The sequence below is a fragment of the Phocoena sinus genome, chromosome 5 (assembly GCF_008692025.1).
Source record: "Phocoena sinus isolate mPhoSin1 chromosome 5, mPhoSin1.pri, whole genome shotgun sequence".
NCBI lineage: Eukaryota > Metazoa > Chordata > Mammalia > Artiodactyla > Phocoenidae > Phocoena > Phocoena sinus.
This window is the reverse complement of record NC_045767.1, coordinates 138,518,924-138,807,281: the sequence shown is the minus strand read 5'-3', so window position 1 is coordinate 138,807,281 and position 288,358 is coordinate 138,518,924. Positions and strand designations below refer to the sequence as shown.

The 288,358-nt window shown below is 41.8% G+C and overlaps 1 protein-coding gene and 1 long non-coding RNA gene across 5 annotated transcripts; one reads left to right on the top strand and one right to left on the bottom strand.

Moving 5' to 3' along the window:
- Positions 1-48,723: 48,723 nt before the first annotated feature.
- On the bottom strand, positions 48,724-267,037 carry PDGFC (platelet derived growth factor C). Of its 2 annotated transcripts, none has more exons than XM_032632290.1 (6): positions 266,665-267,037; positions 139,404-139,599; positions 103,046-103,226; positions 62,373-62,577; positions 57,517-57,734; positions 48,724-50,327 (listed from the first exon to the last, which is right to left on the bottom strand). In XM_032632290.1, exons 1-6 carry the CDS (start codon positions 266,885-266,887, stop codon positions 50,211-50,213), a joined length of 1,140 nt encoding a protein of 379 aa, XP_032488181.1. In that variant the 5' UTR covers positions 266,888-267,037; the 3' UTR covers positions 48,724-50,210. The 2 variants fall into 2 exon arrangements, with proteins under 2 accessions (XP_032488181.1, XP_032488180.1); XM_032632289.1 differs by having other exon boundaries at positions 62,373-62,580; positions 266,665-267,030.
- A 3,222-nt stretch (positions 267,038-270,259) lies between these two features.
- Positions 270,260-277,933, top strand: LOC116754110. Of its 3 annotated transcripts, none has more exons than XR_004349955.1 (4): positions 270,261-271,881; positions 272,529-275,297; positions 275,980-276,899; positions 277,489-277,933. It is a non-coding gene; the product is annotated as an uncharacterized LOC116754110 (long non-coding RNA). The 3 variants fall into 3 exon arrangements; XR_004349954.1 differs by having other exon boundaries at positions 270,262-275,297; positions 275,980-276,036; positions 276,269-276,899; XR_004349953.1 differs by having other exon boundaries at positions 270,260-275,297.
- The last annotated feature ends 10,425 nt before the right edge of the window (positions 277,934-288,358 follow it).

Sequence of the window (288,358 nt, the reverse complement as noted above, 5' to 3'; positions counted from 1 at the left end):
AGTTGTGCAAACTATTGACTCATATGGTATAACTTGTGTGTGTTGAGGGAGTTGGAAAAGAAAGGTGCGTTTTAGATTTTTTGTTTTTTGTTTTAGAAAATAAGCAAAACTTCCTTTCACTTTTTTTCCAGTATCATTTTAATATACAGTGTTTTGGAAGTTGGATGTCAAACGTCTTGGTGTTTTAAAATGTAGAAAATGGTAGTCAATGTAAAAGAATGCCTTTTATTTCAATTTGAGTAGGGCATACTCAGAATTTAAACCTAAAACTTCCCATTCACCATTAAAGTAAAAAAAAAGAAAATGAACAGAAAGACATAAAGTCGATTTAGTCAGACAAAACAGGAACTCTAGCTGTTATGTGAGTAGCTAAGAGGATGTGGGCCTCACATACCAGTTCGGGATCCCCATGCAAAAGCACGTTTAGAGCACATAATTATCATTGCAGCACCGTATTACTTGGTGACACATATGACATTACCAGAAAGAATTTACTAAAATTCTGAGTCAGAAATTTAAGCCACAGATATGTACTTGACAATAATATTTTGGTTTTGTATGGGGGGCTATTAAAAGCATGGATTACGCTCTAAATTTTGGAGAAGTTGAATTACATGAATTTGTGTCAAAAAAAAGTTTTGAAATTTGGATTGAATACGAAAAAATATTCCCTAGTGGAGAAAGGAAATTCATGCTTTAATTTTATGAAAACTGAGTTGATGACAGAAAATGATTTTACATGCTAAATAACACGGTATGCCCACCTCTAAGAGCACAGGAGTGGGGAAAGTAGTCTTTGAAATTGCTAATATAGAAGCTATTCTTTTAATCACATTAATTCACTTTAAGATAATAGTCAGATCATGCCTTGTACGAATTATCCACAGAGTTGTTAATGGATAGGTAGGAGAGGACTCTCTTGCCACTCTTTAAAATATGTGGGTCTTAATTTAATACTGAAAACATTCCCCAAGTTACTCTGGTTTATAAATGATCTGAATGTTATCTCCACCTGTCTCAGATTGCGTTCCATGGAAATGGTCTGTGAGATCCAGAGGGGCGTGCGGAAAGTTACTAGGGAAGCTTTCAGAAAAAGGGAGGAGGGCAGGCTTGGCAGAAGGAGACACTGAGGACACCGCGGCTTTAATTGAGACCTTGGGCAATCCTTCCAGGAGCTGTGTAGCTTCAGTGGTCCTTCTGAGTGTCCCAAATTGAGGTAAGGGGGTCTGGCTTTGCATGCCCACCACTCACCAGTAGTGCCCCCAACCTGTCACAAGGAGAGAGTGTAACTGGAGGTGAGGCAGCTCCTTGGGGCTGAGCGGAGAGACTGGGTTGTGAGAAACCAGCAGCTGATACACCAAGGAGCACATTAGCCCTAAAGATGGGTCTGTGAGTCAATGATATCTCAATAACACTGAAGAAAGAAATAGGGAAAGAAAGAAAGTGTGAGAGAGAGAAAGAAAGAAAGGAAGGAAGGAGGGAAGGAAGGATGGGAAAGAGAAGAAGGGAAGGAAGGAGGGAGGGAGGGAGGGAAGGAAGGGAGGAAGGAAGGAGGGATGGAAGGAAGGAAGGAAGGAGGGAAGGAAGGGAGGGATCTGGGCAGAGCACGATTGTACAGCTGGACTCCCTGCAACCCACCCTGGCACTACTTCTTCTTGGAGGGAGTCAGAGTATGTCTGCCTCCCGGGAAAAGCCCCTGGGCACTTAGATGAAAGGGGTCCAGCCCAGGCACAGCAGCTGATTTCCAGGTCTACCCCTCAGCGCCCTCCTCCACCACTCACTCTGAACGTCCCTCATGCTGGGCTGGCAATGCAGGTTGTCTTGTACCAGTGAATCTGAGCCCCTCCTCAGGCCATGGAGGCTCTGTTGTCCATTTACCCCTAAAGTGGACAGGAAACACCACTGGAGGCCCCAGGCAGCAAACAACCTCCGCACACCACTGTGTCACGGTGGCCCAACTTTCTCCTGATAACCTAGTTCAGCAGCCGACACCAGTAGGATCATCCATTTCCTTGCCTGCTGGTCCTTTGGCACAAGGAGCCTAGAGATCAGGCAACATATTTTGCTTAAAGTTGAATGAGACTCTTCCTGTGTAGGCAGGATCTGTATACACACAGAGCCTCAGGAGTACAGGAAGCGGATAATGGGTCACGAAAAGTAATGATACCATTCGCGCTTCCACTCCTGTTTCCTGGATCCACGTGCTCTACTTCTGGGGGCACAGCATCGTGTAAATGTCCATCTTCTCCGAGTCTCACCTCACACCTGGTGACAGGTGCGCCCCCTCAACAGACCGTCCTGTTTCTCCATCAGGACAGTAACTTACGGGCACTGAAGGATGTGGTAGGTTTCTGTTTCTGCTGTACTTCCTTTGCCCTAAAGTCGGTTCCTTGGTATAATGCGATGTTTTGGGGGATCTTCTATTGGCAGATCAAAGATTCTACAAGCCCTCCAATGCTTCCATTGGCTGAGACCCTGTGTGCAAAACAAGCAAACTCATACTCAGAAGAGGTGCCAATCCCATCAAGATGCTTATGGCCTCTGCAGGTGGGACGGTCCAGTACTGTTTGCACCAGTGGCTGGCTGGTCTCACGAGGTTCTTGTCCAGGGCTAAGTGCTGGTCCCTACAGCTGGCAACTTGAATGCTGAGCAGTATCAATGGACAGATTAGACTCGGCGAATGGAGTCCAGGCTCTCAGGCTCCATTTCCACCTCCCTGACGCCTCTCCAGCCCTATGCCAGCACTGGAGTTGTCACTGACACAGGCTAACTGGCTAGGTGCGTTTAATGTCTTTTCAATGGTGGGTGCTTTCCAGTGGGCGTTTAGTCTGATCCCAGCACAGGCGTCAGGACAAGAACTTCTGGCTGCCTAAGCATCCCTAAAGATCCATCCCCATGCCTTTTCCCCAGACCTCCTGGACCAGATCTTCCAATCTTCCCCATTCAGGCCCCTGTCTGATCAGCACCAACACCCATGAGTCTGTGCGTATTCTTACGTTGTTCAGCTTGTCTGTTCACATGCAGTCGACGGCTAAGGGGCGCCTCTCAGAACCCCACCCAGTGGGAGGGTTTCCCCTCGCCATGCTTTTAAGGGCCATCCCGGATGAGACTGCAGTAAGCGGCAGTTCCTGCTGGGCTGTCACCGACATACCGAGCACACTGATGAACGAACCGCGTCACACGGTCATAAGGGACCTCAGTTGCCACAGGAAGCCAGAGGGGAGAGGTGGCAGATGGGATGGGAAGAGGGTTGCACCACCTGCTTGCACAGCTCACTTGCACCATCTGGTCCCACCTGTGCCTGGGGCTTGTGACATCACTTCCTTCTTACACTGGATCCCTGCTAGGCTTGCCCGATGCTGGGGGTTCCAGCATAATCTTGCTCAAGATGAAGGTCTTTTTTAAATTTTCTTTTATTGTTTTTGCGGTACGCGGGCCTCTCACTGCTGCGGCCTCTCCCGTTGCGGAGCACAGGCGCCGGACGCGCAGGCCCAGCGGCCATGGCTCACGGGCCCAGCCGCTCCGCGGCACGTGGGATCTTCCCGGACCGGGGCACGAACCCGCGTCCCCTGCATCGGCAGGCGGACTCCCAACCACTGCACCACCAGGGAAGCCGCAAGATGAAGGTCTTTGACCACATGAGGCTGGTCACTTGATGTTCCGTGGTCAGGTCTCTACAAAGGACCAATGACATTCCAGTTGCTGCTTTCTGAATGATGTATCATTTGTTGCTGCTGCCTAGGTCTGCTGCAGACCCCTTTCCTGCCTGGGGCCCTGAGGAGAGCCGGCAGCTTTTCACATAACTGGTATAGCTGTTAGAAGACGATTTCCAAAAGTAGACTATGTCGCATCCAGAACCTGAAGGAAATTGACCTGGAGTTGTATTTTTCCGTGGTGGGAGGTGAGCTATGCCGGAGTTTGTCTTTCACTTTGGAAAGGATGTCCTGAATTCCCTGGGCCACGAAGCTCCCTACACACTGGGCTGATGTGGTATAGCCCCTGAACCTTCATGGGGCTTGTCTCCCACCCGATGGGGTTCACGTGTCTCGACACAATGCACACACTTTGTGCTCATCTGGTCCTGTTAGCTTGTCTTTAATACAGCAGACCAATGTGACACCACAGTATGTCAAGCCCAGGTCCCCTTTGACTGTACTGTCACAGACAGTAGAAGATGTAACATGGACCTAGAGCAACACAGTAAACGTCTGTCCTAAGTAAGGTGCAAACAATTCCTATCCTCTTTTGCAATATGGATGGAAAGGAAGGCATTCATCAGATCAACGGCAGCCTAGCAGAGGGCAGAATGTTTGTTCATCTGTACCAGCAAAGGTACCACGTCCAGCATAACAACTGCAACGAAGGCTCCTATTTGATTCCGTTTGTGGAATTCCACTGTCATCCATCATATTTCTGTAAAGACAAGACTGGTTAACTTCATGGGAATATAATGGAGACCCCCTTGCATTCTGTGAGCAGGGCACTTATCCCTGCTGTGCACTTCTAAGACACAGGATGAATTTGCTGTCTTGGGAAGAAGGGGGCTGTTTCAGGGCTTCTACTTCCCACCATGGTAGCCCTTACATCAAAGATCAAGAAGCAGCTGAGGCTTCTGTCAACTACCAAGGTCACCCACTGTGAGTACGAGCTGGGCCGAGATTCTGCTTATTCCCTGGCCTTCACCTGCCTCAATGCTCCCAGGGTGGTCTCGCTGGCACTGGAGATCTCTAGCTAATGACATTAATCTAGACCCTTGGGGAAGGGTCTCTGAATGTCTGAGCATCTCTGTTTTCCCAGTGCACCCTTACGTGAGTTAATGTTCATAGCTGACTTCAGGGAAGGACTGGAGAATTACCACCGAATACCCTGGTGTGCAGCGATGCAGGGTCCGTCCTCCCGGGAATCTGGCTTCTCCAGAGAGTGGCTCCAGATGTGAGGACTGGCTCAGGTCCAGGAACCTGGGGAGGAATCATGACTTTCTACTGGGGCACCACATTCAGTCTCCTGCTGTTCCATCCTTTATTTGGCGAAGAAATAGAGTTTATTACATTTTCAGAAAAGATAACCATTTGACAAAAATTAGTAACCCATTATTTGTTTAGACATCAAATTGTACCAGTTTGCAAGACTTAATCTTTCCATCTCACATTTTTCATTAAGAATAAGAACAATTTTTTTCATCAAGTAGAGTTCCCTGTACCTATACAGTAGGCTCTCATTCGTTATCTATTTTATACATAGTAGCGTATCCATCCTTGGTTTTTTTCATTGTATACCATCAGAAGTACCCTTGTTGACTGTCTTTCCCTCTCGCTTCTGGAAGTGCCATCCCTATAGCCGGCTGAAGTCCGAGCGCCCTTGACTCTTCCTGCAACTTCGCCACTAGTGTGACCAGTGCACATACCTCGCACCATCCTCTGGTCTTTACAATAGTTTGGAATCGTATTATCAGCATCGCTGGAAAGGAGCCCGGCTCTGTGACAGCACATCCTACTATTGGCCCAGCCGAGGACAGACGTCACTGAACTTCCCAGTGATGTTGATGTCACTCTGCAGATGTATTTGTTAAAAAATGTGTCCAAGAATGCCTGGTCCCAGTGATATTTCTAGTTTGAAGCAGAATAATACCCTCAGATATTGCTCAATATCTGAGAGCTCACAGCCACATTATCTCTTCCAACCTCAATTATGTGAAACACGGGTATGTTTCCACTGCTGAGGCTGCTACGTAATTTCAGGGGGAATCATTTCCTCCCACTGAAAGTTTTTTTGTTTTTTTTTTTGATGTGGACCATCTCTAAAGCTTTTACTGAATTTGCTACAACATTGCTTCTGTTTTTTTTTGTGGGGGGGGGGTTGTTTGTTTGTTTTTTGGCTGCAAGGCATGTGAGATCTTAGCTCCCTGACCAGTGGTCGAACCACATCCCCTGCATTGGAAGGTGAAGTCTTAACCACTGGGCCGCCAGGGAAGTCCCACCAGCGAATTTTTTTAAGTTCTCAGGTGCACTGGAAAGTTAGTAAAACCTGGTGGAATCTGCATTAAGGCAAGAAATGAGATTTTATGATGAAAGCTGAGATAGTCCTGAAATGAATACACATGTGCAAAGGACAATAATGATATCAAGCATCACAGATTGTGGATGAAATCAAACATGGCATTTTTCTTGGGCAATGCAATTAGGGCATCACGGAAAGTAGAAACTTATGAGGTCATTTAGGTCATTTTTTTTTTTTTTACCATGGAAACCACTATTAGATTATTCCAGGTGGGCTATAGTCCCTAGTGTTTTCCCAAATTTCAAGCGCACACCACCAACACTCTAGTGGATTGTATGACGAAGGCCACAGAACACTGAAGTTTCCTCTTGGAATGCAGCGGCCTGAAATTAATGGGGTAGCAACAAGCTAAGCCGCTTCTATTACAGAGTTGCTTTATATTAATTCCAAATTACTCTGGTGGAAATATGGGTCGAAAAAAATATTAGAAGCCTCTTTGATAAATATTTTCTTTCAGAATCATATTTGCTTATTTTTCACTCAGAATTTTTAGGAAAGTGAAGAATATTAGAGCTAGGCAGATAATCTAATAAACTTCATCTTACATGTGAAAAATCTGGGGCCCTAAGGTCTGCCTTACATCAGATGTGTCTCATGCAATAGATTCATTATTCCCAACGAGATATGCAATTTCAAGCTTTCTTTCTCAAAAAGATGTGAAATTGACATTCTGACAAGTAAGACGGTAAATGACTTTATTACACTACACCACGTTTTAAATGATTTCTCAGACACCCCAAGAAACCATGTCACAATTTTCTTAAAATTTCAGAATTTAATTCAATGTCAGCCTAATTAAGGAGCACTTACACCTAAGACAAGAGTCAGGAAAATGGGGTCCTATGTTTTAGGAACTATATTTTTAGAAAATAATGGTTCCCTGATAAAAGCATAAGATCAAATATTGAAGGACAAAATATTAGAATTTTACTAAACATATAGCCTCATTACATTTCAGTCTTCTATTCTATTCCCTTATAACTGTGAATACCTTTCAATTATCAAAGAATATAAAGTAAGGTAACTCCTTTCAGTTTTAGAAAAAATAATGTGTTATATTAGCCAATGTTGTGAAATTTGCTTTTAAAATATACTTGGTATCAATTTACCTCAAAATTTACTTGTCTGGAATATTTCAGAATACATAGTCCTTGAACTGCTTTTTAAAGTTTCTCAATAACAAAAGAGTATAAGAGCCCACTAACCTAATTTCATGTACTCTGTACTACAGATTTGGAATTCTCCTGTAAATTACACAACAAAAATTCACAATAATACTTTCAAATGAAAGAATAGAAACTCTACCAAACAAAAGAAGAGAAAGTAAATCTCCAGTTGTCATCTTCAAGGGATTTAAAACGAGATTGACTTTCTTAATTTTACAGTTTGACCCCGCTTTAGAGTCACATTTGATCAGAATTCTTTTGATAACTCAGTAGCTACAGAATCCTAGGGCGAGAAACACAAGCTACTCGTAGCCCCTGTTTCAGTGAAGCATTAGGAACCAAAGCAAGACCATCCTCTTAAAAACATCAGTCAGAGTGTGTGTTTTTGCTGGCTTCTCTAATAAAAGTGATTCCGAAACCAGAGGCCTTAAGTGGTGACATGTTGATAAACAGAAACAATTATCCAAGTACTGATAACTCGTTTTTAAATGTGAAAGTAAATACTCACTACATGCTAACAAATTCACGCAGGAATCTAAATCCTAAAGACGAAATCTGGTTCCAAAAACACTCAAACAGGGCTTCCCTGGTGGCGCAGTGGTTAAGAATCCGCCCGCCGATGCAGGGGACACAGGTTCAAGCCCTGGTCCAGGAAGATCCCACATACCATGGAGCAACTAAGCCCGTGAGCCACAACAACTGAGCCTGCGCTTTAGAGCCTACGAGCCACAACTACTGAGCCCACATGCCACAACTACTGAAGCCCACACACATAGAGCCCGTGCTATGCAACAAGAGAAGCCACTGCAATGAGAAGCCCGTGACCGCAAGGAAGAGTAGCCCCGGCTCGCCGCAACTACACAGCAATGAAGACCCAACACAACCAAAAATAAATAAATAAATTTATAAAAAACAAAAACAAACAAACAAACCCCTAAAACTAGTAGATCAGAAAATGGACTCATGGCTTCAAGCATTAGCAGCAAACTCATTCTTTGGAAGCGATGATCTGTGAAATGGGAGGCGGAGAACAGGGTGAAAGGTAGAAACTGCAGCTCCATGTACCATGACAGCTGAAACGGACGTGAGGGAAACTTGATTCTCAGGACTGAAAGCTGCCTTAACTTCTTTCTTCAACACTCACTTTGCTTCTTTAATAACACTAATTTAAAAATTTTTATTTTATATTGAAGTATAATTGATTTACAATGTTGTGTTAGTTTCAGGTGTACAGCACAGTGAACCAGGTATATATACATGTATCTATGTTCCTCTTTAGATTATTTTCCCATACAGGTTATTATAGAGTATTGAGTAGTGTTCCCTGAGCCTTAGAGTAGGATAGGGTAGGTGCTTGTTGTTTTTCTGCTTTATATACAGTGTGTATAGGTCAATCCCAATCTCCTAATTTATCCCTCCCCTAATAATATTAATTTTTTCAAGGTGATCTCCTGGGAATCGTTATTCATGAGATAATTGCTCCTGTGCTATTTGCAAAGTCTCCTTTCCCATAAAAGCCAAGAACGTAAGCAAGGTAGAGAAGAGATTGGCGAGACTGGAGTGTGTCCTGGGACAGTGAGGCCGAGCTCACAGGAAATGATCCCAGGAAGAGCCCGGGCCTCAATTGAGATGCTCCACACCCCAGAGGTCGCAGGGCAAGGGCCAAGGCCACCGTCAGTGACCGCCTTCCTCTGTCACCAACATGAAGACGAGGCAGAGAGGTCACAGGGAATAACTCCAGCGAGCGCTCCTACGGGCTTAGGCTGGCACGTGAGCTTTTCTGTTAAACACATTAATATGTTTGATTTTCTCAACAACCCTCATGAGATTCAGGGGTGAGGAAACTGCGTTGCAGAAAGGTTAAATAATGCATCCAAGTGGCCCAGGTAGTGTGTAGCAGGGTCAGGATTTAAACTCCGGGAGTCTGGCCCTAGGCCTGCACTTTTATCCACTATGGCAATACGTCTCAGGAAAGTGTGGTGTCCTAGAAACAAAGGAACAGGTAGACAAAAAAATAGTTGGTGCATCAGTCTGGCAAGGGGTGTGTCTACGTGTGTGTGTGTGAGCGTTCATACACACGCACACATACATACACACATGTACATGTAACGAATACATGTCCACTAGGACGCTGGTTAATTCTCTGCTATATTTCAGTGGGCAGGTACTGGTTGAAGAGAGCGTACAAGTTTAGATTTCATAGTTTCTAACTCTAGTTTGAGAGAATCCTAAATTTACATCCAATTTAATATCTTCTCTAAATCTGCATTCTTTCTACTGCATGAAACATCGTTTAATCACCCCTCAGGTAACTCGGTGAAAGTAGAAAATACTCCACAACCCCAGGTGAAAAGTCAGTTAGCTCTGAATTTAAATCTAGAACGGGTTACCTAGCACATTGTCCAAGTGGAGCCATCATTGTGTCTGGTCTGTAGACAAGCCTTTTCAGTAGCCCCCGGGTCTGCTGAAAGCATGGCTTCCTCGTGGCTGGTAGGACCCTTTCAACCGTCTCAGCCCCTCTTGTTTGTGATGGGAAACTGTTGAGTTCCTCTTGTGTGATCTCGGGGACCCCAGAGCCCACCAAGGAGCTCCCCCAGGTCCCCTGCCTTAGACCATCCAGGCTACCATGCTCTGCTCTCTCTGGGAAGAGGGCCGGTAGGGACTTCTGTGAGAGACCAGTACCCCCATCTGCAACCTAGTAGTGAGACCTTGGGTGCCCACCACAATATCTGGGAGAGAATCTCCTCTCCTTTACCACCCGGCAGAGCTGACCAGAGTAGCACTGTTTCTTCTGAGGCCACACCAACATCTGCCCCCGCAGTGGTTACCTTTTCTCTTATCACCCCTCCTCTCCCAAACAGTAAAATTTTATCTCCTTTTGGGAAAAATTTCCCTCTTATATTATGATTTGAATTCTACTCAAATTTGTAGGCTATAGATAAACCATATGTTTTGAGTCCTTCATGCTTTTAATCTTTGAAAACACAAAAATTTGTTTTTCTCTCAAAAGACGGTCTCTTTCCGGGAGAGCAAAACTGCTTTGGCAAATTTAACTCTGAAGCGAGACTGTCTGTCCCTCTCTAGCTGTGAAGTCTTAGGTCAGTTAATGAAATGCTCTGGAACTCAGTCTCCTCATCTTTAAAAGATAATAATTACCTAACTAATAATATTACCTAACTCATAATCACGTGACAAGGATTCAGTGACTCAGACATGTAAAGCATTTGGAACACAGTAGGTACATAAAAGTATTAACTAATATTATTATTATTACTATTATTTTATCATTATTGTTATTTTTATTAAGCAAAGGGGCAGAATCTCAGACCCAGAAAAATGCAGGGAAGAAAAGGCTGACTCAGTTCTATCCTGACTCTATTAGCTGACTCTAATAATTCTATCCTGGCACAAATTTTTCTCACTTACTCAGAGTAGCTTTGTAAAGAAGAAGAAAGTTTGTTTACTCTCCAGGAAAAAAAGAAGTAGACAAATTTTAAGAGATTTACTGATGTTGTCCATGTCACTAATCTGGAGAAAGACAAATATTCATTCAATTCCTTGATTTCAAGTCCACTCTTACTGTCAGCTCATCTATGAGTGGGCAAGGGAAAAACTTTCTAGACTCAACTGGATAAAAGGAAGTGGATTTTATAATGCTATACAAACTAAGCCTAGTGAAATATTCGATTTTTGACAAATATTTCCTGAGAGTCTTACTGTGTAGAGCTCTATGCTAGACATGCTGGGACATGTCCAGCATAAAGCTAAACATGGGACATGCTAAAATTAAGATATATTACACTTTATCCTCTAGGAGTTTACAACATAAAGAGATAAACAGATATATGCACAACTAACTACTCTTTAGCATAAAAAGCACTTCGAAGAGTCCCAGCTTGCTATGGGAAACAGAGGATGCATTTCATACTGATTTAGGCAAGATCCAAAAAGACTTCATGAAGGATGTAGCATTTGACTGGGGACTTAAAAGAAAGGTATACGCAAAAGAGTGCTGGTAAATTTTTAACAACTAGTTCTCTAGAAAAAAAGAATAAATATACATGTGTGTGTCTGTACATAATTTTATTATAAAAATAAATGATATAGTATAACTGAATCACTCTGCTGTACACCTGGAACTAACACAATGTTGTAAATCAACTATACTCCAATAAAATTTTTTTTTAATGAATGATATAGATATACATAGCCCACAATTAGCAAAGAATGAACTGAGTAGTCCTCTTTATTGTAATTTCCATATAGAATGTTCTCATTTCCATTAATTTTTGCTATACTCTTGTGTCCGTAGACAGCAATGTTTGCAGTTAACGAATGAGTGTAATTGCAAATGTCCTATGTGGGAACTTCCATAGTTTGTCAATGATGTGAGCAACTTTGTAGGATTGGTAATAGTTTTTATATTTCTTCAACCTTTCATGCTATTCGTTATGCAAGAACATGACACACTTTTAAGCTTAATCCACATTCTTGACAATCTCTTCAAACTTTTCTTAAGTCTAGAGACAACCAACAAAATGATCAATCAGACTCTGATTTCTCGTGCCTGCTGATTTCCATGGTATGAACACTTCACCATGTCTGATCTGAAGCTACCAAACTACATGAGGTCAGTGAAAACAGAGAAGATATTTGTGTTTGCACAACGTTACGCTATAGACTTAAGGGGCAGAGAAACCGGAAAATGTAGTAAAATAATCAGGACGTGATAAGTTCTGAGTATTGCTTGCCTTTGTTTTTCTATATAATATGATTCTTTTAACAGCTGTGTTAAGAACTGTCCCATAAGACTCTTGCAAATTTGGACTCCACCACCCCAGTTCCACAGGGGCTCCAGCACCCACTGGATGTCTTGTTTAGAGAATACGTATATGCCTGGATCCTAACCCTAATTTATAGATGAAAAAAGAGGGCATCAGAAAGGTAATGTGTCAGGGTCATTCAAGAACTCAGTGGTGGTGCTTGGATTTAATCCAGATCTGTCTGATTTCCCAGGAGTTTTGGTGGTCCAGGAATTCATGGGGTTGTGCCCAAAAGAGTTCTTACTTTGTTTTAGAATCCTGGCCCCTGCAGGATCACCCCAAGGATATGCTTTTCCCACATCATGCCATGAGCCAGATTGTTTTGATGTCTGTAGTTTGCAGAGAATGACATAAAGGGGACTTTGGCTGCTCTAGGCAAAACCCCACCTTCCAGGACTGTTCAGCCAGCACTGTGCCAGGAAGGGCAGACTCACAGTCGGCCACCACAAATGCTCCATCATTGCCGTCTTAATCAATACTACACATTTTGCTAAGTACAGTAGTGAATATCAGGAAAGGGTTTGCATCTGGGAAAGCAGTAGTGTATCAGCATATGGATGGAAGGTGTGTGATGTCGTAGCTGGGATGGTGTGGGTTAGCTACCTGTGGGCCCTGCCTGCTCTTGGGTGAACCAGGTGTAAGGCCACCACGGTGCCCACGGTGGCTCCTCTACTGTCCTCTGGTCCGATGGATTTCTGGAGCCTTCCTGCTACTCTACACAGAGCAGAGCCTGTGCTGGGACACAGCTGTCCTTGCCCTGAGGGAACTTTTCTTGCAAGATGGCGGTTGGAGCACTGCCCTAGAGACGGGATATGCATGTACTGTTTCATAACTCCTTGCTAACCAGTGTGCGTGTGTGTGTGTGTGTGCATGTGTGTTAAGTGTATGTGAGGGACAGCATTTGGTCTGAGACTTGTGTCCTTTAAAGTCTGGACGTGGTGTGGATGGGTGACATCTGACCGTCTTTCACCTCAAAGTTCCCTATGGCTTGTGCTAGCTCTGAAAAAGAACACACAAGTTGGCTTAAACTGGTTCTCAACCATGAGCTTCAGAATTGTGATCAGCAGGGAAAGGAGGAGAATTTCACAAAGAAGAAACCAATTCTGCCAGAGTCCAGAGGTGCCCAGGGGCAGCAAGTAACAAGCCAGCATGCCTCGGAGAGTCTGTGCCCTCCTTGGGCAATCTTTCTTTTGAGAGAACTTTCAGTTTGGTAAATAATGTTGAAATAAATGTACTCTAGTTTTGTGAAGTCTTTGAGGCATCACATATTAATAATGGGGAGAAGTAAAAAGCCAATGACCATGAAAAAATGACTGACAATAAATAGTGATTATTTTTATCAATAGTAGTTGATAATAATTAATTAGTTAATTAGTCAGGTTTTTTTTTTTTTTTTTTTTTTTGCTTCAAATGTTGTTTTCTAACAAACCATTAAAAAGTTTATAATTCTGAGGGATAAAGTCGCCAGCCCACTTGGCAACACCAATTAAACCCCCTACCTGTAGACTCCAGTTGCTTCTTGGACAGGCTACTCTCATCAAAGAAGAGTTTTATTACCAGAAACAGAGAGAAGAATGATTTTTAAGTTAATAAGAAAATACAAAGTTCCTAATGTTGATGTCAATTGTTATTGCTGTGGAGTTTGATTTTCCATGGTTGGAAGAAAAGAAACAAACTCTACCTCCCTCTAAGTGGACTCTATTAAAATTCTCTCACATAATTTTCACCCCATGATTGTTCTCATTTCTTAGAACAAGGAAACAGAGGCTTCAAGATGTTACTGTCCAAGATCAGACAGCTGCTAAGTGGTAAAACTTGTTTTGAACCCTGTTTTAATCCTTAAAAATCTACCTCCAAAGTCCACGTTATTTATTTCCAAACAACTTTACTTCCAAAAACTACTTTGAAAAAAAGAAGCTAGTGGAAGGTGGAGAGAGAATGCAGCTAAAATAATGTCTCCCTGAAGGGTAGGATTTCTGATAACCCCAACATTATAATTTAAGTGATTTCCAGTCATTTATACATTTTTTACACAAACTTTACTAAATTCATTTTTCTAAGGTGATGATGGAGTCGAGGATCCATTCGGCTGCACATTTTTTAAAGCCACTAACTCTTTGTGGGGGGGTACCATCCCACCCCAAGCTGAAGCCAGGTTCCACCCCGTGGCCTCTCCAGAAACTGCCCTCTGCTGAAATGGGCAGGATTACTTCCTGGGGGCGGCCACACCTAATAGCTGTTGGTTCAGTGCAGAAGGATATGAGCCTGGTGCCTACAGGGTCTTAATGTAAGTCTGCTCTGAAGAGCCATCTCCCCTCCAGAGCTTCCCGCAAAGTGGGCTGGGGTCTCTGTTGAGTCTGCCCAGCATGCAGCACCCTCTGCCCAGTCCTGCCTCCTTCCCTTTCCCTTAGGTGTTGAGCCCAAGAACTCTCCCCAGTAAACTTCCTGCATGTCTATCTCTCTGGGAATCGGCACTCCAGGAACCAGACCTCCAATATAAGTCAATCTAAAATACCCAGTAAATGAATACTTTTGCTGGTAACATTATTCTAGCAAGAAGAGTTAATATCAGTTTCAAAACCATTCACCAAAAAAGAAGTTTAATGAGAAAATTTAAGCTTATTTATCTTAAATTATGTAATAAATAGGGAGATACGGTTAGCAAGTTTAAGAAACTCTGGATCAGAGAGATAGTTAAGACAAGAGTCAAAATTTCAAATGTTCTTTTCCATTATGGTTTCTCCCAGGATATTGAATATAGTTCCCTGCACTACACAGTAGGACTCTTCTGTTTAATCATTCTATATGTAATAGTTTGCATTTTTACTAACACCAAACCATATATGTGTGTATTACTGAGTCCCTTTGCTGTACAGCAGAAAATAACGCAACTATTGTAAATCAACTATACTTCAATAAAAAAAAATTAAATTCGAATGCACACAAAGGTATCTTAACTTTTATAGTGACCATTATTTTTAGACCAGAATAAATCGGTTGATTATTTTTAAAACAAAACCTGAATATTAAAGTATTCTTTGAAAACAGGATTGTATAAGAGGGAGATGCCAAATCATTAAAAAAAAACAAAAAACTACACTTTTTGGAGAAGCAGGATGTGAAGAATTGCCACACAAAATGCCAATCTTGTCTCTGTTGGTAACTAACCTGTTATCACCGAGGAATAAAACATGTGCCATGTTTCAGTTGAAACCCGTTGCATTTGCAGATCGAGAACAGACTTACAGACTTAGAGGACAAACTTATGGTTACCGGGGGGGAAGTGGTGGGGGGGAAGAGTTGGGGAACGACATGTACACACTGCTATGTCTAAAATGGATAAGCAGCAAGGACCTACTGTGTAGCACAGGGAACTCTGTTCAACATTATATAACAACCTAAATGGGAAAAGAATTTGAAAAAGAATAGATACATTGTATGTGTATAACTGAATCCACTTTGCTGTTACACCTGAACTAACACAACATTGTAAATCAACTACACATCCAGTATAAAATAAAATGTCTTAAGACAGAGCAGTCCTGATGGGGGAGCATAGCTGTGGACATGAGCTCACCCATCCCGTCCAGGACATGGTCACGACGTGGATCTTGGCAGTAACTGAGCCAAATCCTTTCTGTTCTCTTCTCTCTCAACTGTAAACACCGCCCTACAATGCAGAGAAGTCAAGTAATTTGTTTTCATGCAACATAATACTTCACAGAATTTCCCATTTCCTAAATTTAACTCCAAAACAAAGAAATTAACCACAGAGATATGCAATTCTATTTCTCAATTCTGATTGAATATTCATCAAAATCTTTACTACGTTCATTGAGATTTCCGAATAATTGTCCTCAGCGAACATGCTATAAGCAGTGACATAAGCAAACTAAGTTATTTGGGTCTCAGAAGAGCCCAACTTTCACTTTATTTTATTTTATTTTTTAAATCCAGTCCAAAATCTTTATCTGATATAACAGAAACACACTTGGAAGTCCCAAAGTATAAAATGGATGCCCTCTGGTATTTGCCATTTTAGCAAAAATACGTACATGATTAAAATGTAAATATATATTTATGCCAATGAATTAATGTTGGAAAAAGAACTTAGGCTCAAAACATATTTACCAATTTCTGCAAATGTTTCCTTCTCACAAATAATCTTAGGTGTTGCTTTATGCTAATTCAGGACTGAGAAAGTACCAAGTAAATTTATGTCATTTTCTGACTTAATCTTCCAGAGAATCTACCACCATGGCCTAGATGCACCCACAGGTCCAGGCTTCTGAAAGCACACTCTTCCTGAGACAGAAACCTGGGTGACAAGGGAAGTGACAGGGGCTCTGCCAGGTGGCCCAACCTTCCAGGAGTTATTTCTCAAACTATAATGACCTTAAGAGAATTTAGTAGAAATGACTTAAAACTAAACATTATTTTAACTAGTTTAGACTAACTAGAAAGTGTTTCAAAAATACTATTACAAACGTGGTACAGAACACGATCGATTTACACAAAGGCAGGCAGAAGTGTTCATTAACTGGTTGTTATTTGAGGAGGAGAAAAGCTCCTTCTCTCTCCTGTCCTCTCCCCCGAGGTTTGAAGGGCCTTATTAAAATGCAAATATTCTCTGGGTAGATCATCTTTCTCAGAAAAGCCTTGAGGCCAAAGGAAAACAAGTGGCTGAAAGAGCTAAACTGACTATCTTCTATTTCAAGCAGGGAATTTCATGAGCCCATTTCCATCCCAAAAGGAAACATCTGAGAAAACTACAACAGCAATAATATCATTTACGTACAGATTGCAGTGTGCCAGAGATGTGCTAATACTTTATGTAATTTATCTCATTTATTCCTAACAGTACCCCACCCGTATATGTATATAGCTGCAGGTCTGGGAAGCTCTGAAATGTAGAAAGGTGAGTATTTTGCCCACAGTCACAGAAGTAGCGGGAAAGACAGTGAATGAACTCCACTTCTGTGACATCGACCGTGACACAAGCTGCCTGGCAAGACATGTCTTCATCTTCCCTTTGTTCTCTCCTGACTCAGAGGGAAAGGTGCCAACATGTTTCCTGTCCAATGGCCATCGCCACTTCCCATCCCATCCTCTGACCTACAATGGGATAACCATCCTGTATCTCTTGAATTTCCCCTCCTCACTCCATCGTACTAATTCAGTACCTTCAACTGATCCTGTGAACACCTCCCTCCTCTGCTTTATGGACCAGCAAACATACACACTCACCTCCACTGTCTCTCTCCTTTTTTGTGAATTTTATTGAAGTATAGTTGACTTAAACGTTGTGTTAATTTCTGCTGTACAACCAAGTGATTCAGTTGCACATATATATATATTCTTTTTCGTATTTTTTTCACTATGGTTTATAACAGGATATTGAATAGAGTTCCCTGTGCTATACAGTAGGACCTTGTTTATCCATCCTGTATATAATAGTTTGCATCTGCTAATCCCAAACTCCTTTTTTTAATTAATTTTTATTGGAGAACAGTTGCTTTACAATGCTGTGTTAGTTTCTGCTGTACAGCAAAGTGAATCAGAGCTATAGGTATACATATATCCCCTCTTTTTTGGATTTCCTTCCTATTTAGGTCACCAAGCTAATCCCAAACTCCTAATTTATCCCTTCCCCACCCCTCCCCCTTTGGCAACCACCAGTCTGTTCTCTATGTCTGTGAGTCTGTTTTTGTTTCCTAGATAAGTTACTTTGTGTCATATTTTAGATTCCACATATAAGTGATATCATATGTATTTATCTTTCTCTGTCTGACTTACTTCACTCTGTATGACAATCTCTAGGTCCATCCATGTTGCTGCAAATGGCCTTACTTCGTTCTTTTTTATGGCTGAGTAATATTCCATTGTATATATGTACCACATCTTCTTTATCCATTCATCTGTTGATGGACACTTAGGTTGCTTCCATGTCCTGGCTGTTGTCTTTTACAACCACCTTCCTATTTCTGTGCCTATTTCCTTTGACGATTTCTCGGATAAGTATTCTAAAAATGTAATCTCTGTTTCTTATGGAAGTTTAAATGGTTTACAGAGTGATTTCCAGTGACGGCAGGAAGCGAGGCTGAGTCCTTGCTGATGATTCCTAACTCCTAGTGAGCAGGCTGCAGATGATCGGGAACCATGGTCTCTGTCATTTCCTTCATAGGCACCGCTTCCCTTTATTTCCACTGTGGTTACTGGCCTTAATGTGTTGCAGCTGAGTTTCCATCTCAGCCTTTAATGGTGCTTCTGCATCTTGTCTCTCCCTCTTCCAACACAACTATAACACCTCTGCAGAATGTGACCCCCTAGAATATCACTTTGCTCACCTATCTGCCTTGTATCTGAACTTGCCATGTGCTCGTGTGGCCTCAGGACAACGTAGAAGCTCTTCCACCAAATCCCCAAAGCTGTCAAAGTGTGAAATCCGGCTCCAAGTTGCTTCTCCTTTCCTTCCTCCTTTCTACTAAGCTCCTCTTCTCAAAGTGTTCCTTCTCTCCTGGTTTCTTCCATCCAGCAGGACACCTCCACCCTTCCTGGTCTCATGCTCAGACCCCTGTGTGCTCCACACGGTGTCACTTCCTCAGCATTGTTCACGTCCCTTCTGCCACCTCACCTCCCATGCAACTTGGTTTCCTCTGAGGAGTGTTGCCTCAGTATTTCATCCAGCAGGCTTTCCAACATCAGGCTTTTACAATTCATTCAACATTTTTTAAATTTCCTGTTATCACGTGGTCATGAGTGTATATCTTGCCTCTTGAACCAGACTTAGCATTTTCTTGAGAGCACTGTAAGATGTGGGCCATTTCCTTTATGTCTCTGTCTCTACCCCATAGTGTAGAATACAATGTTTTGCCCAAAACTATGTATTTGGTGAACAAATGGTAGGCAATATTTAGTCAGGATTTTATACTAACTCACTAAAGAAATGGCAACCATCTATCAATGGAATTCTGTAACAAGAAAAATCAACTTCTTATTAAAATACTTTTCAGGTTACAAATCATTGGATTTGCTCCACCTTCCTCACCCCCACCAAATATGGTGTGTTTCTTTCTTTTCCCACATGTGCACTTTATCAGGAGACCTTCTGAGAGCTTAGTCTCTGGTAAACAGCTTACTGCAATATTAATAAAAGGAAACAGATTCAGATTGCTAGAAAATTAAAAGTCTCAGTTACCTCAAAGATGACTCCACTTTGGTAGTAAAAATAAAATAAAATAAAATGCAAACCTATAAACTTGTTCCATGAAGGCTTATATGAATACAAGAAACAATGGTCTAAAAGTGAAGCATGAAGCCAATTTCTCCAAAGATAGGTTAATACTATTACAAATGTTTCCACTTGTTCCTTAAATAGTTCTCTATTTCATGAACTGAGGTGTCCAAGTGCTAACATCATGCCATCCTAACAGTGCCAACTTACTCTTGGCATGGTTAGAGCTTAATTTTTTGAAAGACTGCATTTTATATGCTCCCTTTTTAAGGAGAATTTAGACAAAATTAGGACATGAAAATTAGCACAATGAAGAAGAATATGAAGAATAAGAGATCCGTGCATTCAAAGAGCTGCAATAGATCCACAGGTATTACTTCACAAAATGAGTTAAACTGGGCCAAAGAGTAGAATTCTGGATGGAACTCTGGATGAAAAATTAGGGGCTATTTTCTAGATTTTCAGCTCACCGTGAGCTCACGAGGAGATTTACTTCTTGTAAATCACTCTTAGGAGAGTGTTAGAGAACTTGAAATAGAATCAACATTACCACAAATAGGGATGTGTCCAATGAGACCATCAATCTTTTTCAGGCAAGTACAGTAAATTAAGTCTTACAGAGTAGTGGGACCACTGGCTTCTCTGACTGAATGATCTATATTGATTCTGCAAATTATAACAAATATATTAGATAACTATTCAAACTTTACTAGTAATTGGCATAAAATAGAAAGAAATATTAAAGTACTCATGATTAAATAATTAAGATCATCATTTTTATTGAAGAAGTTTTTTCTGACTTCTACTTCTGGAAAGATGGAGTACATATAATTTCTCAATTCCTCCCAGTAAGTACAAGTAATAATCCTGGATATTGTATATAAACAAATATAAGAGTACTCTGAAAGGTTGGAGAGAAGAAAGCAAAGTAGATCAGGACCTCGGAGTCTGAAGAATGACACAGTGGTGAGTGCCCTGGATTCTCTTTTTGCCTAGAATCCCTTAGACGGGGTCTATGAGGTACTGGAGAAGCAGACAACATGGAAATGCCAACAGGGACAGATCAGAAAAGCCCAAGCAAAGCCTGCTCTTTCAGCAAAGGAGTAGTAAAGGGACATCCCAGAAAAGATGGAGATCTTCTATAACATAACCACATCTGCTCCAGGCAAAACCAGAGAAAAAACTGTGGCCCTTCCCCATCCCTGTCATCACAGTCCACATGGAGAGGGTAGACTTCACCCTCACCAGACTCTAACAAGACTCCTTCCCCCCACCCCCCAGTGTGGTGTCAGAGAAGCAGGGAGTCTGGAATCCCACCCACCAGTACTAATGAGTTGCCCCTTATCCTCACCAGGTGAGTACAGGAGGCCCAGTGGAGAGTCAGGACCTCAACCACAACCCAGTGGTGAGGTGATGGAACCTCCCTCCACAGTGTAGGGGACCATGTGAAAAGGGTCATGAGGTGGTCCCTCCTTCCCAACCAGGGTGTTACAAATGGAAGTCCCTGGAAAATGTGATTGCCCACCTCCTTCCAGCAGTAGAAGGAGCCCCCTTATCCAGGTGTCAGTGGAAGCAAGTGGAGGACCTAGATGTCCACTCCAACCTGGCAGTCGTGAAGCAGCACCCTCTTCCTTGCTGAAGAGGAGTCCGGAGAGGTCTGCTAAAACACACGATTTAAATAAGACCCAGACACTCATTACATTATACCAAAATTGTCCATATTCTAATCGAATGGCTCATCTTACCAGGAACCAGGAAGATCTCCACTTGAATGAGGTAAAGTAATCAATAGATACTAACACTCAAGTGACACGGGTGTTAGAATCATTTGTCAAGGATTCCCAACAGCCATCATAAAAACACTTCCAGAACTACTTATGAACATGCTTGAAACAAATTTAAAAAACAGAGAGTTTTAACAAAGAATTAGAAGATATAAGGAAGAACAAAATTGAAATTTTAGAATTGAAAAATACAAAACTAAAATAAAAAACTCTCAAAAGAACAATGGAAATTGCCCAATCTGAGAAACAAACATCAAATCAACTGAAAAAAATAATGAACAGGGGCATGGGAGACTATAACAAAAATTCTAACTTTTATGTCATCTGCATCCCTGAAGTAAAGAATATAGAGGATAGGGTTGAAAAAGTATTCAAGTAAAAAGTGGCTGAAAACTTCCCAGGTTTGGCAAAAGACATAAGACTACAGATTCAAGAAGCTAAACAAACACTAAAGAAGATAAACCCAAAGAAACCCACACCAAGATGTATCATAGGCAAACTTCCAAAAACTAAAGACAAAGAAAAAATCTTAAAAATAGAAAGAACTTACTCATTAACCCATAAAGCAAAAACAATCTGAAGGATATCAGATTTCTCTTGTGAAAGCATGAAACCAGAGGAAATAGTATAGCCTTTTCCAAGAACTGAAAGAAAAGAACGGTCCACAGGAATTCTACATCCTGTGAGGATGTCCTTCAGAAATGAAGGATAGATCAAGACAGTCTTAGATGAAAGAAAACTAGAAACTAAAACTAAAACCATCAACAGCAGACCTACCCTAAAAGAATGCCTAAAGGAAACTCTCTAACCAGGAATAAAATGATAAAGGAGGAATCTTGGAAAACCAAGAAGAAAAACAGAACAACAGAAGGAGTGAAAATATTTCATTCTCATGAGTTTTCTAAATTGTATTTGATGGTTGAAGCTAAACGTATAACACTGTCTATTGTCTCAATGTATGTGGAAGGAATACTTAAGACAATTATATTATAAATGGGGGAAGTAAAGGGATGTAAAGACAAGTAGATTTCTACCCTTCTCTTGAACTGAAAAATGTTGACACCAATAAGCCATGATAAGGTATATATATATGTATACATATATATATATAATAACCTACAGTAACCTAGAGCAAAAAAAAAAAATGCTTAGAGCAACAGCTATATAGAGAAATACTATAGATTTTCTATAGTAGAAACACTCGAAAACACTATAGATCTCCAAATGTCAAAATCATATGGATGGAGAACAGATTAGTTGTTGCCAGGAGCAGGGAGCTGATGGAGAGGGGTGGTGGGGTGACCATGAAAGGGGAGCAGGAGAGAGGGCTCAAGGTGATGGAGTAGTTCTCTACCATGAAAGGGGAGCAGGAGAGAGGGCTCAAGGTGATGGAGTAGGACTGCAGTAGTGTTTGTGTGGATCACCACGTGTAATACAGTGATATCAAACTAAGCGCACACACTGTGTCAGTGCGTTTTCTGGGTTTATACCGAACTCTAATTATGAAAGGTGTAGCCATTGGGAGACCCTGGGACAGTGTACATGGGACCTCTCTCTAATTTTGCTACTTCCTGTGTGTGTATAATTATTTCAAAATAAAAAGGGTTTTGTAAAGTGCAAAGTTATACAAGACAAGCTAAATCAGAACTAACTGGCTACAAAAATAATAATAATAATAATAAAAGAGGTTAAAGCCAAAAAAATGAACAAAAATTTGTGGCAACTGTTTAATTTGTACGGCAGCACACATGTGTAAAACTTCATAATAATAGCTTGAATGTTAATGACACTGGCAAATGTACCTAGAAAACCATAATTTTTTATTCTGTAAGACCACCATTAATTAGAAAGTGCCTTTGCAAATAAGCTTTTGATTCCTGTTCCTCTGTAATACCTTGTATCTGTCAAGATAGGCTAGGTTATGTTGCTGTTATAAGCAGACCCCAAATTTCACTGCCCCAAAGCTACAGATATTTCTCTCTCTTTCATGTTACCATAGACACTGGGTTGCCTGGCGTCATCCTCCTGACACATCTTGCTGATGGAGAAGCAAGGCTCTCTAGTGCTGCTGGTCATTGTGACAGAGGGAACCAGAGGGGAAGGTCACCAGTGTCTGAGGCCCAGGCAAAGCTTTGGCTTGAAGCCGTTTGTAAGCACTATCACCAATGCCCATCACTAAGCCCTGTGTTAATTTCATCCTCTGTTTGTTTCTATGCCAACTACTGTCGCTGGGGAAATAGAATAATCAGGGCCCATCCTTGGAGATGTGATTGATATCACTTCCAACCAAACCCTAAAATGTAGATGAGGAAGGCCCGTCCCCCAGCATAAATCCAAGGTACTCTTACCATAAAGAAGGGGGGATTAATTCTAGAGAGTAAGTAACAGACGTTCACTGCATTGAAGAACTATGGTGAATATTACATGCAGAGGGATATGTCTTCCAATAGAATAGGAGGCCCTCTACACCTGTAACAGTGAGGTGTTTACTTACGTTTCCCAGGATAGATCTCAAGTCTGTACATAGTAGGTAACCAAGAAGTCTTTGTTGAACGGTTGACTGAGTGAAGTAAGGAATGGAAGAAGGGAAGGAAGGGAGGGAGGGAGGAAGGAAGGAAGGAAGGAGGGAAGGAGGGAAGGAATGAATGCAGGGAGGGGACTTCCCTGGTGGCGCAGTGGTTAGGAATCCTCCTGCCAGTGCAGGGGACATGGGTTCGAGCCCTGGTCCAAGAAGATCCCACATGCTGTGGAGCAGCTAAGCCCGTGCGCCACAACTACTGAGCCTGCATGCCACAACTACTGAGCCCACGCTTTAGAGCCCGTGCTCCACAACAAGAAAAGCCACCACAACGAGAAGGCCGCATGCCGCAATGGAGACCAACACAGCCCAAAATAAATAAATAAATAAACTTATTTTTAAAAAAAAAGAATGGTGGGGAGAAGAAGTATAAAAGGGAGGGGAAAACTTATAATAATTCACAACTGAATTAGAATTGCATTTTTATTTTTCTATTTTTTTCACCTTTTATGTCTAATTTTATAAAACAAAAAATATTAAAACAATGTTAGTAGAAAACAGAAAACGTAACAAGAAATACATGTTAAAAATTAATTGCATTTGAAATTAATCCACTAAAACATATAATTTGTGTGTTACATCATATGTTTAAGGTAATAATTATCAGGATACTATTCATTTAAAAGATGAGGCTTAAATAAGCAAATAAATAAAGCATCACGTTTGCAGGACGGAATACTTGGAATCCTTTAACCCTTGGATTTTGCATGCAACAATGCTCTAATATCACAAATACAATTAAAATAAGTATGAAAGTTAATAACTCAAATACACTTTTTTTAAAAAATTGGTACCACCCAGTAGAGGCTACCTGCAGAGGAAAAGGTAAGAGTGAGACAAGCAGAGAAGAAAAGAACATGAATCTTTGGCCCTTGAAGAGGGTTCGTGAACAACCTAATATCCTTTGATTCGATCCTTTTCTGCCTACGCCAGTCAAAAAGGATTCTGTGGTTTGTAAGGAAGAATCTTGTGGGACACAGAGCCTCCGTGAGCTCTGAGAACACCGTGGCCAGGCCACGCCCAGTGCGCCTGGACCACCTTGGTGGTGCACATGGTTGTGGTAGTGTTTTACTTCCTTGCTTCTCTTTTTTCCCTCCTGAGAAGGAGAATGAAGGAGTCAAATACACGGAAAGTATACCTTCCAGGCATCATCTGTAAACCCTCTTGTGTTTACAATCATTTAAACCTCAGCTACCACACTGAAGACAGTTTCCAAACTCCGGCCCCATGATGGAGTGTTGTTTTTATAGCTGTGACATGTCAATGCTGGTGCCACGGAGCAAAATATTTATGCAGTGAGTCTTGTTCGTGGCTTTTGTGTGGAAGGAAAGCTGCCCTTACTTCTTTAAGGGCCATCTCAAAATGCCCGGGAAGGGAATTATGCCGTACTTTAAACAAACATCGTGCTTTACATTTTCAGAGGGGGCAAACATGCATTCGTATGTTTTAAAGGGCAAGCACCAAAGGGACTGTTTTAAATTAAAGAGCCTTTTTATCTCAGATCAGTAAAGCATGCTTTGACTTATGTGGATTTAACTCAAGTGTGCGATTATAGGGTGATTAGTGTAGAAGCCGACTTTGCACCTCTTTCCATGCCCTAAATGTGCAGAACTCCAGGCAGGTCTCACTCTGTTGTATACATATAATGACTCCCAAAGTGTCTTGCAACAATGATTTGTCCTTCCTAAACTATTTTCTGACTTTCCTTCAGACCTCTCAAGAACCTTATTGGCCACCGTTTCTTTCCTTCCCCACCTGGAGAGATCTCGAGAGACTGGTCTTCCAAGAGACCTCTCCAGTCTCCCTGCTCAGGGACTGAGATGTGTAACCCCCTGAGTGCCGACAGGCAGAGGTCCCGGGTCCGCCCCGTGCAGGTTGGGCCACCGGCGGGGCATCTGGTCTGGACCTGCGTCGGCGGGCGCTGTGGTGAAGCACCACATCCACAGCCTCAGGACTGAGACTCGGCTGAGTCCCCACCCTGTGCTTGTTGGGAGCTAGAGAGCCATCCCCAAGAGCACGCCTCCCTGCCCTGCACCCCTGAGATATGGGGCGTGAAGGCTCAGGCCCCTGGTCCCAACTCAGAACAGCTGGGAGGGCACCCCAGGTCTAGGGCTCCCGCAAGGGTGGCTGAGGCTTTGACCGTGACCGTCTCACAGCCTGCCCCTCCCCTCTGCCCAGCGCTCCTGCCTCTTGACCCTCAGAGCTGTTGATCCACCTGCCAATGAGACACTTTTTATGAATCTCTGTCTCCCAGTTTGCTTCCTGGAACACGACTGAATGAGTCGCTGACTTGGGTGGTCTGATTTCACACAGAATCTAACCTTATCGGGATGTTTGTGTCTTGGGAATTTAAAACAGGAAACAAAGCAGGAAATAAGGAATGTGTGATGGACCAGAGAGTTTATGAATATATAGAGAGGCATGGGGACAGCTGCATTGAACCACGTTTTAGAAAAATAAGCTGAAGAAGTCATCTGAGAAAAAAGAAAAAGGATGAACTGGATCCACCAAGAGAGACAGTGACAGGAGAAGTCACGTGTCCCCGAGACATAGAAAGTATCTTCCCCTTTACGTCCCTGGGATTCCAGGATAATATTACATATTTTTTCAACAAATACCTATGAGATCCTATAACTACATAATTCCTTCTGTTCACTTGAGCTAGCTTGAATCCTTTTTTTTAAAGAAACTTTCAACCAAAGTAACTTTGAGTAAAATACTATCCGTACGTAAATATTGAGTTTAAAATTTTTGCAAAGCTCAGGGCAGAGGAAAGATTCCGTGCGCTCTTTCGGGGTCAAAAGTTAACTGAAGCAATGATTCTGGTGCAGGTAACTCATGAAGGACCATCTCTCAGGAGAACCAGTCCAGGAGGGAAGGAAGAGCAGAAGAGGAAAAAGCCACGTAAAGGGGCGATGTTAGATGAAGCCCTGGCTGTAGCCTGAGCTCGAAGGGTAGAAATAGACCCTAAAGTTTATTTTGCCACTGGCCACAGATTGCATGTGTGTGTGTGCGCGCGTGTGCGTGTGTGCTTGTCACATGGAGGGACTTCCCCTGGCACCCTGGCTTTCTGTATGTGTGAGTTCAGTGACCAAACATGGCCAGTGCGAGCCTTCAGCAGCAAAATGGGAGCTGGGAAAGATGCACAAAACTAGGAAAAGGGGTCTGAGAGGTTCTGGGTGGGGCTTCAAGAGCGGAGCTGTTTTTCTAGTGAAACAAGACACCAGACACAATTCTCAGAATTGGAGGGACCTCTCTGTCGGTTTTTTAAAAATATGTCCACAGTTGTTGCTATTCGTTCCTTCAAGAAGTGAAGTCTGGTGTTGCCATGTATATGGACAAAGGGACATTCTGTTCCACAAACATCTTCATAGTCAAGCCAGAAAGTATTGGTTTGGCCAAACAGTTCATTCAGGTTAAAGAAAATAAAATACACATTTTTCATTTTTACCCAGAAGTTCATTCAACAATGTAGTCATGAACCGAAAGAACTTTTTGGCCGACACAATATATTCTCCAAAGCCACCCGGTCCTGGTGTGACCCAACCAGATGCCAATCTGGGTGAAGTCACCAAGATGGCAGCCATGTTTCACCTCGTAAACCGGCTGTAATTCATTGGTATGGGTGTCTGAGCCATTCTGGGAAGCTGTGCTGAGGAGGATCTTGAGGCCAGATTTGGTGGGGCGGGAGGAGTGTTGTGATCTCTTAGCAGTGCTTCCAAGGGGATTGAGCATGGCAGGTGTGCCCAGTTACTTGCACTCCCTGGGGACAATGGGAGGGATGCTGTGGAGGCAGTGTTGTCCCTGAGTAAGGAAAGCAGGGCAGACACAGAAGCCTGGGAAAGGGTCGAGTTCAGATGACCTGTCTTCAAACCACCCACGTGTTCTTCGGTGGCTCCCAATATGACACCCAGTCTTATTCTTTCTGCTATTGGCTTCTCTATAAAAGCTCTCTTTCCCTTCTGAACTTTCTCCTAACCAAGGCATTCGTTCGCATGCAAATCATCTTGTTATCGTTACCATTAAACCTGGCAGTCTTAAAATTCAAAAAAAAAGGAAGCTTCATTCTCTTTTCTGAGTCTGAGTATGGCTGGAACTGGTCACTCTGTTCTAGAAAATACAACAAGGCAGAAGAGATGGTTTGTGATTTGGGGTTGAGGCCACAAAAGGCAAAAATGACTTCCTGTGGTCATTCTCTCTCTCTCCCTGTCTCCCTCTCTCTCTCTCGGATTATTTGCTCTGGGGAAGCCAGCTATCATGTCACCGTCAAGAGAGGCTCCCGTGGTGAGATGCTGATGACTCCACGAGGGTGAGCTGGGAAGTGAGGTCTCCGGGCCATTCACACTCAGACTTGGCCTGTGTCCTGACCGAAAACTTGCAGACACCGGAAATCAGAGCCTCCCAGCTAAGACACTCTGGAATTCCTGACCCCCAGAGACTTTTGGAAACCACAAATGTCCATTGTTTTCAGGTGCTACGTTTTGGGGGAATTTCTTCTACAGGAAGAGCTAATACAACCTCTTAGCATCTCCTTGGTAGGTCTGGCTTTCTTTAGGTCAAGGCCATAGCTAGGTCATTTATTTTCAAATAAAACGCAGCAGAGCTGTAAGAATAGGCTGAATATTCAAAAATGCAAATAACTCCAGCTCTTCTCATACCTGACAGTCAAGAACTACCTCCTGCACCTAAACATCCCGAGTAGCTAACGTCAGGCATTAAGCGCTGTCAGGAAGAGGAGAGAAAGTACAAGGCCACAGAGTTACCTCCAGGCCCACGGAAATGAGAGAGAAGAAGTAAGATTCGACACCTGTCAGTGTCGCCTCTCTGGTGACAAGACAGCTGGACTTGAGGTTGAAAGGTCTGTGTCGGGAGGAGTCCTGCCTGCCGGGCGGCTCAGTAGCATCCTTTGATAACTTCCTCTCTTCCTCAGTTACCTCCCATGCCAAATGGGACTCAGAAGACCCGGCTGCTAGGCAGCTGTGAGGGTTAGAAGGGTCGATGGTTCGCACAGGAATCTGAGGGCATTCGGCCAAGGTGTGGTGGCGGTTTTTGTCGACAACATGACTAGGGGAGCCCTGCCGACTTTTAGTGGAAAGAGCCACGGGTGGTGGCCCTTCAGCAGGGGCAGGAGAGGGCCCTGCAGGGCAGGTGGCAGGCTTGGTCAAGGTCCACAGGGATCCAGCCTCCTGCTGCCCATTCGCGTGGAGAGAAAGTCACCGTATAATTATCTGACCTTAGAACAACTTCCACTTTACATACACTTGCAAAGTCTTAACAGATTCATGAAATACTAAGTTGTTCAGGAAAACAGCTATTATAAAAATTATACATAAAAATACTTTTTAAAGGAATTTTACCAAGGGTTGTTTGGTATTTTGGAAATCGTGCCCGCTTGGGAACGCCGTTCTAGGTGTGTCTATAACCAATAAAACATCTTTTTTCTGTCTACAGTTGCAGCTGGCACAAGCATAGTGATTCTAACCATTTGGGCAGGTATCAGGCTACCCACTGCATTTTGTAGTGGGGTAGAGTCTAAACATTTACATGTTGTTACATATATTCGTTTATTATGCATGTATTTCCTTTTATTTCTGCCTTATACGTTTGGCCATTGCATTGATTTTTAAAAAGTATTCCTGTAGAGACATGTATTATCCATGCTTTATTTCAGGTGTGTAAGGAGAATATTATAAAGTAATCATATTAGAAAAGAGTCACTATCTACTAAAACTGAGACACAGTGCTTCTGGGGGGAAAAAGATTTTAAAACAAGAAAAAGCTATGTGAAGAACCTATTATAAGAAAAAAATCTGAAACCCAGAGGACTTTTAAAATTCATTAAATTCCCAAAACCTGACTTGAACATAGCTTAATGGGTAGAAACACATAACCTGAGCTGACATTTGGTTATTTAGAGAATTTATTTATTTATTATGTACTTTTTCATACATTTTGCTGCAGAAATTTCAGCACAGGCTCCGGACGCGCAGGCTCAGCGGCCATGGCTCACGGGCCCAGCCGCTCCGCGGCACGTGGGATCTTCCCGGACCGGGGCACGAACCCGTGTCCCCTGCATCGGCAGGCGGACTCTCAAACACTGCGCCACCAGGGAAGCCCTGCTACAGAAATTTTAAAGTACTTGAGTCTGGTCTGGAATATGTCTCACCAATTTGCCTTCCAAAAATCTAAAATATTCTGAATTTCAAAACATGATGGGCTCCTCGTATTTCAGAAAAGAGATTGTACAAGTTGCTGAGGTGCTGCCCGGCTTTCTTGTGTAGGTTTTTACCGAAAAGAGGTAATGCTGAATTTAATTCTAACTCGATGATGTAATTAGAGAATATCTAGAGTGCCTGACATCTTGAACAAAGCTCCTCAACAGCTTGCAGGAACGGAACATATTCAAAAGATAATAATAGATGTAGCTAAACTGTTGGTATCTTAAGATCGTAAATTAGAAAGGTACATTTTCCGTAATTTAATGAGTAAATAAAGCACACAGTGTGATTTCAGAGTTTTCCTTTCTGTTTTGTTTTCCCAACCCTCTGTTATGTGTCAGGCCCTAGGGACAAGGCCCTGAGAATAAGACCTAGAAATCATTTCGAGAAGCTTTTAATCTAATAAGGGATGCACCACGAAAACAAATGCCTGCCCTTGGATATGCTCAATGAAAACACAGGTCAGGTAGGTCACGAGCTGGTGCATCCTGGAAAAACAAAGGGCCAGGTAACTTAAAACACAATTCCCATCCAGAAAAAAATGTAGACTGCTCTTCTTCAGTTTGAATCCTTAATTTTGGAAATAAGCCTTTTTGACATTTTAATACATCCTGAAGATTTCTTTTATGCATCCTAGTTAAAGAAATTCCCTGTTCCAGAAACCATCTATAGTTCAATATTAGAAAAGTAATAAGATGTAAGGTTAAAAGTGGGGATTTTTCAAACTGGCTTTGAGAACGTAAAGGTTCTCAGGGAAACCTACCGTGGTGTGCTTGGCAACGCGACTGACCCCTGTGCTTCGTACATCTCCGCCTGGCTTTCTCGGAGGCCACAGCCAGATCCCTCCTCATGCAGTGGGCCTGAAACAATTCCCCAGGGCTCTCGAGGACGCGACTGCCCTTGGCCTTCCTTTTCCCTCCCAACAGATGTGCTTGTACCCGTATCTAGTGAGCATCAGGCCTCATTCCTCCATTCAAATTACCCCATGGCTCGTCTCCCTCCAACATGACTTAGAGCTCTCGGCCACTTGGAACAGAGTTGATTATAGACCAAGATTAGAGGAAGGCGTCTAAAACCCTAGAATGAAGGCTCAGGTGTGTTGAACTTTCACCTTCCTATCGACCATAGAGAGCTGAGATGTGGGTACACAGGTCATCATCCGTGGTCAGAAGAAGCCCCTCCAGGGATGCGTAGACAGGAAAGCACCTGCATTATACGCGTCAGACCCCCAGGGTCGAAGGAGGAGATCTGCGGCTGACCGGGAGGAGAGCAATTATGAGAACCTGCAAACCTACAATCGTATAATTGTTGTAGTAAATACATGCATTTGCATAATTATATGCTAATTATGAGAAGAATAATCGCTCGTGTTTACTGTCTGAGTCACAGCGCTCCAGGCACTGTTTCTCAGGAGTGCTCTCATTTAACCCTTAACCGAATTGGAAAGGTAGGTATTGCTGCTGTTCCTCTCCTCTTCTTAGTTGAGGACTCCGAGATGAAAGAGGTGAGGTGAGCTTCCCGAGGTAACCTGGCTGGTAAGTGGTGTAGCTCGCTCTGAACCAATTCTCTTTGGTCCTTGAGCCCTAACTATAAGCTTCTATGCCTGTGGCCTTTCACGATAAGTCGCTGGAAATATCTGCTTGGGATGCAGAAATGACTACAGGAAACGTATTTTCAGAAACACAACAATGAGATAGTCATGCGTAGACAGATGCCAGAAGTCACTTTACAGAAATCAGACAGAAGTGAGGAAGACGGTGAATGCAATTCCACCCTGAAAGTGCATTAAGAAGGTAGCTTCGTATATGAAACGCAGATTTCAGAGCTCAAAACTGTTTTAACAGAGGCTCTTTCTTGCTTCCAGACTTTTCTTAAGGGAAATGAAGCAATCCTATTTCTCATTTAGGTACAAAGGAGCAAAGGAAATTCTCTTAGAAATGCAATATTAGCAGTGTGACTCCCTATGGTAATATGTAGTAATGAACTGCTATAATGGAAAAAATGTATCCATTTTTTTCTAGTTAGAAAGAGTCCCTCCCCAAACTAGAGCACTGAGAATCGGGAGTAAAAGGAGTTAAGTGGGTCCAAAACTTGAAAAATGTCTCTCTTAGGTCTTAGAATGCGCCAGCAGGATTTAAGATGGGATATAAACACATTACAGGAAAGAATGTGAGATCTAGTGGGAGACGACAATATGAAAAATGCAAAAGAGATAAATCTTGGATGCAAAGTGAATCTCAAACACTTGATCTAATCTGTGCGTTTGATCCAGGGCAAAATTTAGTTACTTAAGATAAAACACAGATTCTAGGGGGTTTTGTCAAGGAAACATAAAATATGAATGTTTTACAGCATTAAATTTATTTACTTTGGGCATTTGCATTGTTTTATTTTGTTAACAGTTTTTCGAGGTGTAATTGATGTACGAGAAAACTGCACAGGGTTAATATATACAATCTGATGGGACTGAACAGATGTATAGGTGGAGGAAACCAGCACCACGATTAAAGTGATAAACACATGCATGAGCTCCAGAGCTTTGCTCCTGCCTTCCCGTTTTTTTTAAAGGCGCATACTTTAGAGCGTTAAACTTACTTACCTTGGGTATTTTTAAACTTTTATAATATTCTTGGTTTATGTTCATATTTTAATTTACTTATTCGATGACACATACTCATTAAGTGTCAGACACAGTTCCAAGACGTATTCAGCACTTTTAGAAAACAATGTTCCATATTGAATCCCTTCTTTCTAAACTTCACAGTATGTACCTTTTGCTACCATGTACACGTATATGCAAGCAGTGTGTATATGTGAGCATGTATGCGCACACGTGTGTGTCTGGTCAGGTTCTATGCATGGAATGTTAATAAATTCACAAGGTCATGATGCCGTTCTTATTCCTCACTGCTGCTTCTTCAAAATACTGAGATTTCCTTGGCACGAAAAACATAACAATGTGTGAGTGCAAAGTTGCCAAGAATTTTGAAGGGAGTTTTTCACAGCCAGCGCCTGTTTCTCATTGTGGTTGAAACCCTCTTTCCCCTCACTCTCTTTGAGGTTTTACAGTTTTTCTCTGTTAAGCTATGATAGACCTTTTAAGTGTAAGTTGTGGGTCTTTAGTATAACTGGCTAGATTAGGTCTATCCATTGCTACAAAAGCTACACAAATACAGAATTAATTCCTTGCATGACACAGAAGGCGAAGAAAGCATCCTCAATAAACTAGGGAGAATACAGGTAGTTTTACTCCTGTATTAATGGAACAATGTCATGAAAAGGTCATATTGCCAGATAATTTAATTTACCCAATTTTATTAAAATAAGAGTAAAACGACATAAAGGAACACACAACAGAAACAGACCCACAGACATAGAGAACAAACTTATGGTTACCAAAGGGGAAAGGAGGGGAGGGATAAATTAAGACTTTGAGATTAACATACACACTATATAAAATAGATAACTAACAAGGACCTACTGTATGGCACAGGGAACTATACTCAATATTTTGTAATAACCTGTAAGGGAAAGGAATCTGAAAAGAATATACGTGTGTGTGTGTGTGTGTGTGTGTCTGTATATATACACACACATATATATATAACTGAATACTGTACTGTACACCTGAAGCCAACACGCTGTAAATCAACTATACTTCAATTTTAAAAGGAGAATGAAGATGTGAACCCTAAAAAATTATTTTCACCCTAAAAAATGTAATAATAAAAATCGTCGAGCTGAACAGACAGCAAAATCAACCTAAAGCTCATTTTCTAAGAGATAATAAGAGGAAATCACGTATCTGGGTTAACATTCTGCATACAAGAAACATGCAGATTATTAAAATTTTAAAATTATAATAATAATTTTTAATAATCTTATTAAAATGTATTTTAAAAATTAACTTCCAATATAGATGGAATCTTTGTGCAAAAAAGATCCTCAAAAGAGATCAGACAGGGTTTCCCTGGTGGCGCAGTGGTTGAGTGTCCGCCTGCCGATGCAGGGGACAAGGGTTCGTGCCCTGGTCCGGGAGGATCCCGCATGCCGCGGAGCGGCTGGGCCCGTGAGCCATGGCCGCTGGGCCTGCGCGTCCGGAGCCTGTGCTCCGCGACGGGAGAGGCCACAGCGGTGAGAGGCCCGCGTACAGCAAAAAAAAAAGAAGAGATCAGACATATATACACTAATAAGTATAAAATGGATGACTAATAAGAACCTGCTGTATAAAAAAATAAATAAAATTAAATTCAAAAATTAAAAAAAAAGAGATCAGACAGCTTTATTTTGTTGCCTCCTTGATACTGTGAACAATTCAAGCTGCAGAAAAAGGGGTTCTGCCCATGAGTAGCTTGGACTCATAAAGCAGTCAGTAAAAGATGCCCTCCTCTCCAAAACACTACCTGGATTATTGTCTCATTATTACTACCAATAGATCACACACGTACGTTTTGCCATAATTTATTTATAATGGATTTAAAATCCAACCACTATCATATTTTTCATAGGAATAGATTCACCAGCAGACTCAAAGATGCTTACCTAACAACAAAAAGTTACAAATAAAATTTTAACGGAGGAGAAGATATACCTACATTTTGGTACATCCCTGCACTGGAATAGGATGAAACCATTCCCTTCAATTATGAAACTTTGATGACACGGGGAAAATGTTCATCATACAACATTACCAGCAAAAAGTGTATTAACATTATGAGACTGAATTCATAAGACGTGAAAAGAATTACGCCCAAAGATACCATGAGGAAAAATAGTTTGTTAATAAAGTCTAGCCAACACTTCTGAAATTTTATCAAGGGAAATGCTTCTTGCCGTTGTCGTGTTCGCTTCACATGTTGAGAAATGAAATATCACCTGTAAATTTTATGATTGAATGGTTTTGAAGGACGTGTGTGTAATTCTTGAAACAAATATGAAACCAAATTCTAACTGGGAAAACGTCACATCAAGGACGCAGCTTACTTAGGAGTGAGAACCCTGCTGGGGTCATGCTCCAGGCAGGAATTCTTTTCCTATGTTACCCTATTGTAAATCAGGGCTATGTTGCTTGGGCCGTATGCTTTTGCTCTGAGCACCCGGTGAGGGTTACTTTCTTAGGGTTTTGGAGGCTGGGAGGGGAGGGTCTCGACATCTGGACACGTGCGCATTAGGTGGTCGCAGTGCTGGAGGTGAGTCCAAAATCGACCAGAGGTTAATGTGCTTAAGCTTTTGGTGTCCTCTCTGTCATCTTTCCCATAATTCCCCCCAAGAAGGTTCTGTTTCCTTTCTGAGTAATTATCACTGACATACATCGGGCAACTTAATCCATGAGAGTCTTTCTGTAGTTGTGTAAGTCAAATTCACCTTGCACTGAAGCATCCTTGAACTTTAAATGTTAGACGTAGTCAGGCTGTGAGCCTGGTTCCCACGGGCTCTGATTTGTAGGACAGCTTTCACGGGTGCTAAATACAAGTTAACAACTGCAGTGCTGATAAAAGAGACAATCTCTAAGTAAAACATCCCACCTCCCCCTGTGTGGCCTTTTCCAACAGATCAAGTTTACCGCATGCTTTACCCACAGATTCCGGCTTAGTCCTGCCAGCCACTCTTCTGCAGAAACTTAGCAGTGTAAAAATCATCACCACATTGTCTTCCAGCTCCCTCGGTGATGTCACTGATTCTTAACCTTTTCTGGATCAAGTCCTCTGACAGAGTACGTGTGTTTACAAACTGTCCACATACAGCTCCATGAAGTTCACAGGGAATTTTAAGTGCATTCATGGACCTCAGTCTAAGAGCTTTCGCTCTAAGCGCTAAAATATATAACCAGATTTCTGTAGTAGACACTTGGAATAGGGACTCTTTCCAGTGGAGAACTCTGTTGATTTTCTGAGAAAATTCTATTACTGAATTCTATTTTCCCACTGATTTACACTGTTATTTCAGAGATGCATATCTAAATATATATATACGGAAATATATAATAAAGTGAACTCAGACACAAGCATCCCTGAGAAACAGGGACTTTCCAATATCACGTGATTAATAAACGGCAAATTCTGAAATTAAAAATAACCGTTGAGATGCAGGATGAGGAAATGTATCTTAATGGAGAAATTCTCCATGGATTCTTTTTCACAAAAATCAAATCTGTGCACTATTCGCCTTCATACTTCCTAGGAGATCCACCTCAGAACACATCTGGATATACACCTCTCACAAGGACTGGAAGGAACTCTGGCAGGCGATGTGGCCACACCGTTAGAATAGCTTGCAGCCTGAGACAGCAGCAGATTGAATAGAATCCTTTGACAAGTTCCGGTAAAGGGACACGTATGCCTTAGAGGGAATGTCAGTGGAGCAGGTGCCGGGGAACACAGGTCAGAGTATCTTTGTGACTGAAATACCTGTACATGAACACAGAGAATATGGCCAACAGGCAAAATGAGGATTGAAACCATAAAGGACTGGGAAACACAGCTTTATGACTATGACAAAGCTGAGCACGGTGATGTGGATGAAAGGCACAGGCAAAGGCCAGGGTATACTCTGTTTAAAGGAGCAAAAAGGAGAGTACTTGGGTGAAAAAAAAAAGAATGCCAAAAGGAGCGCGTTGCTGGACTATGTTAAGGATGGCTGTGCCGTCTATGGTCTGAGAACGTTCCCTCCTGTAGAGCGGTCAGGGAGCACTGAGGCAAAGTGTAACGTGGAGGGGCTCTCAGTTCAACAAACATTTACTGACTGTGTCTTCTATGGTGAGATCAGTACAAGCTGCAAATGCTGTCCATTGAGTGAGACCAGTGCCTCCCTGAGGTTGGCCCCCGACCTGCTAAGGGAGAGAAACTCAGCTATGATGGTCGCTGGTGCCCAGAAGGGACAAACGACTACTCCACACCTATCGTGTACCAGCCACGTGGCATCACACCTTACTTACCTAATCTAGTTCCCAGCAGCGGTCCTCTGATCTCTGCATCACACAGGAGCAAAGGGGGAAATCAAAAATACTAATAAATGGTCTAAGGTCATGTAGGTAGAGGTGGATTGACCCCAAAGCCCTGGCGGAACAACCCAACCTCCTGCTGGATAAAGCAAGGGGTGAAGCACACATTTTTGGAAGCAGTAAAAATCTGTGAAGGCATTGCAGGGCAAGTGGCATTTGAGCTAGGTCTGGAAGGATGGATAGGATTTCGCAATAAGCGAGAAGGGGAAAGGAGTTGAAAGCAGAACAAAGGCACCTATGAAGGTAAGGAGCTGAGGCAATGCATGGTGAGAGAAGCAATGGAAGAGCTGGTAGAGTGGACCGTCTGGACCAGGGTCACGAGAAAGCTGTGGGAACTTTATCGCACCAGGTGACAGAGAAGATTTTTGAGGAGGGGATGGACCTGTGTTTTATTTAGTTGCCTCTTTACAGAAATACAACGTTCTTTGTGCTTGGTCGGAGCGGGGGGCTGGAAAAAGAACAGAGGTAGTGCAGAGAGAGAAATCATATTCAAGAGGAAAACTAAATTAAGAAATTGACAGTAAAGCTTGAAAGACAATGGGAATCTAGGCTGGAGCAGTGGGAGTGGGTCCAGAATTAGCTGGTTCAATGGTGAAACAAGGCTGGGTGGTTGATAAGATGCTGAAAGGAGAGGGATACATTCAGGATGCCTCCCAAGGTAAGAACTTGGTAGGTACCACTCACTAATTAACAGAAACAAAAAGAGAGGAGGATTGGGTGAAGTGAATTCCTTCTAAGTGGTACCCACAGAACATTCAGGTAGACGGTTTAGGTGACCAAAGCTCGAACTCAGAAAGAAGAGCGGGGTTGGAGGTGGGGTGGGTGTGAGATGACCAGTCCGTGGGGAATTGAAGTCAGGGAAGTGCAGGGGTTGAATCAGGAAAAGCATATAAAGAACCAAGATGAGCGAACAGAATTCAGCACAGGAGACTGAAGGAGGTCCTGGGAGAGAACTAAGAACAAAGGCGTCCTGGGAAACAAGTACAGAAAGAGTGTCAAGAAACAGAGTGGTTGGTAGCACCACATCCGTTTACTGACGGCTACAGGCATTATAATGACGTACTTTCTTTTAGCACAATGTAATAATATAATACATATATTTCTTTTTCAGACGTTGGTTCCGTCTGTTGACCACAGCTCAGTGTACACCAACACCTAGAGACCTCTACCATGTCAGTGCTTCTGAAACTTTATGTGGATGTGAATCACTGAGGAGCTCATTAAAATACAGATCCCAACCCAGTAGGTCTTCTGCGGAGACCCATGTCTGCATTTCTACAGACTCCAAGGGATGCTACTTGTGCACGAGCCCCACTTGTATTTCAAGGTGCTAGACCAGCTGTTGCAAACCTAGGCTACTTTAACAAGAATGCCACGGCCAGGCCAAAGAAAGTTCTGGTCTCAGCAGGCTTTGGGAATCAGGATGCAATTTTAAGACAAGTGGTCTACACACAGAACAGAATATGAAGCCGTGACATCTGAGGTTTAGTATGGGCACTGGCAGGCTTCACTTGCGAAAGGCAGCTCAGAGAAAAAACTGGCAAGTTGTCTTCCAATATGTGAAGGAGAGAGCCTCAGTTTTTACAAAGGTCAAAACCTGGACTGATGGGTGGAATTTGCTGGCAAATAGATTTGTTTTTTGAACTGTCTGAAGAAATCCTGACCCAGTAAGTACTGTCTACCCTCGCTGAATGTTTTCAAATGAAGTTTTTTCTTTAAAAAATTTTTATCGACGTAGAGTTGATTTATACTATTGTGTTAGTTTCAGGTATACAGAAAAGTGAATCAGTTATACATACATATGTATCTATTCTTTTTCAGATTCTTTTCCTTATAGGTTATTACAGAGTATTGAGTAGAGTTATTACAGAGTTGTGAGTAGGTCCATGTTGGTTATCCATTTGACATATAGTAGTGTGCGTATGTTAATCCCAAACTCCTAGTTTATCCCTCTCCCCAACCTTTCCCCTTTGGTAGCCATAAATTTGACTTCTATGTTTGTGGGTCTATTTCTGTTTAGTAAATAAATTCATCTGCGTCATTTTTTTATTAGATTCCACATATAAGTGATATCAAATGAAGTTTGCAATGTGAGAGCAGGGAGAAATCTCAGAAGGCACGTAGTTTAAACTATTCACGGATTTAACATATGAGGAAAAGTGGTAGAAGTTTATATGTAACACTCAGGTTATGTTCGAACACTGGTTATTGTATTGAAGCCTTGACTTCAAAGGCCATTTTTAACTGAATGATCGTTTACATTCATAAGTTTGAGCAATTAGGTACAGATCTTCATTCTAGGAACCAATTTTACAGTCAACTTGTTAAGCAAACAAAAAGGAAATTTAGTGGATTTTGGGGGGGGGCGGTTCTGAGAAACATCAGGAATTTGCATCTATAATAATATCAGGACACTACCTAGGTACTTAACCATGGGTTACACGTGATTAAATGGCTGTGAATCATCTCATGGACCAACTGGAACCATGAGAGGCGATAAGAAAGTAATTTGGATGTTGACTTTTAAATGTATTGCTTCAAAATTCATCGAACAAGTATCGTATGTGAGATCTTAGGGTGGTCATTGAGGCTATGATGAATCTACTTCTATGGCGTGACTGTGGGACAGAGGGCTGCCTGCGAAACCTGAGGAGGAGAGGGCTGGGCCGTGCCCTGTCAAAGCATCTCAGAATCTTTGAGCCCAGAGTGTATCCGCTGTAACTGCAGGGTGACAAGTGGGCACATTAAGGACTTTAGGCACCATGATCATGTCTGATAGAAACAGCGGTAGTCTACAACAAGGTATCAGCTCACACCAGTCAGAACGGCCATCATCACAAAGTCTACAAACAATAAATGCTGGAGAGGGTGTGGAGAAAAGGGAACCCTCCTACACTGGTGGTGGGAATGTAAATTGGTGCAGCCACTATGGAGGTTCCTTAAAAACCTAAAAGTAGAGTTACCATATGATCCAATAATCCCACTCCTGGGCATATCTCTGGAGAAAACTCTAATTCGAAAAGATGCATGCACCCCAGTGTTCATTGAGGCACTATTTACAATGGCCAAGACATGGAAGCAACCTAAATGTCCATCGACAGATGAATGGATAAAGAAGATGTGGTACAAATACACAATGGAATATTAGCCATAAAGAGAACAAAATAATGCTATTTGCAGTGACATGGATGGCCCTAGAGATTGTCATACTGACTGAGATAAGTCAGACAGAAAATGGTATCGCTTATATATAGAATCTTCAAAAATGATACAAATAAACTTACTTACAAAACAGAGATACAGTCAAAGATGTAGAAGACATGGGATTGACATATATACACTAATATGTAAATGGATAACTAGTAAGAATCTGCTGTATAAGAAAATAAGATAAAATTCAAAAGGAAAAGAAAACAGACTTACGGTCACCAAGGGATAAGGGGTGGGAGGGATAAACTAGGAACTGGGGAATAACAGATACACACTACCATATGTAAACTAGGTAAGCAACAAGGACCTACTGTGTAGCACAGGGCACTGTACTAAATATCTCCTGAGAGCCTTTAATGGAAAAGAAGCTAAAAAGAATATGTATACATATGAATCGCTTTGCTGTCACCTGAAACTAAGACAACATTGTAACCAGCTCTACTTCAATAAAAAAAGTGACTCTATAAGAACAGAAACAGCAGTAGTCTGGCGATGGAGGCAAAGGGCTTCATGACCTGTTTTGATCCCAGGATTTTGCTGAGCACCCACGGTCTATGTTTTCCTAAACAGACATCGGGCAACATCTTTGATCAAGTTCAAGAGTAAAAATGAAGCTTGTTTTACAGAGAGAAGAACACAGGTTTTGTTTATTCGCAGGCTAATTTTAAAAGCAGACGCAAGTGCCGGCACAACAGTTGCCTTCTCCCAGGAAGAGAAACCAAATATGGACCTCATAATTGTCTTCAAATGTTTTTACATGTCTGTGTGTGATGCCGAGTAATTATTCCGTCATGGTACATTCTCACTTCCTGACTCAGTCTCCAGCTGCAGACATCAAGATGAAAAACTTTCCACAAAGGTAATCATTGCAAAGTAGTGAAGTGGTTTCGGATAAAAGACAGTTTAGAAACAAATCACTCTAATTTATTACCATGCCAGTTGACGGCGGCAAGACGTACGTCTTGTTAACAACTATTCGTTTGCCTTAATTCCACGATGATGACACAATATATTGTCAAAGCAGATATGCCTTATGCAATACAGGAAAAAGTTGATTTAGCAAATCCCGTACGTTAAGCCATCCAAATATACGATGGCAGTCAAAAATTCGTTGGTTGAATTATCACGTCTTCCAGAAGACTTCTAAAGATATTCACCATAGGATTGGTCAACATGAGCCTCTTCGTATTCTGCTTTTTGCTTCTGGTCAGTTTCTTCTCAAGGTAGTCAAGTCCAGTAGCCCCTCAGGCTCCAGAGTTTCCAGGAGCTAAGCTGGAAGCGATCCCAGCTCCCTCCCTCCTGCTTCTGCTCAAATGCTGGCAAATCATGTTTTCAGATCACAGCTTTAGGATTGAAAACAAGGCACATCAAATCTGGTCAATGAATTATTCATGTATTTCCTGCTCTCCTTGCAATAGATTTTGTTCCGGATACATATGACACATAGTTGCTGAACTCTGAACACCCTGAAATTAAGACTGCCAGTCTGGAAATTTGGAAGATAAGCCCTACCACACATACTATCTTGAAGAAAATAGCATCTGCATTAGGAGATATTAACTTTATTCCTTGTGCAGGTTACTTGGAATGCGTCTTATTTTCTGGATTTTGGAGGGAATTGCTCCTTAAAACTTGTCTATTGCTTATTTTTATTAAATATATACACATTTTAGTTACACCAGAAACTAGGTTATTTCATATAAATGATATTTTATTTACATCTCTCTATCTGGGATGTCATTGGAGCTAGTTGTCTATTGGTAGGTCCATCAGGTACTTCTTTAAATAACTGTACTAAAATTGATAATTTTTTCCCCTAGGATTTCTTTTAACAGGAAACTCCTATAGTGTTTAGTGGGTTGTCATGGGTTTGACTTATATTGGAGGTGTCACTTAAGGAGGTAATACTAAGCTCTTTAAACAGAGTTAAATTTTGTACTTCTTAGTATTTACTGATTATATGGATTGAAGACCATTACAAAATTTAAAATACTTTGTTTTTTGCCTAAACAGGAGATTAAAAAACACTTGTACAGAATTTCAATTTAGCTTAGAAAATAATTGCATTTTTTTCTACCTGACTTCTGTGGAAGACCTTGAAATTAGACTAGTGTAATATCTCAGTCTTTCTGAACAGATGGGCAAAACATCCACCACCCACCTAGTACTGAGTAGCATTAATAATTTTAAAAATTAAACCTGCAGCAAGATTTAAAGACAGAGTTCATATTTCATAGAGTCAGATAATATTTAGTTTATACGTATAAAATGGAAATAGCTTATTTCGGTAGCAAAAAATTTTTAAGCAAAAATTAAATGATCATTAGAGTCACAATAATTTATAATATTAAAAGAGTTTCTAACACCAGGATAATAACAGTCAAGGGGAGCTTAATCTCAGAAACGAAATTCCAACAAAAAGTTCAGTTGCTAGTAGCATCCAAGAAAGGGACATATTCCTGCTACATGAATGAGAATTTAAGAGTGAAAGAGGAGTTTATGGTGAGGCTTAGGATAATCTCCATTCCAACCCCTCTTTCCAGATACAGGACTGAGGTAAAATTCTAAGCATCCTCACAAATATGGCTAACTTTAAAGAGAAGCAGTCAGAGGAGGTAGCATTATATTTCTCTCTGTTGTGAGTAGAAGGGCAAGGAGCAATGGTTTCTGGGGAGGCAGATGAAACATGGAAATCGGAGAGTGGGGGCTGATGTCCTCAGGCAAAAGGAGAGACTCAAGGTCTTTGCACGAGTCTTGAATATGATCTGAAACCTTCCTCTCTCCTTTCCCCACTCCATGAAGAGTGGATGCTTCTCCCAGAGTGAATCCCGGCATGAGATATTTTACAAGGGGGCTGAGCAGAATTCTTTTGATTACTGTAGCTTTGTAGTATTGTCTGAAGTCTGGGAGCGTTATTCCTCCTGCTTTGTTCTTTTCCCTCAGGATTGCTTTGGCAATTCTGGATCTTTTATGGTTCCATATAAATTTTGGGACTATTTATTCTAGTTCTGTGAAAAATGTCATGGGTAATTTGATAGGGATTGCATTAAATCTGTAGATTGCTTTGGGTAGTATGGCCATTTTAACAACATTAATTCTTCCAATCGAAAAGCATGGGAAATCTTTCCATTTCTTTGAATCGTCTTTAATTTCCTTTTTTAATGTTATGTAGTTCTCAGCATATACATCTTTCACCTCCTTGGTGAGCCTTATTCCTAAGTATTTTATTTTACATTTTGATGCGATTTTAAAAGGGATTGTTTATTTACATCCCTTTCTGATGCCATCAAAAAGAATGAAATAATGCCATTTGCAGCAACGTGGATGGACCTAGAGGTTATCATACTAAGCGAAGTAAGTCAGAAAGAGAAATACAAATAACATATGATGTCACTTAAATGTGGAATCGAAAATATGATACAAATCAACATATCTATGAAACAAAAACAAGACTCACAAATATAGAGAACAGATTTGTGGTCACCAAGGGGGAAAGGTGTAGGGGAGGGGTGGACTGGGAGTTTGGGATTAGCATATGCAAACTGTTATATATAGGATTGATAAACACAATGTCCTACTGTATAGCACAGGGAATAATATTCAATATCCTGTGATAAACCATCATGGAAAAGAATACGGAAAAGAATGTATATCTGTGTAGAACTGAATCACTTTGCTGTACAGCAGAAATTAACACACTGTAAATCAACTATACTTACTTAAAAAAAAAAAAAAAATCTGCACATTTCTCCAAATGCTCTTGACCTCCTTCCTCCACAAGAAACAGAAAATTAAATAGAATATAATATCTAATCCTCAAACTGTAGTTCTGGTTGGCAAACAAGTTGTAGAAAAGTAAAAATGGAGTCAAGAATTTACCCTTCCCACACAGAGTAAACAGTATTCTGGACGTAAACTATACATATGTAACTAATCAGAGAAGAATTAAAGGCATGGAGATTATATAAATAACCTAATGTTTTATAAAGAAAGAGGAAGGAAGGAAGGAAGGAAGGATGGAGAGTGAGAGAGAGAGAAAGTTTGGAGAGAAAAATAACCTAAAGAACAGAAGAAAATTTCCCAAGATGCTTTAAGTTATAAAAGAGCTTATTAAAAATATAAACATTAAACATTATTATTAAATGTTTCAATGTTTTGTATTAGTTAAACGTTTATTAAAACATAACATAGGGCTTCCCTGGTGGCGCAGTGGTTGAGAGTCTGCCTGCCGATGCAGGGGACACGGGTTCGTGCCCCGGTCCGGGAAGATCCCACGTGCCGCGGAGCGGCTGGGCCCGTGAGCCATGGCCGCTGAGCCTGCGCGTCCGGAGCCTGTGCTCCGCAACGGGAGAGGCCGCACGGTGAGAGGCCCGCATACCGCAAAAAACAAAAACAAAAACAAAACCAACCAAACAAACAAAAAAACATAAATAATAAACTACAGTGAGAATGGTTACTGAAGAGGTGGACCACATTGTCCAAGAGCTTACTTCCTCTTCTTAACAGCAAAATGACAGATGCTGACTGAACTAGAAGCAAGTGCTTTGCAAGTGGTTTTATGTTTTTAACATTTTCAAGAACATTTTTTCACAATTTTAGTGGGATCGTTTAAGCAGATTATATCTTGTGTTGATGAAACATTTTCCAAAGTACATATTTTTCTGTCCCATTTCAATTTTCTGTCCGTAAGTTTCAAGTGAAGGTATTCAGGAAAGTTTCACTAAAAAACAGCAAGTATGATATGACCTCCTTTTAAATGAAATACCTATTAGTCACTCTCGCCAAATAATGTTGTGTCACAAACACCCTCAAGACCCCAGCAGCTTACAGCAAGAATTGTTCGTTTCTCACCCAAGTGCATGTGGGTTGCCTGGGCTCAGCAGGACTTGACCCCACGGCAGGGACTGGGTTCAGAAAAGCAGCAGGAGTTCTGGTCCAGGGTGCTCTCTGGAGCACACTCTTCTGGTGATGGCAGCAAAGACAGCAAACCGTCTGCGCCAGCACATGGCACCTGTCACAGGTACTTTCCTCCTGTAGGTTAGAGCAAGACATGGCAAAGACCAAATTCAAATGGGAACATATAGCCATGGCAAAGGTACAGACATCAGCCACTACTACTGGGGACACAACTGAGTCCAGTAATCCCCTAATAGCACCCATTCACTTATCTCTACACTGACAGGCATAGATAGAAATGGTGTGGGCTAGGGTGATAGAATTTTAGATTTTTTTTTTACTTTATTCCTTGTTTTTTTTGTTGTTGTTGTTTGTTTTTTTGAAGGGAGCTTTATTTCTTAAATGCTGCAGTATATAATTTTAAAAAATACTGCACTTGTAATTAAAAAAATAACTTCATTGAGATACAATTTGAACACAAAAATTTCACCCTTTTGAAGTGTGTAACTCAGTGGTTTTTAGTATATTCAAATAACTATCGCCACTATCAAATTTCAGAATATTTTCATCACTCCAAAGAGAAAACCTGTACTCACCAATAGTACCCCCTTCCACTAGGCACTGGCAAAACACTAGTCCCCTTTCTTTCTGTATAGACCTGTCAATCCTGAACATTGCATATAGATGGAATCATACATTCTATGGCCTTTTGTGAAGGGCTTCTTCTCCCTAGCATAATGTTTTCAGGGTTCATCCAAGCTGTAGCCTGTATCAGTACTTCTTTGCTTTTTATTGCCTAATAATATTCCATTGCATGGATACACAACATTTGGTTTATCCGTTTATTAGTTGATGGACATTTGGGTGGTTTCTATTTTTTGACTATCATGAAAGATGTTGTTATGAACTGTCACATGCAAGACTTTCAATTTTCTTGAGTATATACCCAGGAGTGGAGTTACTGAGTCATATATTAGGTTTGGGTTTAAGGTTTTGAAGAATTGCGTCACTGTTTTCCAAAGTGGCCACACAATTTTACAATTTTTTTTTTTTTTTTTTTTGAGGTACGCGGGCCTCTCACTGCTGTGGCCTCTCCCGTTGCAGAGCACAGGCTCCGGACGTGCAGGCTCAGTGGCCATGGCTCACGGGCCCAGCCGCTCCGTGGCATGTGGGATCTTCCCGGACCGGGGCACGAACCCGCGTCCCCTGCATCGGCAGGCGGACTCTCAACCACTGCGCCACCAGGGAAGCTCCCAATTTTACAATTTGACCAGCAATGTATAAAGCTCCAATTTCTCCACATCCTCCCCAACACTTATTACTGTCTGTCTTTTGGATTCTCGCCTTTCCAGGGGGTGTAAAGTGGTTATCTCACGATTTTAATTTGCATTTCCCTAATGACAAATAACGTTAGCTATCTTTCTATGTGCTTCTTGGCCATTTGTGTATATACATATATTTTTTGAGAAATGTGTATTCAAGCCCTTTGCTCATTTTTCTATTGAATTATCTTTTTATTGTTGAGTTGTGAGAGTTCTTTATACATTTTAAATGTAAGACCCTAATCAGATATATAAATTGCAAACATTTTTTCACATTGTGGTTTTTCTTTTCATATTCTTTATGATGTCCTTTGAAGAACAAAAGTTTTTCATTTAATAATGCCCAGTTTATTTTTTTGTCACGTGTGTTTTTGGCATCATATCTGAGACATGATCACCTAAATCTAAGGCCCTCAGAATTTTCCCCTATATGTCTTTCTTAAGAGTGTCATATTTCACCTCTTACATTTAGGTCTTTGATGCATTTTGAGTTAATTTCTGTATATGGTGTGAGGTAAGGGTCCAAATTTATTCTTCTGCATGTGGATACCCAGTGGTCTTAGCACCATTTGCTGAAAAAGAGAATACCCTTTCACCATTGTATTGTCTTGGCAGCCTGGCTAAAATCAATTGACCGTAAATGTAAGGGTTTACTTCTGGACTCTCAATTTGCTGCACGTCTAAATTGATTAGACTTACCACACTATGTCTATAGCTTTGTAGTATGTTTCAAAGTTGGGAAGCGTGAGTCCTCTGAATTTGTAGTTCTTTTCCAAGATTTCTTAGCTATTTGGGTCCCTTGCATCCTCACATGCATTTTAGGACCAGCTTTCCTATTTGTTAAAAAAAAAAAAAAGCTAGCTGGGATTGCATTTATAATCTTTTAAAATAATGAAGTTATTAATGTTAAAAGCTCTATTTCCTACCAAACTACTAAATTTCTTCCTAAAATTTTATATAGGTTTAAACTGAATAAAAATTACTATAATGCCTTAGGAGTTACTAAAGAAATTGGATTTGGTGTAGGTGGCTGTTCAAATGCTTTCTGAAGCAGAGTGCAAAAGTATATAATGAACATTTCAATACACATAGGAGGAAATTATTGAAATAGGACTTCCCTGGTGGTGCAGTGGTTGAGAGTCCGCCTGCCGATGCAGGGGACATGGGTTCGTGCCCCGGTCTGGGAAGATCCCACATGCCGCGGAGCGGCTGGGCCCGTGAGTCATGGCCGCTGAGCCTGCGCGTCCGGAGCCTGTGCTCCGCGACGGGAGAGGCCACAACAGTGAGAGGCCAGCGTACCGCAAAAAAAAAAAAAAAAAAAAAAATTATTGAAATAGATGAGTCCGGAACCATTGGTCCCTACAGAGTGCTAGCACACGAAACAGGAAGACTCACAGACATTGAGAACAGACTTGCGGTTGCCAACGGGGAGGGGGGGAGGGGAGGGATGGATCGGGAGTGTGGGGTCAGCAGATGCAAACTATTATATATAAGATGGATAAACAACAAGGTCATACTGTAGAGCACAGGGAACTATGTTCAATATCCTGGGATAAACCATCATGGAAAAGAATACGAGGAAGAATGTACCGATACACGTATGTGTAACTGAATCACTGTGCAGCACAGCAGAAACCAACACACCATTGTAAATCAACTATACTTCAATAAAATAAATTAAAGACAAACAGTTGGAGATGCTGGCTTGAACACAGTTCCACCGATCACTGCTCTTAGATTTCAGAGCCTCTCGACTGTGCTAATGAGCGTCGTCAACCGCCCAGAGGGAGAGGCAGCATAGAGCTTCCGGGGGAGCAGCTGGGCTGTATCTAATCAGCCTCCAGGGACCTGCAACAAAACTATGAAAATAAGTCAATAAGACACAGCACGGATTTTCACTTTTCATTTGTCTTCCACATGGTTGGGCGCAGGGTAGGACTGCCAGGTGGAAAAGTGCCGGAAAGGGTATTGCCTTGGAAGAAGAGTCTGGGACCTAGATGGCTCCAGGGCAAGTTCAAAGGCAGGGATCAGGTGTTGAAGATACCAGCCTGCATAGAGATCTACCTCTGAAACTGAGGCCGCCACCTGGAGGAGTGCCGTGTAAACTGTGTGGATCCACGTGCCACATGGACCTGGGCTCAGCCCCTCTAGTACCAGCCGTTGGAAATGAAGACAAGAGTGGAAAGTTACCGGATCCCCGCCCACTGTCAGTTGCATACCACCATACAAGCTATCATCAGGCATTTCATTAACCACACGCAACTCCAAGCCATCTGCAATTTAATTTACCAGCAATTACTCTCAAGATGACTGGGACAAAGAAAACTACTGCACAAAAGCACTGGAGTCCAGGGGCAGGAAAGTCTCACCAGAAATGGTCACTTTTCTGCCTGTCTTTTGAATTGATACCAGCTTTTGCCTAATAAAAATCATGGTAACACAAAAGTCTGTCGCTTTTATTTTCTTGGCATTTAAGGGACAAATCTTGCAAACACACACTCAGTTTCTCCCCGAAACAGCTGCATTTTTTTATTTGGTGATTCAACACATTTTTAATTCAAATAGTCACCACTTAACCTAGGCACAATATTAAACATTTTACAAGCAAAGGATCTGACTGATTTTCTTTTTAATTGCCAGAGAGTATAATAAGTGAATCGGTTAAAGGATATACTTCTGTACATAAAAATATTCATGTATTTATACAAGTGCATGGAACAGAGTTTAAAGACAATCCAACCGGAACATCACAATAAATAGGATGTGGTCCTACAGGACAGCCAAGCATGCTTTGTCAGGAGGCTGTCAGGTCTCTTTCTTCAAGGTGCTTTATGTTCTACTGAGCTAGGCTCACATTCCCCAAAATAAGGGTTAGGGGTTAGTAATTCCAGGATGCCTACGGGAATATGCTGCTTCTTGCTGGCGTCTCCAGTAAGGGGAGTGGAAGATGACATATTTACTTACTTTCCAAGAGTCTTTGCCACTTATCAAATTCTATCCATTTCCCATGTCAGTATTTTAAAATGCAGACTGATCTAAGCTCTAGCACCATACAAGAAGGAAATACATGTATTTCTGTCAGAGCAACAATATTTTATATCATCTTCGTCCCTCTGGCTATAACCATTCTGTTTAGAAAAATTTACCAAGCTAAAAATAGTTGATCTAGGTTGTCATAAAAAAGAATATTAAATACCTTTGGTAAAAATAGATATATTTAACAAGATTAGAAAAGCAAACAGTTATAATGTCAAAAGGAGACTATAAAAATGTACACAATAACACAAATAAACCAACTTATAAAGTGAAGATAAGGCCACTCTTCTTCTCAGGTTTGTCTGTTCCAAACCGTGGATGGAGGTCTGTTCTTCTAAGTGGTAGAAATCTGAGCAAGAAATAGGGAAAATCCAGTCTTTCCTATCAGCGTGACACAAGTTTAATTCATGGCAACACAGTTCTTTTTTTAAACCCACGTTGGTAGAACTTAGAACCCTCTGGCTTATGCATGTGAATGAGAAACAATCCCAGATTTCTGTGACTGTAGGCCCAGAGCAGGGGGCTTTAGAGTTAAGCAAGGCGACAGAACCAGGGGCTTAGGGGCAGTGTTTCCTGTGCTGACATGAACCTAGGCCACATCCAGACAAGAGACACAGATGCAGCCAAGGGCGCACGTGGGGACTTCGCCACTAACTAGGAATCTACAAGGTTCATCCTTTCCCCGGCAAGGACTTTTCTCCTGTCGTGGGGCCTCTCCTCCAAAGGGCCGTTGCACAACCCCTACTTCTGCGTGGTATCTCCTCTCTCAGAACACGCTGTAAATCCTGAAGATGAAAGGGCCCTGGAACCAACAGCCAGCCGGGATTGTGGATGGAGATAAGGCACGAGCTCTGTCGCAGTGGCAGCCCTGAGCCACCGCGAGGCGTTATCCCCCGGGGTTCCCCCTGCACACGCAGTCACACTCTTCGTGGTGCTCCAGGGCTACGTCCGTGAGCGACTTATGCAGCCCCCGGACGCCCGTCTTGGGTCGCAACTGAAGGACCTGAAAGGGAACGATGGAAACCACCTTTAAAATCAGGCCACGTCTGCAACTTCTGATTTCATGGACAAGGTCAATTTCAGACCAGAATCTCGGGGTCCAACAGCGACCTACACATTTTAATTTTTAACTACTGAAGGCAGGATGAACATACTCCCCCACTCCTCAGAGAAATCACAAATGATCATCATCACTGTATGAAAGGAAGGACCTTTTAATACCAACGATTTGGAAGGAGGCTGCTCAGAATAAAGAACAATCCTTACACAGAGAACGGACTTGTGGTTGCCAAGGGGGAGGGGGTGGGGGAGGGAGGGAGTGGGAGTCTGGGGTTAGCAGAGGCCAACTATTACATATAGAACGCATAAACACCAAGGTCCTACTGTATAGCACAGGGAACTATATTCAATATCCTGGGATAAACCATCACGGAAAAGAATACGAAAAAGAACGTACGTATGTGTATAACTGAATCAATTTGCTGTACAGCAGAAATTAACACAATGTTGTGAATCAACTATACTTTAATAAACTAAACTAAAAAAAAAAAAAAACCGTCCTTAAATGGAAAGACCCACCATGCCATGCCCGCTTTCCTTTACGCACCTAACTGTATTAGAAAGAATTTCACCTCGGTTAGGTGTCTTGGAACCACTACTGCACATTTCTGTTTGTTGGTTTCTTTCACTCATTCATTTATTCACACACTTAGCAAATATTTATCCTTGAAGCAAGGCAGGCAAGTACTGCGATGCTGCGAAAAGAAACATGGTCTGCAGGTGAGTCTCAGTCAGTTATTGCCACTCATTCACGCCCTTGGCCAAAGGTCAAGTCCTCCGTCAACTTGATGAGACAGGATTACTCGTACTTCGTAGACATCAGCCTCGGTCACAGCTAACTTTCTGCAGCTGGGTCCTAGTGCACTGTAGACGGTTTGGCAACAATGACAAGAATGCCTCTATTAAATGAAGTTATTTGCAGTTTGGATGGTTGAGATTCTTAACCAGAAATATAGCACAACGGACACTGATACCAAACACACCCTTTTCACACTGTGACGGAAGGGCACGGCTATGTACTCTGTAAGAGACTACCTGACGTATCTGATAAGAACTCACTACTCAATGTGTATTATTACATTTTGGGTCTTATGACAGAAATGGCGAAGTTTTAGAAATTATGTGGCTTTGGCTTACGAACAAAGCCTAGAGCACAGGACAATATGAAGTCGTCCAGTTTCTCTGCTCTCTGGGTCTGACACGGATAACCTCATAGAGCAGCTTCTAAAAGATAGCGTTGCTGGAAATATTCATTAATCCAAAAAGCCAAAGGTCAGGTTTTATGACTGTCTTACTTGAAGATTTAAAGCAGAAAAACAGAGAACGGTCCCTCATTTGGAGTATGTGATCATATCGAAGGTTAATCAGGTAACGTTTTTTGAATGCTTATGGGTTGCCAGGCGCTCTGATAATGTTTTTACATACTTTAACTCACAAGAATTCTACGAAGTAATTTGCAGTTATTACCCCTATTTTACATGTGAGTGAACAGAAGCTTAGAGAGAATGAGTGGCACAGCCAGTGTCTGGACTTCTGCCAAACAGAAATGATTAAAGTTGCAGTGATGGATACTAACTTCATCAAGACTCAGAACATTACTAGTCATACACTCTATTTATTTAGTAACCTTCTTCCTAGAGAGATAAACTGCAAAATCTTACGACAACGATGAGAAACAGTAAACTTTTAAAGATTCTCCATTACATTTGCAATTCCAGAATAAAAATTACTAAGACTATTATGTTAATGAGAAACGGAACCCAATGAGTATTGAATATAGATCATGGGTTGGTACTGATTTCTTGTTTTTGACCAACACAAGGCGGTGTCAAAGCCAACTTCTCTTAAGATGCTGGCACTATACCTTAGCAGCACACTCGCGCCACAAATGGCTTCTGGAATGAGGTTGGGTGGAGATACACTGCGATATTGGCATAGACAATGTCTTTAAATCCTACGTCCACTTGTACACATTTTCCCAGTTGGCAGGGGAAAAATAACTATGAAGGCTAATGGTTAGAGAGGCCGCCATATACAGTCCTGACAGTCGATGACACCAGGCTGCGATCCCAGAGTCTTCCCTTCCTCTGCGGTGCTTACGCAACACGCGTTCGCCATATAAACGTCCCCCCCACATGCCCAGTCTTCATCCACTGATACCTGTGGACATTTACAAATAGCAGAAGAATCTCGTAATGTTCCAGTGACGTTAAGGTCTTGTACGTGGTGTAGAGGGGTGGGTGATAATCAGTGTTTTCCCTCTCAATTCCCTTTGAAAGTTTGGACTTTGGGAGACAAAGAGAGACTTGGAAGATGACCAGCTGGTCCCAGATAATGTTAAAGAAGAGAATTTGGTTTTTAGGACATAGCTTATGACACAGAAAAGAAACAAGGTAGAAGCACATCTCACAAAAATGTTGAGGAAGAGGTTCAAACTAAAATTACGAGGCCATGAAAAAATAATCCAGGGAAAAGCTAAAACCAGAGACTGCGGACAGAACAGATCAGGCACAGAAAGACCCATCGAGGAATGATGCCCAAAATTCTGGGCGGCATAGAACCTTGAGTGATGGGGCTCACTTAGAATAAGGCAATTGGGTGGTATATTTATTTCCCCCAAACAGACAGATCTAAGCAAGAAAACACTACCTGTTAAGGAAAGAAGTGACCCTAAATATACGAGGATATAAACAAGGTGAAACTCATCATGCTGATTAAGAATGGAAGAAAGGAGCAAATCTGTTTCTTCTGTCAGTCTCCTATAGATCTTTTTGCCAGAAAGAGAATACCGTCCTACCTCTGGGCAAATTCATTAAATCTTTACTGATCGTTTGCCATGCTTTAATGAGGCTAGGAACAGGGAGGAAGTGAAGGTGAGTGAGACAATCGCTAGCATGTACTGAGGGCTTGAAATGTGCCAGACCTCGTCCTAAGCCTTATTCATAATAAGGCACGAGGGGTGACAGCTCACTTCACAGATGGAGAAATCGAGGCCCAGGGGACGAAGTAATTTGCTCCAAGTCACACAGCTAACAAATGTCAGATTCAAACCCTGGATGCCCAGCCTTGGAGTCCCCGCTCTTGAGTGCTACACTGTGACGGGATCTTTACTCTGAGTTCTCAATTTGGGAGAAACAAATACAAATAAATAATAATTAGGAAATAATAACAGTTAGCTTATAGAGATATCTTTAAAGTCCTACACATGCACAGAGGAGGAATGAGTTACGCTGGGACTGGCGGGAAACTCAAAAGTGTTTCAAGGAAGAGGCAACATCTAAGTTTATACGTATGTAAAGCTCCCGTCTTGCTTTTTTTTTGAGAATTCCTATTCGGGAGACGGGGAAATTAAGAAAAAACACTTTTTGTTTTTGGCTAAAATGGCTTGATACAAAGAATCAATCTTAATGATACTATTATGCTATAATATTATACCAAAACACTACTACAGTGATATCATTATATTTTATGAGACTTTTAAGTCTGTAAACTTAGCTTTGATACAGTGGTTGAATGAAACTCAAGGAAAATGCTAAAGGAAAGCAAAAGAGGGAATAACTCAGCTATATTTGTAGTGATACAAACGGACACACATCGGCTTAATATGCAGGGAAGCTGGTGTAATAGAACTGGATGGAAGAGAGAAAAATTAAAACGCCTAAGCTCTGTCTTTGCTTTTGCCTTGCCCGTGAAGTGGGATAATCTTTAAACTGAAAATTGGAGCAATGATCATCAAAAAGAATTAAAGCCCAAGATGGGCTTAACTTTGAATGAGTTAAATCTCTAGATCCAGATGAATGGTTTTCGATGACTTAAGAACTATTTTGAATTATGTTTTCAAAAAATTTCACTTACTTAGGAGTAGTACTAGACTCCCAACTTGCAAAATATAAGACTGAGAAAAATCTAGGCCTCAGAAATCATGAATTACACCAAACAAGTAATCCTTTTCTCATAGGGTAATTTGATGGTTAACGAAACAACTATCACAGAAAAATCTGTAATTCCCGTAGAAGAGAACTGAGATGATTGGATTGGAGATATCTATGAGAAATGTGGAATAGGTAACCATGTATATTTCTGCACACACACATTAGAGATATTTGTGGGAAACGTGCACTACAGGGTCGTACAATTAGATAAGCGTCCGAAGTTGTAAGTGTGGACATGCAGAGAATACATAGAATCAACCCCACCTGAAGACTGGAGAGGCTAAATCAATACCATTCTGGAAGAAGGTCAGTGAGCGTCCAAGCACTGACCATGGCCTTTCCCTACACAAGAACTTTATCTCAGACTTTAAAACAGATACTGCACGTTCTGGGGCAACTTTCTGGAGAAACCTAAAACTAATGGTATTTGAAAAGAAATGTACAAGTATAGGACGGGGGAGGATACACTTGATCTGAGGACCGATTCAGCTGTCCCAGAAGCATGGTACCAACTCAGCATCTGATACACTTGTTTAGAAAAGCTCTGGGTTTTACAGGTCGTAGCAAGGTTGAGTCATAAACCCAAGACTTGTTGGCTAAATCAGGTCCCCAGATACACTTTGCTTAGTAAGTCCCTGCTTTAGAAAGTTCAAAATGAAATGATTTTACGTGGGGAAAGATCACCCCAGCTTAATTCCTACTCTCATCCTATTCTTTTACATTATGCCAACCAACTCTAAGATCTGCCGACCCTTTAAGGCCTTTTAACTTTCACGTGCTTTAGGGCTGTCACTGAGCAGGACCCTGGGAGGCCTTCCCAGAGCAGACCTCCTCGCCCGCCCGGCCGCATGTCCTCTGCCTGTCTTTTGTCTGTGGAAAAACTCTAGCCATTTAATCAGAGAAACGAGAAAACGCAGAAAGAAAGGAAAACAGTACGGCAAGACAAAATAATAACAGTTTAGCCATTAAGCAAAGTCAAGGACCTTTAGTTCCTCCTCACGGGCTACAGATGATATTCTGAGTCAGGTCCCTTGAGCTGTTTTGCAGATACTGAAACCGCCACCAGATGGAAGAAGTTAACTGCATGCTGCCCACAAGCATGTAGATCCCAGACCGGTTGGAACCAGAAGGTTGATGATGTGGGCTCCCGATGACCTCACCACCAACCAATCAGAAGAGTGTCCGCCAGCTGATCACGCACCTCCCCCTGTCTTTAAAAACCTGTCCCTGAAAGCCTTTGAGGAGTTGGGCCTTTTAAGCCCTGGCTGCCTGGTCTCCTTGCTTGGCGCCTGCAATGAATGCTGCACTTTCCTCCCCACGACCTGGTTCAGCAGCTTTACTGCCCCAGCAAGCAGACCCGAGTCTGGCTCGGTAACAAAACTACCACGTTAAGGGTTTTTTCTTGACTAGACTTCCAGTTCTTAGAGTAGCAGCAAGCCGTCCTCTGGGCAGAGTGGAGCTGGGGCTCCCGCAAGCTCCCGAGGACCTCCTCCTGAACAGGAGTGCACGCCGTTCCCAGCACAAGGATCTTTAGACGTGTGTGGTGTAGAAACGAAAGTGGAATGTGAGGACGGCAGTCAACAGTCCTACTTTTATCCCGGACTGCCAGGTTTGGATGTCATCTTCTAAAACTTGCCATCTAACAATTGTCAGAGAATAACACCTTTAGGAAAAACCTGAGAGATTATCATAGTTTGCACATATTTTACAAAGGTTAAGTGTCCTGTGGATGGTTACAAGTTAATGGTAGATCTAGGAGGGAAACAGGCACCTTGTCTGGAATCCACTGCTTTTCTCCCACTTAATCACCTGCCAACACAATATTGGGGAAGAGCTGGGCAACCACGTCTCATGAGCACAGCTACCTGTTCAGATTACCCAACAGATGAGGGTTTCACCGACGTCTCCACTCACAGGTAAAACCATTTCATTTATTAAGTGGGTATTTAGTTCGTGTTATTCTTTTATTTAGCAGAAAAAAGTGAAAATGAATGAAGCCATATCCAAATGAAGTCAGGAGGCAGATTTTGGTTTGGTTTTGTGAAAATTAAAGTTTGTAAAAGACATTTTGTAAAAATTGAAGGTGAGCCATCAGGAAGGGATTGCTTCCGGATGTACGAAAGCTAGGTGCTTCTGGGGAGGACTGGAGGGGGTTGGGTATCACCGGGGATAATGAAAATTTGAAATGTATAAACTCTAAGGTCCCCAAGGCTCTGAAAAACAATAATTACTAACATTTAATATTGTATTTTCCTTAACTCCGCGGAATAAAGGGAAGGATGAAGAATCTATAAAAAGCTTAACATACTATTTGGGGCACCATGAATAAGAGGAAGATATAAATGATGAAATAACAGGAAGTATAATTATGAATATGTCCCTTGGAATTTATGTGCCCAAATGGCCCCAAATGGAAAGATAAATATTAAAGATCTTTATTTTCTCCAAAATAGACCATAATTTACTTCCAAGTTTGTCTTTAAAATATTTTCCCTTCATATTTTGAAGAGGTGAAAAGTTTCACCCATTCTCCTCCCTGGAAAAACAGTTTCTTTTTTGTATGAGACAGAAAACCTCCACTGAGTACCCATGATGTGCTATCAGAGGACAAGCTTTCTAAATCCTTGATGTCTGGTTTCCTGAGTTCAAGGTCCTAATTAAAAAACAGGGATTTCCCTGGTGGCGCAGTGGTTAAGAATCTGCCTGCCAATGCAGGGGACGGGTTTGAGCCCTGGTCCTGGAAGATCCCACATGCCACGGAGCAACGAAGCCCGTGCGCCACAACTACTGAGGCTGCACTCTAGAGCCCGTGAGCCACAACTACTGAGCCTGAGCTCTAGAGCCCACGAGCCACAACTACTGAGCCCGTGCGCTACAACTACTGAAGCCCACGTGCCTAGAGCCCGTGCTCCACAACAAGAGAAGCCACCGCAATGAGAAGCCCGCGCACCGCAACGAAGAGTAGCCCCCGCTCACCGCAACTAGAGAAAGCCCGCGCGCAGCAACGAGGACCCAACGCAGCCAAAAAAAAATAATAATAAATTTAAAATAATAATAATAATAAATGAAAACTTGAGCTCTTTGGTAAACCTTGGTTTCGTCTGGTCTGGTTTTCGTGAAGACGACATCTCCCTTCTAAACCAAAATCCACTTCCGAGAGGCTGGTCTGTCATCTTTCGGGAAGGGAAAGGCTGTCCGTACCTCGTGATACTTCTTGGTGACTTTGCTGGGGACACACTGACACTCGCTGCAGGTGTGCAGGCAGCACGCGCAGTTCCCGCCGCAGCGCTTCACCAGGAGACAGCCCGGCCAGAAGACGGTGTCGGTCCTCTTGAGCTCCTCCCGGATGGACACGGAGAAGTTGCGAGGCGTGCAGCTATAGAGCCGCACCTCTTCCTTGAGCAGGTTCAGGCCCAGCACTGCACGGCACACAGGGGAGCAGAGGAAGAGGCGGTCATGCTCTGAGCCTTGCGATTTCACCAAGCGCCCTCGCGCTCTCTCTCTCATACAGAAATCTAGACATCTCCCGAACAATCGCCCCAATAAGAACCCCGATTATTTAACTAGGTCTTAGGGCGATGCAGCTCGCAGGCTGGGCTTTCCGTTTTATGGCAAACAGAGCTTCCCTGTGACCCAGGGACGGATGAAGGGACGGCACTGTGCAGTGTTGAGGATGGAGACTACAGAAGAGTTACCAGCTATAAACAGGAAACTTTCTAGAGAAAAAGGGGGCTACACCTTTTAACCTTTGGAAAAAAGTAAACAAGGGGGGCGTGGAGGGAAGAATAGAATGTAAAAGGAAAGCTTTGATGAAAAAACATGCGATTTTTAGAAGGATGACAAGCTCCCGCAATGAATGGAGCACAACGTACAGACACTTGCTGACAGAACCTTCTATAATCTTCCTGGCCACAAGAATCATAGAGCGCGAAAAGGAAATGAAGCAAATGAATTTCTGAAGTGGACCAGGAGTGGGGAAAAGGACACGTTTTAAAGGAGCAGAAGTTGCTGGAAAGCACTGCTTCTGGCGCGTTGAGAAATTTTTGGACTTGGAAATTGAGCTTAACTAGACTGCTTTTCCGATTTCTATTCTCCTGAAGGGCAGAAGAAATGACTAATTTATAACCACTGTCTCTATTCTTTTAGTAACTTGGCTAACTATGCTGTGTTTTCTTCTTTAAGGGAGTGCCTCCATGTGAAGACCAAACCAAATGTCCTTTCATCAGATTGTTGCAGTATGTTCTAAAGAACCATTGTTATTAACTATAAAATGATACTGCCTCAGTTAAATCGTATCAAAGTAACACATCATGTTTAACATGAGACTACATATAACATATGAAGTAGCTGATAATTATTAGGATAAGCAATTCTAATATGATTTTAATTTCTGCTTTATAGCTTTGCCTTTTTTCCCCTAGAAATATTCAAATCAAAGCAATTCCAATAAAATTGAAGTTTTGAATAGCATATAGTTCATCAGAGCTTTTTTCCTTCAAGAACAAAGTTTTTATTAAAATTTAGGAATACTATCTAAAATACACTAAATCTGGTTAAATACCTTTTCAGTGATATTGGCAACATTATAAATAATATTTTCTGGTTAAAGATAGCTTCAGGTGATAATAATCACTACGTAACCCAGTCTTAAAAATTAAGTGCCAACATTTTTAAATACTTTTAAGGCGACAAGGTAATTAGGAATCAAATGCTTGTTTTCTTAGCTAGGTTATTCGTGGGTATGTGGTCAAGTTTTTCTAAAATGTCAAAGGAAGCCAATGTAAGTATTTTCAAGAAATATATTATAGCTTATGCAAATGCAATTGTCAATTATAAGCACACGTAAACCATATGGTTGACTAAAACCTTGGTCAGGTAAGGGAAACACGGAGGAAATGCTAATTCAGTAAGTTCATTTCAACATCTTATCCAGCTAGAAATTATTTTTTCCAACTCAAGAGAAAACCAGTTTTATTTGAGTATCTAAAGATTTCCCTTTCATCTGAAAAATGACCCCGTGACAGTAAAGCTTTTAAATATTTAAGAGGAAAAGAGTTCATTCTTTCGAGGGCCATTAAAGAGAAGCTTATCTCTAATAAAATTAATGAGATAATTAGGTTAAATGATGTCACGTATTTTACCTCATTTCATTTTGCCGAACCCTAACCTATGTCTATACACGTACTGCTCTTTCACTGTCAAAGCTGTATATGAGCTTCTTTGAATCTTTTCGCTAGAAGTTAACATCTAGGCAAGGAGAGAGAAAACCTAAGACAGGCACACACATACAAAAGCCAGTTGCCAGAGTTTTTAATGCTTCTTTAAGATTTATCCTTCTTTAGAATGTGAATGAAGCTCTCAGCTTTCAAAGGATATTCATCTACCTTAAAGAGTTTTAAACATACTATTTCATGAAACTAGAAAATGAGTCTGTATATGTTAGCTTTAAAATGTTTACTTAACCACAATAAAAGGTTAGATGGATTTCCCAAGTGAATCAAGCTATGATACCTGCTACAATGTGAAAATTTAAACAGACTTTCAACTTAGCTTCCACTCATCTATCATGTTTGACACAAAAGTCAAAAGCCCTTTTTAAGTACTAGTTAAGCCTGACTTAAAAAATATGGGTTTTTCTTTTCTGTAGTAGTAAGGTATGAATGAACACGCTGAACCAGAGGAAGAAAGGGAAAATAAAGAAAAGGAAAGACATTAACACAGTCCCCTCTGGGCTAAAAATACAAGTAAGGACTTTACATTTAGCATACGTTATTTGAAATTTATGCTTCCTGCTTCTAGGGCTTCAAACACATCTAAGCATCATTTAGAATAAGTCACGTGACTACGATTGGTGTCACAAATTCTCCAAACACTGGGTAGAACATCTAGTCAAAAAACAAAGAGAGAGATCAGGCACCAGCACATACGTCTTAATAGCTTAACTGTAATAACGTGGAAGTCTCCCTCTGCAAAATATTTGCAAAGTAAACTTAGCCTTCAGATGCTTTATTTCCTTTTCGTAACAACCTCCTAAGACAATACATGCATTAGCTTGTCTTTCTAAAGAATGATGATTTGAAGCCTGTCGTCGATAAAAACTGTTTTTCTAATGCCTGTTTTCTTGTTCAGATTCATAAATATTGCAAGTTTTCCTAAACAGAATAATACTGATTGAAAAAAATTACGATCACAGTTTACTTTGTCAGTGTTCATTTTTTTCAGACACTCAGCCCAAGGATATTCTATTAACGTAACGCGATCTGAGGGTGGTCTTTCTAAGATGAATGTGGTAACGCTGTGATATGTTTATTCTGTGGAAAATCTATCTCAATCTCTAATTAGAAGCTTTAAAATGTTTTCCTCCTCCTTCCTTTGTAGAAAGACTCCTGTGGGGGGGAGTTGGTTTTGTCTATAGAGATGTTATCCCACACCTGCATTTTAGTTTATGTAGAGTTCCAAAGATATACACTGCTTTGCTCACACTTACTGTACGCCTAAAAAGTTAATAGTTTTGGCAAACTGCAAAGGGCTTCAATTTGGAAAGTGTTAAATGAATAGTTGAGAGATCTGGTTCAGCGCTGGGCCTTTTAAATACACCCTAGCCTCCGGCCAAAACTTCACTGAGCACCACGTGAGAGGTACAGGCATAAAGGCAGGGTTAGAGGGGAGATTTTCAGGCTCGTATCCCAAGATCGGCTGTCAAAAAACTAGATCTGAGCTCAGTCCGGTTGACTCCCTCTGCTTCTTAGGGATCCACAGGATAATCTACCTCGAATTTGCTAACAAAGGCTCTATTCAGGGGCGTTTCAGCCAGCCTTGCAAATCTTCATCTTCCCGTTCCTAAGTGGGAGGGAAGGGAAGTGTTGTTGTTGGTGAGTTATTTGTCACGATCACGTCCTATAAATATGTAACCGTTTTCAGCATCTGGACAAGATTCAGCTGCCTCTGGACGTGAACAGCGATTTCCAACATCGCTGAGAGGAAACCAGGGCTGCTGGTCCAGCAGAACACCGTGCTGGGCAAGTCCGAACATGATCTGCTGAGATGTAAGCCCTGATCAGAAGGGCTGCAACTCTTAGCAGGAGAGGGCAGGAGTCGGGTTTCTTTCTGACCAGTCTGATGCAATCTGCCCCTGTGAGTCGCTCAAATTAACTAAACACTGTGCTTTCTACAGACTTTCTGCAGACCGTCCTCCGTTCTCTAAAGGGACCCTGGGTAGATTTCAAAGTTTCTGACGGACTGAAACAGATTGTCTGAGGGCTTTATAACTACCCAGTTACGTTTTCATTTGTGTTTGAGAGGGATGCTTTCCAAGTTTAGGGTGACGAGGAAAGTTACCTGACCTGAGAACAGATTCGGCTAACATTATCTCCCATCTCTCGACCATGTGAAATTAAGTTTAATTATCAACACTTGCACTCTTGAAGGGAGATGTGCTCATAGAATCAAAAGTGATCATTTCAGAAGCATATTTACATAGAAAAAATTATCATGGTGTGAGTTCCTTTAGAGCATTATTTTCTTACAGTGACTTCTATCAGTGGAAACTACAGTTCTGTCTTCTGGGGAACCATTGTTATTTTTCGTATTATTTAGAAAAGTTTCTAGGCTTAGGAAATGGAAATTGATATAATCCTGACTCATGGGGTCATGGTGAATACAGATTTTAATAGAGCTTTCCCCTTTTCTAGCCCTAAACCTGGTTTAGCAGCTACGATAATCTCTCTTGAATCTCTGAATCAATATACCCCAAATATTAAGTTTGAATAAGCAATGTTTCTTGTGAAGTGTAGCACAGGACTTCATCAAAATGATATTTTTGAATTAAAGAAATGACAGGAATTTTCAGCAAAAGCATCTCTTTTAATCTTCCAAGCCCTCCTTTTATACGTATTCTTATTTAATATGTAAATATGCTCAAATGTTAAGAAGGTTGATTATTTAAACTTATCGGGGAAGAATTTTAAACTCTCCTCATTAGAAGGTACGGCAGAAGAATCTGAAACATTAGCTGCTAAGAAACTTAAATGAGGTTCTAGCCTGAAGAGAGAGCTTACCTCTGGATTTTCTTCCAAACACAAAAGCCTTGCCCAGCAGTTGCCAAGTGGGCCTGTATAGATCTTCTAAGTCCAGCTGCCATCTATCTGGTTCAAGATACCGAATAAGATCTTCCAAGGTGCTAAAGGCAGTGACAGCATTGTTAAGCAGGTCCAGTGGCAAAGCTGCGGCGGGTAGCACGGAAGGACTCACAGTTTCTGTCAACTGCTGAAAGTAAAACGAATCCAGTGTCAGACGGCAACCGTTTTTAAAAAAACGACGTGTTCCTTCTGGACCCACGCGCGAGGTTAGATAGGCAGACTAAGGCCGAAAACACCTGGAAGTGAAATTGTATTCAAGCCCAGTGAGCAGTAAACTACTTTGCCAAGACTTCATGCAGATGAACTTGGACGGAGTTTCTGTGGGAAAAGATTTTCAAGGGGCAAGACACTCACTTTCGTTACCACAAACCATGGTAGGTGTGGGTATCTGTTGTTTACACAAAACAGAAGATGCCTCCGTGGTTCAGTTATGGACCTAACAACGGAAGCCTTAATAGAGTTTTTACCAAAGTTTTCTTTTGTTTTCAACTTTTTATCCTCCTCATTCTGGAAAATCACCTGGGAACTCCCAGGTGTGTCAGAAGAATTAAAAATGTAATGTAAAGTAATTAACCCATAAAGAATAAGAAAAAAATATATAAGTGAAAAGCTAAAGCCTTTGACATTGGAGAAGGAGTTGTTAATCAAGATAGAAAACGCCCAAACCATAAAAGAGAACTTTGATAAATTTGCCTAAATTTTTTGTAATAAACAGTTAAAATACAGACACTGGGAGAACACCTTGGCAAACCATATACCTGTCACAGGACAGAGTACACGGAAAAAAACAAACTCAATACAAAATGGACAAATTCCAGACAAGAATCTTGAATGGCCACTAGACATATGAAAACATGCTTAAAATTCATTAGTTATCAGAGAAATGCAAACCAAAATGAGATATTTCACATACAAAAAAAAGAGATACTATTTCACTTACAGGAGATCGGCGAGCATTGAAAGGAAAGGATTGCCAAGGATGTGGGTAAATTGGAATTTTTCTGGTCTGCCTGCAGAAGTGAGTATATATTGGTACCACTGTAGTTGATGTAACTGATGTACACAGGATACTGAAGTTGAAGATGGATATGTCCCATATCCCTGTACTTCACTTTTGAGGCTATAGCCTTTTATTTGTGCACGTGGAAATATGTGCACATGAATATCAGTTCATCACAGTGTTGAAAGGAGAAAAACTGAAAACCACCTAAATGCTCATGTATAGAGCAATGGATTAAAGTACACCATTTTAAAAGGCAAGCACCAAAAGGAGATAATAATTTCAGGAAAAGTCCGTTAAGAAACACCCTCCTCCCTTCCCCAATTTTTAAAGTGGACTAAAAGCGGGGAGTGGTAGCTTAGAACTGAAATCAAAACAGGCAAGATAAATACAGGAACAAATGTTCCACTTAATTTTTTAAATGTATCTATTTGTTTATCTGCAGAAGAAGAAGAAAAGGGAATAGTATGGAATAAAGCATTTATGTTGACTGACGTTTATTACAGTCATGTTTGTAATAACAAAAAGTTGGTCGCAATCTAAATTTACAATAGTGGCATAGTTAATGACCCTGCAGTCATAAACTGAAATCGTGGGACAGGCATTAAAAACGAGGCCCTCTAGCAAGATGTGGAGCAACCTAAATGTCCATCGAGAGATGAACAAATAGAGAAGACGTGGTACCTATATACGATGCAACATCACTCAGCCATAAACAAGAAGGAAATAATGCCGTTTGCGGCGACATGGACGGACCTAGAGATTGTCATAGTGAGTGCAGTCAGTCAGAAGGAGAAAGACGAATACCATATGACATCACTTACATGTGGAATCTAAAACATGACACAAATGAACTTATTTACAAAAGAGAAAGAGACTCACAGACACAGAGAACAAACGTATGATTACCAAAGTGGAAAGCGGGCTGGAGGGGGAGGATAAATTAGGAGTTCGGGATTAACAGATACAGGCTATTAGATATAAAATAGATTAACCAACAAGGACCTACTCTATAGCACAGGGAATTCTATTCGATACCCTGTATTGAACTATAATAGAAAATAATCTGAAAAAAGAAGATGTACATACATGTATTACTGAATCACTTTGCTGTACAGCAGAAATTAACACAACACTGTAAATCAACTATACTGCAATAAAAAAAAATGAGGTCTTGGGCTTCCCTGGTGGCGTAGTGGTTGAGAGTCTGCCCGCCGATGCAGGGGACGCGGGTTCGTGCCCCGGTCCGGGAAGATCCCACATGCCACGGAACGGCTAGGCCCGTGAGCCATGGCCGCTGAGCCTGCGCGTCCGGAGCCTGTGCTCCGCAACGGGAGAGGCCACAACAGTGAGAGGCCCGCGTACCGAAAAAAAAAAAAAAAAAAAAAAAAAAAAATTAGGTCTTCTAGGAGTTTTTTATTAAAAAAGAAGTGCCTAATATGTAGTAAATGACAAGAAATCCAAGCTCTGTAAACATAGCATTATTATACCATGATTTCAACATACATACATTGAAACAAAACAAAGAAAAATCAAAAGCACCTAAAATGTGGAGTGTTCATCCATGGTTTTAATGAGAATGGGTGATCTTCATTTTCTTCCTTATACCTATCCATGTTTTCAGCATTTTCTGTAATAAGTATGGATTCTTTCTAGAGATCAGGTAAAAATGATAACATTTGCTATAATTAAAAAACCTATCATATCAGCTCTTCCTTTTCATCGTCATTACTCAGATACAGGGCAGACCCTGAAAACAAGGGACTGTATTTAGCAGTCTCTAACCTTGTCTCCCTGCCTTTACTCTTTCTTATTCCTTTTATTCTATGCTGCATAATCCTGGGTTAATTTACCTAAAATAAGTTATCGCTGATCATGGGATGGATTTGGACAAATGCCTAGAGTGATTTCTCATCTGGAAGATAAAATCCGAATTCCTTTCCCTGCACTCAGAACCCTCACCACCTGACCTTCACTCACCTTTCGCATCTAATCCTCCACTCATCAAAGACAGGCACATTTTGTCCCAATCAATCTAGTCCCCTCACTGGCTGCTGCACATGTCATATTCCTCTGACCTTGACCTTGCACTTCTACCCGTGCTTACGTTGCTGCCCCCCCCCCCCCCCCCCCGGGCAAAACTCTCCATCTTGTGATCCACATAATAAATCTTTACCATTTCTAACAGCCTTTCTTGAAACCCAATCCATCCGTGAAACCTTCCCGAGTAACGGGGCCATTGCTTCCCCAAACACCTCAATTGGGTCAATTTAGAAAAGACCCTCTCCAGGCTATCCTGTGGACACATGGCTTGAAAAGCAGAGGGTACTTGCTTTTCAGAAAAAAAGGACATCCGTTCTCTGGGGCAGACACAGCCCCTGCTGGGACTCATGGCTTTGTGGGTCCCGAGCCCCACCTGCCCATGGTGGTTGTGGGGTTTATAGAGGATAATCGGCAGAAATGAATGTGGCAGCTTTGGTCAACACTGATTTCGTTCTTATTTTAAAGATCTACTTTCAATAATGTCAAGATTCTGGCTAAAATATTAGCAGTAAGATGTTTTTCCATTATTCTATCCAACTTTTAAGAGGAGAAAGCACATTTAATACATTCCTCTTTACTACCAGAATGTTTTTAATTGTCCAAGAAATGCAATATTGCTTTGACAGAGAGTACTATTATGACCGATAAGGACAGTATGGATATAAATAAGCAATTCTCTAATAAAAGTGTTCATTACTAATTTAGCCAGTTTGGTTCATATCGATTAAATTTATAATGTGAAAAACTCGATGCAACGGTTTGGCAAATTTTTAAACTATACGCCAAAATGTGTATGTTTATGTAAAGTGAAAAGAGTCAGTATTACTCAGAGGATAACTGAGTTATGACTGTGATGATACAAGACCAATCAAACGTGTCAATCCGCACACAGAGGGTAAGTGTATAGAAAGCCCATACAAAAAGTAGACCGTATTCATCAAAGTGTCAGAGTGCAGATGTATATTGTAGGCATGATATAAAATTGTTATTTATGCTCTGGGGTTGGCTTATTTTGCTTCCACGTCTGTTGGAAACGTAGAGAGCATTCCTTCAAGAACAATGAAAAGTTCCAACTGAAATGAGGACCCCTGAGATAAAGTTTAAAGTAGTTACACAGAAAAAGAAAACACAATAAGTCTGTAATGTTGGACAAACAGAATATGCCCATCTTGGGTTCAGTGAAGTTATCAGAATATCGATCCCCTCAAATGACAAAGGGAAAAAAACAACTTGGCAAATGTTACCGCATGCAGTTAACTGGTTGATGTTATAAATCTCCACACTTCTAAATATTTAAATTAAATAAGACAATGCTTTAAAAAGATAACCCCCATACACACATACACACAGGCGCACACACAGCAGTCCCCACCCAAAAGAAACAGGAGGGGAGAATTAACTCATTTCCTCTGGATTCAAAGATTCAGTCCCGGGACAGAACAGAGGAAGCAGCGCTTTTCTTTTTTAAGGGCTTCCTCATGACTGTCACCCACCCACTGGTTCAAGGAACAGTCAAGTTGTTCGCTTTTGAAGTTCTGCTTTTCTAAGTTGTCTAAAGGGAGTTTTCAGAGAAAAGGGGGGACATTGGAAAAAAAAAAAAGTTAGAGGGAAAAATACCTTCTACTTTTTTTAAGCTTTAATTTCTCCTCTAAGAACTCCTCTTTCTGGTACAAGCCTAGAGGCTTTGCTCTCATATTTAGTGTCTAGAAAATTCTACCAGTATCTTTGCTGTGTAAAAGTACTTACGATTGGGCTAAGTGCCTCGAATTGAATTGGATTTGCCTATTCCCCTCTCCCCAGCTCTCTCAGATGCCATGAAAATAGATGCTTATCACTAAGCTATGGGTTGTGCTATTTAGTGGAAGCCAATGTTCAGAAACAAAAAGCAGTTTCTTGGCTTCTGTAATGTACACAGCTAACTAAATCAACCCCTACTTCAGTAAGCCAGAGAAAGGCTTTTCTGCTATCCTCTTCAGTGCAGCAGCAGTAACCTGGGTGGATAACCTAATCCTAGTCTAGACCCTTGTGGCTATATGACTTTGTAAGGACAGATCCTGAAAGACGAGAAAAGAGCTGTGAAATCTCTATGCCGTGAGTTGTCCTGTCAAACCATTTCTAGAATGTCAGGACCGTGTGTAATGATCCTATACAGGACGAGGTCTTTTTAATTCATTTCTAGAATGTCAGGACCGTGTGTAAGGATCCTATACAAGACGAGGTCTTTTTAATTCCTTGGTGAGGGTCATTCCGAGTGGCAGCATGACACGAGAGAAGAGCCCTGATCAGGAGTCGGGGAGCCTGCACTTACCCCTGAAGCTACCACATCAGGAGAGGGAATTTCAGCAAATACTGTAACCCATATGAGCCTCAGTTTTCCCCTCTGTGAAGCACGGCTGCTTAAACCCAGTGACCTTTAAGATTCTTCCCAGCTTTTACGTTTAAGAATTCCACGTAACTGTGGGATACAAGAGGGTCCGTTTTCTCCACACCCTGGCCAGCACCTGCTATCTCTCGTCTTCTCGATGACGGCCATCTTAACAGGTGTGAGGAGATACCTCACTGTGGTTCTGAGCTGCATTTCCCTGGTGATGTTGAGCATCTTTTCATGCACTGTTGGCCATTGGTACACCTTCTTTGGAAAAATGTCTGTTAAGTTCCTCTGCCCATTTTATAATTGGATTTTTGTTTGGTTTGGTTGGTTATTGAGTTGTATGAGCTCTTTATACATTTTGGATATCAACCCTTGTCCAGTACTTGGCTTGCATACATTTTGTCCCATTTCACAGGTTGCCTTTTCATGTTGCTGAGCGATTCTTTTGATGTGCAGAAGCTGTTTTAGTTTGATGAAGTCCTACTTGTTTGATTTTTGCTTTGGTTGCTGTGCTTTTGGTGTCGTTTCCAAAAAATCCTTATGAACCGTTAGTGGGAATGTAACTTTGTTTAGCCACTATGGAAAACAGTACGGAAGGTCAGCAAAAAATGAAAAATAGAGCTACCATCTGATCCAGCAATCCCAGTTCTGGGCTTGTAAGAAGAAGAAATTTGTAAGAAGAGGTCCTTGAAAAAAGGGGAAATTTGGACACAGATACGCACAGAGGAAAGACCACATGAAGACACAGGGAGAAGGTGTTCGTCTACAAGCCAAGGAGAGAGGCCTCAGAAGAAATGAATCCTGCTGACACCTTGATCTCCAACTTGCAGCCTCCAGAGCTGTGAGAAAATGAATTTTGTTGTGCAAGCCACCCAGCCTGTGGTACTTTGTAACAGCAGCCCTGGCACACTAAAGCATGCTGTCACGGAATTCCCAACTTCGTATCGACCAGAGCAGCCAACGAAGGTTAATATTATACCGTGTCCATTAAGTCATTTAACAAACATTTATTAAAAAGCCCATCATGTGGGTGCTGTGAGAAAACCGACAAAAATTCTTGCCCTTGGGAAGCTTAACCTTCACAAACCAAGTATTTTGTTTCACAGAAGAGACTTTTTCCCTTTGCCAAAACAAAGCCAAACTGAGAATTTGCTATTACGAATCACATAAGCAACTCAGCAAGGATCAAACAAATCCTGGTGAGTGTGGACCATAAAAAGGGAACTTAATGTGAAAGAATAACTGAAAAACAAACATATTTCTACTTTTATTATTGAAACATAATGGGCAGCCCATGTGTTTGGACAAAGTAAGGGCCAGGATGAATCAGTGTTACAAGCTGAAGACAGCAAGTGAGTTCCTCTGTTGGCCTCTCCAGGTTCATTTAAAAGATCAACATCTTAGTGGTTTTGTATTTTCTTATGGCTATTTAGATACCTTATGCATTAATTATCATCTTCTTTTTTAGAAGAAGAATAGCTGACTTCCTATTTGGAATAGTGCTATCCGAACTGCTTATAATTCCACGATAAATACCCAGCTTGAGAAAACCGCAGCTTGTCTTTCTATTAGTATTTCTGCGGTGAGTGCAAATTTAAAAATATAACATTGACAATGAACCTTCCCTGGACAAATACACACACACCAATGTTTACCTTGAGTAGCATAGCAACTGCTGCAAAATGTTTAGGGCCTACGATTTATGCTGCAGCTTTCCTAGCCAAGGCATAAAGGACATTTCAAACTGATAAGGGGGCTTCACCTCATTCATACCTAACAGAAGGGTTAGGAATGCGGATTAGGTTTTACTGTTGTAGTTATTAAAAACAAAAGAACAACAAAGTAATCATCCAGGTGTGGGGAGAGAAGAAAAAAGAAAAGTTCAGCCTTGCAGCCTTGCTTTCCATCACTTTGAAAGGTGTCTCCAGTCTCCGTTACACCATGTCAAGCTGATATATTGAATATAGGGCTGCCTTTTAAAGAGCTTAAGAAGCAGACGGGGCCTGCAGACAAACATTTCTGCCAGGAACGACTGACGGGCAGTGCCGTAAAGACACAAGAATGCTCTGGAACAATTCATTTAAACACGCTTCTTCCTCCTTTCCCCCTGCTCTTATCTGAATCTGTCCCAAAAGTTATCTGGGTTATGTTTTTAAATGATTTTAAAGCCAGCAAAGAAAATCAGATGCTTGCATTACTACTCCAGAACAGATGTTTTAATACTGTGTGGGTGAGGCAGATTATATATTTAAGTGAGAAATCCTAGGGAGAGTGGCCAAGTGTATTCATGTCGTGTCTTAACACTGAGCGACGCCTACTCAGAGAGCATGGCAATGGAATAAACCTTGATTTGTCTACACAGCTGATCCCAGCGACCGTCCAGGCTGAAAAGGGAACTATGTTTACCCTCCAGCACTTAAAAGCTGTCACGTCAAGGCTCAAACCTGAAGCTGACCTTCCCGGAGTTTCAGGGTTTCAGGCAAACCCTGAGTAGCAGCTGTGTTCTGTCTGGGCCCAAATACGGGAAAAGAGATGGCTAGCTTTGTTAAAAAATTCCAAAAAAAAAAAAAGGAAGAATGGTTGTGTTATAAGCACAGTTTCTTACTAAATTAGTGGATGAGACTGTTACCGGCCCAGTGTTCCTTTCAGTGCGAAACTTGAGAACCACTGCCATCTGACTAGACTCACAAATTACAACACCATTACCCCAACTCCTCTCCACCTAAAGTTCCTGGTCTGAGGTCACCCCAGTTAAAGGGTGGGAGGCCTCCTGGAAACCAGCGCTTTCCCGGGACAGCTGACTGCGGGCTGGTGAATCAGTCTTCCACTTCCTAGGTAAAACTGTGAATTAGCAGTAATGACCCGGACTGAAAGCTAGGATTCCATGGGACAACTAAATAACACGGCACCAAGGACTCCTTCCCCAATGGCATCTGCGGGCGAAGCCAAAATGAAGGGTTCTTTCCTACTGAGATTGTTAAAAGGATTCCTCTGAATCAAAAAATGTGACAGGCCCTGAAAAGCTGAGACAACATCTACAGCTACTAGCGTTTGACGGCAAAGCACCACACGCCTTTTCCCCTAATCTCGTTATATCGCATGCTTGCGGATTTGCTTTGTTTCAGTGCTCAAGAAGGGACCGACAGGAAGGCACTTCACAGGAAAGAGAAGGTGAGCTAAGAACTGTTAGAAGAAAAACACGTCTTCCCCGAAACACCAGAATTAATGTGCGCCTCAAGCCATAATCCTTAAGGCTCTTTCTTACAGAAATTTCTCTTGCGGCTCCATATTTATTCAATGCATCACTTAACAGCCATTAAGGGAAATTTTCGGAATGCTTTGTGGGGATCTAGCTGAGAAATGGCGCCTGTACTGGTTGATATTTTCAATTATCTGTTCAGTAGGCTTAATAGATAAGACCCTCAACCTCATTCAGATTTTATATGGGTGGAAGACTTTATCTGGGGCAAGAAACAATAGTATAAGTTATTTATTTTAAAATGGCTTGCCAATATAAAGAGTGTGACCGAGTAGCTGAAACTGGGAGTAGTAATAAAAAAATCCCTCAGAAAGTTACTTTGAGGGGAATCATGATATAATCTAATGGAAATAATTAGCGTGTACGTAAGGCATGAAGGTCCCCGATGACGCCCCACCCCTCAGGGTTGAATCTAACAGTCCATTTTCTGTCTCCAAGCCGACACCAGGCTCTGCAGACTTGCTTCCCACTTTGACAGATGCTTCTCCTTAGCTGTGCTTGCTGGGTCCACCCCACCCCACCTCCAGGCTGTCCATGCTTGGACCTCATCTATCTTCTGTCCGCGTTCCTTCCTTTAGTGACCTCCCTCCAACTTACACGCTACCACCATCCCCCTCTCTGTAACCTTACCCTGTGCTTCCTCAGTAAATGGACCCCATCGTGTGGAGTTGTTCTTTGCTTCTCTCCTGTGTCTTCACCCCGCATCCCACCTTATCTCGGCTCTACCATCAGACTAGGGTTAGAATCTGTGATCATCTGATTTATGGTAAGAAATATGGATTTGGTCTTCATCCTGTTTCTTCAGAGCTCCTAAAACCCTTGGAATTGCCAAAGTGATGAGAGCAATAAGGGTGTCTTTTGTGGTGTTAAGGAGATGACGCTTGGCCACACCTAAGGATGGGGGCTGGTCGCCAGGAGAACCAATCAGGTGAGAGGGGTTTGAACTTTCAAGTCTCTGGTCAACCCTCCTGCCCCCATATTCCCCCCCTATGCCCCATCAAGGAGGCAAGAGGACCAGGTGGGTGAATCTAATGCCAATGGCCAATGATTTGACCAGTCAAGCCTATGTAATGAAGCCTCCATGAAAACCCAAAAGGATGGGTTCAGAGAGCTTCTGGGTTGGTGAACACGTGAAGATCTGGGGAGAGTCATGCCTGGATGGGGCACAGAAGCCTGGAGTCCTTTCCCCATATCCCGCCCTGTGCATCCATCTGCCTGCTCTGAGTGATATCCTTTTATAATAAACTAGATAATCTAGTAAGTAAAATACTTCTCTGAGTTCTCTGAGCCATTCCAGCAAATTAATGGAATCTGAGGAGGGGGCCGTGGGTCAGAGCACCGGTAGCAACCTGTATTCATGACTGCCAGCCAGAATCGGAGGGGACTGTTGGAACATCCCATGTGTAGCTGGTGGGTCAGAAGCCCAGGTAACAACCGGGGCTTATGCCTGGTCTCTGAGGCCAGGAGGGAAGCAGTCTTGTAGGACTGAGCTCTTAACCTGAGGACTGAGCTCTTAACCACCAGAAGATGGTTCCCCCAGCTGGTGCTGGGACATTGCTGCCAACACTGAACTTGGTCTCGGGACACCCCGAAGGGGATCTGGGCGCTTTTCGCCACTTCCACTGCTACCATCCTATCATCCAAGCCACCACCTGCAACAGCCTTCTAGCTGGCCTCCCTGTTTTCTTTTGCCTTTCCCTTTGTTGACTGAATTTACATAATTCTATGCCAGATGGTCCGTAGGGTACAGTAAAAACACTAATTTTTAAGTTTTACTTTCCCAGAAATATATATCAGCTTTTAAACATTATACTTTTACAAAACAGCCTTGTTTGAAAGATGCTATAAATTACTCACAGTGGAGCCCAACGGGAGAGGTTTGTACAGATTCCATAAACCTCTGTACACTCCTTACGCCTCCTGAAATCTGCTCCTCCCCTCCCCTCCCCTGGCATCCTTCCTTCCATCGGGTGGAAGGCACTCCCCAGGCCTCCTGCAGAGAGCAGATGATGGAAAAGATGGTCTCTTCTTCAAAGTACGGGAGCCATACCCACCGGCCAAAGAAAATGGAGCATTTGCGTAAGTTACAAATGAACACTTCATTTATGTGTTTCTCTAGGGATCAATGTTTCAAGCAGGGATGATACTACCTACCTAAGAAAAGTTTTAAGAATTAAGTAAAACAGTAGCACTAAACATTTTAATAAACAGTTAAGCCTTGTACAGACTTAGGAATTATCATACACATTTTTAATTGTACATTTCATCGTCCCCACTATGTCAGTTTTACTCAAGATAAACAATTATCTTTAAAAATTTAGTTCCTGGGGACTTCCCTGGTGGCTCAGTGGTTAAGAATCCACCTGCCAATGCAGGGGACACGGGTTCGAGCCCTGGTCCAGGAAGATCTCACATGCCGCAGAACAACAAAGGCCGTGCGCCACAACTACTGAGCCCACGTGCCACAACTACTGAAGCCCGCGCACCTAGAGCCCATGCTCCGCAACAAGAGAAGCCACTGCAGTAAGAAGCCCACACACCGCAACGAAGAGCAGCCCCCGCTCGCCGCAACTAGAGAAAGCCCGCGCGCAGCAACGAAGACCCAACGCAGCCAAAAATCAATCAATCAGTCAACCAATCAATAAATCAGTAGGTAAATTATAAGATTTAGTTCCTGATTTATGTTGTTTTGTGTGTATGGAGTGACATCAGCTATTTAGTCCATGTTCATTGATACCTCGTCCAACATTCTTATAACACTGACACGGCTTGCCCTGCACCACAGGGAAAACCCTCGTTCAAACTTCTTTCTCTCCTAAAACAGATTTATATTCAGTAGCTATTCTGGGGAGTGAAACGGGCATTTTAGAACCACAGGTCCAGTAAAGGCACGTCTAGGTATGTTCGTGGCCGTGAAAAACTCTGTGCTGAGAAACTTAAAAGAAAAAAACAAACGCATAATAATGTTCGTAACCAACATCTCTAGTTTTCAGTTTTCTGAATTCATATTTCTTGCCTAAAAAGTCTTTATATGAAATGAGACAAATAGAAACCCCACCAAAAGCGCAGGATTTCACGTCAGGCACACTGTGTAGCTGTATCTTAACTACAGTGTGTGGCATTGTATTAACACAAACTTCTATAAAGTAACTAGTCAGCACACAGTGTGAAGAACAGTTATTTTATCGAGTGTGAAGTCATTGTCTTTCACAATTGTAATCGCTCCGTGACATTCCTATCACGCTACGAAGTCTTCAGTGACTGTCCACACATCCCAACATCTCCAAAAAATAAAAGTATAAGCAGTTATATGTTCTTTAACGCCTGTCACGGCACTAAAATGAAATCGTGTCACGTGGTCAGCGTTCTGGGCAGGTCCAAAAAAAATCACACAACGTGAGAAAAAGAAAAAAATTGTGAAATGTCGCTACCATCATCCCCAAATACACCTGAGATGTCTTTTCCTTCTGTTGATAGAAGCAAGACATGGCTTTGGAAATAGGGACACATGAAAGTAACGTCATTCTGCAAACTGGACTGTACGACTCAGGTGCTTGCAGGAAGCGATGAAGACGAACAGCCACTGAGCTTCTGACGGGCAAACCTACGTCCGTGCGTAAGGACTGCAACAGCGTTTAAAAACTAAGTGCCAGGAGAGCAATTGACTCTGCCCGAAAAAATCAGGGGAGACTACGAAGAAGAGATGAAAGTTAACCTAGAGCTCAGAGAACAAGAAAGCACTTAGACGAGGAGGAGGACACTTCGGATATTTACAAAGAACTTGAACTGGGAAACAGAAAGGCGATGGGTTAAAAGGAAGAGGAAGGGCAGCAGAGGCACTGCCATCGGGTGGGAGAGCAGGTGGTGGTGGGTGGAGAGACAGACCGAGGTCTGATCAGGATGCCGCTGTGTGTGCCAAGCTCCACAAGCAGCAGGAGGGTGAGAGAGATTGTAAGAAAGGTAGGATACGATCGCGGCTTTTTTCTTGGTCTTTCTACCTGAGGAGGAGTCCTAGATTGCGGGAAAGGGCGTGTAGACTCTGGCGGAGCCATAAACAAGGCTTCGGGCTTGAAGCCCTGCCCGTGCTGCTTCCCCGTGATGGGAAGCGCCTTGTTCCCTTCTGCACCTGGCTCCCCACTGCTCAGCCGTGAAGACTCAGCTCGTCCAGGAGGCTGTCACCAGCCAGACTTCTCTGTCCATCCACTATCACTGGGCTACCTGCCCTTCTCTGATCCCATGTCTCTAGCACCACACCGACTTGAAACTATTGCACATCTCCTTCAGGGCAGAGGACAAGCCTCATGTCTCCTGGATAATGTTTTGGTTTTCTTTTCATTAATTCATTCATTTATTTATTTATTTTTGGCTGCATTGGGTCTTTGTTGCTGTGTGCGGGCTTTCTCTAGTTGCGGCGAACGGGGGCTACTCTTCGTTGTGTTGTGCTGGCTTATCATTGCGGTGGCTTCTCTTGTTGTGGAGCACAGGCTCTAGGCACACGGGCTTCAGTAGTTGTGGCACGCAGGCTCAGTAGTTGTGGCTCGTTGACTTAGTAGTTGTGGTGCACGGGCTTCAGTAGTTGTGGCTCACAGCTTCAGTAGTTGTGGCTCGCGGGCTCTAGAGAGTAGGCTCAGTAGTTGTGGTAAACGGGCTTAGTTGCTCCGTGGCATGTGGAATCTTCCTAGACCAGGGCTCAGACCCATGTCCCCTGCATTGGCAGGCAGATTCTTAACCACTGTGCCCCCAGGGAAGTCCCTCTCCTGGATAATGTTGATCCCTAATGGCTTTTAGGGTCTGGCAGAAATACATCAACGGAATGCTGAAGAAAGAGTATATGCTATGAACCGATACCCACCGTGAGGAAGGGAAAGAAGGGTGTCAAAGCACTTGACTGTGGTTGCATCAACGGGACCTGGTAGCTGATGGAGTAGAGGGAAAGGGGGGAAGGGTCCTGCATGACCTCAAGTACTTCCAGCTTCAGAGAGTGGGCTGCCCATGACATACCTATCCAGGGTACACAAAACAAGTAAGGATGGAAGAAAGAAAACGTTCAGCTTGGGGCATCTGACAGAGAGGAGTGGTGGCCACCCCTCCCTGACATCACATATGCAGGACTGGCCATCGATGGAAACTGACGGTCATTCACAGGTATATGTTGGTTACAGCCATGGAGTGAGAGTGCAAGAAAAATGAGACTATCAAGGGGAGGAAATCAGGATTTCCCAGCACGTAGCTGCGATGCTGAGGCAGGGGGGCTGGCACTGGTTCCCAGAACACAGGAGTCAAAGGGGCTGAAGGGGGCCTGAGGCACCAGTGGTCCTGTAGCCAGAGAAGAGAGATCTGACAAGTGAGATGGGCAACATTAAGGTGATGGAAGGCCAAGGAGAGGGATGCTAACAGGCCACTGTAGTCACTAAATAGGTGGCCTTCTGTGTCCTTGGACTTACTGACCTTTCACTGAAGGAGGTGAGGAAGAAAGAGGGCCTTCCCGGGAAAGGAGAATCATTGCAGGAGTGAGAACTGGGTTCAGTTGGACAGTGAGAAAGAAGGAGAAGAAAGAGCAGTGGATTTATGGGCAGGTTGACTAGAAGAAGGCCTAACAGAATAAGGGGAGAAATCTGTGCGTATTTCCAATCAGAATACAAGAGGCCTAATGACGAAGGGCAACTTGAAGACAGAAGAATTCATATCCACTGCAGGTAGAGAGAGGGCAAGAATATCCTTCCCATAAACCACAGGGAAACAGAGTAAAATGTCACAACATCTCTGAAGGACAACTTGATGGTATTTTCTAAGATCTTATAAGTTTATATTCAGAAATTTATCCTAAGGAAATAATCAGAGGTATAATCCAAGGACATTTTTTGTAGCAATATGATGAGGGAAGAGTAAAATTAAAATGAAATGAAAAACTTAAATGTTCACCAAAGGAAGATTGTTAAAAATGGGATTATACTGTATGTGTGAACAACGGTCCGTCATACTGCCAATACTTTTCAGTGTAGATAGAACACTGTAGAAATGAGCTCTAACAGCGTACGGATAAGATTGCCCGTGAGCTAAACTATAAAGCAAACGACAACTGACATCACACATAAGCTGAGAGAGAACAGGCAGCCTGAGATCTCCTTCATTGTTCCCTGATTTAAGATTAATAAATATCTAAAAGTAGACTCTCTGGGGACTTCCCTGGTGATCCAGTGGTTAAGAATCCGCCTTCCAATGCAGGGGGTGGGGGTTCGATCCCTGATCAGGGAACCGAGATCCCACATGCCGCGGGGCAACGAAGCCCGTGCGCCGCAACTACTGAGCTCGCACCTTCTGCAGTCCGCACGCCGCAATGAAGAGGCCCGCGCTGCAGTGAAAGATCCCCCATGCCGCAACTACGATCCGACACAGCCAAATGAAGAAAGAAAGAGAAAGAATCCTTAAGACAAGCAGGGCACCTCCTGGATATAAGCAGGGCACCTCCTGGATGCATGTATCTTCCTGAACGGAAACAGGAGCATTGAAGGAAGGGGGTTACTGGACAGCTTTGTCTGTAAGTGAGAGGGGTTGACAGTGTGATTCTAAAGAGTGCAACAGTCACAGGTATACAGAAGGTAAAACTCTTCCAACCAGAGTCAACTAACGGGGTTACTAAAACAACCAGCAGATTTCTGCACTAGAATTTCTAGACCACTCAGGAGAAGCTAAGTCACAGCTGGGTTTATTAAAGTTCAAGGTAAATGTATAGATATCCTCCCACATTTTTTTCTTTGTCTTGTCCTTACCCTGCACCTCTGCTCTGCCGACCTTTGCCCTAAGCATCTTGTGCTCTGGAACCTTCTTTACACCCCTCACCCCCACCCTGCTCCCTAAAAATCCTCATTGTTTCAGCTGATTTCAGAGAGGGGACTGAGGGCCTAAAACATGTAGAAGTGTTAGTAAAAGCTAACACTTTTACTCTATAAAAAGTAGATACAACCACAATTAATAGCATCTTAATTATGCAATTAGGATAACACATACACTCATCCAATTATTTTTATTCGCTAATTTGGGCAGCCCTAGTTGGAGAGTTTCAAGCAAAGGCGTGTTATTATTTGACTATGTTTGAAAAGGGTCACACCCACTGCTGTGCTGAAAGCAGACTTCAGGAAGGCACTTAGCAGGTAATGCCAGTAAAATCCAAATGGAAACATTGAGGAGGCATGTGGATGTTCAGAAAAGGGTTTTAGCTGAGACGCAGGGGCTGGATGTATAAATTTCAGAGCCAGTGGCTTCTGGATTGTATGAAAAGCCATGCGATGGGCTGAGCTTGCCGAATGAGTGAGTTTTGCTGAGGAAGAGGTAAGTATCATGGCTTCCAAGCCTGGCTAGAGAAGTCCTGATTAAAAAAGGGCCATGACCCTAGGGATACTCCCATAATTCCATGTCCAAGGAGGAAGGGGGAAGCAGTACAGGGAACTGAGTTAGGAGGAAACTGGAACGGGTGTAACGATGTAGAAAGCAGGAGAAAAAGTGTTCAGCGGGAAAGGATAAAGGATCAGCTGCGTCCAACACCGAGGACAGGTCTGATCAGAGAATTGGACACTCGATTTAGCAATGCCTGTACGACAGCATTGTACATGGGGCACTCCAGCATCCTCAGATTTTGGTCCCCGAGGGGGTCCTGGAAGAAATCGCCCTGGACCCTGAGGGACGACTGCGTGCACTCTTTGTGATTTTGGTAGAGGGAGGGGGTGAAAAGCTTGAGGAGGGTGAGTTGAGGAGAGAATAAAAACAGAGACAGCAAACACAAAGGACAGTTGAGAGGCGCTGCTGACCGCAGAGCCGACGACAGGATTGGTAGTGGGATGGGGACATGGGATCCGGAGGACTTCTTCTTAATACAGGACAAATAACAGCCTACTCGTATGCTGAGGGACGTGGGCCAATAAAAGGTCAAAAACATTAAGCTGGGGCTTCCCTGGTGGCGCAGTGGTTGAGAGTCCGCCTGCCGATGCAGGGGACGCGGGTTCGTGCCCCGGTCCGGGAAGATCCCACATGCCGCGGAGCGGCTGGGCCCGTGAGCCATGGCCACTGAGCCTGCGCGTCCGGAGCCTGTGCTCCGCAACGGGAGAGGCCACAACAGTGAGAGGGAAAAAAAAAAAAAATTAAGATGGTGCAAGAGAGAGAGGGGGGTGCCCCCGAGTAGATGCAGATAAGAGGGAGGGGTCAGGCAGGCACGGGCTCCCCGAGGTTCCCCCAAGGCTGCAGGAAGGAGGGCCAGGTGGGTGAAGAGCAGGCTGAGAGCTCGGGATCGCTGGTGTTCTCCTTGTGAAGCAGGAAGCAGAAGCATCTTCTGAGAGCGAGGAAAGAGGAAAAGATGCTCAAGGTTTTAAAAGAAGATATTGTCCAGTGGAGTCGTGGAGAGTGGGACGGAGGGCGGACAGAAAAGGTGTAGAATGACTGCCCAGCAACACAAGAGAATGTGTGAATCTAACCTAAATGCAGAGATTATCATTCCGAGCGAAGTCACTCAGAAAGAGAAAGACAAATACCGCATGACATCACTCACACGTGGAAGCTAAAATATGACACCAATGAACTGATCTGCCAAACAGAAACAGACTCACAGACACAGAGAACAGACTCATGGTTGCCAAGGGGCAGGAGGGTGGGGGAGGCAAGGATTGGAGCTCGGGATTCGCAGATGCAAAGTAGCGTGTATAGGATCGATAAACAACAAGGTCCTACTGTACAGCACAGGGAACTATATTCAGTATTCGGTGACAAACCGTCATGGAAAAGAATATGAAAACGAACATATCTGTATAACTGAATCACTTTGCTGCACAGCAGAAATTAGCACAGCGCTGTAAATCAACTCTACTTCAATAGAATATTAAAATAAAATAAAATAAAAGCACCATCAATCAGAATGACAACAGGGTTTCCTTCCTGGACTCCATGAAGCGTGTGGGGCATGATCTTGTGGTTGGGTGTTTCCAGAGCTTTCTTACATCAGGTGCATTTGCCGAAAGTCACCAGTAAGGGGTCAAAAGTAGGCACACACTGGGCTGATACGGGTGGAGGCCAGCCCGGAGCCAACGCTGAGCAGAGAGGACACAAAGAAATGGTTAACTCGGGGAAGAACGTCGCGGGTCCAGAATCACTGCACCCTCCCAGGCGCCCCGAACTTCAGCATGCTGTCGCTGCGGCCCTTTAAGAACTTGACCAAGATTCACCAAGAGTCGGAGCTTATCTCTTTTAGAGATTTTTAACGACAAACCGATACGAGAAGTTTTTATGAAAACATTCATTTCAGCATCAGAAACTCAGCCAGGCCCCCAGCCTCCTTCATTGAATTGAGCATCTACCTAATTTAGTCATCACTGTGAATTCAACGTTACCTCTTATCCACCGTGAAAAGATGCTGAAATTCAATTTCTAACTTTCATCATTTTCTAACCAACTCACTTCAAAGAAGGGAATCCGGCTAAAAGTATTAACTTCATGGCGAACTGGAAACTTCGCACATAAGCAGCGTAATTTGAGATAAATCCGCTTTAAAGACTTTCACTCAAGTCTGGTCACATGAATATTCATGCCGTGAACGCGATGCCACTGGTTTTTTTCCCCTGTGTTTCACAAATGGTTACTTTCAAACGCTTTATCTTTCTAAATGTCTTTCCTAGTCACTGACGTGGAAATACTTTCCTGCTTCTGATGATTTTATGAAGAATATATGGAAATAATTATATAGTGGTCCCAGCAAAACTGTGGTTTAGATGCTCTGATCAGCTGTCATTTCAGCTTTGCTACTGCAACTCACAGTCTAGGAAGTGGTTAGTTTTGTTCTGGGGTTGAAAGTATAGAATTATATATTTGTTGATGCTGGGCTAACCTCTTTCTTTGATATTCAGAGCATGGCACAATCCTGTATCCACTGAGTAAAGCAGTTTCTTAGAGAACTCTGGAAATACTTGGGTTTTACTGAGTGCACTACTGCCACCTGAAAGCACTGATTTCCTGTGCTAGCCAAGCTGGATGAAGTTGGTCAGATGTGAAGTTTTCCCTCTAACCCAACACGGAGTGCAGACAGAAAAATGTAGGAATCTTAAACAGCGGTCCAGAAAAGAAGTTTTTCTGATTTCACTAAAGAGTAATGTACAAAATAAGGGTAAGGCCCACACTTCTTCACTTGAAAACTATGTACTCCGAAATGGTCAATGATGTACACATTGGCTTTTTAAAATATTTATATAAAATTTTACATAAGACAGGAGACTCAGAGAAACCAAAAGTATCTACGTGGGATGGGGGTAAAAAGGTTGGTTATGAGTACAAAATACATTACAACCACCAGAAGGCTGTGGGCTTTTTGCAAGCTCTTCATGGACATAAGTACACACACATGCACACCATCTAGAACCACTGACACTTCTCTCACTGAAAATTAGGTCACTTGAGGCATGGCTAACAGACAGAGAAACTGAAGAAGCTGAGGGTTTATAGCATGTGGAGCAGTGAGTATAGGAGACACCACTTAAGACTGGAAAAGATATTTGGAGGCAACGCAGCACCATGGAAAGAACATGGAATGTTGAATCCAAAAATCTCGGCTTGGACCTGGATCCACCCTGTATTATCTGTGGGTGTGACCATTAGCAAATCATTTATTTTCTCCGTGTTTTAGAGTATTTGTCTATGTGCCGGGGATAATAATAATACATAAGCTACCTAATTTACTGGGTTGTTTTGAAGCTCAAATCAGAAAATGTGCATAAGCATATTTCATAAGCTAACAGCTGATCATGCATTACTAGTGATGGAGAAAGTCATAAAATTATCGCAGGCAAGGAGAAATTAGGACCAGTAAGAGGGAGTTAAGAGAACAAAGATTTTTGCTTAATATAAAAAAGAACTTTCTAAAAACAATACTGTTTAAAAGCAGAGTGGCCTCAACAGCTTAAAAGACAATGAGTTCATAAGTTTTGCATCAAAGTCGCAAAGTCATTTTGTTTGGGAAACAAAAGATTTTTGAACCAGATGGAAGTTATGCAAAATTAATAGATAGGGGTCTTCCACGTTTGAAACTCTATGAACTTGGTTAGACTAAAAATATTCAAATATTAATAATACAAAGAATCTTTGCCCTAAGTCTGCCACCAGGAGCCATTGCTTTGTGTCCTGCAAATCCTACCCACCCCAAACTTTCTAAATAAAAATACTAAGTTCAAAAAGTAAGCACAGGAATTTGCACCAATTATTTATTGAGATTTTAAAAATCACAGTTACCTGTGTTAAAATAAACATGTTAATGCATGTAAAAGTAGTGTGTGACTGGAAACTTACGTGATATTAACCTACGTATAGATACTATGGTGCTTTACTAAGAAATGAACAATTCAGTTAATTAACAGGGTAGGAACTTGGACATTTTTATATTACTTCATATAGCCTGAATCTCTTTTCCTGTCTCACTTTTAACTTTTAGTTCCTAAGTAAGCATCACTCTCACACCTTGAAAGTGACAGTGATTTCTTGGGCAAACCACCAAGGTTTTTCCCAGGATCATCATTCTGAATGGGCCCAGGGCTATGCCTCCCTGGCTTCATGCTCCAGGACTTGATTTATTTACAACAGAATACAGAGGCTGGCATCTTTCCAGCCAGTGCTACTAATGACGGTGCTACTGGCTATCATGGGAACACCTGCCTGCCACCAGAACACCCATGAAAGATGTTATTTATCACTCATTCATCTGCTTAAAATTTTGGAGTGCTTTCTATGAGCCAGGTACCCTGCCAGGAAGTGAGACTACAATAGCGACTAAGACAGCTGTGCAGGGCAAGGCATTTAGATGAACTGTAGTGATCCCTGCAAAAAAAAAAAAAAAAAAAAAAAGTATAATTATTATGGTTTACATTCAACTTGTGATACCGTAAAAATTAATAAACAGAAACCTCAATTAAAATAGAGTCACAAGGCCAGAAGAAGGAAGTCTCATGCCCTATAACTAGCCTAGCCCAGCAAAAAGAAGAGGACTCCCCTGCTCGCCTGGCAAGAGCTCAGCCAACGAAAAGCCAAGACACTTTGGAACTCTCGGCTCGTCCCGTGGTCTCTGGGCTTACGACAGCCCTCGCAGCTTCCTGTCCCCTCTTTAAAAGAGGTCTACTCTCCTTGCCGTGCAGGGACCTGTGTGTGCCTTGCCAAGGCTGCAGAACCCCAGCTGCAATTCTTTGGTGATCCCAAATACATCCATTTTTGCTGCAGAACTAAGGAAGTCTCATGCTCTACAACTGGCCTAGCCCCACAGGAAGAAAAAGTCTATTTGCTTTAGATCAACAAAACATTTATAAGGAACTTTGAAATTTCAAAATGACCACATTGAGTTTGATGTGCCTTTAAAACATCCAAGCCAAGAGGCCTCGAAAATGAATTTTCTTTTTTATCAAGAGTATAGTGACAACAGCTTTAGGAAAGCAAAAAGCAAAACGGGAAATAATGTGAAAAATGAAACAAAATGACCTAACAAGTAAGGGTTATTTAAAATAAGGCTTGCGTTCTAAAGAACTGACTCACATGTTGACTGGGGGAAAATCTACTAAATACGAAGCAGTGCCAACAAAGATTTTATAGCAGTTAAATAAATCTTAAAAACAAAGGTTTATGTATTAATTATTTAGTTTAATTATTAACTATTACATAATGCCCAACAGAATCGTTCTAAAGGTAGTAAAATATGTTAGTAGCAGTAACTTTACACAGATGCGATACAAAGGCAAGTCTTAAAACAAATTAAAAATGTGCATTCACTACATGGTACATATAGCTACGGTAGCAACAATGTAATACCCTGTCCGTCTTAGGCCTGAAAGCCTAATCTCCATTTGGCCATCAACCTTCAAATCTATTCTAGGAAGGCCTGGAAACTTTGTATGCCTAATGAAACCCTCCCGTTTATTATACATAGAGATCAAAAGGGGTATGTGAAAAGCAGTTTCACCATGGTTAACATCTGTAAATATTTCCTCTCAATCCCAAGGGTCAAGAAAAAGTCTAGCATCTTTGCCCATACTTAAAACAAATGTGACAAGAGATTGAAATTCTTCATGCTCTCAAAAGTAGAGCATTGATAGGAAAATGATTCAGTAAGTATTAATATCTGTATGATTTAGATATGGATAAAAGATTGAAAACATACAGATTTCATTGGAGCAATAATCCAAATATATGAAGAAAAATACAATTGTTATGAATACAACTTACTCAGAGTAAGAATAAAATGGCAATGCTGTGGGATGCTTGAGACAATTTGGAACTGAATTAAGACCTAAAAGTCACAGTCCATACAAAATATTTTGCTTTAATTATTTACCACTACATAGGACATTGTTCTAAAAGTAATAAAGATGTTAGTAGCAGTCACCTTACACAGATGCAAGACAAAGGTAAAAACCACAGAGCAGAAGATTTAAAAACAAGAACCAACACATCAAAATTAGAAAAACTCAGATGAGCAGGGGAACAGGAGAGCACACATGAGCAGAGAAATATTTTGAAACTAAAGCATCTTCCAAGCAAAATGTCTCAACGGAGTGACAAGTTATTTTTACCGAAAGTGCTTTATCTTCAAGCAGAAGTGTCATTAATACACAGAGAGTAAATACCATGAAAGGCCCCATTTCATGTCATGTGCACAGCTCAGGAAGCCCAGAGACCTGTCTAAACCACGAGAAACGGTGCTTTCCAAAACCTTTCATCTGTGTTTCCAGTTGGACCGTGGACGGCACAGAGAACTAATTCAAGCCCCATCTTCATGAGTTGGCCCTGAGACAGCTTCCCATCCCAGCTCCAGCCTCTGCTCTGGTGTCACTGAAAACTCACAGAGAACCACAGTGTGTGCAAGAAGCCATGTCCTCCCCCCGTGCTGATGGCCGTCGGCACCAAACAGTCATGGGGGACAGGGGGGCCCTGGACTGCTGATTCAGAAACTGCTAAGTGAACCCTAAATTGCTGCACTAGAAGATGGATGAGCTCTTCAAAAGCCAAGCGCGGAAGCAAACTAAGCCAATAGAGCATCGTCGCAAACCAGCTGTGAATTTAAATACCGTAGGCTACAGGGAGGCATTCAATCCATAGTTCCTATCGTCATTCAGGTGTCAGTACAATTCTGAGAAGTCACCATCAAGCACAATCTCCCAAAGGAGTAACTTTTCAACGGGTCAACACTGATGAAAGACCTTAAGTCTCCATTTCCCAAAATCCATGGGACATTTTGCAGGGGATCATGGAAAGCGTTCTTTAACATCAGTTTTGGGGATTTTAAGAATGAATTCTTACGTATTTTAGCATAATATGGTACTTTCCCAGGAAGGTGAGTAAAATGGTCCAAAGCCCTACTCTTCCACCTACAAATGACGCATCTTTTACAACTGAGGTCAGATTTCTCCAACTCAAGTTGTGATGTGTTTAGTGGGTTGTGAAACTGATCTAGTACATTTAACTAGCGTTCTTTAAAAAAAAGAAATGGAAGGCCAAAAAGTCGGGTTAACTTACAGAAGAGTTGAAAAACAAAACAACAACAACAACAAAATGGCATTTTCCCAAGTGAGGAAAGGGTGAGAAAGTATAGACAAAATTCTGAAATACTAACTTTGAAAATAACAAAAGTCAAGCCATTGTTTAGGATAAGGAGCATTTAGGAAGAGGAAAGAAAGAGAGAAGGAGAGAGAGAGAGAGAGAGAGAGAGAGAGAGAGAGAGAGAAAGAGAGAGAGAGAGAGAGATAAAGTGAAGGAAAGAAAGAAGAAGGAAAGAAGAAGGAAAGAAGGAAGGAAGGAAGGAAAGAAAGAAAGAAAGAAAAAGGAAGGAAGGAGGGAGGGAGGAAAAGGAAAGCCTGCTCCACCATTACTTTGGTAAATATCTAATATTTTTCATAAGCTATTTTACGTTTTCAGTAAGATAAAAACATCTCTTCCTAAATCTTCGTCGGGAGTTCTCTATAAAGGATATTATAGGGGAACTCTATAAAGTTCTCCATAAAGGATATTCCGAGTGAGTCGGAAACTCACTCCTTCAAACTAAGTAACTTCCAGATGCCATGCTCTTCTCTGCAGCTTGAAAAACAGCAAAGCTAAATGACAGGAAAATTTACGGAAGAGAATCAAAGTGCGTTAAATGTCTAATTTGTGCCAGGCGTGTTGTTCCCACTCTGACAGCCATACGGAGGCACAGTTACCACTACATTTCTACTGGCCACACTCATTTAATTTACAATTTCCCAATGACACACTATCAGGCAGTGTCAATATCAAAACTGAACAAAGGATGAGAGTCCTTATCTTAACTGACCTTCACTCGACTGGCCTCCTGGTTTAGGTAGCTTTCCTATCACGCAAAGCACACTGACCGATGACGCCCACAACTAACTGAACGCTACTGGCATCCTTTCTGCTCTTTCCAGTTGGATTCTACACCTACCAAGAGACAGTTGCATTGTTCCCCAAACTACTTCTATCAGTAGTACCTGTTACTGTAATGCTCCTTATTTAAATATTATGTAACCCAATCAAACAGAGCAGGTGTCTCTTTGAAAACTTAGGTAATCGGGAAGGATTCCATCCAAAATGAGTTACTATACAGAGCTGCTATTCAATCAGGTATGAGAGAAAAAACGAACATTTAGGAGGGAAAACCTCACAACAGCTTAGTGGAATTCTGCACTTCGATTGCATTGAAAGCTACCTTTGACTTCTCATTTTTTACTTAAAGACACACAAACTGAAAGTCAATATTAAGGCATTACAGCTATGATTGTTGAAAGAAATACACAAGTTTCCAAGTAGCATATCCCTACTTAAATAAAAGGTCCTGGCTTAAATAAAAAGTAGTGAAGTTAAAATTAAATGCTTGTAGAATAAACAGCAAGGTCCTACTGTACAGCACAGGGAACTATATTCAATGTCCTGTGATAAACCATCATGGAAAAGAATATGAAGAAGTTACACATCTATATCTACATATCTATATGTATAACTGAATTACTTGGCTGTACACCAGAAACTAACAGAACATTGTAAATCAACTATACTTCAATAAAATAAATTTTTCAAAATTTAAAAATTTAGAAAATGAAATGCTTACAGAATATGTGTATCATTGTTAGGACTCTCCTTCTGAGCTCTCTACCAACTAATGGACGAGCTACCAGCCCCCAAGGCATGCAGGAGCTGCATTCCACAGAATTCTAAAATTTAAAAATACCTGGAAAATATCACATGTTACTGTATTTTGCTTTTGTAATAGTTTAACTTTTACATATTGTACAGTTACATTTGCTATGTAAATACTCCCACATACCATACCTGTTGGAACCGCAATATACAGATTTCGCATGAGAAGAGACCTAGTAGCGCTGAAGTCATCAATCTCTTCTGGGGAGATGAAGGGCTTTTAAAGCAATCAGTTCTGAATCTTGACATCAGTTTAAAGCTACAGATTATATCTTGAGCTCTCAGCATCCTAAAACTTCATTAATCTCTGTCTCAGAGGAGCAGACCCTTATTCATGGATTTATTTATAGTGACTATTTACGTTTCATAGTTCACTCTGAATCCCACATCCAGAGGGGTGATTTGTGGTATTACTTTTGATTTTATAAGCTTTAATCTATGATAGATGTTCCACTCTAAAATGCCGCAAAAACGGTTCTGCACCACACAACGGAATCTCAGATGAGCATTACAAGATCACCTAGTTCAGGACAGAAATTCTTCTCATGACCGAGGCTGATGTTCCGAAGCCATTTCGTGACACAAAAATATGTGCTCTTTCTTGACTGAGCCATTTTAGAAACTGTCTATTAATCAAATGTCCTTTTAGCTTTTATTTGTAAAAGTCTTTTCATGTAGCACTTTCATGGAATACCTACTACGGTGCTGTGTATTTTCAGTCAAAAATTTCTTCTTGAGGTCGGTGGGCTGTAACAGTGTCACTTGCTAAGTTGTGATACTGTTCTATGTACGATCATGTGCGAAGCTAACCCTTGGGGAAAAGCAGGTGAAGGGTGTACAGGACCTTTCTTACAGATGAATGTCAATTTACCATTATCTCAAAATAAAATGTTAAAAAAGTTCTTATTGAGCAAAAGTTGATTAGGGGATATCACGTACTATGGTTGAAATGCATGGTTTGACTATCACTTTTTCCTGTTTATTTGCTCTGAACCTTAGGCAAGCGGAATTCCTTCTGGGCATATGCTTCCTCACAGGCAAAATGGGAATCATTTCCCATAGTTATTATAAAGAATAAATGAGGGAATCCCCTGGTGGTCCAGTGGTTAGGACTCGGTGCTTTCACTGCCGGGGCCTGGCTTCCACCCCTGGTTGGGGAACTAAGGTCCCTCAAGCTATGGTGCGCAGCCAAAAAAAAGAAACGAGATGACATATATCAAGAACCCAATACAGTAGCAGATGTTACAGAAATGGTTTGTACTACGATTATTCATGTTGGTAGACTGGAGTTTTTAAAATCAGCTTGATACGAAATTACAGTTAAACTACAAAATTCCATCTACCTTCAAGTCAAATGACTGAACCCTTTTACTTAAGCTAAACTGCCGCACCTCACAATATAAAGAAGTGAAAACCAGATGCATGAGGGCCCCGACGGAAGGTCCAAGATGGTGCTTTCAAAGAGTTAAATTTCCTTAAATTGCTCAAGCGTGGAATGATGCCACACCATTTGTGCCATTTATGGCAAGCCAGGGGCAACAGTGAAGGCTTTTTATGTAACAAGGAATTCTATCGGAAGAGAAAACACCCCCTGAGGATAAACGGAAAGCATGACCCCAAGATTTGGGGAGACCAATTTAAATGTGCAGTGTGAACGCACAATTCTCCATCAGTGTCATCACCATCACAGACTTCAGTCAGACGTACCCTTCTTGACATCGAGTCACAAAATAGGAAACCTGTTTGGAGTTCCACGACGTGACTGCGCAACCAGCAGACATTAAACTCAGGGCAAAGTCAGTTCCCTGCAGAAAACCAAGTCTGAAAGGGATCCCCCGACTTTAAACAAAACACTGCAGGCCTGGGTGGATTCGGGAGTTCTTTTTATTACCTTTACCAGTAATGGGATTAGAATACCACAAAGCATCACTCATCATATTCCAAAAAGAAAGGAAAATATTTCTGTCAGAATGTTTGAGATGACTTCTAAAGAATCTCGTCCAAAAGATGTGTCATATATTTTCGCATTGCCTCACTCAAGCACTGGAAGTCAAGCTTTGGCATGCAGCGTCTTTCTGTTTCTGGAACAATTCTGTGTATTTCACATGTCTTCTCCTAAAACGACTAATTATACTTAATGCTATTTCATTAACTTATACCCGGCGGGAAAATGCCTTTTTTTTTCAAGCTGTATCAGAATGTTATTCTTCTGGAAAAAGGCATTTCCTCTTTAGCGACCGTGTGAAATTTAAAAGCACAATTTCAGAGACGGTATTAAGACACTCGCACAGGCTGACCTGGAGCTATCCACGCTTACTTCCTATTCCTATCTCAGATTTTATTTTAGAGTCTTAAGATAATTGCCACTTCAATGCCTTTTCTATTATTCTTCCAAAGGAAAAAAATAAAAGTTTTTAATAGACACCTTAGCTTTCGTAAGCAAACCTGCTTTGGGAGTACTTAAAATCATATTCACATAGTATTTTAAGGCAGACGACAGCCTTAATCCAGCTTCTGAGTAAGTACCTGCAGTGGGGAAGCACAGGCAAAGGTACGAGGCAGGCGTTTCCGAAATAGTGGAAGTTTTACTTCCACTAGTAAAGTAAATAGTGTTAGTTTTACTCACACTAAAACAAAAGCTGACTTACCTTTTTAAAAACTTTTTATGTTATATTGGAATATAGTTGATTAAAAATGTTGTGTTAGTTTCAGGTGTACAGCAAAGCGATTCAGTCATGCATATATATGTATGTATTCTTTTTCAAGTTATTTTCTCGTTTAGCTTATCACAGAACATTGAGCAGAGGTCCCCGTGCTATACAGTAGGTCCCATTTTAAATGCAGCAGTGTGTACTTCAATTTATCTTATTGCAGCTGATTTACAGCTACAGTTGCGTTAATTCCTGCCGTACAGCAAAGTGATTCAGTTATGCACATATATTCATTCTTCTTCATATTCTTTTCCATTATCATTTAAAAACGGACTCAGTTCTCTAAAGAGGAAGCACCTAGGCAGATGCAGGACCTCTGTTCTGGGGCCAAGACACCAAGACATTTAGGTGCCTGAATGTCCTCTCTGTTCCCCAGGCCTTTGGTGGCCTCCAAGTAGCCACCCGGCAGACAGCTGCGGAATGGCATGCCCTATGCATATTTGTGCTTACGTGAGCGTTTCCTCTTCCGTTCATCTCAAATCTTACCAAATGTCTGCTATATTTCAGACACTATGCACAAACTGCAAGATTTCAAACTAAAAATGCTCCGGGTCTTTTTATTTCAGTGGGACTCACTGAGTAGCTGCTTCATAGGAGACTTTCAGTGGAGTCTCGTTCACCCTGCTATGCTTGTTTTCCAACTTTATTTTCCTATTTCTTTGTATCAATTTTAGCCTTCAAAGTTTCCTTCACGATGAAATTCTGAAAAATTCTTTGGAGCTGAAAAGAGTGCTAGGGTACTTACAGGGAACTGTAATTTTTCAATAGCAATTGAATTTGATGGATAAGCGAAATTATTAACTCCATCGGCATTTTTACCTTTTTTTTTTTTTTTTGTAACATTGCCTTTACTCTGAAAGTGACTTTTAAAGGAGCTTATATGTCTTGTTTGCATTTTAAAGGTAAGCGTGTGGAGAAAGTACAATAACCCTCAATATTGATTACCACTATCATTTTCACAACATTGGCAAATTCTAATTTAGTTCACCAGCTTCTCAAAGTTCCTAAACAAGCCATGACATCGTAATCGGCCGAAATAAAACTTAGGTGTCTTAACAGGAAAACATTTGCTCTTCTGTCCTCAGTGATCTTCCTAATATATTTCCCAAACCAGTGCAGAAGCAACCTGGCTTTAACTAGAGTGAGGAAAACCCTAATGAACATCCTCATTTCTCCGAGTCATAACCTGTAAAATGGTGGTAATGCCGCAGTATGGGGATTCAATGACCTAAACGCGCCCATCAAGCCGTCAGCATGTGTTCGTTCTCTTCTCTTTCTGCCTGATTCAACTCCTTCCAAGATGACATCCTTGAGCACCTCCTTTCCAAAATATGTTTAAAATATACTTGACTTTCAAAAATTAACTTCTGCACAGGGAACTACACTTGATATTTTATAAGAATAAGGGGAAAGAATCTGAAAAAGGATACACACACACACACACACGTATAACTGAATCACTGTGCTGTACACCTGAAACTAGCACGACACTGTAAATCAACTAGGCTTCAATTAAAAAACAAATCGACCTCTTCAGAAGCACATAACACTAATCACACTGACCCTTTAGTTTTGTTCTAAGACTGTCAGAGGATGTAAAAACTGAAGGTTATATGATATATAAAATCAGGTTCATGTGGTTTTAAAGTAACCTTCAATAAATAACAATACAAGTATGTCATCTTAGTTAAAGGAATAGGTAAAATTTTTAAAGTTCTGGGTTTAATGTTTGAAACATTCAAATACTTAAACAGCATAACTCAAACAAGTGAATATGTGAAGACTCTTCTTAACGATAGCATTTTCTCAAATGTATGGATCCTATGAGCTGTTTGGTTAAAACTGACACGTATAAAGAATGAATCACGTCTTCTTATCCATTCGTCTCTCATTGGACATTTAGGTTGCTTCCATGTCCTGGCTATTGTAAATAGTGCTGCAATGAACACTGGGGTGCATGTGTCCTTTTGAATTATGGTTTTCTCAGGGTATATGTCCAGTAGTGGGACTGCTGGGTCATATGGTAGTTCTATTTTTAGTTTTTTAAGGAACCTCCATACTGTTCTCCATACTGACTGTATCAATTTACATTCCCACCAGCTGTACAAGAGGGTTCCCTTTTTTCCACACCCTCTCCAGCATTTATGGTTTGTAGGTTTTTTGATGATGGCCATTCTGACCGGTGTGAGGTGAGACCTCATTTCTCTAATAATTAGTGACGTTGAGTACCTTTTCATGTGCCTCTTGGCCATCTGTATGTGTTCTTTGGAGAAATGTCTATTTAGGATGAATTGGGCAATTAGGATTGATGTATATACGCTACCATGGGTAAAACAGACGGCTAGTGGGAACCTGCTGTATAGCACAGGAGGCTCAGCTTGGTGCTCTGTAATGACCTACATGGGTGGGATGGTGGGGGGACGGAGGTCCAAGAGGGAGGGGATGTGTATATACATACAGCTGATTCACTTCATTGTACAGCAGAAACTAACACAACATTGTAAAGCAATTATATTCCAATTAAAAAAAGAAAAAGAATGAATCACGGTTGGTGTCCTATGGTTACCACCAGACAGGACGCTAATACTGAAACATAGTTCAGGAAAAGTGAAATAGCTGAACAAGTCCTCTCTGCTTGTCCAACTTTAAAAGGATAAACACAATATTAGCATAACCATGCGAAGCGACTTCTATATGGGCTTATTTTATCTGGCCTGGGAGGATAACCGAGAGTCATTCTGTAATAGGGAAGACGATATCTGACTCCATATTGGATCTGTTTCTTTGACTTTAATCTTTGTATTTTGTTGCTTTTGCTACAAGTTAAGAATGCCTACAGCCTGAAATATACAGGACAGCCCATTCTCAAGGCTCTGACCTTTAAGGGTATAACACTTTTCATTCATCTGAGACAAAACGTTGCAGAACAGAGAATAACATTCATCTCGTTGGAGGTTTATAGAAACATCATGACCTGACCTACACGGACAGCTGCAAGAGCAAAGGATGCTGCTACCAAGAAGTCTGCAACCACCAGCCACGCCCCTCCCTGACCTGGCCTTTAAAATGCTTTGCTGAAACCCTCGCGGGAGTTCGGGGACTTTTGGGCACCAGCCACCGTCTCCTTGCATGGCCCTGCAATAAACTTTTCTCTGCTCCAAACACCAATGTTTTGGTTTGCTTTGTCTCACTGTGCATTGGGCCCAAACACTCGTGTTTGGTAACAATTCCTGAAAGCCAATTACAGAGCATGGCACCTGGCACACAGTGTGTCCATAGTGTGCAGAGTTTCCGAATATTTTCTTAAACAAATAACAACTTAGTCTTTAATAAGGACGTTGCTATATAAATAAAAGAAAAAAATGAAAAGATGGTGATTTTAGCTCTGATCTAAAGGTATTTTTTAAATGCATAATCGTTAAGGCCAAAGAAAATTGGAAAGGAGCCTACTGCGGTAACATTCTGAAACCGACACGCAGGTGGATGCGTAGTCCTTGCATCGGCGGACCTGCAGGAGACAAAGCCAAGAAGCAACCTGACTGACACAGAAGAACCACGCAAAAGCTCTGGCAGGGGGGGGCGTCAGGTAGCTATGGGCGTGTTAACGACAGGGAGGCTGCATATAGGGGGATGGGTTGGAGATCGCAAAGCCGTCAGGCACCCCAGAAAGACTTCCCCACTGGGGCAGAGAGGGACATATTCCCTGCTCGGACTTGTACCCTGAACAGGATAAAACTGAGCATTTACGGCCTGGGGAACCCAAGCATAGAAGGGAGCAGTGATGTTATTCTGAATGCGGGGTGAAGAAGCTGAATGAAAACCTTAATACTTAACGCTGTCGACTCTCAGCTCTGAGTCCGTAGAGCTGGTAGCCAGGACTACACCCTCAGCTAAGAGGCGAGGAGAATCTGGGGGTTTTCAAGGAATTGAGCCGCCTTTACTCACAGGACAGTAAACACCTTCATCAGCAAGCCCATCACATGCACAGAATGTCCAGTCAGCTTCAAAGGGGTCAACTCACATTCTAGACTGAGCTAAGAATTCAAGTCTGAGGGTTAAATCAAGGCGTTTTCAGTTATGCGAGGTCACAAGATCTTTCTCTGTGATACTCCTTTTTCTCAGTAAATTCATGGGGGTTTTACTCCCTTCCCAAATAAGGAAGTAAACTAAGAGAGAGGAAGACAAAAGATGGTACAAACAAGGGATCTAATTCAAGACAACCGCAAAGGGGATGCTCAGGGCAGGGGTGGAAGGAGGCCCCAAGGATGATGGCTGTGCAGCAGGTAAAGGGCAACCAGCCCAGAGGGAAGCAGACAGACTGCTTCTGCAGGGATTTCTTCCCAAAGACGAAACGATTAGGAAACCTAATGCATCTGACTGTACTGAGAGGAGATTCACACAATCTGAGGAATGATTGGACAGAAAGCTCAGCAAACCGCAAAATGACACAACTCTAGGGAGAATAAAACAAAACAGAGGGCAGGAAAGGAAATGTAGTCACAGCATACTTCATGGCTCAGCTGTGAGAAATGGCTGCGTGGCCACCAGGATGCACGGGGTGCATTTGGATCTTGATATAATTAGGATCTAACGGAGGATGGGGGGATGGATGGGAAGGGGTCTGTGAAGGCAGGAGGGTGAAAAAGAGTGAAGGTCTCACCTCCCAGAGCGTGACGTCAACGACGTCCACAGACAATTCTTAAAACCAAAGACGCCAGAAGTAGCGACAAAGCCTTTTTGACCTGAAGGTCTGAAGGTCAATTCTAAGAGCATCAGTTAAAAGAACCAGAAGTACCTGCCGCCAAAGGACAACAGTCGGGGCAGGGGAAGTGGGCAGCAGGGGGCAACTGCTATGTCTGTAACAAGCCTAAGAAAAAGAGTCGCCTTTCAAAGCTACGTGCAAGTGTAACTCAGACAAAAATTAAAATTACATGTGAAAAAAACAGAGTGAGGAGAATGAAAGAACACTTCTTGATGGCTGGAAGTGTCTTGTTTTACTGACAGTGGCCCATCACACCCATCACAACCAACAACAAAAGAATACGTTGTCCGGAATGGTGCCTCACTGCTGGACCTTGGCCACCTGTGCATTACCAGATAAGCTAGTGTTGACCAAGAAAAGATGGCGGGTGGTCATGTATCCTAGTTCCACGGGGAACAAACACTGACAGTTGACAGAATTGATAGGTTTTAGTCTACAGCTTAGAAAAGTCGGTACAATAAATGCAAGTACTACAAACTGAAATCATAAAAATGTAAAATAAGATTCTCACTGGAATAATTTGAAAAAAAATCTGAAATCTATCCATCTGAAAGTAAGTCCCACTCTTTTCTGCAGTCCTGAAAAATAGAGAATGCATGGACACGTTAGCTATTAAATACACGGGCAGAGTCTCCAATCTGTTCCATAAAATATTCATGCTAGTTTGAATATAAAAAATATTTCCCCAACATCTTCAGTAAAACTCTCTGTATCCTGCTCAGTTTATAGTTTCGAGAAATTTCTTCCCCCTAATTCAATGTGAGAACGTCTTGGAGCATAATATATAAGCACATTTGATGAAAATGCAGATAACTGGGCACCACTCCAGAACTAGAGAATCATAACCTCTGACATCTGAAAACATACATTTTAATAAGCTCTTGAGAGGTATTTATCATGCAGTTGTTATCGAATTTATACTAGGTAACTCCCGGGGTTTTTGTTTGCTTGTTTAGTTTTTTTCTCTTTAATCTAAGAGTTATGACATCCTCTGCTCTCAACAATCGCCTCTCTTCCTTCTCAAAATCTTTCCAAACCACTTATAGGACACACTGACACACTGTATTTGTATAGGTACACAGTACGTATCTCTTGTCCAGAATAAGCGAGGTTCTTAGAAACACAGGGCAATACCATATACACCTCTGAATTTTCCCATATCAAAATACCTCATCACATATTCAACAAATGTTGAAAGAATTAACAGGAACATGGATGACCATATTGAAGAAAAAGTATTTCTTTTATCGTTTTAAATTGTAACAAACTTATTTCTAGAGAGCAGTTCTCTCCATTGGGTTTAGGTTGCTGTATTAACCCTAAACTTCCAAAACTTTGTGGCTTTCGATGTACAATATGAATCAAACTTCAAACTTTTAATTCACCTAACTTCTAATTTACAGCCCACTTGCACATCGACTTAAAATGATCTGCGCGCCTTTTAACCATTCCCGCAGTTGTAACAACTGCCTATTTCTTTCCAACTACAAATCATTCTATCTGTGAAATTCCTTCTTAGATAGCTAGGAATTAAATGGAACAAAAAGAATCAGCAGAAATGGAAGACAGCCCATGCCCTTCACGTGAAAGGGAGCTCTGTGTCCATGGAGTAGAGGGTGGGTAGAAAAATACATTTAACAGCTCTTAGGCAAGTAAGAGTTTAGTCTCTGCAGCAATTGTATAATTTCTTTGATGCAAGAAAATACTGTCACCTCAAGCCTCCTTGCATAAATATACAAGTACATTGTATATTTTAATGAAATTCAAATCATTTCAACGTGTTTCAGACTCCAGTATAGACATACAACACTTGAAATACTTCTTCTATTCTCTGCTACAGAAAAAATTCTAAGAACACATTTTTCTCTTAATTCTCTCTTAAGGGAAATAGAATTTTATTCTGAAAGGTTTAAACCTAATTTTCTCCTTGTTCAAATCGGTTTAATACAATAACATAGGAATGCAATGCAGTTTGTTATGAAGATTTACGATTTTTAAAAATCCTGAATACATTCTGACATTTTTTTTCCTAAGGCATTTGTGTTAGGATATTATTCTAAGTATTTTTATTCCAGCCCCGCTGCTGGAATGAAGTGAACCAATGAATTTGATGCCTTGTTTGAGAGTTAGCTGGAATTTTTCCTAACCTGAACATAAAAGCAAATCTGGCCTTCTGGTAAGACATTCCTTGACAAGATAGTAACAGTGATAAACCTACTGGCATATCCAGAAGGGAAGGAAACCCCCAGTCCTTTCTGCCCCGGAGCCAATGTTCACTAAGCTGCTTTGTTCTCTGCATCCTGCATAATTAATAACTCTTTGGCGATCAGTCATGCATTCCTCAATGGCACCTCGGGCTTCCAGTGTCCTCTGAGCCTGCCCCACGGAAGGCCCTGCTGCTGCACGGCCGCCCCTTCACTCTCCACGCATCCTTCACAAGAAGGCCGCTCAGGAGAACACACGGTGGGGTCACAAAGTGGCCGCCATACTTACCCTCTCTCTCTCTCTCTCTCTCTCTCTCATACTTTGCTCTCTGGGTATGATTTTACTAATAAGAATAAAAAATATGTGATATCCAACAGGTGCCATCGATTATACATATTGAAAAGGCACCACAGGGAACTAGATTCAATATTCCGTGATAAACCATAATGGAAAAGAATATATTAAAATAATATATATATGTGTGTGTGTAACTGAATCACTTTGCTGTAGAGCAGTGATTAACACAACGTCGTAAATCAACTGTATGTCAATTAAAATGTAAAAATATTGAAAAAAAAATGATTTTGGATATTTAAAAAAAGAAACATTAAAATCATACAAATAATAGAACAAATGCGGAGGTAACTTAAGATGAGCGGCACGGGATTGTTGGGTACCAAAGGAGCCTTCAGTTCATTCAGCCCCGCACTCTCCCCTTTTCAGGCAATAAAGTAAAGATCAAAATACACGGCGTCAAGTGGTATGGTAGCGCTAACATCTATTTCTTTTCATCTAAACTGATCCAGTCATTAAACTGAAAATGAGAGCAAATAAACTGTTGAAAATATTGTTACTACTTCTGATCAGAAAGCTTAGATTAAAGCTCTTTAAAAATATTCAATAAAACCATCCTGAAAGAAAGCGGCAGTAGTGTAATCACCCTTCAAAATGTTAACCAGTTTGGAGAAAAGAAAAATCCTCAAATCCTATAACCATTTTAAAAAGTATGGATTACAAGTAATATTATACTCAAGAAGAAGAGTTCTCTATATAAAGAAGAAAACCACCAAAAATATCAGATCTGGATTTGTGCCGTTTATCTCAGAAATAGGTATGGTTTTGTGAAGTGACTGACTGACAAAAATACGCGGTATATTTTACATTAAGGCTGAGATTTTTTTAAAAATAAAACACTTTTCACAACGTTTCTTGATATGAGAAAAGATGTTACTTTTCAGCCTTTGTAGGTTCTTAACGTTTTAAAATAACGGTGCTTATGCTACAGTACCCAGAGTGAGACACACATACTCTATTATAAATTACTCCAAAATTAAACAAGAAATTTTCTTTTCTTTCTAAGAGGTCTGAAATGTGCGCTGGTGCTCACTGCGTGTGGCCTCCAAACAGAAACAGGCTCGCACTGTTTTATTTCAGTTTTGCTTCATTTCTTCCCAAACAATCTCTCACTGCTAATCTACCAGGCCTTTTTTTTTTTCTCTTCTACCATAAAGGAAACAAAAATCAAAGACATTATTAACTCCTTATGCCCCTTCAGAAAGCTGGATATATATTGTTTGGCATCCATTTGCCTGCATTTCTTTTCCATTATGTATTAATGGAGCATGATTGGGGAATATACATTTCCATAAATAATTCTTGAAAACAGCATGAAAATTCTGGAAGTTTTAATTAATGTAGTCAATCTGGTACTATTTTTTTAAAAGCTACAAAGAACTAGCTCTAATTTCAGGTAAACATCCTATGTCACGTTTTTTTTTCTAAACTAACAGTCTATAATATCAACTTAAAAGAGCAAAATGGAAAGATAAATGTTATTCCTGTCTTAGTCTAAGGTACCTGGGAATCAAGAAAATGGTACTGAAAACATAATATTACAAAGGAAAGCATATCTCTATATAAAACACATATGAACTATGTTAGGTCAGCATCACTTTGTCCGAAATAGTAAGGGAGCCCTTGTTTAACTATACGCTCTCTCATTCACTGGTGGAGGGAAAAAGAGTGGGTAAATCATCTTTCAAAGGCGATCCCAATTTTTAATGGCAACACGTGTAGCAAAAACTACTTCTGAGAACTTTAACTAATGCATTAAAACTCTCCTGCTAAGATGTATGGTAATCAGAACCACAGAGTCTTAAAGGTTGACTGGAATAAATATTCATTCAAGCTCCCAAAGACGGCTGCGGAGTTCACTCTCTTATTTGTAAAATATAAAGGATATTAAAATAAACGTTCTCTATAATCGTCCCAGAAAAAAATGTGATTAAACTCAACATTATTTTTTCTATGTGTCGACAGATGCAAAATATTCGTTCTGCTCATTATAAAAAAGCAGGTAAGGATGATTAGACCCATCAATGCGTACGACATCATACGTAGGTACTAATTTCTTTACCCCGGGAGTGTGCTCCAGTCCCCAACAACAACAACAACAAAAAGAAAAAGAAGGAAAGAAAAGAAAAGATTCCAGTTCCATTCTTTCTTTAAGGAGGACAAGAATGTATCCTTGGCAATACAGCCTAATACACCAGGACCAGGAGAGTATGTCGTGTCATTACTGCGATTCTTCGGTTTTCCGGTTTATGGATCATCACTACTCTGTCACATAAAGTAAGTGAGAGCTCCATGGGGGGTTCACACCCCCCCCGCAGGGGTGATGGCAGACGAGGGAACACTGAACAGCTACACAGCGACAGCTCGAGGCAGGAAGTTCACAGTGCGCTCAGGGCCTGTGCTGAATAGCATTGTATCATTACAAAATCAGGAAGCCATCGGGCCGGTGGTCCCTAGTCCCCCTGTGCAGCAGGGGGTTTGCAGTCAGGGAGACCATGGCGTCTGGGGAGCTGGGTGTGTTAATTATGAAGTTCATCTCTGGGAAAAAAGAAAAGAAAAAAAAAAAGTGTGAGCGAGGATCCAGGGGCTTGGAGGGGCACTTGCCCCTGAGCAAATGCCACAGAACTTTAAAGCCTCCTCTCCAAAAGGCAAACTTTCTTCCCTGAGGCTTTCCTTCGCTGGTGCACAGATAAGACTGATGCATGATGCCCTGCTGGCAGGGATGCTGGGCGAGAGGGTCAGGCAGGGAGGGGTGCCCTTGAGCAACGTACACTGATAATTCACAACACTCTGGGAGGCTAGAGTGCAAAATCACTCACCAATTTTCACTCACCAACTTGGGGCAGTTGTTGAGAGCAGAATGAGTGTGGGCTTCATGGAGAGAGCCACGGCTGCATGGCATCAGGGCAAAGGGTGAGTGAGGGAATGGCAGGTAAACCGTCAAAGTAAACTCACACCCTGAGGAGCCAAAGCTTGTGAGACAGTACAATTCATGTATCAGTGATCACTCCAGAAAGCCATCTGGCAAGATTAAAATCACCAGGTCACACATGTTAAGCAAGGCAGGAACCTACTGTCCTCTTCTCTTGCTTCTTCTGGCCCCAGCCTGATGGTTTCCTAATTAAGCATAATGCAAAGTGTTTCCCCAGACAGCCATCACAGGGCAACTAGACACATTCAACAGAGCCCAGGAGAGTGTCAATCCGAAGTCCATACTGACAATTTATCCAACTATTTCAGTAACGATCTAAAAACGTACTGAACTTAATTTTGATGATGCAAACAGAAATACCCTCTTCACCCAAAGTCTCCCAGATGCAGTTTCTGGTCTTAGTCACAGTGAATCCCTGGTAACAGGTCAAACCCAGGGGGCAGGGTCCTTCCCAGTCCAGAGGATGGGTGGTACTTACAGCAGATCCTTATGGGTCTTTATCTCATCTCCAGGCTCAGGAATCTGACACACACATACATATGGAAACACAAGTGTCAGTGAATCCGCTGTTAGTTAAGCTGGGGTGACTGAGTTGTATGGTCAACTCAGTATTCAACTACTTATTGAAAAACTATAATGGGGCCAGAACTAAGCGAGGCACTGTACATTTCCTGTGTTTTTGTCTTTACATATTTTATTTCTTCCACACCACTCCGTGGGTTATACAACCAGGCAACCTATGAGATCATAAAATCAGAGGAAGGCAACACTTGGTGTCAGCATATATACGTTTTTGCTTTCATGTCTTATTCTGTGGGATGATAATAGATTGCTATTAATATAATGTGAAGACACTAGTTCATTTAAAATACTGTACAAATAGCCTCTCAGTTTCAAGTTTATTTTTGTCACAGGTTTGGGATAAATCAAACCTTCGCTATGATACAAGACCTACCATTATGTTTTACAGTAAAATTTGATTGTTTCATATTTAAATATTTAAGAACATTAGATGTGCTAAATCCAAACTGGAAAGTATGGACTGTATAACTTTGTGAAAGTGTAGCTTTCTCATGGCTCCCAAGGGCGTTTTAGGCTTAAAACAAATATTCAACTCATAAATTCTGTGAAGCAGCATACTGTGAAAGGGTGATAAACAGATTCTTAGTGGTTTCATTCAAACAAACAGTCACAGTATCAAAAGGTTTTTAAGTAAGTTCATCCTTGTCTAATATTAACACTTTTCTAGGTGAAATTATTAAATTTTATTAAATTTAAATTAAAATGTTAAACAGTTAAATTAAGAAAAATTTTGGAAATTAACAAAGGACATGGTAGAGAATCTATACTGTGCAAAGTACTTCATAATGGAATAGAGACACACATATCTCAGATAATCTGTATCAGAAAATTGATCAAGATTCACAATGTAAATTCACAGCATATTTTAGAGGTACCTCCCTTAACTTCAATTGTACACAGTAAATGATTCTGTTAATAAATAAATTATCATCTTTCCAACTTCAGTTTACATTCTGTTGTTTCTTTTCAGCTGTATCTCAAGCAATACTTAAACTTCATAATTTAGTCAGTTGCTTAAATACTATTCCACGGAATTGAGTTTGGGCAATCAAAAAAGGGAAATTCCTGCTTAATGTTACAATATGAATAATATATAATTATTCACAATGTTTAAAAATTATTATATAATATAATATTATAATATTATATAATATATGAATAATGTACAATTGTTCACAATATTTATATGTTAATGTATAATTATTCGTAATATTTACATATCAATATAATATATAATTATAATTATAATTTTATATATTCTAATTGTAATTATAATAATTATATAATAATATATAAAGTTAAATATTGATCCCATGTTTTCTAGCTGGCCTCATGAATTGTTAGGGTGCTGGATGCATTATTTGTATACCTGGTTAGAATATACATGTTAATTAATGCATATAGCCCACGCCATTTCATGTTCCCAGTGTGCATAGTGATTTGCCTGATCTGTCAAAATCATTCATGATATCAATTTTATAGTCTTTTAAACGGTGATACTCATCATATTTGAAAAGTATACTAGGTGACACCATATTTGTATAAATAGTTCTGAATTACCGTTATAAGCAGAATGTGATAAACAGCCAGAAGGTTTTCAATATTTTTGTTGCAGCGCAACAAATAGATACAAATGTTTGAAATAATACATAAAATAAAGGGAATAAACAATTGCAATACAAATAAAAATAGATTTCCTAAATCCCTGTGAGAATTTTGAAACTTCCTCTTTGGGGTACAAAGGCCATAATATTATTAATCAGGACAAATATTAAGTAGGAAAACTGAGATAACTACTTTTTAAAATATATTTTACTAAAACACTGATTTGAAAAGAGTAGTTAATAAGTTGACCTTTCCCCCCAAAAAAGATAAAATGACACATCTAAACAATCAACTTTTGGTGGGTACAGAAAGGAAAGATGACACCTTAATGGGGGAAAAATTAAAACACATAAAAGCGTGGACTTTTAAGGCAATGGAGACACAAATAATCTGCAGTGAATAAATTATAGTTATAGCGATAACCATAGTGACATTTATGAAAAAAAAAAATCAAGCTATGGAAAGGTTTTTGGTTCTTGGTTTTCCCAAATCTCTTGTTTAAAAGGAGAAAAAGAAGTGACCAAACAACTGATCCAGATACATAAGGGCATCTCTAAGTGGTACTTACTGGCATGACAATGTTATAGTGGATGCAGAACCCGGGTTCCGAAGGAAAATATTCATCAGACACAAACCGTATCCTGATCTGATTGCCTTTAGAAATCTGCTTTCCCGGAACAGTGCCAGACCCACACCAGCGCCCTAATACGGCTCCATCGCTGGGTTCCTCAACCTCTACAAAATCATACCTGCAAGAGACCAAGATAGAAGAGACATCAAACCATGGTCTGTTATTTTAGGAATTCAAAGTCCATGTCCATGGAGACAATGAGTCCCTGCAGACCACAGCTGTGAGTTCATCCCAAATTTAACTGCATAAATAGAATAAAATCTTCCAAAGAAGAGACACAACTGAAAATGCATTCCCAATTAAAGAAATACAAGTCTTCGATTCTAAGCCTTCCAGTTTTACTGGTAACGAACTTCAAATTCATTTAAAGAGCCATGTCAAAACTTGAATATTTTGTACAGAGCGACCATATCTGACGTTCATGAATTATTCAATTTAATCTCCATTTGGATATGACAGTTTTGCTCCAACTTAATTTCCATGATCACTGCCCATCACTTTCCGGCAGTCGCTCCTTCACCCCAGTCAGGCTCCTTGGCCCCCTTTCCTCATCTGTGTTCCAAGCTTTTCTAGAGCCACTTTTTTATAGACACGTCCTCCAAATCTCACTCTGTACTGAGCTGCCTCTGTGAGACCTTTCTGGCTGTTCTCAGCTCACTGCCATCTTTCTCTTCCTGATAAACGCATACTTTTAACTACGCCTATGCAAGTGATCCATCTTGTTAGCTAGGCTGTTAAACCCTTGAAGAAAGGAATCAATTCTTACATGCTTCTGGTTTACACTGTGCTACACACAGTATCTTAAACCTATGGAATGAATGCTTAATACTCTTCTAACCAATGTTAACTTGGGTTTGAAAGTTTCGATCAGTGGCACTCATGGAGAGCAGGGCTGCCCCTTATGAGAATTGTGAGAAATGTGTAGGGCATTTTACATTGTCTCGATGAGGGGGCGGGGGGTGAAGTGGGCAAGGTCCGTGGACACCCAACAAGGGACAGTCCCAAAAATGGGTGTTTGCTCCACGCCCTCCACGTCTTTCAAACAGTTCGCTGGACACTCACGTAAGGCAACATTTCTGCTATCGTCCATCTGAGTCTAGAACGTAATACTGTCACACAGAAGCACAAATGTGTTTTGCAGATTTAGCTGAAGCCAAATTTTCTAGAAATAGAACCATCACGTTAAGTCGAAGGAAGCGTCTGTACTTTGGAACAACAGCTACTACTTTGGAAAATCAAATCACTAATAGGAACGTTGCTTATACTCTTTGCATCACAGTGAAAACCAGAAAACATACCCATTTAGTCCGAGTCTGCTGCTTAAAAGATACAAACATCTGACTGCTTCATTTTCCGTTTCTTGTAATGGTGCGTGTGTATTTTAATATAAATGACTGTTATCATTTCAGCTTTACAGAGCATGTAGGCCATGACATTTATTTTTTAAACAACTGCACATATAAATAGATGATCGCTGTTATGAATTGCGTTTCACAATAGTAAAGAGGACGTTGCCAAACTTTTCTTAAGGGAGGTCTGACATGGATGAAGACGACTGGTTGGTTTTTTAAAAAGTCTAAATTCAGTAGATGTCAGACAACTAAAATTAATATACTCTGTACAGTACAGAATTTACAGAAGAAAAAAAACTGATGAAAAAGGACAAAGTGCATAATGAACCAATTGTACTTATGCAACTTTGTCCTCAAGCAGTAGCCAGAGCTCTCCTATGGTGTGTAACTTAACCTGTTCCAGCCTCGTTTTTCTTGTCCTTAAAATGAGGAGAATGCTACCTGACTCACGGGGATGTTTTAAGAGAGGGAAGGCGGGGCAGCACACGCGCGGCGCCTAGACGTCGCGGGCACAGAGCTCCTACTCAACAGTTTGCCCTTCCTCTCTACCCAGCACCCCTTCGCTCCCACCCGGCACCTACTTTAATGTGACCCTGCGACTGTGAAAGCAACAAATAAGAAAACTCAGATACCGGAGGAGAGCATAGCTTTTGCTCGATCGCACGACGAGCCTGGGTGGTAGATGATAAATGCACAAGGCAGCCAGTACAACCTTCCCAGGAGTCTTGCTGTGAAGGTGGACCAGGAACGGGGGCAGGGGGGAGGAAGATTTGGGTAAAACAGACTGAGTGGTTATTTCAGACGTGACGCCGTATAAAAGTTGATAACTAGCATTTTAAATCAAAGAGTAACTTTTATACCGAGATCGTTTACAGGTGGAACAAAGTCGCTTTTCACAGAGTATGTCTGTTCTGTGTTTGGGAGGTGACGCTCCCTGATATGCGTTACCATCAGGGCTAGTTTGCAGACAGCTGATTTCAGGCCTGGTCAGTCATTCCACGAGTACCTGTGAAGCACTGTGTTGGCCCAAAGTGCCAGCCCACAAAGTGCTGGGCTAGATTCTCGGGATACAGAGATGAAACCATAGCTTCTATGGGCTCAGGGTCCATTGAACAGCGCTGAGCGCTCTAACGGGAGTGCTTAGGAGAAACGGGCAGTGCGGAACACTTGCAAGGTGAGGGAAACCCTGTACAGTGAGATGAGGGTCAGCCTTCAAAGCAGCATCTGGGCTGTCAGTGAGTCCTGACTGACCAGGGGGGACAGGGAGAATGGAAACGCATTCTAGCGAGAAGCACAATCCCGAGGACATAACAGAGGAAACCAGGGGCCCGGGGTGGTCCCTTGTGAACAGAGGATGGAGCTCAAGCTGGAAGAACAGGTGTAGGTACGAAGGCCTTGAAGTTTCAGAGTCGGATGTTAGAAAAGTAGTTTGGAGACCAATGTTCCAAAGAGGTTAAGCACAGTGTGAAGAGGTTCTACCCTTCTTTATTTTTATTTATTTATTTATTTTTTTTGCGGTACGTGGGCCTCTCACTGTTGTGGCCTCTCCCGTGGCGGAGCACAGACTCTGGACACGCAGGCTCAGCAGCCATGGCTCACGGACTCAGCCGCTCCGCGGCACGTGGGGTCCTCCCGGACCGGGGCACGAACCCGCGTCCCCTGCATCGCAGGCGGACTCTCAACCACTGCGCCACCAGGGAAGCCCTCTACCCTTCTTTAAAATATTTGTCGACATTTAATGAATCGAATAAGTTTTTAGGTGCTACCTGTATTTTTAAAGTTACTTTTTATTGAACTATAGTTAATTTATAATGTCAAGTGCCCAGCAATGTGATTCGGTTACACATATACATATGTATTTTTTTCAGATTCTTTTCCGTTATAGGTCATTACAAGATACTGAACGTAGTTCCCTGGGCTGTGCAGTAGGTTCTTACTGTCTATGTATTTTTTATATAGTAGTGTGTATATGTATGTTAATTCCAAACTCTTAATTTACCTCCCACCATCCCCCCATCCCCTTTCCCCTTTGGTAACCGTAAGTTTGTTATGTCTGTGAGTCTATTTCTGTTTTGTAAATATGTTCATTTATATTATTTTTTTCAGATTCCACATATAAGTGATATCATGTGATATTTGTCTTTCCCTGTCTGTAAGTCAACATTTTCAAAAGTTAAATTTCACAGAAAAATCTGGATTTCAGGCCCTTTTAAAACAAATTTGAACATCTGGTCATACTAAATATTATTAGCCCTGGTGTGACTCCTTGTGTTACTCAGATCTGCAGAACCGGCGTCAGCTCCGGGAGAGGAGGGCCCTTTGTCCTCTGGCCTCACCCGAGCAGCTGGGTGCCAGGGACGGAGAGCGTTTACCGCACGAGGTCAGTATGGCCTTCACTCCTTCGCGGAAACTGAGGCTGGGCCAGGTGGAAAGGGCTTTAGATGAGACATCCTCCTTCCAGTTTTTAAAAAGCCTTGTCTGTTTCCTATGCTGCTTTATTATTTTTTTCTTAATAACCAGATCTTCATTTATTTCCATCACTTGCCCACGTGGGCATCTGAGTTTGCTTCCCTTGCAGACTATGGGGCACCTACAGGAGGTTTCAATGAGGCAGCAGCATAGACACAGGATCACAACACGTCTGAGGATGCGGAAACAACAGCATCTCAAGTGTGGGCAGAAAGGAAGCCCTGGTAACAAAAACATCCTGAAAAGGAGCCCTCAGGGAAGCAGGATGGCACAGGACGGAGGCAAGGGGGAGGGAGAGTGTCCACCCAAGCAGAAGTGGGCCCGCTGTCACTGCCAGAGAAAGACCAAAGGAGATGAAAGCCAAGAAGCATCCCGTGGGCCTGGCAATTAGGAAGTCATTTTCAATAAACTGGTTGGGTGAACACATAGTGTCAAAAACTTTCTTCAGATCATTTTAAAATCATTTTATTTTCTAATTTTTAAAAATTGAAGTAAATTTGATTTACAATGTTGTGTTAGTTTCAGGTATACAGCAAAGTGACCCAGTTAAACATATATATGTTCTTTTTCAGATTCTTTTCCCTTATAGGTTATTACAAGATATTGAGTAGAGTTCCCTGTGCTGTACAGCAGGTCCTTGTTGGTTATCTCTTTTATATACAGTAGTGTGTATATGTTAATCCCAAACTCCTAATTTATTCCCTCCTCCAGACCATTTTCAAAACAACTATTATAATCTTTCTAATAGAAACATCCCAAGAGAAAAGAATACCATTTGCAAGGAACCTAAAACTAACAGCTCACATAACTATTTTATTATACATATTTCCTTTTGATTTCTGTTAAAAAAAGAAACACCAGGGACTTCCCTGGCTGTCCAGTGGTTAAGACTCTGTGCTTCCACTACAGGGGGCGCAGGTTCAATCCCTGGTCTGGGATCTAAGGTCCTACATGCCACCGGCGTGGCCAAAAATAAAGAAACACCATATTTGTTAATCCGATCTGTAAGCTCCTTATAAGTATTTAAAAGGTGTTTTTAGGGGCTTCTCTGGTGGCGCAGTGGTGAGGAATCCGCCTGCCAATGCAGGGGACATGGGTTCGAGCCCTGGTCCGGGAAGATCCCACATGCCACGGAGCAACTAAGCCCGTGAGCCATGGCCGCTGAGCCTGCACTCTAGAGCCCGCGTGCCACAACTACTGAAGCCTGTGTGCTTAGAGCCTGTGCTCCGCAACAAGAGAAGCCACCGCAATGAGAAGCCCGCGCACTGCAACAAAGACCCAACGCAGCCAAAAATAATTTTTTTAATTTAAATATAAGAATAAAAAGAAAGATCTTACTGGCCTTAATTCAGCAACTCACGACAGCACACAATTTAGGAAAAAAAAAAAAAAACAAAAGGAGTTTTTAAGCACACTCGGAAATATCTAGATTATCAGTGTTAACGTATTAAGGCACAAATAAGTCTTAAACTTTGCCATATCTAACTTGTATCCTGAGACAAAAATCACTGTCCTGCACAGAAGAGTGACAAGTAGATTATTACTTGTTTCATGAAGATTTGCTACTGAATTTGACGCCATAGAAAAAAAAAACCACCCCATAACCCTAATCTTTATAACAATTTTTGGATTTGCAGTTAGATAGCTGGTAATTAATTCTCACAAGCTCATACAAGTCTGGTGCATACAAAAATCTATCATCGTATTTTAAAGACCTACATAGTTTTTCATTCCATGAAGTTAAATGAAACGAACCTCTAAAAAGTGCTCTGTTCTTTGCCTTTCAGAAGTAGAACTTAAGTTATACTACTAATTGTTTCATAGTAAATTTGGCATTTTAGGATTTGTTTTTCAAAAGCAGTGTCATTATGATAATAAAATGCTAAGTTTCATCCAATTATTCCACATTAATTTTGTGAATCAAAACAGTAAATCCTCTTGCTAAAAATAGCATTCTTATATTTAAATCATATTCAAGTCGTCTAAAACAGACCCAGTGACAATCTACTTGAGACATATTACCATGCCTCACGGCTGCTTCCTAACCTTCAAAATAGAAACAAAACAAAACAAAAACAACTGCCACTCAATTCCATATTTTCCTCTAACTTGTTTATAGAGTGTGGTTGGAAAAAGACTAAAGTATTCAATCCAATTATCTTCCCCAATACTTTGAAATGTTTCTTTTTTCTCATAGAATGCCATGTAGAGGCTATGGGACTCATTGCATAAGTTGGTTGGCTGACACGCTACAACACAGCTCAAAACATCAAGAAGAAAGGAAGAGAGAAAACAATGATAAAAGATTATCTGCAGGCCTCAGCCAAATGAATGGGAGAAAATAAAACCAAGCAACGTTTGACCCATAAAAGTGAAATTACAAAACAGAATCAGATTCAGAAATCTACACATGCCCAGGTGACTTTTCTGGAGACATGGTAATCCTATAACACCCTCTCAGGTATTAATTTCCCACGTGCACAACTGCTCACATCAGTATTTAAGGGATTTACTAAACCTATTTTAGGGGCCAATCAAACATCACTTTCTCATGGAAACACGATACAGTATACACAGCGCTAAGTGGTTTATAACGAGCACTCCCTTTCTCTATCATACCCCTGGGGACCCACGGAGGATTTATGTTCTTTTATGTTTAACAAACAAGTCTGGTATTGTAGACAAAATTTTCGTTCTCACATGGGAATTTAAAAACTGAAGATAGGAGAGCTGCTGAGGACAAAACCAAAGAAATAAATTCACTTGTAAACACAACTGTCCGACACCCAGCTTCCTTCCACGAAAATACACCAACCCTGCAAAACAGGCTGCTTCTAGTTCACACTAACTAAAACCCTGTCAATTAAATCTACCCTGTGAATGATTGAACCCGAGGGTGGTGTGAAACTCTACCAACAAACAGACATGCATCTTCAGAAGGCCTCATTCTGCATGTGTCGACGGGAGCCTGGGCTTGTTGGGGAAGGTAATAAACTTAACAAGATGACAGCTATGCAGCAGTGCTCGCTGGCTTACACTTTGGTTTAACAGAAGACAACCCAGACACAGAGGAAACGTTTTAAATCCCTATTTAGGCACCAGAATGGTCATCCATACTTTACCTTATAATGAAAATAAATTTTAATAATTATGCGTGTTGGTGGGAATGCAAATTGATACAGCCACTATGGAGAACAGTATGGAGGGTCCTTAAAAAACTAAAAATTGAGCTACCATATGACCCAGCAATCCCACTCCTGGGCTTATACCCAGAGAAAACTGTAATTCGAAAGGATGCATGCATCCCAATGTTCATTGCAGCACTATTTACAACAGCCAGGACATAGAAGCAACCTAAGTGTCCACTGACAGATGAATGGATAAAGAAGATGTGATACATACATCCAATGGAATATTATTCATCCATAAAAAGGAATAAAATGATGCCATCTGCATAGATGTGAATGGACCTAGAGACTGTCACACAGTGAAGTAAGTCAGAAAGAAAAAAACAAATATCATATGATATCTTTTATATGTGGAATATAGAAAAATGGTACAGATTAACTTATTGGCAAAGCAGAAATAGAGACGCAGACATAGAGAACAAATGTATGGATACCAAGGGGGGAAGCGGGGTGGTGGTGGAATGAATTGGGAGATTGGGATTGACATATATACACTATTGATACTATAAATAAAATAGGAGAACCTACTGTATAGCAAAGGGAACTCTACTCAGTGCTCTGTGGTGACCTAAATGGGAAGAAAATCCAAAAAAGGGGATGTATGTACACGTAGAGCTGATGCACTTTGCTGTACGGCAGAGGCTAAGACAACACTGTGAAGCAACTCTACTCCAATAACAATTGTTTAAAAATTACACACGTAACACATGTTACACATAGTCATTGCTCTTTATACATTCCTTTGATCCTCACAAAAATCATAAAAGGTTAATACTGTTATTTTGCCCGTTTTACAGATTATAAAATATGGAAAAGCTAAGTACCCAGCCAAGGTCACATAGCAACTAAGTGTAGAGCGAAGGCTTCGGTTTTGGGAGCTGAACTCCAAAGCCCACGCTCTCAAGAGCGAAGCCGTACTGCCTATTATATTTAAAATCTTCCTACTTAATTATATTTCCTCTATTCTGAGGCTTAACAGTATAGAATTTATGTGTCTTTGTCCAGATTGGCCAAATGAACTTGTTCAGTGGCTGGAGAACCATTAACAGTCATTCAAATAAATTAATCCATCAACTTGATAATTTGGGCATATACATTTACAGGTATTAATTTTAATTGACTCAGGACTGTCTACTTTTAGGCACTCAAAATTCGTTATGGAGAACTTTAAACCTACATAGGCAATGCATAAGTCAAAGCAAAGAGCACGCTGCAGAGGGAGGACAACATACGATGGAATAATTCTCAGGAAAATATGAGAGTTCTACGTGTCAAAAATGGGGGTGTTGACTGTACATGGTAGGAAGTGAAGAGTTCTAAATTATCTTATTACTAAATAAAAATACTGCAAATATATAAGCCATGAACTCAATCTACAAAGTTAGAAAAATTAAAAAAAAAAAAGAAAACCAAGAGAGTATAAAGTGAAAAAAAATGAAGACTAAAACTCTAAAAGATATATTCAAATACCAAATTAGGATTCAGAATTAAAACCAAGAGCTGGTTCTCAGAAAGGAGTTGGTGGGGGGGAGAGAGAGGGGTCAAGAATTTCCATGCATAGGAGTAAGGAAGAGGTAATCACAGATAAAAATGGATTTCACATCTGTAAGTATGTTTTAGGCAACACTATTGCCAATTAAATCTGAAAAGCTAAATGACATGGATGCCTTACTAGGAAAACGTAAATTACAACGGTTGACTAAAAAAGTGGAAAAAGTGAACAGACTAATAACTCCAGAAGAAATTGAAAAGACTGTCAAACATCTGTCAATAAAAAAGATGCAATGGCATAGGATTTATAGAAGAGTTCCGTTTGATATTAAAGGAATGTATAATTTCAATGTTATGTAAGCAATTGTAAAAAAAAAATGGAACATGACCAGATATTCACTCAATTAATAATAATAAAACCTAGCCTAAATCTTACGAATATAGTTAACAATACTGTATCATATACTTGAAAGTTGCTGAGAGAATGGATCTTAAATGTAGAAGTAGAGTGACGTGGTATGAAGGGGCTCTTAGCTAGTGCCACAGTGGTAATCATACTGCAATATATAAGTATTTCAAATCAACAGGTTGTATATCTTAAACTTACACAATGTTACATGTCAATTATATGTCAATAAAGCTGGAAAAAGTAAGAATTTCTAATAATTGAAAAAAAAGTACTGTGTCCAAGTTTTTTGAAATGGCAAAATATCAAACATGTAAAATGAAGGCCAAGTTCACTCATAAATGGAGGGAAGGGCTTCGCTGGTGGCGCAGTGGTTGAGAGTCCACCTGCCGATGTAGGGGACATGGGTTTGTACCCCGGTCCGGGAAGATCCCACATGCCGCGGAGCGGCTGGGCCCGTGAGCCGTGGCCGCTGAGCCTGTGCGTCCGGAGCCTGTGCTCCGCAATGGGAGAGGCCACAACAGTGAGAGGCCCGCGTACCGCAAAAAAACTACAAAAAAACAAAAAACCTTTTTATAAATGGAGGGAAATGCAAACATTCTAAATAAAATTTAATCAAACATCGTTCATTAGTGGGTTAAAAGCATACTTCTTGACAGAATATGGATTTGCATCATGAACTTGAGGATTAATGTAATGATGACCTTTTAGAATATTCAAAGGAGAAAAACTATATGTTCATATTAATAAATGCTGAAAAAAACGTAATAAAGTCAATTATACTTAGATAAAAACGGAGTCAACTGTGAAGAGCAGGAAACTTTCAAATCATGGTAAAATTACACAACAGAAATTAACTGCAAGTATTACATTAAATAAAATCAAAGTCATTCTCATTAAGGTTAGAACAGAGACAGGATCGGCCATTCTCACTACTATTTTCAGCATTTTGGGGGGAAGCTCGAGCTAATTTAATAAGAGAGGAAAGCAAATAAATGTAATAGAAGCAGGAGAAAAACGATCCTTAGTTGATAACAGATCCCTTAAGAACAGACGGTAGTCGGATAAGCACGGAGACTGGAAAAGCTCCGCCATCATCCAGGTGGGTGGCTTGAGCATGGGGGCAGGTAGGGGTAAAGAATGGGCTCCAGGCTGTGAACAGTCTGAAGATCTGATAGGAGGTGGTCTGGGTGTGAGAGGAAAAGAGGTTTCAAAGTTTTTGGCTTTTAAAAACCACCTGGAACTAAAACAGAATTTACTAAAGTGACTAAGTGTGAGATAAATATACAAGCATCAATAGTTTTTCCTTATGACAGTAAAAAAAAAAGTTAGAAACCGAATAGGGAAACACGTCTTTCAGCGAGCTGTAAAAAGGTGTAGTAATAAAAGTAACAAATAAAATATAAGCACCCTATGACGAAAGGCAAACGATATTATTGAATGACAAAAAGGCATGCGTTTACGATAACTTTTACCAAAATCCCAAGTCTTCCAGAATAGCTGTGCAAAATAATAACCACAATAATAAAGCAAACGATATGGAGTACATGTATGCAGCTACGTTATAAATATTAAGTGATTCAATCTTCAAACACAATCCTATCTGTAGCTCCCATTATTATATCCATATTAGAGATGGGAAACTGAGGTATAAAGAGGTAACAAAGCAAGTCATACAACGAAGGGTAACGGGGAGGCAGGTCCTGGCTCTGGGCTTCAGAGCCCATGTTCTTAGCCATCACACGATACTGTCTCTAGCAAAACAGGACACGATGGAGCCTCCCTAGATCGTCTTCTTTCCAATGAGGATAATATTCATTAACTCTCAAGGCTGTCGTGAACGGTCAATGAGAGAACGTATGTACATGAAGCAATTAGAACAATGCCTAAGGAGTAAACTGCTCAATAAGTGGTTTTTTTAGTAGCTGCTATCGTCACAACCCCACATGTAATACTCTGGCTCTGAGAAACAGCGGGCCCCCGAGCTCCTCACCTGACCACAAGCTGCGGGAATCATTATTTCTGGCTCGAGGCGGACCTCAGAACCAGCCCCCATGGCCCTACTTTCCGAAGCCTACCTGCCTAGAACAACACAAGCACACATGCCTTGCTGTTAATTATTATTACCGGTTGCTCCTTTCACTGTAGTAGAAGACACATTTATGAATGCAGTGGGCAAATAACGAATTCTTCAATTTTGTGTCTGTATTTTACGTCCTACAAAACAGGCACAGGAACAGGGTCAACTTGACGGCTGTTGTGGGAATGAAATAAGTTAATGTAAAAACAGCACCCACCTACCCGCTCAGCATCCTTTCCAGGACTCGCCAGCCCTTGAAACATATTACCCCTACCCTGAGGCAACTACTATGCGGGTGATGGATGCACTGTTACAGAAGCATCACCTTGTACCATTGTGCAATTCCTGAAACCATGCCGAGATTCAGGCAGCTCCGGTTACCAGGTCAACTCAGAGCCCCCTCACGAGACCAGGTTCCTCTCTGCTCCGAGGGCCACTCTTAACCATCATTACTATCAGGTAATTATTCTCACAATAAAACCTCACTAACACTGAGGGCTGCCTAGTGATGCTTTGCGGTGTGTGGCTGTTTATTAACCATATATTGACTGAGTCACTATTAAACCAGTAACAATTAAATAACAATTATATAAATGATAGACAGTATACCTTTGCTACATGTGCCAACTACCAAACCACTGTAGTACGGACAGAAACTGGAGGGACTAAATTGAAGCAATGAAATGAACATTCTCCTCAGACTTAAGCAAAGCTTTTCTCTCATGGGTTATCATCTTGTTTGTTTTTCCTTCTACTTTCAATACATAGGGTAAGGATAAAGGAGAATTTGCCTGTAGAAGTAGGTGGATATAGGAAAAAAGGACTTCTTGTAATGCATTCCAACTCTTGAGTTTAGGATACTAGGAATATTGAAATGGGAACGCACGTGTCAAGGCTTCCTTAAAGGGCCTCAAAATTTAAAAGAAAGAAGGCCTACGGATATACTCTTGTCCACCCAATATCAACACCATTCCAGGCATAGGAAAGCCACAATGAACCATCACCCAAAGGCACCCTACGGACTGCTCCTTCTGTATGCTGTTTACCTACCAACCAAATAGATTCTTTGAATAGCTGAATTCCATTGCCTAAACATATTAACAAAAGGCCATAACATCACTAATCAAGACATTCGCAAAGGATTGCTGTTGGTTAGGTTGGTTCATTTTTTACCTATGCTGTATTGTCCCTACACTTGCACAGACAGACCAAGGTGCACTGGATATGGGTTTATCTAAAGCTGAGAGAATTATTTAAGTAGTGTGATAATAAAATTTGGACCAGATTCCTGCAATGCTTATCAAAGCATTATCATGACGTCAGGCCTGGTTTTAAAAGAAAATACTTAAATGGCTGATCAGGAGCATAAGGGATTTTAAAAGGCTCGTCTGTTTAGATACACAGATTTACCTTTCGGTGATAAAGTCTGTGCAAATGGCAAAATAAGTTTGTTTTAAAATACACCAAAGTGAAATCAAAATATTCTTCCTCTTGGGATACTAGAGAATTTCAGGCATAGTCCTGAATAGGAGTGTTTTTTTTTTAAGCTCAGGGTACTTATTTTGAGCATTTATATTTATTAAAATTTATTTCATGATGGAATGATTTCTGAGAAAAAATACTCTGAAAAAAATACTCTCAGAGTTTAAAACAAATTTCAGGCCATCCAGCATAATTCATTATTCAAAGTTTTAAAATCACTAAGAACAGACCCATAGCCTAGTACTTTAACAAACACAAACAGATGTGCAGAGCACTTCAGTCTTGAGTCATGAACTCCTTATTTTAAGGAAATAGCTGTTCAGTTTTAACCGGCTCTAGACATCATGCCCCTCTTGGCAAAATAAGCACCAAACTAGACAGTCCAGAAGGTTATTTTTTAAAATCTTAGCTTTTTTTTTTTTTTTTTTTCTGGTTTAAGATCCAAATCACATTTCCGTCCATGTGTATAGTCGTGTCAAAAAGAAAGCAGCTTAAACACAGAGCATATGACTAGAAAACACCCACTACTACATTTTTCTAGAATATCTTATTATTTCCCAAGGTCTGTGTGGCACTGCTATCACCGGATATCAGCATTTTCTACAGACAATATCCATGGAAACAACTTGTAAATATCAGCGTATTATGAAGCCAGAGAGAAACATACAGTCCTGGAGGGGCTGAGGCACTGAGCAAACGTGCCAACAAGGAGCCCCGTGCTGTGCACGGCCCACTCCCTAACCAGGCAGCCCGGGGTTAGGGGCTCCAAGGCCCCCAGGAGTGAAGGCCCCTCCCCTCCTCCTAACCAAGGCACTTTCACAAAACTCTTCCAAGTGCCGACTGGTCCGCTTGGAAACCTAGGGCTCCAAGACTGCAGAGTGTCTCGCAGCACAAAATCCTTTTTCATACATGCCGTGCAGTACAAATCACACCTTAAAAGGTCATCCTTATGGGGAAAGAATCTAAAACAAGAGTGGATATAGGTATATTTATAACTGATTCACTTTGCTTTACAGTAGAAACTAACACGACATTGTAAATCAACTATACGCCGATAAAAATTAAAAAAAAAAAAGGTCATCCTTTGGAACACAAAAGCAGATTTTGGGATTCATGTGACATAGTCTCCATCTGACTCTTCTGAAAAGAAATGATCCCTCATCCCTCCTCAGATACACCAAAGAGTGATTCCAAGAGGTTCCCATAGGATGGGATCCGGCATGAAGAAGATGCTTAATTAATGGAAGTTTTTATTATAGAATGAAAATTCTATTAGTTTCCGAGACCTTCTCGTTTCTCATTCACCTGTGTTGTCCAAGTCATAAAAATGGAATTTTACTGCTACTTTGTTTGCTTTTTCTACTTTGTCTTCAGTGGTCCCTCTACAGAATACAGGTATATATTTGTGTGTGTATATACCCCCATGCATATGTAAATATACCCACACATATACACACATATATGCATGTGTGTCTTTAGGGTATAAATATGTAGCGTATAAGTAGAACAGGTAAAATTCTACTCATATCACTTTGATTTTCATATCACCCCCTGAGTACATATGTATTTACTTTAAGCATGTTCATTATCAAGCTATTCATATATATATATTTCATACATATATGAAATCCAGAAACTGAATTAGGTAAGTTGGAATAATTTTCTATTAAAGTTTACTGAGCAATTTTGAAAAGAATCAATCTTCACTTTGAGTTTTTCTAAGATCATCACTTTTATTTCTAACGCCAAAAGGTTTATGGGATATACGGGATTATATTTTCCTCGGAACCTGACTACAGAATGAGGCAGAAGAAAAGAAAAAACAAGAAAAAGAAAAAGGGCTGTCATTTCTCAAGAAGCTAAACAGAACAAAAATCTTCATATTAAAGAAAACATTGCACTTTGCTAGGTGATCTGACCACTCTGGTAAGTCCAGCTAAGGCGATTACTTCATATTTTGTGGCATGAAAAGGGAAATAAGAAATGCTAGGCTTCGTGTGTACCTGGCTCAACCCACCTTCCTGGGCAGTATCCCTGGGCCGGGTTTGTTTTGGCCCTAGGGTTGTTTTATTTTCCTCTTCTCACTTAAAATTTTTCCTCTTGCTCTATTTCTTTCCTCATCCTGTTAAAATTACCCCTTCAAGGGGCTTTGATATCCAGGACTCTTACCATAGCCTTTAATAGGTTCCCGGGCTACCAGAAAATTCAGCTTCTTTTAACAGTTTTCTTAGGCTCTTCACCCCTTGACAGAGCGGTAGAATAGCTTTTTTTCTTTCTTTTTTTTTTTTGCGGTACGCGGGCCTCTCACTGCTGTGGTCTCTCCCGTTGCGGAGCACAGGCTCAGTGGCCATGGCTCACGGGCCCAGCCACTCCGCAGCACGTGGGATCTTCCCGGACAGGGGCACGAACCCGCGTCCCCTGAATCGGCAGGCGGACTCTCAACCACTGCGCCACCAGGGAAGCCCTGCTTTTTTTCTATTTTTGATTATCTCCTGACTTCTATTCATATATTCAGAAATTTTTATCTACCTACTTATTCTACTAAGCCTCAATGTCCTCTCTGAAAATGACAGGAATCAATCACGCATGTCACTTCTTGATTTTATTAATCTCATAGGTAAACAAGAAAACGATATAAATAGAGTAGAAGAGTACCAGATCATGTGCCATATAGGCAGAACCAAAATCTAACAGGAGTCACTTGCAGCAACTATTGTACTCTGGTTTCAATTGCAAAGCTGTTCATATTTTCATTTAAACTAGAGTTTAAAATATGAAAAAAAATACACATGTAAATGTCTTTCTAATACTGTATTAGCACAGGATATAAGTTTAGAATACAAGCTCTTATTAGGCAGGGGCTGCATTTCTTTTCTTTTCTTTTCTTTACTTTTTTCACCTCCGTGTCCCCAGCCTCTAACTACTATCTGACACCAAGGCACAAACACTGACCCATTCGTTCCGTTTGGCTGACAGGCGAACGGAAGTGCTTCAAACCACACAGGAAAGTGAAAGATAAGGCAACATGCATCCTCTCCCTGCCCCCGCCCTCTGCAAACTTCAGTTCAGGGACCAGATGAGACACAGACAACTTTCCCGTCTACTTGTGGGCTTTTGGGCAACTGAGTAATTGTGGGCTACTCAGGGCTTTAGTCATCTTGAACCTCAACCTGGGCGAGACAGCACAGCTCACCAGATGGCAAACATGATCCCAGTTTTCAATACAGCAACTCCAGCGGTAATATTCCTGTCATAGGTCAAGAACGCACTATATCACCAATTATGACTCATGGGTTCCAAGCACACACGGCAGGGCATTTCACTGGATCTACTTAGAAGGTGCCTAATGGCAACTTTTAAAATACTGAGCATGGAATTCTTTAGAACAATGGATCCCACGCTCAACACTTTAAAAGTTGACCGATTAAGTCCTGCACGACTAATAGTATTAGCTCTATCATTTCACTCGGCACAGTTACGTGGACCCTTCACATTTCAGCTGAATGTCATCTTCTCAGAGACGTCGCCTGTGAATCCCGCAGGCACAGAGGTTGCCACCTTCCCCAGCAAAGTCGACACTACACACATTACTATTTTCTTAACTATTCAATGCTTTCTAGAGGCCAGGGGCCCATCTAATAATCTTTTTATTCCCACTGTTTAGCATGGTCTTTGGTCCATACATAGCAAGGACTAAATGACTGGTGAGTGGGACGGATGGATGGACGGATGGATGGACGGACAGACGGATGAGTTTACACATGAATATATGTTAACATACATATTTATATACAAACATAAGTAGAGTAGGCAACCAGATAGTCATGATTACACATGTGGTCTTGAAATATTCCTATATAACAAACATCTATACTCTTGAACATTTTTTTCTTCTTTCTCTAATTCTGCCTATTCACGTTAAACACAAGCATAACTTTCTCAAAAATAATTGCAAGTGGCTTTTAAAACATGAGGACTCTAGACTTTATTCAGAGTAATAAATTAACACCTATTTTTTTGGCCATGCCGTGGCTTGTGGGATCTTAGCTCCCCGACCAGGGACTGAACCCGTGCCCTCAACAGTGAGAGCGCCAAGTCCTAACCACTGGACTGCCAGGGAAGTCCCAAATTAGACACTATTTTTTAGAAATTTATTATAAAGTTATTCCCCCTTCATTTCCTCACATGCTAATCATTACCACGGCGAGCTCTCTGATTTGCTGTATACACCTTGGCACGCTAGCTGAATACTAGTTACACAACTTGCTGTCTTTGAATTCTATGGTCTAGGTATCCGGCTGTTTCTTTTTCAAATCGTCTCCAAGTAGGGACCCAAGCTTATACATCTCAACCTCACCAGTGTTTCTATACTGAATAAAGGCTCGTAAAAGCAGTATTAATTACATATTCTCAAACCTCAAGGCTTGTTGTCATCAATCATTCTCTTTTTAAAATTTTTATTGAAATATAGTCGATTTCAATAAAATGTTGTTAGTTTCAGGTTGACAGCAAAGTGATTCAGTTATACATATATGTATACATACATATAGTTTTTTTTACATTCTCTTCCATTATAGGTTATTACGAGATAACTGCGTGTACTTCCCTGTGCTCTACAGTAGGTCCCTGTTGGTATTTTACATATAATAGTGTGCGTACTTCAATCATTCTCTTTGACTAAACGTTTTACCTCTTTCAAGGAAGTAACAAGCAGGATTGTAGCTAAGTTTTTCTAACTCTCCCCACCTGCTTTGTTAAACAGGAGATTAATGAATTATGCAGTGCTTTATGACTAACGCTTCCTTATCACACACAACCCAGCCCATGAATTGTTAGTGCAAATATTTTTGTTCATTTCAAAATATTTTTGCCTATTTCCTCTCTCTGTACTGAAATCCCATGATTTCAAGCCCTGGTTAACATAATCCAGATGATGCTAGTAGCCGACCCTAAGCCATACTTTCTTGCCCTCTTTCTACACGCTGTGAGGCTTACCCACCTTCAGGACTGGCCTCGTCCCTACAACACATACTGGAGCACATGCCGCAAGCACCACGTACAAAACCACGAGTGGTCATTTATCTGCTTCTTTGTCAAATCTGAACCTCGGACGTTATATTTTTCATTTAAACTGAATACATTTAATTCTGGTTTACAGGTTGATATTTTGAGAGTTTGCTTCACCTAAGCCTGGCCTTCAGAAGCTGGTTCAATGTGCTATTCAAGCCAAATTTTGGATCATCTCAGGTAAAGGCCACCTTCCGGTGGTGAGTTCATGACGGTAAGTACCAACTTCTGACATCTCCTGGCAGCCACCCTGCTTGTGACCTTCTCAGGCTGTTCACTTCCGTTCAGACTTCTCCACTTCGAGAATCTTATTCTATTCTTCACAATTCAGCATTCAATTTCACATTATCTTGTGTCTTTCGAGCGCTGGTGTCTCTGGCTAGTTTAGCTGTTCCCTGAGGGCAGGGATTATGCTAATACCCCTAGTCTGTCCCTTACACTAGTGGGCCTTCACTAAGCACATAATTAAACTCTGATCCTAGGAGGGAAAGCTCACATCACCTTACTGCAGCAGAGTAAACCAGAGCATCAGCGAACTTGAACTTTGCACCGATTGTAAACATTTGATGAACATAAATTCCTATTATTAGCAAACAGTCTGGGGATGGAATTATGAGTTGTCATTACCAAAATCTTCGGATAGGAGGTACATTGTCGATGTGATCGTGACTATTCCTTAATGATTTAAGCTACCAGGTGTTATTTGTATTTAGTTTTATGATGAACAAGAAAGATACATAATGATGTTTTTCTTGCCTAGCAAATGATACAACAGTTAGTACAGACAGGGATAATTCTACTCTTAGATAATGCCTCAACTTGGAGCAAAGGTATGAATACAATCTTTACCATTTCCCAGCTCTGTCTATTTGGACAGTTTTTACATCCTCTTTCACCTGTATCCTCTTTTGTAAAATAAGGATAATCCCTCCTGTGAAGGACTGCTGAAAGATTAGTGCTCACGTGAGTAACTTGCAAACCTAGTTTGCTTTGCAAACAGTAGGCGCTCCGTAAGTGGTGCTATTTGTCACGTAGCTCCCATCTGCTAGGGTTCTCTGCCCAGGCCCTCGGAGACCTGACAGCATCAGAAAAGAAGTGTAGTCTGCAAATAGCCGGCAGCAAACACAGTATCTTCCTCTCTCCCTTCTTTTTTTCTGCCCTTCCCTTTTTCTTTCTTTCCTTTCTTTGCAGGCTGCGTGGAAAACTTTGTTTTTTTAAACGTTCCTTTTTATCTCCTAAGAAATTCCTCATATTCAAGTTCTTGAGAGATATAAATAAGAATCTGAAGTTTGCTAAGCATAAAAGAGCAGTGTCACACTTTGGAGAATGATGTTGAACTATTACCGTCATACTTTTGGACATCCTTAACCTAGATAAATAGTAGGGAAACCACGATTAGAGAGTTTCGGGGGGCAAAATGCTCTCAGATAACATAAGTGCTGGCCTCATTTGCGCCGAGATTAACCCCGATGCCCCAGCAAAACAATGCCTACCACAATCCCATGAAATAATTTTAGAAGTGATGAATTAGGACTGGTTCCATTTGCACAAATATCTTGATACCATGAACTGGCTCGCTTACTGAGACAGACGGGCAGAGTTGGAGACCCACAGATAGGAATGTCGAGAAGTGGGTGATTGAAGTCAGTGCATGGGGTTTTTGCTGAGAAAGAGTCGGGGGTTAAGTCAGCTGCCATGTGGGGAAACGATCTGGGATTCTTGGCAGACAGGGAGCACGGTCTACTTGACTGTTGACAGTGTATATCCAGACATGTGTCCAAGTGCTGGAAACAGCTATTGAGGAATCACTTTAGGGGAGGAACCTTTGAGCAGTGGGGTTTCGACATGTGCTGTATGCAGTGCATAGTCCTTTACTACCGCCTGACTGTCAGCAGTGTGTTCACCAGAGCTGTTGGTTCCACTACATTTAGGGATTTGTCGTGGGCTTGGGTCATATGGTTAAGAGTCTGAAAATGACAACTAAGCCCCTTGAGAGACTTCTGGGCAGTGAAATTTCTGTCCCATTAAATTAAATGTAAAGGAATCTAAAATATGATACAAATGAACTTATTTACGAAACAGAAACAGACTCACACAGAGAACAGATTTACAGTTACCGGAGGGGAGGGTGGGAGAGGGACAAATTAGGAGTTTAGGATTAGCGGATGCAAACTATTGTATATAGGATGGATAAACAACAAGGTCCTACTGTACAGCACAGGGAACTATATTCAATACCTTGTGATAAGCCATAATGGAAAAGAATATGAAAAAGAATATATATATTTTATATATATTTATAAAAGAATATATATGTGTATATAAATCAAGTATATTTTAAAAAAATCAATATTACTGCAAAGGTTCATATATAAAACTACAGTTTAAGAAATATGAAGTGGGGCTTCCCTGGTGGTGCAGTGGTTCAGAATCTGCCTGCCAATGCAGGGGACACGGGTTCGAGCCCTAGTCCAGGAGGATCCCACATGCTGTGGAGCAACTAAGCCCTTGCGCCACTACTACTGAGCCCGCGCTCTAGAGGCCACGAGTCACAACTACTGAAGCCTGCACGCTCTAGGGCCTGTGCTCCGCAACAAGAGAAGCCACCGCAATGAGAAGCCTGCGCACCGCAAGGAAGAGTAGCCCCCGCTCGCCGCAACTAGAGAAAGCCCGCGCGCAGCAACGAAGACCCAATGCAGCCAAAAATAAAATGAATAAATAAATGTATTAAAAAAAAAGAAATATGAAGGGATTTTGTTCCCACGGGAACAGAAAAGTTATAATATTATCCTATACTTTAATATCTTCAGAGAACTTTTATAAAACATTACTTTATAAAGGCAAAACAAATGTGTGTGGACAGTCCAAGGAAACACAGATCTTTCAGTGGTGGAAGAGACTTGAATCTTCGTTTGGGACCCAATCCCCTTACTTTATTTTATTTAAAGAATATAATGATAAAACAGGCTCTGTATTTTAACCAAAACCACGTAGCTAATAGTAAAGGACAGAGCTGAATCTGAAACACGTCAGGCATTCCAAGCCATTGTTCTTCCATGCACATAACAGTACCCTCATCATAATTCTCTCACGTCCATAAGTGGCCGATTCATCCTACTGAAAAATCTAAGTCATCGGTATGGTACCTGGAGCAAAGTACAAATGGAATTTCTCCATTTCCCAAACTAGTAGCCCTAACACTGTGTGTACTGAAAAATGCATTCAGAATTTCACCTAGATGCGTGCGGAAGAATCTACTCTACTCACGGTCTCCTGTGGGATTTTATTTATTTATTTATTTATCTGTGTTGGGTCTTCGTTTCTGTGCGAGGGTTTTCTCTAGTTGCGGCAAGCGGGGGCCCCTCTTCATCGTGGTGCGCGGGCCTCGCACTATCACGGCCTCTCTTGTTGCGGAGCACAGGCTCCGGACGCGCTGGCTCAGTAGTTGCGGCTCACGGGCCCAGCTGCTCCGCGGCACGTGGTATCTTCCCAGACTAGGGCTTGAACCCGTGTCCCCTGCACTGGCAGGCAGATTCTCAACCACTGCGCCACCAGGGAAGCCCTCCTGTGGGATTTTAAAAAGAAGCTAGGAACATACAGCTCTGTGCACCAGTAACCTGACGGTCTGTATGGACAGAAATTAAAGAAGGTGTACATTACCGCGGGCAAGAGCATCTTTCTCTATCTACGTAAGAAGAAGCATCTCCCTAAGATTACTAACACTGCGTGTGCTCTGAGCCAGGGTCCCCAGAGTCTACTCCCTGGGGCAGGACTCCTTCCACACGGCTCTCCTCTAAGTGGGCATCTATGAACACACAGGTCTCGCCAATTGTTCTTAAGCCAGGTGACAGCTTATACAACATGCCACGTCGCCAATATTCAATTGCATCTCATCTGAAGGCAAGTCACAACTACCACAAACCCTACCTCTAGAGGGTGAGGCTCCCTTGATTTCACCGAATGAAATGCTCAAGTGAGGTCCACTCCACAGCGTTTTCCTTTAAATATCGTAATCCAGTGGAAGAACTTTCTCCTTGATTTTATGATAACCTCTGTATACCAACAGAAAATCCCTTTGCCCCCGTTGTTTTTGCAAGTTTCAGTGAATGATCAAAGTTGGGTCTGCCTCTGCACAGAATCAGTCCCCTGGGCTCGCAGCGGGTCTGCCTCACCTGCACGGCGATGACATTCATACACGTATGCTGTTCATATCCTTACCACATTCGTGTCATAAGACCCATATCCCATTCGTACCCTTATATTCATATACACACACTATTCGTACCGTAATATTCATATACCTATACTATTCGTATCATTATAAAATTCACACCCATACAATATTCATATCATTAGGACATTCATATCCATATATTGGGTTGGCCACAAAGTTCGTTTAGGTTTTTCAAAAACCCGAAAGAACTTTTTGGCCAACCCGATACTATTGATATCCTCATAATGTTGATGTCCATGTACTATTCGTGTCATGTTCGTGGTCCAGGAGATAATATTCACATCATTCCTTCCGCCGAAAACAGGTAAGCGGAACCAACATGGGCAAGGAAGCTGGGAAGGGGGTCCTTAACTTCTACCTTCTACCTTGACGTGTGAATTAGGTTCGATGAAACCTTTTCAGCTTGACTTCAGAGGGTTTTGTGAAATATCTTAATTTAACCTCTGTTAACTGCATAGCAAAACAATAATCCTTTTGTGAAAGTTATATGTTTTGCTTCATTCTGTCAAAAACCTTAGAGGGGAAATCAAATAACACTTAGAAATAATTCCATGGATGAATTAGAAAGAAAACCTCAGTCAGCATCTCCCTGTCCTGTGAAAGCCAAAGGAGGTGGCCTATTCAAAGACTGTTTCTTTAGAAAGTAGTCTGTACCCTAAAGAGAGCTGAGCACAGCCTAGCTCCCCGAGAGTCATGGCCAGGGGAACTGAGGAAAGTGTGCCATTTGAAAGCTCAAACAGCAAAAAGATACTAATACTTTAATACTGGAGGTACAACCACATAAAATATCGAATAAGCTGAGAAAAGAAAGCCCTGAGCAGTATATTTGAGACTTGTATACGTAGAAGTCTTTTATTCTTAATGATTGGTGCTGCATTGCTCTTGCCTGGTTTTTCTTTGGGGGTAAAATTATATAAATGGGTAACTAGCTAGCTAGCTGGTAATACGGGCGTTTCGTTGGTTGCAGAAGTTGTCCAAGTGTAAGTCGCTGTGCCAGTTGGACAAACAGGAGGTGGCATCATCACCCCAAGGGAAGACACGGCAGGAACTGAAAGTAAAGGCTTGCCACGGAGAAGGGCACTAAGATATGCCCCGAATCCTCATGGAGTGCAAACGGTCAGAATCTTCCTGAGTAACAGAGGGAAAGTGATAACTGGGCAATAAACGGGGAAGATGGGGGAAGGAAAGCCAAGAAGAGAGGGAGGTGTTGGGGGTAAATGGAGGGATATGACGGGGACATAGGTACAGACAGGGCTGGAGACAGACAAGCATGGAGAGACCGACACGGGTTCTGGGAGTTACGGGATTCGTTCTTTCTCTGCTGGAATGTTGGTTTTGAACATTTCAAAACATAAAACCAAAACATCTCATTAGCCAAGGGCACAGTCCCTTGATCTCAGACTTGGTCAGGTCCCTACCCTTCATTTTAAGCCCTCTTGGGAACGATTTTTTTTTTTTTAAGTTACAAAAGTAATTGCTACAGAGGTCAAAGGATAACAAAACTATAAATTATGCCATCAAGCTCACTATACTCAAGAGCGGCTGGAAAGGGCTCTGGTAAAACCTTCACTCTAAAGAGAACTTTATTCTGGCCAGAAGTGGAGGAGGGGAAAGCAACGAGTGTACATTTGAAAGCTGCCCGTAACTCCTTTTGGGTCTTAACACCACGAGTGAAGATGGTTATTTCTGCACCACTGGCATTTCTTCCTCTTTCTGATGGAAAGGGAAAGTTTTGTTTTCAGGAACCATTTCTCCAGCAATACAAACCATCACTTAACTTCAGGATGGGCAAGGAGCCCAAATCTTGCCAAGCACGGTAACAGCTGCTCCTAGCTCCCCCTATAGTAACTGGTCCAGGGATGGATACCTGGCTCAAAGCAGGCCAATCAAAACTCTTCCGAACAGACGTGTGGTTGCCAAGGGGGAGGGGGAGTTTGGGGTTAGCAGATGCGAACCATCATACATAGAGGATGGATAAACAACGAGGTCCTGCTGTAGAGCACAGGGAACTAACTACATTCAATACCCTGTGATAAACCATCATGGGAAAGAACCTGAAAAGAATATATATAAAACTGAGTCACTTTGCTGTACAGCAGAAACTAACACAACATTGTAAACCAGCTATACTTCAATGAAATTACAAAACAAAAAGAAACTCTTCCAAAAATTTTTGCAGGAAGAGTTCCTGTCTCCTTCGAAGATTGCAAGTTCTAAAATTTTGGCACCTGCCTGGTTTCCTCTGCGATTTTATGAAGACAAACTGATTGAGAGTGAAGCCCACCACAAGAAAGCAAGTCTATGGAAGCAGAGGAAGAGGCAGAGTCGGGGGCATCATTCAAAACCTGGATGAAGCCCATCCCTGAAACGTTCAGGGACGGATCCAAACATTATCTTTTTCAGTTGGTTACTTGAAGCTAAAAGGATCTTAAAGTTACTCTCTCTTGCATGAATCCCACTATCTTTCAACCGAAGCCATTACCTATTAGGGACATCTCTTCTGTCCTGGCACACCTGTAGCAGAACTGCAGTAGTATCCCCAGACTCTATGCAATACTGCTTCGTATTGCGGCTCTTCTCAGGGCCCACGGAGGCCTGGCTTAACCCATGGAGAAGTGAGGAACGCCTTCTCTTCTCTGTAACAGAGGGGCCACTTAACATTCTAAGCAATTCCCTGGTTTGTCTTTAATATAAATATTTCTCTTGTCGGCAATGTTGAAATTGGTCGTTTTGTTCCTCCCCAAACTTGTGCCCTGGGGCAAAGGGGAACGTAGCTTTGAAATACAAAGCATTGATCCCACTGTAGAGGTTCTTTCTTTTTTAAAAAAAAATTTTATTGGAGTACAATTGATTTACAATGTCGTGTGAGTTTCAGATGTACAGCGAAGTGAATCAATTATAGATATACACATACCTATTCTTTTTTAGATTCTCTTCCCATATACGTTCTTGCAGAGTATTGAGTAGAGTTCCCTGTGCTCACTAGTTATCTTTTTTATATATAGCAGTGTGTATCTGTCAATCCCAATCTCCCAATTTATCCCTCCCCCGCTTCCCCCCCCCCCCCCCCCGGCAACTATACGTCTGTTCTCTGTGTCTGTGAGTCTGTTTCTGTTCTGTAGATAAGGTCATCTGTGCCATTTGTTTAAAATTCCACACATAAGTGACATCATATGGTATCTGTCCTTCTTTGCGCTCACGTGCATGGGCACACCGCCCCTCACCGGCCCCTCCACTCACACGGAGCTTTAACAAGGAAGGGGGAGAATGGAAGAGAGGAAGAGGCTTTCTGTTATTAGATCAGGCAGAAAATAATTGGCCAAGGGTAGGTCTGAAGAAATCTCTAATGGAAGAGTTTTGTGTCTGAAAATAACACAATTCCTTCAACTAAGTACCTTTAAATTCTTCCCCAATCCATTTTGCATGGCTTCTGGCAGTATTTTCTTGGTAAACTATAGACTGGTCCATGCTCTCTTCTGCAAGAAAACCCTCAGCTTCTGAGAGCAGAGGAAGGGAGACCAAATCCATCACTGGGGGTTCACAGTTGGACCCTGCCCACCGGGACAGCCTCACCTCGACGGCATCACGTGCTCCAGGGGAAATCATCGTTCACACATTCTTCCCCTCTAACCCACCTATCCTTTTATGTTAGCTAGCTCTTACTGAGTACCTGATAGGTGCTGGTCAGTACTGACGTCTCACCTGTTCTTCGAGGCAGAACACGCATTGTGTCTCCATCCTTCTGGATCATCACTCATCGCTTCCTAGTCGTGACAGGTGCTGGAGGAGACCCTACCTTTGCCCTCACAGCCTCCTCCTGTGCTCCCTTCTCTTCTGCCCTAAAACACCTGTGACCTGTGTAGGCGACCAGCCTGCATATGCCTGGCACAGACAGGCCCTTCAGGAAGGTCTCGGGGATGGATAATAAATGCCCCAAGCCCACCTGGGCCCCCTACCCCTTGCCAGTGGTGGAGGTGGACGCCAAGCAAGTGGCCATGCTATCACCTGTAACACCAGGCACGACTCCTCTGGTCTCACAGCAAGGCTCCCACAGGGCACCTTAAAAACGCACTGAGCTTTCTGTCTCACCTAAGCTTTTCTGGCCGTCCTGAACAGGACTGGAATGCTGAGCGAGAGGCCCACACCCAGCTACATGTTCTGAGCCCCAGTTCTGCAGACTCAGGCTGGGGCCCCACGGGATGCCTTTGGACCTTCCAGGGATAAAATTTAAGATCATTTATGCCAAATAGTGTCTAATGCCGCCTTGTCCTTCCCTTCACTATTTTAAGGGGCTCACGAAAACATTTTGCTTGAAAAATAAATTCTTAGGATGAACTTATGGGTCTCCAACGTCATTAGCAGCTCAATAATACTGTCTTTTTTTCAGTTGTATGGCAATAGAACTAAGAAATATCTTTATTCCTTTCCACAAAATAACTTTTTCCTTAAAATTTTGTCTCCTAGAGCTTGCACTGTCGTTGTAAACTTGATATAAGAAATCTATCCTAGGCTTCAAAGTTACATCTACTAGAGGGAAACACAGAAAAGGAGTATTTGAGCTTCTGAGGTCTGCATGGGAGGGTTAATTCGTGCCCCCCATTTCTCCACAATAAATTAATAACAATTATTTATAGGCTGTTGCTGGTAAGATACGCAGTTACAGTCTGAATTAGAAAATGGTCAACAAAGCAGTCTAAACACAGTCAGCTACAGTCATAACTACTCTCTACTCACCGTCTTCTGGGACCTGTGGCCTTTCTATTTTAATTGTCTGCTTACTTGTCTGCTTCTGACCAGACTCTGAGTTACTTGAGGGCAGAGACGACTCCCCTTCACCACTGTCTCCCCGCACCCCCATGGGGCTCAGCAAGTGCCCACTGGACTTACAGTAAATACACGAGCAAAAACCAAGGCCACATTAATTCTACGATAAACAGCAGGAAGGGAGGACAATGTCCAAAAGATTTTCTTCATTTGGAAGGAAAACTAACAGCTTTGATCATCTTCAATTCCAAGTGTTAAAAAATGTGTTTCTTTCGCCTAGCAGATTTAGCATTTCTATCATTCAACGTTTTCCACGCTGGACCAAAGACAACATTTCCTCCGAAAGAAACTCAGCTGTTTTGGTGAAAAAGGGCACTATTTTGTTTTTTTTAATTGAAGTAGAGTTGATTTACAATGTTGTGTTCCTTTCTGCTGTACAGCAAAGTGATTCAGTTATACAGAAGCACCACTGAACAGCCCATTCTTTTCCACACACTGTCATTTACGGTCTTTCTCTTTGTAAAATATAATATATAATAAGTAAATTTATTTATGTCAGAGAGGAGCAAACAAACAAAAAAAAAATTGACTTTTCCACTAAAAAGTGCCCTCTTAAGGACACCATATGTCACACACATAAGAACCACACGTGCACAGAGAACATTGAAAAACAAGACATATTTCGGCCCTTTTTACACCAATGTGTGTACACACACACACACCCCATCCTTCCATTCCTGTCCCACACCAATACCCTCCACCACATTGCCTGCACATCTTCTCAGGCTGGAAAAGCAACAAAACCAAACTTGCCTCTGACTTGTTTTGCTCTTTGTAATAATGTCAACCTCACAGCATAAAAACACAACTCCCTCTGTCTGTTTCTTTATAAAAGATGATTTGAGAAGCCAGCAAGGCCACGGGGGTAAAAGTCAAACATCTCACTCGAGTCTGCCCTCTTTTGAAGATGCCGCTAAAACAGTGAATCACATTTTCTAGACTCTTCTACGTTTCAGACTTGAGAAAATATTGACACTGGGGCAGCTTAAATTCCGAAGATGCATTTTATCGGGGACACATCTGTATTTAAGTTCTCCAGGCTTGTCATGGAAAAGAGTCCATCTGGCCATTTTTAAAAATCAACTTTAAACTTGAACTTGAGAACACTAAGTCTTATTAGGAGGAACCTGGTTTTGCTTGAAACGGTGTCTCTTCCAGCCACATGGTAGACAAAGTTAGGCAGAGACACTCTTCTTGGTGCGTTACAACAAAAATTGCTGAATAAATGAGTAAAAGAAAACCTTTGTTTCTCATGCAATACTGAGCTGTCAGGAAAGTAGGAGAATTCTCTGGAGGACAGACAAGAAAAGGAACCAATATTCCAGTGAGGTGACTACGCTCTGGGCCCTGCGGGCATCTGCTGAGCCTCTACGTGCAAGGGCAGGGTGGGGATGGACGGTTCATGGGCCACAGGTGGTCCAGGAGCTGCGTGGGGCTGCATCCTAGCTCCATCCTTCCCTCTCTACCCTGCGGCCCACACACGTCACTCGTAAAATGTACCCCTCGATGGGAGGCTACAGGGATACATCAGCAATTAACCGGACGACTAACTTCTCAACAGCCGTAGACAGTGGATGGCGTCTTCACAGAATTGAGAAAAACAGAAACACACAACTGAAAATCCTATATCCCGTCTGAACAACTTCCAAGAAAGAAGGTGAACTACAGAAATGTTCAAATAAATAAGACCTGAGTATTTACTATCCACGGGCTTTCATTTAAGAGGCTTTTAAAGACTATATTGAAAGAAGTAAAATGATGCTACCCCCAAAATTCTGAAGTACAAGAAGAAATCGTTAGCATCAAAAGTAAGCCCGTAGGGATGGCTAAAGAAACACCGATCGTACAAAACAATAACGACACATGTTTTACTTGTGAAGGTAAAGAATACAAAACTAAAATCCTCAGAACCCCACACCTATCAGGTATGAGAGTAACTGTGGTGAGAACCAAGCCGGCTCGGACAAGAAGGATGAAACCACCCGGTTATGTGGTTATAGTAACAGAACATGACTATTTTACTGTCTTCATTATTTTCCCAGGCAAGTACCTTTACTGTTAATTATAGGAACTTCCTCCAAAGAACCATTAACTCCTTCAACAAAGCATCGGCAGTTTACTGTCTAGCACTGCGGAGCCCATGCCTGAAAATCCCTGCCTTGTTTCCACGAGTTCCGCACTATTATGTCCTAATTCTTACCCAACCCTTAGTCCAGTCTCAGACTGAAGATCCATTTTAAACCAAACTTCAAACCCTCAACGGAGTCTGGTTTTGCCTTTCCTCCCCAGACGCTGCTCGAGCTGCCAAGGTGGCCGTCCCTGTCACCACGGTGAGCAACAAACTCAGCTCTGTCTTATCAGCTCTGTGAGCTGAGAGCTGGGGTTCAGCATTCGAATGAGCTTTCTATATGGAGTCCCGTATGCATTTCTAAGGGAGCCATTTAAACACAGAACTTGATGTACACTTTCTGAATTAGTAGAAAAGCAAACTAGGATGAGAAGACAAACTGAATGAATGCAAAAAAGGAAAGAAAGAAACAGAAAAATGAGTAGAAATGGAATGTACAAAAGAAATAGTAGCAGGCTTCCCTGGTGGCGCAGCGGTTAAGAATCCGCCTGCCAATGCAGGGGACACGGGTTCGAGCCCTGGTCCGGGAAGATCCCACATGCTGTGGAGCAACTAAGCCCGTGCGCCACAATTACTGAGCCTGCGCTCTAGAGCCCACGAGCCACAACTACTGAGCCCACGTGCCACAACTACTGAAGCCCGTGCGCCTAGAGCCCGTGCTCCACAACAAGAGAAGCCACGGCAATGAGAAGCCTGCGCACCGCAATGAAGAGCAGCCCCCGCTCGCCGCAACTAGAGAAAGCCCGCACGCAGCAATGAAGACCCAGTGCAGCCAAAAACAAATTAATTAATTAAAAAAAAATAATAGTAGCACTGAATCTAAAAAAGGTATAATCAGAACCAATGTGCTAAATTAAGTTCCTAAGTGTAACATGAAGATTTTTAACTGAATTTTTCTTTTTAATCTTACTCATGTTCCTCTCACAAGGGATAACACACACACACACACACACACACACACACACACACACACACCCCTAAGGACACAGGAAAGCTCAAAGTAAAAACATGGAAAGAATGCCAGGCAAATAACCAGCCCAATTCCTGGCACATCTATATCAATATTAGGCACAATATACTTTGAAGTCAAAACAAAACATTAATAAAGATTAAACAAGATCAGGTCTCTGAGCCTGCCTGCACCAACCAGCACAATTTAGACACATATAAAAAACAAAAGTGGACAGTCCTACAAGATGAAACTGATACATATATGTATTCTCTATTACGAGTATTTGACACATATCTCTCAGGAATTGTTACATCAGGAAGAAAACAAAATCAGGGAAGACCCTGACGTCGTGACCAGCACGGCTACAAAACTTGCCATGATGTACATACATGCAGTGCTGCACCCATAACGGAAGGAGAGCACATTTGGAAACTTAAAAAACTTGAAGCAAGTGAAGCCAAGTATTAAATTTTGAACAACCACAGACAAACGGGCCACATTCTTTTTTTTTTTTTTTTTTTGCGGTACGCGGGCCTCTCACTGCTGTGGCCTCTCCCGGTGCGGAGCACAGGCTCCGGACACGCAGGCTCAACGGCCATGGCTCACGGGCCCAGCCGCTCCGTGGCATGTAGGATCCTCCCGGACCGGGGCACAAACCCGCGTCCCCTGCATCGGCAGGCGGACTCTCAACCACTGCGCCACCAGGGAAGCCCAAACAGGCCGTATTCTTTATCCAAAATACAATTAATTTAGAAATCTATAATAAAAAATGCATTTAAAAAACCTTATGCATTTAACGTAGAAAATGAACAATATGCTTCTATATGACCCGTGCGGCTTAAAAGAAGAAAACAATAGATGCTATAAAAATCCCCAAATGGACAAAAATAAAAATACCACATTATCAAAATTGGCAAGATGCACTGAACACTGGATTGAGAAAGCAAATTCATGTCGTGGAAATGCAATAAATGAGCAGGGGACTTCCCTGGTGGCACAGTGGTTAAGCATCTGCCTGCCAATGCAGGGGACACAGGTACGAGCCCTGGTCCGGGAAGATCCCACATGCCCCGGAGCAGCTAAGCCCGTGCACCACAACTACTGAGCCTGCGCTCTAGAGCCCATGAGCCACAACTGCTGAGCCCATGTGCCACAACTGCTGAGCCTGTGGTGTAGAGCCCGTGGGCCACAGATGCTGGGCCTGTGGCGGGAGAGGCCATTGCGGTGAGGGGCCCTCGTGCTGAGATGGGGAGTGGCCCCCCACTCTCTGCGGCTGGGAAGCACCTACATGCAGCGGCGAAGGCCCAATGCAGCCATAAATAAATATATAAATAAAGAAATTTTATTAATAAATAAATTGATCTTCAAATAAATTAAAAAATGAGGAGTCTGAGGTACCCATCGCCTAGAGAACATTCTGGCCAGAATCTTTCAGCAGGACTTAATTATGAAAACACACTCAGAAATGAAATTGAGAGACATTCCACAGAACAAACGGGCTGGATAGCTCACAAATATCAGTGTCATGAAAGTGAAGAAAAGGCAAGAAAAGAGTTACAATAACCAACTTCAATCAATGACTGATTACCGAATCAAAGCATAATAAGAAAAAAAGCTAATAATGAAGTGATAACATATTGGGACCATGAGAAACATTGGAAAATCAGCTATATTATCAGGTAATAGTTTCATGTTAATGTTACATTTCTTGCAGGTGAGACTGGTTTTCAAAAGACAAAGGAAATACCCTAGCTCTTAGGTGATACATGGTGAGGTATAAAGTGTCATTATCTCTGTAACTTCCTTTTAAAAGCCAAATTAAATGAATAAAAAAATGTCTCCCAAAGGGAAAATAGGCCCCTTAGAAAAGTAAAACAAAACAAAACAAAAACAAAGTACTTCAAATAATATAAGAAAATCTTCATCAATCATCATATTCAATATCGATGTGCTAACAAATCTTTTACTTCCAGTGGCCAAAGATGAAATGATTTCCACAACAAAGTAAACAACAATAGCACTGCGTTATAACACAGGGCATAAAATAAATCTCCGTGAGTCTATACTGATACAAATGATTGAAGAAATAAAGGAAGGAAGGAAGGAGGGAAGAAAAGGAAGAGGCACAAATTTTCTTTACTGAAGAATTCCCAATAATATATGTATATATTCCCCCCTCTAGGAGGTGTAACTTAATCACTGTCTCCTAGAACGTGGACCGGACTTAGTCACGTACCTCCAAATAATAGCATATGTAAGGGAAATGTATTTCCTCACCAGAGGAGAAGCCCACCTGACCTGACTGATTATTGCTAACACCGTCAGTGATGAGTGCGGCTGGCAGTACGTACCCTCTGCCACCATATGAGGAGAAGAGCAGCTCACCTACTTGGAACCCTTCCCCCAAATCAATAACCTCAGTGTAATCACCAGGAAACATCTGAAGAACCTAAACTGAGGCCTCTTCTACGAATTACCTGACCACTACTCTTCAAAACTGTCAAGGCCATGAAAGACCAAAAAGAGAAGCTCACAGATCGGAGGAGACTAAGGAGGCTTGAGGACAGAATGCAAGGCTCATCCTGGAAAGGATCCTGAACCAGAAGAAGCACACGGAGTGACCGCACTGCTGACATCTGTGTAAAGCGTGTAGCTCAGTGAGTGACATTGTATGAATGCTGGCGTCTTAGTTACGCAAACATGTGGTGCTGACGGAAGGCATAACGTGGGGGGAACCTGGGAATATGGAAACTGTACCATCTTTGCAACATTCTGTAAATCTAAAATTATTCCAAAGTTTAAACTTTACTTTTTTTTAAAGAAGCAAACTCTAAAATCAGGAAGTTAGAGACACCTCCTCATGCAATCAACAACTTAATAAGAAATAGAAAAGAGTAAAAAGAACTGACTGGAAGAAAGACATCTTTCTCATGAATCATATCTTCTTTTGCACAAATCCAAAATAATTGCCAGAAGAATTATTAAAATAAAGAGCTTAGTGAGTTTGCGAGATACAAGACTGATACTAAAAAACTATACAATTAGAAATGCTAGATACAAGATCGCTACTAAAAAACTGACTGCCTTTCTATATACCAGCAATGTACAATTAGAAATGCTAGATACAAGATCGCTACTAAAAAACTGATTGCCTTTCTATATACCAGCAATATACAATTAGAAATGCTAGATACAAGATCGCTACTAAAAAATTGACTGCCTTTCTATATACCAGCAATACACAATTAGAACTGTAATTTTCAAAAAGGGATTTTAGTAAGAGACCATAGAAAGAAGTCTAAATAATGATGTATCACATCTTTATAAAGAATAGTTTAAAACTGTACAGACAATAAAGAAGACCCAAATAATCGGAGAAGCATAAAGTTCTCAAGGACAGAAAGGTCGTTACAATAAGGATGTCAGTTCTTCTCAGAATGATCTATACGTGCAAGGCTATTTCAATAAAAATCACAGCAGGAGTTTTCAAGGAACTTGGTAACCTATTTCTGAAAACATATATTGAAAAGTAAAATGGTGAGGATGCTCGAAAAGGAGAGGAAAACAAGACGACTTCCCTACCACACAGCTTCTGTAACACTACAGTAATTAAGACAGGGTCAATTTGGTACACAGCGGGGCACAGTAACCCCAAGGAACAGAATGGAGAACCGAGAAACAGGCCAGATCAGATACAAAAATCTGACCTGTAAGTTGGCTTTGCACATCATTGGAAGAAAGTGTGACTATTCAATAAATGATGTCAGGGGCTTCCCTGGTGGCGCAGTGGTTGAGAGTCCGCCTGCCGATGCAGGGGACACGGGTTCGTGCCCCGGTCCGGGAAGATCCCACATGGCGTGGAGCGGCTGGGCCCGTGAGCCACGGCCACTGAGCCTGCGCGTCCGGAGCCTGTGCTCTGCAACGGGAGAGGCCGCAACAGTGAGAGGCCCTAGGACCGCAAACAATAAAAAATGCCTTTGCTGGGTTTCCCTGGTGGCGCAGTGGTTAAGAGTCCGCCTGCCGATGCAGGGGACGCGGGTTCGTGCCCCGGTCCGGGAAGATCCCACGTGCCGCGGAGCGGCTGGACCCGTAAGCCATGGCCGCTGAGCCTGCGCGTCCCGGAGCCTGTGCTCCGCAACGGGAGAGGCCAGAGCAGTGAGAGGCCCGCGTACCATAAAAAATAAAAATTAATTAATTAAATAAATAAATGATGTCAGGACTCTATGTGATACCCTAGTGAAGAACCTCACATCGATAAGATGAATTACAGATGAATCAAGGACTTAAATGTGGAAACCAAAGTTTAAATAGCCAAAGATCCCAGTAAAAACTGGGCAAAAGACATAAGCAGGCATTTCACAGCAAAGGATATCTGAGTAGCCAATAACAGTATGAAAATTTTCAAGCTCACTGCTAATAAGAAGAAACAAATAGGAATTGACATTAAGGTACAATTCTACACTTACCCTAATACCCAGAATTAAACGAATGCCAAATCAAAAGGTTGGGGAGAATGCAGAAAAACGAAATTTTGTATATTGTTGGTAGAACTGTAAATTGGTCACTTTTAAGAATAATTTAACTCTACCTCATGAAGTTGAAAATATTAATTTCTTAAGACAGCAATACCATTCTCAGCTATAGATTCGAAGAAAGTTTTCTTGCACTTTGGACAAGGAGAGTTGGAAATAAGCCAGACATTCATCAAAGCGGACAAGACAAGAAAGGTTGCCTATTTATACAATGGAGTACAGTCCGTCACAGAAAGCAAAGGATCCAAGCTCTCCGCATCCACATGAACTGGAAAAACATCACACTACATCAAGTCACAGGAGTAAGCAAGTAGTATTACCCCACTGATATATACTTCAAAAGAGGCAAAACATAATGTTTACAGTCTAGTTCACAGGGAGATGTGTACATGTGGTAAAATTCCAGAGAAAATTGGGAGGTCGAGGAAAAACAGAAAAACTTAAAACATGATTACATGTGCAGGAATAATAGGAAGGTAAATCAAGGAAGCACAAAAAGAAGGGATTTCGGAACTATTGGAAGAGTCACTTTTCTCGAGTCTCATATGGTGCGTGACGTTGAGCCACAAAATGCTACGGTAGGCGTCCTGGACGATAGTTTATCTTCTGCGATCTAACCACTCACATGCATCACACACACACGCGTGCACACACGCACGCACACAGGACGCTGCCTGTCCCGTCACACGTCCAGCCAGGCGTGCAGGTGTCACGCGGCCCTCCCGGCACTGACCTGTGGGAACAGAACTCCTGTCACTGCCACTGCTGTCACGGATCCTTTGTCTCGGACCCGGGAGCCTCCTGTCTGCAATCAGCATCCATGAAACTGTGGTAGGTTAACTTGCTACTTTGCAAGGAGGGCCAAACCTTAAACCCTCTGCAGTTTTTACAACATTATGTAATCCTCCACATGAAAAGAAGGCAAGAGGTGCAGAACGGCGTGGTGAAAAAACATCTCTACGAGGGTTAGAAAAATGGATTTTAGTACGTGTTGAGTTATAAAACATGAATGAGATCTAGGGCAGCTACTTTACTTCTCTGGCTTGTTTGCTTATCTATAAAATGAAGGGTTGAATAACACCATCTCCAAAAATAGCTAGAATAACTTATCCTTCTCAAAGCCTAAAATTAGAGATGTAAGCGAAAAAATAACCTGAAACGCACAGCCACAGAAAGAAGAACTTGAAAGAAAAAATGTAACTATATATAAATGTTAAAGATACAAATTGTGATGACAGCAAGTATAAAGTTTATCTTATCTGTATTGAAATATTTATCTGTAATATACCATAAAGAGAAAATTCTCTTTTAACTTGTATATCAAAGGGAAAATAAAGAACCCCACAAAGAAGCTCAAGTGAAATATTTTCATGATATACAAATGCCATTGAAGTGAAAAATCTTCCCTGAGACCACCCAACCTTGACAAGTATATTCACATAGGATTTAAAGACTAATATTTGTATGACATACGGTAGGTGGTCTTTTGCGTGGGTGAAATACTCCAGCTGACTCTGGTTCATGAAAGCTTCTAGGAGAATTATGATAAATTTCTACCTGGCCAACTATAATGTTAGCCTAAATGTTTAATTCTGCTCTCAGAACTGTACTTCTTCCTTGTAATGAAATATTCAAATTTCTTAGTTCTGGGTGTATGTATGTATGTATGTATCTATTTGTGTACCTATGGATACTGGATAGTATGGATAAAATGTATGCATGGACACTGCTCTTTCTTTTTATAGCTTACTATTTATCGTATTGATTTGGCTATAAGGAAGCTCAAATGTAAAAGTTTTGGCACTAGTGGTAACTCTGGCACAACCTTCGTTCCTTTACTTGGCTTTTGATTCTATTCCTTATTTTATAAATTGTTTTACTCTATATGTAATTTTTTTTACCATATATTACCTCAAATTACTATCAGATGTAGATAGAAACAGAGCTTAAATAAGGTTGTAAATTTCTTGGATCATCAGAAAAACATAAGAGAACAAAAGATGCCATTTAAAATCACAGCCTCAAAATGAAGCAACTTGAAAGACTGTAACAGTGGTTACACTGTTGGAATTTCAAGTACGATCACTTACTTGCATATGTCATCTTCTGGGTCTTCAAGCCCAAATCTCTCATCAAATGTGAGCTGTATCCATACATTTTCCTCTACTGCTACTAATCTCCATACCAAGACCATATTTCTTGGATAGGTATGAGGAAACCTCGGGCTGTGAATACTTCCATTAGTAGACACAGTAATAATTCTCTCATGCTGGGGATCTTGTACTCCTGAAAGTAAAAACATAAGCATAGACATACACTTAGAACAGACATTTCAAAAATTACAGGTTTCAAAATAACTTCTGAAAAAAGGTAACCAATACAAGCCCAAAGTTTCCCATGAACTGTAAGTACTAAATGATTTCAACCCTTAAATGACCTCGAAAAACGAAATGAGGTCAAAGCAATGGTATCAATTTCTCGTTGTAAGGGAACTAACAGCGGTCTATGAAGATATGAAATTGTAAGAAATGTTGCAGGACTTCTCAGTGACTTTAAAAGGCTAACATGAATTTTAAATTTCTAAGAGGAGAATACAGTATAAAATCGCCTCCAGGTTTATTAGGCATGGCAAGCTTTTACACGGTGAAACGCCAAAATACATTGTTATTAATATCTTTTTCTTTTGCTTAGATTGTTGGGGGAGACATGAGGGGACCGGCAAATTGAAACAATTTGTTGAGACAAAAGCGTTCTTTTTTTATTGAAGCATAGTTGACTTACAGTGTTTCAGGTGTACAGCAACATGATTCATTTATATAGAGATATTTTTTTCAGATTCTTTTCCATTATAGGTCATTACAAGATATTGAATATAGTTTCCTGTGCTATACAGTAGGTCCCAGCTGTTTATCTCTTTTACACACGGTAGCGTAGAGACAAAAGTGTTCTTATATCCACCCAACTGAGAGTTCATAATGAGAGGAAACAAATAATTGGTATTTGGAAAAGGAGCAGCTGTTTACCTACACAAAGAAAATCTAAGAAGTAAGACAGTTACACTTTTTCAGGCCATGAAAATCCAATCCATTGTTTGCTAAATCCCAGTAAAAAAAAAAAAAAACAAAACCTTTTAAAGACTCTTTTATTCAATTTCTAAAACAATTTAAAAGTCCTAAACTGCACCTTGAACACATGAAGTAATGTGCATGGCACAACACCTGACACGTTTTTTGTTCAACTTTGATACACTCATAACATCAGGACAACAATATTATACTGTACCAATACCTCATTCGTTTTCATGATTTAGAGATATACTTCACAAGACTGAACTTTGTATTTGCAGTATTATAGAGAGAAGAATATCATTACTTTATAAGCACCATTCTTCCTTTATTTCCCAACATCCAATCTCAATATATGCATAGTTACTTTCAGAAATATGAAAAAAATCTCATTTTACTGACTGCTTTTAGGTACGTCCCATCAAACTGTGCAACACAGAGTTGTCTAAGGCCTATTACATCGTTGACATTTTATACTAAACTACATTTTTCTTCTCTCTCTTTTTTTCTTCTATTATGGTTTTCTGCCTTTTCCTCTTCAATTCTTTCACTCCCATACCCTACTTCCCTTTTTCTAATTGAAACATACTTGATTTACAGTATTGTGTTAGTTTCAGGTGTACAGCAAAGTGATTCAGTGATACATACATATGTATCTACTTTTTTCAGATTCTATTCCATTACAGGTCATTACAAGACACTGAGTACAGTTCCCTGTGCTCTACAGGGGATTTCTTTGTTTTATAGACAGTAGTATGGATCTGTGAATCCTAATTCCTTTTTGACCAACGGACTCCTCCATGCCAAGTTTGCCTGCTAAGTATTTCAGCTCCACGTGCTCTCTCCGTGATTTTACACCAATGACCCTGCTTCCCGCTCTGGAAGGCAGACTCTGAGGCGACCCCCAATGTCCCTCACGCGTCAGGAGCCTCTGCCTTGAGCGGGTGGAAGCTGTGACACGGATGGGGTATTACTCCCATAATCAGGTCCGTTAACTCTGAGTTAACCAAAAGTTAGGTTATAGGAGAAGCCTAACCTAATAGGGTAAGCCCTTAACAGAAGCTGGCCCTTCTTGATCTTAGAAATTCCAAGTGTGAAAGATACTCAATGGGGAAAATTCCGTGTGGTGGCCTTGGAAAGGGAGCAGGTTGTGTTCCCAGGATGTGGGCGGCTGAGAGGTACCGAGGAAGAGGGGGCTTTATCCTGAAACCTCAAGAGATCTCGATGAATCGGAGGCAGACTCTTCACCGGTCTCCAGAAAAGAATCGAATCTCGCTCACACCTTGATTTTATTCTTGTAAAAACTTGGAGCAAAAGCCCAGTCTCCCAGGCCTGGATTTCTGAGCTCCAGAGCTGAGAGCAAACAGGGTGTATAAAACCGCGGGTTCGTGGTGATTTCTTACCTAACAGTAGACAATTAATATACCTTCTGTTGTGCACAAAGCTATTTGATTTGCAAGTATGTCTTTTTGCCCTTTGTTCTTCAACGGCACTTAGAGTAATTGTAGCAACTTTTCATTTACTATTTATGTGACTCAAAATACATATTTCACACTGATAAAATGCAACTTAAGAATATGCTCTATGAAACTTCTTGAATTCAAAAGACAACGTCAAGGGTTATTTATTAGTGAGAATGTGATTCGGGTTAAAGAATACCTGTTTTAGTGTTAAAACACCCCAAATAATTTTAACAAGGTGTAGTTATGGTTCTTAAAGCAGCTTTTTCATTCTCTTAAACTCAGCTGTTTCAACAATGAGCCTGTTAGGTATGATTTTATATTGTCTAAGACAAGGTAAAGACAAACATAATTTCCTTTGAATATACAGCGCATATAATGGGTAATATCATCATATTAGTAAATACGCCTTAAGTGCCATAGGATGTTTAAACTAAATAATTATTATTTATAGTCATCACTTGTGCAAAAGCATGTTCCCTCTCATTGGGGGCTAATGTTCGATATGGCCATAGGTTATGTTAACATATATCAAATAATCAATACCTCTCTTGTGCACATAATTTAGCACCAGTATATCTCATAAGGACACAGAAGGATCTATCAAGTTAGATGAATTCTCCTCTATACTGACAATTTTTTAAAGAAAATGATTATAATCTACTATTAAAATTAAGTGAATACGTTGTCTGTTTTCAAAGATTTCTTTTAAAAATGAGATTATTTCCCCACTATCTAAATTTTAATACAATAGCCTACATATTTCAGAGGTATTTTAGAGCAGTAGCTTATATCAAGAGTCCTTCTCATTTTAGCAGCTGATATTTTTTTAATGAATTAATTTTTTCCAATCAAATTTATTAAAATATATTATTTGCCCCATTCTGTCTCAAAAAAGAAAAAAAAAACAAGAGTGCCTTATATCATCCACAGCACTGTTTACAAATATAACAGTGTTTACGCTTTCATATGCGTAAACTACATGGCTACTAAAAGATCTGAATTCTATTTTTATACCTTCAGTCAAAAAAGTACATGGCTAAAATGTATATACTTAGATTGTGTTTACATCTTTATTTTTTCCTTTATAGTCCACAATTCCATTAAACTATAATTAAGCATAATTTTAAGGCTGAAAATCTAGGCCTTATTTGTGGTAAAAGAATTGTAAATTTCCTTTTAAGTTAAATTGCTGCTCCCCCAAAATCATCTCAGAACGCAGTGAGGTTTGCCACCAAATGCATATGATTTGCCCATGACTGTCAACGTTACATGTAAATCTCAAACAACGAGGCCTATAATCGAAAAGGAAAAAAAAGAAGCAACAAAGAGTAGGATCTACCAAAATAAGACTTTGCATTCGTAGCTCAGTTGCTTAAGAAATCGTCTTTCCAAACACAGAACTTTACTAGGATTTTAGGGATGAGACAAGTACCTATTTTGTGACTACTTTATTGAACGTTTGCTTTTCCTCAACAATGGACAGTACACTCAAAGAAAGTACCAAAGAAATGAAACAAATGTTTGTCAGCAATCATTGACGTGTTTACAACATGCTCCTTGCAATGCATCCTCAACAAGAATAAGTCTTGTTCATCCAGATAAGACAGCATGAAAAGTGAAAATATAAACACTAAATTTTAAAAATTAAAATTAACACCATTTCATATTATCCTACCCAACCCTCCTTGAGGTCAAAGTATTGAAAACTAACATGAAATAACAATAGAAAAGGAAAAGAAGGGAGATTAATAATGTGAAGACTCTAAAATTGTTGACTAAATATGTTCACATACAATTCAGTTATGAAGAATCATTACACATCTGTATGTACTCAATAAGTTAACAGTAAAACCAAAGCAATTTCATAATATTTGCCATGCATTTCAGACTGTTAGCCCCTTTAAAAGTATATTTATTGGGCTTCCCTGGTGGCGCAGTTGTTGGGAGTCCGCCTGCCGATGCAGGGGACACGGGTTCGTACCCTGGTCCGGGAAGATCCCACATGTCGCAGAGCGGCTGGGCCCGTGAGCCATGGCCGCTGGGCCTGCGCATCCGGAGCCTGTGCTCCGCAACGGGAGAGGCCACAGCAGTGAGAGGCCCACGTACGGAAAAAAAAAAGTATATTTATTAAGAACGAAAGAGGGAATGAGTAAGAGAATCATGAAAAGCAAAAAAAAAAAAAAAAATTTAATGCTTGAAAATCTGTATTATTTAAAAAGATAACATCAAAAAAGAAGTTCTGTAGGGAGTTCCCTGGTGGACCAGTGGGCAAGACTCCACGCTCCCAATGCAGGGGGCCTAGGTTCCATCCCTGGCCAGGGAACCAGATCCCACATGCATGCCGCAACCAAGACCCGGAGCACCAAAATAAATACATAAATAAACATTAAAAAAAAAAAAGTCTGTGGACAAGATATAATTCCTAAAGAAAGAGAAACCATCTGTCCTTCTCCATGCTAATGCTTTAAGTTGGCAATAGCAGAAAAGACCTGGAGGATTAAGAATGAGGTAAAAAGAAAGGCCTCCAGTTTTGGTTTAGCTTTAAGTTCTGAAGAATTCTGGTTCCTGTTCACATAGGGAGGGCGTAGGGATGTGTCCCCATAAACTGGTAGATTTCACAGGTGTCTTGTGAGATTTTTGATGCGTTTACTTACAAATATATGTTATCTTCAAATTGCGTTAGAAAAGGTATTTCTGTAATAGTCAGGTGCACCTATTTCCAAATCCTTCCTTGATGCATACACATACGCACTGGTCTTATTTGTGCTTTGGTCTGCTCACTATTTTTTTTGCCTGTGATGATCTTTCTTTATCTTAATCTTGCTAGTTTTTTATATGGTTATTTCCATTTTCAATCTCATTAACTCTTAATTAGCAAATTTCACTTTTAACAAAAGTTAGTTAAAATCATTTAACATATATATACATGCACACATACAAATATATATATATATGTGTTTGTTGCTACTTTCGCTGGCTCCATAAATTGGCACTTTTTGCCTAGAAAATCCAGAGTAATCTCACCTAATCTTACTTGATTCTGTAGAGAGAACGTATACTTGAACTCCACAGCGCAAACAAATCTCCCTCCATAAATTCCAAACTATATAGAAGTACTTTGTTTTCATGCTTAATATTTTAAATTCTGACTATTGTACAAAAGTACAATAATACTTAATACAATAACACAAAAAAACTGAGGCTCAAGTTTTTGTTTTCTTATTGGCTCCATCTACTGTTTCCCATACTTTAAAACAACAGCAAAATAAAACAGACAATCAAAAAAAGTTAGTGTCGTCTACCTCAAACTGTTCACAAATTGCGAAAAAAATGTTCACTAAGGGAAAATAAAAGATTGCTATATTAAGTAAGCCATAAAAACAAATGCAATTATTTAAAATATGCCCAACTGAAGTTCTTGAATTTATTCTAGGAGATAATCATTTTATGCCTCAAGGGAATGACAGTCAAAAATCATGTATTGAGAACCTATTATGTTTCATGCACTGTACCAAGGGCTTGGGACATCAGAACAAGACAAAGCCTTGTCCTCTTAATGTGACAACTTCTAGGACTGTAATTTAGTATCATTCCTAGACTAGGTATTCTAGTAAATACATATTCAATTATCAAAACCCACTTCAGATGTCACCTTTTATGGAATGTAATCCTCAATTCCCTTTGTACATTCCTTTAGGGCTGCATTTTTAAAATTTTATTTTATTGAAGTATAGTTGATTTGCAACGTTGTGTTAATTTCTGCTGTGCAGCAAAGTGATTCAGTTATACAGATATATACATTCTTTCTTATATTCTTTTCCATTATGGTTTAACTCCAGGAGATTGGATAGAGTTCCCTGTGCTATACAGTAGGACCTTGTGGTTTATCCTTCCTATATAACAGTTTTCATCTGCTAATCCCAAACTCCCAATCCATCCCTCTCCCACCCCCTCTCCCTTGGCAACCACAAGTCTGTTCTCTAGGTAGGACGGCATACTTTAATCATCACGTGTAGGCTGACGTTTCTTTCTTTTCTGCCACGCTCTGAACTTCTAGTGAGGTAGAAAATCTTCTAGGCAGAACTGATTTTGGAGTCTGTAACCAGTATCTAGCTCCGTGCCTGGCACATGGCACCACATAGTACATACTGTTAGTATAAAGACACTTGATATCTTGGAACTTGGCAATAAAACAGTTTCAACGCTCCATCCTTCATTCATAAGTTTCCAGAGACAATACATATGAGAATAAGAAGCTTTTACAATGTACATTCCTCCCCAATTAAAGTCCCTTAATTCATATTTACTCCAAGTTCATCTATTATAACCTACATATATAGTTCAGCTGAAGGTGACAGATTACTCATTACTGAGATTTGCCATTTTCTTAACATACTCACTCATTTTAAAATAAAACGTGTTTTATAATTTTACCACACTGAGAATGCCACAATTATTGTCATTATTTTATCTTAACTCTGAACTATGAATCAGTTGACAATAAGAATCTGTTATTTTGGGGCTTCCCTGGTGGCGCAGTGGTTAAGAATCTGCCTGCCAATGCAGGGGACACGGTTTCGAGCCCTGGTCCGGGAAGATCCCACGTGCCGCGGAGCAACTAAGCCTGTGTGCCACAACTACTGAGCCTGCACTCTAGAGCCCGCGAGCCACACCGAAGACCCCATGCAGCCAAAAATAGAGTAATGAATTAATTTTTAAAAATCTGTTCTTTTAGGCAAGACACTTGATATCAGGGTTTATTTTTTTTATAAACTAGAGATAATCAGAGACTGTTTTAAAGTTCATATGAAACGATGCTCGTATAAACTAACCACCTTGATAATTACAAATCAGTATGTACGTGAAGGAGAAACTTGGTCCATCATATTCGGCCTAATTCAAACACAGTGAGAAAGAAAATTTATTATCAGGTATCCAGTTTTTCTGATGTTAGTAAATAGAAGATTGATATGGAAGATAATGCAAAGTTGGTCAATATGTATACGGAATCCAATTTCACAAAGATCAAAAACTGATGACGCCAGAAGCGGTAATTTTTCGGCAGTGATGCAAATTTCTGATTCCCTTCTACAGGCTGATCGCAGAAGGAGGAAAGAGGATAACTTTGTAGAAATTATGCCATTTCTTTGACTTGGCACTATCTTTAAAAAGAGGTTTGAATTCTTTCGTATCTAAAAAGAAGTAAAAGAATTCAGCCATAAGCCTCCTACCTACCTATGAGCAATGGTAAGAAATGAGCGCCCATGTTCAGAAGTTCATAGCAAATCTTCCAAATGCAATGAGGGAAAGTTTATAGACGAGCATCCGCACAGCCTCCCTCCCCCTGCCCACCAGCACTGTGAAGCAGCCCTGGTTGACTCTACCCAGAAATATGCCTGGAAAATCAACATGAGTCCATTTCCCTCATTGCATGGATGGCTCTAAGGGGCCAGAGTGAATCCAATGGCTTTTTTTTTTTCCCCCTCAACAGTTGGGGATTAGACCACGTTGGGCACAGAAGTAAGGTCCAGAGCTGCTGTAGCCAATAAGCTGTCATATTAGAATCCAGTCTGATGGAAAAGTCAATGCACAGAAGTAGAGAGACACACAGCAGTACAGCAAAGAGGAGCCAGATCCCAGCTCAAACCACACAGTAAATTCAGCCCACCTCTGGGCTTCTCGGGTACATGACTAAACAAATCACTTTTACTATTATTCGAGTTAGAGTTAAGATTTTTACGCACGCGGCCAAAATCAAAATGGGCCGTGGTTCAGGCCCATTATCCTGGCGTGATTATTACTGGTGTTCCCTGTTCATGCTTGAAAATATCTGGATTAATGTTACAAAGGACACGGCAAGTAAGATCTATAAAGTTCTTCTGCTGTTGAGGCACGAGATATAGAAATGGTAATGATTTGACAGCATGGCATTTTAGCCTTAAGGTAGTGGTAAAAATAACCTATTTGGGCTTTATACAATGGGGTATGACATAACATTTTCAGTGAAGGCTCAATTATGGGAGACACACTGGCAATAATCTTCTTACCTCTTAATGCTGCAGGACAAATCGCCAGGAATATAAACACAGAATCTCCTTAAAGCCTTTACTGCACACCAATTAGTAACGAATATGATTGTATACACACACATTACACACACCACTACACAGAAACATGTTTGAGCAATGCTATTAGTTTTCATTCTGCATTAAATTGTGCACTATTTTACATACCACAAGGCGGCTAAAACCAGAACATAGAACAGAGACAAATGAGGAATAGAAGAAACGTCCACTTTAAAGGTTCACTATTGATTTCATTTTTTCAATGTTTAATTGACCCTCCTGTTGAATTAAACTATTATTCAGTGTAGAAAGTTTACATTAAATACCAGGAGCTCTGAGATATTTTAAGCAGCGAAATGTATTTACGTGAAATATTACGACACATGATTAAGCGCAAATTCATATTACTTAACCTCTAGACAAACAAATATGCTTATTTAAGAAAAGATATGTCCAATAAAGAACCTAATCCATTTGGAGACTCAGGATCTGTCAGTGTATCGTACCTGCACTGGATGTATAATTTACACCATTCAGATGGAATTTACCAGCAATTTCAAATGTGGAAAGCAGTGACCTATTTCTTTGTGAACACACAATGTCTAGTGTAGTGACATTTTGATGGGAAGATGTTTAAAATGCATCAAGGAGGGCTTCCCTGGTGGCGCAGTGGTTAAGAGTCCGCCTGCCGATGCAGGGGACACGGGTTCGTGCCCCGGTCCGGGAAGATCCCACATCCGCGCAGCGGCTGGGCCCGTGAGCCATGGCCGCTGGGCCTGCGCGCCCGGAGCCTGTGCTCCGCAACGGGAGAGGCCACGACAGTGAGGGGCCCGCGTAACACACAAAAAAAAGCATCAAGGAAAATAATCATGAAACAGTACAAACTTACTCATTAAATAAGGCCATTCGTATATGACTTAAGTGAATTTTTAAAGTATGTTTAAAATTCTCTCTTATGTTAAACTCTGAATTAGGCAAAATAAATGATTTCTAAGAAACAATAAAATAGGAGCCTGTTTCAGCCTTAATATATTCAACCATCATCAGTGTTGATGAATGAGACTTTTCTGCTTCTAGTTATATTTATCATTAAAGATGAATGCATATAATTTATAGGTATTGAGCCTATGAGTTTCTTATGAGTAACATCCAAAGATAGGAAAAGTAATAAATTTGGTCACTTCTATGCAAATCGTGTCCTCCCATCTTCTGTTTTAAATGTTGTTAATTAAACACTCTCAATAATGGAGAGCGTTTGGGTTTGCATCTCTTTCCGTAAGCAACGTATGAGATTTACAAGTTACATCTACAGCAGGATCTTTGGTTTCAGTGGTAATTCCACATCAAGAGAGCAGGAATAAGAGAAGAGCAGTTACACTGGACGTGATGGCCCTTCACAGGCCACGTTCAAGCAGACTTACGCTCGTGAATATTCGAACCATTCTGCCCTGCTAGAAAACATCACCTCCCTTCCCCACCCTCCAAAACCAACAACCGTCCTCAATAGTAAAGTGATGTTAGAATGTGTATAAAACACAACTGTGAGACTTTTAAAAGAAGTGGAAGTCGCAAATGAATAATACCGATGAAACACATAATTTTGGTGGGGAAATAGATTACTTAAATTTTATTTCTCAAAGCAAAGGCATTTTTTTTATAATGACCAGGAGATACCAAATCATGCCAAGCTATTTCATCTCAGCGTATGTTATTTTATCATCTAGTTGGGCTATTATAAGGGAGAAAATAAGCACAAACATGAAGATGTCGAATAATTGGCCTGAATATAACCGTTAGCAGAGTTCTTCAGCAACAGCTAGTTTTATGACAATAGTTTTAAAATCAAACCAAAGATCCAGAGACGAGCGGTCTAAAAAGAGGAGCTGAAACACAGGATGGGACAGAGTCACGGAGATACATATTTTGAATTTTGAACACAATTTCAAAGCAGGGACTGAACTGAACTTTACAGAGTCCACTGGAAGTTTCGTTTGTGAGGAGGGATGATTCTCTGACACTCCTTATCACTGGTTCCTTCAACATTATTCAAAAATACCTACTCCCCTAGCTTCTGATCTCAGGGAAGATCCTGAGGATACGTCTGTCAGACTGGACGGTGTCAGATGCCACAAGAAGATTAAGAATCCTTCTGCGTGGTGTCTGCACTGTTTACGTGAGTGTAATCTCCAGCCAGCAAATGGACCAGCTGCATTCGTGACCTCCCAGCAAGGGAACAGACCTGTCTCAACAGAGCATTTCCTTGAAAATTCTTGCCCGTGAAATCTGATTTTGATGCTGAAAACTCTCCACCCATGTTTCCTATAAATCCATCCATCCCTCTTCTGAAAGAAATCGAACACTGTCCAAAGAAATGGAACAAAGTTATGGAAACACATGCCCAGGGAGTGAGGGGAAGCGGGAGAAAACAAGTACAAATTGTACTTAATTTAATTACAGCAACTATAGTAATACTAATTACCTTGACATGTGGCTATCTATCACTCTTATTTTCCAGTAGAGATCAGGCTTTTTAAAGAAAGATATTCATAACAGAAGCCTCAAGGACAACTACACTAATCGCTTAAAACACATGATTTAAATTTACAGAGATCTATTCCTGCACAGCCACACAAACCGTCAAAATATTTATTTTCTAGCAGCCGTCATACTTTCAAATTTGATTGCAATGTTGTGATCCTGTTAAAGGTCATCCGGAACAAAAGATTTATGATGGGGAAGCGACATACCAAGAAAAAGCCCCTGATATTAAAAAACGTGTTAAGACTTTTACTCAGGAATTAACAAGAACCTTTTTTATTCAGTAAGCTCTGCCAAAGAAAGTTAAGTATCAATGAAGGATGAAAAAGAGCTCTAAGAAGCACGAGAATAATCAATTACACCTTGAGAAACATCCTGCTACTCTCTCTGCACCGTAATAGCCAAAGCAATACGCCAGGGGACGTTACCTTGAACACATCAGAGAATACACGATTGAGAACAGAGATGTTTCAGTAAGCACGCTGCAGTCTGCAGATCATTAGGAATATGAAAACAGCCCTGAAGCACCGGCACAACTGGCCAGACGTTCAGAAGCACAAGGATGTGAGGACTCCCACTATGAAAGGAAAACAGTCAAGTCTACACTTGCTCACGTCGAAGAATCAGGTAACGATGTGATCCCACCTAAAGAAATTCTCTGCTTTAGCAGGGTTCATTGTGTAAACCTTAATCACGTGAGATGATGTCAAGCGTGTATAAGAAACGTTTAAAATGGAGAGTAAATAAAATATATGTTCCGCTTACCTTTCAAATGTTCTCTCTCCTCTTTTCTATGCCAGTCCAGATGCTTGGGGATAGTTCCTCCCTGCCAGTAGATGGAGATAGTAAAATTGAGTCTTTTGATGACCTCAAATCCTAAGCTAGGGGGTTCAGAATCTTCAGTTTCAGATTTTGGAAGTAAAAATAGTTTGAATGATTGAGAAGACGCACAAAGTTCGTAATAAGTGTTATCTGAGTCAGTCAAGTGAACTCGTATTCATGGTCATTTGTAACAATCTGTAAGGGAGAGGTCTTGGCTGGCATAGAAAAAAATTAAAGAAAGAGCATTATTTTGTAGGATATATTCCCTTGACGCTTCATCCTTCCCAGATCTTGTGCGTTTACTCAACTAGTGTTTATTAAGCAGCTACTCAAAATTACAGGTTACGGACCCGATGTTTCCGTACACGTTATCTCTTTAATATTTTTAACAACCCTGTGAAGTAGTAATAACTATCCCCTAGTATCTTGTCCCAGAAACTGTATTTTTAAAAGTTCCAAAGGGTGAGCTGACGCTTGCTTGCCAAGGTTCTGTGGTCCACACGATGCGTAGTTAATGGCTTCTCGGATTTAGGCAGAATTAAGTTTCTCCTTCCTACTGGTAAAGGGACCTTGAATCTACCCCTTATCCTCTTCACAAGTAAAATCTAGGTTTCAATACTCTTCGTTGTCTGGTTTTGCCTCGATGTCAACATAACATATTCTGGGAAACTAGGGCATTATACAGCCACTTAAACAAGAGTAATACCAAATTTGTTCGAGAATGACCGACTAAAATAAAACCACTCTCTGTGTACAAGTCACTGTAGTCTTTCTGCCCAAATGAATACACTAATATTTATATACCTCTTTCTAGTTCTTATAAATGATGTTCAGATTACAAAATGTTTTCTTATACACAGGTTTCTTCCGGCTACCTCAACAGCCTGAAAGACCAAATGTATTACGCAAACTTTATTAGCGTAAAAATAGAGGTGGTCGTCACAGTAAGTTGGCCATACAATTTCTTGTCCAAACCAACACATTTTTAAGCCTGAAAGAGGGCAGTATCATTAACTGTGTCAGGACCACAGATGTAAACCAGGACGGTCCCCAGACAACCCGGGCACATGGTTACCCTAATGACAAATGACAGCATTAACCTTCAGTCCAGGTCTTTTGTGTTTAAATCGGGAAATCTTTCACCCCGAACATCTGTGTGATGAGTTCTTAAGTGTATGTTTTCCTCTTAGCATCTTTAGTCAACTCAGTACACCGAGTAGAACTTTCTGTTTTCATAAACTTGGTAATATCTATTGCTTTCACAGTACTTTATTTCAAGGTAAGTTAAAACAACAAAACAGCAAAAATCACAATCCTAATAACTTTCTCTGTTTAACCACTTTTTTTTTTTTTTGCGGTACGCGGGCCTCTCACTGCTGTGGCCTCTCCCGTTGCGGAGCACAGGCTCCGGACGCGCAGGCCCAGCGGCCATGGCTCACGGGCCCAGCCGCTCCACGGCATGTGGGATCTTCCCGGACCGGGGCACGAACCCGTGTCCCCTGCATCGGCAGGCGGATTCCCAACCACTGCGCCACCAGGGGAGCCCTGTTTAACCACTTTTTAACGAGTTATTTGTGAGGTCTTTCTAATACTACCAAGGGATCGGGAGACATTTTTACCAATTATTGCTGACTTGCTGGATTCTGGCTCCATTCCAGTGCTTGGACCAATAAGTTTGACATTAATTCTACCTCTAACTATAAACAGCTTCCAGAGTTTGGTACTCCTTAACAAATGACAAATTCCTTATTAATTGGGAGGAGATAAAAGATCATTTAAAAGGTACTTTAGTCCATCGACCGATGAATGGATAAAGAAGATGTGGCACATACATACAATGGAATATTACTCAGCCATAAAAAGAAATGACGTTGAGTTATTTGTAGTGAGGTGGATGAAGCTAGAGTCTGTCATACAGAGTGAAGTAAGTCAGAAAGAGAAAGACAAATACCATATGCTAACACGTATATATGGAATCTAAAATAGAAAAAAAAAATGGTCATGAAGAACCTAGGGGCAAGATGGGAATAAAGATGCAGACTTACTAGAGAACGGACTTGAGGACACGGGGAGGGGGAAGAGTAAGCTGGGACGAAGTGAGAGAGTGGCATGGACATATATACACTACCAAATGTAAAATAGATAGCTAGTGGGAAGCAGCCGCATAGCACAGGGAGATCAGCTCGGTGCTTTGTGACCACCTAGAGGGGTGGGATAAGGAGGGTGGGAGGGAGGGAGAAGCAAGAGGGAGGGGATATGGGGATATATGTATACATATAGCTGATTCACTTTGTTATACAGCAGAAACTAACACACCATTGTAAAGCAATTATACTCCAATAAAGATGTTAAAAAAAAAAAAAGATAGTGCTCGAACTGGTTTTAAAAGTTTAGCTCTTAATTTTCCACTCAGGGAAATGGTTAGTGTAGTTTACTATGGACCCAAAAATAAAATAAAATTTAAGTCAAAAAATAAAAATAAATAAATGACAAATGACAGTATTAACTTTCAATCCAGGTCTTTTGTGTCTAAATCAGGAAATCTTTCACCCTGAACATCTGTGTGATGAATTCTTAAGTGTATGTTTTCCTTTAATTAGGGTTAAAAACTATAGAAAAATGAAGCTATACTAAAAACTGCTCACCTTTCACAGTGAGTGCTGTCTCACATATATAATCATTTACTTACTTGATTATTCAATTTTTAAAGTACCTGTGTGTAATTTCATTAACAGACTCCAAAAGATCATGGATTTTGCTTAGGTTTTTGTTTTGCTTTGTTTTCATTGTTTGTTTTTTTTCCTAAGGTATCCTCCCACCAAAATAACATAACACCTCACCCAAAACAGACACTTAATAAATATGTGTTGACAGGAAAGGCCCATGTTGCAGCTGCAAACACATTGACAAAGGAAGTTCAGCAGATAAAAAGGATGGCATGTGGGTAGACTCCTGGCATACCGCTGCTCTCTGAAGATCTCTGGCCTTTAGAAGAATCAACCAAAATCCCTCACATTGTACGCAAAGACGCCAGCAATCTACTGCCACGCCATCAAAGCTGTTTCTATGGAATTGAGTTATACTCCATTCATATTTGGAATTACTTCACTGTATCTCTGAGATCTCTAAAAGAAACCTTCAAGCAACTGTAAGATTTCATCCATAGAGCATCATATTCAGGGAAGAAACTCTTTTTCCCTTTCTGAGATCAAAAGTCAAGTACCTATTTTAAAAAATAAAATCCCCATTCTCTCTTGGTCAGACTTTAGAAACACGTATATACGAAACACGGACGAAGTTGAGATTTTTCACTTCACGATTCCCTTTCTTACACGATTCCAAGTTCAAAACGTGTTTTAGTTAGCTTTATGCTTTTATTTTTCTGCGCCAGATGAGAGGTATAAAAGGTAATGTTAAGAACTGATTGTGAGCATTATGGGATGGTGGGATAATACAATAGCACCATTATGGCGAAGAGCATGATATAGGCTGGTCTATAGAGAATATAATAATGTAGGAAGTTGTTGAGACAGAAAACAAGCCTTGATATAATTTGCTAAATAATGCCTATAATCCTCTGTTCCTTTATAATTGCTCCAATTATAAAACTAGGATTCCTCAAGAATGTTGAACTGATGAACCAAGTATAACAAGAGATATTTTTTGATCCTTTTAAACCGTGGCTTGAGAAAGTCTTGAGAATCTGATGAAAGATATGAATGTTCAAGCCAGAAAATTACATATCTAAATACAGAATCTCATAATTTTCACAAAATAGCATATAATTTCAGAGTATCCATCCAGCCCCTAGAAACTATCCATGCACCTTTTAGCTATGAAATCAAGGCTAAGGCGGCTTTGCTCAAAAATAACTTGTCCATTATAAAGCAAAACGAACACAGAACCATTTTGGTAAAACAGCATCAGTGCAAAAAAGTAAACAACTTAGCAATCAGGGATTAAAAAAGAAAATTATTCTGAAAGACTAACTTGAGTTTTGAGTAAATAAAATATATACGTATGTATATACATACATACACACACATATATACATATATACACATACACATATAGTAGGTGTAGCATGTCTTTTACATAAAAATAATGACAATATTTCAGACCTCCAGTGCAACTGTATAAAAGTGTTTAAAATATTTCCTGGAAAAATGTATCTAAAATGTGTAATTTAGAACAATCTAAGAATTCTTTACATTCACTTTTCAGTGATATTCTTCAAATATTCTCTTTTCTGGAGAAATTTTAAAGATTCGTTATCAAGAAATGTATACAAAAAACAGAAATAGACTCACAGACATAGAAAACACATTATGGTTACCAGAGGGGATAGTGAAGGAGTGGGGGAGATAATCAGGAGTTTGGGAGGAACACACACACACTACTATGTATAAAATAGATAAACAAGGTTCCACTGTATAGCACAGGGAGCTCTACTCAATATCTTATAATAACTTCTAATGGAAAAGAATTGGGAAAAGGACACATATATGTAAAAGAAATGTATACATTAAAGAATATAAGATAGTTTTTTAACAAGAAGGATTGTTTACTGTAATAGTTTATAAGTGCAAAGGACAGAGCAATTACCAACGTTTGAGCACTAATTGTGGACAAGTAACTGTCGGGCACTCACGTGAACTGTCCTACAGCAATACTGTTAGGGAGTTAGTAGAAGGAAAGAAATCATAAAGATCAGAGCAGAAATAAATGACATAGATACAAAGAAAACAGTAGCAAAGATCAATGAAACCCAAAGCTGGTTCTCTGAGAAGATAAACAAAATTGATAAACTTTTAGCCAGACCCACCAAGAAAAAAAGGAGAGGACTCAAATCAATCAAATTAGAAATGAAAACGGAGAAGTTACAGCTGACACCACAGAAATACAAAGGATCATAAGAGACTACTACAAGCAACTATACACCAAAATGGACAACCTGGAAGAAATGGACAAATCCTTAGAAAGAGACAACCTTCCTAGACTGAACCAGGAAGAAATACTGTTAGGGAGACTCTGGTATCACTGCTCCACCAAGGAGAACACTTCTAACTTCTAACAACACATCATAAGCACAGAGAATAAAAAAATGGTATTTATCAATGTGCCCCCCGTGCCCCCCCTGCCCCCAGGGAAGATGCTCCCACCTGCAGGCATGGATTGATAACAAAGCTGCCTTCTTCTGGGGCAGCTGTAACTGTACCCTTAGGGCGGGTAGTAACAGGAGTTCACGTACTTTGAAATGGGCTGTGGTTCTCCTGAGCCATGCAGGGGGTCAGATAGCATGAAGCAGATCTAATTCAATCCTAGTTCTTTGGGGACCGAATTGATAGTGGTTCATTTTCAGAAGATACTTAAGACAGCATTAGAAATTTTCATCTACTTTTGGTTTTAACAACCCAAAAGCCCGTTCAGTCAGGCTGAAAAGCAGTTATCACAAAGACTGCATATGCTGCTATTTTTTGCTTCTTAAAGAAGTGTTATAATGCAATTGAAATCTTTCACCAGACTTTCTATTTCATAAGGGAGATTAGAGAAAGTTTAAAAACACAACAGTACTGTATATATTTAAGTCCTCAGTAGGTAGTTGGATATTTTGCTCAATAATATTAACTAAAACAGTTTTTTCTTGACAAATGTACAGGAGGTAGGTTCTTTCTTTAGTGAGCACGGTACAGAAAATGTATGGGCAAACAGTGCACAGCAAGTACAAATTCAATCAGCATTGGATTGAGGCTCATGTAAGGCTCCGGAATCATCACCATTCTCTACTTGTCCCTGTCGAGTGTAAGTGAGGGGGAGAAGAGACTTCAGTAACTGTGATCTCCTTCGTATCTTTCATATTCTCCTACTTCAAAAGAAGTCTAGCACGCGGTAGGGTATAAACAGTCCAATATAATAAAAGTCCTAAAAAGAAGTTCAATTATAATTTTAAAAATGTCTTCACCCCCAAATTTCATGTTTTAGTCAAGAATAAAATACCTTAGCATGCGTATGAAGCTGACATGTTTAGTAAATCATGGACAGAACATACTCTAAGTAGAATTAGACTTCAGAGCTATGCCTACATGTTGCGGTCAACAAATATTCATTGACCGTCCACTGAGTCCAGGGCATAAGACAGGAGCCGGGCTGCTGCAGCCTGGTGGGCCCGGGCTCACTGCTCCACACTCGGGTGTCACTTACTTGAAGCACAAAGCGCTAAGCAACGATGCTAGGTGACCTTTCTACCTCTTGAACTAAGTGACTTTGAAAGGCATATCCTAAGTCTCCGTAGTCACTTAAGGTCTCCGTTTGCTTCAGGAGACAGTGGTGGCTGGTGAAGGTCCAGGTGGAAGTTGGCAGAAGCGCTACGTGGACATCACGGCCAAGGCCAAGTGTACGTGCCCATCAGTTCAAGCGAACCTAGCCACCAAGCGTCCCACAGCCGGCTCTGACCTTAAGAAAAGCAGTAAATCACCTAGAGAAGGCTTAGAGAATTGACAAATGCTCACTATAACCTCAGGGGGTTCCTGTTTTAAGTGAGATGTCTCTCTTGCTGTTCACAAGCATGTGATTATAGCTAGTTTTAATATTTTAAACAGAGTCCTTAACATCAAAACCATAAACCCCCAATATGAAAGAACTGATGCAGTGCTAAGAATCTATGCAAGTGTCAAAGAAAAATGTGAAAGTTAAATTCAAGCCCAAAAGACCAAATCATGGGATCCGCTGACAAAGTAATGTCATGTGAAGAAATTGCATGAAGAAGTATTTTGTGGCAATAAAGGCAGGATATTAAATACTATGAATGTCATGCAACTACCAGCCGTACCTGTCATTAAAAAGCAAAAGGAGCATTTTGAAAGTTCAGACGGAATATCCTTAGCTAACGTAAAACTAATTCTTGAGCTGGGAACTTAATTCTTTCGTAGGTCATTTTAAAGTCAAATAAAATTTTATTGCTACAAAAACAATTTTTTTCTCAAAATGATTCCTGTGGAAACACTGCTATTTAAGGATTATCTGTCACCAGCTTTGAAGACGTAAGTGCATCTGTTCTTTAGAATTCATTTAATAATGTTTTACAATCAACAAAAATCACCCAAGGGAAAAACGGATATATAAAAATAACTCTCCAAAATCAGAAGCCTACTATTTTTTCATACATTTTCAGAGGCTGATTTTATAATAGTTTGCTACCGTCCACCAATGCGACGATATGACAGTTACCGACTGCTCTTCTAACTGCTTCATTGTATCGTGCTATCTGGTACCACCTTCTACTTCCTTTCCTACTTTAGATATCTTAGATGCTGCAGAACTGCATCCTCTCCTACCCAGAGTTCCTTCTTCTGCAAGAATCTGTCCTCAGTATTCTATGTTCTCAAACGCTTGGCCACCTTACTCCTTGGACTGAAGTCCGTATCTTCCACAAGCATATGCTCTTTGAATCTAGAGCAGTAGCTCAGAACTCTCTCCCAAGTCACAATCACATCCCCAGGTGTCTGACTAGTCCTGTAAATCAATATATCCTGCTCCAAACTTATGTATAAGGTCTAGATCCTCTTCTACTTGTTTTTTTTTCTAATTTCTATAAACGGAACCACCATCTCACCAGCCAGTTAGCCTCCAAATCTCCTTATTTTTTACTTTAACTTTGTTTATGACACTACATGGCCAATTTAATATGATTGAGATGATTTTAAAATAAAACGTGGCCTAGGACACGCTTAGTGCTCAATACATACTGGTTACTGTTGTGTCTGCAACTGTCTTCAGTATGGATTACTCAGTTTGATCAGACAGCAACCTTGCTCTTCCTGTTCTGTGACCAGAGTTTTGCCACCTGCGAGTAACAGCATATTCGTGTACTACTTGGACATACCTATAAGTGAAACAAATCTTCTATATCAAAATCAATACTGATAATCCCATACCTCCTTAAGGAACAAACTTAGGAAGTAAACACATTTCGCCAAATATGCCTATTCATGTCTGGTTTTATCAGAGTGAGTTTTTAAGTGAACACAATTAACAGGGAGGCTGTTTCTGATTTTTTTTAAAACGTTGGTATGGTTTTTTCACACACGTATACACTAAAGTTTAATATTAGTAGTCAATTTTGAGTGTTTCACGTCTTATTTAAGGAACTATATCTTATAAGGTCAAAGGGATATTCTTTTACATTTCACCCCTGAATGTTTCTTAAAAAAGGTTTTTGTGTATGGTATGAATCATGTTTAATTTCATTTATTTTCCCTTATGGATGGCCAATATTCTAAACATTTCTGTATTCTCTGTCTCGCAAATCAAATTGCTGTATGTATATAAATCAATTTCTTTTTTTTTGGTTCTTTTTCATTGTACTATGTGCCTATTCTTTTTTTTTTTTTTTTTTTTTTGCGGTACGCGGGCCTCTCACCGTTGTGGCCTCTCCCGTTGCGGAGCACAGGCTCCGGACGCGCAGGCTCAGCGGCCATGGCTCACGGGCCCAGCCGCTCCGTGCCATGTGGGATCTTCCCGGACCGGGCACGAACCCGCGTCCCCCCCATGGCAAGCGGACTCTCAACCACTGCGCCACCAGGGAAGCCCTGTGCCTATTCTTATACAAAAAAACACCATATGGTGATTACGTCTTTATAATACGCTTTCATGCCTTGGTTACTTACTCGTGGCCCTTTACATTTTTACGTCAGTTTTCAGATTAGCTAATCAAGTTCCATGAAATTCTACAAGTATTTCATTGAAATTATGCTGAATTTATAGAATTATGGGAGGATACTTTACATAACTGTAATGTTAAATTCGCCCACCAGCAAGCATGGTATTTCTCTCTTCATTTATTTACAGTTTATGTATTCCTTTCTTTTTAAGACGATTTGAACAACTCCGAAGACAGCTACTGAAAATGGAAGGAACAAGTATAAAACTGTTGATGAGTGCTCCTGTCAGCTAGGAAATGCCAACGTCAGATTTGTGACAACATCCCAAAGCCAAGGCCAAGGGTGGGGAATGAAAACAGCGGAGAAAGCAACCACTGCATATAGCCCTCACGACCGTCAGCTGTCAAAGCGTTCTAAAGCTTGGCTGGCTCCCATCGCCAGAAGAGAGACACTGTCTCACTTAATCCACCTGCACAGCAAAGACAGTTCTCCAGCTACTATTTCAGTACAATGTCAATTATCTTCACAAAGGTCTCACACACCTTCTTTCACACGAACTGAAAGGCGGTAGTTGTGTAGTTGTAGTGAATAGGAGTTCTTCACGCTGTTTACAACGGGTTCTTCCTCACGCTGCTTTCAGGTTTCTCCTCAGTACTTATCTGAAATCATCTTATGCAACATGCATTTGCTTCACTGCCCTTCTCTCCCTACCAGAAGGTGGTGGGTCCCTTGAAAGCTGGCATCCTGTCTGGACTGTTTATTGCTACATTCCCAGCAACTAGAGTAATACATTGTCCACAGAAGTGCACAATATGTATCTGTTGGATTAATAAATTCATATTCACCTAACAATATGCCTTAAATGCAACTATACAATAGTCAGACTGTTTGTCTTAACAGTTTTATAGTTTTGTGATCCTGTTATCCATTAAGAGGATACCAAAAGGACTGGAGTCAGAGCCAAACCAGGAGAGTCTACTAAACAAAAATGATTGACTTACTTCCCCAGTTCAGGCCTCCTCCTATTTCTTCTTCCCTTCACTTTCTTCTACCCATTTATTACACTTTAAATAGTCTTTTTCTCTCTCTCTCTCATTTTACCTTAATAGGATTTTCTTTTTCCTCTCCCCATTTATCTCACCCAAAGGAATTTCATTAGGACAAAAGTTTAGTGTTTCAGACAAATTTCATAGTGTTACAAAGCCACAAGGCTGAAGTGAACTTAAAGAAATGTTTTTGTCTTAAATATGGAGTAGAAAGATGAGCACAACACATAATCATCTCCTGCTTCTAAGAACTTGCCTCTCCAGTACGCTGTCTCTGTGAAACTCACTCTTCCCCATAACCTTCTTGAAGGAGATGTTATCCCTGCCGTATTTAAATGGCTTTTATTCTCTTCACCTATAAATAGATATTACAAAGTTGTTTCCACAAGGCTTATTACAAACTTATTTTTTTAAAAGAGAAATATGGAATGAGTGCTTCAAAAGAATGCTCAGTCCCGATGCCGCTGATAGGTAAACACCATGAAGATTAAGAAATCCTTAGTACAGAACCGCTTCTTATGGGGAACTAGATGACTTCCTCACCCGTCCATGTTCACACAGTATTCCAAAGTCTAGCCCAATTTTAATGCCATTGATTTGTATATTCTATCTTGCTGTAGTTATATGACAACAAAAGCTATGCTTTATAAAATGGTTGCAAAGTTTCTTTGAAGAAACTGGACAAAGGAAACAGTAAAGGGGAAAAGATCATAGAAAACACTGAATGCTGAGTGATTCAAAATACTAAAAGTCAACGTGGAGGAAAATCCTGTAGGTCAACAGAATAACGCTTCACAGGCAGAAGCTTTTTTGTGTCGGGAGTACGGTGCAAAAAGAACCAACGTGGGGCGGAAAAGGCCATAATGTTCAGTATTCCTTCCAATAAACCGCTCAGTCTGTAGGAGCAGCTGCAAATTCTCTTAGGGAGATGCCAACGCGAGAGTTTTAATCAGCTGAGGATGGGAAGTGTGTAAGAAATTCCTTGCAAACAGGAGCACGAAGAAAAGAGACAAACGGGAGGAACTGGAACAAATCTAGGCAATTCATAGACGAAAAGGCCTAAAACGGATTAGATTTAAAACGATTTTCCTGGTAAAGATTGTAAATCATGGAAACAAACAAGCAATCACAAGCACCCAGTAAGGCTACACAAGAAGTTACTGTGTCATTCTTTTTGTTTTACACTTTTGGTTGAAGGTAAGAAATGGTGCAGGTACCATAATTTTTAAAAAGCGAATGAAGGAATTGACTCTTTTAATGGGCCACGCATAAGAGAACTCATCTGTTACAACTGTCTTCTATTTTAAAACTTTCGATCATTTTTGCTCAATACCTATATATTTAGGTGTTTGTTTACGGATTAATATAAAGCGCGTTTAAATATTTAATTCGAGTGAAAATGAGTTAAGACACACTCCAGGAAAATGTATTAAAGAGAATATACTGCTTAAGTACTTTAGCCACAAGCTTAAATAAAAGTTACTTTTTAAAAAGTTATAGGCTAGGCAATAACACTTCAGTATTATTGTAAGTGAACGTGGGAATCCTGATCGTGTGTGTCCACAGAAAGATAAAGGTGTCACCAAAGATGTGTCAACTGCAGGCTTTTAATTTACGTGCCTGTACCTGTCCTATAACGCTGGGGTCTAGTTCTCAAATAGTTTTTCTGAGAAATCTACTCTTTTTTGGTTCTCAATAATCAAATGGCATATTTTAAAGGAATAAAACTAATTAAAGAATAAATAACAAAGAAAAAACTAACAAGATTATAAAAATAAACCTCTTTAAAAAACCACACATAAGATCACTAAACCTCTATTTACCACTTAGATTACAAATAATAGTTTTGCCCACTCTGGTTATACCTGGGGACCCCTTTAACACAACAGTCACAGCTGCTGTCCTTAACCATGTTTGTCATAAATATGATAATATACTGAAATTTATCTGTACATATACAATACGTACACACACACGCACCCACATCACTAAACCCAAATGTAAACAACGTGCCACAGGTGTGGATTTCTGGGAAAGCAGAGCAATGAGGCCGTGGCCTGAGAAAAGTGCAAACAAGGCTAGGTCTTCAAATCCCAAAACCTGATGAAGGGTTTTTTTTTTTTCTCGCACACACATTAGCAGACATTGCTGATGGCACGGCTTTGATGCGCTCCAACAGGAATAACGCTGTTGACTCAGAGCTTCAAAGGGCCAGCGGCAGAGTCGGACAGCCCTGGACCCATCACGCACGATGACCTCATCCCCTCTGAGCGCCCGGGGCACATCGGTCAGACTCACTCATTCTGAAGTTTAAGCTTGGAGGCCTTCACTCTTCTTTACTTGGAGGATACGTTGAAGTTTTATCTCCTTAACTAGACTGGTGACTACTTCAGGCCACAAAATATACTCTAGCGTGTTTTCCTTTTCAACATGCCACGTTCATGCAACCGAATATAGAATTTCATATGATTCCGTCTTTGACAAGGACTGTTCTGCGCATAGTAAGCAATCAAACATGCATCTTAGGATGGCTGTGAATGACAACATTCATTTGGACTGTTAGCCTTTTGCTAAAAAAAAAACCTCTTACACTGAAAGAAAGTACATATAATGCTAAATGCACCATGATATTGACAATATACACAAAACATCTGCTGTTTATTATAACTGCCTCCTGCCAAGACTAGGTTTATCCAACTACTTTTCACCCATCGATGTCAGCAGCTCACTAGGCATGGACTGAGGAAAAATAGTTCGACCACAGCTCTCACCTCTTCACCCCCAACTCCCAGAATGAGCATGACAGTGAGCTTCCTTCCTGGAAGGAAGGGTTCCAGTTCGGAACCCTTGCTCTAAACCACTGTCTCTGAAAGCGTGGTAACTGTACCACTAGTGGTTCTCAGTATGATTTTCGTTAGTACATTAAAAAGGCATGTTCTTTATGTAACAGTTGGTAATTCACTTTAATAAATATTAACTATACATAAATTATATTTTGTTCCCATGGCTATTTCCTACTGCTTCTTTTAAAGATCTATTCAATTAAGAGAAAAGGTGCTCACGGGACTTCCCCGGCCGTCCAGTGGTTAAGATTTTGCCTTCCAACGCAGGGAGTGAGGGTTCGATCCCTGGTCAGGGAGCTAAGATCCCACGTGCCTCAGGGCCAAAAAAACCACAACATAAAACAGAAGCGATATTGTAGCAAATTCAATAAAGACTTTAAAAATGGTCCACATCAAAAAATCTTAAAGAAAAAAAAAAAGAGAAAAGTTGCTCAATATAAGAAAAAATATTTAGGGAATATTTGGGTGAACAATTTGGTGAGTAACAGGTGAGTAAAACCGGTAAAAACTGTGAACGGGTGTAATGCAGTGTCAAGTCTGGAATAAAGGCTGTAAGGTCATGAGGATGGAACCAAAGCTGACGTGTTCATCGTTTTATACGAAGGGCCTAGCACATTCTTTGGACTTATTATGCTCTTAATAAACATTTGTGGAAAGCATATCATGCATAGGTAGGTCTTGTCGCTTGATAAAAAAAAGAAAAATGTCAGGTTTGAGCAAAAGACAGCAAAATTAAATATGCAAAGTAATTCAATGAATACTAAAGTCCGAGGGCTGCAAAGACCTTTTCTTACTTTTACTAAATTGTCTGAAACTATCACAAGTCATTCCTGGTCAGAAATATGAAAGTCCACGCTCGTCCATGGATTACAACGACATAACACATTAGGTGTTTACTGTTATACATGCATATATTGTCACTTGCAGAAGTAGTGATCAGGAGACTTTTAAGGCTGAAGAGGGTGTGGTATGACCAAATTCCAGACACGAAGTATCTTCTGTATTAAAATCGAAATCAACAGCCTAACGGCCCTTTGGGCATTAGCTCTAATATGAGACATTAAATTACAAGATGTTCAAATAATGTTGTAAGAATTGTGTAACTGCCCAGTTGTATAATTGTAAACATGTACAGCTATGTATTATATAGTTAATAAACTGTCATAAACGTGGAAAGAAAATTTAATATATACTGTAAAGATGACCATTTTCAAAGAATCAAAAAAGTAAAATCGGGGCTTCCCTGGTGGCGCAGAGGTTGAGAGTCCGCCTGCCGATGCAGGGGACACGGGTTCGTGCCCCGGTCTGGGAAGATCCCACATGCCGCGGAGCGGCTGGGCCCGTGAGCCATGGCCGCTGAGCCTGCGCGTCCGGAGCCTGTCCTCCGCAACGGGAGAGGCCACAACAGTGAGAGGCCCGCGTAACGCATAAAAAAAAAAAAAAGTAAAATTATAGATCATAGACCGTATATCAGTTTTTTTAAAAAATATTTGAAACATTTATTAAACATCCAGTTTGAAGACTGAAACATAAGAACAACTTTAGTTTAAGGTGGTTTCTAAGACAGACCCTGTAGAACAATGAAGACTCAAATACAACAAAAACTATGACTAGAGAAACAGATCTCACACAATCTGGGGTGAATTTACACGTACGATATAGTCAAGGCAGCTGACATAAAAAATAAATCAGTAGTTTGCCTATGATTCGGCTCAAGAAATTGAAAAAGCCGACCCACCTGAATAAAAAAAGAAGGAAGATACTGCATCTTCCCTCCAGCTGCCTCTTGGTCAAAAATATTGGATACATGCCAGACAAAATAAACATTTCTCTATTTGATAACTTATTTTTGAAATGGCCAGCATCATTTTAGGTGTACGTGCTGCTTTTTATGAGCATGACCACGTAGGTATTGCAATTATCAGAACACAAAGCAAAACTAATTGGTGAATGTGAGCAGAATTAAGACCGATGTCAGGGGTTAAAACTGCCAACCAGAAGTTCGTTTGTATCTTTTTTTTTAGATTTCACATGTTAGTGATGTCATATGGTATTTGTCTTTCTCTGTCTGACTTACTCCACTTAGTATGAGAATCTCTAGGTCCATCCATGTTGCTGCAGATGGCATTATTCCATTTCTTTTTATGGCCGAGTAATATTCCATGGTATATATGTGCCACATCTTCTTTATCCATTCCTCTGTTGGTGGACGCTCAGGCTGCTTCCATGTCCTGGCTGTTGTAAACAGCGCTGCTGTGGTCACCGGGGTGCACGTGTCTTTTCAGAATGCTATGCTGTTCCGAGCAGAGAACACGGCTGGTAAGTGCACACGGTGGAACTTACAATGTCAGTAATGTCCTCCTTCCGATCAGAATAACAGAATCAAAGGCAATAATGCTTAAGGGTAGCCCAGCTCACTGGGAATTGGGCTGGATCTAACACTTATTAACCTTCCTTCTATTTACAGAGTTGAAGAGGGAATGTGACCATCATTCAGGTGGACGCTGAGCCCTTAAAAATCCACACACCCTGACCTCCAGCAAAACCCAGGTCTACCAGATGTCCCTTCACTCAGTCAAGCTAAGTGGTGAAACAAATCTATGGAGACTATGATAAAATCACTGCAGCCCAGGCAAAAGGTAATATTAGCCTGACAGATTAGAGGAAAAGGCATCTCAAAAGTGACTGAGCACAGAAACGCGACGAAAGAATTTTAAAACTGTTTTACATGTTTGTAAAATGAAAAATGGAATACTGAGGTACCATCACCCCTGAGCTGTGGGAGAAGTTAGTAGACAGAGAACACAAAGGATGGAGAACCAACCTAAGAATGACAGAGGCTCCTGAGGAAGAAAACGTAAAGTGGGAACAGAAACAGAATCGAACACGAATGCCTGGCTGCGCAGCGAAAAAGAAAACAAAGCAATGACGTGAGTAAGCAGATAACAAGTCTCCCCGTGCGTGCCCTTTACAAACTTAATGAAAGACGATCTATTCCTAATCATTTCCCCACAATATTTTAAATTATAAAAATATAGGGAAAAATCCTAAACTTCAGATTACTTATTCTGTCTACTCTTCCCAACACGCCTTTGAAATAACTACTGTATAGTCTCCCATTTAATAGCTGAGCAAACTGAATCACAGAGAATTACACATGACCCTGGCAGGGTTTACAGATGGCACTAAGAGAAGAAAAACTGAGGCGGCCTCCGAAACGGGAGTCACGGTTCACACTGCTGAGGGTCTTGGATGCCATGATTTCTCCTGATTTCACTGCATAACTCTTTTAAATATGAGACCGTAACTGAGATTATGATCCCTTCTTCATAATATAGAATTTCCGGTGAGAACTTTGGGATATGCTAAAAACATATGTTATTTATCATACTATGCTGGGATAAGAGTAGCTTTATTAAAATTATAAAACTTTTTCTCATCATTAACAGCATGTCTTCATTTGCTGAAACACCGTCAATGCAAAAAATGCCAGTATAATACCGAAGCACAATACCCTGTCCTCTTGTAAGAGTATAAGTTAAGACATATATCTTCAATTCACAGATCAAATATATCTCTATTAATGCTTTTCAACAGTCAAAAACAATACCTAATCTAAAAAAGAGTGGCCCACTTATTTAAATGTCTCAAGTTAATCATTTCAATATCACCTAACAATGATATAGCGTCTACATACTCTTCTAGGTAACCTTGAAAGAAATAGTTTCATTTTTTAATATTGCTCTCTTTTAATCTAAAAATTACTTATGACAGGGACTTTCCTGGTGGCACAGTGGTTAAGACTCCACACTCCCAATCCAGGGGGCCCGGGTGTGATCCCTGGTCAGGGAACTAGATCCCACATGCATGCTGCAACTAAGAGTTCACATGCTATAACTAAGGAGCCAGTGAGCCGTAGCTGACGAGCCGGTGAGCCACAACTGAGGAGCCCCTTGAGCCGCAACTGAGGAGCCCCTGAGCCGCAGCTGAGGAGCCCGTGAGCCACAACTGAGAAGCCCGTGAGCCACAGCTAAGGAGCCCGTGAGCCGCAGCTGAGAAGCCCATGAGCCGCAGCTGAGGAGCCCGTGAGCCACAACTGAGGAGCCTGTGAGCCACAACTGAGAAGCCTGTGAGCCGCAGCTGAGGAGCCCGTGAGCCACAACTGAGAAGCCCGTGAGCCGCAGCTGAGGAGCCCGTGAGCCACAACTGAGAAGCCCGTGAGCCGCAGCTGAGGAGCCCGTGAGCCACAACTGAGGAGCCCGTGAGGCACAGCTGAGGAGCCCGTGAACTGCAGCTAAGGAGCCGGCTCAACCAAGTAAATATAAATAAATAAATATAATAAATCTTTTTCAAAAATTACTTATGACAAACTTTACATGGCACATTCAAATGACCATAACAATCATTCTAAGTAAATGATAAGGTTATAATAGGGTTAGTGATGCATGGTGTAGGTTATTTTTATAAAAGTTCTTTCTTCCTTCTGGACTCCATTCCACATCTTGCCAAAACTGTATATTGTAATCAAGTGTCTGCTGAGCAAACACTATAAGGCAAACATTGTTGGGGGGTAAAAACAGAAATCCCGGTGCTGTACGGGTGCACAGTCAGGAAGGGCGGCAAAGCAGAATACCCGACTTCACACTTGTATTCAGTGCAACCTAACGCTGGTTACAAACCCTGAGCACTAAGAAATTCAGAAGGAGCAAAAGCAGAATAAGTGCACTGTGCTGTTTCCTCCCCGACACCATCCCTTCAGGGGTCCTCGAGCCACCCTAGCCCTCCATCCACATCCGAATCTCTTGCTTAGTTAATTCTATTCACCCTTCAGCTCTCCTCTGCCCATGGAGACTGTCCCTGGTTCTCCAGGGTGGGACAGAACACCTCTCGGAGCACGCGATACTGAGCGCGTCTTTCTTTCACAACACATACGGGAAGCGCACGTGGACGCATCAGCTCTTTGCTGCCCACCCACCCAACCAGGAGGTAAGTTCCTCTGGCACAGAACGGCGCTGGCCCTACCACAGCTCACTCCAAGACGTACCCCGGGGCCCGTGCGGGGAAAGCACTTAAATATTTGTGTATGAGCAAAGGGGTGGGATGGATAGACAGTTACCTGGGATTCAGATCGGGGAAAGGACAGGAGATGAAACGGCCTTTGGTTGGAGCGGGTGGGATGGGGTAGTGGGTACTTTGATCCAGTCATCACGGATTGGCTGGGAAAAGTAGGATGCAACCAAAATACGGCAGAATGGATTCTACCAGACGTGAAATGCACCACAAAAATGATTTAAAATTAGAGTTCACAAATCTGTTTAAATAATATCATTTTTAAAAAACTAAAGTAGAGTTGATTTACAGTGTTGTGTTAATTTCTGCTGTACAGCAAAGTGACTTAGTTATACATATATACATTCTTTTTCATAGTCTTTTCCATGGTGGTTTATTACAGGGTATTGAATACAGTTCCCTGTGCTGTACAGTGGGACCTTGGGGTTTATCCATCCTGTATGTAATTGTTGGCATCTGCTAACCCCAAACTCCCAATCCATCCCTCCTCCACCCCTCCCCCTTGGCAACCACAAGTCTGTTCTCTATGTCTGTGAGTCTGTTTCTGTTTTGTAGATAAGTTCATTTGGGTCATATTTTAGATTCCACATATAAGGGATATCATATGATATTTGTCTTTCTCTGTCTGACTTCCTTCCCTTAGTACAATAATCTCTAGGTCCAGCTATGTTGCTGCAAACGGCATTATTTCATTCTTTTTTATGGCTGAGTAATATTCCAATCAATAATATCATTCTACAGCTCAAAGATACTTGTGGCTTCCTAGTGCAGACTAAAGCAGTACAAAATCACTGGTCTAGTATTCCAAAGCTTTCTGACTTCCATTCCCTCTAACTGGGATAGAATCTTTGCACAGCCTGTAAGTTTCATCTCCAATACTATTCTGTAATAAGTGAATAGAGCGGGAACTTCAGAATTAAAGAATAATGACTCACCACCAGAAGGAATTCCTACAAAGCATTTCTATGTTTCCTTTCCCTTTGCATTTCCTAACAGAGTGCTTGACATCTTATAGATCCTAAACACTTGAGATGTGTCTGACTTTGAACCTCCTCAAACACTGGCTTAACGATGCAATCATGACTAATTTATATAACATCTCTGTGCCCCAGATAATTTGTTTGTAAATGTAGATAACATCAGTTGCCTTATAGAGTGCTTTCTACATAATATCCGTTCAAAACTGAGTTCCCTCTTTTCCCATTTTTCTTCCTTCTGGAGGTTTCCTTACTGCTCTTCACTGAAAAGCCTTGATAAACCTTAGAAGTTTAGTCTGAAAAACATTCAACCCTTAAATCACTCTCTCTTCAGATGTCACAATAAGGAAAGCTCTGTCCCTGCTAGTTGATGAGAGTAACTAATTTTTATTATCTTCACAAAGTATTTGAAAGACTCACTTTCACACTTACAGATAACAAAAATCTACCAAAATATGGCATCAACCATCTAATCCCATCTAGCAAAGGCAGAGGCGAGGGGAGAAAGTAAAGCATTTTAGATTTTAATTCCTTGTTTCCTCTTTTAAGTTGCTTACTTTCTTAAAGCCCACCCCTTAGAGAAAAGCCCAACAGTGACATAGATAACAAAAAATGAATTCTCCAAAGGCACGAGAAAACCAAACTGCTCAGTGTAACTAAAAATACAGCACATTAATAATAAAGAACAAAGCTGCTGGTCAGTCTTTAAGCCGTTACACAAACATGGGGCATTTATTCCAAATTCCAGTATTCTTAACCATGATTTATGGACATTTTTTAGCTACTGAATAGAACATGCAGATTTTCATTGTTTTGATTTTAAACAACAACACACTATTTTCCTCTCCTGAAGTGTAGTTCTTTCAAAACCTCCAGTAATCTCCAAAGTAAAATTATCAATTAGTTTTATGACCCTACATTACCAGGCAGACTTTTCAAACTAGATATTTATATCTCAAATAGTAATAAGTCTTCCAAGTCTTATGTATCCAACTGTTTCATTATTCCACAACTGAAAACTCTATTTTGTATTTACTTTGACAATTGAGTCTTCAATCTTTGCCATTCACTGTCTTTTAATCCCTTTTTAAATTGTAATCAAGGGATTTTCTGACAAAAATATTTTAGGGAAAACAAACTGCATCAAGACTCAAAAACCTATTTCCAAGAAGTCATAATAATACAAAAATATAACACTGTATAATTCACTTAATGTGAAGAACTATTAAGGCACTTATCCTTAAATGAGCATTTAATGCCCCAAATATAAGACAACCTAAAAAGACTCCAGAACCATATTGTAAGATATTTAAAATTACCATCTTAAATATATAAACACACAGGGTTCAGAGGCTAAAAGATGCCCCACGTAATGTTTACAATTATAGAAAGTTGTGTGTTGATAAAGATTATTCTTCTCTCTTCTTAAAAAGCTAAACTTTGACTCAGTGGAGATCTTTTCACTAAAAGTAATCAGCAGTAGATTCTGAAATAGATTTCCGTAAAGCCGTTTTAAGCACAAATTTGAATGAACTGCTACGGCGTTGTTAAGACACCTGCAGCTTTCAGGACCACAATACAACAGAGGAAATGTCACTCAGTAATTCTGGCTTGACATCATCGTTCTTCTAATATTCCTATGCACTTTCCTTGTCTTTGTCTACATCCAACAAGACGGCATGCTTTTATATACTGCTGTATTTCCCTATTATTTCAGAATATTGTACAGTTGGAAAAGACCTAAGAGGACCTCAGGTCCAACTCTTTAATTTACAGATGAGAACTATATAACCAAGCACCATGATATGATAGGATCAAAATCACTGGATGAAAGCCATTTGGGTTTTTCAGAGGCTGGAGCTGAAAACACACCCAGGTGATCTTCAGACACTTGGTCTTCGTCTCATCCTAGCCTGCCGCATTACCCTCTTTCACAGGCTTCCAATTAGCCTACCCCAAGAACGAGCAATTTCAGGGGCAGGGGCTATGTTAACTCTTTTTGTGACATGCTTTTAAAATGCAAACTTTCAGGGACCTCCCTGGTGGCGCAGTGGTTAAGAATCCGCCTGCCAATGCAGGGGACACGGGTACGAGCCCTGGTTCCGGAAGATCCCACGTGCCACGGAGCAACAAAGCCCGTGCGCCACAACTACTGAGCCTGCACTTAGAGCCCTCGAGCCACAACTACTGAGCCCACAGACCGCAACTACTGAAGCCCATGCGCCTAGAGCCCGTGCTCCGCAACAAGAGAAGCCACCGCCATGAGAAGCCCGCGCACCACAACGAAGAGTAGCCCCCGCTCGCCACAACTAGAGAGAGCCCATGTGCAGCAACAAAGACCCAATGCAACCAAAAAATAAATTAAAAGAAAAAAAATGCAAACATTCAAATATAATTGCCTTGATTGATTACACTGCCCATTTACCTTATGCAGAAGAAAACAAATTAGCTAGAATAATTCCAGTGACCCTCAATTATAGCGGTCTTATGTGTATTCTGAACTTTCTTCTTGATGAGGATAAGGGCATCTGTAATGATCCGGGACTTTCTTTTCTCCCTCTCAGTATCTTAAAGAAAACTCAAGTAGCTGCTGATCTAAATTGCTATTTTCTAAATTCTAAATTTCTAATTAACAATATCATCAGAGCTGATAGGGGCCCTTTATTTAGGCTTTCACTTTTACTGAGTATCTACCTAAATCCAAGCACACCCACAGGATACCTTGGGTCTTTTGGCAAACACCACTCATGCACCAGTTTTGAGGGGAAGTTAAGGATGCCCACCTCTTACAGACCACTTAGAATTAATCCACCCTGACTTTCAGCAGAAGAACTAAAGGCGTGTATTCTACTGTGGATCCCTAAGCACCCCTTCCCCTCTTTTAAGTCATGTCCTGCTTGGAGATTGCCTCCAAGAAAAAATACGAAGCAAGATTAGAGGAAACCCATGGGAAAGCAAACCCGGCAGCTAGTTTTTACATTCCAGTATGTTTAGATTCCACAGCAACGTCACATTTACACGATGCCATAGTAATGCTTTATATTAGTTAGATAAAATCAGCTGACATAATGTATATTTAACATTTGTGAGGTTTGAAAGATTGTTCGTCCTTACTTTCCCCCTTTTCCTTGTAAGAGAAATAGCTCATGAAACCACAGACTGTCACAATTATTTAAAATGCATATACTTTGAGGAAAATATAAATACACTAGGCTATATTTTTATTGGGCTTAAGCATTGGTTTCTGGAGCTGATTTGAATATATACATATATCTTTATGGATATAATTGTTAATATCAGAAATCTGTCATCTACAGAGAGTCTGTGTTTGTATTGAGAGAGTGACGATTGCAGGTGGCTTTGTTCTGCTTTGTACAAGCTCTGTAAGCTACACAATGTCTATTTCAGATCAATTTAAAAGTTCCAGTTTCCTCAGAAATGACGCTGAACAATCATGCTGTTAAGGAGTACATTCAAGTAGCTGTTAGCGGGTAAAGAGACTCTTACCTGACCCAAACCTCAAATGCAGAGAAGCCGAGGCTTAGCAGACAGGGACCTCAGATTCTCCGCAGCAAATATCTTACGTGAAAGTGATTTTACACACGTACCAAAGGATCACCTTGCTGTCACGAGCCACACTAAATCCCCTAATGAATTCTACAAAAGTAGAACCTTATCAATGTTTTCTTAGAAAAGAACGACGCGATCTGTAGGCTTCAAGTTGCTGGGAGTTCAGGTTGGCTTAGGCAAACCTCTCCCCAAAAGAATCTTTGCAGTCCCTACATGTGAATTATAAACCTTTAGATGAAAGACATTTTCATATTATTACTGGGACTGTTACTTCAGGACTGCATATTTGGAGAGGCCATAATAATAATATTTCTTCTTCTGTTAGACATTTCAGAACGAATGTCCTAACCTAACCAGAAATAGAATATGAGAAAAAAGGACTCAGGCCTACACATGTGCATATGTGTCTGTGTGTGTGTGGACACACAGAAACACACACATGTACCCATCCTTACATAAACATTTAATATCTAAATATTTTACCAACAGTTCTATTCCACAAACAGAAGGTTTATGTGGGCTTATTGTATCTTACTTCTTCCGTGTTAACAGCATCCAGTGAAATCGTGTGTTACATATATGTCCTAATACAAGTGATGAGCATTACATTCAATAAAGAGATCAGTGAAAATGTAAGTTTCAAAATTTTCTAGGCTGCAAAAGTTAAATTAATTAAGATGCATTTAATAAGGCTTGGAGTACCTGTGAACCCTTTCAAAGCCACATGTGTGGCTTTGACTTTACGCTTCTAACAGTTTAAATATGAATGTCATATAAAAATGGAAATTTCAACTGATAATTTGAAGTAAGCACTCATTAGCTGTCAAATTGCCACCATTTCATTTTGTGTCATAAGATGTAGGCAGCTACGTTCCTTATTTTTCAGCTTCCGGCATAACAAAGTAATGTTGGCAATTCTTTTAGTATTCTAGCACACTTAGAGGAATATTTAGGAGTACACTACATTTTGTCTCCCGGGTTGATCATTATCACCTAGAATTCTGTTCGATTATTAAAATGTTGCATTGCAAAGCCGATTTAGCAGGAAACAAGACTTGGGGGTGGGTGGAAATGAAATCTCGACTCAGATGGGGATAAGAATTGGGGGAGGTTATAAACAAAACAAGAGTAACTCATAGCCAAGTCTCTTACATAAAATTATAACTATTGATCTAAGTATATTTGGGGGGGGCATTTTTTAGAGGCTTCACTTATGTGTCAACAAAATGCCAATGTATTACAAACAATCCATAGATGACCAAGAGGTTAACTGCTTCTTCATCCTTGATGATCGTTCCCACGAGACTTGCCACTCTAGTTGGGACTTCTTTTCAACTCTGTGCTAAAAATAAAATTAAAGTAGTTTTATATTGTGAATTCGTATTTGGTAGACACAGTTTTGTGAATGCTCCAATTGTCATCCCATACTCACTATACTCTGTTAACAGAATCTTGATTTTTTTTTTTTCTCTCTTCTCCAAGGGGTCAGGTCCTTCACGGGAAGTGGATCACCTCCCCAGCCCTGCAGGGACTCAGAAATGACCTAATACAATGAACTGTGGTCTCCTTGCCCTGTGGCCAGTGACTTCTAGACAGAGGCCTGAGACCCAGTTCTGGCCAATGAAGGAAAAGTTGCAGTTCAAAACGAGGTAGCTGTGTTGAAGCTTCCTTTGCTGCGTCTGGACACAGCTCCGTGAGGAGGTGACACTGGGAAGAGCCTAAGGTCTGACGTCTACAGGCTGAGGAGGATGGAGAAACAAGTTTAATGAGCCTGGTGACACTGACACTGAGCCCCGGAACTAAGTAAGCCCGAGCCTGCCCGAACTCCAGACGTCTTGTTATAAGAGACAATAAACCTAACATGTAAGCTATGAGTTGAGAGTTTTGTTACAGGCAGTCATTAGCATCCTATACGATGACCCTGCATTAGAAATCATGTGTGTATATACGCAAATATGCATCCAAAAATAAAGCCATACGACCTGCTATTACGAAACTTATTTCTGCATTCAAACACTTTAGATCATATACTCATTAGAATATGAGGAAGAAGAGATCACCATGGATGCTTCACAGCATCCCAGTTTAGTGTAGGTGTGAAAATCTGATTTAGGAATGCATTTATACCAATTGCTAATTTAAAAGTCTGATGTCAATTTGTTAGAAAGACTCCCTCTAGGTCATCTGTTTAGTCACTTGACTAAACACGGAACACAAAGAACTCATTTCAGTGCAAGTGTCCATTCTCCACTCTTGACCCTCTCATTTCTCTTTCAGGAGTAAGGACAGATTACGTGCATTACACCATCAAACAGAAGCCTTATAATCGTGCCTGAGGTCACAAAGTTTACCTGAACTCTTTCTTATTATATGGGTTAACTGACAACATCACAGAAGGGATAACTTCTTTAAAAAAAAAAAAAAAAGAAAGCAATCAGTTTTGAAAGAAAATCTGGGAGTCCATGTTGGTCTCAGGCCAAGGAGACCAGAAAAGTCCACGTTCAAGGTTACCGCTAGCATAGAAAAAGCAGAAAGTGATACCCTAGTCCTATAACAGTTCAAAGAGTTTTCTATTAGGAATCTCCCTTAAAATAATAGACTTCTTTTACTCTCCTCTTGATAAATACCCACAGAAAATTAAAGCATGTTTACGAGTGTGTAAGCAGTCTCCAGGTCAAGCAGTCCTAAGAGGTTACTCACCCTGGTATCTGGATAACATAAAGAGGAGAAAAGCTGACCACTGTGACGTGTCATTTAAGGTTGCAGTTAGTGACCTGGTCACCTCACAAGCATCGTCTTACAATTCAACTTTGTGCACGTTTATACCATCTACATATTGATCACCTAATTTAGTTCAAGAAATCCCTTAAAGAGACAAGGGCTTTACTGACCATAATTTCAGGTATAGAATTAGGTGTGAGATGAAAATATTCTCCAAAGAGCGCCTCCACTTGGGTCACATGACGCTGCTTCTTCCTGTGGCTCATCACCCAGAAATCCGTCCCCAGAAGGCCCTTTCCTGCGTATTCTGCCTAACTCTTTTGATTTTTTACTAGTTGCGTTGGTTGCTTCTCACGTGACTCAGTCGTGCTCCATCTTTTACTTGCATTTCACATCATTCTTTGTGTTTCACCCCTTTTTCTTCCAACAATAGTGTATATTTATCGTTTGTAAATTTTGCATCCTTTACCAAACGGTGTTGGAGGCTCAGTAGCTGCTGTACGAAGTATTCACAACACACGGGAAGAAAAGGGCACATACAGCTCTCACACAATTAGAGGCGGGAACCGTTTATCCAAGAACTACAGGCTTGAGAAAAAAACTGTTTTTTCAAAGTCAATCTGTTAAATGCCTCGAGGAGTTACTCTTTAGGGCTAATGTACTGTTGCACCGCATGGCGTGTAATGATTCCTTTGTGAACTGCCCTCAGAACTCCGAGAGAACGAACACATTGTGTGTCTACCACTGGGATGAAGAATCCAGACACTCACTATTCTGTGTGATTACAAACCTCCCATTTTTCACTCAAAGTTATTATCTTCAGAAATCTCATTTTCGTGCCCAGACACAGGCCTATTCTCCCCTCAGCCGTAATTTCTTAACTCTATTACTTTTTTCCTCCTGTTTTCATGTACTCAAATACCCAGTTGTGTCTGCAAAATCTCACATACAGATCTGGTAGTTTCTCTAAACATCACACCTTCCTATTAAACATCCAGCCTACCGTGCATCGCATTTCACACTTTCCCAGACACACACACACGGTTGGCCCTTGGTATCCATGGGCCATTGGTTCCAGGACCCTCCAAAATCTACAGATGCTCCGGTCCCTTGTATAAAATAATATAGCATTTGCATACAACCTACACACATCCTCCTGTATACTTTAAATCATCTTTAGATAACTTACAGTCCACAATACAATGTAAACGCCATGTGAATTGTCGAGGTGTACAGCAAATTCAAGTTTTGCTTTCGGGAAAGTTCTGGAAATTTTTTCTCTGAATTTTTTTTTTAATTTAATTTTCATTTTTGGCTGCGTTGGGTCTTCGTTGCTGCACACGGGCTTTCTCTAGTTGCGGCGCACAGGCTTCTCATTGCGGTGGCTTCTCGTTGGGAGCACGGGCTCTAGGCGCGTGGGCTTCAGCAGTTGTGGCATGCGGGCTCAGCAGTTGTGGCACGCGGACTCAGTAGTTGTGGCGCACGGGCCTAGTTGCTCTGCAGCATGTGGGATCTTCCCGGACCAGGGCTCAAACCCGTGTCCCCTGCATTGGCAGGTGGATTCCTAACCACTGCGCCACCAGGGAAGCTCTCTCTGAATATTTTTGGTCTACAGTTGGTTGAGTCCGTGGGTGTGGAGGCCTGCCTACATTTAAGATGTCATGTGATCCACAGAGCGTCCCGGGGTTATGGACACTGTTGCCACAGTCCGTGCGAGGATACTCAGCCCTAATAGGCTTAAGTCACCTGCCCAAGTGTTAGAACTGGGATTTCAACGTGCACAACTTTCCAGGCCAGAGCTCTTAACTGCCACACACCTGTCCAGGTGTCTACAACGCCGATTCTGTAACGTGGAGTTCACACGTAACACCGAGCCTTTTCTTCACAAACAGGAGCTCGTGGGCCCACAGAACTCCCTCCACACAACCCCACAGGGCGTACACGGACAGGCTTAATACGGCAGACCTCAAAACCAATCGGAGACCTGAAGCTCACAGAAATTGTCTTGCTTTCCTCTGATCTGGGCATTTGCCCAATTCTCCACAGCAGCCAACTGGCTTTCTCTGTGAACAGAATGTAGTTCACGTGTATGTCTAAGCAGCAGCCTTGCAACCTTCACGCGTAAAGGTTTAGCAAACTGTACACGCAGCTGTTTTTTCAATGTTGAACGGTCCAAGCATTGGTTTATCTGGGGAAAAGGTATATGGTACCTAGAAGTAGGGATGGGGGTTTTCTTGCTTATTTAATCAATTCACTCCTTATTTTTGTTTGTGTTTAACTTTACCTAAGCAGGTGTTCTGAGTTCATACATGCTGACGGTCTGCGTTTTGTTAGCTCCTGGGTTTACAAGGAGGGTGGGCACTGGCTGAAAGTGACATGTGTCCAGTGAGGGGACGAAAACACATAGGGCCAGTTAGAAGCAGTGACTCTCGGACCAGACTGCGGAGGAAAAGGAAGCACCCGAGCATGCATCCAGAGACCGGGGGGACCAGGAAAGCAAGGTGACCACTGCAAGGACCAGATGTTCCCCCGGTTCTGCCAGTCTGAGAGCGACGTGCCCCCCGCCCCCTGAATTCCAGCTGAGCCTTGCATCCCTGGCTTCCCTCCTTCAGCATCTGGCACAGCTGCTGCTCTGGCTGGGACGCCTTCCTCCGCCCAAGTCCTCCCTCCTCAGCCTCCAGACCCAGGAAAAGTCTCAGCCTCCCAGAAGAATCCGCTGCGCAGCCCCCCGACCCAGCACTGCCTGCATTCTTTTTTGTTTCTTTAATTGAAGCAGAGTTGAATTACAAAATTATGTCATCTTCAGGTGTACAGTAGAGTGACTCAGTATCTTTACAGATTATCCTCCATCAACAGCTATTACAAGCTCATGTAATAACTCTCCCCTCTGGTACCAACCAGCTTGTTCTCTATATCTGTGAGTCTGCTTCATTCATTAGTTTTAGTTTTTAGATTAGGTTATCATATGATATTTGTCTTTCTTTGTCTGACTTGCTTCACTCTGTATGACAATCTCTAGGTCCATCCGTGTTGCTGCAAATGGCACTATTTTGTTCTTTTTTATGGCTGAGAAGTATTCCGATGTATATACACACCACATCTTCTTTATCCATTCATCCGTTGATGGGTATTTAAGTTGCTTCCATATCTTGGCTATTGTAAATAGTGCCACATGAACTTTGGGGTATGTGCATCTTTACACATTAGCGTAAGGAATTAGTGTTTTAATTTTTTAAATGTTTTCCAGATATAAGTGGGATTGCTGGATCATACAGCAGTTCTATCTTTACTTTTTTTGAGGAACCTCCATACTGTTCTCCACAGTGGCTGTATCAATTTACGTTCCCACCAGCAGTGCAGGAGGGCTCCCTTTTCTCCACACCCTCTCCAGCAATTTTTGTTTGTAGACTTTGTGATGACGGCCATCCTGAGCAGTGTGAGGTGATACCTCACTGTGGTTTGAGTTGCATGTCCCTGATGACGAGCCATGTTGAGCATCTTTTCATGTACCTGTCGGCCATGTGCATGTCTTCTCTGGGAAAATGTCTGTTCAGGTCTCTGCCCCTTTTTAATTAGGTGTTTGGGTATTTTTTGGTGTCGAGCTGCTGAAAGGTTGGGTTCCCTCTTCCCCACGCTACCAAAGCACATGCACCCCTCTTGTTTACTTGTCTTTGTCACTAAACTGAAATCTCCCTGAAGCAGGAGCAAAGATCTCTGGCCTCTCTTTACTCGCTTTAAAACACAGAGCAAAACAGGCACTCAATGAATGTGTTGAATAAAAGGCTAAGGAAAAACAAAACAAAACCTTAATAAACTGTACAGTGTTTCATGTAAATCTTGCTATGGCAACCCAGTGGCAAATATAAATGTAAACAATACCCTTTACAAACCGAATACTCCCTAAATGTATCATTTCAACGTTTAAATTTTTCTGTTCCCCGTGACATACATCAAGTTGGTAACACATATGCATATATATTGCATTTTCACCACAGACAGAGTCTTATGACATCAAGCCTCAGAGAGGAACAGTGATCTCCACCTGGGCAGTGGCCAAAGACAAACTGAAATGACCTCGGATTAACCTTTCCGCAAACCTCTCGCGTGTTCAGTTAAATAAGTTAAGTGCAGACTCGAGCAAACAATACCAAACCTTTCCCCCTTCCTTACCACATGTGCTAAGACACCGTGGTGAGCACAGGCACTGGCTTTACAGCTGAATAATTCACCAATCATTTCTACCAAAGGGAGAGCTTCCATTAAAATCTGATCATTTCCCACGAGAAATACAGTTCCTGTCAGCATCGATGCACAGCTAAGATTTTTATCATTGAAAACCTTGAACACAAGCACACACGAGTCCTGTAACTCTGAATGACATTACCTAGATGTGGAGTCCTTGCTTCCCGTCACCCAGACGGCAACCTCTGAGCCCTGTGATGTTTAGTCTCGCACAAGCTCTCAGCACAGTCAAGATTGGCTCCGTCCTAGCTTCGCCAGCTATGTAACCTGGAACAATTAAAATCCCTGACCTTGGAGGTCCTTATCTATAAAATAGGAGAAAAGAACCTCTACCTAGTAAGAATGACAAAACAAAATAGGTAAGGCACCAGAAATGCCAGAAACCACTGAGACATCAGTAGCGGCAGATACTGTACAATAATGAACGAAGTGACTCTCTTTATGCAGACTACACCTACGGGAGGCAGAATTAACAAAAGTGACATGTTTCTCAACTCAGCTTTGAGGTCCTGGGAGCTACTAAAATGCAACACATTTAAAACAGAATGAACGCTCTCCTCCCCAGAATCAGTTCTTAGACACGGTATACTTATTTTTTTATTTTTGTTGTTGTGATTTCTTTTATTACTTTTTAGTTTTCTGATGGCACCATCATTTTTCTTACCGTAAGTCTCAAACAAAAATGAAATATAATCATAACAGAATGCTGCCCTAATCTTTGATGAATGGTCAACTGGGAATCCAAAAAAGGATTTACAAGTCCTGAGAGATTATTATGAAGAAAGTTGGAGAAAAGTATAAATATATAATCCATTATAATACGGGTGGGCCTTTAAATATGCTTTTGTTACATAAACTATGCAGCCGAAGGATTTCAGCTGAATTTATAATTTCTCAGCAAATGACACTGATGATGGAAAATGACCTGCACAATCACACCGGACCACGATATTGTTTGCTAAGTGTTGGCACACACGGTGTTTATGACCCCAGCTATTTACTGACTGAGTCAGTCCCCTAAGGCAGGGGTCCCCGCTCCGTGGCCCGTTAGGAGCCGGGCCGCAGAGCCGGAGGTGAGCGGCGGGGGAGCGAGCGAAGCTTCATCTGTATTTACAGCCACTCCCCGTCGCTCGCATTACCGCCTGAGCTCCGCCTCCTGTCAGCATCACGGCGAGTTGTATAATATGTCATTATTTATTGCGGTGTAATAATAATAGAAATAAAGTGCACAATACATGTAATGCGCTTGAATCATCCCCAAAACATCCCCTCCCCCTCCCCCGTCCGTGGAAAACCTGTCTTCCCCGAGACAGGTCCCCGGTGCCAAAAAGGCTGGGGACCGCTGCCCCAAGGCAGGCAGGGCCCTGGGCTCTCACAGCTGTGTACCTGCTGCCGTGTTTGGAGGACCTGACTTCCTACTAAGTGCTCTGGAGTCAACTATGCAGATACCTGGCACACGCTGGGCTAAGTCCTCACCACCCCTACACCACACAGATTTACTTTTTTAATTTTTATGTTATATTGGAGCATAGTTGCATAACAGTGTTGTGTTAGTTTCAGGTGTAAGCAAAGTAACATCAGGTGAATATTACAAAGACCTATAACATCCTTTCTCAATATTTTGTATTGCAATACTGTTCATTTGGAAACAGGATAACAGCATTTGTCACAATCCTTTTAAAATACGTTGCAAGTCAACAAAAGAACAGCAGTGGGAAAAAAAGGTCAAGATGAGAGTCTAGTTTTCTTTTTTATGCATTTTTATTGAAGTATAGTTGATTTTAGTTGATTTTCAATGTTGTGTTAGTTTCAAGTGTACAGCAAAGTGATTCAGTTATGTGTGTGTGTGTGTGTATATCAATTCTTTTTCAGATTCTTTTCCATTATAGGTTATTATAAGATATTGAGTGGAGTTCCCTGTGCTCTACAGTAGGTCCTTGTTGTTTATCTATTTTATATACAGCAGTGTGTATCTGTTAATCCCAAACTCCTAATTTATCCCTCCCCCCCTTTCCCCTTTGGTAAGCAGAAGTTTGTTTTCCATGTCTGAGAGCCTGTTTTTCTTAATGTGAAAAGAGCTGTTCTGTTCATCCTATGCAAAAGTAGCAACACACGATTTCAACGTCAGTCCTGTCATTTATGGTGAGGAGGCACCCAGGGACACAACAGGTAAAAAGAGCTCTGCTGGGTCTATTTATGAACCCATTCATCACCACTAAAAAAACTTCCTGATGAGGTAACAGTGGGGACAATTACTGCACGCATTGGTCTGCTGGTTTCCATGCTTGGTTAACCAGCAGTGAGGTACACTAACTAGTTCAAGGGGCAAGCAAAACAAATATAATTTAGAAACTCACAATGTTTCAACGTCTTAAGGTGGAAAATATATATAACTATTATATTTCAAAGTCCTCCATGAAAATCATGCCAGAGGTTAGATGATTTTTTTTTCTCTTTAGTAATTTTTTTTCTCTCACAGACTAGACCTTGAGGCCTCCCTTTAGATCATGTGTTTCCTGAAGGTGATACAAAACTAAGGTATCATTCACCTTTTATTCCTAACATCTTCCAAGGTGCCGGATATACAATAGGTGCTCAAAAACAATTGTTTAATTAATTATGTATTTACATCTTTTATTCCATGGTTAAAAGAACATTCAGGCCCCAATTTATTACTTTATCATCACAAATGTATTAGCAAAAATTCTGCTGTATTAACTCCCTTTTTACAATTTTGATGAACTATATTTTACTTTACTAAACTTGACTTTTTTATTAGAGGCTATTTTAAAATCTTTGGAGAAATAAGAAGCCTAATTATAGTCTAAACACATAATGTAAAATTTCATAACTTACATTATCACTCTAAGTTCCTAACTGGGCAACTTAATTATCCAGTTCTCCCCCAAATTCATGCTAAAGCCAGGGATTTGAGTCTCTCCATAAAGGAGTTACAGGTCCTTTTAGAAGTATGCTATAGTTCTGCTTTTTATGAACAATTTGCTCCAGCAGGGTTGGTCTCATCACTACTGTAATGAACACAATAGGTATTTAAACATATATTTAAAAAATTCAGCCACTAATCAATTAATACGAGCAAATATATGGCAATAATTCAACCTCCAAAATCTTGTATTCAAAACGAATTCATTCTCTCGTTCAGAGGCAGGTTGTAAACAGGAAATACGTTACACAGGAGATAAATTATAGCATCAACAAGGACCTACTCTACAGCACAGGGAACTCTGCTCCATATTCTATAATAACCTGTAAGGGAAAAGGATTTGAAAAAGAATAGAGAAATGTATATGTATAACTGAATCACTTTGCTGTACACCTGAAACTAACACAACATTGTAAATCGACTATACTCCAATATAAAATTAAATTTTTTTAAAAAACAGTTAATTATACCTTCAAAACCTGGTATAGAATAATTGGGATTCCACCAAATAGGAAATGAAAGGACTCAGTGGTTAATAAGCCAGAAGATAGATATCCTGTCTGAGAAGTTAACAGAAAAATGAACAAAAACCAAGCCATAGGCTCTTCACTCATTTAGTCCCTTTTCTAGATTTTGACCCACCCCTGTATTCTTCAGTCGACCGTCTCTTGTTATGACCACGCTTGGGGACCTTCACAGCCATTGGATGGGCAACTCAGCAGTGCTGCACGCAACCCAGTGTGCAGTTACATCCAATTATGAACTGTCCACTTTTCATGTGTTCATCTTGCCTCTGCAGGTACAGTCCTGTGAATTCAGATGACATGTTATATTTCTTTGTCCCCTCACAGGCCCTGCCACTAAGAGGGCCACATAGGGGCCACTCCACAGGAGGACCACAGAATAACTGTCCAACAGAGAACTCTTCTTAGTGAACGGGGGCCCTAGTCTTGATGAGACTACAGACCCAACCAGCATGAGGGTCCACTTAGTTCTCTAAATCTTCTATTTCTACAAAATAGTGTTAACACAAAGTGCTGTAAATTATACAAAACTTTAAATGGCTTGATACCTAATTTGGGGTTAACAATCTATAGAAAAAACACAGGTTTCATAAAAGTGATAAATTCTACCTTATTTCCTCAAAGAGACATAAACTCTATGGATACATCTATATGTCTGTGTATTTATAGTACAATATATATGCAAAACTCTTAAGTGGGTTTTTGTTTTGTTTTGTTTTGTTTTAATTTATTTAGTTATTTATTTTTGGCTGCATTGGTCTTCATTGCTGCGCGCGGGCTTTCTCTAGTTGCGGCGAGCGGGGGCTGCTCTTCGTTGTGGTGCGCGGGCTTCTCATTGCGGTGGCTTCTCTTGTTGCGGAGCACTGGCTCTAGGCACATGGGCTTCAGTAGTTGTGGCACGCAGGCTCAGTAGTTGTGGCACGTGGGCTCAGTAGTTGTGGCACACGGGCTTAGTTTCTCCACAGCACGTGGGATCTTCCCGGACCAGGGCTCGGACCCGTGTCCCCTGAATTGGCAGGCAGATTCTTAACCACTGCACCACCAGGGAAGCCCACTTCAGTGGTTTTAAACAAAAGCATGAGGCTAAAGTTAATGGCACAGAAAGGCAGAAGACAGTAAGTAAACAGGGAAGGATGAAATGGAGACAGAAAAGTTAGCAAAGTAACAGAAGACCTGAAAAGGTTGATTTACTAGGAAAACAAACATGACTAATACATTAAACATTAGCATTGCTACAATAATAATTAATCCACTTCCACTGAGTGAATCAAAAGAAGACAACTTGGTCAAATCTCGATAAAAATTAAGTAAGATTAGAAATGATTATAGCATTTCAACTACAGATTACAAAGAAAATGAATAATAATGGAGACCTGATATCAGAATTAAGAAAATCTGATTAATTACATATTAAAGCAATTAATGTACCAAACATGATGAACCTTTTTACCTAACACACAATTCAGAAATATATAGGGAATAATTTGCAGTAACACAGATGCATCTAGACATGAGCTACTAAGTGAAGTCCGCCAGACAGAGAGACAAATATCGTATGATATCACTTACATGCGGAATCTAAAAAAATGATACAAGTGAACTTATCTACGTAACAGAAACAGACTCAAAGACATAGAAAACACACTAACAGTAACCAAAGGGCAAAAGCAGGGGGAGGGATAAACTGGAAGATTGGGACTAACATATACACACTACTATATATAAAATAGATAACCAACAAGGACCTACTGTAGAGCACAGGGAATTCTACTCAGTATCTTGTAATAACCTATAAGGGAAAAGAATCTGAAAAAGAACACACACACATATGTATGTGTGGAACTGAATCACTCTGCTGTATACCTGAAGCTAACACAACATTGCAAATCAACTATACTTCAATATTTTTTTTTAATTTAAAGAAAATGGGAATAATAATTTTAAATAAAAGAAATATAGAAGGCATAATTTAATCTTTCTTAGCATAATTCAAAAATACCTCATAACCTTACAGTGTGTAAAGATTAGCTATAAAAATCCTTGTAGTCTTGAAGAAGTTTCTGAGGTTCAACAACTGTCTACCAATGTCTCTGAGTATCTGATCGATGGCTGGGAAAGTGCTAGCTGCTCTCATGCTCTCATTCACTCCCCACAACGACCCTGAGAGGTAAGTGACACCCTCATTCTACTGGTTAGAAATGTGAACAGCAAGTAGTTTACAAGCCCCTAAACACACAGGTCTATAGGTTGGACTAAGAAATCCAACCTATAGATCCCTCCAGCCCTGAATCATAGCTACTGCTTTCCAACTTTCATCACAATTTTAAACTGATGCATATTAATTAACAGATTGATATCACATAGAATATCAACAAATCAAAATTTGAGTTCTATATTTGGAAAAGTCACGCACGTAACACATTAAATGTGCACTAAGAGGTGAAAATACAGAGAAAACTATGCAGGTCCCACTGTGCAATCTGACCGGCAAGTTACTATAGCAACCCAAGTATTCAGAAGGTAGAAAGTTATTCAACCATCCAGGTACAGGAAGCTCAGAAACAAGCCACTGAAAGATGCTTTACGGAAAACTGTAAGCTTTAAGGACCACCAAGTACCATATCTGGAAATAGATTTTCTTTATTTTTATTTTTTGAAGAAGGAAATCTTCTATTAAGATTTGAAATTGACCCAAGAAGAGACTGACTCTGCGTCTCTGGACCATCTGCTAAAACAACGGCATCACTTTGGGCAGAAAAGATCTCACTCACTTTATGAGGAGTATAATTTAATATGTACAATGAAGAAGCCCAGTCAATACCCCCTCTGCAGCAATAAAGAAATCTTTAGGGCTTCCCTGGTGGCGCAGTGGTTGAGATTCTGCCTGCCGATGCGGGGGACGCGGGTTCGTGCCCCAGTCTGGGAGGATACCACGTGCCGCGGAGCGGCTGGGCCCGTGAGCCTTGGCCGCTGAACCTGCGCGTCCGGAGCCTGTGCTCCGCAATGGGAGAGGCCGCAGCAGTGAGAAGCCCGCGTACCCCAAAAAAAAAAAAAAAAAAAAAAAAAAAAAAGAAATCTTTAGATGTGCAGGCCTCCACGCATAATAGGAAAGACAACAGAAACTTATGTGGGGATTTAAAGCAGTGAGATTAATTGGTAAGGTTTTATTGAGGTAAACAGGAAGGCACTGGACTCAAAAGTAAAGAGAGGAGATCTCACTTTTTTTAGTTATCTGAAAGCTACATTTTCTTTGATAATTCCACATAGGAAATTGTTCAAGGTAACAGTACTATAGCCAAAATCATTCTTTCAAACTCAACACACGTTAGGTCAGCCTTCTTATACTTTTTATTCTGTTCTCTCTGTTCCCTGCACATACACACATTTTCCGGCCCCCAAATTACGCGACTCTTTGCCCACAGGAAAAGGACTGAATGAGCTCTACCTGACCAATCTGGAGAGAGCCTAGCCAGGATGCAGAATCATTTCTATTTCTACATTAAATATGAATTGAAAATATGAGAAAAAATATGAGACAATTACAGCTCCATGATCTACATAGATTTCCAGAAATCTCACTATCAATATTCACATTCATGAACATTCACGTCTGGGTGGACACACGTTACTTACAATGAGGTTATTTCCACTTTTCGAGCCGTGTATGAGCAAACTCAATCACCAAGCAGAAGAGACTGGCTCATGCATAAGACTCGTGAAACTCACTTTCCAAAGAGATGTGCTTTAACCCCTCACCGCGACTGAGACTTCAAGTAATAAATATTGGCTTTACAATAAAACAAAATTGGAGCTTCACACCACAGAAACGTTACTCTGCTTGAGATGGATGAGATGAAGCTCTATGGTGTCTTAACTAACAAGCTATGTGCACTAGTAAAAGTTATCAACACCCACCACGGAGGATCAGATGAGGAGTTTGGTATGCACAAACCTTCCAGATCTCTCGCCTCTGCATAAGCATGTCTCCAAACGGAGCCTGCATTTCCTCTTTCCTCTTCGCTCCCAAGGAAGAGGCATGTGTCCCCCTACTCAAGTTAGAGTTCCTCTACTTCTGCTCAGAATAACCCACATTCTTGATACCAACAGTATCCAATCCTTCTTGATTCTAAGGCACTTTTCTTTTTCTAGGAATTCTATCTCTTGGGCAATTCCACATGCTCAAGTTACACCCATCGTAACTAAAACCAATGAAACAAAGCCAGTCAAATGCATGACTGCCTTGCTGCCCTACTGCTCTTGTCTAAAGCTTCTTGAACACGGAGTTGATTCTCATCAATACATCTCCACTGGCCATTCACTTACTAACCCAAGGGCTTCCACTCCCACTGCCCCCATTAAAATGGCTTTTCTTATGGGGCCTATTGATGTCCTAATTGCAAAATCCAAAAGATAACTTTCAATCCCCTCGATTCACTGGACCTTTCTGCAGCATTTGTCATGGCTGACCACTGCTGCTCTCCATAAAATCTCCACTCTGCTGCTAGGCCTACTATGTGGTTACTCCTTCTCTGAAGCCCTGATTCCCAGTTTCTCTTTAGTATTGGTATTCTCTATCGTTTATATCCTATGCTTTCTATTCCTTCCTCTAAATGATAATCTAATCACTTCACTTCAACTACCCCAGCTTGGCTGATGTCTTCCAAATAATTCATTTCTAGACTTAAGATCATGAGTCTGTATCCCTAGATAAACATCAGTCATCTTTATTAAATAAATAAACAGAAAACTTGAACCAAATATGTGCAACACAGAAAGCCTCATCCTTTCCACCCACCTGGCTACAGCCTTGAGATGTTAGTCATCTCTACCTTCATCAAATGCAAATCTCCAATCTTGATCTCCTCTGTAATCTAATTTTATAAATTCCTGCTAGAATTCAACGTGGCCAGTTTTGTTCTCTTTTTCATAAATCTCTTTAAGTGATCTACCGAAAATGCAGGCTCAAAAGGCATAGCTGATTCCCTGTCACCTTTAAAGCAGTGCTATTGATTTAACAATCTTTTTAGAAGGCCCCTCTTAGGCCAGATCCCTTGCTGTGTGTTATATAAACAAGACTCCCCCAGCCTCAGGACCATTACCCCTTAAAGGAAGGGAAGGTTTGAGAAACTAGGCTAAGTAGCTTGAGAGAGAGAAACTTGTGGAGTCGAGGGAGGGAAACAGGTAAGACTTTGAGACGCTAGCGTATTGAATCTTAAAGGATGAACAAGCCTGAAGGAACTAAAGGACAGCACGGGGAAGTGAGTGTGGAAGCACAGATGAAACAGAGGATGCTGATGAGTGAGGAATGAGCTTTCAACACCCAGCTCCAGAGCTGGTACAGGCTCCGGACGCGCAGGCTCAGCGGCCATGGCTCACGGGCCCAGCCGCTCCGCGGCATGTGGGTTCCTCCCGGACCGGGACACGAACCCATGTCCCCTGCATCGGCAGGCGGACTCCCAACCACTGTGCCACCAGGGAAGCCCCAGAGCTGGTCTTTTATCTAATAGAGTGATGATTCTCAGATTGTATGAGGCATATAAAACATCTGGGCTGTTTCTTATAAATACTCATCTGAGACCCACCCCTAGAGACTCTTAGTCATCAGGTCAGAGTCTGTGCCAGGGAACCTGCCTTTTGAACAAGGACCACAGGTGGCTTTGATTCCAGGGCCTCCACGGATCACACAAATGACCTTAGAGAGCCTGTAGGGTCCTGAAAGGGTTCTCAGCAAGCACAGGGGATGGTCAGACTGGCTTGGAGTGGGTCTCCCTAGAAAGTAGGTGAAGGATTGGTAAGCAGAGTGAGCCCAAAGGGCCACAAGCAAGGTCACCACAGAAAACCAGGACAGAGGGACCAGGGGGCCAGACTCAGTCGATGACGGAAGAGAAGAAAGAGAATCATAAGACAAATCCATGGCAGATGAGACAGGTAGAAGCAGGTGAAACACTGTATCATGGTGGTGAGTGAGAGATGAGAATAATGGCGTCATGGTGGTGAGTGAGAGATGAGAATAATGGCGAGGTGTCTGGAATAAAGTAGAAGATGTCTAGTCTGGGGCATGTTACATCCACAGCGCTACCAGGACAAGGGCGGTGGGACACAGAAATCCGACATGCAGAGGAGGGGGCTGGGTTGGGTTGAGCTCAAGGATTCCAGAGTCATCAACCAAACGATGAGTAACAAAAACCATAATAGTGGATACATTCACGGCAAATCCACAACTTAGCATGACACGTCAAACACCTTCCAATCTAACTCCTGGCTACTCCTTCACTCTTCTTATTCTTTAACTGCTGTCTACTACCGTATCTTGTTACAAAATGTTTGTGATTTCTGTCATAAAATATTTCAAAAACGTTCAGAAAATCTTACAATGAAAACTTAGTATCTAATCCCCAACTTTAACAAGTCTGAATATTCTGCCAAAATTGCTTCAGAATTTTCAAAAGAAATTCATTATCGAGGGCACAGTTGAAGACTCCGTGTTCCCTTTCATAACCCCATTTTCCTCCTTGCCTCCCTGGAGAAAACTTTTGTGCTAAATTTGGTTTTAATTATTTCTTGTATGTTTTTATACTATCCCTAATATGTGTATATCCGATTGCTTTGCATGTTTCCACACTTTACATAAGTTCTATCAAACTATAAGGACCATCTATAATTTACTTTTCTTAATTCAATGCTATATCTCTGGATGCATTCAGGTAAAACAGGCTCTAAACTATTTAATCACTGTATAGTACGTTGTATAAATTCACCATAGTTTATTCGTGAAATTACATCTTGATGGGCTTGTAGGTAGTTAACAATACATCTGCAGTCTATACCCCAGGCAAACAACAACCTGTGGTCCTGAACATCTGGCCTTGGTTCATTTCATATCCACCTAAAATATCCTTCCCAGAATCAGTATATTAGCAAACAGTATTTTTTTCCTTTCTGGCTTCCTTCAAACTTCTCATTCTTCAACTATACAGAGCAAAAAACAGGCACTCAGTAATTGTTTACTGGATGGATCAAGTATCTAGTTGCTGAAGATTTATTTACAGAGTTCCTACTATGTTTCACTTGTTAGAATAACATACAGTGGTCTCAAATACTTCCTACTCTCCTGGCTCTGATGGCGAAGAAAGAAAGCAACAACAAAGCAACGATGACAAGAAGTGTTTGTGTGTGTGTGTGTGTAATACAGTGTGAGAGGGCAGTTACTTAAAGAAATCTTAATTTTCTAATGAGATGAAATCCTCAAGCTACAAACCAGTAAGGGGGATATGTTTATGAAATAAAATGATTTATGGAACAAACTAAACAGCAACTTTCTATGATAAAATGATGCACTGATGAGCTACATCATTTATGTGTATGTGTCCATTTAAGTCTTCATAGGGGAACACAGACTCAATAAAAACAACAATTAGGAGACTACACCAAAGTAAGCAAAGGTGATAAAAGAGATTATCAGAAGAATTTATAGTGTTCCCGGACAATAAAATTAAGTACCACTTCTACACGTATACTTATTTTTATGCACTAGCAACAGACATGACAGTTTTCACCTATGAACAGTGAAAACTACACCCAAAATATACAACTAAAAAATAACACACAGCAAGTTCAGAAACAGATATTTTTGCTTTATAAATTTATTTACTTATTTTATATTTTATTTTTGGCTGCATTGGGTCTTTGTTGCTGCACACAGGCTTTCTCTATTTCTGGTGAGCGGGGGCTACTCTTTGTCATTGCGGTGTACGGGCTTAATGCAGTGGCTTCTCTTGTTGCGGAGCATGGGCTCTGGGCACGCGGGCTTCAGTTGTTGTGGCATGCAGGCTCAGTAGTTGTGGCTCGTGGGCTCAGTAGTTGTGGCTCGCAGGCTCTAGAGTACAGGCTCAGCAGTTGCTCCGCAGCATGTGGGATGTTCCCGGACCAGGGCTCGAACCCATGTCCTCTGCATTGGCAGGTGGATTCTTAACCACTGTGCCACCAGGGAAGTTCCAGAAACAGATATTAAAAATAAAAGTGACTTCAAAATGAAAGATTGAATGTTGACTGATAAGACTGAATGTTGACTGGAAAGACATGGCAATTCAAGACAACACCCTTGTCAAGTTATCAGAAATAGAGATAAATCCATATGTGCAAATAGCGTGACTTACGAAACACCAGCACACAGACCACACAATCCATTTTTGTAGGACAAACAATTGTTTGGATCTCGTCATAATTTCAAGATTTATAATATAGCCAAGTATACGTAGAGAAATAAACAAATACACAGATTTGACCGGAAGAGGAAGGAAAGGGAGACTCTAAACTCAAAGAAGGTTTTGAAAGGTGAAAAACTCTGAAAGGTTTTTCTCTTAACAACCAATTTTAACCTCACTAGTCTGATCTAACGTTCAGAGCGACACCTGCCTTTAAGCTGGTAAATCATACCTCATTAGAAATCCAAAACCAGGTTAACTATAAACTTCAAATAAGTACACGAAATGTAATAATCGACTTTGTCAATGAAAATGAATTTAGGGGCTTCCCTGGTGGCACAGTGGTTAAGAATCCGCTTGCCAATGCAGAGGACACGGGTTCAAGCCCTGGTCCGGGAAGACCCCACATGCCGTGGAGCAACTAAGCCTATGTGCCACAACTACTGAGCCTGTGCGCCACAACTACTGAGCCCGCGAGCCTAGAGCCTGTGCTCCGCAACAAGAGAAGTCACTGCAATGAGAAGCCCGTGCACCGCAACGAAGAGTAGCCCCCGCTCGCCGCAACTAGAGAAAGCCCACACGCAGCAACAAAGACCCAACGCAGCCAAAACTAAATAAATAAAATAAAATAAATTAAAAAAAAAAAAGAAAATGAATTTACCTGTCATACTGTTGCAATGAAATCACAACATACCAGTTACAGGCAAAATTAGATTAAATTGGGATTAAAATGGAACGGTGGAGCTGAGGGAGAATCATTAGTCTTTATTTGAACAGAGAACTGAGAACCTTATCACCTGACTTAGATGTTCAGTCTTTCATGGCTCCTAATTTATCACGTGAAGTAATGGATGAAAGCTCACACAGGAAAGAGATCATGACTGAAATCCTTTTTCCATCAGCCATTAATAGTGTGTGACTTCAGGCAAATTACTTAATTTTATTGAGCCTCTATCACCTCTAAAACAGGGCTAATTATACCTTCTTTAACCATTATGAACATTAAGTAAAATAACACACAGAAAGTGTCCTGCATTTATTAGTTCCCTTACCGATAAAGAGTCAGCATTTCCTTCGTAAAAAACCACACCCTTTATCCACCTCTCGAAACACCAGTTCCATCCTTTATAAGATCCAAAGAAGAACTAATTACCTCTTAAGATATTTGTGTGACATAAACTTCAGGAGATATAAACAAGCTTTAAGAAACTTTCACTCGTGTGCACATGTGTGTTACAGTTATTCCAACCATCTACCCTACCCTGGAGCTAAAAGCACCTCCTCTGCGGGGTCTTCCCTGGTTACTAAAATAGCACCTGCCGACAGGCACACCTGTCTCTCTAGTCCCCTAGACTAGTCTCCTGTTTCGTTTTCCTTCTTAGCACTCCTCACCGCCTGACATATCTTATAAGTTTACTGGTTGTCTATCCTCACTGGTTTGAAAGCTCCATGGGAACAGACACTTCCTCTGTATTTTTACTGCATAATTGCTGGCATAATAGGTGCCCAATAAGTATGTGATGAATAAAAACCTGAGTTAAAAAGAAAACTACCTTCAGAGCAGATTCAACATCGGAAGAGGAAAATCAACCTGGCTTTAACGCGTGTATCTTAGCAGCAGGAGTATCTGGGCACTGCCGGCGGTTCTGGGTCCCGCACATCCTTTACACAGAAGTGAAGTGAGTATCAGACAAAGACAAATGTCATGTGACACCCCTTACATGTGGAATCTAAAATATGACACAAATGAACTTATTCACAAATCAGAAATAGAGTTGCAGACACAGAGAACAAACTTATGGTTACCGAAGGGGAAAGGGGGGGAGGGAGGGATACACTGGGAAATTGGGATGGACATATACACACTACTGTATATAAAACAGACAGTCAACAAGGACCTGCTGTACAGCACAGGGAACTCTACTCAGTACTCTGTAATGATGTAAATGGAAAAAGAATCTGAAAAAGAATAAATACATGTATGTGTATAACTGAGTCACTTTGCTGGACACCTGACACTAACACAACATTGTAAATCAACTCTCCTCCGAAAAATTTTTAAAAAGACAAAAAAAATAAAGAAAGAAAGAATGGCGATGCTGCCGCTGTTAATGTCTGGGGACAGGCCTAGACCCAGAAATAGACACTGACCCCAAAAGTAACCCCCAAACTCCACTGAATGAATTCATCAGCATTTCTGAGAGAGTAAGAATACAGCAACCTGAGAGCACTGCTGCAGAATGAGGACCCGTCTACCAAAAGCCAGGCGTTGTTGTAGATATGTTACGTTTATGATTTCATTGAATCCCCACTACACCCCTGCATGGCTTCAGTGTCATTCCTGAACTCTGACTACATGCCAGACACGTTGCAAAGGTATTTCACACAATCGTTTATGTTCACTTTGCTTCTCAAAGATAAGACAGTTGCCCATAATATGCAGATGTGTAAACTGAAATGTGACTCAAAGAGATTAGTAAAATCTACCCAAATAACACAGAGATTTAGGTACCAGGACCTGGATTCACACTCCAGCCTAAGACTTCAAAGCTTCTTATCCTGTCTAAAATACTACATGATCACTCAAATTTTTATAAAACAGATCTTCTAAACTGTCAAGTGGTTCAACTTGGAATAGAAAATATGTATCTACTTCTCCCCTCTCAGTCAACCATTTAGAAATCCTGGCATCCAATCTCTGATTCATTCCCAAAGAAAGACTATTTCCCCAGATACCGAAGTAAATCTATTTAGAGTTTAAAGAGCTCAGCTTTCTTTTAATTTCATTAGAAAAGCCTTTCTGTATTACCCACGGGGCACTCAAAGCATGCATTCTATCTCCGAAATGGAATAAAGGAACATAATTGTCCTATACTGTACTGCAGTTACAACATCTCAAGCATACATATGAGCTCTGCTTACATGTCCCTTATGCAAATGTCTCAGGGACCAGAAGTACAATATGAAACCCAGTATTATCGGGAGAAAGATGCTCCCCCGCTTTGTCAGCTCGTGTTGTGTGTGTATACGTGTGTGTAAATATACAGAGAGATATACATTTATAATCTACACATATGCATTTAATGTTTCTGTTTGTATGTACACATGTAATATATATATGAAATACATTTTACACGCTGCCTCTTCTGGAGTTATAAGGTCGGAAATTTTTAAAAGATTCAAGAGAGGGTTTCATATGATCATTGCACCCAAACAGATACAAACCACTTAAAAATATTGCTGACTTAGATTTCTTAATATCCTAACTTTTATTTTGGTGGGGGGGGCAGGTAAAGACTGAGTTTATTAGCACGGTAATATCCTAACTTGTGAAAATGGAAATTTTAAGCTTTTTCTGCTCTTCCTTTTCATTAAAATTAAATCCATTGTTAAAGATAGCAAATGAAATTCAATTTCTTTCCTTTTTTTTTACGATTTTTATTGAGGTGTAGTTATTTACAACGTCGTGTTGGTTTCAGGTGTACAGCATAGTGATTCAGTTATATATACATATTATTTTTCATATCATTTTCCATTACAGTTTATTACAGGATATTGAATATAGTTCCCTGTGCTCTACGGTCAGACCTTGTTGTTTATCTCTTCAATTTCTATTTCCTTGCTTAAATTCTAGAATGTTTGCGGTTCCTGGTGAGAGGTGGTTTGGCCTCCTCTTTTGTAGGAATAATCACTTTCTCACTTTGATTTACTATATTTTTATCATCACCTGTAAAACATGTGATACAGTGGAATGTAAAACTATATTCTTGAGAGTAGACAGATGTGTAATGGGAGCTGACTTCCTGCTTCTTCCCTGTGGTGTAATTAGGAATTCTTGGAAGGTAGCTTAGGGGGACAGTTTCCAAAAAAAAAAAAAAAAAGATTTATGATGTACTTTGAAGAAATCCTGAGCATGGACAAAGGTTTCTCTTTGAAGTTTGGGGATATAATTAAAGTGGAAATAGACTTGGGATTCATAAAGCTCTTATAATTTCCTCTTTGCAGACTCGGTTTCTGGCTACCCCTCGGCGTTGTCTCAGGGCGTCTCAAGGTGAGGAAAGGGACGTACACAATGGACTTTATTTGTAGCTCAGTGGCATTTGGCAACTGGGACTTTTTCCCCTCAGTTACATGTAATGACATGTAGTTTTTAAATAAACTTTTTATTTTAGAAAAGTTTGGGATTTACAGAAAATTTGTGAAGATAGTACAGAGTATCCATTAACCCTAAACCTTGTTCTCCATCATTAACATTTTAACGTTCCTATGGTACATCTGTCCTACTTAACAACCAATATTGATACACTGCCATTGACAAAGGTCAAAAATGTATTCACGCTTCCTTAGTTTTTGCCTACAGTCCCTTTTCTGTTCCAGGACATCACATTTACATGTAGTTATTGAATTACCTTAGGGTTCCCTTTACTGTGACAACTTCTCAGACATTCCTTTCTTTTGCTGACCTTAAACAGCTTTGAGGCATAGCAGTCAGGCATTTCGTCGAATGGCCCTTAACTGAGATCTGACAGATGCTTTCCTCGTGATTAGACTCAGGTGATGGATTATTAGGAGTGAGACCACAGAGGAAAGAGTCATCCCTATCACATCCTATCAAAGTGTATACTATCAGCATGACGTAGCGCTGCTGCTATTAATTTGATCACCCGGCTGACATAGTGTCTGTCAAGTTTCTCCACTATAAAATTACTCTTTCCCCCCGTTTTACTGTATTCTTTGCAAGGAAACCATGATGCACAGCTCACGCTTAAGCGGTGGGGAGTTATGTTCTACCTCTTTGAGGGCAAAGTAGCTACGTAAGTTTTTTGGTTTCATCTGCATGGGAAAATTTGTCTACACTCCTCATTTATTTATTCAATAATTTGTTTACATCGGTATAGACATGTGGAGATTAGTTAAAACATAGGTTATTTTTTAAAGTCATTTCTACTTCAGGCAATTCTAATCTATTGGAGACTATGCTTTCTAATTAAAAACAAAAACGGTGAATACCCAAACCTTCAATATTGTCCACTATTTAACCTATACCCAAAAGCCTGGTAGAAAGCTTCATTCTAAAAGAAGAAACAACTTGCATTAAAAAAAAAATCATGGGGCTTCCCTGGTGGCGCAGTGGTTGAGAGTCCGCCCGCCGATGCAGGGGACACGGGTTCGTGCCCCGGTCCGGGAAGATCCCACGTGCCGCGGAGCGGCTGGGCCTGTGAGCCATGGCCGCTGAGCCTGTGCGTCTGGAGCCTGTGCTCCGCAATGGGAGAGGCCACGACAGTGAGAAGCCCGCGTACCACAAAAAAAAAAAAAAAAAAGATGCATCTCATGTAATTTAAATAAATTCCATCCTAAGCTATTCCATAAGAGAATATTAATAATATAAACAACTACATAAAAATTAACTCAAACTTGTAGCATCAATGACTTTTACTTTAATTAGTGATGATGGCATCTACCAAACAAAAATCAAATATCAAAACGGATACAAATACATTTCCAAAAGAACATAGGAAACCTATAAATTTAAAGATCTCACCAAATATAATACTCAAAAAAGGGGAAATAATATTTAAGATGCTAACGATTAGAGGCATAAAAACCTCTCCAACTTTCTGAAATTTTGCTAACATAAAGCAAAATTTATTAAGGCATACTTATATAACTCTTCCATGATTACTTTTGTGTATACACATAATATGTGCATATAACTTAAGGTAAATTTTTGGAGATATCGTCAATTCAGTGTAACTCAATAATTTAAAAGTTGAAGTACTAAAGGGTACTTTACTGACATTTAAATAGTGTATTAATAAAATGTTTCCATTTGTAACGAAGTTGAAGGGAAAAAAAAGCAATGATGATAAAAGTAAAAAGAGTGGTTACAGCAGGGATAAATTCTGACTGACCGGGTACATACATGTAAAAAGTTACCAGGCTGTAGACTTCAGATGAACATTTTCGCACTTTGTTCCATGTATTTATTCTCTTCCTTGAAAATACAGAGGGGTAGCGCATCCCTAAATCCATCACCATAGCTATGCCATGACGCATGTGGACCTTACGAATGGCTCCTGGCACTCTCCAAACATACATGGCAGTCACTGTCTCTGCCATTTATCATAAATTGTCTCAAATTTGTGGGGCAATCTGTGAAGAAGCGTTTTTTCTTCAACCAAGTATAACTGACTGAGGCCCTGGGTTATATATTAAGTTTCCCATATGTCTAGTTTGCTTCTGGCATCTCTGCCAATAATCTCACCAGATTGGCCAAAATATACCGCATTAGAAACTATATTTTATCTGAGGCAGATAGGATTTTTAGGTAAACCAGTGAGGGGAAAGAAAGTAAATGCTCTGACAAAGAAACACAGTCAAATTCACCTGGGTTTCCTTAAAAACCGTACAGCGATGATCTTACTACAAGGCATTTAATTATTGATGTTTTTTTCATGTTACAAAAGATATCAAAGATATTCCTGAATCTATATATCATTTCAATTTGATAATGTTTATTTTGGGTAGCAGTCATATTACAAAAGAGTTGTACGCAAAACAGGACTTTTAGAGGTTAATCATGCTTTTCCCTTAATTTCTAGGATAATTTCTAACATGCTTTAATTTTATAATCACTTCCAAAGAGACCCGTCTGGAAACAGGAAGCCTGGTTTGAGCTGGTGCTGTGGACTGAATTGTGTCCCCTCCAAAATTCTTGTGTTGAAGCCTTGACCCCAATGCAATGGTAACTGGAGGTGGGGCGTTCAGGAGGTGATGAGGCTTAGATGACCCCATGATGGGACTGGTGTTCTTAGCGCTTTCTTGGCCACGTGAGGACACAGTGAGAAGGCAGGTGTCTGCAAGCCAGGTAGAGAGCTCTCACCCAGGATTAAATCTACAGGCACCTTGATCTTGGAGGTCCAGCCTCCGGAACTATGAGAAACAAACTCCCGTTGTTTAAGCTCCCCCAGTCTGTGGAACTTCGTTGTGGCAGCCTGAGCAGACAAAGAGGGGCATCAATTCTGTCCCATCCGCTACAGGTGAGTCAATAAAATGATGCAGATGTAGCCAAATATGTTTCATGATAGAAATTAAATCTTTATGGTCATGAAAAATGCACTTTTGTAACGACAGTTATGTTGTTTATTACTTGCATTTACGTTGCTCAGAGCACATGCGTATTTGGGGCCCAGGATCCATCCTACATTGAGAATTTACTACCACAAAGACTTAAAAATAAAAATGGGCCAAAAAGAGATTAACAATAGTTTTTAAAGAGACTTTTTAAGAGATTAAGAAATGCCTGATGTAAGTTAACACCTGTCTTTAATATTTTGGTAACATGAAAAATAAAACTATTTTATCTTTTTACACATCCTGATTTTTTCACGAGATTTTCTTAACCTAACACCTAATTCTAATCATAAACTATACATTTGCTTGTATTTGAGTGAAGTTATGTAATATAAAATGTAAGCCAAAAACACAAACAAAAGAAAATCCAAGCACGCCTAACGATGACTTTTGGAATTCGCACCAAGAAATGGAACATAAAAGTCTAGAGATCTGGTACTCTACGACAGATGAAATGAAGTCTTTCTTCTTCTTCCTTTGCATCTTTTAATTAATCTTAGTGTCTGAAGACTTCATTTCTTGTATCTCTTTTCACAAAATAAAGCTTAGCTTCAAGGGAATAAGAAAATATTGATTGATCAATAATAAAAAAATTAAGAGATTTATAGCGCCTTGTCATGACAACACTATTCTAATTACATAGAATAGTTGGTGAAATATATAACATTTCATTAAAGGCAATTTACTAAACAATTTAACTCTCTTAATACTCTTCATTTATTTAAAAATAATTATTTCAGGGTTTCCCTGGTGGCGCAGTGGTTGAGAGTCTGCCTGCCGTTGCAGGGGACACAGGTTCGTGCCCCGGTCCGGGAAGATCCCACATGCCGCAGAGCGGCTGGGCCCGTGAGCCATGGCCACTGAGCCTGCGCGTCCGGAGCCTGTGCTCCGCAACGGGAGAGGCCACAGCAGTGAGAGGCCCACGTACAGCAAAAAAAAAAAGATGTGGTGGATAGATACGATGGAATATTACTCAGCCATAAAAAGAATGTATTAAAGCCATCTGCAGCTACGTGGATGGACCTAGAGATGATCATACTAAGCAAAGTCAGTCAGAACGAGAAAGACAAATATCATATGGTATCACTTATATGTGGAATCTAAAATATGACACAGATGAACATATCTGCAAAACATAAACAGACTCACAGACATAGAGAACAGACATGTGGTCTCCAAGGTGGGGTGGGGGAGGGACGGAGTGGGAGTTTGGGATTCGCAGATGCCAACTATTATATAGAGAATGGATAAACAACAAGGTCCTACTGTAGAGCACAGGGAACTATATTCAATGTCCTGTGATAAACCATCATGGAAAAGAATATGAAAAAGAATATACATGCATATGTATAACTGAATCACTTTGCTGTAGAGCAGAAATTAATACAACATTCTAAATCAACTATGCTTCAATAAAATAAATTTTAAAAACAAGAACTCAGTCCCTGTGCCATGGTAGATATTCAAAGCTCACATGTCTGTTGATCATGGCCTCTAATGATTCAGAAGTCCTTACTGCACTCAAGGCAAATGTCCTTAGAAAATTCCTCTCTCCCTCCCTCTGCCCCTTTCTCTCTCCCTCCTTCCCTCCTTCCTTCTTCTGGCAGGTGAGGAAATAATACAGAAGGCAAAGCCAAAATCTACCCCTAAATTCTGATCAACAGCACTGGCCTCGTTTGTCAACTTTAATGAGATTTCACAATTTTAATGAAATGAATCGATCTTAATCTTAAGGAGAAAAAAAGAGGCAAACTCAAGAAGTATGTAAGTACACTGTCAATATTATATACATATTTATATTTTTGTCTACTTTGGAGGTAAGTCAGTAGGATGTCACATAGTCCACACACATATATACGTTTTCACCTTTTTTTTTTAATTACTTTACTTTTTGGCCACATTGGGTCTTCGTTGCTGCACACAGGCTTTCTCTAGTTGTGGTGAGCGGGGGCTGCCCATCATAGCAGTGCACGGGCTTCTCATTGCGGTGGCTTCTCTTTTGCAGAGCACGGGCTCTAGGCGTGCGGGCTTCAGTAGTTGTGGCACCTGGGCTCAGTAGTTGTGGCTCGTGGGCTCAGTAGTTGTGGCTCGTGGGCTCAGTAGTTGTGGCACACGGGCTTAGTTGCTCCGCAGTGTGTGGGATCTTCCTAGACCAGGGCTCGAACCCGTGTCCCCTGCACTGGCAGGCGGATTCTTAACCACTGCGTCACCAGGAAAGTCCCACACATATATATATTTTTTAAATTACAGGCTATAAAATAAAAAGAATGCTGCTCAAAAAGCTGGAGGGATTTAAAATTTTAACAGGTGTTTTCCCCTTTGTTTCTCCAATTACAGTCTTTTGAGACACAGTCCACACCCATCCTCACGTTCTAGACAGAGGCTTCCAGCTGGGAAGTTGATGCCCACGACCCATTAACAGAAAGACTCAAATGCAAAGTTCAGGTTAAAAAAAGTCTGCCCTTCAACAGCCCCTGTGTCGCCTTTCTCTTCAAAGAGTAGAGATCCTGGAAGATTTCTTACACACCCTGGGCATTACTGGCACACGGTTATACAGGCAAACATTTCCATCCTTCAGCTAAGAACCGGGCCACCTAGATCCCGTGGGTCAATCGTTTACTTTATTGAGATATAATTCACAACCACATAATTCACCCATACGAAGTGTATAATTCCATAGTAAAACACAAGCACTGTAGTAAAGGTTCCTGTAACCATAACTGGAAGAGCACTTTTCAATCACTTTAGTGCTGTCACACTTGTATAACAGCTATGCTAAAATAAATGTCAATGTAAGTAACTATACTCTGATAAAAATTTTTTAAAATTAAAATTTTTTTTTAAATTTAAAAAGAAATGTAAGGTGAAAAGTTCTACTTAAGCCTTGAGTCTGCTTTTCACTTACATATTAAAATAACAGATATTTAAAAAGAGAGAATTTCCTGAATGGGGTAGTAAAATAGAAGCTCTAAAATGCTTATTTTGCAAAATCTTTAACAAATTAAGCTAATCCAACTGTAACTTATCTAATTTACATGAGTTATATTCAATGGAATATTTTGCCTATATGGGGTTTTTAGCTTTCAAGCTTTCAGAATGTTAAGAAATAATTCTGCATGAACGGTAAATAATGCTTTATTTTGTTTTCATTACTTTCTCAAGTAGATCCATACTTCAAACCACTCCTCTCTTCCAATGTTCAAAAGAGTTTTGTTTCAAATCTAATTAAATTCCACTAGTGAGAAAAAACGCTTTTTGAGTTTTAAATGTATGCTTTAGTGCGTTTAGTTTTCGATAGTGATCTCTTTACAAACTTGACATTGCAAAGTAAATCACTTCTACCACATCATCTTTAACTCATAATTGAAGACATTTCATTGTTTTTTTGTCTTACGGGCATTTCTTTCTTTCTTTTATTTTTTTTTTAACGGGCACTTTTAAAATTCGCTTATTCCTAAACTATTGTTTTTCCTTAGAAATAAGTATTCTTGGGGAATCTAAGAAATCATAATGATTTAAATACTGAAGATAAGCTACATATATGGAGTTAAACAGAGTATATACTCCATTTACGAAAAATAAAGGAGAAAAAACAGGCATTGAAAAGGTTGTATCTATAAGACCACGTCCCTTAGATAGGTACGGAGTATGTTTACTAATTATTATACCGAACATCCTTGAGAAGTGAAATTCATGAAGCTATCAAAACAGATATTACCAAATTTCCTAAAAGGACTTTCTCTGAATGTATAGCTTGTAATGGTTTCTAGTATTGTATTAGGTTGTAGGATAATAAAGATTCTGCCAAAGAAGTAAAGTGATTCTACAATATGACTTACTAAATATGGACATATTTCCAGTGCTATTTACTAAGTACCCTCTTTTCAGGCCTAGAAAGACATTCACTTGTTTCCAAATGTGCTTTCAATCTGATTTATACGAGTATGTAAATGCAGAAATATAAAGTACGCCATTCAAAAATTGTTCATATCAGGATATCTGAGAAAAGTTAAGCAAAGCATTATCTTTTAAGGCAGGCTGACTTCACAAATCGTATTTTCTCACTAATCTCCTTACAAACTAAAAAAGGAAAACTAAAAATTCATTACTGAAAAGTACATGTACCTTTTTCTACATGCAGGTAATCCCTAACCTTCCTAAATGGCCCCCACATTTCATAATCTTCATCTGAGTGGAAAATTTACTGGGATAGAAAGTGGAGCAGACCAAAGAACTTATGGAAAGTTGTCTGAAACTCCCGACTGAAAACGCAAAGATTCCAGAGAAGGAAACCATTCAGCCCAGAGGACGGCCTGGGCCAATGACCTCACGAGCATCCTGGTCTATTCCTCTGCATCTGCCTGTCCCTCAGGTTCCACGGATCAGACCATGAACGACCCTCAGGCGGCTGCCCACCTGGGCTCTGTCCTCTGGTGGAAGCAAAGAGGGTGGAAATGAAGCTGAGGACCAAGGAGAAGGCGCCCAGGATGTGCCCCAGACCCCGGGTGACGGGTACACAGATGCTGCCGGCACCTGAGGCCGGCTGTCAGCCATGATCTCCACGATCATTTGAATAACAACAGGACAGTATTAATTTGGACAGAGTTACCGGCATGAACCTTTCTTATGCATTTTTAATTAATTTTTATTGGAGTGTGGTTGCTTTACGATGTTGTGTTAGCCTCCACTGCACACCAGAATGAATCAGCCATACACAGACATTTATCTCCTCCCTTTTGGACTTCCCTCCCGTTTAGATTACCACCGTGCATTAGGTACAGTTCCCTGTGCTATACAGTGTGTTCCCATCGGTTGTCTATTTTATGCATAGTATCAATAATGTATATGGGTCAGTCCTAGTCTCCCAATTCCTCCCACCCACCCCTTGCCCCCTTGGTGTCCATACATTTGTTGTCTACGCCTGTGTCTCTATTCCTGCCCTGGAAATAAGATCATCTGTACCATTTTTCTATGTTCCACATACATGCGTTACTATACGATAGTTGCTTTTCTCTTTCTGACTTATTTGACTCTGTAGAACAGTCTCTAAGTTCATCCACGTCTCTACAACTGGCATGAAACTTAATTGGAATTTCAAAATATCTTAGCTCTCTAAAAGCAGAACTATTCTTATTAACGTATATAAGCCTGTGGTCAACTTCCCCATCTTGAATTTTTAATACAGCTAAGAGGTACCTCACGTGGGCAGCCAGACCACTGCCTAAACCTTGTCTCATTTAGTCCCTTTAACAATTCTGTGAGGTGGACATTGCCATCATCTCTACAGATGGAAACCACTGAGGCCACAGGTTGAAGAACTGAAAGTGGTAGATGAGGTTTTGAATGCAGAAGAGTTGGCTCCAAATTCTATACTCTCCCTAAACTTCTGCCCTACCTCAAGAAAAATGTCCTCAATCTGGGCTTCCCTGGTGGCGCAGTGGTTGAGAGTCCGCCTGCCGATGTAGGGGACACGGGTTCGTGCCCTGGTCCGGGAAGATCCCACATGCCGCAGAGCGGCTGGGCCCGTGAGCCGTGGCCGCTGAGCCTGCACGTCCAGAGCCTGTGCTCCGCAACGGGGGAGGCCACAACAGTGAGAGGCCCGCGTACAGCAAAAAAGAAAAAAGAAAAATGTCCTCAGTCTCAAGATAATTTAGAAGTTAGCTTAAATCAGCAGACTTCTCCAGTGAAAAGAAAAATCACATGATCTGAGGAAGTGTTTGTATTTTGAGAGTATATAAATTCTGCTGTTGAAAACCTTAAAAGGAAGGGAAGACTCACAGTCTTACACACACACACACACACACACACACACACACACACACACACACAGCCCTGTAGTTCGTCCTATGGGTGAAGAAAAGGTCTGCCTAAGAATTTTCTCTGGCCCAACTTAAATGAAAACTGTAATTGTAAACCTTTTTCTACTGTTTTTCTCCTCCTAAAGGCGTATGGCCTGGTAGATGGTTCTTCTGTTTTGGGGGAAAGTACAATGAATCCTGTCTTTTGTGCCAAGGATGTTGCAGCCCAGAGCCTGGAGATTAAAAGTTAAATTTCTCTACACAAGATGGCTGGAGCGAAGGAGTGAGGACCAGAAATCCAGTCACCCACGACCAGATAGAGCAACAGATAATCGGAGAATAAGGACTCAAACCCTAACCTCCAAAACACTGAGAACCGTGGTGAACGTCCCACAATAAACAGGATGGGGCATGTTTGGGTGTTAAGAGAATGTGATCCCAGATGTCTGGAGAATTTGGTGGGTAGGTAGGAACTTCCTGACAGAAGCAGGGGAGGGAAGGAGGAATGGAGAAAAGAAAAAGACACACACTGATCTAGAGGGTTTTGCCCTTGGTGACCAAGTTAAGGGACAGAAAGGTTTCTGGGGTGATGCCTGAATTTTTGAATTTAAACTGACCTTCTGAACTGAGCAATCTTATGTCTCCGACCACAGACCGTGCAATATTAGAACCCATCTAGTTCTACCCTCCATTCTATAAAAGAGTGATTTCCAAAGAAGTAAACACCTGCCAACACCTTACAGCTTTTCACCAACAGTTCTCCTGCACCCTAGTCCAAAGTGCTTCTCTTTTCATGACTCATTTCTGGAAGCTTCTCGTAAAAAAACTTAACTTAGGAAAAACATTCTCAACCTACTTATAAGTGTACATATATATATATATATATATATATACAACTTGTAAGCCTGTTAGGAAACTCTTTTATTAAAGGAAATACAGATAACTATTTCTACTGATTTGAGTTTCCATCGTTAATATTTCTAATTTTTCTCTGATATGTAAGTTGTCACCTCAAAATTCTTCCCTCCTGAGCAACTCTCTTCACACACACACGCACACACGCACACACACACGTCTTCGTAGTCTTGGCACAGTGATGATTACAACTGCCGATCAATGGAACAAGCTGCTAACTGTGCTAATGACAGGTGTGCAGACAACAGCAATGAACGCGGCCCAGACCCAGCCCTCAAGGGGGTTCAGCTTAGTGGAAAACCAAAAAATGAAAATCAGCTCAATGAGGGCTATTTAAAAATATACAGTAAGGAGTCCACAGGGTTGTGCCCATGTCACAAGGATTCATCCTTTCAAGGGGGGATGGCACACAGGTGTGTGTTTCTGGTTCCTGGTTTGGTTCTTATGTAAGGTATGTACTCGGTTAAACCCTGTTCACTGGTGCTGAATTTTGAAAAGGACTCTTCCGTTTCACCTCCAATCTGGAAAATGCATTCATTTATCCATTCAATACCTAACACATCCAAATAATATTGTAGGCGCTTAGACTACAACACTGAAGAAAATGTACCCAGGTCTGTTCTTCTGGAAATGTCAGTGTACTAGAAATATTAAAAAGTAGCATATGACAACACATGGTGTGGGGAGCGTCACTGTGACAGCAAGTGGAAGGGCAGAGGCTGGCATGAGGAAACGGCATGAACCTCGAAAGGTTGTCCATAAAGTAGGGCACCGACGACCGGGGCTCACGTTCACATGCAGAGGTCTGGGGGCTGAGCCAGGTCACACGCAAAGGTGGAGGGAATATGCCCAGGAGAAGATGATGGGGGAGAGGGTTTGAGCATCCCCGTGGACTGATGTTGGGGAAAAGATGCTGAAGAAAGGGGAGCCATGGGAAGAGAGAAAGGACAAGCCGGACGGATGGGTGAGACAACATCACCGCCACTGTGGTGGTGAGGTGACCCCAGGCCACTGCATCCACCCTGACCATGTTCAAGTCCACGCCTTCCCCTGCTCGTCACTCCGCGGCTTCCTAGGTGCCCTGCACACCCACTGTCTCTTCTCCACACGGAAGGGGGCGATTCCTTTAAACACAAATCAGATCATTTTATTCCCCTGAAAACCCGCCAGTGGTTTCTCACCGCTATTAGATCATCCAAACTCCTTATCCTGGCCCACGAAGCTGTCCTCCACGACGGGACCCCTGTGCAACCTCCCAGCTGGGTCTCCTGGTCCTTCACCGGGTCCCCTGCAGCCACAAAGGCTGCCCTGCGGCCCCTCCGTTAAAGGCCGGGTGGGTCCTGACTCAGGCCCTTCACACTTCCCGCTCTCCCTGCCTGGCAACGCTCACCTGTGGTTTTGGTACTGCTTCCTTTTCATCACTCCGGTCTCCAGCCAAATGGGACGTCCTCCCTGCCCCGCAAGTCCAAACACACCCTCCTTCCTCCCCTCTCTGTTCCCTTCATCTTGCTTTACTTCATCCAGGGCAGCTTCCATTTTCTAAAGATGTACTTTTCCTACTTTCTCCCTTGTGTGCATGTGTTGTGGAGGCAGTTTTTTTTTTTTTTTTTTTTTTTTTGCGGTACGCGGGCCTCTCACTGCTGTGACCTCTCCCGTTGCGGAGCACAGGCTCCGGACGTGCAGGCTCAGCGGCCATGGCTCACGGGCCCAGCCGCTCCGCGGAATGTGGGATCTTCCCGGACCGGGGCACGAACCCATGTCCCCTGCAACGGCAGATGGACTCTCAACCACTGCGCCACCAGGGAAACCCCGAGTCAGTATTTTTGTTTATCGTCTTTCTCTCGCACCAGAAGGAACCTCTAGAAGGGATTCTGCTCGTGTTACTCACCTTTCCATCCCAAAGGCCAAGAACAATGCCTGGCACATCGTAGACACTCAAAGGACACTTGTTTAAGAGTTAAAGATATTAAAGATTGAGTGATAGGAGCTAAGACAGGAATAAGCCCACCGGAGGACAACCTAAAAGGAAGGGTCAGGCAGATGGAAAAGCGTGCTAAAGCAATGACATATAAGATGAAACCTAAAGGTGTGGGAGGATAAATTAGGAGTTTGGGATGAACGTATACACACTACTCTATATAAAATAGATGAACAGGGCTTCCCAGGTGGCGCAGTGGTTGAGAGTCCGCCTGCCGATGCAGGGGACGCGGGTTCGTGCCCCGGTCCAGGAAGATCCCACATGCCGCGGAGCGGCTGGGCCCGTGAGCCGTGGCCGCTGAGCCTGCGCGTCCGGAGCCTGTGCTCCGCAACGGGAGAGGCCGCGGCAATGAGAGGCCCACGTACCAGCAAAAAAAAAAAAGATGAACAACAAGGACCTACTGTAGAGCACAGGGAACTCTACTCAATAGTCTGTAATAGCCTATATGGGAAATGAATCTGAAAAAGAGTGAATATATGTATACTACGTATATCTAAATCACTTTGCTGCACTCTTGAAACTAACACAACATTTCAGTCAACTAAACTCCAATCTAAAATAAGAATTTATTTTAGAAAAGATGAAACGTAAAACACAAATACCACATAACATACTGAGTGAAAGCTCAAAGGGTGAGTGGAGTATTCAAATACAAGAGAATAAAAACTTTAAAGCCTCAGATTGAAATTAAAGCCCATGCGGAAGCAAGTGCAGTACGGATGGTCCCAAGAAACGAGGAAGAAACCCTGACTGCAAAAGGAGCCGAGACTGTGAAAACAAGGACAGTGAGATCAGCCCCAAGAATGTTCAGATCAACTGAGCAGCTGACAATTGCTTGTCCTGCCTACACTGAGTATAGGAGTGTTTCTAGGAAGGTCCAGCATATAATGGAAGTTCACTAAATTGCTATTAAAGGGGCTAAGAGACCAATGCCTCGTTATTATAAGAGATATGGCTTAGTTACAGAATCATACAACACCAACGTTAAAGGAGTCTTCTTAAGCCATCTATTCATTCTTCAATCCCTGGTCATCCTCAGACATCTACTGAGCACCTACTATGTACCAAGCAGGAAACGGACGATACAGTTAACACTGTGTTGATACGTTATTCTCCTTGGAAATTGCTACAGATGGTTACCTCCACTCTCCACTCTGAGAATAAATGTTACAAGCAGCCTTCTGGAAACAGTGCCCTTGGATTTCTAATGTAATGACGGGTCCTGAGGTGAGGAATGTCAGGCCCTTCAGGAGGGGAAAGTGGAGCACGTGGAACCTGCGCGAAGGAGATTCTGGGGCAGGTAGAGGCTTGCAGGCCCCTCCAGTCCTGCCACGGAGGCAAATACCACCAGCTGAAATTAAACAGGTACATAAATAAGACACTGGAGAGAATGTTCTCTAACACCATACACGGAAATAAACTCAAAATGGATTAAAGACCTAAATGTAAGGCTGGATACTCTAAAACTCTCAGAGGAAAACAAGGAAGAACGCTCTTTGACATAAATCATAGCAAGATCTTTTTGGATCCGCCTCTGAGTGTAATGAAAATAAAAAGAAAACAAAACAAAACAAAACAAAACAAACAAAAAACCCCAAGACAATGAAAATGTCTCGTAATTGAAACAACCTCCTGCCAAAGGAGAATCCATTCTAATGACCCCCAGCCCCTAGCTGTCAAAAAGAGTTTAGGAGATATGCGGATATATGTATTCGTAGAGCTGATTCCCTTTGTTATAAAGCAAAAACTAACACACCATTGTAACTCAATTATACTCCAATAAAGATGCTAAAAAAAAAAAGTTTACTACCAAAGTTGGAATTAATACACAAAGACAAGTTTCCCAGGGTGTGGATAGAGATTTGTTCACATTATGTCTTAATAAAAACCTCTCTTGTAGGTGGATTTTAGGCTTTCAAGGTGATCGCCTGAAGGTATCCCTGTCCTTTTCCATTGGAACTTCCTGGGACGATAGGAATGTTTTCACAGCCCAGTACCACTAGCCATACGTGGTGACTGACTTCCAAGGGACTACAGCAACTGAGAAAGTGAATTTTTAATTTAAGCTTAGTTAGCTTTAACTCATTTAAATGTACACAGTTACATGTGGCTAGTGGCTACCGTGCTTATCAGCACCATCAGGCCACAGCTGTGGTCCTAACACTGGTTAACAGAGGCTGATGTGTGAGAAACGATATCACTGCCTTCGCTTCCACCAGCACTGAAATGAAAACAAAGACAGTGAGATCAGCCCCAAGAATGTTCAGATCAACTGAGCAGCTGAAAATTTCCCCCAACCCAGAATGACAGTTAAACTAGTATAGTCTTTGGTTAAATTAATTAATTTATTTTTTATTGACGTATAGTTGATTTACAATGTGTTAGTTTCAGGTATACAGCAAAGTGGCTCAGTTTTATATATATATATAAAATATATATTAAATGAATACATATATATATATCTTTTTTCAGATTCTTTTCCCATATAGGTTATTACAAGATATTGAGTAGAGTGCCCTGTGCTCTACAGCAGGTCCTCGCTGTTCACCTATCTTAAATACAGTTGTGTGTATATGTTACTCCCAAATTCTTCTTTCTAAAGGGTTAGGTAATCAACACTATTCCTGAAGTCCCCTTATTCTACTTGTAAATGTATTAGCTGTTTGACTGTCCATAACTCTTATCATTTCTCTGGACCTCAGCTGCCTTACGAGTAAAATAAATGACTGGAACCAGGAAGCCATTTGCTACCTGACGGGTTTTTCCATATCAAATATATATGACTTAAATCAGTCTACTTCACACTTTGAAAGAGCTATTCTTTGTAGGTAATTAATATGCCTAAAACGTCATCGGCCTGAAGATGCGTCATTGATTTAATAAACAGCTCGGAAGAAAAAAGAGAACAGTATATGTATTCCAAGGTCTCCTACAACTTCAGCAATAGAAATTTGTAAAAAATGTGCATCTTGGGGTCAAGGACCTACAAACACTCAATACAGATATAATAATTTATTATAACACATCAGCAGTTTTCATTTTCTTAACTTAATCAGATAGTACTTTTTTTTAACATCTTTATTTGAGTATGATCATTTACAATGGTGTGTTACTTTCTGCTTTATAACAAAGTGAATCAGCTATATGTATACATATATCCCCATATCCCCTCCCTCTTGCATCTACATCCCTCCCACCCTCCCTATCCCACCCCTCTAGGTGGTCACAAAGCACCGAGCTGATCTCCCTATGTGGCTGCTTCCCACTAGCTGTCTATTTTACGTTTGGTAGTGTATATATGTCCATGCCACTCTCTCGTTTCGTCCCAGCTTACACTTCCCCTTCCCCATGTCCTCAACTCCATTCTCTCATAGGTCTGCGTCTTTATTACCATCCGGCCCCTAGGTTCTTCATAACATTTTTTTTTTTTTTTTAGATTCCATATATATGTGTTAGCATACTGTATTTGTTTTTCTCTTTCTGACTTACTTCACTCTGTATGACAGAGTCTAGGTCCATCCACCTCACTACAAATAACTCAATTTCATTTCTTTTTATGGCTGAATAATATTCCATTGTATATATGTGCCGCATCTCCTTTATCCATTCATCGGTCGATGGACACTTAGCTTGCTTCCATGTCCTGGCTATTGTAAATAGTGCTGCAGTGAACATTGGGGTGCGTGTGTCTTTTTGAATTATGGTTTTCTCAGGGTATATGCCCAGTAGTGGGACTGCCGGGTCATATGGTACTTCTATTTTTAGTTTTTTAAGGAACCTCTATACTGTTTTCCAAATTGATACAGATAGTACTATTATAATTCAAAAAAGTACAGAAATACCATATTAAACCCAGGCCAATAACATCCAGCAAAAGCAACAAATAACATACACAATAAATATATAAAAAGAGTAACTGGAAATTCCCTGGCTGTCCAGTGGTTAGGACTCTAAGCTTCCACTGCAGGGGGCCCCGGGTTCGATCCTTGGTCCGGGAACTAAGATCCTGCAAGCCGCGAGGCACAGCCAAGAAAATAAAAATAAAAATAAAAATAAAATAAAAAGAGTAATGTCTCCCATAGCATGGTCTACCCATTTTATTCTTCTTAATCATGGCTTAAGTTAAAGTTAGTCCACAAGAGTGGCGTCTGTTAGCAATGACGTGTCAAACTGAGCTTTGAATTTCCTAGCTTTTTACATATAAAAGCCTCTAAGAATGGCTTAAGGATGGTAGTAATATTGTACATTAGACATGAATTCCAGGCCATTGTTACCTGCTTTCAGATTGTAAAACCTGTGTTTAAAGCATCCCAAAATATATTTATTCTGTTGGTCTTTGAAGTAATTATTTTGGCTGAAAGAATTCCAGAGTAATTAATTTCTTCCTTATATAAAATTTAAATTTATGAGAAAAATGAACATATATTCATAGTCAGATATAATTATTAATTCATTATGTCTGCATCTCACATTCTCCTACAATTATAGTAAACTATTAAAATGTTTTTTAATAGTTTACTATAATTATATATCAGCTGGTTATATACCAGCTAGACGTAAATGAAGATTATTTCAAATCTAGAGATCAAACTCAATGCTCTGTAAGCCCTAAAAAAAAAAGCCAAAAAAACTATCTCAGAAACGATAAAGAGAAAATAAGCAAGCTATTCAATTTTATTCAATGAATAGACTTGGAAAATCAGGACTGGAAGTGGTTACTAATTATTTTTAAATACTTTTAATTACTAGCACTAAAGGGAAATGCCGCAGAAAGCAATTTGTAAATAAACAAAGAAGGAGTTTCAAAGAAAACTCAGAAGCCATTTTCTTCAAGCCACCTTTTTAAATGAACTATCAAAACAAAGACTCCTTTTTCGAATTCCATTCAATGACATTAGAAGGACCAATGATTGCTAGTAGTGTCTTTTAAAATAACCTGTAAAATTCTCAAAAAGGGGCCATACGACACATAAACCCACCTTCCAAGAGACACAGCATCTAATCGGTCAGCAAACATTTGTTCGTCATTTACTAATACATGCAAGGAACAGGGGGCAAAGAGATTAGAAAAATATCAGTTCCTGCAATTCTGCAGCTCATGGTCTGGAGAACATACAAGACAGAAAGGCAGCAAACACGGATGGAGGTGCGGATAGAGAGGCCAACGGGAAGACAGGTGACTGTGTGGTGAGGTCGAGGGAAAATGAAAGATGGACAGTGTGGAGCTGGTGATGCCTATTCCTAGAAGGAAATGTCACCCCCCTGCCCGTACCCCCTGCCCCACTACATCAGTGGAAATATTATTCTTTCAAGGCTCTGCTTAACGAGCAGCCCCAGCCAAGCATCCTGGTCTAAAAGGCACAGAGGAGGCACTCCATAAACGTGGGCCAAATGAATAGCCCTTTTTTGGTCTCTGCAAAGCTGGGTCACGTAAAAGTTTAAAACTTCATTACGTGCAGTCAAGTCCATTCAGGGGCAGCTGAACGGTCCTACCCTACAATCTGCATGCTTGAAATCGGGCCCTCTTTTTCTGCGTAAACTCATTACCTCGTCCATCCATCATTTACAGAGTGCTTGGGGTACACAGAGCATCCTTTAGTTGCTGGTGTACTGGCACGAGAAAAACACCTGCTCTTAGGTCCCAGCGGGAGTAAAAACTTTTTAAAATAAATGTTGTCTAAAATAACAACAGAAATATCAGACAGTGATGTGTGCTACACAGAGAATTAAAATGGTGTGATGTGACAGAGACAGGGTGGGTCCTCTGGTGGCCTCAGGTGTCTTAGTCCTGACATCCCCAGAAGTAGACCTTGGGACAAGGATTCAGGTGCAAAACGTTTATTCGAAATGTGGAAGAAACATCAGTGGGGGTGGGGGACTGAGACCACGAGATCGAGTAGCCAGTAGAAGCTTCTTTATCAGGACAGTCACCGCCATGAGCGGCATCTCTTAATCCCTGGTGTTAATTTTCTGGGCAAACCCTGGGGCCCCGTGGACATACACATGCTTCTGAGTTTCCCAATTCTGAGGGGTGGGGAGCTGGGGTATTTATACACCGAGTCCTATCAGTCATTGGTTGAGAGCTGATGGGGAGAGAGTATCAATTCCCTGGCACTTCTGTCCTTCTGGGCCATAAGGGAAGCTCAAGTGAGGTGTAGATGCCACAGGTCTGCCGGGATGTAGCAGGTAGGGTGCAGGGCTGTGCCTGCAGGGGGCCTCCTGGACCAGGAGACAGGTGCGCTGGGGTCTAGATGGAGGGAAGGATCCAGGGTAAAAGACTCCCAGACGGAAGGAACTGCTAGTATAGGATCAAGCTTGGAATGCTCATCCAAGGTCACCCAGAGAGAATGTCTGGAGCAAAGTGGATGACAATATCACATCAGACCACAGAGGGCTCTGGACGCCAGGGTAAAGTGCCTGGGCAACACCAGTGGGAAATACGGGCTCGACAGGCTCTTACGTGCATTTTCTTCATTTTCTTACTTATATGTGTGTGTGTGCATATATATATATTATATATAATATATATATATATTATATATATATATATATTATTTTTCAGATTCTTTTCCATTATAGGTTATTATAAAATATTGAGTAGAGTTCCCTGTGCTATACAGTAGGACCTTTTTGGTTATCTATTTCATATATAGTAGTGTGTACATGTCAATCCCAAACTCCTAATTTACCCCCCTCACCCCGCCTTCCCCTTTGGTAACCATAAGTTTGTTCTCTAAGTCTGTGAGTCTATTCTTTTTTTTGTAAATAAGTTCATTTGTATCATGATTTTAGATTCCACGTATAAGTGATATCATATGGTATTTGTCTTTGCCTGACTTACTTCACTTAGTATGATAATCTCAAGGTCCATTGATGTTGCTGCAAATGGCATTATTTCATTCCTTTTTACTGGCTGAGTAATATTCCACTGCGTGTGTGTGTGTGTGTGTGTGTGTGTGTGTGTGTGTGTGGTGTGTGTGTGTGTGCACATCTTCTTTATACATTCCTCTACAATTTCAATTTTCAAAAGATGACTGGTGCCAATGAGTAGCGGAGTCCTGAGTGGAAGCAGGAAAGTCAGGACGCTGCTACAGAGGTGGACTCATGGCGGGGGTGGGGGGGGTGGGGAGGCAGGAGCGGCCAGACGAAAACCCTGCATGCGTTCTTCTTTAGGGATTCTGTGTCCGGTAGTGTCAGTGCGGCCTTTTACTAAGAAGGAAGAAGACTAGAGGCGGAGTATATTTGAGGAAAGAAATGAAGTGGTTGTTTCAGTCAAGTTAAAGTTAAGATGCCTACGAGATATTTGCAGATGGAGAAAAAAGACAAGTTTGAAATCAGAGAAGCATCAGAACTAGAGATCAATATTAGAGTCATCTACACGCATACTGCATTTGAAGTCAAGAGATTAGATAAAGAAGAAATGGGCTGCAAAGACAGACTGTTATCTTGCAAATAATAGTTTCGTGTCAGTAACCTTTTACTGTATCCGTAAAACGTACCTCAGTAATCACAGGTGAGTCATTCATTATTTATTGAATATACAATTCCCCTGAAACTATCACAACACTGTAAATCAACTATATACCTCAATAAAAATTACTTATTGAATATAAAACAGACGTGTGGCATTACGCTGAGAACTGTAGGAAATTAAAAATATATCATATATTAATCCTCATTTTTAAGATCTAAGGTCTACAAACCCTTCAAGATTAAAGATTGACCACAGTAATTGTCCCAAGAGATAGAGAAAAAGGACCATGGAAACTCGAGAGAGAGATTACTTCCACCTGGCAAAATCATAAAAGGTTTTGAGTGGAAAGTAGCATTTAAGCTGGGGCTTAAAGCCTTTTCAAATTTGTAGAACTTGCCCTGTAAACACTTAAAAGTGGATGCATTTCAAGAGTTAGAGATTTAAAGAACAAAATCACAGAGACGGGACATCGGAGGGAGCATAATTCTGGAGTTCATTAAGTAGCTCAATTTGCAAGATGATGAAATATATGAATGGGATATAGGTGGTGAATATTTCTAGAATACAGAGTTATTAAATTCATTTCTCAAATATTCCATGTGAGTAAATAATTCACTTTCCACGGTGTTAAATATATATGTGGTCGGGTTTAAGAAAAAATATTAAAAGACATAATTTCATTTCACCTCCATTTTATAGAGCATTATTTTCCACTATACGCAGCTACTAGGAACAATCATTATGCACCTAGGAACTTGGTTCTCACTTTCATTGCCCACGTCGGTTATACTGTTCCCACATTGTAGATAATTTCCCATCTATCTGTCTATCTGATTTTATGTTTAAAGACTGAAAATCTGTGCACTAAAATTGGATCTGTAAGGTGGGATTACTAATTACTGGTCAGTAGAAAGGGAAAGGAAAAGACCTGGGCTGGGTAAAAAGATGGAAAAGGCGCAGAACAAGTGAAGTACAGGGGACATGCCCCAGTGACCGATCGAGGGGACAGGATGTGTGGACCACAGAGAGGGTGTCACCGGTTCCACACCCTGCACGTGTCTCTAGACAGCCTTCATTTTAGACCCACCAGTCCAGCTCCTTTTTGCCATTCTTTAGGAGACCATGAGAAACATCCTTTTATGGCGGCATTTGAAGACTTCTGAGTTCACAGTTCCCCCAAAACAAAAACATAGCCATAAAGGACTTTCTGAAAAACACTGCACATGAGAGATTGCACATTTTCTCATACTGTTTGTTGTAAGAATAAAGTTTATAATCACTGAAGGACCAAGTGTTTATCTCTATGGTGGGTCTCCAGAAGACTGTCATGCTAACAATACGTGACTGCACATACAGGAAAGTGAAACCAAGTTACAAACTGGAAAATGCAACAGGCGAAGAAGTGATAAACTTAAAGAATATGCCTGACCTCTTTCCAAAAGAAAGGTGAGTAGAAACAATTGCAATAAGTGAATCAGTGAGGGGCACCTCAGGAGGATGGGCTGGAAGCAAGTGACAGAGGAGCAGAGACCCCCCTGCCTGGACTGGGCCTTAAGACTCAGTAACTTAGAAACTCTTAGTTAAAAAAATGTGCAAAATGACAACTACCAAGAAGACACCACATACAAATCAGTCAATGCTTATAGAAAATGACTGAATAATACTATTACTATGTAAATAACGTGTTCATCCAACATTTAAATACCTGTGTACTTTCAAAGAAAATTTAACATCGTCTGCTCGACCCAGAAATTATGAAAATATAATATATTCTATGTCCTGGGCTATCTAGGTTAAGATACCAGTTGGGGAGGAAAGAGGGAAAAAAAGGAAAGAAAGAGGAGAAAAAGTAAATCTATCTTATAAAAATAATTTTTATAGTTCATAAAATCAATTTTTCAAAGTAAAAAAGGGCAATAAAATATAGAACTACTCTCCAGTTAAAAAACAGAACTAATTTTGCCCCCCAGCACGTGCACATGTAATTTCTATTCTTCCGGCCTTCCGGAAAGCATCAGAATACAACAGAATGACCCAAAGGGACAAAATCTCTCTTCCTCCCCCTCCTCCTTCAGTGAATGATTTATTGTTCAACAAGGGTTAACTCAGGTCAGATTAAGGAAAAAAAAAAAGAGAGAGAAAAGAGGGAGCTGGTACTCACAGACTTTACAGAATGAAAAATACTCCCTGGTTATTTACCCTTCAGTGGGATACGAGGCACAGTTGATAACATTTTTAAATACTTGGGTTCACATCAAGTTACCTCTCCTACTTTCAAATGGTCCTTTCAAGATATGTGTGTAGACAGGCCCGAACTTGCAGTGCCCTGCCCAGAAGGCCCACCCAAGTAGAATGTTGAAAAACTCCTCTGCTCACAGATGGTAATATACCAGATGCTGGAAAACACCAAGTGGGTTGCCATTTGAGTTTGGGTTACTAACTGGGTTAATTTGTCATTAGACTCACCTTCCTAACCTCCAAAGAGCACATTGTCATCGTGACCTCGCCTGCATGCCTTTGTGGGAGTAACGGGTAACTCACATACACCGTGTGCAAGTATCTCTTAAAACAACAAGCAATAATCTTGCTTAACAACAGATTTAAGGGAAAAAATTCTCTATAGTTCACCCTCATTGTTATACGACTTTTCCAGGTAGCCTCATGGAAAAAGAATTTCGGGCACTGGGAAAAGCGAGTGCAAAATCGTGCAAAAATCAAACTGTGGGGAATCGTAAGGACTGCACATCAGAGGTGGATGGCTGAGGGCAATAAGGAGTTTGAGCTGGATCCATGGAGGATTTGTAAAATAGGAAATCCTGTTTCTAGATTTTTGAAAGGCAATAACGTACAGAACAATTTGTTTACATGATCTGAAAAGACACTTTCTTCAAATAAGGCATTACCACAAGAGTCATATAATTGTAAACAAAAATGAAATCCCATTATAAAGCTGAGACTACTTGTAATAAAGGCCAAAATGAAGAATCTAGGTTTACGTGTTTATTACACGCAAAATTCAGCCTGGCTTCTTTCCCTTTCCCACATCGGTGGGAAATTATCATCGGTGCTAATTTCCCTGCCCTGTAATCCCACAATGTATTTTAACTTTCTTTCCCTGCTGCCTACCAACTGGGGAGAGAGAGAGCCTGCAAAGTGTGGAATGCAGCCAAGTTGATCTGAAGAGACAAAACTGACATGAACTGTGAAAGCAAAGGATGTGACAGCCTCAGAATTCTGACCTTTAGAACAGGAAACCCAAGGTAGGACTCAGCTCCCCAACCTGCATGCTTTCTTTTGTATCTGGGTAACACGGGACAGATTTCCTGTTATTAAAGCATTTGTGGATTACCTTCCCAAGGGTCACAAGAGCTTCTGAACAGATAAGTGCAGGGAGACAATGAGATGACCGTTAACAGGGCCCGTCAGCTAGGGGACAGGAGTATCATATTTCTACTGAGAAGAGCACTTAAATCACAGGCAAAGGTCCAGGAAGGCTTGAGTTGCTGGGGATCACGTTCACCTCTGTGGTCAGTGCATGTGCTCAGGGACACGTGACGATCGCAGGGTTGGCTTGCTCGGGGAAGGACAGGAGGGATCATCTTTCCTTACTATCCAGGAAAAACCACCCAAGGTAATCTGGAAGCACCTCACACCTCGCGTGTGGATCGCAGCTGGGACAGAAAGGCCAGGGCAGTGGACAGAGGCAAGCTGTCGGCACTGGCCCCGACTCCCCAGAAGACTCACGTCCCAGGAGACTCCAGACCACCCAGACGTGCGCTATGCTAACCGTCATCTTAAACTGAAGTGGAGATACTTATTCAGAAATATGGTTTATACTTATCTTTGTGTAGATTTTAAACATCACATTTATAGGAGGTTTTTTTTTTTTTAAATCTACATCTGTTGAACAGAAAAGTCTCAGGTAGCACGGTCTGCTTTACTTTTATTTTAGAATCTTCTTTCCTTTGAAAATTGTTCCATACATTCTTCCTAAAAAGTATATTATGGCAACACCGAGAAGGCACACAGTACCTGGCCAGGACATTTATAGGATATGAGTTGGCTTTAAAATAGCTCCAAGTTTTAGAAAACTTATAAATAAAAGGAGTGAGGGGGGCTTTTTCCTTACCAATGTAAGGTTAATTTAATCTATTATTAGGAACTTTTAATACGCCAAAGACTCTGTTTTGATCAGGAGTCTGACTGTGTCCGTTTCCTCCTCAGGTTTCCTGCAGTTTACATTTCTAAGGGCAACACTGCAAAAACTTTTAAGAATGAAGGCACTTAGGTTTAGCCTTCAGAAATCCAGGAAGGTATAATATTTACTCTTTCTGGTTAAAGGAAGTAAACCCAGAAATGCCACCCTGTATTTGTGCTCAAAGAGGGAACAAAAAAAAGTGCGGAGAGAGAGTTAATATTTAATCACGAGCATCACGGTGGGGCCAGACAGGCCTGTTGAGAATCCGACCGAAAGCCCTCAGGTTCCAGAACTTCTCAGAGTCTGAGCTGCCTCACCTCAACCGGCAAAGTCAGCTAACGCACAGGTTTGCTTAAAGACCCACAGGAAAGAAAGCTAAGGAACTCCTGGCCACGGCAGACGTTAGTCGGCTTTCGCTGCACATCCGTCCCATAAAGGAAATGCTGCTCACCTGTTTCATGCACATTCAAACTCCCTACAGCAGGTTCTCACTACTTGTGGACTCCACGTTTGCGAAGTCCAAGCAGGCGAAACGGTCCTGCTGATTTCAGTCCCTCCCTGCGAACGAGTTTCCTTTCCACAGCGTATTTGGCACTCCGCGTTCCTCATTTTTGTGTTTCTGGGGAGAGTTCACTGTTTTCAACGGCCCCAAGCTGGTACTGATGCGCCGACTTGCATTCCCTGCGATGCCCTTTATGGGTGTGAGATAAGCTTTGTTCAGACACGAGTTATATGCCACTGGCCGTGAGTTCAGTCGTCCTGACTCAACAATACAGATCAAATAAGGTGTCTTTAAACAGAAACATACATAAAACCGGGTATATGAGGTGATGGGCTGAAGGAAATGTGACCAGGGGCTCATGGGAACCTGATCCTACGTTTCCTGTAGGGGCGATGGTTTGGTATTCGCTAATGCACGTTTGCAATGACTTCACACAACATAACTACCACGGATGACGAGAACTGACGGTATGTATACACTAGATCTCATGTTAAGCAACAGCAGTGCACAATTAAAGAACACAGCCCCTCGCTCTCAAGGAAATTAAAATGTCAAGTACACACTTCGTAAAACATTAAAATACAAACAAAATTTGCGTCATTCTTTTTCAAATTATGTAAAATACACAAACATCCTGTCATTGGAGGTTAATATTAAAATATAAATTACCAGTCTCTGGCTGGAATCAGGCAACACTCGTTTGCCTGCTATACGATTCCTTAGCACAGCCTGACGTGTCTAGTAGTTAAATCCATCGTGTGGCCCATCACCTCCATAGGCTGAGTTTCAAAAAGTATCTTTGTTTTGTTCAGGATGTAAACTGTTTCCCTTGAGGGCATTTCAACTTTGAGCCTTGACTGTGTCTCAAGAATTAAGTCAGAGTGTGGCCAGTGGAGCCCTTCGAAGACGATTTCCACCCCACTTCAGGTCTTGATACCGAGCAGGACCCCGTGGGGCTCCTGGGCACAAAAGCCTCTCCGTGTCCCCTGTTTTCTTGATGACAGGAAAGAGGCTTCATCCAGCCTCCAGGACCTTCCCTGAGTTCCAGCGGGCAGGTTCAGAAAGTCGCTAATCAGGGAAGGGAGGGGATGCAGAGACCCTGGGGCCAGGGTCCCGGTTCCCCCTCCAAGGATGCACAGAACAATATTTTGAGCTGTTCTGCTGATACGGAGACGCCCACCAGGTGGGAGAAGTTAACAGGTAACACAGCATGCTGCCCGCAAGCACGCAGACCCCAGACCAGCTGGAACCATAAGATTGATGAGGCCGACTCCCACTTACCTCACCACCAACCAATCAGAAGGACGTCCGCGAGCTGACCACGCCCTCTTTGAACCGCGATGATAAACCTCCGCACTACCGCTGCAGGTCCTGACACGGTTTTGAGGGCAGGAGCCCGCTGCGGCCCCCTCTGCCTGGCAAAGCAATAAAGCTGTTCTTCTCTACTTCACCCAAAACTCTGTCTCCGAGGTTTAGTTTGGGTACAGAGGCCGGATTCGGCATCGGCCTTTCTCTTCCCCACCCGCCCCTTGGACTCATTCCCCTTGGGGAAGGGAAGGCATTAATAGCCTTAAGGGAGCCACTAAGCCACTAAGGGAGGGGAAGGCACTAATACTATGAATTTCCCTCGTAAGTGTCTTACTGTGTCTTTAAAACGAAACCAACAAACAGCTTCCGGCCTCTCTCTGTGACCTACGAAGGCCAGCCCTGAGCCCTTTTGTTCCTTTCTCCTTATTTTATCCTCCGGTGCAGCAAGCAAAGAGAGGCAGGGGATGCACCGGCTCTCCTCCCTCACGATGCACCCTTCCCGCCCTGTCCTGTGCCCTCCCTCGGGTGCTGACCTGCAGAGGCCACCAGGCCAGGCGCCCCTGCCCTCCAGCATCTGGCCGGGTTTGGTCAACTAGGCACGGGCCCAAGTTCACAGGGCAGAAGAAGAAAAGGCTGAGCCCTTGATTTCCTCTCGTCCCTGCCTTGAAGTTCAAGTCCTGGCTGCGCATTTGTTCTCGGATGCGCCAAACCCCTGCCCTCAAATTAGAGGCTCACTACGTGTGGTCCAGGCACCCCTTCGTGTCCCCAAGGGCCTTTCAGGGGTCCATGAGCTCAAGATTATTTTCATCATCATATTAACATACATTCTGCCTTTTTCTCACTCACTCTGTCACGCGTGTGCAATGAACTCTGCCAACGGCAACGGGACCTGCTACCACAACCTACTGAGTGCAGACGCGGATATGAACGCCCCGCTGTCTTCCAACAGGCCAGACGTTAAAGAAATCGGCAAAAACGTGACAGAATTCTAGCACTATCAGTACAATTTTTCTTTGGAAAATGCAGTTTTATGGTTCATGAAATTACGTTATTTAGGTTAACACAGAATGGGTTTGTTGTTATATTTAAAGTTTCCATCTGTTTCCTGCCAGGAGCCTTCCAGTCACAGGGGCATCTCCTTCCAAACCCCTTCCACAAAGGCCCACCACCCTGACTTGGTAGGTTAAACAGGTCAGGCTGTTTAAGGACCCAGTGATGGATGCAAAAACTCTATTTCGGTCTCAAGTGCAAATCCCGTTCTCCAACACAATTTGTCTGAACCCCTGCACTTGGCAGAGTTATTGGATGGGCGCCCAGCCTTCACCAAAGCTGTTATTTGGCCACCACTAGGCTGTCCGCTCTTGGGGCGCAAGTTCTGTCAATCAGGGACGATGACGGGGGGGGGGGGGGGGGAAGGACGTCTTAGGTCCAAAAGCACTTATGAGAGAAGGTTTCGGGAGTTGCTGTCTCAAAGCAGGCGATGAAGCCAGGAGCCCCCCTGAACTTCATTTATCCCTTCAACAAAGTAGTCTGGCTCAATTATAGTAGTTTTATATACAGTCATAACCATTTTACTTACCAAATGCTTGTAACTAAAAATAAAACCTTTCAAACGCAGAAAGCCTCCGTTCTTGCCTTCAGGAACAGTAAAGGAAGAAAAATTGGGGGGTTAAATTCCAACATGTCATTCAATGCAGCCAGTCTGGTGGAGCAACAAACCCCAAAGACCAAGTGGCCGATGGTCTCCCCAAGAAGAGAGAGAAAAGCAGAGTCTTCAGCCAAAAAGAAACGTGGGTAAGGAGCCTGACATGGGTTTTAGTACAACCAGCACCGGCAGCTTTGATTCCTGAATAAAAGGAACCCAGTGTTTTATTCATATTTCCAACACAGAAAAAAAGATCAACGCCATTGTTAAAAAGATCTCTTCAATTACCTGTTCTTTATCTTCTGCGCTCAAATTGAAAAGCAAACTGTAAGCTAGAGAACATATTCACTAGAGAGGTGTCAATGCACTAAACTCTTCATTGTAAACATATTCTTATGCATAATGAGAAAAAGAAATTGACCAACACAAAAACACACCGGGGGTATGAAGATGTAGTCACCAAGAGAGAAATGCAGATGACCACAAATTAAACTTAAAAGAAAGAAAAAAACGTTCAACTTTACCAGTACTAAAATTACGCTACGCAAAATGAGAAACTGCTTTTAAGTGTTTTAAAAGAAGATGGAGCTAAAAAGGATAATCATCCCATCACCGCTTACAGAGACACCAAAAATTGGGTCAAAATTTTTCAACAGAAAACTGGCTAAAGGAATTATAAAACATGAATTGAAAGGGCCAGTGTATCGTGAACAAAATAATGCTGTCAACTAGTATTTTATATCCATGGTATTTTATTATTGCATAAAAAAATACTATAAGGCAGCTGGATCCTAAGAGTTCATTTTTGTGAAAACAGATCTGTAAATACGCACAATAAAAGAAATGGAAGGTGACACACCAAAATTAACTTTAGTAACCAGGTGGCCAATATTCATGAAAGCAAGGAGAAGCAGGTATAACATAGCTAAAACGTTCCGGGGAGGCTTCCTGGACCAGGCAACGCAGAACTGCGGGCTATCGTGAAAGCATCTCAGGGAAGAGGGCGGAGCTTGGGAGGAGATAGGACTGCTTCCTCTCCGCAGTGCGATTCCTGGGTAGGACCAACAGCTAAATGCCAGGTGGGGAGCGAAAGAGAAAAGACTACACTGAAAGATTCGAAATCCGGGCTAAGGAATGTGGATTTTCTCCAAAAGGCAAAAGGGAGACGTGTTAGTAGGCAGATGGACTAGATACATCGGTGGGAGGAGAACGGCAGGTCAGAGGTCACTGCCCTCACCCAGGATGCTGTGACCTTGTCTGCGACTCAGCCTCAGAAGACGCTGGCTTCTCTCTCAGCCTCTGGATCAATAAAGTCTAGGCCTGCTTTATGAATTAACTGAAGATCTTTTTATGTTTAATTTACATGTCTTTATTCTTTAGGCTCAAAGTGTGCCAGCCACACACCACAGTCCACACACCTATATCACCACTTGAAAGCTGTGTTTTTCCTGGTCCAAATAGTATCTTGAATTATATTCTACAACATGTGTGTAAACTTGTAATGCTGACATCATGAACAAAGTGAATTCAGTAGAAAAATAACTCAGTGAGTCAGACGTAGAAACAAGAAATAACAAGCAAGTTCATCTCTACATGAAAGAAAACCCTATCACCGGCAAGGCCTACTCTCACTCCTGGAATTTCTCTCATAAACCTGAAAAATAAAATTTGGCTCATAAAAAGAGGGCTTGAAAAGATGAGTCCATATAAATCTCCAAGATAAGAAAACACATTTTTCATTTACATGGGAATGAGGAATTCACTTCAGAATTGTATTATGAACCAAAGAGAACATACAGAGAAAATTTCTTATTGTGGCAAAGTTAGATCATGGCTTGTTTAAATAATATACCTTACAAAAACATAAGATGCTCAACGTTGCTAATTATTAGAGAAATGCAAATCAAAACTACAATGAGGTATCACCTCACACCAGTCAGAATGGCCATCATCAAAAAGTCTACAAATAATAAATGCTGGAGAGGGTGTGGAGAAAAGGGAACCCTCCTACACCGTTGGTGGAAATGTAAACTGGTGAAGCCACTGTGGAACACAGTATGGAGTATTCTAAAAATAGAATTTCCATATGATCCAGCAATCCCACTCCTGGGCATATATCCACATATCCGGAGAAAACCATAATCCGAAAGGATACACGCACCTCAGTGTTCACTGCAGCACTATTTATAACAGCCAAGACATGGAAGCAACCTAAATGTCCATCTACAGATGAACGGATACAGAAGATGTGGTGTGTGTGTGTGTGTGTGTGTGTGTGTATTACTCAGGCATAAAAAACAACGAAATAAAGCCATTTGCAGCAACAAGGATGGAACTAAAGATTATCATAGTAAGTGCAGTAAGTCAGAGAAAAAGAAATATATGATATCACTTATATGTGAAATCTAAAAAAAAAAAAAAAATCATAGAAATGAACTTATTTACAAAACAGGAACAGACTCACAGACACAGAAAACAAACATGGTTACCAAAGGGGAAAGGGTGGGGAGGGATAAATTGGGAGACTGGGATTGACATGTACACACGACTACATATAAAATAGATAAGCAACAAGGACCTTCTGTATAGCACAGGGAACTCTACTCAATACTCTGTAATAACCTATATGGGAAAAGAATCTGAAAAAGAATATATACTTGTATACGTATAACTGAATCACTTTGCTGTACACGTGAAAGTAACACAACATTGTAAATCAACTGTACGCCAATAAAAATTAAATTAAATTTAATTAAAAAATTAAATTAAAAAAATTAATTTAATTAAACACAACATTGTAAATCAACTGTACGCCAATTAAGTTAAATGTTAAAAAAACATTATGACACTGATGTGTCATCAGAAGAAATCAAATTAACATATTCTTCTAAGACATATTACTTCTAAGCACGTCTCATATAATAATTTTGATTCGTAACTTTGATCCTTCCCCTACAAACTACTTCTTAGATATTGCCCTTGTGATAGAAAACTGTCAACCCGATACGAGTTTCACGTTCACTGGACACAGAATAAAGACGGAACTATACCAAGAGGGTTTACAATATATGAAACTGTCAGTGACTTACTGGAAAGAAAGTCTTGGAAACTGGTGAACAGTTGTACCCGTGTCACTGCACCGCACTGTACAGCTTTTTACTGATAATCACGTGAAAAAAAAAAAAAAGGAAGAGCTGAGTTTCTAATTTCCTCGTGATACCCAAACCAAGTAACAATAATTCAGAAAATACATATTTAAAGAATCAACTACTGGTTGTAGTCAAGGAACTCTAAAGGAAACCATCTTATTATTACATAAAATCTATTATTTTCAAACGTGAAAGGAGCACTTCCTTCCTAAGTACTTCAGTACGGTTGAATCTTGAACACAGCGGGGGTTAGGGACCCCAACCCTCTGTGAAGCTGAAAACCCACGGATAACTTGCGGTCAGCCCTCCGAATCCACAGTTCTTTCATAGCCTAGGTTATTCCGTATCCTCAGATTCAACCAACCTTGGATTGTGTAGTACTGTCTATTTACTATGGAAAAAAATCCGTGTTTTAGTGGACCTGTGCGGTACAAACCTGTGTCGTTCAAGGGTCAACTAACTCTACCTATTTCCAAGTATCCTGAAAAAGTTTAAAAAGTATAGCACTTCATCCAGGGAGATTTAAGCCAGCCTGCTCTAAGATCTGGGGTCATGTCTATACTAGTAGAACACATGCCCTCAATATGGGGTTAGAAAGTGTACATTCAACACCATAAACAGTTGATTTTATCCATTCACCCCAGAAATGTTTAATAATAAAATAAAACCCATAAGTAAGAATCAAAAACAAGAAGTCTTTTTGGAGACTTCACTGTAGTGGGAGAATGAAAAATAATAATTAAAAAGAAAAATTGCACCTACTATGAGAATAAACTGTACTTAGGTCCACAAAAGCCAAGACTAGAGTCTCTTTTTGTGTACCAGTCTATACCTGCGGCTGACACAGAGGTCCTCAAAGTGTGCTCTAGGAACCTTTGAGGGGTCTGTGAGATCAAAGTTATTTTCCCACAAACGTGCAGTCATATTTTCCTGAGGTTATTTCCTGAGTCATGTTTTCCTGATGCACATATCTCAGCGGATTGAGTACAGAAGTACAGATGAGAATTCACCTGTCTCCCTGCGAGCCAGACACTAGACTTTTTTAAAATGTAAAACAACACACTTCCTACCCATTGTGTTTGCTTTGGAAAAACAATGATTTTTTTTCATAATATATGTTCACGTTAATATTTATCACTGTTACTTCTAAATGAGTAAGTATGTCGAAGCTTCCTCAGTTTAATTTCGAATATGATCAACATCAATAGATGTAACCCCTTCAAACAAAAGCTCTTTGGCATCTTCAATAGTTTTCACATGGATACGAGGATCTTAAGACCAAGAAGTCAGAGAACCAATGGTTCAGCATCCAGTTGGCGCTCGGTAAGTACCGAATCGTGAACTAAGGGGGAAGGCCAAGCAGACACAGGGAGAGCTGAACTGGGATCTGAAGGGTGGCACAGATCTATGAGGTGAGCACAAGACAAGAGGGGGTAGAACTCTTCTATAACAACGTACACAGTTTACAAGTCGTGCTATTTAAAATGTTTTCCAAGCCGTTGAGCAACTTGTAGACAATGATTGAAAATGAAGTGGTCCCTTTACAAATGAGAAACTGGACAGGATGAAGCGGCCACAGCCATGGATGCTTACTGCCTCTCCACAGACTCTATGTTGTAATTCTAGAGAACATCTTGAATTTAAAGCTGGACACGCAACCATCTTTCCAAGGACAACTGTGCTGAGGGAAGGAGTGTGGTATCTTGTTGGTTCTATCATTTTCGAGGATGCATCAGTTTTTAAATAACGTTATTATGATCTATGTTGATATTATTTCCCTTTAAAAAATGATGTCGAATCCAGAGAAAATATCAAATATGTGTTTGCGCAACAGTGTTTCCTAAAATCACTCGCCCTTCGTCCCTTCAGGCCGGTTAGTAATCTCCTTGGGTGTAGAATACACGAGATTCCTCCTCAAAGACAAGTGTGGACGTTACTTAAGGGACAAAGTAATACCATCTATTCCTGGAAGGAACACTAGCCATTCTGAACAGAACAAGTTACGATTAAAATAAGGTGACACTGCCTGTTTTGTAAGCAGAACCTATTAACAAAGCTAAAAATTGAACAGGAAGAGAGGTGAGCTTGAAAAAAACAAAAAACGCTGTCCTTCTGCATAAATGCCTTCATTCGTTCCAGATCGCCTATCAGCTAACAGAGGCAAGCATCACAAAGCCATTTCTAAGATTTTATAAAAGGGGACCAGCTTGTGAAACCGTTCCTACGGGTGGTATCAGAAACACACTCCAGCTCCTAGCCCCATTGTCTGCCTGAAGACCAGAGGGAAAACCCCTGGTTGACCATAAAAGGGCCGCCTGCATGTGCCCAGGGCAGAGTATACAGGATCTTATTTACACGAGTATAAATACATGCCATTCCCGTGTGCTCACTGGTCCTCCTGAGGCCTGGCCAGAAGAGGTGGGTCCCGGGTGCAATGGAAACAGGATTCAAAAAGTCTGTGACGTTTTCCCAACGTCTTATGTACTTTATTTTTCTAGCTTATCTTCTCTCCTGAGAAAAATATCTACAAAGCGTAAGGTCACTATCATTTAACAGGTGACAGCTCCACAAATACTTGAAAATAAGACTCTGCAGGAGAGAAAACACACTTCCCATAAATAGGCACTTTTTTCTAGGTAACAGTACAGCTGTGTGAAAACTGAGGAATGAAGAAGGTATTTCTGTTCCATCACAATGGGCTAGCCATTTATATTTCTAGAAGGCTAAAGTCTGAAAACTTCTGAGAAACATTAAGTGCACACGTTACCATGATGTAAACCTGGCAAGAAATACTGGTAACAATAAATTAAAGGTACAGCAGGCACATGAGACTTGGGTGGGGGGTGGGGGTGTAACTACAGCACTGATCACAGAGCAAACATGTGGATATGACTATGAACAGTTTCCACTTAAAACTCTTAGGAAACTCTGAGATTTCAGTTTAGTAACTTGTGTTAAAGAGACACGGTACAGATCTCAGAGTACCGCTTTCAGCTGGAATTAGTGTCTGATTTAAAGACCCATCACAAGGCTACAGCAAATATTAACAGTACCTCATCTGATCATCTTCACAGAGAGTGAATTCCCGCTAAAACGTCTGGGCTTGCTGGTCTCACCGTCCAGAGAGACTCAAACTATCTCCGCCAACAACGCGTAAAGGCTCCACGGCTTCTAGGCGAGGTTACCCCGTACCAGTGGGTCAGGTGAGGTGTGAGTCTGGCTCAACCCCCAGAGCATCAGCAGTGACTGGGGAAGGGTCCCCTGGGATACAGCTCACCTCACCTCTGAGATGCTCCTGGAGAATGCTTTCCTGATATTGACCTGAATATCAACCAGTATCACTCCCCATGTACTTCATAAACCTATTTTGATAAGTCCTTGCTAGCCATGAAACTGAGCAGGACCCTGCGGGGCCCTCCTGGGTACAAACCCCCTCCATGTCCCCTGTTTCTTGCTTGTAGAAAAAGGCTTTAGTCTCCTAGACCTTCCTTGGGTTCCAAAGAGCAGACTCAAGCAGTTACTAATTAGGGAAGGGAGGGCACGCAGAAACAAAAGAAAAGCCGTGAAACAAGAAAAGTAACGTTAGCTTAAACAACAGCTGAGTGATCAAACAGAGTCCGAGTTGCTCCCCAAGGGATATACAGAACAATCTGACACGTATCTTTGAGTTGTGCTGTGGAAACTAAGACCCCTGCCCAGGTGGTGGACGGTGAGTACATGCTGACAGCAAGCACTAGACCCCAGACTGGTTGGAACCAGAAGGCTGACGATGAAGATTCCGGAAACACAACCCTGTGACCTCACCACCAGCCAATCAGAGGAAAGGCATGCACCCCGCAGCCCTCACCCCAAATGCTGCCTTTAAAAACCCTTCCCATTGGGGAGTTCAGGTCTTTTGAACATGAGCTGCCCACTCTCCTTGCTTGGTGCCCTGCGATAAACGCTGTACTTTCCTTGGCCACAACTGGGTGTCAGTAGCTTGGCTTTGCAGTGAGGTGAGCAAGGGGACCCAGGTTTGGTTTGGTGACGGGCAGCGTGCAGTCCCCGGACCGCCAGCACCAGCATCCCTTCAGCTTTTTAGAAACGCAGAATCTCAGGCCCCACCCCAAGCCTGCTGAAGCAGAATTTGTATTTTATCAAGATCCCAGAGGGTTCAAAGGAGCACTCCAGTCTGAGGAGCGCTGAGTCGAGCAAATGCATGCATTATTTCTTTACGGTCCTGCTGTGGGGCTGCACTGCACCGTTCCGCTAGCCTCCTGCATCAGGGTCTTTTTCTCCATTCTATCCAACTTGTTTTTGGAAACCCCTATGTTTGTTTTCAGCCTCTCTAGCCTGGAAGATGGGCAGAGGGAGTCAAACGTGTTAAATGGACCAGACATTTTGCTACTTTTCATTACTCTGTGAGGTAGTTCTTAATTTTAAAATTTTACAAACGGGAGATCTGGGCACTCAGAAAGGTGAGGCAACAAACGGAAGAAGTAACAAGTGGGTAAACCAGGATTCGAGCTCAGTTCCAGGCTCCACGGAGTCACACTTCCACCCTTTCCTTCCTCTATGGGCTCTTCTCACCCCAAATGTCCAGGCTTTCCCAAAAACAAGAATGTGATGATGGAGAGAAAAACTTCCAGGGTATTCAGGGCCCCCGGTGCCTTCTAGACACTGAAGAAGCGGAACCACATTATTTCGTTCCTTTTTATGGCTGCGTAATATTCCACTGTATACAAGTGCCACACGTTCTTCATCCATGCCTCTGTCGATGGGCATTTGGTTTCTTCCACGTCCTAGCTGTTATAAACAGTGCTGCAGTGAACACTGACATACACACACTGCTACGTATAACACAAATAACTAATAAGGACCTACTGTACAGCACAAGGACTCTGCCACGGCCTACATGGGAAAAGAATCTAAAAAAGAGTGGATCTATGTATACGTACAACGGAATCACTTTGCTGTGCACCTGAAACTGACACAACATTGTAAATCACCGACACGCCGATAAAATGTTTTTAAAAAGTGGAACCACATGTGAGCAAGTCTACTCAGCTCTTAACCAAATTCGAGCTCTCGTTCCAACACAGCAGGGTGGCGATTAGGGGCCGGGTGATGCAATGGTTAAGGGCAGGCACCCTGGGACCAGGCTGCCTTGCTTGGAGCGCGACCCTGGGCAAGTGGGTTACACCCTCCTCAAATTGGGAATAATCCTAGCCATCGCCCCCAGAGGTTTTTGTAAAGATTAAAGGAGTCAAAGTATGTAAATCATGCATTAACACATGGTGTGTAGTAAGCACTCGGTAACGGTTAAGTATATTTATTATTAGATGGAATTTATTACAGTACCACCCGCCTCTGGTTACAGTAAAAAGGTCCAGTCTTCCAACTAGTAAGCAGCTGGTAATATTCTTCCAAATCAATACAACACTGCTTTCTTCTCTTCTGTTGCTCTTAAACACACACACATTGATCGCTTATCATTATTAAATATGAACAATGAAACCCATCACCAACTTGTATCTTTTACATCCTTTCACGGTCACAATCGAGCCACGTGTCCGGGGTACCCAGAAGAGCAACTGACAAGTCGCCTGAAGCCTTGAAGACATAAACACAGGCCGCAGACCTACATGCCAGTCTGGCCCATGGGCCAGAGCTTCAAGCTTCCTCCTTCGAACTGACTCCCAGCTCCAGACAATTCTAACAGCCCCAGTTTCAGAACAGAGCCAAATCTGAGCCCCGACCCCCTTCACTGTGGTCTAAGTCACCCTTTTCTCCCCCCCTGCCCTACAGAAGTAACAAGCCCTGCAGAAAGCACCACCACTCAGCTCAGCCCTCTCCAGCCAGCCCCCAACCCCCGCTGTCCCCAGGCATCCGGCACAGGCACACTCCCTGCGTCTGCCAGGCCTTCTCGCCATGCCCTCAGATCCATGCTCAACGCCACCCTGCGGAGGCCCCCGCGACCTGTTCTCAACTGCGGGAACGTGCCCTGGCCACTCTGCCCATCCTCCAGTACCAACCGCGATCCGGCCCCGGAGCGCCAGCAGCTTCCTTCTGTGTGTGCGTGTCACCTTCTCTCCGCACCAGACTGCGAAGTCCACCAGGTCAGAGTGTTACCGACCGGGGTCCTTGGGCTCTTTGTAATCCATAGAAATTGACCAGAGGCCAGACGAGGAATCCACGCAGGGCTTTATTGGGGCCCCCGGCTGCAGCAGGCGGGAATGAAAACAAGTAACAAGTGCCCTTGCTCGCTCCCCACGGGGTGGGCTGGGGGAGCAGGCTGGCCCCTTATCTGGGATGAGGGTGGAGGCAGATCCGACGGTCTGCCCGCCCCCTGGGTGGTGCTGTGTGCAGGGACCCTGCTCGGGACCTGCTTTCGCTCCTGGGGACCTCAGGAGCGGCAGTTGGCTTGTGCCCTTTCTGTATCTTGTTCATACTCTGCCCCTCTGCTCAGGCCTGCAGTTATTTTTAATCCCTTATAGTTTCTTAGTATCTGTTGCTCCAGGAGATGTCTGTCCAGGTGCCAGCACTGCAGCAAAGGGTCCCAGGTCCCAGCCTGTCTCAAGAGGATTTGGACATTCTGTTCAGCACTGTATCACCTGCGTCTAGTATCTTGCTGTCTATGTAATAAATGCTCAGGAAATACGCATTGAAAGAATAAATGAATGGGGGTATCCTTTTCCCGTCCCATTCACCCCTAGACTCATGAATAGTCTAGAGGTCTCCTAACATTTCAAAACAGAAATATATGTATATATCAATATAGATATAATCTTAGTAGCAAAAACTTAAGACAGCAATACGCCTTCAGCTGCACAAAAATCTAAATCAAAACCCAAAGATTTAAAAGAAAACATGAAAGAAAAAAACCTAAACTCTGTTTTTATAATCGGTTTTATTACATAAAAATTTTGCTTAAACTTTTGCATGGCAAAAAAGCACTATAAGAAAAAGGGACAAAAGTAGAAAAAAATGTTTGCAAGTTATTCGTAAACAAAGAGTTAACATCCTCAACTCTTTCATGTAGAGAGACTTTTTCCCTCATCAACTTCCCTTCATCATAAACTCTAATTTTTAGACGCTCAGCAACCACTGTCCCATTTCCCAAAGCAGGGGGAAGAAAACAATAAATGTATAAGTCTGCGAATTAAAGAACTTGCCCCGTCTCAGTTAAAGAGGCCACTCTCCCTGAATGTGATGGTTTTGCTTGGGAGGTGGAGGCAATGACCTTGCACGAATGAAACTGCAGGACCGAATGACAGAGCCACTCATGTAGCTCATGTGGCCAAGATGCTGGCTAACAGCTCATAATCTTGGGAAAAGCACCTTGGGGACTGTAAGGACCATCCAGATTCAGCAGTTTCGTTTCCATTCTAATCTGAAAAGTATCCAGTTCTGTATCCATCTCTCTGTTGTGATACCTACTCATGGGTTCGATATGGCTCCTGCATCACCTGGCCGGTCGTCAGGAGGACTCCGGCCCTCTGCTCCCACACACAGGAAACCCCGCCTTCTCCAAACCAGCTGCTGAGAAGGAAGGAATTAGAGAATCAGAACTCGTACGCTGTCTTCTTCTCGTATTTGGTTTGGCCATATTTATCATCCCAACAGCAGGATGCTTTAGCCTTGATATGTCTTCTTGTAAACTGCAGGGTGTGTATTATTTATGAAAAATGGATAAAGGCAGGCCGTGTCCTGCCTCTTAAAGCAACCTACAGAATATGAAAAGAGAAGAAGAGTAAGCCCTGTAGAAAGTACTACTTATTAATATCATTCACATGGACAGAGGAGATACAAAGAAAATAATTTTAAAAGTCAAGGAATTTAAGGTGAAATGCTGCAATGTCTCCTTAATCTGCCACCTAGAATATGGAGTACGTACCCAGGTCAAGGCAGAAATAACAGCTCTGGTTTCAAAGGATACAGTGACAACGTAACCAGAGACACAAAATGTACAAATCAGAAAAAGAGACCAACCCATTTAAAAATACAATATTTCACGTGAGATGATTTCATTTATTTATCCAGGAAAATTATAAACAAATATGTCAGAGCAAGGTTTTGACCTGTTCTGAAAAACGGCCTTGGTATCATTTCTTCACTTAATGAGCATGGCATTTTTTTAAAGCCCCTTTTCTGAGGCAACAGTGACCTCAGATGAGCCCAGGTCACTGGAAGGCAGAGCCCTGGTCTTTTCTCGGGAGGTCACCTACTGTCATCAGGACACCCTGAACCGAGGGCAGGTCAGGATGCGGCCCACCAGCCAGGGCGACGGCCAGCCTCTGCTCCGGTCCTTCCCTCAAGGCCTCCATGACTCAGGACATGACTTCACCTCCCAGACAAGGAGGGGGCCCTGACAGCATCTCACCCACTCCCAGGGACTGTCCCTGGATCCTATCATCCGGGATATATCCAGAACAGAAGCATTAAAAAGACATCCTCAAGTCTATTTCAGAATGTTGAAATCATATTCTGAGCTACTCTGGTGGAGAAGGCTGAGGCCCAGAGAGCTCTCCGGGTTTCAAGGCTGGGAGCATGGCCATCACCGTGGCTCAGACAGCCCAGCCCCTCGGCGGGGATGAGTCACCATACATGTCTCCAGCCACAGAAGGCAAGGAGGTCCGCAGTATGCACAGACTCATCGCTCTCTGATCTCCTACGACTCTCGCCACGAGGAAGTCAACTGGATGGAAGACCAAAGGGGGAGACAGCTGCAGCGCACACAGGGCCCTCCCTGGCAACCGGCAGCTCAGACCCTGTGTACACACGGCTGCACCCACCCTGCACCCCGGACGCCCCGACCTTTCACTGCTTACAGAGCGTCCCTGAGGCACTTCTTCCCCACGCAGAAGCCCGAATCTACTTCCCCACTCGAAACTCCCTTTTCATTGAGGATTCTCCCCTGAGCTGGCGAGTCGCAGCGCTCAGTGCACTTGGAGGGGCTCCAGCCTCTGCAGACAGAATCTTTCACTGGCATCACAGAACCATAAGAATTCAACCTCAAAATGAAGGCGCGGCCATCAAGTATGAGGGCAGCAGGAAAAAGTGAGAACCAAACAAACCAATCATTTGTGTAACGTCTTTGTTATTTTGGGGTTTTGTTTCTTTGCGTTCTTTTATTGATTACCAGTGTCACTGTTTACGTGATAGATGAACCTCTGAGCGGGGATATCCCAAAATAAGCACCTTAGCCGAGGCGTAACTTCACCCACGGGCACCAAAAACCAAGTCATCACTGAGCCCTTTTTTTCCTCATTCCCTAAACTCAACGTGCAGTGTCCTAAGTGCAAACTGTAGGGCTTCTTCCAAAAAAGTATTCCCCAGAGCAGAGTTTTCTTTGTGCTTTACACCTGGAGTTTGAAATAATTTTGAGTCTCGAATTTCTAAAAAGGCAGTCACAGATTGAGGATCATATGACATCACTTATATGTGGAATCCAAAATACAACACATGAACAAAACAGAAACAGACTCACACAGAGAGCAGTCTTGCAGTTGCCAAGGGGGAGGGGGTGGAGTGGGAGGTTGGGATTAGCAGATGCAAACGATTATACAGAGAAAGGATAAACAACAAGGTCCTACTGTAGAGCACAGGGGACTGTATTCAATATCCTGGGATAAACCATCATGGAAAACAATCTGAAAAAGAATGTCGATATACGTATATAACTGACTCACTCTGCTGTACAGCAGAAATTAACACAACATTGTAAATCAACTAGACTTCAATAAAATAAAATTTTTTAGAAAATGAGAAAAAGAAAACTGAAGTGTGAGAGCCTGTGGCCTCGGGGCAGCACAGCCCTGATGGAAGCTGCCTGACCCCAGTAGGGGACCAGGGTCTGGTCCATCGGAAGGGCCTGCTGTGCTTAGAAGGGTGAGTCCCACGTGTTTCTCAGTCTACCAGTCTGGGCGAATGGGACACGGGTGGGATTCTGCAGTCCATACAGACCTGGGATCACACAAGCCGTAGGAGGTCTTTTTTTTTTTTTTTTTTTTTTTTTTTTAATGATGGTTTATCTCACACACTTGTTTGTAAATAAAGCCCATGGTATGCAACCTAGTGGCACGTTCCAGATGTTTCCAATAAGTGTGCAAAAAGCCCCACCATACTGTTTTGCTCTTTAAGGCTTCAGAGCAGGGTGTACAGACTACACACTAAGCTCGGGGGAAAAAAAAGAAAAGGAGAAAGCAGAAATCCCCGTATGGTACCAGATGATCTCTCCTCTCTTCCTGGACAAAACTCTTAGGTCTTGTGAAAACAACATTTCTTGTAAAGGGCCAAAAACAACACAGATCATCGTGGTGATGCCTTGCCCTTGCCGACTGCCGCAGCCATGTCCAGCCTCCGGGGTAAAACTAAGAGCCTAGTTCAGCTCTCAACCCTGCTGGCCCAGTTCGAGATGACGCCTCCTCCTGGTTTCTAAAACAAGGCTTGCATTTTAGGTGCTTTCCTTCAGAAGAGGAGAAAATGCTATTGTTTGAATCTGCCTCCCTTTCATTTAAATTTGGTTTCCACAATTAGTACAGCGTGGCTTCAACTCTAATAGTAATACAAGCGTGTTACAGGAAATTTTAGAACTATTCAATGTATTGCAGGAAGGAAGATATCAGCAGCCCCACTGCTTCGCTGGAGCCCTTGTTGATAAAATACTAAGAACACGTGAGCGTGCTTCATTCTACCCTTCTGCACCATGGAAGAATGTATGTGGGCATATGTACAAGTATCTTGAAATCCGGCCTTCACCCTGCCTTTCCTGTTAACACGACAGTGTGAGCATTTTCCCAGGGTCAGACAGCATTTTGATCCCCATCCCTTATTCCCTGAGTAATGACAGCTCTGGATAATTCACAGCACTTTGTGCAGCTGAAACCGGAGAAAGGTGAGCACGTACTATAGTACACGCGATGGGAGCCCACCTCGGAACACACGCAGCTCTGGGGGGTGGGGGGTCTCTTCAAGAGACTACAAAGATACGATATATAAGAGAGATTAACCAGCAAGGACTTGCTGTACAGCACAGGGAACTCTACTAGATACTCTGGGATGATCTATATGGGAAAAGAATCTGAAAAAGAGTAGATACATGTATATGTGTAACTGATTCACTTTGCTGTACACCTGAAACTAACACAACATTGTAAATCAACTACACTCCCATAAAATTAAAAAACAGGTAAACAAATAAAACCTTTCCAACAACCCCTGCCAAAAAAAAGAAACTAGAAAGAACCTCTTTTTCTTAAGAACCCAGAAGAGACAAACGTATTCTGTGGTGTCCTAACATTACAAAGCCTTTGAGAGATTCACGATTTTTCCTTTAAATACTCAAGCCATTGAGATGTGTGTACAATATAGAAAATGAGGCATTTAATTTGAATCATGGAGAGAAGTTAAGAAGCATTCATTACCTTCTGCCTGAGGCTATGATCTCCGTAATTAACATGCAAACTAAAGGCGTCCTAAGTATCTAATGCTCACTTGTTTTTTTGATACAGAGCATTAATATCATTTAAGTTGGTCATTAAGGAGTCATCACACACACACACACACACACACACACACACACACACATGCAACTCACACACACACTGTCTGTGCTGCAATGTTTCTTTATAACAAACCAGCCTCAGGAAATTATTAATGAGGGGTTAGGAGGTTACACAGCAGCTAAGCCCAGAAGAATGTCTGAGCAAAGAGAAAACTACCTATTCAGAGGGAAGAGAACAGCTCACAGCTCTGGAGGATGGGCAGCTGGAAAGGAATTCCTTCCCAGCCAAGAAAGTTTCTATACTGCGCAAAGCCAACACGCAATGAGTCAGAACACTTCACATTTCCTAGCTGTGTATTGCTAGAACAACCTCTGAATTTCTACAGAAATCCAGGATGGCACAAATGAGGCTGGAGAATTGCTTCTCCTTCACTCACCCTCCTGCCTACACATTGCAAAGAATATTTGAGGTCATATGGACCTAGTCCCGGCAGAAGCTAAACTAAGAACTAGGTGCCATATCATTTGTAACTTACGGCTTTTACAAGAAAAGTAAGGAGTGTACCAGAAAATAACAGTGGCTTTACACAGAGGTACACATGTACCAGCATCGCCAGCCGCCAGCAGCCCACTTATGACCCGTTTTCCAGGCTACTATTTGCTAATAGTACAGCAAAAGCCAAATGGTGTAACCAATAGTTAGGGATCCAGAATATGCCACCCCCAAGATATGCCACTTTGGCACAAGGACTGTTTTGAGCAGAAAGCAGTGAAGCATCAACAGATGCAGGAAAAGTTCTCTGCTCTTTCCTTATCTGCCTAAAAACACAGCATAAATTTCCCGTTGGGAAGGTGGCATAAATTTCGCCCCCTACCCCAGTACCTGGGTAAGAAGAGCTACCCATATCCCTGGAGACAGAGAGCCAGCACAGAGATGAATATGCATAAACAGACCCACTAAAATGAAAATAACCCTTATCTTCCATTAATTTCCTCCATATATTTCCTAGTCACTTTCACACAATTTATAGCCCTTTGTTAGAATGGTATATAAGCCCCCCTGAGTCTAACTGCTTCTTTGGATTTTTCATCCCTTTCTGTGAAGACTCTGTGTACATAAAATTAAAAATATTAACAAAATTTGTACGCCTTTCTCCTGTTAATGTGTCTTTTGTCAGTTTAATTTACACACAGCAAGGACTGAATCTAAGAGCGTAGAGAAAATGTCCCCCTCCTTCTATAATTCAATAGGCAGTTTGAAAAGCAGTGTTGAGTTGGAAAAATCCTACAAACACGTACAAATACATAGATCTCCAAAATGTCTATAATTGTTGAAGTGCTAAGTGACTATAAATTTGTGAAGTGCAAAAAATTATAAATTGATAAAAATTGGCCAAAATGGCAAAATAAAAATGCCAATTGATATGTCTTTGTAACAGATAAAATCAGCAGTTCACATCTGTGTAGTTTTTGAAATTCACTTATTCATTCTTTGAGTTTTTGAGTGCCCACCACAATCAGTGTAGGCAAACAGTTTAAAGAGGATACACAGTAGACACATTTCTGTATTGCTATATGCTTGCTTGTGAGGACGCCAACGTCAGACCATTTGTCTTCAATTTTGAAACCACTATTAACCTTGCAAGTTTTGATTAGTGAGTTGTGATTAGGTTCTCTATGTTTTGGTTTCTTGCTGAACGATCTGTTGAAAGGGCAGTTTCTCCTATGAGACTGTCTCACGGGGCAAAAGTTAACCAGGACTCCTGAGTGCCTCCGTGTTCAAGGTCATGATACCAACCCATCAAAGACAATTCGAATGGCAAATGACAATGAAAAGAAGGCAACCGCTGCTTCTGTACCAGAGCCAGCCTTAGTCTTGTCATACTAATCTAGCCAAAGAATCTAGTCCTTCTCAAGTTAGCCAAAATCTGAGCCTGGAGATCCACATTCCATGTGGCTGGAGAGATGAAAATCCTTGTTTTCTAACGCAGACCAACCGCACAAAAGGTCAACGTTAGTCATTCCTAAACCCACAATGTACTCAGGTCCCCAAAATGTTCCACATTTTAAATTTCTAAACCATTTCAAGAATAAATTTTAGTGGCAAAGAAACTGATAGTGAAATGTCTAAATTGGTAGAAAAGAAACCAAATCCTTCCTCTAGGAATATTCTTCTGCTTCAGACTTCCTTCCCCCAAAACAGTAAAAATGACAACTGTTGGTCACATTATCTTATTTGTGGCATAACCTCTTTCATATGTACGATGAAATGAAACATGTCCTGTTTATAATCTATGACAATATATTTAACCAAAAGGATGAGTCTGCTGGATTTTTAAATATTGGGTGTCTCAAATAAGCAAAACTTCTTTCTAGAGCTTTTACTAAATATCTGATTTTACCAACATCCTCTGTCCACTTAAATAAATAAGGTATTTTCCATAAAATTTAAAGGACTCAAGAAACAGGCAGAAGCAAAGAATTTCAAGTCACAAAATAATGATGGAGGGCTTCCCTGGTGGCGCAGTGGTTGACAGTCCGCCTGCCGATGCAGGAGACGCGGGTTCGTGCCCCGATCCGGGAAGATCCCACATGCCCCGGAGCAGCTGGGCCCGTGAGCCATGGCCACTGAGCCTGCGGGGAGAGGCCACAACGGTGAGAGGCCTGTGTACCGCAAAAAAAAAAAAAAAAAAAAAAAAAAAAAAAAAAAATGATGGAGTTAACCTAACTTATGGGTTACTTACTACACAGAGATATACAATGATACAATCAAGTTTCTTAAGAAATGGAATACTTACTTAAGATTGTAGATATCAATACTTATTACCATGTAGAAAATCAAATAGAAATCTTCAATTCTTTAATTCTTCAATTCTCTAAATCTATGTTTTAAATAGACACACAAAAGAATGTGTTTGTATTAGCCACTAAAATCACTGACAGCACTGGAACTTAATCTATTAATGTTTTAAGATATGAGCCATTCTTTAACCTGCCATCTATTCTAGTACAAAGACCTAAGCTGCAGATGAAATGGGGAAAATCAATGTTAGCAGCTGGACAAGAATGTAAACAGCAGAGGCCAAGTATCCCCAGGCCCATGACACTGCCTGTAAATGACACACCTAACACTAAACATTCAATAAACTGAAGTAGTAAAGGACTGCGAAAGTGATCTTCCTCAACCTTCTAATATACAACCAAGGAAAGTTCCTTGGTCATTTGTATTAATCTGCACAGGATTCAAACACCCACAGGAATCGGTACAGTTTGTTTTTGTTTTTTTTTTTTCAGCACCAAAATAAGATTTTAAAGATCAGTAAAAAATCTGTGATCATTTTTAAATTCTTGGGCATCAAAACAATTGAATATTTCATCTGAAAAAAAATGGTAAAGGAAAGTTTGTTTTCTGTTTTGTCTATTACTAAGACAATTATTTACAATGAAAACATACTGAATTTTGTCTTTTTAAGGAAACACCAAGGGAAATCTCAAGGATCAATGTCTGGACTACCAAAAAAGATCCTAAGCACCATGTTTAAATTACTGAACTCAAAAAAAACCCAAAATAGCTTCTTAAATATCTTGGATCCTATTCCATCGTAAAAGAAGGATTTACATAGTCAAGCTTCATTTGCTCCCAGGGAAGTTACTCTTTAAAAACTTCTTTTATCCTACAAATGAGGAAGCCTCCCCCTTGCAGAACAGATGGCCACTTGTGCTCACCAACTATTGTGAAAAACTTGCGCTCGACACTGACTTATAGGACCATCTCCCCAAGAGTCAAAGAGCTAAAGAGGTGTACTAATCTAGTTCCTGTCCAGATATTTTTCTAGACTGGAGTCTCAGCTAACGCTAGAATCTGAAGGAATCTGGCAAGAACCTAGGACTTTCAAAAAGACCATGAGGGATGCATTCATATGCAAATGTCATATCCACCAGCAAAGGTGAAAGCCTGTTTTCTACAAAACCTCATTCCACTCATACCCCTGCAGTTTTGTACTACCTTTGTCGCTTCGAATGCTGTACAGGAGCCTAGCAGTGTGATTATAACTTAAATTACCAGATTTCCTGGTCTTGTAAAAAATAGAAAAGATGGAGTCCCAACAAGCCTTCTGACATTTTACTGTTCTTAAAAATTTACCAGATGGTAATGCTTTCAAAATTGCCGTAAAAAGACAGAAACTATGTCTTCTTACCAAAAATATGCTTGGAATTTTTCTTTTTCCAAACTGGTGTAATCCAGGTCCTCTACTAGGAGAAACAAGACACTATATAGTAAAGATGGGGACCTACCCATCTAATCTAAGAAGCCATCCATAGACAACCAACGAGGACCTACTGTACGGCACAGGGAACTCTGTTCAGTACTCTGTAATCACCTAAACAGGAAAAGAATTTGAAAAAGAACAGATACTAGTATATGTATAACTGAATCACTTTGCTGTACACCTGAAACTAGCACACCATTGTTAATCAACTACGCTCCAATATAAAATAAAAATTGAAAAAAAGAAAAGAAGTAAATTTTAAAAATAAATAAATAAAAAGAGGTTCTATTCCATACCAGGGCATGTCTATACAGGTAGATAAGCTTTCTTTTATATCCATCAAAGCTCTAAAGTCTTTTCTGTATATTTCTTGTTAAATTTATTTCTAATTGTTATATACCTCTGTTGCAATTTTAAATGAGGTCTTCATTATATCTTATTATTTTTTCCTCACTATAGAGATAGCTTTAAAAAATTATTTTAAAACATACGGCCATTTCAAACAAAATTTTTGGAACAATAAAGTAAAAATCACTCGAAATCTTAAGAAAAACAAATATGAAGCTGTCCATGTTCATGATAAGTAAGCAGTACATCTAACTCCTCCCACCCCGCAAGTGAGCAGACCAGGGTGTAACTACCTGAATGCATGGGAAAGCCCAAAGCCAGTTTTCACCTCTGCTAAATGCAAGCCCTTCAGAAAGAACAGAAGTGAAGACAATTCACTCTGCCTTACAGAGCAAAATTAAAAGGACGTGAAAGTAAAGAGTCTGGTCCCTAAGAGCCCTGAGCATCTGTACTGCCTTAGATTTACTCAGCAACACGGGCACAAACTTGTCTAGTCTGGGGGCTGCACTTCTGAGGGTATGGTTTTAATTTGGATGTGACACCATACACACTGGCACACGGAGCGTGTGCTCCCTGCCATGGATTCTGAACTTCCCTCTCCAGGGTCTGCTTCTGTTTTGTCCACATGCCAGAATGAAAGACTACTTGCCCATAATCTCATACGATCAGGGCTGAGAAATTCCACTTTATTTCCAAGAAAAAAACTACATTCTTTGAGTGACTTTCTAAAATAAGGATTTTTTTCAAGATTTCCGCCCTCCAGGGAATAAATCACAGTTGTCAATCTCAAAGAAAAAAAGAAAGCCGCACTAAAAATAAGAAAGTACACATTTTATGTTAACTAGAAAACAGAAGGGGGGGGGAATAATCCCAAGTGAAATCTCTTAAAAACGGATTTTTGATAGTCATGTTTTTCTTAGAATAAACTGATTGCAATAAACGTTATCACAAAGTTCCTTGTCTAAAAATAAGTTTCCTGGAAATGATATGTTTCTTTTTCTCGTGAAGGGAATCACATTGTAAGCAGTCATCATTATAATGTTGCCAGTGAGGTTCTTTGCACATTCGTTTTGCTCAGTCTAAGCAGAAAGATTAAGATGCCCTCCAGTGCATCCCCTTTTAGTTCCTCAAAATGAAGCCAGACGTTAGCTGCATCCTTGGTTGTGAAATAAGGCAGATGACTTCTTAGAGCCATCAGCCATGACCCATGAGACCAGAGGTCCACGCTGACAGGACGGGCTGCCCTGGGTCAAGGGGGCTGCTTTCGCTTCACTTCAAAGATCTGCCATCCAATGGGGCTCCAAGCTCCACACTCTTCCACATCTTACTCTTGACACTTGACGATTATGGGAGATAAGGCACATGTATAATTACAATCTGAGTTAGAAAAGTGGTGGACTCTGTAATATTCTGGGAGTTTGGAGACGGTAGACATGCCAGCCTGAGAAACAGGAAGGCCGGGCCTTGAATACCTGCAGGCTGTGGACAAGCAGAGTAACGGAGAAGCAGTGTGGACCTGCCCCTGTCCCGGGCAGGGGATATCCGACATCCGAACTGTTACCAATGCCTTCAGACCGGGGTCTAGCTTCTGCTTCTAGCTTCTCTGCCCTTTACAGTCATCCTGATGTACAATTTTTTTGAAAGCAAAAAAACAAAACCAAATAAAAGCAAAACAAACAAAAAACCAATCTGACCATTCGGTGGATAGTTACTGATCTGTTATAGTGTAAGAATATGAAAACGGAGGGAAAGACAGGCCTTAACGATTAGGAACTACAGCCTCCCCCTGCATCGTCCAATAGGTCCAAACATGTCAGACAGAGCTCTTTACATTTAATGAATCACTTCTTCAGTCATATTTGCCACCAAACAGAGCTGACTTTTAAAGAGACTGTGGTCTCTCCCAAGTCTACGCCATCTGCTTAGAACCCTCCTCCTTTTCTAGTGAATTCTCTTCATCCTTCAAGACCCAAATGGTACGGCTGCCTCCTGTGGAGTCTTTCATGACTGGGAAATGGAGCTTCCTTGGTTTCTTGTGGGTTCTGAGGACACCTCTGGTGTGTCACAAGCCACATGACTGCTAACATCAAGGACCCTAAGAACCGCACTTTGTTCATCCGTCTTCGGGATGTGATATGGTACCTGGGACACAAGCTGCCTGATGTTCGCTGGATGGACCTGGATTACTTGGTTAAAAGAGTTGCAAAAGCAGTGGTACAGGGTCCTCTCTGTGCTGAACAGAGATGGGCTTTGTGTAACCGTTTTATTAGAAATATAATAAAAATATGATGAGATCACAGCAGACCTCGGAACACGGGGAGAGCCCTCGTGACTCAAAGTTTGGTCCTCATACCAACATCACCGGTGCACGCACTGCACCCCCATCCAACCCACAACAACAGAGTACGTTTTACTAAGATTTCCCAAGTGATGTGTACGTACATCAGAGTGTGAGAAGGACTGACCCAAGCGACACAGGAGTAACAGCCAGAATTCTACTACAGGAAGCCTGTCTGCTATCAGTCTCCTACGTAAGATCAGTAGCTTGCAGGACGGTATGAGGAAAGCCTGGATGCAGAAGGAAGAGAAAGGATACTTCTGCCACCGTTGAGGTACCCAGCACCTGACCCGGGGTGATGACAGCGAGAAAGCAGAAACTACAAACATACTGGCTTTACCTAAAAATAGGAATGTTAATATTAGCTTAACAATAACTCTGTACTTGATTAATGTACTGTATTGTAAACAATAATTCTATGCTTGTTTGATCTACTACATTACACATTTTGAATTTTCGTTGAGGAATGATTTTTTTTTTCATTTATTTTTGGCTGCATTGGGTCTTCGTTGCTGCGCGCGGGCTTTCTCTAGGGGCGGTGAGTGGGACTACTCTTCGTTGCGGTACGCAGGTTTCTCATCACGGTGGCTTCTCTTGCTGTGGAGCACGGGCTCTAGGTGCGCGGGCTTCAGTAGATGTGGCTCGCGAGCTCTAGAGCACAGGCTCAGTAGTCGTGGCGCACGGGCTTAGTTGCTCCGCGGCATGTGGGATCTTCCCGGACCAGGGCTCGAACCCGTGTCCCCTGAGTCGGCAGGCGGATTCCGAACCACTGTGCCTCCAGGCAGCAAGCCCCAAGGAATGATATTTAAACAGAACAAAAGCTCTTAGCTTTAGGTTGCACTCTCAGACTCGCAGTTGTAAGCGCAAGCCCAAGAGGAGGGATAGGAAATCCTGTAATCGTGTGTAACTGGAGGCTCTAATGGGGCTCAGGTGCAGACGCACAGGTACCAGATACCAAAGCGACAGTAAGACAGATGCCGCCATAGGTAGGGTTTCAAGGAAAATGGCCAGAAGCCTTCCCTAACTCTGTAATCCCCTTGCTCCTCCATCCCACCTCCTTTTCCTAACAGGGTCCCACTCAGAAGCAGGCCTAGGAAGGGGGTGAAGAGATCCAGAGCCCTCACATTTAGAGTTTTATTTATTCCAAAGGACTGGGCAATCTCATTGGTAAATCGTACGGGCGTTTACATTCGAAGTCACTCTAGAACTCTGTACCTCTTAGGAGTGAGCTGATAAAAACACCATCTTGCAGAAATATCTATCCTTGGACGGGGGAAGATTGCCCTGCGCAGTAGAAGTCAGGAGCAACACACATAACATCATATCTTCATCAAGACCCAAGAATCATGATCATAAACAAACCAGTTCCCAACAGCATGTTGCCAATGCCCGTAAAGAAGGATACCCAGGACAGGAGCACAGAGGATCCCTGCAGAAAATGTACTCTGCAGATGTACACAGAAGACAGCCCTCTTTGGAGGGCGTGGGAAACACATACCAAGATACATTCTTCTCTTGAGCAAACAACTGCCATAAGTTGAGCCCACACCCAATACGTTTCTCTGTGGCTTCAGTAACCGTTAAACACAAATCAGGGCTTCCCTGGTGGCGCAGCGGTTGAGAGTCCACCTGCCGATGCAGGGGACGCGGGTTCGTGCCCCGGTCCGGGAAGATCCCACGTGCCGCGGAGCGGCTGCGCCCGTGAGCCATGGCCGCTGAGCCCGCGCGTCCGGAGCCTGTGCTCCGCAACGGGAGAGGCCGCAACAGTGAGAGGCCCGTGTACCGAAAAAAAAAAAAAAAAAAAAAGAAAAAAAATCAGAACAAATCTGTGTAGTGCTTACAACAGATGCTAAAGATGCCACAGCAGAGAACCCAGAAGGCTTGCCCTGGTGTTCTACCTTTTATGACTTAAGGGCATATTTTGAAGAGCATCAGAACCAGAAAAATCAAGTAAAGATCATTAAAGAGGTCACTGACTTAGAGATCTTCATACTAAGTGAAGAAAGTAAGACAGAGAAAGACAAATACCATATAATATAGCTCGTATGTGGAATCTAAATAACACGGTACAAATGAACTTATTTACAAAACAGAAACAGACTCACAGACTTTGAGAACGAACTATGGTTACCAGGGGGGAACGGTGGGGAGGAGAGATAGACTGGGAGACTGGGATTGACATGTACACACTGCTGTATTTAAAACAGGTAACCAACAAGGACCTACTGTATAGCACAAGGAACTCTGCTCAATATTCTCTAATAACCTAAATGGGAAAAGAATGTGAAAGGGAATAGATACACGTGAGCAGAAGCAAGAAGAACTACAATCCTGCAGCCTGTGGAACAAAAACCACATTCACAGAAAGACAGACAAGATGAAAAGGCAGAGGGCTACGTACCAGATGAAGGAACAGATAAAACCCCAGAAAAACAACTAAATGAAGTGGAGATAGGCAACCTTCCAGAAAAAGAATTCAGAATGATAGTGAACATGATCCAGGAACTCGGAAAAAGAAAGGAGGCAAGGATCGAGAAGACGCAAGTAATGCTTAACAAAGACCTAGAAGAATTAAAGAACAAATAACTAGAAAAATTAAAGAACAAACAAAAAAAAGATGAACATACAATAACTGAAATGAGAAACATATTAGAAGGAATCAATAGCAGAATAACTGAGGCAGAAGAAAAGATATGGAACACAGAATGGTGGAATTCACTGCCACGGAACAGAATAAAGAAAAAAGAATGAAAAGAAATGAAGACAACCTGAGTGACCACTGGGACAGCATTAAATTCACCAACATTCGCATTATAGGGGTCCCAGAAGGAGAAGAGAGAAAGAAAATATTTGAAGAGATTATAGTCAAAAACGTCCCTAACGTGGGAAAGGAAATAGCCACCCAAGTCCAGGAAGCACACAGAGAGTCCCAGGCAGGATAAACCCAAGGAGAATCACGGCGAGACACACAGTAATCAAACTGACAAAAATTAAAGACAAAGAAAAATTATTAAAAGCAACAAGGAAAAAATGACAAATAACATACAAGGGAACTCCCATAAGGTTAACAGCTGATTTCTCAGCAGAAACTCTACAAGCCAGAAGGGAGAGGCATGATATATTTAAAGTGATGAAAGGGAAGAACCTACAACCAAGATTATTCTACTCGGCAAGGATCTCATTCAGATTCGACAGAGAAATCAAAAGCTTTACAGAGAAGCAAAAGCTAACAGAATTCAGCATCACCAAACCGGCACTACAACAAATGCTAAAGGAACTTCTCTAAGTGGGAAACATAAGAGAAGAAAAGTACCTAGAAAAACAAATCCGTAACAATTAAGAAAATGGTAATGGGAACATACATATGGATAATTACCTTAAATGTGAATGGATTAAATGCTCAAACCAAAAGACACAGGCTTGCTGAATGTATACAAAAACAAGAATCATATATATGCTGTTTACAAGAGATCCACTTCAGACCTAGGGACACATACACACTGAAAGTGAAGGGATGGAAAAAGATATTCCATGCAAATGGAAATCAAAAGAAAGCTGGAGTAGCAATACTCATTTCAGACGACATAGACTTTAAAATAAGGACTATTAGAAGAGACAAGGACACTACATAATGATCAAGGGATTAATGCAAGAAGAAGATATAACAATTATAAATATTTACGCATCCAACATCTGAGCACCTCAATACATAAGGCAAATGCTAACAGCTAAAAAAGAGGAAATCGACAGTAACACAATAACAGTGGGGGACCTTAACACCTCACTTACACCAATGGACAGATCATCCAGACAGAATATTAATAAAGAAACACTAGCTTTAAATGACACACTAGACCAGATAGATTTAATTGATATTTATAGGACATTCCATCCGAAAACAGCAGATTCCACTTTCTGCTCAAGTGCACACAGAACATTCTCCAGGATAGACCACATCCTGGGTCACAAATCAAACCTCAGTAAATTTAAGAAAATTGAGATCATAAAAAGCATCTTTTCTGACCAGAGATTCGAAATCAATGACAGGGAAAGAAACGTAAAAAACACAAACACATGGAGGCTAAACAATATGTTACTAAATAACCAAGAGATCACTGAAGAAATCAAAGAGGAAATCAAAAAATACCTAGAGACAAATGACAAGGAAAACACGACGACCCAAAACCTACGGGATGCAGCAAAAGCACTTCTAAGAGGGAAGTTTATAGCTATACAAGCCTGCCTCAAGAAACAAGAAAAATCTCAAATAAACAATCTAAACTTACACCTAAAGGAACTAGAGAAAGAAGAACAAACAAAACCCAAAGTTAGTAGAAGGAAAGAAATTATAAAGATCAGAGCAGAAATAAATGAAATAGAGACAAGGAAAACAATAGCAAAGATCAATAAAACTAAAAGCTGGTTCTTTGAGAAGATAAACAAAATTGACAAACCTTTAGCCAGACTCATGGAGAATAAGAGGGAGAGGACTCAAATCAATAGAATTAGAAATAAAAAAGGAGAAGTGACAACTGACACCGCAGAAATACAAAGCATCATAAGAGACTACTAACAAGCAACTCCAGGCCAATAAAATGGACAACCTGGAAGAAATGGGCAAATTCTTAGAAAGGTATAACCTTCCATGACTGAACCAGGAAGAAACAGAAAATATGAACAGACCAATCATAAGTAATGAAATTCAAAGTGTGATTAAAAATCTTCCAACAAACAAAAGTCCAGGACCAGTTGCCTTCACAGGTGAATTCTATCAAACATTTAGAGAAGAGCTAACACCCATCCTTCTCAAAGTCTTCCAAAAAATTGCAGAGGCAAGGACACTGCCAAACTCATTCTACGAGGCCACCATCACGGTGATAGCAAAACCAGACAAAGATATTACAAAAAAAGAAAATTACAGACCAATATCACTGATGAATATAGATGCAAAAATCCTCAACGAAATACTAGCAAACAGAATCCAACAACACATTAAAAAGATCATACACCATGATCAAGTGGGATTTACCCCAGGGATGCAAGGATTCTTCAAGATACGCAAATCAATCAGTGTTACACACCATATTAACAAACTGAAGGATAAAAGCCATTTGATCATCTCAACAGATGCAGTAAAAGCTTTGGACAAAATTCAACACCTATTTGTGATAAAAATTCTCCAGAAAGTGGGCCTAGAGGGAGCCTACCTGAACATAATACAGACCATATACAACAAACCCACAGCAAGCATCATTCTCAATGGAGAAAAACTGAAAGCATTTCCTCTAAGAGCTGGAACAAGACAAGGATGGCCACTCTTGCCACTATTATTCAACACAATTTTGGAAGTCCTAGCCATGGCAATCAGAGAAGAAAAAGCAATAAAAGGAATACAAATTAGAAAAGAAGTAAAACTGTCACTGTTTGCAGATGACATGATACTCTACATAGAGAATCCTAAAGATGCCACCAGAAAACTACTAGAGCTAATCAATGAATCTGGTAAAATTTCAGGATACAAAAGTAATGCACAGAAATCTCTTGTATTCCTATACACTAACAATGAAAGATCAGAAAATTAAGGAAACAGTCCCTTTCTCTATTGCAACAAAAAGAATAAAATACCTAGGACTAAACCTACCTAAGGAGGTAAAAGACCTGTATGCAGAAAACTATAAGACACTGATGAAAGAAATTAAAGATGATACCAACAGATGGAGAGATATACCATGTTTTTGGATTGGAAGAATAACTATTGTGAAAATGACTGTACTACCCAAAGCAGTCTACATATTCAAGGCAATCCCTATCAAAGTACAAATGGCATTTTTCACATAACTAGAACAAAAAATCTTAAAATTTGTATGGAGACACAAAAGACTCCAAAGAGCCAAAGCAATCTTGAGGGAAAAAAATGGAGCTGGAGGAATCAGACTCCCTGACTTCAGACTATACTACAAAGCTACAGTAATCAAGACAATATGGTACTGGCAGAAAAACAGAAATATAGATCAATGGAACAGGATAGAAAGCCCAGAGATAGACCCACGCACCTATGGTCAGCTAACTAATCTATGACAAAAGAGGTAAGGATACACAATGGCGAGAAGACAGCCTCTTCAATAAGTGGTGCTCAGATAACTGGACAGTTACATGTAAAAGAATGAAATTAGAACACTCCCTAACACCATGCACAAAAATAAACTCAAAATGGATTAGAGACCTAAATGTAAGGCCAGACACTATAAAACTCTTAGAGGAAAACATAGGAACAACACTCTTTGACATAAATTACAGGAAGATCTTTTATAACCCACCTCCTAGAGTAATGGAAATAAAAACGAAAATAAACAAATGGGACCTAATGAAACTTAAACGGTTTTGCACAGCAAAGGAAACCATAAACAAGACAAAAAGACAACCCTCAGAATGGGAGAAGATCTTTGCAAACCAATCAACGGACAAAGGATTATCTCCAAAGTATATAAACAGCTCATGCAGCTCAATATTAAAAAAACAAACAACCCAATCAACAAATGGGGAGAGACCTAAATAGACATTTCTCCAAAGAAGACATACAGATGGCCAAGAAGCACATGAAAAGCTGCTCAACATCACTAATTATTAGAGAAATGCAAACCAAAACTGCAATGAGGTATCACCTCACACCAGTTAGAATGGGTATCATCAGAAAACCTACAAAGAACAAATGCAGGAGAGGGTGTGGAGAAAAGGGAACCCTCTTGCACTGCTGGTGGGAATGTAAATTGGTACAGCCACTATGGAGAACAATATGGAGGTTCCTTAAAAAACTAAAAATAGAACTACCATTCGACCCAGCCACTACTGGGCATATGACCCGAGAAAACCATAATTCAAAAGGACACATGTACCACAATGTTCACTGCAGCTCTATTTACAATAGCCAGGACATGCAAGCAACCTTAAGTGTCCATCGACAGACGAAGACAATGGAATATTACTCAACCATAAAAAGAAACGAAACTGGGTCATTTGTAGAGACGTGGATGGACCTAGAGACAGAGTGAAGTAAGTCAGAAAGAGAAGAACAAATATCGTATACTAAGGCATATATGTGGAATCTAGACAAACGGTACAGATGAACCAGTTTGCAAGGCAGAAATAGAGACACAGATGTAGAGAACAAATGTATGGACACCAAAGGGGGAAAGGGGGTGGTGGGATGAACTGGGAGATTGGCATTGACATGTATACAGTGATATGTATAAAATGGATGACTAATAAGAACCTGCTGTATAAAAAAAAAAGTAAAATTCAAAACAAACAAAAGAGAAAAATACCGTACGCTAACACACATATATGGAATCTGAAAAAAAAAACGGTTCTGAAGAACCCAGGGGCAGGACAGGAATAAAGACACAGATGTAGAGAATGGACTCGAGGACACAGGGAAGGGGAAGGGGAAGCTGGGACGAAGTGAGAGAGTGGCATGGACATATATACACTACCAAACGTAAAACAGATAGCTAGTGGGAAGCAGCCGCATAGCACAGGGAGATCAGCTCGGTGCTTTGTGACCACCTAGAGGGGTGGGATAGGGAGGGTGGGAGGGAGACGCAAGAGGGAGGAGATATGGGGACATATGCATACATATAGCTGATTCACTTTGTTATACAGCAGAAACTAACACACCCTTGTAAAGCAATTATACTCCAATAAAGGTGTTTTTAAAAAAAGATACATGTATATGTATAACTGAATCACTTTGCTGTACACCTGAAACTAACACAATATTGTATATCAACTCTCCTCCAATATAAAATAAAAATTAAAGTAACAAAGTGGTCATTGAATTTGAATTTCCATGGTTCTTTCTTAAATCTCTGCGGCTTTTTCTAGGTTACCAGTCTTCCCCATTAGTATTTTCACTGCTACACATGACCATATCTCCCACCACAGCCTTCACGCATCTTCCGCCCATGTCCACCCCCCAAGCCTGTCACTGCATTCTCCCTGTAGATGGACGAGCCATGAGAAAACACCCACTCTCCTTAACTTTTCTCTCCTGTTATTTAGGAGACATTTGGCTGGACCCAAACCCCACTGCGGGGCTCTCTCCAGCCCACCAAAGAAGGAAACAAACATCCTCTGTCCTCCTTCCCCTCTGGGAGCACTCTCAGATCGCCCCCCCCCTTGATCCCTAAGACTCTCCCCAAAGTCTTACAGACTTTATGTCTCACTTCTCCACTTGAGCCCATAAACATTCTTCCTTCCACTTCTGCACCCCCTCATCACACTGAAGCGTTTTGGCTTTTGTTCTGTCTTCTGTCAACATTGAAACATCATAAGCTGTTTATTCGCTGGTCCTCATTTTCCTAAACTCTACTGTATTTTGTACTATTGGCCAGTTTCCTTGACTCCTCTCTCCCGTCCTTGGCGTCCTCACCCTCTACCTGCCTTAAGCCTCCTCCTTTCTTTCTCTCTCCTTCCCTCCCTCCCTCCCTCTCCTTTCTCTCTGCTTCTTTTCCTCCTCTTCTCCCCGCTTTGTTTCCTTCCCTGTTTCCCTGCATGGACTCGTCTTCCTGGTTCCGGACCACAAAGGTGGGACTGCCTTTTCCTTCCACTTTGGGGTTCCCTGTCCAGCAGCTCCACTCCTGTCCCTGTCTGCCACACACCACGAGGGCTCAGATGTACGTCCGGGCCAAGGATCCGATTTAAAAGCAGATCCTGGATTTTTCACAGACTTAAGGCCATCTAGCCCTAAGTTATTCATTAAAAGGAGGGTGGGGAAAAGGAAATAGCAAGTCACACATTACACAGAAACTATAATATCCACCATTGTCCCTTGTTTTTCAGGCCCACGGAGCCGGAGCAGTTCTTTCCGCTGCCAAAGCTCCAGCAACAACACGTGAAAGCTACCAGTACGGTGTGATGCAACCAATTTTCAGAACTTAGAAAGGCTCATTGATTTTTACTGCAGTCTCTTACACAATCCACTCCCTCTCAGGCCAAGCAAGCCACCCCTGATGGAGAGAAGTTACAGGATGAATAAATGTTATGGTATCGACATCGAAATTATTTACTTTCCTTTCCTCACTTCAATTTCCAAATTTATTTCTGCCTTCCTCCCGCTAGCTATCACCAGCAACGTGCAGGACCACGCACCCCCTGCCCATCCCCCCCTTTATTGGACAACTGTGGCACAGCCCTCATGCCAATGTTAGGGGAGGTCAATTAATATTCTAACGCAATAAAGCAACTCTCTAAAGTAAGACAACTTGGGAAAGGATTTTTTACCTACACCTCAAGCAAGAGGAATGAATGTCACAGTAGGTTGATATAATAGCGGTTTTACTACATCAGCGGTAGAGTTACAGTAACCGTAAATCAGAACTTTGGTTGGCTTTCTACTTTACATACTTATAATTATGAGTCCACTCTTGCTATCCAGAACAATTATTTTACAATTAGTTGGGCCATGTCTGAGCCCAGAAGGAAAACTTCAATTTCAGTCTTCTTATTTTCCTTGAATAGAACCCAGTGCTACCAAAACTCAGGTCAATTCAACTTTTCACACAAGGGTTTCTCACCGTTGTCTGAAGCTGAACCAATATAAATGTAAATGCTCAGAATTTTAAGTACTTTTTCAAGCTGCCATATAAAATAGCAATAATGGGTCTCCAGGCACCAAAGAAAAACAAACACACAAACAAACCAAAAAACTAAGCTTGTAACTTCATTTTCAAGGTGGAACATGGTCAGAGCCTATAAAACCTAACACCTAACCCTGAATTTGGACTGCAAATCTATCACTGAAACATCTAGTAAATGACTCAATTTGTTTACACAGCTCTGTACCTTTTTACGGCCTTTCCATAAAGAAGTCGTTACATCCTTTCCCTTTATTTTGTTTAAGAGTGTTTGAATGAACCTCCAAACCACAAGCCAGTTAAACGAGCTCTCCTTAGATGGACGTGGTCTCATATAATTCACCACTACCGGGGAAATTTTCAAAACAGTGTTTGTAGTTTGGAAACACCACCCACTCCCACACTCTCGAAGTACTTCCTGTGCTTTATGCAGTTTTAAACATCCAGCAGATATATTAAATAAGTCCTCCTTTTCCATTTTTCCAAGTAAAAAGTGTGGCATTTGCACTTCTTCCAGAAGATGTGCACCTCTGAGTGTTTTGCTATAGGGTAGTTTGGCTGTCTGGAAATGACGGCAAAGGAAGATCGCAAGGAAACGTGGGGTCCAGACACCTTAATTGATTTCCGAGGACGTAAATGTTAGTTCGCAAAGGAAACCATCCTAAAGCAGTTAGCTTAATGGGGTGCCCAACCGGTGCCCAGCAAAAGTTATCAGTACGGGACTTCCCTGGTGGCGCAGTGGTTAAGAATCCGCCTGCCAATGCAGGGGACACGGGTTCGAGCCCTGGTCCGGGAAGATCCCACATGCCGTGGAGCAATTAAGCCCGTGCACCACAACTACTGAGCCCGCGAGCCACAACTACTGAGCCCACGCACCACAACTACTGAAGCCTGCACTCTAGAGCCCGTGCTCCGCAACAAGAGAAGCCACCACGATGAGAAGCCCGCGCACCACAACGCAGAGTAGCCCCCGCTCGCCGCAACCAGAGAAAGCCGGCGTGCAGCAGTGAAGACCCAACACAGCCAATCAAAAGTTATCAGTACAGATTAAAGATAAATTTTCTACCATGACAAAACAGGTGCTTTCTTAAAACAAACACACAGATTATTTAATTCTTAATTTTACATTCTTAATCATGCCTGTAAACACCAAGCCTGTTAATTTTCTCAAGAAAACAGAGGTTAGAACCACTTTTTCAAGGGTTACCATTTATCAATGAGGTATCTAGAGTCAACATCCTGGCCAGATTTTGACCAGGAACACCTGCTAGTTTTTGATTGTGGATTTTTCTACAGCCAGACAGTTTTGCGACTAACACAAAATACAGATACAGCCGAGGCCATACACATCTCTAATATATAGGAAACTGCATCTGAAACTGTAAAAACATAGTACGCCATGAGATCTAGTCACCTGTATCACAGAGGCCGTCCACTGTCATGTGGACCTCCAGAAACAGAGTGTAGTTTAGTTTAGAGGTAAAAGTAAAGCGAGTCACGAAACATACGCATTGAGACATTGCTGCTTATCTAACAGGAAGCCTCCCCAATACCTTTTATTACCCACAACATAACCCTACTACCATCAGGGGAGACCCGCCTCCAGGACACCCCATCTCTGGCCCTCGATGTGCACTAGCTAATTCGGTTTCTCGTTTTTATGGTGTTCAGTCTCCTTTGAATGGCTAAGCAGATGGCAAGTCACACTCTAGTAAGAAGGAGTCTAGTCTATTTCCAAAGAAAAACATGAACATGCTGGAAGCTACTGTGTTCTTCCTGTGTTCTTAAACCATTTGCACCCTACCACCACCATGCCTCAGGTTTAAAGTCAGATACATCAGAAATGAACCCTGCAGGTTCCCCTTTTTTCCAAACCCAGGAAGACATTTCCAGTAAGGAACTGAATACTTTTTTGTTCTCATCTCATCTCATCACATTTTAAGCAAACATTCCTTCTTCATACATGGATTTTAAACATCACCTGTTGCCACAGAAAAAGACATTATAACGCTTTAATGACTCCCAATTTGCATTTCTCATCACCTCAGCCTATGACTGTGTGTGGCAAATACAGGAAACAAGCTGTGATTCATTCCTCAGTTGGGAAAAAAGAAAGATAAATAGTAGGACTCTTTAAAAGACAGATGTCCTTATAAACACCCAGCAAAAACAACTGCTAGAAACAACACAAGGTGAGCCCCTCGCAAGCCCAGCTTCTGTTGTTCATGGTTCCTGATCTCTGCAGTGACTCTCAAGGCAGGTGCAGGAGCCAGCTGGGCAGTGGAGCACAGAAGCCCATCCCCATCTGGCAAACGCTGAGAAGCTTAAAATAGTACGCACTCACGAACAAGGCTTCCCTGGAATGCAAACGGCCTGCCTTCAAACAAAATAGCATGGCATCCACATTCATTTCAAATCCTTAAATACCTCAAAATATTTCTAGCATTGGGTCCAGGGAACCAGGACGAACCTCCCCAGAGGTTACTCAATGCAAACTAACCTCACAGGAATTAATTTTCCAGGAAATTCAACATCCTTTCCCTTAAAAGTACGAAGGCCGTTTTCCTCGCTCCTTGCAAGGGAATAGCTTCATCACACTGATTCTACGTGCGCTGCCCCTTTATCACATCCTGTCCCACACCCGGCCTCCTTCTGCATGCCATCCGTTTTGTGAATGAAGTGTGAAATTAGCACTTTGTTTACATAAAGCAGGCAGCAGAGATGGCATGGACACAGGCTTAGCTTATCCGAGTGTCACTGAGGCTGTGCAGCCTGCACTCGGACCCGTTCAGAACCTCCCAAGAAAACCCCAATAAGCCCTTAGCCGCTCACACCAAAGTGGAACTGCTACCTGCCTGCCTAGAAAGCAACTGGAAAGAAAAGGTTTGACTCAACCTTAAACATGAAGACAACCTTTCCTTTTTTTAAATTAAAGCTGATTTACAATGTTGTGTTAGTTTCAATTGTACAGCAAAGTCATTCAGTTATACATACATATGTATTCCTTTACAGATTCTTTTCCCATATAGGTCATTACAAGATGTTGAGTAGCGTTGCCTGTGCTCTACAGTCGGTCCTTGCTGGTTATCCATTTTATATATAGTGGTGTGTATCTGTTAATCCCAAACTCCTAATTTACCCCTCCTCCACTTTCCCCCTTGGTAACCTTCAGCTGTTTTTCTATGTCTGTGAGTCTGAGTCTGTTTTGTAAGTAAGTTCACCTCTATCGTTTTTTACATGGAATCAATAGATTCCACATATAAGTGATACCCATGATATTTGTCTTTCTGTGTCTGACTTCACTCTGTATGACAGACTCCAGCTCCATCCATGTCACTGCAAAAGGCATTATTTCATTCTTTTTTATGGCTCGGTAATATTCCATTGTATATATGCACCACATCTTCTTTAGCCATTCATCTGTCGATGGACGTTTAGGTTGCTTCCATGTCCTGGCTATTGTAAATAGAGCTGCAATGAACATTGTGAATTATGTTTTAAATTAAGTAATTTTATTATAAAGATTACTCTTTTTGAATTATGGTTTTCTCAGGGTATATGCCCAGGAGTGGGATTGCTGGGTCACATGGTAGCTCTATTTTTAGTTGTTTAAGGAACCTCCATACTGTTCTCCATAGTGGCTGCGTCAATTTACATTCCTAGCAGCAGTGCAAGAGGGTGCCCTTTTCTTCACACCCTCTCCAGCATTTCTTGTTTGCAGAGTAAAGACAACCTTCTCCTGGATTCTGCTTCTGAGCTGCCCTGCACACAGCACCAGGGCCTTACATCTCCCCTGCCTCTGTTCATCCTCAACCCCAGACTTGCTTCCATCCTGGGCTGCAGGCTGTCCCCTCGGCCTAGAACACTTTCCTCTTCTCCCTTCTCAAGCCCACTTCAAAGTATGTCATCTCCCCCGTGGGAGCTTTTCTCCATGCACTTCTCTTCCGCGCGGAATCCACCACCTGGTCCATCACCAGAGGATCCGGGGGGGTCACGGTAAAGCCCTCTGCGTTCCCACAGCTCCTGGAGCCCAGAACCAACAGACCTGGAGATAAACTCCAGAGCTGCCATCCTCCTCGGACAGCGCTTCGCAAGGGCAAGGGCTGCATCTCCTTCTCTGCGTACCCGGCACCTCGGGCAGAGCTTAGCACAGAGCACAAGCCCATAAACTGCTGTTTAAAAACAATGTTCTAATAAAACGTTAGACCATTAACTCATGACGGGGGAGGCGCGTGGCTGAGTCCTGGCTTGTAGTCAGAGCCAGGTCCAAACGTTCACCAGCTGCGCGACCTTGGCTACTTGGCCAGCCTGGCCTCGGTGTTCCTCCCAATAGCGCACGGTGGTGGCGGGGGCGGGGGGTCACAGAGATGAACTGTGGACTGTCTGCAAACACTGAGCACCAGCGCCGCACCCAGCGGGCTCTCGGGGAGTCATCATCAACATCACAAGACCAGAGACCCACCAGGGACCCTTTGGTCCCACTGAGTCGCCCCCCGTGGCGGCATCCAAATACTGCCCTTCCCGGGAGCGCGTCCCGGCTTCTCATCAGCGCGCAGCGTATACAGGTGCAACGCAAAGCCGCGTCCTTGCGCTGGCTGCCATCGACGGGCCTCGTGCTGTCTGGGGATGGTGTTTTCTCTCAAAGAGCCAGACACCCGCTTTGCCTGCCGCCCCCAGACACTGCAACAACCCGACACACCATCCCTTAATTGAGAGATGGTTCAACTACTCTTCAATGGGGAAAATGCCAAATCCGAAAAAAAAAAAAAAAAAAAAAAAAAAATCACAGTTTGAAAATAAAAAGGAATTAAGCCTAACACCACGAAAGCTAAATTAGTGAAGCTAGCCTGGCAAAGATGGTTTGGCTTTGCACCAAGGCAGATGTCCAAGGGGGGAGGCTGCCCCCTCACCAGGGGACTGGGAATAACCACTCGAAGGTGGGGCAGAGAGCCCGACGTGAAGGCAGATGGCAGATAAGAGGGGCTGAACTCCATCTGCAATGTATCCTCCCGACCTAAACCACAGAATGAGCTCATGCTACCAGAAACATCACGCTTACGAACTTGGCTTTAAGGATAAACGTAATTAACATAACTCCTCTTTATAACTGTAGCTCACTCGTTCTCAGATTCTGAACTCTGTAAACAAAGTTTTTTTACAAAGGTAAATGAATTCCGTTTTAGGCAAGCTGTTCGAGTCCACAGCTCCGAGTTTATCTCCTTGATGCTCTTGATGTAAGAGCAGTCTGGACCTCTGAATAGATGCCCTGTATGATATAGGGTAAGTAAAGGCTAAAGTCACTCATTACATCCACTGCAACAGAATAACAGGCTGTGCGTTCTGGAGCTCACTAAACCATGCTCATTTACCACTTCTACGGCACTTCACCACTGAGACACCCTGCTAAATAAAATGTTCAAAATTGTTAAAAAAGAAAGAAAGAAAGAAAGAAAAGAAAACCTCCCAGTGGAACCAAGCTTTCCCATGTCAACCTGCCCCCTCAGCATCAAGAAATATGGCAAAATATGCCAATCAACATTGTTCATCCACGGACCCGCTGGAAATTCGATCCCAGCCCATCACAGTAACAATTCTAAAGGAAGTATTTCAAGTCATTTGCCAAACTGGCGGATTTCTACCCCAACAGAGGTGTTACCGTAGACCTTGGCCAGAGTATCTGCTCTGCGTCGTTAATAGGATTATTCCGAGATTGTTGTCCTTAGCGTGCCAGTAAAGAATGTTTCAGGATCAAGGGAGCCCGAGCTGCCCTTACAACCCCCAAAGCACAAAACCTCCCAGAACGGGAAAGAAATGCATTTATGCCAAGTGTTGGAATTTTGAAACTAGAACGCCATTTGCCTCACTGGTTCCCATGGAAGGAAAACATATCAGCCCACAAGCCGTCGAACCCGGCTACCCTCCAGCGCGACCTTGACAAAGTCACCTCGGTGGTCTAGGCCTCACGGTACACATCGCTGTGGATGGACTCCTGGGACCCTTCCGGCCCTGACGCTCCACCTGCCAGAATTACTGCGGATTTCTATCCTGTGCACGTTCTCCGTGAGCCACAAGCAGAAGGTGGGAAGCACACTGATGCTGGAGTGTGTCAGCCATTCAACCTCACCATTCCGCGCAGTCCTGGGTCCAGATCACATGCGTGCGACCCAGCTGCAGCACTACAGAGGTGCACAGCCCCGTGGCACTTTTAAGACAGTAACTAGCACCGCTTCTAGAAAACCTACCCACCGGCTTGGTACACACGCTCCTGGTCACGTGGTACATTTACCAAGATGACAAAGTAGAACCCTCACTGGGGGCTCCCATCGCAACCAATAAGCAAGCGCATCTTCCCTTGCAAAAAGTCAAGCAATGGTGAAAGTTCCAGTATCAGAAAGCCACCTTCCAAGACGGGCTGCCGTTCCAGGCAATACCAGAGTCCTGCTTAAGCAAGGCACCGCATCCAGAACCGTCTAACAAATATTTACTCTATGCCACCCTTCGTTCCAGGTGCTGGCGCACCCATAAAGGGCAAGTCTGACAGGGCCACGCTCTCAGGGGCCTTACATTCAACAGGGGTGGCAGGGAGACAATAAATAAACCAATAAACAAGCAGAATATCACAGTGGTAAGTGCTATGCAGTGAATTTCCCTTGACGTGATAAACAGGGGTGGTTAATGAAAGCGGTTAGAAAAAAGACCTCGCAGAGAAGGTGGTCTCTTTAACCCAGATGGCAGGAAGGTGGTACCCAGGCCAAAGCAGCTGCCCGGTGTTGCCTGGGGAACCAGGAACAGGCACCTGAGGGCTGCAATCCCACGCCACGCGTGCCATGTCCCCTGCCACGTCTCACCCCCAGGCCGCCACCCTTGACAGGCTCGAAGCAAAGAAGCTGCAGGAAGGAGGCTTGAAGGAGGCTGTACCCTTTCTTCTCTCCGGGTCCTTCAAGCTGCAGGTGGGTCGGGCCCGAGTGCCCAGCAATGGGGAGAAGAGACAGGAGTTTTAACTCCCCTGTGAACTAAGCTGTCCATAGCTGAAAGTGTCAAAAGGCTTAAGCATCAGTGTGGCAGGCGCAGGAGGGATCCATCAGGAAGGAGGCCAGCAGGGTTGGAGCAGTGTCCCCGATGTCCCCAGCTGTGCCGGGCATTAACGCTGTGGCTTCTGCTCAAAGATGCTCCATCTGTCCTGGAGGAGTGGCCAGGTTCCTTCTCAACCCACTGGCGATGTTTCAGTATTTCCACGATGGGTGTGGTCGTACCCCGTGCTTACCAGCCAAAAATCGACCACTAGACGTATCCTCAGGAGACAGAGAAGGGGGACGCGAGGGAAAAAAATCACAGGTGGAGGCAGTGGTAGAGAAAAATAATTCACAGAGACTGTTTAACCAACGAGCGTTCAGAAATTATATGGCGTCATACAGAGATATTCTGGCTACAGATAACACTTGCAAACAGAACCATCAGAGGCATCGAAAGCAGGCCAAGTAAATGAAGGGACTTTTATTACGACTTCTACCATGTTGGTTGATACAAACAGAAACCTCCCCTCTGCTCAGTGCTCTGGAATAGCCTAAATGGGAAAAGAATTTGAGAAAGAATAGATGTATGTATACGTACGACTGAATCCCTTTGCTGTGCACCTGAAACTAACACAACATTGTTAATCAACTATGCTCTGATATAAAATAAAATAAAATTTCTTAGAAAAAAAAGAAGCATCTAGGGAAATGTTTAGCAGCCTTGGGAACATTTCGGGGGGAAGGTGGACATTACAAATGCACTGATTCAATTATCTTTTATTTAACACACATCACATTATCGTTAGATTTCTATTTCTACAAAAAGTGTGCAAGTTTATAGATAGAACAATTTTTTGCACCAAAATGTTGAAAAAAAAACATGTAGTAGAAGAGAATGTCAAGAAGATATGTAAGGAATAAGTTTCAGGAAGGATGAACTAAGAATAAACCAAGCTAAGACGTTGGTGCCCGACACAGGGCACTACAAAATACACCAAGGAGGAAAGTGTAGAGTCGGCCCCCAGCATCTATTTACAACTATTCAACAAATGATATATAGTCCCTGAGGCTTCGTACAGACCTTTTTACTTTCTAATTACCTTTCAGAGGTAAACACCAAGTTTATAAGATTAATGGTAGAAGGTAACAGCTGGGAGAAGAGGAAATGTCACCATAGAATAGAAGGGGGATTTTTTGTCACCTACGGTGAAAAGCAATATTCATCATTACGTAATGGTGCTTCGCTTCTCCAACTTCCTCAACTACCCCAAACAGAGCAGAGAACCAGGAGGAAGTTAAAAAACACAAAAAAAACCCTCTAGATAACAAAAATAAATGTCACAAAGGTCATGCACGACAACTTATAGACCAACAGGAAAGTCCCCTGGGTCCTCGGGCAGAGCTATGTACTCTTGGACACTATTCTAAAGGTTGTGGCGATCTGCCTTGCAGTCAAATACAGCTTTGAAGCTGCTACCTAGGGCAGAGGGGTGGGGAGTGGATATGGGCACACTGGCAATGGGAGGAGGGGTGAGCTGGCACTGAAAGAGACGCACTGAAAAGCCGTAAACACAAGGCACACGTACTGAGCGAGGCACCAGGGGACCATCTGTCCCCAAAGTAAATGGCCACACAGGCCACAGAAGCCCTTGAGGACAAGTGCGCAAACAATAAACGATGCTCAGTGGGAAAAGGGAAGGGGGAGGGGCAATCTGGGGTAGGGGATTAGAAGGTACGCTATTATTATGTTGAAAATAAGCTACGAGGATATATTACACCACACAGGAATGTAGCCGATATTTTACAGTAACTATAAACGGAGGATAACCTTTAACAATCATGGATCACTACATTGTACACCTGTAACTTACCTAACATTATACATCAACTGCACTTAAATTTTTTAAAATAACGTTCGTAAGGAAAACCCTAATCAACAGAGACATATCCCAAATCTACACTCACAACAGCTAATAGAACAGTCAGAAGCATGTTTCAGGGCTATGGGTAAATTAAAATCCCTCCCCAGGGACACAAAGTGGGTGAGGCCTCATCCCACCGACAACCCTGTGACTGGCGTCTACTGGGGCTAAACACACGCGGTAAACAAAGTAAGCTGTGTTCCGTTTCGCTGGAGACGCGCCTGATTCCCTCTGCTACAGCCCGGAAGCAGCATCCCAGAACGCGCCCATTTCCTGGGAGGAGTCCTCTCCTAAAAGGAGTGCATGCAGACCACACTCATTTCCCCATGGCCGTACAGCGCGTCCAGGCCAGAAACCCTACCTGCGTCGGCGTTCTCATCTTCCATCTCCCTCTCTACGTTAAATCTGGGGGCAGATCCTTGGTGGATATGTGAGACTTCATTGTCAGCAGTCAGATTAAGAATGAAAGACACAAAGGCGGGAGTTCCCTGTGGTCCAGCTGTTAGTTAGGGCTCCGCGCTTTCACTCATGGAGCCCAGGTTCAATGCTTGGTCTGGGAACTAAGCTCCCACAAGCTGCGCAGCGAGACCAAAAGAAAAAAAAAAAAAAAGACACAAAGGCACCTCATAGTACTGGAGGATAAAATTATTTTTCCAGTAAAGTGGCAAGAACTGCAACAGAGTTTTGAGGAGAGAAACAACTAACTAAAACAGGGTAAGTGACACTGACCCCTCACACCTAATTTTGAAGTGCCTCCCTTGCCCCGGTCTAAATCCAAGTGCCCAGCATCGGTTAGAGCAATCAATTTCCATGTTTGACAGGGCTCAGGACACCCAGTTGATTTTGAAACTAAGCAGGCCTGGGGATCTGATGGAGTCAACCCCACAGGAGACTCTGGAATTCTCCAGGGAAGAGAGTAACCATCCATCGGGGAGGGGGGTGGTCAATGGTGGACAGAATGACCTCCGACTGTCACAACAGATCAATCTGGACATCTCACATTTAGCACTTGTGCGAAGACCTTTCTGAATATGACACAGTGCACAGACTGGGTGAATGGCGTTTTCCATGTGGTACCCTCAGGTGGGTCTGTACTGGGGGAACTAGACTCTCATCTACATTGAGAGAAGCAACAGGGCAATCAGAAACCAATCATAATTCAGTAAGAGGGCAAAAAAAAAAAAAAATGCCCACATGACGGAATGGAAAAGTTGAAAGCCACAAAAAGAGGAGAAAGTTCCAGCAAAGCCGCTCACTTTCCTGGGGGATCTTCCTCAGCACCCACCTGTTACCCTCGCATCCTGGAACCTTCCATGCGCGGGAAGATAGCTCTACACCGCCCCCTAGCGCTGGCCGCCCCGCTTCTCAGGCTGAGCACGCAAGGTGAGCGGTTCCTCCACCTCCACTTACTTCCGGCTGCCAACCCTCCCAAAGGCTAAACATAGACCAGTCCTCTGCACACAGATTAGGAAACCACCCGGCTATTTTTAGCATCATGCATCTTAGGAATGGAAATGGCCCAGCCTCTGACGGCAACACAATGTGTGTGGCCTGGCTTCACGAACACACTTCTCAGGAGGGGGGTGAATCGACCCCGGAAAGTGGCCAAAGACCCCGGTGAAAGTTCTGGGCCTCGTTACAAAGCGACGATGGCACGTGGACCACAAGAAAGAAAGGCAAGGAGAGGACAATGACAAGTACAAGTCGCGAAGGGACTCGGGAAGATGAGAGATGCCAGAACAGGCCTGATAAGTAAGTCAGAGCATTAGGAGAAAGGACTTGGGATGGAAAAAATTAAAAAAAAAAACAGAAGCCAGGAGCCAGGGATACGGTGCATGGTCATTTGGGGAAACCTGGTCCAGTCAGAAGCGATATTTTGAACTGGGCATTTATTTTACGTGATAAAGAACAGAGGTTGGTCTGATCCGTCTCCTGCCAGGGTACAAGTGGCGCTGTGGCTTCTTTGATCCCCCCCTCGCCCCCCCCCGCCCTGTCCCCGCGCCCCCGGCCCTCTGCAGTCCCCGTGATTGGCCGTGGATCCCTTTGATCAGCAGCTCAAGCAGCCTGCAGGTGCCCCGTCCCATCGCATCACCAAGTCCCATCGCATCACCAAGTCCCATCGCATCACCAAGTCCCATGGCATCACCAAGTCGGAAGAAGCAACCACAGTACCATCCGCTGATAAATGTGATTGCCTTGTCTTGCTGCCCAAACAGCGAGTACAGATAACGGCTACAAAGGTCCCAGGAATCCTTATTTTCTCTCTTTTTGGACTCTAGAACTTTCTGTGCTTTCTTAAAGGTGAACACTCTGGAGCGTTTCAATCCAAACTTGAAGCTCTGAGACACCCCCCCCCCCCAAAACCTACAGAAAAAGTTGCTTGTGACTTAAAAACACAGTTCAGGGCATCCTGATCTCCGGCACACGCGGCTCACGTTCGCTTCGCACGGTTCATGAAGTGACAGCCTTCTTGCATTCTGAACAGATGGCATACAAAGCAGTAAAAACATGTACATTTCTTTTCAAATAACACCGAGAGCCGCCACTTGTAAACAGGGTGTTTAATATTCTAATTTTAGACAGCCTGCATGGACATTGCGGTTTCATGTGCAGTATAAAATTTCTATTTACAAAGTAGTCTCAAAAATGACTTCATAATGTTAGATCAAGCGCAAAAGGGTTTAGAAATTGAATGATGTAAATCATATGGGGTTCAGAGGCTAAGCAAATTACACACCCTGAAGCAGCCCTGGCTTTATGAAAGGAGCCTTTCTCCGGCTCTGTGCGATCCCAGCCCAAGGGAACTTGCATCTGAGAGTTTTCTAAACATTTCAGGTACACTTGAAAGGTGAAAGTAATTCTCATTTCCTATGCAGGATTAAGTCGTTTCCAGCACACACAAACTAGCAGTCACTCACCATCGCATAGAAAAACACACCACCAGAAAGGTAAGGGCTTCAGGAGTACAAAGGCACATTAAAAAAATAAATAAATAAAAAAAGAGCACAAGAGAAATACACTTTTTTAATTCCCCCCAGCACACGTCCACGGGGCCCCTCGACCTCTTGGCTTGCTATCTACTTACTGATTAATTGATGCCTTTCCACCGCGAGCGCTTCAATTAATGCGGCTGACACACGTCCTGGGACACCCCTCCCCAGGGCAAAAAGCTCGGAGGAGAGTCAAACATGCCAGGACGCGTTCGTGTCGGACTCGGGTCTAGAGGCAGTTCTCGAACTTAGGACTCCGGCGACGAGAGGTCTTGCAAGCGCGCTGGCCCTGACGCCCCCCAGGGCTCCCAGCATGTCCGCGCTGCGGCGGCGCCTACGGGGACACTCAGGCTGCCCCGCTGGAGCCCGGCGGCCGCTGCCCCAGCCGCAGGCTGCAAGGAAACTCCGCGAACGCGGCGCGGGGGCCGGGGTGCGTCCCGCCCGGGCGCGCCGGGCGGCGCGGGCGGCGCGGCAGGGGACGGAGCGGGGGCACTCACCGTTCTGCTCCTTGGTGCTGGCGAGCTGGAGCTTGCTGCTCAGGCTGGACTCAGCCCGGGTCCCGGGTCTCTGGCCGGCCAGGGCGGATGTCAGCAGCAGGAGCCCGAAGAGGAGCATTGGGCTGAGCGGGCGGGCGCGCGGGCGGCGGGCACTGGGGCGGCGGGGCTGCGGGCCGGGCTCAGCACCGCCGAGCCCCGCGGGCTCCTTCCCACATCCTCCCATCCAAGGCTTTCTCCGAGGGCCCTCTTCGGCGTCTCCAGTTTGCGCCGAGGATCAAAGCAGAACCTGGACCTGAACCAGTTCCCCGAGGTCTGAACAGATCCTGCGCCGCGCCGCGGCGGCGGGGGGGGGGGATGGGGGCGAAGGCGAGGGGGAGGGGGGGACGCGGGGGCCGCGCGCGCCGCCGAGGAGTCCCCGGCCAGGGCCCCGAGCACCTGTCAGCCGGCCGACGGCCCGGCGGCGGGTCGGGGGTCGCGCGGGGCCGGCCTGCAGCCCGCGGGGCGGCCGGCACCTTCCAAGCGATCACAGAGCTGCCGGTCGGGGCGCTCTCCGGGCGCCGCGGCCGCCCCGCCCCCAGCTCGAGGGGGAGGGGAGGCCCAGGCGCGGGCGCGGCGCCGGGGCCGGGGGGTGTCCCGAGCGGGGCCGGGGTCCCGGCCAAGGCCGCCCAGGGCCGGGCGCGCGGAGGCCGCGGGACGCGCTGCCCGCCCGGCGCGCGGCGCGGATCGAGCACCTGGAGGCGGTCCCGCGCGCCCGCCCTGCGCAGCGCCGGAGGTCGGGCAGGGGTCGCGCGGGGGCCGCTCGGGCGTCCCCTCCCCAGCGCTCGGGCGGCGCGGCGAGCGGGCCCCGGGCGCGGAGCAGGCCGGCGTGGACCTCGCGTGTCCCCTCCCCTTCCCCACCTTCCCGGCGCCGGGGGGGTGGCCGGGGTCCCGCGCGCCCGGGCGGTCCGGCAGGTGCCGGCGCGCGCGCGCGCGGGGTGCCGCGGGGCCCCGGCGGGGGGATGCGGCCCGGGTTCCCCGGGCGCCACGCGACGAGCCGGCTGGGCGCGGCGGCGCTGCCCGAGCCGGGGGACGAGGAAAGAACTTCCTGCGCCTCCCCGCCTCCGCGCGGCCCTCCCCCCCCCGGGCCGGGGCTCCTCGTTCCTTCCCGAGGGCATCCCCGTCCCCAGAGGGCCGGGCTGCGACCCTCGGCCAGGCTTTCTGCGCCCGAGGAAGAAGGGAAGCCGGAACGCAGGGAGGTCTTTGCCTCCAGCTTCCAGCCCTCTGAAGCAGGGAGTGGAAAAAAGTAAAAGTAAAGACAAATGGCCGGGATAGAACACCATTTATTCCTTTAACAAACACTGTAGGGACCGAATGCCTCCTGAGTCGGGCACTGTTCTAAAGCTGCAGACATGCAACCAGGCAAAAGTCTCTGACCTCGTGAAGCCTGCCTCAAATTAGTTGTCAAGCAAGTGCCAGGGCAGGCAAAGCACAAAGAGCGCCCACCTCCTGTCAAAGAACCGAGGCGAACGACAGGACCAGGTAAGGCCGGGTGAAGGATGGAGCCCGAGGGGCGAGCTGAAATACGGGCGTACTTTCAGGGCTCCCGCCGAAGGAGCCAGCTGCCCTTCCCGGCCCGGCTAGGCCCTCGGTGAGTACGGAGGGGAGCCGCCCTGGGAAAGGTCCAGGGACGCCTGGGCGGGGACACCCCCACCGTGGACCCAACTAGGGGCGGAGCCTTCCCGCTGAACGTGGTAAGCCCCCTTCCTCTGCTCGGATGCCCACCGAGCCCAGCCAACTTCACCTCTCTGCTTGTAACATCTTAGTTCTCTTCTCTTTTTTCCCCTCTTAAAATTCTTCGAGGCTCAATTCCCCTTTGAGGCCTTTGCTCACCTCTCCCATGGGTTCATTCTTGCTGCTTCCCCACTTCTGTCTTCAGAGGGCAGGATGTTAAGCCCGATAAGGAAAGCCCAGTCTCTGACGGTGAAGACGCCGCAGTGTAGCAGACACAGGCCTTGGTAGTGTCTTCACTTGAGCAGCCCCTCAAGGCCAGTGTGAATCCATATTTGCGCAGTGGATCTGGGGGAGAGTTCCCTGTTTTAATAGCTTAAGGAGATTCGGTATGTAGAAGACATGCTTTATGAACACACTCTAATCTATTTGTCTTGAAACCAATCGCTTCCCGGTTTTTCGAATTCGGTACTTTTAATTTCCTTATCAGGATTTTTCTAAATGACGCTGTTATATGTCTATATCGTTGAGTTTGATGACCACCCACGTAGCGTGTGTGTATGTGTGTGTGTACAGATTTAATCCATTTGCTCTCACGAGATTATAAGGGTGATGACTACCCTTTCTTTTGTATCCTTTCATATTGGCTAGAAGAGTGCCTGGCCCAGGGAGCTCATAAAGAAACACTCGTGACTGAAACTGACAGGTTTCTTGATTGGAGTCACTTACGTTCGCCCTGGACTTTCAGCATGGAGGTTGTATTTGAAAAGTTACACACGATCTAGAATAATCCTCCACCTCTGCGTTTCACCTCATCCATAGTCTACAGATTGCTTTGGCACTGGCCTTATAAATAAAGCCAGCCGGGTGCCCCTGCAGGACTCCAGAGCAAATCCTCCCACATCTCCATTGCCTGGGTTCCCTTCTGTGTCCTTGCACTAGTGTCTCTTGAACTGCCCTTGGCCTTGGCAAGGTTGATTGTTTTAACACTGTATCGTCCTCTGCTCCATTCTGCTTATAAACCCTTCCTAGGAAAGTGGGATCCTTGCATCTAAATTTTATATAACCCGGAGTCTGCACAGTTACTAAACAATAGATTCTGAATGGATATGGCTTTGTTTTGGCCTAAAGCATTTTCCTTGAGGAAAGGCATCTGTTCCGCCCACCAGGAGAAAATAATTGGGAACATTCTTTGTGGTTTTCGTGTTTTCTTAAACCTTCGGCAGGCGTGCCCACTCCGGCTGAATATGTGTGGAGTGCCACCTACAAATGCCTGATCAGGAACATGCCGGAAGGTACTCAGTTATTAGCAATGATCATTTTTGGGGGGAGGGAGGGTGGGTATCGCTATTAACTTTTTTTTTTTGGAATGAAATAAGATTTAAAGCCAACTATCCATTCAACTAATCACTTACCACTCAGGAGGGCAGGAGCCATGGGGCCGTATATTTTGCCCAGAAAATCAAATATTACAAGTTTTCTTGCTCTTCTTCTGATCCAGTCCTGACACACACGCGCGCGCACACACATGCGCACACACACGCACACACACACACACACACACAGGGACACGTGCAAAACGATTTTGACTTTTCCCAGAACTTTTCAGTATTTTAGTGGCAGATGAGTGAGTAGGAGTTTCTGAAGTTCAGACTGCTATGAACTGAAGCGTCCACTACTTTCTAGAATGACTAGCAATACTTCTTTTTTCTTTTTTTAAATAAATTTATTTATTTATTTTTGGCCACATTGGGTTTTCGTTGCTGCACGCAGGCTTCTCATTGCGGTGGCTTCTCTTGTTGTGGAGAATGGGCTCTAGGTGCACGGGCTTCAGTGCCTGTGGCTCACGGGCTCTAGAGCACAGGCTCAGTAGTTGTGGTGCATGGGCTTAGTTGCTCCGTGGCATGTGGGATCTTCCAGGACCAGGGCTCAAACCCATGTCCCCTGCATTGTCAGGTGGATTCTTAACCACTGCGCCACCAGGGAAGCCCAGCAACACTTCTATACACATTTAAATGAGGCTGGGAGCTGGGGCTGTCGTTAGTAAGCAAAGTGAATGCCCACAGATCACAGCAGGAATAAAGACTGTTCTGGGGGAAAGAAGAAGTGCAGTAAAATCTCTCTCAGAATCATGCTTTTCTTTCTCCAGTCTCTCCAGTTACCCCGAGAAACACATGACCTCGCTCTCTTCAGACATCTCAGGATATATTAATACTCTGTTTTTCCACCCTAAAAACAGAAAATACACTCTTCCTTATATTTTGTTTATCTAGATCAGTCACCCCTTACCTCCCCATGTGCAGCTGGAATCAGAAAGCCTTGCCTGCCGAGGCAAACGGTAGAGGCTTGTGTAGGGGCCCGCTCTCAGAGGAGCAGATGTACTTTCTCATTGTGGCCTTTTGAGGGAGGGGAGTCCAGAGGTGGGAAGCTAAAGGTGTGTGGCCCAGAGAAACGGGAGATAAGGACAGGCCTTGAGGTGGCTTTGCCCATTGAACTCAAGCTGCTCTTTCCTTCCGGAAATCACGGTTGAGTGTGCAAAGGTTTTTTGTCAAAATCTCAGAAGTGTTTGTCTGACTCAGAACCCAGAGCGTGTAAGGAGCCAGAAACAGCCCCAAAGAAAGAGGAGCCCTGGCCAACTCAGAGACACCACAGCGAAAGATTGTTTCTCCGGGAGACGGGAGACCCCGGACTTAGGCTGGCTTCACTGCTAGCAAACAGCACAACCTGGGTCTAGAATCCTCTCTGCCCCTTTTCCTTACAGGAGACGTTTACACTGGAGTCTGTCTCCAGTGTATATGGAGAATTGAAAATTCTTAGAATTCTTCCATTCTCTAAGCTAGTGATGCCAATTCTTTTTCAACTTAATCGTGCTTCTGTGATGATACAGGACTAGGACCAATTTCCTGGCCTCAACTCAGAGGTGCCTGGAGGCTGGCAACAAGGGATGAGTAGGTGCTCCTCCCCAAGTCCATCCAGTCACGGTAGTTCTCTTTCACCTGTTACGATCCTGGTTGGGAAAGAGAAATTCTACTGATAACCAGAAAGAAAGGGAGAAAAAAGAGTTTGGAAACCACTGACTAAGGCAAGTGTCAGGAATTGTATTGAATTCAGGAAAACAATAAGTTACGCGTGGGTAGCCACCTTTTCATGTTTAATACCTGTTTGGTATCATCAAAAGATGCCAGGTGTGGTTCCGAGGTAAAGAAAAATAGTACAGTACATAAGTGAGCTGTAAATCGTAAGGAAATTCTGTCGTCATTAGCCAAGCACGGACATCCGATCTGCTGTTCCACAGAGTCCCACGGGTGGCATCCGGAACAATCTTGAGATCGGGACGCCCCCTGAAAATTCGGACAACCACCAAACACTGTGTTTGATCATATCCCGTGGTCAATAAATGTCCTTTTTCTCTCCCCCGAAATCGTGTAGGCTCTGAAGGCTTCTGTCCACGTGGTGAGAAATCGTAGTAAAGAACTCAAGACACGGCCACGGATCTTCCTTTCTCAGACAGTGAGCCCCTTCTTTCAGAGGTCATGAGAGAAGGACCCTCTCGCTTTGTGATCATTGTCTCAAGGGCAGTCTTTCCTTGGCTGTCAGCCTTCGTGTAAGGGGCCCAGAGCCTAGTATACAGCTTCACGAATGTGAAAAGAGTGCCGCTTGTTAGCAGGCAGAGACAGAGAGCTTAACTCATCTTACATCAAGGATCCCTCGATTGCTTTTGAAGTTCAGGATAGTTCAAAGAGTTGTCAGAACCCTTTTCTACTGTGATTACTGCTCTCAGCCGTCTGTCATCTTTATGGTCAGAAAAGTGCCTGCCCTCGTCTATCCTAAAACAGCCTTGCGACATCCTAAGGCATCGTTTTATTTTCCCAAATTTTATTTCTAGGGGCACAGTTGGCTTTGATGCTTTCCCCATCTTCCCGGACCACAGTCTGTCCTTGCTCATTGTCTGGATTATCTTTTACTGGTCCTTCGTGAAATTAGGAGGGTAAAAAGCATGCCTTTCTCTGCAGATTGCTAGTTAAACAGAAAGGCAACCAGGGCAAGTAAAAGTGAGGGGAGAATCATTCAGATTCAGATTTACTTTGTGAAGCACCTGCCATGTCCCAGGAACTGTTAGATATCTTGAAATATATTTTCTCATTTCATCTTCCCAGCAGTCCTTTGAGGAAAGCCAGAGTTTCCCCCATGTTACTGCAGAGAGATGGAGAATTAATGGAGAATTTGCCTGGGGTGACACTACCGGTGACAGGTACAGGTCACCTTTGTCTCCTGACTCCCCTTAGACACCAGTGCGTTTCATTCGACACTCTGAGGCCCTGGATTTTGGACCAAAGCGCTCCCACGTGAAGCTTTTGCATGTTTCCCAGAGTTTTCTTCATGACGACTGGCCTCCCCATCTTTGATCTGGGGTAGACCTTGGTGTACGTAGACAAACTCTCGCACGTGTTCAAGAGCACAGTGCCGAGACAGCTAGCATCTTTGTGGAACAGCCTAAGTAAAAGATGTGAGCCAGACTGAATCTGGGTCACTGGAGGTAGGGTGGTGACTAAGGCTGGCCTGGGGTCGAAGCCCACCCAAGGCGTGGGCATCCTGTTTATCCTGGCCAAGTTAGTCATCCAGGGAATGCCTCAGTCTGCACCGTCTGTGGGCAGTTATGTCAAAGAATCTATCTCCTTGTCTTTGAGGACAAAGGGGAAGGAGTTCTCATTCCTCTCTTGCTGTTCATGATTGCTACCGAATTACAGCATCAGGGCTGGGAAGAAATACACTCTTTTCCCAGTTGTTCCCTTGGAAGAATGAATTTATGACGAACTCTAGGTGTCAGAGCCTAGGCTTCTTTCACGCCTCCACGTGTTTCTAATTCAAAATTCCTGGTCTACGGTGTTTTCTTAAAGCCCTATGGCAAGGCAAATTTGCATCTGCATTAATAATTTTGTGAAGGTATTTTTAGATAGGCTGGAGTTTTTCAAAGCCCAAAGGCAAGAACTAACCAGCGACCTGTTAAGCCCTCAGGCGAGCAAAAGTCTTCAAATGAAATTCTAATTCCTGAAATAAATTCCGTTCGTATCTGAAGGGATATACAAGTGGAAAAGACACTCATGGTATCAATATTTGTCCCATCAGACAGTTAGTGTGGAAAACAATTCATTCTTTCTTTTCTTTCTTGAATGACTTTGTAGACACATAAAACCAAACAAAAATGTGAGTGTTGGCCCATTATTCTAGCCACTATTTTTCACACTTACTGAGGCAAGCGATTATACCATGGGACTGTTAAAAAACACTATTTTAGGAATTCAGAGCACTTCCTAATACCTCTTTCCTCCTGGCTGCCTAGATTTCTGTTTGAATTTGATCTCAGCCCTGAAGGGGGAAGCAATGTCCCATCCCTCAGAAGCTGTGTGGTCTGGTACACGAATGGACCGTCACCTAGCCTGTGAAGTATAGCGGCCTATTTTCACTTTACATCTTGCAGAGCTGTTATCACATGACTACCTTTTTGATTGAAATGCCCACAATGAAGTACTCTACAGTGGAGTTTCTACAAATGATGGATAAATTAACTCTGTGCGTAACTATTAATACAATCCCCATTTTAAAGATGAGAAACCGAGCCCCAGGAAGGCTTTGTAACTTGACCAGAGTCACGTGTTTGTGAGTAGCAAAACCAAGCAGGACCCTGCGGGGCTCCTGGTCTAGGAAGCCTTTCTGTCCCCCATTTCTTGTTTGTAGGTAGCAGGCTCCAGCGTCCATGGCCTTCCCATGGAGGTTCAAACAGTTGCTCATCAGGGAAGGGAGGAGATGCAGAGACAAGGGAAGCGCAGTCAAGAAACAATGGTGCAGCCTTGGGGCAGGGTCCCGGTTCCCCCTCCAGGGATGCACAGAACAATGTCTTTGAGTTGTTTACAGAACTAAAACCCCCATCAAATGGAAGATGAAGCATTCTTCATTCCAGAAGACAGGAAGCACAGAAGCTCGGCAGGAGACCTCCTGAGGCCAGATTAAAGGCTCACAGGCCCTGCACACACCCTGGTCCTTATCAGCACCCCCGCCCTGGAGCCATTGCTGCAAAACTCCTCACCAAATCCTCCCGGGTTGGGACACACAGTTTTCAAAGGCAGGAACCTGCTGTGTCCCCCTTTGCCTGGAAAAGTATTAAAGCTCTTCTTTTTCTACTTCACCCAGCTGTGTCTCCAAGATTCCATTCAGCGCCGGTGCACGGAGGCCGCGTTTTCTGCATCAGTATTGAAGCCAGAATTGGAATGCGGGTACTTGGTTCCGGTCCTGGCACTTTAAACCATCACGTTTTCATTCCTCCACGAGTGTCTCCGAAAAGACATTTCAGACTTATGAAATGTACATTTATATTAAGCACTTGGTGTTTATTTTATGACTCCACACCGTTTTAGTCATAAATATGTAACTTAAAAATTCTACTGCCAACAACAAACATACATCATTTTGATTCTGGTCTCACATCAAAAGGACAGTGCCCCAAGCCTACAGGAGCTAGGCACTCAGTCAGTGAAACCATCACGGTGTCTTGGATGGAATAGCCTTTTTAGTGGCTTTAGAAATGCGAAATGAATCTTCTGAAACCATCCAAAGGGAAAAGGCCCTGTTGCCCTGATTCTTAGCGAGAAGACTTTTTGCCATAAAATCGCCGTTACTGTGTTCCTGGGTCTGACAGCCCGTGATGAGGGAAAATCATAATTTGTATTCACATCAGTGTCTGAAGGACAGAAGTAGGAAAAAGCAAAGGCAGTGAGGTGACTAACTTGTTTCTGGGGAAAAGTGAACGTTCTAAGTAGGAGACAGAGTTTCTGTTACCTCTAACCTTGAGGTCATCATGGACTTGACCAAGACGGCAATCTGTCGGGAGCTTCGATGCATGCGTGCTGCTGGACCCAAGAAGCTACAAGGTAAATAAAAGGCGTGATTGCTGCCCTCAGTGAGATCCCCCTGATTTGGGGCATCCAGTCATCTTCACGTGTGTTTGTTTCCACCTGTGATGTGACCTGTCCTCTTGCGTTATCTACAGTCTGCAGAAAGCCCTGCAGACTGCACTCTGCCCAGTCCGCTCTTAATGTTCCTGAAAGCTGTCCTCAGGTTACCAGCTTCATCTCTTCATCTCTAGATCCCTGCTCTAAAAGGCTGAGCCTCCCCCTTGACCGCAGGAGAAGAAAAACCTTCTCCTTGGGCGTGATCTTCTCTTCCTTACCCACCGGGTCTCACACTCCCGATGCACCGCAGTTCCTGTACTCACACTTGCTGGTCCTTGCTTCTTTTCTTATGCTCACTCCACAGTTATAGATAGCTCAATCTGGAACTTCGTCTATTCTGATTTACTCTTCTTATCAGCTTCTTTTTCCCCAGTACTTAACATACTGCACTCATCGAATAATCATCGCTAACTCTACTGTACCAGGCACCATTCTAAAGATTTCATGTATACTCACATCTTCATTCTCACAGCAAACATACAAGATGGGTGTATTACTTTTTAATTTATTTTACTGAAGTGTAGTTGACTTTCAATGTTCTGTGAGTTTCTGCTGTACAGCAGAGTGACTCAATTATACACATGTATACATTCTTTTTCAGATTCTTTTCCATGATGGTTTATCACAGGATATTGAATATAGTACCCTGTGCTATACGGTAGGACTTGGTTGTTTATCCATTCTCTATATAATAGTTTGCATCTGCTAACCCCAAACTCCCAATCCATCCGCCCCCCCATCCTCCTCCCCCTTGGCTACCACAAGTCTGTTCTCTATGTCCGTGAGTCTGTTTCGTATATAAGTTCATCTGTGTTATATTTTAGATTCCACGTATAAGTGATACCACATGGTATTTGTCTTTCTCTGTCTGAGATGGGTGTGCTCAATAGGATTTACAGAGAAGCAGAGTAAGAACAGAGAGGCCAAGCGATTTACCTAAGACCACTCGGGCTGTAGGTGGCAGAGCCAGGTCTTGAACTTGGTAAGTCTAATTCTCGAGTTCCTGCTTTCGACCATCACTCTGCCTCTAACAGAAGGGGTCCAACTGGTACAGGAGGCCGTGTAGATGCCCAGTCACGATCTAAGCATTGAAGTCAGAGGTACAAGCTAACATCTTTTTTTTCTCTCCAAAAGGGCTGTTATTAATTCAGTGGAGGATTTTATCATTAATGGTGTCTTAAAATAAAGATAACACTAAGTAATTTTTTTGGCTGAATAAAGAAGTCTTTCCCTAACTTCTCTCCTTTTCTCACCATCACTGAGTCATCACCAGGATAAGTCTCATCCTTCCAAAAACTTTCTAGGACAAATCCTTAGCCCCACTGCCCCCAAATTAATGATAATATCCTCCAGTTTTGCTGATGCACCCTCCCTGAAATTGACTGTAAATGCTTTGATGGCAGAAATCGTGCCTACTCTCTCTCTCTGGTTTTCAGTCCAACCACCCCTGGACCGCCTGCCCACCACAGCACTTAACTCGCATGTGTGCACTTCCGTGTTGAACACATCTTTTAATAGCTGGTGAGTGAAATTAACAAAAGTATGAAGTAGCCAAATGCAGTTACAGCCATGATAAATCTTCATGGAAGAAAAATGAATGGGGAGCAGCTCCTTCCGACATAGTGACGGAGACTGGAGCCATGTGGAGTTCATTTTCTTGCTTGGCTGTCAGTCAGAGTTGCGGAGCTTGTAAACGGAAGAGCTAAATTATGGAAAACAGGAGTCAAAATGTACAAATCTCTAGGCTCACACCTAAGTGAAAATTATTCATATAATTTTATTTATTTGATGAGCTGAAAGAAGACCAGGTGAGCACTTCCCAAACTGGAAGCAATGCAGAATCTGTCTTTTCAGAAGTCCTATGGTAATACTCATTCCAATATTACAAGGTTGTTTCTAAAGCCTGGCAAACAGCCCAATTCATATTGCCTGAGTGGTTTAAATAGAGTTATGATAGAAAAATCTTATGTAACAGATGGTTCACAAGACTCTAATAGCCAATCTGTTATAGCCTAGATGTCATCATTTTGAAAAATAACTTCTAGGAAAGTATCTTCTTCATATTTTGAAAGTATGATGTCAAATGAAATCCTTTGCTTTTTAATTTTAGATTTTAAATTTGTGTGTCACAATTGAAAACATGTATGTGTGTGCAAGCATGTGGCTTTGAAATAATAACTTCTGACTGTTGCCGCCTGGGGAGAAGAAATTTCAAGAGCCACTGAGCTAAAATGGGAAATGAAGGGTCGCTGTTCATGAAGATTCATACGTAAAGTAATTTAATGAAATGACAATTCACTTTGCATCTCCTGTGCTTTGGGCAATTAATTTTACTGTGAAATATTAGACCTCAGCTCGGAGTTAATGTCTTACAAAATAAAGAAACTGTCGTGGACTGAACCAAACATGCCACTTCATGATTAAAAACAGCATATAGGGAACTATACTCAATATTTTTAACACCTATAAGGAAAAGAATCTGAAAAAATATATATGTGTGTGTGTGTGTGTGTGTGTGTGTATATATATATATATGAATGTATAACTGAATCACTTTGCTGTGTACCTGAAATTAACACATTGTAAATCAACTATATTTCAATAAAAAACAATTTTTAAAAAACACATGCTGAGATTTTATTCTTAGAAATAAATTAATTCATAACACAGTAATGGAAAAAGCTTCCTTAATGAGCTTAGATAAAATATCATTACTCTCATGACGATTTAAGTTCATGGAAATGGATTGTATTTATTGCGACGTAAAAATACTGTTTATAAATAAATACTGTCTATAAAAAAATTGAATCACTGTGTTGTACACCTGAAACTAACGTAACATTGTAAATCCACTATAGTTCAATGAAAATAAATAAATAAAAATGCCGTCTATGATAGTTTCCTTGTTCCTTTCACCACAGATGCTGAAACGATGCGTTCGCAGCTGACGTGGTATGGGGTCTCCGAGCACCGCCTCATGTAAATGTGTCTCCTGAAGTTCATCAGGCACAAAACTTCACAGGAGAAAGGTCGCATATACTTCTGAAACTAGGATTGACCTTTCATTAGTAATTTAATTTTGAAAGATTTTAAAATGTTTTACAGTATACCAAATGCTGATGCGGGATGTTCATTTATTGTAGGACATCATGTTACGATGAGAAGTACACACAATTGGAAGTTCTGTGTTCCACCACAATTAGATTTGTGACTTTAACAGCAAGGAAAAGTTAACTTGTCCTTAGTTTCTACAACTGCAAAAAAGAAAGTTTACCTGGTTGATTTCAAGATTCTGTTTCCAACAATTTCCGATTCAATATACACTTTGTTTCTTTTTTACTGGAAAAAAAATCCATTCTCATAGTCTTTCTTGTGTGGAGACAATTACATCTTAAAGGATCTTCTTTATTTTTCTTTAAAGGGAAACAACCTGTGTCCAGAGAGCTTCTACTTAGCTGGACATCACATCAGAGCAGTCGTGGTTTCTTAGAGATCTGTCTACCTTGACCTTAAGGACTTTTCTGGTCAGAGGCAGCATATAGATCACTCTAAAAAATGTTAAATGTTTAAAACAACAGAAAAACAAACAAAATATTACTGGGGGGGTGGGGGGAGAATGTGAAATCTAAAAAAAGAAGAAAGAAAAAAAAAACTCCCAAGGGAGAAATATAAGGGTCCTATAATCAAAATTTCCATGTGTTTAGAAAAAATTGTTATCCAAATTATTCTTCAAGTGTTTAACAGTTTAGGATTTTTATACTGCCTTTGGTCATGATCTTTTCATATGAATATGAGTTACAAAGTGACAGTGGCCAAGTTCTGCTTTGGCTTCTGCTGGTGGCTCTGCAGTGGCAAGCCTGTGATGTTTGAACTCCATGGAGCAATAGAAAAGGATATTGATTGATGGCTCTGTCTTCTATACATATGCAAATGGTGTTTGCATTAATATTAATATTGTCTAGATACAAAAGGAAACATTTCCTTTATCATTATATCATAATAATGAATATTAATACCTTCTAGACTTCAATGTAAATTAAAAACACTACAATCATTAAAACTTATCTCCTGACATTCTGCTATGGATTTGTTCTTTGCCTTCCTCTGAATCTAATATCGTGCGGTTATTCACGTCGAAAACACCAGGAGGCACATACAGGAGACTCTGTATCTGTTACTATGGTGACTATTGGACATATTTTGAAAGAAAAAGCAACCGTTATTATGCATAAATTTAAATACTACTGTCCACCTTTTTTAGAATTGCCGTTGGAAATTAGACGTCGCATTTTAAAAATTGTTTAAAGTCGTATGCTTCCTGTCTCTTCTCAAGGAAAATATAGCTAGTTGGAACAACACAAACAAATAGCTGAGTTGTTAAGGAGAGTAAACTACAACTTTTGTTTGCCTCTAAAGATGCTGACACATTTTTCTGTACGTAGGCTCTAGAGACAGTCTGATCTGGCTCAAATCATAGCTCTGTCACTTATTGGATGTTTATTTCCCTCTGTAACATAAAAGGAACCATAAAGAGGAATTGGAATGCATTATGGATAAATTTGGTTTGAGTATGTGGACCAAAATCGTTTTTAGGGTGAGCGGACAGAGAAATAAATGTACAATATCTTATAGTATTTACTGATTTAAGGTGCCACGATTAGCATCTTAGAGACTCTTTTGCAGGTCATGCATCCTAATACTGTAATTGATATAGGTGCATTCTGAAGTTGTATTTTCAGTATTTTATTTTCACCTTTTTCCAAGAAAGTATTGACTGTGAGTATCGGGCGCTGTGCTAGGTCCTGGGAGACAATTGACAGTAGCCAGGATGAAGCCCTGAGAATCTCTAATACGTAGAGTCTGGGTCGAGAAGAACAATTGAGAAAAGGGGTCTAAGAAGAGCCAGTCTTGTTAGGTGTAACAAACACAAGACATGTCAGGAGAGCTGGGGAAACAGTACGTGTTCAGTTGTTAGAGGTAAGGAATGTGGTTACTGGCTAGCGTCTGTGAAAACTATTAGATAAAGAGCACATTGGATTTGGGACCATGGAGGTCATTGCTGACCTTGACAAAAGCAGTTTTAGTGGTAAGGCAATGACAGTAGCTAGAATAGGATGAGTGGAAGATTTAATTGCAGATTGGTTTTTAATTTAAATAATCCATTGCATTATCATTTATATACAATTAATTTGTGCATTTTAAGTGTACGCTTTGGTGAGGTTTGCCCCACGTAGACACTGATGATAGGGAACTGATAGGATGATCATGTGAGACACAGCAGGAAGGTGGCCACGTGTAAGCCAAGGAGAGAGTCCTCGAAGAAGCCAAAAATGCTCCCGCCTTGATCTCGGACTTCTAATCTCCAGAACTGTGAGAACATAAACCTCTCTTGTCCAAGCCACCCAGGCTATGGTACTTTGGGCTCTTTGCTGGGGTTACGACAGCCCTAGCAACTGAACACAAGTGTCTTCTCCCCACCACCTTGGGCAACTTGTCTTCTTATTTAAATGATGAGAGTTCTCTCTGTATTCAAGATCTGTCTTTGTCAGATATGTCTTTTGTCTTTTCTCATATTAATTGAGAACATTTTCTCCCACTCTGTGGTTAGCATTCTTAAGTGCTTAATGGTATCTTTCAAAAAGAAAATGTTTTAATTTAGATAGAGTCCGAGTTATCATGTGTTTATTTCAGGGTTTGTGAAGTTTCTTATATCTTACCTAAGAAATCTTTACCTACGCAGATTTATACGATTTTCTCCTATGTTTTCTTCTGGAATTTTTATAGTTTTTGTCTATGATCCATTTCAAGTTAACATTTGGGTATGGAGGAAAGTTAAAAAAATTACACTTTTTCCCCATTATGCATATCTAATTGTTCCAAGACTCTTTGTTGCCAAGATTTTACTTTTCCCAATGAATTAACTTGGCACCTTGGTTGATAATCATTGAGCACGTGTATGGGTCCACATCTGAACGCTTCGTTCAGTTCCCTAGACCTGTATTTCTCTTTTTCTGCCAATTCTGTGCCTTCTGAACTATTGTAGCTTTATAGTAAGCCTTGAAATCAAGCAATGTGAGTCCTCCAGGTTGGTTCTTTTTCCTTTTTTAAATTGCTTTGACTATAGATAATTTGAATCAGTTTGTCAAATTCTACCCAAAAATCCTGCTGGAATTTTTATTAAGATTACTTTAAATCTATAGATAAATTTAGGGAGAATTGACCTCCTAATAATATCAAGTCTCTCAGTCTGTGAGCATATTCTGACCCACATCCCTCATTTATTTAGGTCTTTAGTTACTCTCAGCAATGTTTGGTAGTTTTCAGTAGACAGATTTTGTACATATTTTGTGAAATTCACAACATAAATTTTTCTTGTTTTTAAACAATATTATAAGTGGAATTGTGTCTTTTTACTTCTTTTTCCAGTTGTGTGTTCCTAGTGAATAGAAATAATATCAATTTTTGTATTAATATATTGATCTCATTGATCTGCCTAAATTCACTTACTATTTCGAGTAGATCTTTTGTGGATTCCTTATAATTTTCTACGTACACAATCATGTCATCTTATTATGGGTTGAAAGTCTCCCCTCAAGTCTCCCCTCAAATGACATGCTGTAGTCTTAACGCCCAGTACATGTGAATGTGGCCTTATTTAAAAATAGGTCTTCACAGATTTAATTATCGTAAGATGAGGTCATTAGGATGGACCTTAATCCAATAGGATTGATGTCTTTATAGGAAGATGGCCGCGTGCAGACACAGATGCACAAAGAGAGCACCCTGTGAAGATTAGGGCAGGTCATGGAGTTAAATAGCTACAAGGCAAGGAATATTAGGGATTGACAGCCTCACCAGAAGATGGGAAGAGACAGGGACGGTCTTCCCTCTAGAAGTTTCAGAGGGATCATGGCCCTGCCAAAACCTTGATTTTAGACTTCTAGCTCCCAGAAATTATTTAGTTGTGTTTAGCCACCTTGTTTGAGCTATTTGTTATGGCAGCCCAAGGAAACTGCAAATAGAGAGTTTTGTTTCTTTCTTTCGAACCTCTATGTCATGTATTTCTTCTTCCTGCTATGTTACAGTAGCTAGTATAACCAGTAAGATGTGGATTACAAGTGAGGAGAATGTGCATCCTTGCCTCCATCCTGATCCCAGAGAATTATGGATCTAGACTTTCACCTCACAGCTGATGTTGGCTGTGGGTTTTTATCAGGTTGAGAAAGTTTCCTTCTACTGGTAGTTTTCTTAGTTTCCTTAGTTATATTCAGTTGGCGAATACTGGATTTATTAAAGATTTTTTTGCCTAGGGTCTGTAGTTTTCTTTATTTGGAATGCGTTTTTCTAGAGTTGGCATTAATGTAACGCTGACCTCATAAAAGCTTTAACTGGGTAATTGTTCAAATTTGAGAAGACTCTATGTTTGCAGTTATTGGTTAAGGTGATTGAGAGTGTCATTCAGATTTTCTATATCCTTACTGTTTATTTTATTTATTTATTTATTTTTATCTAATTCTTCTAGTAAAAACTCACTGTGTCTGGTTTACTAACGTCCTACAAAACATCACCTCAGTCCAAGGGACCTTTTTCAAAGTAAAGCAGGTGAGACAATGGGCATGTGATAATAGAATCCACTGATCTCATCGTATGTAGACTGACCTGGATGCTCTTGGTCTGACAGAATGTTGGAATAGCCTCAGAGAAAAGTAAATAAGGTGCCAACTTAAAGATGATAGCCTGTAGAGTTGAGGCTCTGACCTTCAGGATGCGATATATACCTTAAACCTATGGCCATTCTATGGAGCTGTGTCCCTGGTAGTGAAAATATATGGTTTCAGAATCAAGGGTAGAAGGAAGGGAGGCTCTAGTAAACTCGTGGTCGTCATCCTGGGCTTTGGGGGAGAGCAGCTACCAGAGGCAATATTGATGCTACGAAAGCATCACTCCCTCCTGGTCCTTTTGGGCTCACCATGCCCACATTCCAAGAGTAAAGGAAAGGAGTTTCCTGTATTCACTGGAGGAATTAAGTGGCATTAGTCATCATACGGAGACAAGATGGCTGTGTCCTAATGGAGCGCGAAGGATCGAGTCTGAAACTCAGAAGATAACTTCCGTGCTCTTCGTCACTTCCGCAGCCCGCCATAGCAGTGACCCGCCATAGCAGTGAGCGGGCAATCGCCCCATCTCACAAGGCGTAATAACCACAGAGGCTCCAACCTCGCAACAGGGAGGTCTGTGTTACTCCACTGGGAAAGCGGACTGGACCACCAGAGGTGATGGCCGTGCGCAAGCTGAGCCCAAAAGATGCGGCAGGGACAACACCTCGTTCCACACATCTTCCTACTAGAACCTTTCCATCGGAAGTGGTGATCAGACACCGCCTTGAAGAAGCAGTGAGGGGAACGGATGAGCTGATCACGGGCCATCAGTGGATCCGGATAGTACCCCATCCTCGTGCCAGCCTTCCCAGGGCTGACCTCTGACCGCCGGCACATGCACCTTTTGACCGAGTGCTTCCTTTTATTTTCTGTTTATATATAAAGTCTTTTTTGTTTTCGCTTAATGATAGTAGTTAAGAAGTTATAAACCTACAAAATGGATCTGCCGTAACACCTGCCCCCATCATAATCACCGCTGTGTTGTCATTAGCACTGCTAACAATGGCTGATAGGATCGCTACTTACTGGATTGTGTGGCATCGCAGTGCAAAGCAGACATGAGCACAGTGGCCATATACAGCATCAGTATTTGTATTTGTGGGGAAGACAGTTTCATTGTAAGAAAAGCAATCTATGATGGGGAATGAAGACAAAATAGAATTTAGTGTGTAGAACAGACATATAATTTGGAACTGAACTCATGAAAAGCTGGTAGCTTCTGGAAGTCACGTTTTGAACTGGGGTCCAATACTCGCACAATGGTACCAGGTATGTGGAGAGTTAACAGTGGAGCTGAACAAATAGAGTAGGCTACAAATAATATACACTTGTAAAGCGATCGGTCCATATGTCATTTAACAAGTTCTGGTAACTAGCATTTTAAAAAGCAGGATTCTTTTGTACATGATTCCAAAAATCTTGACTGAGTGTTTTCTTGGTGATCAGAACTGCACGGAGGCCAGAAGTGTTCTTAACCAGTCTCTAGTGGAAGTTCATGTATAAATATCCCAACTCCTTTGTCCCTCAAGTGGATCAACGCTGAGTTCAAGCTTCGTTGGCTGCTAGAATCCCCAAGGGATTAAGTTCCACTTACACAATGGTAATCTGCTTGTAAAATACTCTTATTTGGTTTAACTTTCCTATTTCCCTATCGGTGCTCGTTGAGATCACTTTTTAAACTTTGGCATCTGGTCCCCGCAAGACCAAACAAGGAGTATTTCCTCCTGCACGTCAGGCTCTTTCTTGCCTTCATACTTTTGCTTACAATGTTTTCTTCACTTTTTCCTCCCTGGCTAATGTCCATGTACCTGTGAGGGCACAGCTCTGACACCATTTCCCTCTGGAAACCTTCTGGAAACCTCCGTGCTGAGTTACGTGACTCTCCCCTGAGATTCCGGAGTGGGGGAGCATCTCCGTGACTCCACTGACTGCACTGGGTTATGAGTGTTAATTCATACGTGTTCACCACAGGCCCCCTCCTCAGATTCTTGAGACAAGAGTTGTGTCACAAAATCAGGCCCATGGCTGATCATTAAACGTTTGCTAAAGAAATAAATGCCTATGCATCTGAGCATGACACAAAAATATAACGTGCCTTAAACACTGTATTTTGAGCAATGCCAGCCCTATTGGTTTTCATGACTGGTATCCTAAAAATTCTTTTGAGTACAACAAAGTACTTTGAGATAGATGTTTGTTAAAAACAAAATTAGCCGTAGTAATTATGGATATAGTTATATCAGAAGTGTAAATAAAAAAGTAAATTATCGTGGTATCATGAAGCTGCTAGCAAAGCATTTGATGCCACATGTGACAAGTATGCAAATCGGAGCCATCCCCACGCAGCCAAAGCAAAAACTGCCAAGAACGGTTTTGATCAAATGGCCATAAGTTTTCAGCAATTGGTGGGCTCCCGTCGCACAGACAGGAGGAGACTGAGAATATGGTTTTTTTGGAAGTCCATGGCATCAAGTCAAACGTTGATAGGCTGAGCCCTGTGAATGTATCCACAACTGAACAGATTCCAAGTAGGAAATGTACATCATTGGGTCAGCATGTCCATGTTACCAGACGCACGGCAATGTACAGAAAACAACAACATTATTTAAGTTTTTGATGGTAAAAAGATTTTATTTAAAAATATATACTCACAAAAACTCAAACACGTTTTCTTCTTAAGTGTTAATTAAAGAATTATTATTGCTCATTAGGCATGTATTAAGAGATCAAGAATGCAGTGAATTCATATTTGTTAAGTGTCATTAGTGAATTCTTTTCCCCACCTGTTCCTTCTCCTCAATCAAAAGGTGTATAAAAGACAAGATGCTGCTAACATCACAAAATAAAACTGATAGACGGGGCCTCTCTGGTGGCGCAGTGGTTGAGAATCTGCCTGCCAATGCAGGGGACGTGGGTTCGAGCCCTGGTCCGGGAAGATCCCACATGCCACGGAGCAACTAAGCCCCTGCACCACAACTACTGAGCCTGCGCGTCTGGAGCCTGTGCCCCGCAACGAGCGGCCGTGACAGTGAGAGGCCCACGCACTGCGATGAAGAGTGGCCCCCGCTCGCCGCAACTAGAGAAAGCCCTCGCACAGAAACAAAGACCCAACACAGCCAAAATAAATAAGTAAATAAATAAAAATTCCTTCCCTCTACTAAAAAAAAAAAAAAAAACCTGATAGACGGACATGTAATCCTGTTGTTACGTATTTGGCTGACCTGATTCATTGCAAGGGTTTTATCAAGTAAAAGTCTGTAGTAACATAGGTCAGCCACTAGAGGGATCACACTCCTGAGAGGATTAATTTCCCTGAGACGGTGCATCAAACATTAGCAAAGACTTGAATGCCTGTAGTGCGGTAACCCAATACCCAAACGGAGGAAATATGTCCTTTCTCGTGTGTTGAGAGCCTGCTGGGGGAACACACTCATCCAAAATTTTTATAATAAAAAAGAGAAGTTCTGTAAGAGAGAACCATACACAACTTCAGGAACAGAGACGAAGGTCCTTGGAGCTGATCAAATGACTCCTGGGATCAAACTCTAGAATTGTTGGGAAACCGACACCGGTTCTGTTTCAGAAAACAAGGACCTCAATTCTTTTTTTTTTTTTTTTTGCGGTACGCTGGCCTGTCACTGTTGTGGCCTCTCCCGTTGCGGAGCACAGGCTCCGGGCGCGCAGGCTCAGCGGCCATGGCTCATGGGCCCAGCCGCTACGGGGCATGTGGGATCCTCCCGGAACGGGGCCCGAACCCGTGTCCCCTGCATCGGCAGGCGGACTCAACCACTGCGCCACCAGGGAAGCCCAATTCTCTCTTTTTTTTTTTTTTTTTAATTTATTTATTTTTGGCTGCGTTGGGTCTTCATTGCTGCGCGTGGGCTTTCTCTAGTTGCAGTAAGCAGTGGCTGCTCTTCATTGCGGTGCACGGGCTTCTCACTGCGGTGGCTTCTCTTGTTGCAGAGCATGGGCTCTAGGCGCACGGGCTTCCATAGTTGTGGTGCGTGGGCTCAGTAGTTGTGGCTCACGGGCCCTAGACTGCAGGCTCAGTAATTGTGGCGCACGGGCTTAGTTGCTCGGCAGCATGTGGGATCTTCCCGGACCAAGGCCGAACCTGTGTCCCTGCACTTGCAGGCGGATTCTTAACCACTGCGCCACCAGGGAAGCCCAGGACCTCAATTCTTGATTTTAGTTTCAACAGTCAAATATTGTGTCTTCCAGTAAACTTTACTCTCCAGCCATTCCCTGAAACCTTGACAGTTTACTGAACATCTCATTGGTGCCAGGCATGTGCAAGGTTCTGAGGACCAGCCAGTGACCAAAGCTATGCTGTCACCGAGTCCGAGGGTGGGCAGGCCCAGACACAAGGCACTTCAGCACAGGGTACCGAAGAGCAGGCATCTCCAGGACACACAGGAAACTTAGCCTGGCCTGGGGGGCAGAGAGGCTGTCCCAGCGGGAGGTGCTTCTGAGCAGAGCTATTATAGGAGATAATCAGGTGAATGTGGGACGGGAGAACATTCTCATCAGAACAGAAGGGTCACGTGTGAAGCCCTAGAAGCCAGAGGGAGCCTGGCTCATTGAGGGAACTGGGACAAAGGCATGCGGTGTTATTGGCTCCTGAGGCCTAGGGAAGGGGAAGGGTCAATGCTGAGGGTGGGGAAGGGAACTCCAAGGCCTGCTCTAGACTTCCTCCCGACGTGAGAAGGAGATGCGTTGATTCCAATGGTGTTTAGGAAGATACAGCTGTTGCAGCATGGAGACTGAATTAGAGGTGGGTCGGGAAGGAAGGCTGGTAGGTATTCGGGGCCGTGCACTGTCCAAGGAAAGCCAGAGGTTTTGAGAGCTTCAGTTTTTCCCCATCATTCCCAGTTCTGTTTCCAGACTTGGACTTCTGTTTACAGCAAGTCCTGCCATGACCCTCCCTCTCAGTCGTCCCCCCCGCCCTCCAACCCTCAAGTCCTCTGAATTACCGCCTGAGCAGCCCTCCTGGTCTCCTTGTCCTTCCCTGCTCCCTCCCCGTCCCCTCAGGGTGCCGGACAAGGGCCAGAAAGTGGGGGGGGGGGGGCAGGAGCGGCATCAGGAGAATGCCTTAGACCCGGGCATCTCAAAATCGCCTAGCCTCCAGATGGACTGTTTAAGAGAAAATCAGACCTTAGGCGTAAAATTTAACTTCCGGTTAGGACACCTCCTACCGCGTGTGGCTCCCGGGTTATGTTAAACCAGTGTCAATCTCTCCCTTCACCATCAATTTCTTTCTTTAAATACCCTCTTAAGATATGAGAAATGGAATATTTCCTGCCCCATCAGTACGCAAAGGAT

Bases quoted from the DNA above. Each gene is read 5' to 3' on its own strand.
- PDGFC (XM_032632289.1), bottom strand. From the start codon at position 266,887: ATGGGAGGATGTGGGAAGGAGCCCGCGGGGCTCGGCGGTGCTGAGCCC. The intron at 139,600-266,664 runs GTGAGTGCCCCC...TTTTACTTTCAG, and splicing joins CAGCACCAAGGAGCAGAACG to GAGTACAAGATCCCCAGCAT. The intron at 62,581-103,045 runs GTAAGTACCACT...TTTTACTTTCAG, and splicing joins ACTATAACATTGTCATGCCA to CAGTTGACAGAAACTGTGAG.